The 243,793-nt window shown below is 39.9% G+C and overlaps 6 protein-coding genes, 1 long non-coding RNA gene, 1 other non-coding gene and 2 pseudogenes across 11 annotated transcripts; 5 read left to right on the top strand and 5 right to left on the bottom strand.

The window, feature by feature from the left end:
• Positions 1-22,107: 22,107 nt before the first annotated feature.
• LOC140710648 (uncharacterized) lies at positions 22,108-31,113 on the bottom strand. The gene is made up of 3 exons (XR_012091745.1): positions 30,724-31,113; positions 30,296-30,544; positions 22,108-23,052 (listed from the first exon to the last, which is right to left on the bottom strand). It is a non-coding gene; the product is annotated as an uncharacterized lncRNA (long non-coding RNA).
• Positions 31,114-54,806: 23,693 nt separating this feature from the next.
• TM2D3 (TM2 domain containing 3) lies at positions 54,807-64,531 on the bottom strand. Of its 2 annotated transcripts, XM_007990591.3 has the most exons (6): positions 64,403-64,531; positions 63,852-63,929; positions 62,154-62,311; positions 58,867-59,041; positions 57,224-57,299; positions 54,807-55,129 (listed from the first exon to the last, which is right to left on the bottom strand). In XM_007990591.3, the coding sequence occupies exons 1-6, from the start codon at positions 64,491-64,493 to the stop codon at positions 54,964-54,966; spliced, it is 744 nt and encodes a 247-aa protein (XP_007988782.1). In that variant the 5' UTR covers positions 64,494-64,531; the 3' UTR covers positions 54,807-54,963. The 2 variants fall into 2 exon arrangements, with proteins under 2 accessions (XP_007988782.1, XP_007988783.1); XM_007990592.3 differs by lacking the exon at positions 63,852-63,929 and having other exon boundaries at positions 64,403-64,530.
• Positions 64,532-66,106: 1,575 nt separating this feature from the next.
• Positions 66,107-147,013, bottom strand: TARS3 (threonyl-tRNA synthetase 3). Of its 3 annotated transcripts, none has more exons than XM_007990599.3 (19): positions 146,610-147,013; positions 145,592-145,666; positions 143,413-143,606; positions 137,454-137,577; positions 134,511-134,632; positions 131,397-131,514; positions 127,995-128,059; positions 126,144-126,222; positions 124,548-124,694; positions 123,371-123,469; positions 108,136-108,302; positions 105,981-106,143; positions 92,682-92,819; positions 88,744-88,821; positions 88,560-88,660; positions 72,866-72,970; positions 69,083-69,155; positions 68,219-68,333; positions 66,107-66,919 (listed from the first exon to the last, which is right to left on the bottom strand). In XM_007990599.3, the coding sequence occupies exons 1-19, from the start codon at positions 146,910-146,912 to the stop codon at positions 66,771-66,773; spliced, it is 2,415 nt and encodes an 804-aa protein (XP_007988790.1). In that variant the 5' UTR covers positions 146,913-147,013; the 3' UTR covers positions 66,107-66,770. The 3 variants fall into 3 exon arrangements, with proteins under 3 accessions (XP_007988790.1, XP_007988791.1, XP_072869063.1); XM_007990600.3 differs by having other exon boundaries at positions 145,595-145,666; XM_073012962.1 differs by lacking the exon at positions 145,592-145,666.
• LOC119620384 (small nucleolar RNA U13) lies at positions 105,405-105,504 on the top strand. The gene has a single exon (XR_005236916.2). It is a non-coding gene; the product is annotated as a small nucleolar RNA U13 (small nucleolar RNA).
• Positions 147,014-159,299: 12,286 nt separating the features above from the next.
• On the bottom strand, positions 159,300-170,399 carry LOC119620275 (uncharacterized). The gene is made up of 4 exons (XM_073012901.1): positions 170,361-170,399; positions 168,212-168,625; positions 167,139-167,289; positions 159,300-161,538 (listed from the first exon to the last, which is right to left on the bottom strand). Exons 1-4 carry the CDS (start codon positions 170,397-170,399, stop codon positions 161,438-161,440), a joined length of 705 nt encoding a protein of 234 aa, XP_072869002.1. The 3' UTR covers positions 159,300-161,437.
• Positions 170,400-177,491: 7,092 nt separating this feature from the next.
• Positions 177,492-178,670, top strand: LOC119620339 (olfactory receptor 4F6-like; annotated as a pseudogene).
• Positions 178,671-187,864: 9,194 nt separating this feature from the next.
• On the top strand, positions 187,865-193,320 carry LOC103231300 (olfactory receptor 4F6). The gene is made up of 2 exons (XM_037987893.2): positions 187,865-187,901; positions 192,117-193,320. Exon 2 carries the CDS (start codon positions 192,150-192,152, stop codon positions 193,086-193,088), a length of 939 nt encoding a protein of 312 aa, XP_037843821.2. The 5' UTR covers positions 187,865-187,901; positions 192,117-192,149; the 3' UTR covers positions 193,089-193,320.
• Positions 193,321-204,632: 11,312 nt separating this feature from the next.
• Positions 204,633-205,656, top strand: LOC103231299 (olfactory receptor 4F15). Its single transcript, XM_037987892.2, is given in 2 exon segments — positions 204,633-205,433; positions 205,435-205,656. Coding segments are annotated over 2 exon segments (939 nt in total). The 5' UTR covers positions 204,633-204,716.
• A 4,854-nt stretch (positions 205,657-210,510) lies between these two features.
• LOC103231298 (olfactory receptor 4F3/4F16/4F29) lies at positions 210,511-216,614 on the top strand. The gene is made up of 3 exons (XM_007990595.3): positions 210,511-210,523; positions 214,269-214,271; positions 215,639-216,614. The coding sequence occupies exon 3, from the start codon at positions 215,736-215,738 to the stop codon at positions 216,576-216,578; it is 843 nt and encodes a 280-aa protein (XP_007988786.2). The 5' UTR covers positions 210,511-210,523; positions 214,269-214,271; positions 215,639-215,735; the 3' UTR covers positions 216,579-216,614.
• Positions 216,615-231,341: 14,727 nt separating this feature from the next.
• LOC103231297 (WW domain binding protein 1-like pseudogene) lies at positions 231,342-232,458 on the bottom strand (annotated as a pseudogene).
• Positions 232,459-243,793: the final 11,335 nt, after the last annotated feature.

Raw genomic sequence — 243,793 nt, 5'->3', positions numbered from 1 at the left:
TTTTGCATTTCTTTTGCTTTTTTTAAAAATTAAACTTTTTATTTTGAGTTAATTGTAGGTTCCTCTGCAGCTGTAAGAAATAATACAGAAAGATACAATGAACCCTTTACCCAGTTTCCCCAGTGGTAGCATCTTGCAAAACTATAGTACAATATCACAACCAGGAAACTGATATTGATAAAGTAAGATACAGAACATTTCCATCTGCACAAGAGTTCCTCATGTTTTTCTTTTACAGCCACACATACTTCCTTCCAGCCCCCCAACCCCTCTCCCCCCTACACACTCAGTCCTTAACTCCTGGCAACTGCTAATTCATTATATGTTCTCCATTCATATGATTTTATCATTTCAAGGCTGTTACATAGATGGACTCATACAGTCTGTAACCTTTTGGGTTTTTTTAAGTCAGCATAACATTCATCCTGGATATTCATCCTAGTTTTTACATGTATCAGCAGTTCACTCCTTTTTATTTCTGAGTAGTATTGCATAGTATGACCATACCACAATTTGTCTAACCATTCACTCATTGAAGAACATCTGGGTAGTTTCCAGTTGAGGCTGTTATTAATAATGAAGGTATGAACGTTCATGTACAAATTATTGTGTAAACATAAGTCTTGATTTCTTCAGGATAAATACCCAGAAACACAGTTGCTGGGTTGTATGGTAATTGCACGTTTATTTTCTTAAGACACTGCCAAACTGTTTTCCAGAGTGATGGTACGAGTTTATACTTTCACCATCTATGTATAAGTAATCCAGTTTACCTGCATCCTTAGCAACATTCGGTATTGTCTCTAGTTTTTATTTTAGCCATTCTGATAGGTGTGCAATCATACCTCATTTTGGTTTCAATTTGCATTTCCCTGAATGGCTAATGATGTCGAACATCTTTTTATATGCTTATTTGCCACCTGTATATCTTCTTTGGTGAAACGTCTGTTCGTGTGTTTTGCCCATTTTCTAATTAGGGCTTTTTTTTCTTTTTTCTTTCTTTCTCTTTCTTTTCTTTTCTTTTTTTTTTTTTTTAACTGTTGAGCTTCAAAAGTTCTTTATATGTAATAAATACTAGTCCCTTGTCACTTTTGTGGTTAGCAATATTTTCTCCTGGCCTATAGCAGCTTTTCACCTCTTAACAGGGCCTTTTGTAAGGCAAAAGGTTTTTTTCTTTTTTCTTTTTTTTTTAACTTTAAGTTCTGGGATACACCTATCAACCTGTCATCTAGGTTTTAAGCCCCATGTGCACTAGGTATTTGCCCTGGTGCTCTCCCTCCCTTTGCCCCTGACCCCCAACAGGCCCCAGTGTGTGGTGTTCCCCTCCCTGTGTCCATGTGTTCTTGTTGTTCAGCTCCCACTTATGAGTGAGAAGATGTGGTGTTTGGTTTCCTGTTCCTGTGTTAGTTTGCTGAGGATGCTGGTTTCCAGCTTCATCCATGTCCCTGCAAAGGACATTAACTCATTCTTTTTTATGGCTGCATAGTATTCCATGGTGCATATGTGCCACATTTAGGTTTTATCTTTTTATTAAGTCTAATTTATCAATTTTTCCTTTATGATTTGTGTCTTTGATGTTAAGTTGAAGAACTCTTTGCCAGACTCTACATCCTGAGCCAGGCATGGTAGACAGAGCCTGTAGTCCTGACTATTTAGCAGGTTGAGGATGGAGGATTGCTTGATCAAGGCTGCAGCAAGCTCGATCACCACCACACTCCAGCCTGGGTGACAGAGTGAGACTTTGCCTCAAAAAAACAAAAAAGTTTTGCATCTCCAAGATGTTTTCCTATGATATTTTTTTCTAAAAGTTTTAGTTTTACATTTATAACTATCATCCATTCCAACTTATTTTCTTGTATAAATGAGAGGTTTAAGTCAAGATTCCATGTTTTTTTTAAATGGGTGCCCACTTTATCCAGCACCATTTATCAAAAAGGCTATCCTCTCTCTATTGAATTTTTTTTAGAGACAGGGTCTCACTCTGTCACAGCTCACTGCAGCCTCAAACTCCTGGGCTCAAGTAGTCATCCAGCCTCAGCCTCCCAAGTTGTTGAGATTATAGGTATGGGCCACTGAGCCCAGCCCTCTATTCAATTCTTTTGCATCTTTATCCAAAATCAGTTGGGTATATTTGTGTTGGTCTATTTCTGGATTTCTCTATTTGATTCCATCAAACTATGTCTGTATCTCTCCATATATACCATAGAGTTTTGTTACTGTATGTCTTGAAGTTGAGTAGGCCGATTCCTCCAGTTCATTCATCCTCCTCAAAATTGTTTCAGGTCTTCTAGTGTCTTTGCCTTTCCTTATACATTTTAGAGCATTTATATCTATGTATATATTTATTTTTTCAAAAACCTTGCTGAGATTTTGATAGAAATTACATTTAGCCAATAAATCAATTTGGAGAGAATAGGCATCTTTACCATGTTGAGTCCTCCAATCCATGAACTTAGTATGTCCCTTGATTTAATTAGAGCTTCTCTGAATTCTATCATCAATATTTTGTTGTTTTTAGCATACAAGTCCTATACACGTTTGATGACATTTATGCCTATTTCTTTTTCTTTTTTTCATGACTATAAATAACACTATATTTTAAGTTTCAGCATCCATGTGAATTAATAGTATAAAGAAATAAAATTGATTTTTGTATGTTGTTCATCTTTCTGTGTCCTTAATAAATGCACTTACTAGTTCTAGAATTTTTTCATATACTTCTTGGGATCTTCTGTTTAGACAATCATATATGCAAATAGGAACATTTTTACCTCCTTTTTGATTTGTATACTTTTTATTTCCTTTTATTACCTTATTGTAATGTCTAGGACTTCCCTACTATGTTGAATAAAAGTAAGAGTGGATATTCTCACCTTATTGCCAAACTTAGAGGGAAACTATTCAGTGTTATTATTATTATTCAACTAACCATTTAAGTATAATGTTAGCTGTAAGGGTTTTTTTTTTTTTTTTTTTTTTTTTTTTTGGTACATGGTCTTTCTCCAATAGAGAAAGTTCCTTCTAGTCTTAGTTTTCTGTAATTTTTTTTTTAAATCATGAAAAGCTGTTGATTTTTGTCAGATGCTTTTTCTGTACCAATTGGTATGATTATGTGATTTTTTTCCTTCAGCCTGTTAATATGGTGGATTACATTAAATAATTTTTGAATATTGAACCAACCTAGCATCCTTGGAATAAGTCCCACTTGCTCATGATTTAGAATTTTTTTCTATACTGATAAATTCTATTTGCTAAGGGTTTAAGAATTTTTGTATCTATATTAAAGGGGGATGTTGATCTTTAGTTTTCCCTTTTTAAAATTGTCTTTCTGGCTTTGGTATTAGGGTAATAGAAGCTTTATAAATGAGTGGAGATGTGTTCCTTCCTCTTCTGTATTTGGAAAGAGATCATATAGAATTCATTTTAAATATTATTTAAATGTTTGAAAAACAATCTTCAATGAAACCATGTGTGTCTGGAGATTTCTTTCTTGGGAATTTTTAGTTTAAAAATTCAATTTCCTGACTTTTGGTTACTAGTGCAACATGTAAAGAGCTTGAAAGTTGTTATTCCCATCTCAGTAAACAAACCAATGAAAACACCAAACAACCTGAAAATCAGCAACTCTTCTTAGATCCTTCAGGGAATTGAAGCCACAGGACAAACTGTCACTTTGAAAATTAGAGTGACAGATGAGTATTGAAATTTATAGCTGAAATCACCTTACTTCCCCTGCCAGAACCTTCTAAGAAAACTTAAAGGTAGCTGACTGATTGAGACTGACCATAGACCAGCTTGAGAGCTAAGCTTCTAGAACCCAGCTTAGCGGGCCCCCACATTCTCATGAGTTTTACTTCTAGGAGACGTACCAGATTCTCACTTGAAAGATTGGAGAAAATCCCAAAATATTTGGTGATTAAACAAATTATAAATAATACATGAGTCAAAGAAGCCTGAAGAAAAATGTTAAATTATTTCGAACTAAATGAAAATAAAAACACAACTTATCAAAATTCATAGAATGAAGCAAAAGTAGTTACTGGGGGAAATTTATAGTATTAAATTCATTATCAGAAAAAAGAAAGATCTAAAATCAATAATCTAAACTTTTACCATGGGGAATTAGTAAAAGAAGAGCAAATTAGATTTAAAGTAAAAATAATAAAAGAAATAATAATTAGAGCAGAAATTAGTGAAATTGAAAACAGGAAAAAATAGAGAAATTTGATAAAATCAAAGCTGATTTTTTTAAAAGATCAGTAAAATTGGTAAGACTCTAACCAGGCTAACCACAAAAAACATATCAGCAATGAATAATATGAATGAATAATATCAGAAATGAAAGATGGATCATCACTACAGAGCCTATGGACACTAACATGATAATAAAGGAATATTATGAACAACTCTATTTAACTTAGATAGAATGGACCAAGTACATGAAAGATATAATCTATCAAAACTCACACATCCAGGCAGTGAGCCTGTAATCCCAGCACTTTGGGAGGCAGAGGCGGGTGGATCAATTGAGGTCAGGAGTTCGAGATCAGCCTGGCCATCATGGTGAAACCCCATCTCTACTAAAAATACAAATATCAGCCAGGCGGGATGTCAGGCACCTGAAATCCCAGCTACTTGGGAGGCTGAGGCACAAGAATCTCTTGAACCTGGGAGGCAGAGGTTGCAGTGAGCTGAGATCAAGATTGCACCACTGCACTCCAGCCTGGGCAACAGAGCGAGACGCCATCTCAAAACAAACAAACAAACAAAAAAACTCACACAAGGAGAAAAGTCTAAATAGGCCTATATCTGTTTAAAAAATGGAATTAATAATTAATAACTTTTCCAAACAGAAAGTACCAGGTCCAGGTGGTTTGATAGATGAGTTTTACCAAATATTTGCGGAAGAAAAGATTTCTATAATCTCTTCCCTAAAATAGAAGCAGAAGGAATACTTCCTACTCATTCTATGTGGACAACATTATCATCATAACCAAAACAACAAAAGATATCACAAGAAAGAAAAGCTATAGATCAATATCTTACATGAACATAGATGCAAAATCCTCAACCAAATATTAGCAAATAGAATCCAACAATGTAGAAAAAGTATATATATTACAACACAATTAAAAATGCTCAGCAGGCCTGGTGCGGTAGCTCACTCCTGTAATCCCAGCCCTTTGGGAGGCCGAGGCAGGTGGATCACCTGAGGTCAGGAGTTCAAGACCAGCCTGACCAATATGATGAAACCCCATATCTACTAAAACTAGAAAAATTAGCTAGGCATGGTGGCATGTGCCTGTAGTCCCAGCTGCTCGGGAGACTGAGACAGGAGAATTGCCTGAACCTGGGAGGTGGAGGTTGCAGTGAGCTGAGATCGTGCCACTGCTCTCTAGCCTGGGTGACAGAGCGAGACTCTGTAAAACAACAAAACAAAACAAAACAAAACTCACAAATGAGGAGGAATAGAGAGAGATGAACTTCCCCAGCTTGATAAAGAACATATTCAAAAAGCCTACAGCTAATATCATACTTAATGGTGAGAAACTAGATGCTTTTCTTCTAAGATTAGAAAAAGACAAAGATGTCTGTATTTTACAACTCCTATTTACCATTGTACTGGAAGTCCTGAGTAATGCTTGCAATAAGATTTTAAAAACAGAATGAAGATAAACTGATTAGGAAAGGAAGAAATAGAACTCTGTTTGTTCACAGATTATATGATTGTTTATGTAGAAGACATCCAAGAATAACCACAACCACGATATTCCTGGAACTAATAAATGATTACAGCAAGATACAAAGTTAATATACAAAACTCAAAAAAGTATTGCCCTACATTTCAAAGAATAATTGGAATGGAGATTAAAAACTCACCATTTATATTAGCACCAAAAATGAAATTCTTAGGTATAAATTTAACATAATACTAGTAATATCTATATGAGAAAAACTGCAAAGTTTTGATGAAAGAAATCAAAGAATACTAAACAAATGGAGAGATATTCCATGTCCATGGATAGAAAGACTTGATATTGTTAAGATGCTAGTTCTTCCTAACTATACTTTATGTATAGATTTAATGGCAGCAATTTATTTTGCAGAAATAGACAAAACTGATTCTAAAGTTTATTTGGAGGCCAGGAGTGGTGGCTCACGTCTGTAATCCAGCACTTTGGGAGGCTGAGGCGGATGGATCACCTGAGGTCAGGAGTTTGAGAACAGCCTGGCCAACATAGTGAAACCCCGTCTCTACTAAAAATACAAAAAAAATTAGCCGGGCATGGTGGTGACTGCCTATAATCCCAGCTACTCAGGAGGCTGAGGCAGGAGAATTGCTTGAACCCAGGAGGTGGAGGTTGCAGTGAGCCAAGATCATGCCATTGCACTCCAGCCTGGGCAACATGAGTTACCCTCCATCTCGAAAATAAATAAATAATAAAATTTATATGGAGAGGGAAAAGATGCAGAATAGCCAATACAATATAGAAGAAAAAAACAAAGAGAATTGACACTATCCAACTTCAAAATTTACTAAAAATTACAGCAGTCAAGATGGTATGATATCAGTGAAATAACAGGCAAGCAAATGAATAAAATGAAATACAGAACTCAGAAATAAATTCAATGGAAATAGTTGGAAATATATTCAACTGATCTTTGGCAAAGGGGATCAAAGGCAATTCAATGGAGAAAGGGCAGTCTTTTCAACAAATTATGCTGGAAAAACAACCAGAGACACACACAAAATGAATCTAGACAGAGATCTTACACTCTAACACACTGTTTTAGCTTAAACAAAAGCTAACTCAAAATGGATGAACAAAACCATACAAATTTTAGAATAAACATAATAGAAAATCTAGGTGACTGGGTTTGGCAGTGACTTTTTAGATATAACACCAAAAGCAAAATCCATGAAAGAAAAGATTTATAAAATTGATTTCATTAAAATTTGAAACTTCTGCTCTGCAAATGACACTGTGAAGAATATAAAAATACAAGCCACAGACAATGACAGCTGATAAATGACATGCATCGAAAATACACACACAAACAAAAAGAACCTCTTAAAATTCAATAATAAGAGAACAAACAATCCACTCAAAAAGGGGGCAAAAATTCTGAACAGACACCTCATCAAAGATGGTATACAAACAGCAAATATGCATATGAAAACATGCTCAACACCATATGTCATTAGGGAATTGCAAATTCAAACAACAATGGGATACAAGTAATCAGTAATTTGGCCAGAATCCAAAATACTGACAACAGCAAATACTGGCAAGGATATGGAGCAATGGGAACTCTCATTCATTGCTGGTGGAAATACAACAAAGCACAAAATCGGAAGACAATATGGCAGTTTCTTACAAAGCTAAACATAGTCTTACTATACAATCCAACAATCATGTTCTCTGGTATTTACCCAAATGAATTAAACATTTTGTCTATACAAAAATCTGCCCACAGATGTTTATACCAGGTTTATTCATACTTGCCAAAATTTGGAAACAGAGAAGATGTCCTTCGGTAGGTGAAAGGATAAATAAACTGTGGTACATCTATACAATGTAATACCATGCAGTGTTAAAAAGAAATGAGCTATCAAGCCATGAAAAGACATGGAAGAGACAAAATGATACATATTACCAAGTGAAAGAAGCCAATCTGAAAGGGCTACATACTGTATGATTTCAACTACATAGCATTCTGGAAAAGGCAAAACAATGGAAAGAGTTGTTGCCAGAGGGGGGAAAAAATTGAATAGGTGGAGTACAAAATTTTTAGAGCAGTGAAACTATTTTCGATGGTAATGGAATGGTGCATATATATCATTACACATTTGTCAAGATTCATATATGTAGAATACCAAGAGAGAATTTTAATATGAAGTATGGACTTTGAGTAATAACGATGTCTCAATGTAGGTTCGTTGATTGTAACAGACGTACTATTTTGGTGGGTAAGGGGAGGAGATGATGATAGCAGAGGAGGCTGTGGATGTGTTATGGGACAGTAAATATATGAACTCTCTGTACTTGCTACTCAATTTTGCTATGAACATAAACCTGATCTAGAAACGTAAGTTGATTGATTGTTTTTAAAAAGGTCAGTTTCTTAATAGTTACAGAGCTATTCAAATTATCTGATTAATATTGGGTGAATCGCTATAGCTGGTACATTTCAAAGAATTGGTCTATTTCATCTTAGTTGTCCAGTTTATGTGTGTAGGATTGTTTGTAATATTCTTTTATTTTCATTTTGATATCTGCAGTCTGTAGTGATATCTACTCTTTGATTGGTATTGATTGATTTTCTATAGATTGGTATTGATTGATATTGGTAATTTGTCTCTTCCCTTGTTAGTCTTGTTAGAGATGTGTCAATTTTTTTGATCTTTATTTCATCTTTTTGAATCATTTTTATTGATTATTCAATTGTTTATTCGAAAAAATCTATTCATTTTTTTTTTTCAAAGAACCAGCTTTTGGTTTATTTGATTTTTCTTTATTTTTTTTCTGTCCTCACTTTTATTCATTTCTGCTCTTTATTATTTCCTTATTTTTACATGCTTTGGCTTTATTTTGTTCTTTTTTTTCTAGCTTCTGAAGTGAGAGCTTAGATTATTAGGAGACATTTCCTCATTTCTAAAGGAAGCATTTTGTGTTTATATATTTGCCTGTTAGTTATTTAGCTGCATCCCACAAATTTTAATGTATTGTATTTTCATTTCATTCAGTTCATTGTTTTTGGGTTTTGTTTAAATTTTCCCTGGTAGCTTCCTCTTTGATCCAAGGATTATCTGAGAGTATGTTGTTCAGTTTCTGAGTACTTAGACATTTTCACACTACCTTTCTGTTATTGATTTCTAGTTCGATTCCATTGTGCTTCAAAAAAAAATCCTGTATTATTTCAATGTTTTATTTACTAAGTTTCTATTTTAATAGGCCAGAATATGATCTATGTGGCTATATGTTCTGTGGGCACTAGAACAGTATGTATTATGCTATTGCTGGGCACAGTGTTAGAGATCCTGTCAGTTGATGGTGTTGTTGAGTTCTTTTATGTCTTTGCTAATTTTTTCTCTAGTTGTTCTATCAATTGTTGAGAAGAAGGTATTGAAATCTCCAAATATAATTGTGGATGTGTGTGTTTCTCCTTTTAGTTCTTATTTCACATATTTTTGCAGCTCTTTTGTTTGGTACATGCACATTTAGGATTGCCATGTTTTCTTGTTGGATTAACCCTTTTATAACTGTAATTTCCCTCTCTGTCTTTGGTTATTTTATTTTCTCTAAAGTCTACCTTCTTTGCTATCAACATAGCTACTCCTGCTCTCTTTTGTTGATATTGCATGCAATATCTTTTTCTATTTTTTTACTTTCAACCTACCTGTATCATTAATTTGAGGTGAATTTCTTTTTGACAACATATTATTGAGTCATGTTTTCTCATACACTCTGCCAATTTGTTTCTTAATCAGTCATCACATCATTTACATTTGATGTAATTATTGATATGTTGGGGCTTTTTATTTTTCATTTCCAGTTACTTCTGTTTTTAGTTTCTCTGGTTTCTTTTTTCTTTTATTTCAAAAGGCATTGGGGGAACAGATAGTGTTTGATTACATGAATAAGTTCATTAGTGGTGATTTCTGAGATTTTGGTGCACCCATTACCTGAGCAGTGTACACTACCCAATGTGTAGTTTTTTATCACCCCCTCCCACTCTTTCCCCCAAATCCCCAAATTCCATTGTATCATTCTTACGTCTTTGCATCCCCATAGCTTAGCTCCCACTTGTGAGTGAGAACATACAATATTTGGTTTTCCATTCCTGAGTTACTTCACTCAGAATAATGGCCTGCCCTTCCATCCAGGTTGCTGCAAATGCTGACCATTTCTATGGCTGAGTAGTATTCTATGGCATATATATACCACATCTTCTTTATACACTTGTTGACTGATGGACATTTGGGCTGGTTCCATATTTTTGCAATTACAAATTGTGCTGCTATAAACATACGTGTGCAAGTATCTTTTTTGTATAATGCCTTCTTTTCCTCTGGGTAGTGGGATTGCTGGATCAAATAGTAGATCTACTTTAGTTCTTTAAGGAATTGCCACATTGTTTTCCATAGTGGTTGTACTAGTTTACATTCTTACCAACAGTGTAGAAATGTTCCCTTTTCACCACATCCATGCCAACATCTATTATTTTATGATTTTTTATGATTTTTTGATTATGGCCTTTCTTGCAGGAGTAAGGATGACATTGTGGTTTTGATTTGCATTTCCCTGATAATTAGTAATGTTGAGCATTTTTTCATATGTTTGTTGGCCATTTGTATATCTTCTTTTGAAAATTGTCTATTCATGTCCTTAACCCACTTTTTGATGGGACTGTTGTTCTTTTTCTTGCTGACTTGTTTGAGTTCCTTGTAGATTCTGGATATTAGTCCTTTGTCAGATGTATGGATTGTGAAGATTTTCTCCCACTCTGTGGATTGTCTGTTTACTCTGCTGATTATTTCTTTTGCTGTGCAGAAGCTTTTTAGTTTAATTAAGTCCCATCTATTTATCTTTGTTTTTGTTGTGTTTGCTTTTAGGTTCTTGGTCATGAACTCTTTGCCTACACCAATGTCTAGAAGGGTTTCTCCAGTGTGATCTTCTAGAATTTTTATGGTTTCAGGTCTTAGATTTAAGTCTTCGATCCATTTTGAGTTGATTTTTATATAAGGTGAGAGATGAAGATCCAGTTGCATTCTTCTGCATGTGGCTTGCCAATTATCCCAGCACCCTTTGTTGAATAAGGTGTTCTTTCCCCACTTTATGTTTTTGTTTGCTTTGTCAAAGATTAGATAACTGTAAGTACTTGGCTTTATTTCTGTGTTCTCTTTTCTGCTCCATTGATCTATATGCGTGTTTTCATACCAGTACCATGCTGTTTTGGTGACTCTGGCCTTATAATATAGTTTGAAGTCAGGTAATGTAATGCCTCCAGATTTGTTCTTTTTGCTTAGTCTTGCTTTGGCTATGCAGGCTCTTTTTTTGGTTCCATATGAATTTTAGGATTTTTTGTTGCTAGATCTGTGAAGAATGCTGGTGGTATTTTGATAGGAATTGCATGGAATTTGTAGGTTGCTTTTGGCAGTATGGTCATTTTCACAATATTGATTCTACCCACCCATGAGCATAAAATGTGTTTTCATTTGTTTATGTCATCCATGATTTCTTTCAGCAGTGTTTTGTAGTTTTCCTTGTAGAGGTCTTTCACCTCCTTGGTTAAGTGTATTCCCAAGTTTTTTGTTTGTTTGTTTGTTTTGTTTTGTTTGTTTGTTTTTGTAGCTACTGTAAAGTTGGTTGAGTTCTTAATTTGATTCTCATCTTGGTCACTACTGGTGTATAGCAGGGCTACTGATTTGTACTGTGTACATTAATTTTGTACCCTAAGCTTTGTTGAATTCATTTACCACTTCTAGGAGCTTTTTGGATGAGTCGTTAGGGTTTTCTAGGTATACAATTATGTCATCAGCAAACAGCGACAGTTTGACTTCCTTTTTCCTGATTTGGATGCCCTTTATTTCTTTCTCTTGTGTGATTGCTCTGGCTAGGATTTCCAGTACTATGTTGAATAGAAGTGGTGAAAGTGGGCATCCTTGTCTTGTTCCAGTTCTCATGGGAAGTGTTTTCAATTTTTCCCACTTCATTATAATGTTGGCTGTGGGTTTCTCATAGATGGCTCTTATTACCTTAGGGTATGTCCCTTCTATGCCAATTTTTCTGAGGGTTTTAACCATAAAGGGACACTGGATTTTGTCAAATGCTTTTTCTGTGTCTCTTGGGTGGATGTTAAACCATCCCTGTGTCCCTGCTGTAAAACCCACTTGGTCATGGTGGACTATCTTTTTCATATGCTGTTGGATTCAGTTAACTAGTATTTTGTTGAGGATTTTTGCATCTGTGTTCATCAGGGATATTTGTCTGTAGTTTTTTTGTTATATGTTTTCCTGATTTTGGTATTAGGGTGATACCAGCTTCATTGAATGATTTAGGGAGGATTCCCTCTTTCTCCATGTTTGGAATACTCTCAGTAGGATTGGTACCAATTCTTCTTTGAATGTCTGATTGACAGAATTCAGCTGTGAATCTGTCTGGTCCTGGACCTTTTTTGTTGGCAACTTTTTAATTACCATTTCAATCTCACTGCTTGTTATTTGTCTGTTCAGAGTTTCTATTTCTTCCTGGTTTAATCTAGGAGGGTTGTATATTTCCAGGAATTTATTCATCTTCTCTAGGTTTTCTAGTTTATGCACATAAAGATGTTCCTAGTAGCCTTGAATGATCTTTTGCATTTCTGTGGTGTCAGTTGTAATATCTCCCCTTATATTTCTAATTGGGCTTATTTGAAATACAAGCCCTTTTCTGTCTTCTTTTCTTGGTTAATATCACTAATGGTCTATCAATTTGATTTATCTTTTCGAAGAACCAGATTTTTGTTTCATTTATTTTTTATTGTGTTGTCTGTTTCAATTTCATTTTGTTCTGCTCTGATCTTGATTATTTATTTTCTTCTACTGGGTTTGGGTTTGGTTTGTTCTTGTTTCTCTTGCTCCTTGAAGTGTGACCTTGGATTGTTTATTTGTGCTCTTTCATGCTTTTTGATGTAGGCATTTAATGCTATGAACTTTCCTCTTAGCACTGCCTTTGCTGTATCCCAAATGTTTTGATAGGTTGTGTTGCTATTATCATGCAGTACAAAGAGTTTTAAAATTTCCATCTTGATACCATTGTTGACCCAGTGATCATTCAGGAGCAGGTTATTTAATTACCATGTATTTGTATGATTTTGAGAGTATTGAGATAGAAGGTATTATTCTATTCATCATGCTATTTGTTGCCTGAATACCTTGTTCTTTTTTTTTTTTTTTTTCATTGTGTTGTTGTTTTATAGGTTCTGTGAGATTTATGCTTCAAGGAGATTCTATTTTGGTGTATTTCGAGGATTTGTTTCAAGATTTAGAGCTCCTTTTAGCAGTTCTTGTGTGCTAGCTTGGTAGTGGTGAATTCTCTCAGCATTTGTTTGTCTGAAAAAGACTATCTTTTCTTCATTTATGAATCTTAGTTACATTGGATACAAAATTCTTGGCTGGTAATTGTTTTGTTTAAGGAGGCTAAAGATAGGACCCCAATCCCTTCTAGTTTGTAGTGTTTTTGCTGAGAAATATGATAGGTTTTCCTTTATAGATTACCTGATGCTTTTGCCTCACAGCTCTTACGATTATTTTCCTTCATCTTGACTTTAGATAACCTGATGACTATGTGCCTAGGCCAGTATCACCCTAACACCAAAATCAGGACAAGACATAACAACAACAACAAAACTACAGACCAATATCCCTGATTAACATAGATGGAAAAATCCTCAACAAAATACTAGTTAACTGAATCCAACAGCATATGAAAAAGATAGTCCACCATGATAAAGTGTTGCAGGGATGATTTAATCTCATGATCTTTTTGTGACAAATTTCCCAGGCATTTTTTGAGCTTCTTCTATTTGGATGTCTAGATCTCTAGCAAGGCTGGGGAAGTTTTCCTCTATTCCCTCAAATATGTTTTCCAAACTTGTAGTTTTCCCTTCTTCCTCTGGAACACCAATCATTCTTAGGTTTAGTCATTTAACATAATCCCAAACTTCTTGGAATCCTTGATTTTTTTTAAAAAAAAATTCTTTTTTCTTTGTCTTTGTTGGATTGGATTAACTTGAAAGCCTTATCCTCTGGCTCTGAAGTTCTTTCTTCTACTTGTTCAATTCCCTTGTTGAGACTTTCTAGTGCATTTTGCAGTTCTCTAAGTTTGTCCTTCATTTCCAGAGTTGTGATTGCTTTTTATTTATGCTATTTCACTGGACATTTTCCCATTATATTCTGTATCTTTTTTTGATTTCTTTAAGTTGGACTTCATCTTTCTCTGGTGCCACCTTGATTGGCTTAATAGTCGACCTTCTAAATTCTTTTTCTGGCACTTCAGAGATTTCATCTTGGTTTGGACCCATTGCTGGTGAGCTAGTGTGATCTTTTGGGGATGTTAAAGAACCTTGTTTTGTCATATTATTAGAATTGTTTTTCTGGTTCCTTCTCATTTGGGTAGACTATATCAGAGAGAAAATCTGGGACTGAAGAGCTGCTGTTCAGATTATTTTGTCCCATGGGGTACTCCCTTAATGTGCTGCTCTCCCCTTTTCCCTAGAAGTAAGGCTTCCTGAGAGCTAAACTGCAGTGCTTGTTATTTCTCTTCTGAATCTAGTCACCTAGCAGAGCTACTGGGCTCTGGTCTGGTACTGGGGAGTGTCTGCAGAGTCCTATGATGTGATCCATCTTCAGATTTCTCAGTCATGCACCTGCTCTGAGGGAGGCAGCAGGGGAGTGAAGAGGACTCTGACAGGGTCCTTTGTATTTTTATTAAGGTGCACTGGTTTTGTGATGGTTGGCTTCCTGCCAGGAGGTGGCGCTTTCAAGATCGCATCAGCTACAGTAGTGTAGGGAGGATCAGAAGGTGGGTGGGGCCATAGAGGTCCCAAGATATATTATGTCCTTTGTCTTTGGAGTTCCTCTGCTGTCCTATGGAGCCTTCAGCTGCAATCCATCTTCTTCAAAGGGTTTGTGGATTATCTCGGCTTTCCTGGTATGTTCCTGCAGTAGTTCTTGGAGCCAACGTTGACAATGTGGGTCTCCATACACTGCTCTGTCCATCCAAGTGGGAGCTGCAGGTTAGTCCTGTCTCCTATCTGCCGTTTTCCCTCCCAGATCCCCAGTGTCTCTGCTTTCTTTTTCCTGCCTTCCTGTGAGCTAAGTGAACATTTTTTTAGACTTATACTTTTATTTACCTATAGTGTTATTAAGTGAATCTTTTTTTTTCTCTTTTGGTGAATATCGGTATAGTTTTTTAAGTGGTTGTTTTGGGTATTAAATTATGTGTACATAACTTATCAGTCTACTGATGTCAACATTTTGCCAATTTGAATGAAGTATGTTAATCTTACCTTCCCTTACATCTCTCTGTCCTATACCATTTATAGTATAAGTAACTATTTCTTCTACAGTACATATAAAACTTCATCAATGATGTTATGATTTTTATTTCAACTCTCAAACATAATTTAGAAAACTTGAAATGTGAAGAAAAATGTAGTATATTTAACCTAGTGCTCCACTCATTCTATTGTTCTTTCTTTTTTCCTGATGTTCTAAGATTTTGTCTTTTACCTTTTATCTCTCAAACACTTTCTTTGTTTGAGATTTTCCTTTAGCCACTCTCTTATGGTAGGTCTGCTGGCAACAAATTTTCTTGGTTCTCATTTATTTGACAATGACTTGATTTCCCCCTAATTCCTGAAGGATAATTTCTCTAGATAGAGAATTTTGGGTTGGGACCTAAGAGATCAAAATAGATGCCCCTTTATCAACTAAGATGGACCCCAAGGTTAAGGTGAGTTACCTTCAGGTCGTGGGTAAAAGGCTCAGCTGACATGGCAACTTTCTAAATTCATACAACCAAAAGAAAATCACACTCTTGCTAAACTCCCTAACAATAGGAGCTATGGGGCAAATTATCAGGCCTTTCTTAACTTTGATTTATAATCCAGACCACTACAACTTTGAATGGACAGAGGACTGGCCTTACAGACATTATTTCCTGATAAGCAACTGCAGACCTTAAGCCAGTTTCAGTAGCTTATAGAGACTGCATACAAATGGTGTTTGCCCCCTATATTTCACCTTTTGATGTAAAGAGCCAGATTCCACTCTATTTTAATGCTAAAAGCCTACCCCAAAGTGAACATGGGATATGTATTACATATATATTTACCCATTGCACATGTGCCTAACTTCCCTCATTAATATGAACAGATTTTCCTCTAAATCTGCTGAATATGTTTGACTCTATTGTGTGATACAGGCCCTGTAAGACATAAAACCCAACCTTCCCTCTTCCTCTTCAAAGAGAGAGCACCTTCAGTCCACACCAGACTGTCTCTTCCCAGTTTACAAATTGGTATTGCCAGTAAAGCTCTCCTTTCTACCGTGTAGCCATCCTGGGTGGTCTTTGCATGACAGCATTGACAGTTCTTTTCTTTCGGCACTCGTTAAATGTTGTGCCACTTCCTTCTAGCTAGCCTCCGTGGTTTCTAATGAGAAATGTTCTCTTTTAGATTTTTTTTTCTCTATAGATAAGATGTTTTTCTCTTGCTGCTTTCAAGCTTTTTTTCTTTGTCTTTAGTTTTCACAAGTTTGATTATGATGCATCTTGGCATGGATTTCCTTTAATTTATTCATTTTGGAGCTCCCTCAGCTTTTTGAATCTGTATTTTGCCAAGTTTCTGTCTTTTGCCAAGTTTGGGTTTTGTTTTTTTTTTTTTTTCAGCTGTTATTTCTTCAAGTAATTATTAAGTTACACTCTCTTTTTCTTTCTGGGATTCTGATGACACAAATGTTAGATCTTCTATTATCTAGTTCTCCAGGTCACTGAAATGATGCTTATATTTTTCCAGTCTACTTTGTCCCTGTAGTTTAGACTGGGTAATTTCCATTGTTCTGTCTTCAAGTTCACTGTTTTTTTTCTTCTGGCCCCTCCATTATGCTGTTGACCCCATCCACTGAGCTTTTTATTCCCAATGCCATATTTTTAAGCTTTTTTCTTCTATTTTTTTCTTCATGTCTTTTCTTTCTTGAGATTTTCCATTTGTTACTGAGACTCTTTCAGTTTTCACTTGTTTCAAATGTGTTTATAATTGCTCATTGAAGCATTTTTATCATGGCTGCTTGAAAAATCTTTGTAGGATAATTCTAACATCTCTGTCATCTTAGTGTTAGTATCTATTGTTTTCTTCATTTCAGTTGAGATTTTCCAGGTTCTTCGTATAGCAAGTGATTTTCAGTTGAATCCCAGACACTTTGAGTACTATGTTATGACAGCTTGAATCTTATTTAAACCTTCCATTTTAGCTGGCTTTCTCTGACACTACTCCTGCAAATGAAGAGAAATCACTGCCTTGTTATTGTCAAGCCCAGATTCCCTTCTGGCCTTCATTGACACCAAGAAGGGAAAGGACTCCTTGTTACTGCTGGGCAGTGGTGGGAATTCCAGCTGCTTACTAGCCCTGGCTGGGACGGGCAGGAGTGCTTCACCACTGTTCTCCACATGGCCTCTGCTGACACTGTGGGTGGGAGGAGGTGCTCATAACTGCTTAGCATAGATGAAAGCCCTAGCTTCCTGCACAGCCATCTCTGACACCTCTGCATCATGGGAGCTGGAGCACCTTGCTCCAAGCCTGATCAGGGTGGAAGTCTACACTCACCCATTCGGTATGGGTGGAAGGTGCCAAGGTTTTTCTGTAGAGTTTGATTGGAGCAGCAGTCACTAACTAAATGTTTTCCGTCCTTCTAGGCTTCCCCTTTCCTGGTCCTTTGATTAAAGAGAGAAAGCTTTTGTTGTTGTTGTTGTTGTCTGTAGCCATTGGTGTTTCCAGTTTGCCTGCTTCTTTAAGCTCCACGTCTGAGATATGTGATGCAAAAGGAGAGTCCAGGGAACTCATCATAGTCATTCCCTGGGTCCTGAGGTCCCTGGACCATTGCCTTCTTCCCTCAATCTTTTGGATTCTTCTTATGCTGCTTTTATTTATAATAACCCGTGTTTTTCATTGCACTTAGTAAGAGGAGTAGGGATAGTATGTCTATGCCATCTTCCTGGACAATTTGCATTTTCAAGTGTGAATTTTCCTGTATCTACCCAGGATTGGGCACCTAAGTTGATTTATCACACAACAAAGAGGCTGCCCTTTAAATGTATTGCAGATCTCCATGACCACATTATATTGCTTTGCTTCTGAGGAGAAATTGCAGGCCAGAAACCATCCAAATTTTACTTTAGAGTTAGGATGTAGAACCATGGTATAAAACCCATGAATACATAAGACAATTTACTGAGAATTTCAGGGTACTAATCAATTCTTTCTGATTTGATTCTTACACAAGTCTCAGAACAAATTGCTGTATTAAATATTATTATTATCATTATTATTTTGGAGATAGAGGTAGAATTAGAGTGATGCTGAGCATGTTTTGGAACCCCCACTTTCATGGGCCTTTCTGGATCCCTAGTTCACATGGTTACACATTTTATACAATCTACAAGAATAAGGGATTTTATCTGTAGTTGGTTATGACTACTTTTTGTTGCCATTCTGATATCCTTTCCATTATATGTCCCCTCTTGTTGGGTAGTTTTTTGAAGTAGCTATGAACAGTTTGGGGATTCATTAAGGGGAAGGGAGTGGAGGATACATTTAATTCAGGTTTAATGAGATGTATTTATGTGATTCATACTCACTTCCATCTATAGTTAAATTGTTGGAAGTTATCTGGTATGAAAAAGTTTCAAAAATTTCGTTACTGCCCACTGTTGTTGACTTGCTGGGCAATGTAACAAGAAAATATTGATGACTAATTGGATAACAAATGTTATCAATTCAAAGTATATTTCAGGCTGGGCACAGTGGCTCACGCCTGTAATCCCAGCACTTTGGGAGGCTGAGGTGGGCCGATTGCCTGAGCTCAGGAGTTGAAGACCACCCTGGGCAACATGGTGAAACCCTGTCTCTACTAAAGTACAAAAAATTAGCTGGGCATGGTGGCACGCGTCTGTAATCCCAGCTACGCGGGAGGCTGAGGCGGGAGAATTGCTTGAACCCAGGCGGGGGAGGTTGCAGTGAGCTGAGATCACACCACTGCACTCCAGCCCAGGTGACAGAGTGAGACTCCGTCTCAAAAAACAAACAAACAAACACATACACAAACCAAAAACATATATTTCAGATAGGCCATTGCTCAAGAAAACTTGAAATGTCATGAAATCTCACAGCTCAGATATCTCAGAAACTGGGTAAGGATTTCTCTAAACTTGAAATAATCCAAAACTTTACATGACATTTTGTTAATGACAAGGTATGAAGTTGAAAACTTTTCTAAACTATCAATAAAAAATATCAAATTTTAGGCCAGGTGCGGTGGCTCATGCCTGGAATCCCAGCACTTTGGGAGGCTGAGGCAGGCAGCTCACATGAGGTCAGGAGATGGAGACCAGCCTGGCTAACATGGTGAAACCCCATTTCTACTAAAAATATAAAAAATTAGCCAGGCGTGGTGGCATATGCCCATAATCCTAGCTACTCGGGAGGCTGAGGCAGGAGAATCGTTTGAACCTCGGAGGCAGAGGTTGTAGGGAGCCAAGATCGCGCCATTGCACTCCGGCTTGGGCAACAAGAGCAAAACTCCATCTCCAAAAAAAAAAAAAAATCAAATTTTAATGAACAGTGTTAAAGAAAAGCCTCATTTATCTTTTAATTCTCTCTATAGAAAATGCCATTGCAAAATATTGTCAAGGGCATAAGAAAGAAGTGTCCTAGAGGTATGTTGAAGTAGAAAATTAATTTGTAAAATTTTATATTTTTAAGATATTGTGATATTTGAGGTTTAAAATGTATAATTTCTTGGATTTATTTTCTCATTAAATATTCACCTTTGTAGGTAGTTTTGTTTGTAAATCTTTATATTCTTTTACTTTGTAGGATCTTTCAATGATAGAAGCGTTAGGCCAGACACAGCTGGATGTGCTCGTGTGCAGGCCTTTCTTCAGGTCCGTAGACATCCACGGCACTGGCCAGGGGCCTGGTTGGAACCAACGGAAGCCAATCAATTTGGTTTCAGCAGGAGGGGGTTTATTGATTAGTTTGAGAAATCACACAGTTCTGTCGGGGAGGACTGAAGGACTCAACTCTGGGCGGTGCCTCCGGAACCACAGAATCGTAAAGCCGGCCTTCCTGCCCTCAAAGCCACCCTGCCTCCGCCATGCTGTTCCTGCATTCTCCACATGGATGCCCACCCTGCGTGGTGCTTCCTGACCCCATTCTGAGCCACAAACTCACACAGTGTCTGATGGGCAGGTGCCAAGTCAGGCTGGGAAAAGATGCCAGTGTGAAAGGCAAGGTTGACAAAGTAGGGGGTTGTGAAAACGTCTAGAACACTTGTAAAAAGATGATGGGCCTCCCTACTGACCAATGTCCACTACACCTACTACATAACAAGAATCCTTTGGGTTTCAAGCACAGATGGGTAAATAAGGCAGAGTCCCAACTTCCAGAATGCCCAGGAGCGTGGGGCAGACACAGTGGTACCCAGACACCCCAAAGGAGAGCGTAAGGGTTCCGGCCACAGGCGCCATACTCAGACTGTGATTTATGGGAAGGGAGGACCATGGACTGGTGATTTTCCAGCTGATCGATCATGAGAGAGTAGAGTCAAGGGTTGTCCTCACGGGCACCAGGGCAGACAATCTCCAGCTTAGAGTTACTGTTGCTGCTGTGGCTACTGCCTCGGGAATTCTCAGTTTCTGGTAAATGTTACATTCCATCACATTTGCAAAAAAGAAGAGAGATTTAAAAACCTAAAAATATAGTATGTACCAAACAGGCTCTTCTTCCCTCACCCACATAGGCACAGAATATAAATTAAGGTGTTCTTTCAGAGTTTCTAAATTTGTATATATCTACAGGATGGAAAAATGAAAGGATAACTAAAATTTTATTTCAAAAATACAATCTCCCAGCAGATGAAACATAAAACATTTGTTAGGAAACATTTATTCCTTCTGTAATGCAGGATGGGGAGAGAATGCACAAAATAATAATGATTATTTCAAATATAAAGACCACGAAGACAGAAATAGGTAGAAAGATGCTGCTGATCCAACTCGATATTGAAACTGTTTTCCCTTGTGCTGGGATATCTCTGCTTTGGAAAAGGGCCAAAGAAAGTGGCATTAGGTTCCATAATATACATGACAGGTCCTGGATACCTATCATGTCTGTTGTTTGGAAATTAAAAGACTAGGTGTTTCTGAGACATTCTGATTTTTCAGTCAGTCACATCCATCAGCCCCTGAAGTCCACCTGCCAGATTCCAGGTTCAGATATTTGGTCTGGAAAATGTGATCACTATAACTTAGAGGTAATCAAGAAGACAATGGATTTGCTGAGTTATTACTCTACACTAGACCCCAAGCATTGCTTTTCATAAGGCATCTCACTCCCTCCTCTTCGCCCCACTGGGAGGTGGCTCCAATGACAACCTGGCTTCCCATTTCAGTGAAGAGACAAACACCATCAGAAAGTGCTTCTGTAAGTCCCCACCCACCCCTTTCCGTGCCTGCTCATCTTCCCACCCGTCCTTCCCACCTAAAGCCAGCCCTCTGCCTACACACCAGACATTGGCTTCTGCCTGCTCAAGGATGTGTCCAGGAGGGCTTGCTTCTCTCTCCTGCATTATTCATTTCCCCTTTGCCGGATCATTCCCATCAGAGACATGGATGAAGCTTAGACACCCCTTCCCCCAGTCCTCTCCGGCTACTGTTTCTTGTTCTCCTTTACAGCATAATTGAGGAATGCGAAGGAGCATTATTCTCCCAGTCCTCTCCTCCAGCATAAACAGAGCCCACACTACTCAGCTTCCCTCACCCTCCTCATCCCATGGAAATGGCTCTAGTCAAAGTAACTAGATGCCCCTCCACTGGCACTCCTAATGTGAACTCTCAGTCCTTATCTCACATGACTCATTGGCACCATGGGAACCAGTTGGTCTCTGATTCCTATTCCTAAAGCACTTTCCCCAGGAGGCTCCCAGGACTATGTACTTTTCCAGCTCTCTTCCAGACCCACATCCATTCTTCAGGTTCCTTAGTCTTTCTTCCTCAGCTCCCAGGCCTCTTGATGTCATTGTGCCTTGGCTCAAGTTGGCCATCTTCTCCCCTCAATCTCAGTACCCCTGAGGCCTTCCATCCACCATGGCAGTGAACTTGGAAGTGTGTTCTCTCAGGCAAGCCTTCAGATGAGACTGCAGCCCCTTCTGACACTTTGATTGTAGCCTTGACAAGTGAGATACCTTGAGTCAGAAGCAGCAAGCAAAGTCATACCCAGATTCTCACCCAGAAAAACTGAGAGTTAATAAATGTTTGTGTTTTTAAAGTTTTAGAGTAATTTATTGCACAGCAATAGATAATACATTCTTCCATGACCTAAGCTTTGCCCTATTCAAGCTTTGAAGCTTTTCCCTAATTCTAGCATTCTGGCATCTAGAGGATAAATCTCTACCTTCCTCAGTAGGTTCCCAGAATATAAGACAGGTTTGATTTTAGAAAGAAGATAATTTCTGGCTGAGTGTGGTGTTTTATGCCTGTAATCCCAGCACTTTGGGAGGCTGAGGCAGAATAATTGCTTGAGACCAGGAGTTCAAGACCAACCTGGGCAACATAGCAAGATCCTATCTCAAAAAAAAAAAACAAAACTAAAAAGTTAGGCATGGTAGTGTCCACCTGTAGTCCCAGCTAGTTAGGAGACAGAGGACTGGGGATCACATGAGCCTAACAGTTCAAAGCTGCAGTGAGCTATGATCAAGCCACTGCACTCCAGCCTGGGCAATAGAGCAATATCCAGTCTGTATAATTTTTTTTTTTTTTAAAGAAAGGTGATCACTTTGGCTAAGCAACTTTCTCCATGTGTTATGTTATTAGAGATTTAAACTGGACTCAGAATTCAGCAGAGGGGAGGAATCTGTGTCCACTAATGTCTTGTTTTCTCTGCCTGCATGATTTGCAGCAACTTTGAAAACTCACTTTTTCTTTGTGTACCAAAAAGGCTGGCTTCTCAGTCTCATTCCCAAGCAGGCTTCTCTGGGTTATGGAAGGACTCGACTTGCCTCTGGAGGAGGGCTACACACAGGTGTCCACCTCCTCACGTATCTTGTAGGACCATGGCATGAGGCACAGCTCTGGCCAAGTACTCCATGAACCAGATCCAGCTGAAGTAATTTTTGCTTTCCAAGATCCAAAATGTATTCAGTCATGGCAACAAAAGCTTCATCTTAAGTTCCAGTGGGATTGGCTGCTTGGAGTGCTCTGCGGAGAAGGATGTAAAGGCCAAGTTCACACTCTGTGGGAAAGAATGCCATGGTCAGTGATCAGCTAGTGATGTCTGTCATGATCACAGGGATGGGAAGTGGAGGCAGGCTTTCCGCTGATGATGCTCCCTCCGTTTCTTACAAAATCTTTTACCTTTGTCCTGAAGGCCTTTTGAATGAGCTCTGCATCCAGTTGAATCTAGGTGTTTTTTAAAACAGAAAGGGCACAATCGGAAATGGCAGCCCAAGGCCCACCCAACCCAGGTTAGGTTCCACTGATCTTGTCAACTGTTCATTCAAGAAAGGAAAGGCAGCAGAGTGCAGTAGCTCACACCTGTAATCCCAGCACTTTGGGAGGCTGAAGTGGGCAGATCACCTGAGGTCAGGAGTTCAAGACCAGCCTGGCTAACATAGTGAAACCCCATCTCTACTAAAAAAATAAAATTAAATTAAAAAATCAGCCGGGTGTGGTGGTATGGATCTGTATTCCCAGCTACTCAAGAAGCTGAGACATGAGAATTGCTTGAACCAGGGAGGCAGAGGTTGCAGTGAGCCAAGCCGAGATGGTGCCACTGCACTCTTGCCTGGGCAACAGAGTGAGACTCCTTCTCAAAAAAAAAAAAAAAAAAAAGGAAGGAAAGGCAGGCTAGATGGGAGGTCCGGGAAGTTAGGCAGGAACCTGCAGGCTTGTGTTGGGTGGGAACATGGGGGTGATAGTAACCTGACATAGACCAGCCATAGGCAGTGAAGACAGAGAGAGCAACAACCCCCCATCGATGGACTGTATTGGGAAGAAATGCAGAAAACTCACAGCCTCATCTTCCGCTGAGAGACAGGCATCCATGGAGGTGGTTGACCCAGATCCATTTAACCGTCTGTGGATGGACGTAGCTGACCACTGTGGCTGACAGGCTCATCATAGAGCGCGGGGCTGCAAGGTCCACCCTTGGGTGCAAAGAACACTTTACCATTTCAGGGGCCTCAGGCTCAACAGCTGGCCTTCTGAAGGAAAAGATTGTGTGTGTGTGTGTGCGTGTGTGTGTCTGTGTGTGTGTGGTGTAGGTACACATATAAATGAAGAGATAATTTATTGTAAATGTTACTGATATAAAGATGTATAACAAAACATAATAAAACATACCATATCCTTTATTATAAGCTGCATATAGTTGATTGGTCCTCACAGAATGCCTTTGTTGAGCTTTTCCAAACTTGTGTCTGCAGCCTATGTCTGATTGCATATAATGACTAAGTGTGCTTTACACATAAGGGTTGGCTATTTTCATTTCATTTCATTTTCACGAGGGTGATGTTTTCATTTATGTTAGCAAGTAAGACAAAAGGGAGACAATGAAGGCAAATATCAGAAGTTCACTTATTCATCAATATCACAAGTAACTTCCTTGCTGAATCAATCAGGTCACAGTTTTTAAGTACTGGAAGAATACATCCTCAATTTTTTTGCTTGTCACAATATAGGGGTGCATCAGTGTAGTAGGTTAATAATGACCCACAAATAATATATCCAGATCTAAATCTATGAAGCCTGTGAATGTATCTTATGTGGCAAAAGGGACTTTGCAGATGCAATTGAGTGAAGGATCTTTAGAAGGAGACATTATCCTGGATTACCTGGGTGGGTCCCAAATGCCATCACAAATGTCCTTATAAGACAAGGGTAGAGGGAGATCTGACGTAGAAGAGAAGGCCATGAGAAGACAACGTAGAGAGAGTTTTGAAGATGCTAAGCCACTGCCTTCGAAGGCAGAGGAAGAGGCCATGAGCCAAGGAATGCAGTTCTAGAAGCTGGAAAGGCAAGGAAACAGAACTCCCTGGAGCCTCTGGAGGAAGTGGCCCTCATGGCACCCTGGTTCCATCCTAGTGAAACTGATTTGGGACTTCTGATCTCCAAAACTGTAAGAGAACAAATGTGCCTTGTTGTAAACACCAAGTTTTTGGTAATTTGTTACAGCAGCCACAGGAAGCTCACACAGTTGGTTTTCAATTTATTGCATCTCAGCTCTGAATGCACCTTTCAATATGTGCTTTAGGACAAAGATTGGAACCTTTTAACCATGTCACCTTTAAAGTGAACATGATGTGAAGCTTTCTCAGTAGACGGTGGTGAAAGGACTTTCCTGCAATTTCCAGGTGGCAGGGAAGGGTCAGCCATGTGGAGACTCTATCCCATGGAGTCTGCCAGAGACTCAGGGACAGAACACAATGACTCTGTGGCCATGCCTGGTGATGACTGTCTACACAACAGCTGGTCCCAACCTCCCCACACAGCCTGCCACTTCCTCTGCAACCTGCCCACCCCCCATGCAACCTCAGCACCCAGAAGGCCTTCTGCCCTGGGGGCACTTGGATTCCCACTGCAGTCCATGCCTTTGGTTACTAATCACCTGCTCCCTGTCTGCCCTCCAGAGGGCAGCTTATTGTGTGTCCGCCAACTCCAAACCAGCTGTAACCGTGCTCTGGCTAAACTGCATTGCTATCCAGTGGCTGAACCACACCCTCTCCAACTAAGTCTGAACCCCTAACAACTTCATTTTTACTTTGGTAGCTCCCTCAGCCCTAGGATACTGCATAGAGCTTCTTTTTATCTTACTCTCCTCTTTTTTTTTTCTTTTTTTTTTTTTTTTGAAATAGAGTCTTGTTCTGTTGCCCAAGCTGGAGTGTGGGAATGTGATCTTGGCTCACTGCAACCTCTGCCTCCTGGGTTCAAGTGATTCTCCTGCCTCACCCTCCCAAGTAGCTGGGATTACAGGCACCTGCCACCACGCCCGGCTAATTTTTGTATTTTTGGTCGGGATAGGGTTTCACCATGTTGTTCAGCCTGGTCTCGAACTCCTGACCTCATGATTCTCCCACCTTGGCCTCCCAAAGTGCTGGATTACAGGCGTGAGCCACCGCACCCGGCCTATCTTACTCTTTTATAACAGTTAATAATTTTAACTTAAATTTCCCCTGTTTAACCTACTGTGTGATTTCTGTCTCCCGATTAGACCCAGACTGCTACCAATGGCCCCAGACACAACCCACTTGTAAGTTGAATCTGTATTATTAACAATTTTTTATTACTTTCTTAAGTCTAGAAAATCAACAAAACAATAACACCAGCTCTGATTTGCAGTGTTTGCCAATTTCCATGGTGTAAATACTCCTATCATGGCCAATCCCAAGCTTTGAATGTGACATAACAAATTGTGGGCTTTGGAAGAGATGCCCAGTAGCCACCATTTTATACTCTTCCCACTATATTGATATAATAGATGCAAGTAACCCTCAAAGCACAGAAAATAGCAAAAGTAGTACAACTCATTAGGAATAGATGTTTGTTAACATATTTGATTATAAGTTCATGTGATTAATTGTGAATAATGCCTTTATTTACAACTGGCTCACAAAATCGGAGAACATTTAACACTTGGTTCTATTGAATGTTACAAGCCAGCTCCAGCACAGCACTGGGATTAAGGGCCCCCAGCAACAAACCAAGGGGAGCTCCGCATTCTTTGGCCAATTGCTGGCCCCCTCTGGCATCAAGACAGGTCTTCGGTTCGGCCTGCGGCATTGGGACAAGATGGTGGAGGAGGGACAGAGGAGAGGGTGCAGACAAGAGTTTCTCTGTTGCAGGCTTCACTGAGCACCTCCCATTGCTCCTGTTTTCTGCCCTGACATTGATGCCCTTTCATTTCCTGGCCTGAGCATGGAGGCAGCAGCCTTCCCCTGGACCCTTTCCAGGATGGTCAGACCTGCCATTTGCCATGCATCTGAGAGTCCTTGTGGTCATAGCTGTTGCTCTTTTGCCCCCAGTAGAGGTCACTGAAGGAGACAGTGAGGGAGTGGCTGTAGGTATGGTGGTTAGGAGTCTAGTCCCGACATTACTCCTGGCTGGTGGAAACACTGTGGGCCAGTCGGTCACATTCCCAGACCTGAGGCCCCACCTGTGCGGTGAGGGTGGGCCTGATGGGACCCTGAGGACTGATGACCCTGAGGCTTCTTCCAGCTCCAGGATGAAGTCCTGCCTCAGGTCCACCTTGATGGAAGGCACAGCGATGCCACCTCCCAGGATCTGGCAGCTGCAGGGGCATCAGCAGGTGCCGCGGTCCTGCTGGGGAAGCCTATCCCTGGGAACTGGCCCCAAACCCTGATCTCAGGACCTGCCATCAGATAGCTCAGCCTTCGCCAAGAGAAAACAAAACGCAGGCAGGTCATCTGATCTTCCTCTTCCACTTTCCCAGGGACCAACCAGCCTCTATAATAAAACCCAGAGGAGACAGTCCCTTCCCAGCGATAAAACCCTCCCCAAGCCCTCGCCGCTACTAGGGAAACGCTGGGCGCTGGGCGGCTGGCAGCGAGCCCCAAGAGCTCTCCGCCAAGGGGGCTGGGCTGGTGGGGCCAAGGTCCCAGCGGCTGCCTGCCCAGAGCCTGTGCTAATGAGGGAAGGGAGCTACACTCTGCTTTGGCACACATCACGACAGAGGGGACACCTTGGTGTCGGGGGTCAGCATGAGGGATGTCTTCAAGGTTCAGTGTGCAGACAGGACCAACATCTCCCACAAGCAAGATGCTAAGGGAAGACCCCAGAAACAGCAAGTCCAGGACATGTGAGTATGGGGGTGATCCAGAGAGCCTCAAAGTACCCAAGGACAGGGTCGGAAAGACCTGAGGCGAGTGGACGCCCCTGGCCTGGGATGCAGCCTGTAGATTGTGGGACCAGTGACAGTCCCTTCCTCACAGGTGCAGTCCTTCCCTTCCTGTGTCACCCTCTGCACACCCCTCTCCATTCCTGCTGTCATGCTGGGGCCAGTGTCCCAGGTCTAACTAGTGAAGCCTTTGCAAGCTCCACGCTGCGTTCTTAGAGGGATCCTGCTCAAAAGCAGTGCTCAGAGTGGACTTTCTTAGAAGAGACTCTCTTTTCTCTGACGCCTTTCAACAGTGCCCTGCCCCCACCCCAGCCCCTACTTGCTCATTTTATCACCTGCCCCTCCTCCCCACTGTTCCTCCAGGCCTCAACCAAAGGCCCTCCTTCGGGTCATCCTTTCTTCCTTGAAACAGCGTCTGATGTCTGACCTAGTTCAAGAAAGCAGTTGCTCAGTGTTGGAGGAGTCCAGTCTGTGGTCTGCCCTGGCCACCCCTAGCCTTGTCTCCCTGTGCTTAAACAAAGTGTCACTAAGTCATGAATTCATGGGCCTGTTAGCGGCTTGGCTTCCATATTCCCCCTTTCATGGTCTCACTAGTGAAAGGTAGATGAAAGAGCCGGGCACGGTGGCTCATGCCTGCAATCCCAGCGCTTTGGGAGGCCGAGGTGGGTGGATCACGAGGTCAGGAGATCAAGACCATCCTGGCCAACATGGTGAAACCCCGTCTCTATTAATATACAAAAAATTAGCTGGGCGTGGTGGTGCGCACCTGTACTCGGGAGGCTGAGGAAGGAGAATCGCTTGAAGCTGGGAGGCGGAGGTTGCAGTGAGCAGAGATTGCGTCACTGCACTCTAGCCTGGCGACAGACCAAGACTCCATCTCAAAACAAAAAAATGAAAGAAGAATAAAGTATAAAGCTAAAATCTAACTCGCTAGGTTTTTCAGGAGGGAGAGAGGACAGAAATTACAAATAAATACTGATATGTATACATATACCCGTACTGTACATAGGCATGTGTGTATACACGTGCATACGACTGTATATTATGCATATACACGTGTGTGTACGTGTGTGTGCACATGTGTGCAAATGTGTGTATATGTACATATGTATTTATACACACACATATCAACTCCTGTAAATGCACAAGGCTCAACCTGACCTGTCATTAACCAAACACCAGGAAGTGCCTTCCCAAAACATTCTACCCTCAAGGCAGAGTGCCTCCGTGACATGCAAGGCAGGGGGCCAGCTGCAGGTGCCAGGCCAATAGGATGAAGTCTCAGGTTTTCACGACCCTGGTGGCAGGGCAGGCCACTGTGGGCCCTGCTTTCTTCTCACCTGGCTGTCACTTTAGTCACCATAGGTATTGAGGACTCTCACTTTGCACTTCCAGCCCAATGGCTCCTGGGCTCTAGACCCAGAGACTCAGCACTGCTTGACATCTGCTCTGGGCCCAAAAGTCCCCTCTACCGTCCTCCTCCCACTGTGCATCCAGAAGCCTGGGTGCTCCCGGACACTCCTGCTCCCCACATGCCCATCTCCCACCATCTGCTTGTTTTTCACTCCCAAACAGTCCTTGCGTCCAGCCACTTGTTGGCATCACCACTACCCTGGGTCATACCCACTCTCACTCTCCAGTTAGTGCAGCCAGGCTGCTCTTTGCAGAAGTTAACTCTCATCCCACCGGCTGTGGCTGCCCAGCTCCTAAGGTGGCACTAGGGCCCTCGATGGGCCCTGCAAAGGCTGTGAACCCCAGAGAGCTCCCCCTCTCCTATCCCCAAGCTCAGGGCTGCTCCCTCCTCTGTCCTCCAATGCCCCAGCCTCCTCTCTGGGTGACTGCTGTATTACCACCCGACCCCTGTTCCCCAGGGTGGCGACTTTCTTAGAAGAGACTCTCCAGACAGCCAAGCACAATTGGAAACATCGCCTCCTCAGATCTTCCAGACTGAGGCTTGGTGAGCACTTCATTGACAAGCGTTTGAAGTTCCAAAGATGTGACCTCCATGGGTGCTCGGGAGGGGACCTGGGGCTTGACTGAGGCCCTGGCCCTGGTGAGCGAGGCCCTCTAGTCGGTCACCTCCGGATATTGGCTGGGACGAGGGGCCGGTTGAGGCCCCAGCTTGCTTTCTGGCCTCTCCTGTGTGTCGGGATCCCGTAAAAACCATGGGTGACCCCTGTGCAGGGGCTGGGGCTGCTGGGACTGTGCATGGTCCCCCCAAGCCCGATGAGGTGCATTTCCCAGGCATGGTGGCATCTTCCTGGGGCTGTCCCTTGTGCAGGCACTCGTACTCCAGCAGTCTCCGGTTCCTCTACCATTCTCTAGTGGCCCTCGGGCTGAGAAACCATGAGAGTGTGTCCAAAGCAGGCAACAGCCTTAAAGATGTGCCAGCCCACCTCCTCCCCACCAGGTGTCCAAAAGAGCTGCATGTTGGATGCAGGAGTCTGTGCAGCCCTCCCCTCTCTCCTGGCACATCCCCGCTGGGGAGCAGATTTGCCTGGGCAGGTCTGCATGGGGGGTGTGCTCCCTGGACCAGCGGTCACTGGTGCAGACACCCAGGCCTGGCATTCCCTGTTTTTAATTCACATGAAGGTGCCTTTAGTGTAATGATGGCTCCACCTACTTGCATAAGGACTGAGGCATCGGCCAGGAAAAGACGAAAAGACGTCAGGCTTGGCCAGCTCCATCTAGCAAGACATTCCAGGTCACTGGGGAAAGGGCTTTTCACTAAAGCCTCCAGGGAGCCTTTGAAACATGAGCAGCACAGCTTGGAGACAAGCCAACAGAGCATGTGACAGTGAGGAGGCAGCCATGCACATTGTCACCCAAGCCCCAGGCCACAGTGTCTCACGGAAGAGACTTTCCTGCAGCACTGGGTGTTGGGGGTAGGGAAGAGAACAAACTTAATCCTGGACTCTCATGGGAAGCCCTGACAAGCCCCAGAAATAGCGCACTGGGGACTGCAGGAAGGGTCCCAGTGGCGCTGGGGAACCCGAATTTCCACAAATGCTTGCTTCCCACCACTGGGCCTCCTGGTCCCACATGCCTCGCCTGTTGTTCCAGTCTCTGCGCCTGCTTGCATCTCTGGGGAGTCACCCGGTGGGGCTCCCCAGTCCCCACAGCAGCATTTCCCTCTGACTCCCAGGGCCCTGCTCTCCTTTCTGTGCTCAGCAGTTGTTTCGGATTGGGAGTCAGGAGGCCATTCCCACACTTGAAACAACGCTGCAAGAGGAGCCTGAGCAGAAACAGCACATCCCAAGGGCAAGGTGACATGTTCATTGCCCTTGCGCCCTTCCTCGTTCCCCAGGAGCAGGTCTCCTGGCCACTCTGACTGCACGGGGGACTGCTGCCGTTTATCAGTCTTCAAATTGGTGCCTGAGTCACCTGCTTCCAACTCCTCAAATACAGACTGGCTTAGCTCAGCCCGACTAAGACCAAATTAGGAAGGGTCACTGTATTCCACGGGACTCCACCAGAGCCCAGGGAGCCAGGCAGAGGGCAGGAGGATCAGGCCACCAAAGGCCACCTACACACAAGCCCGTACTGGTGACGTCATCATGGATGGAGGAGATGGGCTGGCAGTTTTTAAGGCTGGCCCCCTGCTTGAGACACATTCTGCTGGTTTCTAAGCCTATGGGCCACTGGGGAGAGCTGGAAGGAGCCAGGGACAGCCACAGGGAGGTGCCACCACACCTGGGAAACACCTTGTGGGTCTGGGCTGCAAGTGATCACCCACAGTCCCAGCCCCTGCACAGGGGTTGCTCCTGTTTCCTATGCGGTCCCGACACCCAGGCACCAGGACACGCTCTTCCACGGATGCAGGTAAGATAAGAAACCACCCTCAGGACTCTCTTACATGTCTCTTCACACCTGTGCCCAAAGAAATAGGCAAAAGATCTCCTCCCAACCTGCAGTGACCTCAAAATTCCATACCCAAGACCAGGGTTACTTAAATAATTTGAGCTCTGCAATGGAAACTTACAAAGCCACTAAAAGAAGCAGAGCATGCTGGTGAGCAGCTGTGAGTAGTAGCTGAGATTGATGACAGTTCCGTAGTAGGACTCGGGAAAATGCTTATGTGTGTGTAGCAGGCTGTGATGGGGCCTGTGGTCCCAGCTGAGGCCCCCACACTGACAGCAATAAGAGCTGAGTGTCTCACATCTTAAGGATGCTGGTCCATGCATGAGAGCAGATGGTCTATGAGACCTTAACAGGGGCCATCCCATCCAGGCAGACTTGCCAAGAGGTCCCTAAGCCACTTTGAGCCCTTCTAGAAGGGTGAGTTTGATCAGGGAGCTGGTGAGGGAGGAGTCCTTGTAGAGGAAATTCGGGGACAGTTTGACAGGAGCTTTGGGGATGTCAACCTTGCTCCTACCATGGGGAGTGCAGAAAGGGGCTTCCCACCCACCTCTCCTCACATCCGCCCCACCTCAGCCCAGAACAGAGGCAGGGAGGAGAGCCTTGAGGAGTCTGGCCCTGGAGCTGGGTGCACTGACTGGATCTTGCCCTGAGTGGAAGAGGAGGGCTGGCCTAGAGGGGCTGCGGGGGAACAGCAGAGTTGCTCAGCAGGACAAAGGAGACACTGCGGAAGGGGTCTGAGTTCAGGTCATCTTGATTGGCGTCCTCAGCACGGCCCATCATGAGGCAAAACTCTAAACACTGCATCAAAGTCTGGGAAGGGAATGGGTTGTTTGGTCCTTGGCTAGAGTCCTGCCAGCTGTCCTGTGCCCTCTAAGTATTGCATACACTGTGGACGTAGTGTCCCCTCTGCCTGGTCCTCCTATGTGAAATCCCCTTCCCAGCCAGCCAGCCCCCCAATCTGCCCTCCTGGCCCCACCCTTGAGACCCTATCTGGGGTGGCTCAGCTCTTCTGCAAGACCTGTGTCTGGGCTTCCCTCCACCCCAGCTCAGATCCTCCCAGGGACCCATGCCCATGTCAGTAGAATGCATGGAGGATGCCCAAGCCCATTCGGTCCCAGGTGCCTCCTTCGAGACAGAGCCATGCAAGCAGGCAAAGCCACTCCCTGAGCCCTGGAAGGCTCCAAAAGGGATGTGGTCACAGCCTTCCGCGCCTTCAGGGGCAGGAACCAGAGGAAGAGCAGGCCACATGCAGACTCCGCAGGAATGAATGGACAGAGTTGGGAGGAGAGGGGAGTTTCTTGGAAGTAAACTCTCCCTGACATTGAGATAACTGGTTGAGTGTCCCATCCACAGAGTACGTGCCTGTTAGCAGGGCAGGAAGCCAGAGGGTGCGGACTCGGAAACCTGCCCAAGCTCACAAGGGACTCCACTGCTCACAGAGCAAGCAGCCTGACTTGTTCAGCTTGGAATCTTGGCTGGGACCACCGGGGTCAGCAAAGCAGATCTAGGAGAAGTCCCATATAATATCAGACTGTCAGGATCCAATAGAATATATGTGATATTGAGCTTATTGCATAAAAGCTACAAGTAAACATTGGGTTTAGGCCACTCAGGGAAAAACGACAGAGCCTCATTTCCATAAGGAACTGGCCTCATTTGAAGGCTTTCCACCCTGCCTCTCTCCTCACCTCCCCCGCGCTCCTTTCCTGCTTCATAAACTTTTACCATTGCTATCGACCAAAAAGCAAACAGAGACTTGGAAACCCCATGTACAACATGTACACTGCGATCTGATTGATTGCAGTTGGGTAAACTAAAATGTAGCTTACCACCGAGGGGAGGCGTGATGTGTGAGTGTGCGGATGCACGTGTGAGTGTGACTGCGGGTGAGTGTGTGTGTGTGTGATGGTGATGACAGAGGATAAGGCATAGTCCCTTATCCTGTATCTGAGAAGATTCATGGTTTGAATCTGACAAATCTGTTAATTGCAGGATGAACGGCTCTGGCTGCTGTGAGCCCATTACCCTCAGATCATACATCATAAAGGAGACCTTGTGGAAAGAGTGAGTTTACTGACTGACATCTCATTAATTGAGCTCTGGCAGGAAACAATGAAATCTAACTTTTCTAGATATCATGAGATACCCCTGTAATCACTCAAGCTTACAAATGCGAGTTTTGTTGGAAACATTTTTATCCTTAACTGAAGTATTCAAAGCACAATTTAATTTTCCTTCAGACTCTGGGTCCTCGCTGTGGAAGATGGGCCATTCCTTGGGCCTGCAATCAGGATGACTCCAGCAGGGTGCCCACTTGGCCCCTACAGAAAAATGACTCTAGGTCAACCGCATCTTGCAGCCTCGCATCTTACTCGTAATGGTCAGTTGTAACCGTGTGGATGAAGCGATTCACAGTGGCACACGGGGATCAATTACAGCAAAATGGCCAAGGTGAACATCATACTAATCAATTGAACTGCTCTGGCTCAGCTGACACATAATCGATCGTGTCGTAATCCATCTAGTTAAAAGTTTGCAGAAGCGAGGAGAGGGGGCTGGAGCCAGATCCAGGGAAGCAGGAGTTTGCACCCGTCTCTTAACCCTGGGCAGCCACAGGTCTATGTTGTGGGGCCAATGTTATTATATCTGCAAGCTCTGACCGAATTTACACACCACAGCCCTCTTGGAGTTACTGGTTGGCTCTGACCCCACCATATTCCGCGCGAGATTTGATGTGGCAGCCACTTGTTGCTGTGTGCCTGGAGTCCTTACCCGCCAGGCAGCCCTCTGAGCTCCACTGGCTGCACTGGGAAACCAGATTTTAAACAGATGGCTGCATGTCAGGGGTATTTGCAGTTGGCGGGCCATGCTTATCTGCGGAAATGCTGGCATTTGCACTGTTCTGTTTCTGCGGTTGCCTCCAGGACCTGGAGGACCAGTTCTCCCCGGCTGCTGATGCTCCTTTAGGGATCTAGACTGAACCAAGAGCCAGGAGCTGCAAAGCTGAGGCCAAACCCTGGCTCTTGGTGACTGTCACCCTGGACGGCGTGGTAAGCTGTGGAAATAAAGATAGGTCATTGCTGCTAATAACAGTAAAAGCACAAAAGGTGGCAAACGTTTTGTGTTTGTAAATTAGAGTGGATTATAAATATCATATGAAGAGATCTCAAATTATGTTTTTACATAGATTGTGTCATTTGCAATCCCATGAGGTAGCTACTGATAATCCTTCCATTTTACAGATGAAGAAACTGAGGCCTTGGTTAGCTACAGACCACACTGATGTATCTGAGAGCTCTGGGGCCTTGGCTTCCCACCAATTTGCCACCTGCCTCCTTGTGAGCCGCCTCTCCCCACCTCCTTCCACCCCCCACCCCATGTCTGTTACTTGCTCGCTTGCCTCCTGGTGCAGGAGAGAGAGGGCTGGAGTTACACTGCCCCGCCAGCCAGGACCGTAACCTGCAACTTCTCTCATCAGGGTTACCGACCAGAAAAGATTTTTAGTGTCTGATTTGATTATCTACTTACAAATGCTTTCATGACGATTACATCAAAAATTAGCTGACTTATCTTTTCTCCAAGAATTTCCTTTCCTACATGACCAACATTAGCCGTCCCCATATCCACGACACACTGTGGCTGACCCCAAAGGGCCAGGCCAGTTAGGAGTGGCGTTTGGCTGCCGGTAGCCAACTGTGGCTTAAACAAGAAAGAATTTTTCTCTCTGGTGGGAAAGAAGGCAGAGCTGGGGTAGAAGCTCCCTGTATCCTTGGGGACAGTATATCTTTCTTGTCTGCCTTTCTGTGACAAACACATCCCTACTCCAGCCCAAAGCAAGGAGAGAAGAAATGGACAGAAAGGACACACTGCTTCCAAAGGAGTAACGTGTGTCCGGTCCCGTACAAAAAAACAAAACAAAATAAAACAAAACCGGAAGCCACACAAGGCCTCTTTTGGTGATGGATGTTCTGGTGGCCTTGGGTTGGTGGGCTTCAAGAAGTGGGAGTCCAGCCCGATTCAGCCAAGATCTCCAGTCCCAGGCATATCAAGTAAAAGGAGGTGAAGATGAGTAGTTGGGAGGCTGAGAGGAAAAGGAGCAAATGTGTCTGCTGTGGTGACCCTGATACTGGTGACTGCAGGAGGCAGCTGTGACCCTTGGAGCTGAGGGAGCTCAGAGGAGGGGCTGGCGCTGCACCTCTGAACCCAGTATGCTGAGGCCGGCAGGCAGAGGCCTTGCCATGGCCATCCTCTGCTGCCAGAGCAGTGGGGCTCTCCAGGGCACCTGTTTGTGTACCCACAGCCGACAGCTCTGAGCAGTTAGTGGGAAATTACAGCAACCAGTAAAGTCAGAAGCACGGAGGCTTTAGACACACACAAGGGCCGTATCTTCCCAGCTGCTAGCCAAAGACACTGACCTTTTTTGGTGATGGATGTTCTGGTGGTCTTGGGTTGGTGGGCTTCAACAAGTGGTGGTTTTAGCATGATTCAGCCAAGATCTCCAATCCTGCAGCCTGGGACCCTGACTTGGTAAACACGAACACATCTGACACCCCTTGAGTCACCATCCATAGGAGGTAAGTGTGAGTCTGAGTTCCAAATATTTTATCAAGCCCGTCAGTGAAGCAAGTGCTATCTGTCTGCAGGAAGACGTCTGTGGGGAGAGGGCAGACCTAAATCCAGAGTCTCTCCTGGAGCCAGCCTCTAGGTCCACCCTCCCCCAGCAGATGTCCTCTTGCAAATGAAAAACACTCAAGACTTGGAAAGCAGACAGATGATGAGTCTGGTCCTTAGCCTGGACTGATGACAGCTGGCTCTGGGCCAGGTTCTGGACACAGGATTGCGGGCACACGGTTCTGACCCACCCCTGCAGTTCTTGTGGGATGGTCTTGGTCCAAACGCGAGCCCCTCTCAGGCCAAACACCTGCCTACTCCATATTTTCATGTAATAATTTTAATTCATGTAAATGATGTTATTTCATCAAGGACAACTGAAGTTACAGTTGGCCACTTTGGGTAACTTTTTATGTATTTATTTATTTATTTGAGATGGAGACTCACTCTGTCCCCCAGGCTGGAGGGCAGTGGTGTGATCTCGGCTCACTGCAACCTCCGCCTCCCAGGTTCAAGCAATTCTCCTGCCTCAGCCTCCCGAGTAGCTACTATTACAGGTACCCAACATCACGCCTGGCTAATTTTTGTATTTTTAGTAGAGATGGGGTTTCACCATGTTGACCAGACTGGTCTCAAACTCCTGACCTCAGGTGACCTGCCTGCCTCGGCCTCCCAAAGTGTTGAGACTACAGGTGTGAGCCACCACGTCCAGTCACTTTGGGTAACTTTTAACATAGACAAAATAGTTATTTTGAGAGGCATCCTAAAACAAATAGAAAAAAAAATCCTGACTATCCAGTGGCCTATAGTCTTTAGCTGACATAAGGAGACTTCTAAATTCCATTCAGATTCTAAAATTATCTATCTAAGTTATTCTACTCAGGTCAGAAAAAAATTTCAGTGATAAGCTGAGACTTGTGCAGGGCATTATATTCTAAGCTTTTCTGACTTCCTCTGACCGATCCATTTCCCAGGAGATACAAAGCCTTGATGGATAAAAGCTAAGTGGCGTGACCCTGAAAAGGACACAGGGTTAACACATCCTCGAAAACACAAACACACAAACAAAAAAATAGAAACTCTTTTGACAGGAACACTTGGCAATATTGTGAACAAAAGAATAACTGGAAAGTAATATCCCATCCTAATTATAGAAAAAAAGAACTTGTGAGTTCTGAAGGATTCTGAAGGGGGCTCCAAGGAAGACTGCAGCTAGCCCCTCTCACCTTCTTTTCCCCTTCTCTTCCTCTAGCTCTGGAAAGACTCTGGAGGTTAATTACAGCAACTGGTATTTTCTAAAAACGGCCTCTGTGTGGTTTCTAGTTTCATTGCTTTTCCGGAATCTTCCTGCCCTCCTGCCCCCCAATCAGAGCAGGAGTTCACGTCTACTCCCCTTGGCTTCGGGTGGATCTTTGTAGCTCACTCAATTAATGGACTGTGGTAGAAGTGCTGCAGCATGGCTTCTGGAGCTGGGTTAGAACAGGGAACACAGCTTCCACGTGGCCGGCCAGCATGCTGGAGGGGAGCCCAAACCAGACCTGTGCAGAGAGACCACATGGAGAAGCCCGTGTGGAGAGGATCCCCAGGCAGATGACTAATGAGCCTTTGGTTGATTCCAGCTCCCATCCTCTGAGTCTCCCAGCTGCAGCCCCAGGCATCACAGAACAGAGACAAACCATTCTGCTGTGCCTGTCCAAATGTCTGATGCACAATATCTGTGAAAATATGTGACTGTTTTACACCACTAAGCTTTGAGGTAATTTGTTACACCGCCATAAAACTCAGAACATTAAGTAATGACACAAATGTTCCATCATGATGTGCATACTGTAGAACTAACTAGCACAGATAAACAGATCTCCCACAAAAGAAAAATAATACATATTACAAGGTCTATTAAAATCCATGGGAGATGCTGTCCTAATTGGTTACAGAGAGCTTATATAAAATTAAAATAAGATAATGCAAGAGTTTCCAGAGGATAGAGAAAAATATTAACCTTCTCATTACGTGTTGATTCATTTTTTTTTTTCAAAGAAAAAAGTTTAACTATGACTTTCATTAATGACTTTGGTTACTAGGTTACAAAAGAAGTAGACTATTCACAGCTTTTAAACACGGCTGGAAATGCTTTAAAATCATTCTATAAATATAGGAGAATATACTTAAAAGTTCATATAATGTTCTTGATAGATGGCTTTGTAGACAAACTAGAGTGAGATGGTGATTTTGAAACATCTCATTTTAAAACATCTCATTTCTGCTTCCATGTGGGATGTAGAAAGCTGCAAAGAACAATAAAAAAATCTGGCTAGTGTACCAAAGTTATAATTTTTCTTGAGTCTATCAAAGATCTAAGATTGCAAGGCAACCAAATAAGCAGAATTCCAAAGAGGGAGCAGGCACTCCAGGGAGACATGGGACACATGACATTTCTCACCTTTGGCTCACACAGGAAAAACATGTGGCCCCCGTTAGGTATGAAGCTATCAGATAAAATGTTAGTAAAGCATTAAAGTCCACGTGTGGCCTAAGATGTAAGTCTGGAATAACTGGGAAACCCAGGGAGTCACACTCACTCACAAAACCACTGAGGGCCCTCAAGGGACATATTAGGAGTGGGCAGGGAACGGGGGCTGCTCCTTCAGAGGCACAGGTATGTGGGTGTGCAGGACAAGATCAGCTGCTGTTGGAGGACAGGAACAAAGCCCCACCCACTTCCCCTGGATCTTTCCTTTCTATGCAGTAAATGCCTTAAGACATTGAGGGAAGGGGACCGCATCCTCCCACACACAGGGCACAGGCAAAAATCCATTGCTCTTATAGAAAGAGTAGAAGCAAAACCTATACGCCTCTGGAAGAGGGGAGGAAAACTAACCCCAAGGACACAGTAGAAAATCCTTTGCTACTGTGGGAAGGGTAGATGCAAAAACTTCCTAGTTCTGGGATAAAATGAAGAAGCTCTTCCAGGCCCAGGATCCTATACCAATACCAACCAGAAGTCTGCTACTACTGAGGGAGGGGAGAGCAGGACACTCCTGTCCAAGACCATCACAGTTACAAGGCAGAATTTGATTGCCATAGGAAGGAAGAGCAAAATTGCTGAGACAGCCCCACCCTAAGGTTTATATCTGTCTAAGAATGAGGTTGCAGCAAGACGACAAAGAAACCCCTATCTCACCATAAGCCTAGCACAGAGTAACAAGTACTCTCACCTGAAGAGGTGAGAGTATAGATAGAGTCCCTCTGTGGCAAAGGCATGCAGGAACAGCTAAAAGGTAAAGGGAGTATCAGGAACACAGAAGAAAACCACCCAACACCCCAGTCCCCAATCTAAGTACAGGATATTATAGAAACATTTCATATTTACAGAAACTTGAAGTCTTAGCAGCACTGAAGATAGCAATAGCAACAAAGTGAACCCAAACCCAGCTCAGCTCCTAACTAGATCAACTTAACCTTGTTCACTAAAAGTCAGACATAATAGGCATAATAATTTGGAGATGTAAATATTATTTACCTCAGTCTGTATTCTTAACACACAATGTCTGGCATTCAATCAAAAATTACAATTTTCTTAAAAAGCAAGGTAAAACAATCTAGAGATAAAACAATCTAGAGATAAAGCAATCAACAGAAATAGATTTGATGACCCAGATAGTTGGAACCATTAGAGATTTTAAAATTACTATAATAAGTATGTTAATGCATCTAATGTAAAAGGGACAACAAACACAAACAGGGAATTTCACCAGCAAGAGGAACACTACAAGAAAAAGTAAAATAGAAATGCTAGAAATTAAATATATGACATCACAGATAAAGAATTCTTTTGACAGGCACATGAGTAGAATGAATACAACTTTGGAAAAATCAACAAATTTGAAAATAGGTCAATAAAAATTATCTGAAGAGAAACACAAAGAAAAAATAATGGCGAAAGCAAAGCAGAGTACTCAAGAGCTGTAGAACATCATCAGATGGGCTAACGTATATGTTATTAGAGTCACAGGAGAAGAGGGAATGAAGAGGAAGAAATATTAGAAGAGAAAGTAGTCAAGGATTTTCCAAAAGTAGTATCAGACATTAAACCACAGACCCAAGACTCCCAGAGAACCCTATGCAGAATAAATACCAAAAATAAAAGAAAGGAAAAAGAAAACACCAACACTACCACTAGCAAAAAATCCCACTTAACTGTACACATCAAAAAAGTGGAAGATGAAGAGAAAAGCTTGAATATAGCAGAGAAAAAAGGGAACATTACAAGCAGAAGAGTAAAGATCAGAATTACAGGACACTTCTGATCAGAAACTACACAAGCCAAAAGACAATGGAGTGACATTTTTAAAATGCTGAAAGAAAGGGAAAAAAATCTCTCAACCCAGAATTCTATATTAAGTAAAAATATTTTTAAAATTAAGATAAAATAAAGACATTCTCAAACAAACAAAGGCTGAGACAATTCATTCTTGACTCATTTAAAGAAATTTCTTCAGATAGAAGGAGTGTTTTACGATCACCTTGAGGAGGATGGGATGGGCCCCCCCTCAATGGAATAGTTTAAATGTCAAGAATGATAAGGCCATATGCACCAAGAAGATATGGAAATGTTTCTTGCTCATGCCACGGGACTTTCTGAAGAGAAAGGGTCAGGTGCAAGTCAGTACAAATGGTGGGAGTGAAGCAGAGTTAATGGATTTGACTTGTATTGTGAATAGGTGGTGGGACTGAGGAAAAGGTTCAAGCACAAAGGGTGGGGCTTGTGTGGTTCGAACTTCCTGCTGACACCAAGAGAAGAAATATGCAGGTCCCTGTAATTGGAGAAGGAATGAGGTTTGAAAGCTATCAAAGGTCAAACATAGAAAATGGAGTCTTACTCTTTATTGCATGCAATATGAGAGCAGACAGAAATTCGGATCTACACCAGGGGTGTCCAATCCTTTGGCTTCCCTGGGCCACACTGGAGATAGAATTGTCTTAGGCCACACATAAAATATGCTAACCCTAAGGATAGCTAATGAACTTTAAAAAAAATCACAAAAAAGTCTCGTAATGTTTTAGGAAAGTTTATGAATTTGTGTTGGGCCACATTCAAAGCCATCCTGGCCCTCATGTGGCCCATGGGACATGGTTGGACAAGCTTGTTTTACACAAAGAAATGAAGAGCATCAGAAATGGTAAAAAAAAGGAAGTAAGTATAAAAGATTCCTCTCATTTTTATTGGAGTAACCACATTCCATCTTACATGTCCCACTATTTACAACCAAACTGTGGATGAAATTTGTAAGGCAACCATCAGAAGACTGAGAGGCAGAGAACAGAAGGTGAATTGGCCAGGGATTTTGTGACATGAGGAACAGCCAGGTGGTGAGTTCCTTGTTATTATTTCCCTCCCATATATCTTCATTTGAGCACCAGAGAGGCCCACACTCAGAAATACCAACAGGCACAAAAAACAAAGGCTCCAAGGAAAGCTTACTTTCTCTAGGCAAAAGTATTGATAAAGGGCAACCCTAAGAGATAGAACAGATTCAACTCCAGATGAACAGATGGTATCAAAAAAAAGCAATACCATCCTCCATCCCCATGTAACACTGCAGCTTCAGGGACTGAGGACAGAGCCCTATCAACCGTCCCTGCCCCTCCCCTAATGATCAGGCACCCTTTTTTCTCCCCACTTGGAGTATACGGTCAGGGAGAGTGTATTAGCTCTGTTCTCATGGGAATTAGTCATTCCCATGCTGCTAATAAAGACATACCTGAGCCTGGGTAGTTTATAAAGGAAAGAGGTATAACCAACTCACAGCTTAGCATGGCTGAGGAGGCCTCAGGAAATTTACAGTCATGGAAAAAGGGGAAGCACACATGTCCTTCTTCACATGGTGGCATCCAGGAGAAGTGCCAAGCAAAAGGGGGAAAAGCCCCTTATAAAACCATCAGATCTCATGAGAACTCACTCACTATCAGGAAAACAGCAGCATGGGGTAACTGCCCTTATGATTCAATTATCTCCCACTGGGTCCCTCCCATGATATGTGGGGATTATGGGAACTACAATTCAAGGTGAGATTTGGGTAGGGACACAGCCAAACCATATCAGAGACTGTAGGTGGAGATCTGTTTGGCCATTTCTGTCTTGCTTTAAGGAGAAAGAACTCTTCCTCCTCTATACCAGGACTTTGAGCAAACTTCAGGGTGAAGCCCTTTCAACTGTTCTAATCCTACACTATCATGGGTAGAAGTAGCACCCCTCCCTCCGTGTCTATCACTGTGGAGACTGTAGAGTGAATCCTTTCTACTATCCCTCTGCTGCACTAAGCAAATGTCAGCAAAGAGGTGATGCTCCTCTCCCACTCCACTGGTGCATAGTCTGTGACCATCCCCACCATGCACGAAGCAAACAGCAGCAAAGAGGCAGCACCTCCTCCCCTCCTAATTAGAGCAGGGGTGGGTAGGATTACAGAGAGGAGATAATCTGTGTATTAATTCCTGGGCAGACCCCCAAGCAGCCTATGCATGCCTAATAAGAATCAACACATAAAAGATTGGAGAACTGAGCTGCAGTGTCAAATACTGCTATCATTTCACATTGGCCTCTGGGCAACACATAAGCTGGGAAGACCAGGGTAGCAAACTAAATTGACATTTCAATCACAGCCTACAAAAGTGTACCAGAACATGCATTCTGAACCTAAACAGGTTGACTGCCTGCTGAAAGAAGATTTAAATAGAAACCAGAACTTCATCACACAACACTCAGAATGTCCTAGTTACAATCCACAATTACTCATCATACTATGACCAAGGACATCTCAATTTGAATGCAAAAAGGCAACCAACAGACAGTAACACCAAAATAATACAGATACTATAATTGTCTGACAAGGGATTTAAGGAACCAGCAGAAAAATGCTCCAAAAAGTAAATAGTAACACTGTGGGAGACAAAAAAAAAAAAAAGAAAAAATAGAAACTTTAAACAAAGGAAAAGAAAACTTACCACAAAATTCAGAAATGAAAAATAAAATATATGAAGAAAAAGAAACTGTCACTGAATGGGTTGAATAGCAGATGGAGATGACATTAGAATCAATGAATCTGAAGTTAGATCAATACAAATTATCCAGTCTAAATAAGGAGAAAATAAGACTTTAAAATGAATAGAATCTCACAAATACATGGGACAATAACAAAAAAAAAAATCTAAAATTAATGTGATCAGAGACTCAATGGGAAAAGAGAGTGTGGTGCCCAAAAATATTTGAAGAAAAAATGATTGAAAATTTCCCAAATTGGGCAAAAGACATAAGTTGACAAATTCAAGAGATTAAGCAAACTCCAAGCAGGATAAATCCAAAGAAATCCATGCTCGAATACATAATAATCAAATATCTGAAAACTAAAGATAAATTTAAAACTTTTGGAAACAGCCAGAAAACAATGATTATTACCTACAGCATTAAAACTATTCAAATGACAGCATAGTTCTCAGCAGAAATCATGAAGGCCAGAAGGATATGTCATAACACTTTTCAAGTGCTGAAAGAAAAAGAAAAACTGTCACCCAGAATTCTATGTTCGGCAAAACTAACTTTCAAGTATGAGGATGAAATAAAGGTATTCTCAGATGAAGAAAATCTAAGAAAATGTGTTACCAGCAGAACTGCCTTAAAAATTTTTTTGCAAAAGGAAGTTCTTCAGACAGAAAAGAAATGATAACAGAAGGAAATGTGGAATGTCTGGAATGAAGATGAGCCACAGAAAGGATATATTACTTTCCTATTGCTTTATAACAAATTACCAGAAACGTGGAAGCTTGAAACAACACAGTGGATGAGTATTTTGGGCATGGCTTAGCTGGATTCTCTGTTTCAGGGTCTCACCAGGTTACAACACAGGTGTTGGTGGGACTGTGTTCCTTTCTGGATCTTGGAGTCTTCTTCCAACCTCATCTTGTTGTTAGAAGAATTCAATTCCTTGCAGTTGTAGGAGTGAGGCCCTCAGATCCCACAGGACACCCACAGATTTTGCAATGTGTTCCTAAATAAGCAGTTCCTATCAGACCATCTTTCTTCTTCAAGGACTGCTGTGGTTAGGTGACACCCATCTGCAACAACACAGTGTAATTCAGCACTCCACTTTTTTCAGGGTGATGTCAATGAAGTCCAACAGTGAGCTGAACATGAACCCCTACCTGGACCTGCAGACTATACCCAAAAAGAAGAAGAACTTAAAAGAAAAACAATTAGTTCTTACAACATAATATCCAAAATGTCCAGGATACAATAAAAATCCATATACCAAGAACCAGGACATTCACAACTTGATTGAGAAAAGATGATCAAAAGGTGCCAACACTGAGATGACTCAGATGTTGGGATTATCTGACAAGATTTTTAAAGCAGCTATCATGAAAATGTTTCACCGAGCAATTACTAACACTGTAATACAAATAGAAGGTAGAAAATAAATGGAAGATATGAAAAGGTACCAAGGGAAATTATGTAGCAAAAATACAATAATTGAAATTAAAAACTCACTGGATGGGCTGCCTCAGTAGTGGACAGGAGATGATAGAGGAAAGAAAAATGGATGAACTCAAAAACATATCCATAGAAATGTCCAGTCTACCAGGCATGGTAGCTCATGCCTGTAATCCCAGCACTTTTGGAGGCCAAGGTGGGTGGATCTCCTGAGGTCAGGAGTTCAAGACCAGCCTGGTCAACATGATGAAACCCCATCTCTACTGAAAATACAAAAATTGGCCAGGCATTGTGGCACTAGCCTTTTGTCTCAGCTACTTGGGAGGCTGAGGCATGAGAATTGCTTGAACCCGGGAAGCAGAGGTTGCAGTATGCTGAGACTGCACCACAGTACTCCAGCCTGAATGACAGAGTGAGACCCAGTTTCAAAAAAAGAAATTTCCAGTCTAAACAATAAACAGAAAATTGACAAAAACAAATGAACTAAATAAACAGTGCTTCGAGAACCTGTGGGACAATAATGACAACAACAAAAAATCTAATGTTTGTATCATTGGAGCCTCAGAAGAAGAGGAAAAGGTATAGAGTTGAAAAACATATTCAAAAATTGGCTGGAAATCATTTTTTAAAATTTCAGTTAGTCCAAAAATAGGCCAAGAAAAGAGAAAAATGAGGACAAGAAACAGATGAAACAAATAAAAAACAATTAACAAAATGGTAGATTTAAATTCAATCATATTACTAGTGACATTAAACATAAATGGTCTAAAATCTTCAATTAAAAGTCAGAGATATCAGGGTGTGGTGGCTCACACCTGTAATCTCAGTACTTTGGGAGGCCAAGGCAGGCAGATTGCTTGAGCCCAGGAGTTCGAGACCAGCCTGGGTGACATGACAAAAACCCCATTTCTACAAAAAATAGAAAAATTTGCCAGGCATGGTAGTGCATGACTGTGATCCCAGCTACTCAGGAGGCTGAGGTGGGAGAATCACTTAAGCCCAGGAAGTCGAGGCTGCAGTGAGCCATGATCATGCCACTGCCCTCCAACCTGGACTACAGAGTGAGACCCTGTCTAAAAAAAAAAAAAAAAAAAAAAAAGCCAGAGATTGTCAGATTGGTTGAAAAACCAAGACCCAATACATGTGATCTAAAATTAATTTTGTTTAAACATAAAGACATAGATAGATTACAAAAGTAAAAGAATGGAAAAAGATATATCAAGCAAAAACTAATAAAAGAAAAGCGAGAGTGGTTATGCTAATATCAGAAAAAAATAGATTTCAAAACAAAGAATAATAGTAGGGATAAAGAGGGACATTACCTGATCATAAAGGGATGAATTAATCAAGAAGACATCACAGGTTCTTCAAAAAATTAAACGTGATTACCGTATAAGCCAGCAATTCTACTTCTGGGTATATTCCCCAAATAATCGAAAACTTGAAAGCAGGGACTCAAGCAGATATTTGTGTATCAGCATTCATAGGAACATTATTCACAATAGACAAAAAGTAGAAGCAACTCAAGTATCCATCAATAGATGAAGAGAAAAGCAAAATGTGGTATATATGTACAAAAGAGTATTATTCAGCCTTAAAAAGGAATGAAATTCTGACATATGCTACAATGTAGATGAACCTTGAAGACATTATGCTAAGTGACACAAAAGGACAAATATTGTATGATTCCACTTAAACGAGGTACCCAGAGGAGTCGCATTCATAGAGAAAGAAAATAGGACGTTGGTTGCTAAGGGTAGGAGGTGAGTATTGGGAGTTTTTATTTAATGGGGACAGAGTTTCATGCTGGGAAAATGAAAAAGTTCTGGAGACGAATTATGGTGAGAGCTGAACAATGCAAATGTGCTTACTGCCACTGAAATGTACACCAAAAAATGGCTACAACAGTACACTTTATGTTATGTAAATTTTGTCACAATTAAAAAGGAAGACATCACAATCCTAATTGCATATGTCTAAAATAGTTTCAAAATACATAAGCAAAAATTAATAGAACTGAAAAGAGAGGTCAGGCACAGTGGCTCATACCTGTAATCCCAGCACTTTGGGAGGCTGAAGCAGGTGGATTACTTGAGGCCAGGAGTTCAAGACCAGTCTGGCTAACATGGCGCAATCCTGTCTCTATTAAAAATACAAAAATTAGCCAGGTGTGGTGGTGCATGCCTGTAATCCCAGCTACTTGGAAGGCTGAGGCAGGAGAATTGCTTAAGCCTGGGAGGTAGAGGTTGCAGTGAGCTGGGATCGCAGCACTGCACTCCAGCCTGGGCGACAGAGCAAGACTCCATCTCAAACAAACAAACAAACAAACAAACAACTGAAAAGAGAAATACAGAAAGCCACCATTAGAGTTGGAGACCACAACATTTCTCTGTCAGTAATTGACAGAATAAGAACACAGAATATTGGCAAGGATGTAGAAATCCTGAAAAATACTATCAAGCAAATTGACCTAATAGTCACTCATAAAACACATGACCTGGACGAGTAGAATACACATTATTTTGAAGCGTACATGTAACATTCAACATGCTAGACCGTATCTGAGGCATAAAGCAAATCAATACATTTAAAATAACTAAAATAATACAAATTTTATTCTCTTACACAGTGAAAACCAACTACAAACTAAGTACAAAAATATATATTGAAAATGTATTTGAGGACATTTTAAAAACAAATAACTCATTTAAACAATTATCTTTAAATGATTTATTTTAAAATTATCTTTTGGGTCAGGTGCAGTGGCTCATGCCTGTAATCCCAGCACTTTGGGAGGCCAGGGCAGGAGGATCAGTTGAGCCCAAGAGTTCAAGACCAGCCTGGGCAACATTGTGGGACCCTACCTCTACAAAAAAATTTAAAAATTAGCCCACTATTGCGGTGCACACCTGTGGTACCAGCTACTCGGGAGGCTGAGGTGGGAGAATCTCTTGAGCCTGGGAGATAGAGATTGTAGTGAACTGAGATCGTGCCCTGCACTCCAGCCTGGGGAACAGACCAAGACCCTGTCTCAGTAATAATAATAATAATATAAATCTTTTGACTAAAAGGAATTCAAAAGTGAAATTATAAAATACTCTAAATTGTACACAATAGAATTTGTGAAATGTACATCGAAGTTCAGAGGGAAATTTATAGCATTACTTACAATACTTATATTAGAAAGGGAGAAATGTCTCAAATTAATGACCCAAGCATCTACCTTAAGAAGCTAGTGGGATAAAAGGAATACGGTTTGCAATCAGTGAGCATTTTTTATATTTAGTGATTAAAATCACAGCCTGGCTACTATCAGGACCATTTTTCACTTTCTCAGCATGAATTCACTCTATCACATTTCTTTTGCTGTGAAGTAAATTCTTTGATCAGAAGCAATCTTGTGTGAAACATTGAATAAAGCTAGAGAAGACAAATCCATGTTCAAAGTAAGTGTCTGTTCCAGTGTGGACAAATCAACGTCCCTGCTTGATGGGAGGGATTCAGTGGAATCATGTCTTTGTGCTTATATTTTTGTGCACAAGAATATGACATGCTTCATGAAAGGAAGAACTCGCTTAGTGCTAAATCCCCAGGGCTTAGGAGGGTGCATGCCATATAGGGGCTCAGTACTTTTGCTGAATGAAGAAATACACTTAAGTGTTCTATAGCACAAAGGTTTTGCAGGGGCTTTTCTTCTGTTTCTTGGATTACATTTTCCTCAAAATGAACTCTTCATCTTTCTTTTGCAGACTGTTTCTTCCTGCCTTTCCAGTCGTCTGGGTTTTTCTCTCATTCCCCTTCTATCATAGGTATGTGCGATTGCTGAGTCGTTTCTTTTTTTAAAGACCACTTTATTGAGAAGTAATTTATATGCTGTAAAGGTTATCAACTTGAAGTGTAACTGGCTTTCTTCCCTTAGCACCATGTTTTTGAGGTTTATTCATGTGATGGTGTGTATCAGTTCTTCATTCCTTTACATGATGAAATAGTATTCCATTATATGAATGGACTACATTTTGTTTATGCATTATTCATCAGTGGGACATTTGGGTTGTTTCCGCTTTTTGACTATGAATAATGGTGCTGTAAACAAGTTTTTTACCGTATGTTCTAAAACCTAAAATCACAATAGATAGGCTCTCTAAAGAAGGAGTTTATCTGGGATTAGCAGGGGATTGCAATCCAAGATACCCATGCCACAATGAACCAAGAAACACCTGAAGACCCTGGGGTCAAGGCAAACTTTTCCAAAGACAAAAAGGAGAAAGTCATGTAAGCTGCTTTGAAACAAAAACTATTGACTGTTGAAGCTCATAGCTCCTCATTGGCCACTCTGGCTGTTGCTGGGGAGCTGTCTTCTCAGAAGCAGCTTAACATGGAATTTTTATGGTTTCCAGAGAGTCCTTGTAATAGTTCTTATCATAGGCACATGTGTATGAGTACTCCTCCTTCAGGGACTCCTGGATCCATTTTGCTAGGGTTTGACGTAAGTGACCCCATTTTGGTGCTGACAACTTTCACAACATATCTCCACTTCTGTTGGGTGTATACCTAGAAGAAGTTTTGCCAAGTCACATGGTAACTCTATGTTTAACACTTTTATGAACTGCCAGACTGTTTTCCTGGGCAGCTGCATCACTTTACATCCCCACCAGCAACATATGAAGGTTCCAGTTTCTCCACATTCTCATCAATACTGGTTATTGTGTTTTTTCTCTTTTTTTTTCTTTTATTTTTTAGAGACAGCGTCTCGCTCGGTGGCTCAGGCTGGAGTGCAGTGGTGCGGTCACAGTGTCGATGAAGAGTCCAACTCTAAAGTATTTGAAGAGATTTATTCTGAACCAAATATGAGTGAGGCACACTATCAAGAGGTCCTAAGAACATGTGCCCACGGTGGTCCGGCTACAGCTTGAATTTATACATTTTAGGGAGACATAAGACACAAATTAATACATGTAGGATGTCGACTGGTTCCATCTGGAAAGGCAGGACAGCTCGAAGCAGGGGCTTCCAGATCATGGGTAACTTCAAGGATTTTCTAACTGGCAATTGGTTGAAAGCATTATTGTCTGTAAAGACCTCTAATCAACAGAAGGGTGTGTCTGGGTTATGCTAAGGGACTGTGGAGACCAAGGTTCTTATCATGCAGATGAAGCCTCCAGGTTGTGAGCTTCAGAGAGAGTAGATTGGAAATGTTTCTTAGACTGAAAAAGGTGCCAGATTTGTGACTGATTCTCTGCTGTGTCAGGGAAAAGACCTGGAAAGGGAAGGGGACTCTGCAGAATGTAGATTTTCCCAAGAGACAGCTATGCAGGGCCATTTCAAGATATGGCAAAGAAATGTATTTGGGGTTAAAATATTTTGATTTCTTTATCTGTCATGTGACGTTATGCCAGAGTCAGGGTGGAAAGTAAGCCACCTCATATAGGGTTAAAGAAATTTGCGTTGAGATTTTATGATTTATAGGGTGCAACTCCCCAGTCCCTTAGATAGGAATTTGGACAAGAGGGAAAAGGTCAGAGTTTAGTCCTCAGTAGCTAACTGGAACTCCACCTCCTGGGCTCAAAGATCGCTCCCACCTCAGCCTCCCAAGTAGCTGGGACTACAGGCACACACCTGGATTTTTTTTTTTTTAGAGACAGGTCTCACTATGTTGTGCAGGCTGGCAGGCTGATTAAGAATTCCTTTTATTATAGTCATTCTAGTGGGTGGCGAGTCATTTCATTTTGTTCTTGTGTAAAAGGACAACTTCATAATATGTGAACAAATTCCCTTGGTTTTCTCTTTGAGCATTTTGCAAGTTGTATTTTGGGTTCTATTCTACATTCCGTGACCTGATAGCTAGGGGTGAGGCAGGGAAAAGCTCAGCTGAGACTGTATCTTTGCTAGAATATCTGGTCTCTGGTTTCTTGACTAAGATTTTCTAAATGTCCTGAATGAAAGTTTTCTTCCCAGGGAGTGATGCAATGACCCGTGGGTGTCACCCTAGGCTTCAGATCCTTTGTCTGGTTCAGCAGGGAACCCCTGAACCCATCAGAGTCCCTCCTGTTTGTTCACAAGCCCTCTCTCACTGGTCTCTTTCCAGCAGCCCTTTTCACTTCCCCCAGCAGTAACAGGAGAAAGATATAGATACCTCTCTTCTCCCAATTAACCTATTTTTCTCACCGGTGAGACCTTTTTTTTTTTTTTTTTTTTTTGGAGACAGAGTTTCACTCTTGTTGCCCAGGCTGGAGTACAATGGTATGATCTCGGCTCACAGCCGCCTCTGCCTCCCAGGTTCAAGCAATTCTCCTGCCTCGGCCTCCCGAGTAGCTGGGATTACAGGCACCTGCCACCATGCACGGCTAATTTTTTTGTATTTTTAGTAAAGATGGGGTTTTGTCATGTTGGCCAGGCTGGTCTCGAACTCCTGGCCTCAGGCGATCTGCCTGCCTCAGACACTCAAAGTGCTGGGACTGCAGGCATGAGCCACCGTGCCTGGCCAAAAGTGAGACTTTCTGAGTTTTGCTCCGCCACCAGGGCCATTTGCAGGAGTAATCTTACACACCTGAGCAATAATTTTTTTCCCCTGTATTCACCATTTTTTTTTTTGACATTTTTGGCATTTGGCTGTATCCTTTTGCTTGTTTGCTGTGGAGTTTCCTTTGTTTGGTGGTTTTGGGCAGGAAGGAGGTGCTGGCTTTTACTGTAGTGTGTTCATCATTTAAGTGTTTGAGAAGGGAGATGCTGTAATCCAGCTGCACTCTACTGCTTTAAAAATTCTCAGCAATACTTTTAGGTGTTTAGTTTACTCCCAGCAATTCCTCCTTACTCATTCATCAAACTCCTACTCACTGTGCACCTGCTGAGCTCCAGCAGCGAACCAGAGCCCCGCCTTCATGGAGCCTTAGTAAATTATGTCCACATGTCTCCATCAAAGCTTATTTTGCATAAAAATGATGTTGTGTTTATGGAAGATGAAATATTCAATACTTTACATTTAAGAATTTAGATCAAACTTGCCTAGGTTACAAAATTAACCAGTAGGTCTAATGTATAGCATGAGGACCATAGTTACTACATTATAAATTTGCTGAGTAGATTTTAAGTGCTCTTACCATGAAAAAAACTTATACAATGTATATATGATAAAAGTTAAAAAAATGTATATACCCTCTAACATTCATGTGACACTTCATACTCTACCAAAAGTGCAGAATAGAGGGGAGGCTTTAGAGCAGGAGTGGAGGAGTCTGCCTTCATTTTTCCTGGGTGTTTTTTTTTTTTTTTCCTTTTAATGCATATTCTGCTTATGTAGTGCCTTCATTTTTAGGCTTTTTTCAATGTTGTATTTGAGAAGCTGCATCAGGTACAGCTCATTTTCCACTCATTGCTTACAGGATGAATTAAAATCATTTGCATATTCCTTAGCTGATGATATGCCCAAAATAAATGCAAGTCTGGCATAAGGTATTAAAAAAAAAAAAAAAAAAAAAAAGTAGAGAGAAATGAAGTTGTGTGGCATAGAGAAGATATTTTTACATTTTAAAATTTGAAGCATAAGATCTTTGAAAAAATCTTTTTATAAGCACTATAAACCAGAGTTGTTCCTCAGCAATTTGCAGAAATCAGATCAACATGGTGTTACAGACAAATATTTACTTGAAGCCAATTTCTGTATATTATCTCCCTGCAGGCACCTCAACTGCCAATTCCTGGAATTGTACACAGTCCCTTCCAAACCTTCAAGACACCCATGGCATGAACTCAGCAAATAAACAAGAGCCTCTGTGTGCAAGGCATTGTTCTAGGGACAATGGAGGTGATAGAAACAAATAACCCAGTACCTTCCCATGAGGCATTACTGGGGTGAATGAAAGAGTGTTGACAGAGCAAGGTAGAGATTCTTAAGGGGAAATCAGGACAGATGGCAGGCTGTAGTGATAAATTCTGAATATCTAGAGAACCATCAATAGAGGATGGTTGACTGATACGGTTCCCAACCTGTGTGAACAGGATGGCTATCTAATCATATCCCTTGGTCAGAGCCCATAGCTCACACAGGATGGACTGAGTATTTGTGTCCTTTCCACCCCAAATTCACATGCGGAAATCCTCACCACCATGATGATGGCATCAGGAGGTGGGACCTTTGGGAGGTGATTAGGTCATGAGGGTGAGCTCTCAGGATTGGGATTAGTGCCCTTATAGAAGAGGCCCCAGAGAGATCTTCCCTGCCTCCACCACGTGAAGATGTGAGAAGTTATGAGGAAGAAGGCCCTCACCAGATACTAAATTTACCAGCACCTTCATCTTGGACTTTCTAGCCTCCAGAACTCTAAGAAATAAATTTCTGTTGTTAAGCCACCCCGTTTATGGTATTGTTATAGCAGTCCCGAAAATCTAAGACAACAGAGGAATAGAATCTGACGCACAGACTTCAACAAAGGCCCATGGGATTTGCTACAAGAGATTGCACCCACATTCCCTGGTGCCCTCTGAAAGTATAGTTTTATTTTGCAGTTTCTTTTTGGGGCTGTGTAGGAGTTCATCGTTCATAAATTTGTTTGCACTGTATTTGAAAATCTTTTCATATTTCCTGCTAGTTCTGTCTCAGGCCATCCGCTCTATGAAGTCCTTGATCAGAAGCCTTCCTGAGTGGCTTACATCCTTTAGGTCCCAAGGACTATGCCCTTGTGCAAACTTTTTAGGATTTGGGAACGAGTTCATTCATGTCTCCTTTCATGGATTCTGAATCTTTGAGCTTTCCCCTCTCAAACACTGCAGTTTCATTATCCAACTCAGGCCCCAGAGCCACAAAAATGGTTAATCAAGGTGTTACCTATTTCCACCAGTGTCAATGCATACTTCCTACTAATTTCCCACTGACTCCTCCCTGGCTCCACCTTGCATAGTTGCTCAACAGGGAAGTATTAGATTCTCTTCTACATAGAGCTACGTAAGGAGACTCAGGGGATATTTTTATTACAGTTAGGAAAGGGGCTGCTTCTTGAAGAAGAGACCCTCATCTAAAGAAACACCTCCTCAATCAACAGTTTCACGGATACAAAAAAGTGTGTATTTGCTCTCAGAAAGAAAGGTCCACATAAACCAGCTTACTCCCATCCTGAAGCACTGCTCATGCTCTGTGACAAGTTCCTCGTAAAACAAAAAACAAAAAACCAAACAAGCAAAAAAAACAATTTAAGAGTGGCTGTTTCTGGAAAGAGAGAGGGGAAGCAAATGTAATGGGGATGCGCCACCTAGTGATCAGAGATGGAACCTGTCACTCAACTAAGCAAAGGGCTGTGCTTCATAAGAACAGCAAGTGATCACTCAAGTGATTTAATTCACCTTTCAGATAAACTGAAATCAAAAAATCATCTGGTGAATGAAATATGCAGATATTTTATAGCTTCTAGATATGATATATGGTTAACAGTCTTCTGGCTAATACATACAAGTGTTTAAAAAGCAGTAACTCAGATATCAATATTTGAAAGAAAAAATGCTAAAAGTTTTTAAATGTTTCAAAAGCGAACTTGAGTAAAAATCTTTATGAATAACTGGGTTTTTTCCCCCAATAAAGGGTCTATCACAGATCTATACTCAAAAACATTTACCTATTTCCACTGTGTCAATAAACCAGCCAACTATGACTCTGTTAGAATGGAGTAATGCCCTGAAAAATAAAAATATTATTCTTAACAATAAAAGTAAGTTGTAATGATTATTCCAGATTATATTTAATATAGAAAATCAGGCCCACAATATTTCTTAACTTGTAATTTTATTAATTTTTCAGTACTCTTACCTTTTATATACTACTAAGAAAATTTAAACCATAACTAAACATTCTGCAGTTTAATTCAAATTTTCATATATACAGACCAGACTGCACACTCACACTGCAAATCTTACACAAGACTGAAGTCGGGCCAAACAACTTCAATTAGCAACAATAAAAACACTTTCCGCTCCCTGCAATCATAGCTTAAAGGCTTTGCAAGGCAGATTACATTTGAGCTGGAGATACAAGTGATGTAGTTTGACTTGAGCAATACAAAACAAAAGTCATAGGAATTAAATGGATTTTCAATCACTGTAGAATTCATTCTCTTGGCTTAAGTACGTTTTAATTTTTTCACAGAAAAAAATATATTTCAGGCAAATAAAAACAAATTCCAGATTAGCACAGTTCAGTGTTTCATTTCTTTATTTTACCTTTATGAAGGCAAACAAAGTACAGATGCTGTACATTAAAAACATAGAAATATATCACTCACACCACATCAATTCCTATGGACAAAAGGGCTTTTTCTAAGCACTGCTCCTTTCTGAAGCACATACCACACTTAAATGTACAAAGAGCCATCTGCTGGTCCAACGTAGCCAACTCCAATTAGCAGGACGTCTATCAGCGTCCATATTCCCAGACCACCGAAGCTGAAGAGCTTGCCGAGGCCTTCTCGCCACTGGCCCAGGTAGAAACGGTCTGCTCCAAACCCACCGAGGGTGATGCTGCGATGGCAAACAGACAGGATTCCATGAGACCCGTCCACCCCAACTGTGGCTAGTTATGGTTTAATCGCTGCATTACGTCAGATTTGAGAAAGGACTTCCAATGATCATAGCCCTTAATTGGAACACAAGTGACTATTTCACAAATTGACACCACCAAATGATTATGGGCAGGAAGACTGTTTAAATGTCAAAAGTAAACATATAATTTTTAGCTGTACTAAAAAACTAATTTTTTTCTCTCTCTCTTTTTAAAGTGATCAATCTCATTGCTTTTTAGTCAAAACAAAGCAAAGACCCAGTCTAACAGAAAGTGCACCAACACGGGGTCAGGGCTAGAGTCGGGAGGAGCCCACCACCACCTGGATGACCTGGATCAAGTCGTCCATGTTTTCAGTCTATTTTTTCATTCCTCTCTAAAATCTTAATGTTAGGAAGAGGTGATTTTTAAGGATCTTTTAAATTCTAAAATCTAATAATACTGAAACAATATTATGGAAAATTTCTAAACATATATAACAATAAAAAGTAAAGAGAACAGTACTCATGACTCAGCTCCAATAATCAACACTTGGCCAGCCATGTTTCATCAAAACTCTCCCCTTTCCCCTTCAGAGTACCCTGAAGCAAACCTTGGGCATCATCTCATTACAGTGAAGATTTTAAAAGAAACCATGTTGAGTGCTGAGAAGTTTTAATTGTTGAAAATTTGTTATAATATAGTACTGTAAAAGGTTAACAATGTAGGGAAACCAGATTAGGGATATATAAGAACTCTACTATCTTTGCAACTTTCCTGTAAATTAAAATTATTCCAAGTTTCAAACATTTATTTATTTTTTAAAAAGCCAGTTGTTAATTTGAACCATTGTCAGCAATGGTTACTAATCTTTTTTCTGAGACAGAATCTTGCTCTGAGGCTGGAGTGCAGTGGTGCAGTGCCAGCTCACCGCAGCCTCCTCTTCCTCAAGTGATCTTCCCATTTCAGCCTACCACGCAGCTGGAACCACAGACATGCACCACGATGGCCGGCTTTTGTACTTTTGGTAGAGACGGGGTTTCGCCACGTTGGCCAGGCTGGTCTCGAACTCCTGATCTCAAGCAATCTGCCCGCCTCGGCCTCCCAAAGTGCTGGGATTACAGGTGTGAGTCATTGCACCCGGCCTATCTTATTTTTGTGAATCTCATTTTCTACCCTGGTGTCCTCTTTTACTTTTCACTTATGCGTTTCCTGCCAGGCAAGATCCTTCTTTCCTCAGCCCAAATTCTAATGCAGTGGTTCTCAGCAAGGGGCAATTTTGTCCCCTAGGGGACACCTGGCAACATCTGGAGACACACTCTCACAACTGCAGGGGACGGGGGGTTTGCTACTGACAAGTAGTAGGTAGAGGCCAGTGATGCTGCTAAACATCCTACTATGCACAGGACAGCCCCAAGACAAAAAATCATTCAGCCCAAAATGTCAGCAGTGATGAGGCTGAGAAATCCTGCTCTATGGCTGCAATGCTGCAGGCCTCAGGGTCTCAGGCACGAACTCAAAACTTCAACTGTAGGCAGCATAACCTTTTCACTGATCAGTTAACCAGGGTCTCACCTGCTCTTCCCTTTAGTGGGAAGAATTGCTACAATTTCTTAAAGTACTGTTGAGAAGTTAAACAGCACATTTCTATGTAAGAAATATAAGCCTATAATTATCTCAGATGGTGGTAATTTTTAATGTTTTTGTCATTTTCATTTTTCCAGTTTTCAGTGTTCAGCATGTATTACTTTTTATAATAAGTTATTTGAAATCAAAGATACACATCATAAAACTGCCGATTTTAGATAGTCCCCAGCATTTTACTGATTCACAGTACATTCAGAACGGGAAACTCAATGTGCAGGCACCTTGGGAGAAAAGCTAACATGCCTGCCAGTCAGCTCCACGGGGCTACTGGTCTGATCACCTAAACTCTTCCAGCAGTTTCCTAGAATCTAACACACGTGGTAGGATCTGAGAGAAGAATGAAGTGGACTGAGCTCAATGTCTGGAAGATTCCACCAAACCCAAAGAAATCTAAATGGCCTTTTAAACTTACTAGTAACAAAGCTTACCTTAGAGCCAGAGCAGTAGACCACTTATAGCCTCCAGTCCAATTGCAATATAGCATTTTGGGAAAAGTACGGTTACCTTAAAAAAAAAAAAAAAAAAAAAAAAAGAGAAAGAAAAATACAGGGTATAAAAATACTCTCAGAAAGACTTAATTATAACAAATGGCCTCAAAATTTAAAATGTGAAAAGTCAACCCTCTTTACAGTAATACATGTTGAAGTGAAGAGTACAAAGCCCTTACCATCTATCTGTACAGATGTAATATTTAAATTAGCTAAGTTAGGATTACAACGTGAAGAACATGAAATGCTCAACCACGTATCAAGACTTACGGGGAAGTTACAAGGATATAAGACAGTGTGGTCCTGAGGCATAAGAATCACCCAATAGGAAAAGAAGAGAAAGTCTAGAACCAGAAACATACAGACACTTCATGTATGACAGAGGTAACACACGGATCAACAGGGAAGAGTTGAGACAAGTGGCCATCCATGTGGGGGGACAATTAAAGTTGAATCTACCTCACACCATCTACCAGGACCAATTCCAGGGGGATTCTAAACCTAAATGTGAAATGTTAAACTTATAACTTTCAAAAGAAAATGTAGCAAATTGTCTTTATAAACCTGGGGTAGAAAAAGATTTCTTAAAACCACAACGAAAAAAGACTAACTCTAATAACTTAAAGTAATTATATTTTTAAAGTTTTGTTTATGAAAATATACAATAATGTAAAAAAAAAAAAAATCAAAATCTGGGGGAGAGTTTCAGGGACAGCACAGGTAATATCCAAAATATAAAAGAAGTCTAGAAAACTTTTAAGACTAAATTTAAGAATAACAATTCTTGGAGATAATATGGATCATTAGGAATAGTTATATAGCACGGGTGGGAATGTAAGTTAATACAGCCATTTAAAGAGTAACGCACACTGGAAAGTACATGCTAAAGAAGCTCTTGCACATGTGCCATCAGGAGACAGGCAAAGAAATTTTAAGAATCACAACAGCAAAAAACAGCACATAACCAATATATTGGAGAATAAACTGTGATACAATCTTAAAATAGATTATTACACAGAAGTAAAATAAAGAAAGAAGTCATATGGATGAATCATAGAGCCATAATGTTGACAGGAAATAAGTCCCAGAAGAGCACATAGCCTGAAATCATTTTATACAGTTCTAAAACATGCATTATTGAATATTTTTGGTACTATTATTTTATTACATATATACAATAAAACTATAGAAAAAATTTAAAAGAAAGTGAAATAAGTTTAAAAGGATGGTTACCTTGGAAGAGGAGGCAGAGCAACCAGGTGAAGGCAAGCACTCAGGTGGCTGCAATGGTATTGGTGCTGTTTTCATTGTTATTTTGGGTAAAAGGCAATTACTGTGTATTACGCTTTATACTTCACATATTTTTCTTATTTTATCAAATATTACATTTAAAAAGAGAATTGCAGTTTTCTGGATGCTTTACTTTAGTATGTTGAGTTTATTGATGATGCTTGGCACATCTAAAAAGCTGTGGATACATGTTTCTAATTAAGTAATTTAACTCTCAAATTTCTGGTTAAAGTCCCTTTAATCAACTTAGAGAAAAACTCTTTGTTGACAAATGTCCTTGACCTCTGACTCACCCAAGCAGTGGACGTGGTCCCGCACCGTGCAGTTGGCAGGGTAGCGCTGCCGAGGACAGGACACCGTCATGCAGCTGGTGGAATTGGTACACTCGTAATCTGTTTCAGGAAGCTGCCAGCAAAATCTGCAAGTCATGTTAATGATGAAGTTCTTTTGGGATTTGAAGTCTTGATCCTATGTAGCAAATGACACAAAACTCATCAATCACAATGGTGTAGTGTGTTAAGATGTCAGTAAGACTACACAGTCACATGGCACAAAATTCCTAAAACGCTTGCATTTAGGACCTAGAGTAAGTACCAGAAAAAGTTGCCAAAACAATATGTATGCAAAACAAATGTATATGATGTGACCCCATAATCATAAAAATACACACCCAAATATATGTACCTAAGGAGAAAAAAAACTAGATAAATTCACATCAAAATAGCAAAGGTTATTTCAGGGTGATAAATTTCGTAACTTTTGCTTAGCTAAATTTTTCATAGTAAATGTGTACTTTTATAATGCAGACAAGAGGAGAATTTATTTTAGAAAGTCGCAATCACGGATGGCTGGAAGGAACTGATGAATGCATTTGTTGAAGGTCACTGAGCTTCAAGTGAGGAGTGGAATCCAGGTTCCTCAACTCCAGCCTGATGCTTCTGTAAAGGTTAACACACCGCCTTGCTTCCGAGTTGCCAACCTTCCCTAACATCTCCTACCTTGCACAGCCTGGCAACTCAGGGTTGTTACAGCTGCTCGTACCACCAGGGCATGTGGCATGTTTAATCCAGAGGCAGCCCAACTCAGAAGCACCACATGATGTGTGGAGGGTCAGTGAGTGTTCACTGGTGGCCAGAGATTTTTTTCATTCCAATTTCAAAAGCCATTATTTTGTATTCTGCTTACAAAAGTACCATGTTCTTTGTATGTTACATATTTGAAGATTATAGACAAAAACCTATAGGTGTTCAGAGCTAACCACTTTTAATCTTCTTTACGTTTCTTCTATGTGTATATTTATAAATTTACTAAAATGGAATTATACTGAAAGCACTTTGTAGTCTTTTTACTCTACGTGACATTACATTGTAATGCATATTTTTCAAAATCATTTTTATGTGGTCAATCATCTCTGGAAGCATCATATATATACATGTATGCATATATATATACACACACACATACACACACACATTATTTTTTTTCTTTTTTCTTTTTTTGAGATGGAGTCTCGCTCTGTCGCCCAGGCTGGAGTGCAGTGGTGCAATCCCAGCTCACTGCAACCTCTGCCTCCCAGGTTCAAGTGATTCTCCTGCCTCAGCCTCCTGAGTAGCTGGGATTAGAGATGCACATCACCACGCCCAGCTAATTTTTGTATTTTTAGTAGAGATGGGGTTTCATCATGTTGGCCAGGCTGGTCTCAACCTCCTGACCTCAGGTGATTCACCTGCCTCGGCCTGCCAAAGTAGCTGGGATTATAGGCATGAGCCACCATGCCCACCCATATTTGTTGTTTAACATTTCACAAATTTGCATGTCATTTTTGCACAAGAGCCATCCTATCTGTATGGTTCCAACTTTGGCATATGCACTGATGAAGCAAGTACTATTAATTTTCTTATCAATGCAAAAACCACTTTTTATGGAAAACATTCAAATATGGGTAAGGCATCACTTGATTTAGGCAAAGAGCTGGATCTGTAAAAATATGTTTACATCTGCCTATTTTCAGTGATGTGCCTAAAACACACGTTTTTAAAAATGGTTTTTTAAAAAGTAGGTGACACATGTACACGGTACACATTTCAAGACACAACAGGACAGTGAGAAGTGAGCCGGCCTTGTGTGGCCTGGCCTCTGGGAGCCACTGCCCTCCCCAGGCCAAGTGCCCTCTGTACGTCCAGAGAGAGCTTATTCTACACACAGGCACATTCACGGCATCAACATTTCACGTTCCCCAACACTTCCACTTGATTTTGTATATAAATCAGCACATTATCTCTAGAGCTGTCTAGTTCTTTTTAATGGCTACAATGTGTTTATTCTATTGCATGTGTACCATAAATTAAGCAGTTCTCAGACATTTCACTTCTTTTGAATCTTTTGCTTTAATGAGCAATACAGCTAAAAAGTAAGCATACTTATTTGCATCCATATATAATGATATCTATAACAAATTCCTAGATGTAGAACTGCGAGGTCAACGATTATGTGTGTGTATAAGTTTAACAGATATGGCAAATCACCTGCAAGAGGTTGATCAATTTGATTAACTATTAATAAGATATGAGTATCTGACCCTTATACTCTCATAAACTCAGAGTTAATCAAATTAAAAAAAATTTGCCAATCTGAGGGTTAAAAATGTATTATTTGTATTTAATTATAAGAAAATTTATATATGTTTTTCATGTTATAAATCTATTTGTATTTCCTTTCCTATGAACCACCTGCTCATGTCCTAACACTGTTTTTCTACAAGACTGTCATCTTTTCCATGTGGGTTTTTAGGAAGTGTTTATATATTACTGATATTAGTGTATTATTTGTCACATACGCTAGAAACACTTTTTCCTAGTTTGCCGCGTCTTTTGCCTTTATGCTTTTTTCCTTAGGTCATGCAGAAATCTCCAATTTTTAGTAGTCAAATGTATCAATTCTTTCTTTTATGGCTTCTAAACTTTATTTCATACTTAGAAAAATATTCTCCATTTGGGGATTACAACAACAACTATCTCGTGTTTTCTGTGGTACTTCAGGGTTTCATTCTTCACATTACATCTTTGGACTATCTGGAATTTATTCTGGATAAGACAGGCGTTCCACTTAATTTTGTTCAAGAGAGCTACCAGGCATTCTGGCATTTACTGAATCCATCTTCTCACCACAGACGAACAGTGACCTTCAAAAGCTCATCTATGGCAGAAAGGCATCGCCACCTCCTCTGTACACTAGCTGTCACTACTGAGAACACAGAATCCATCGGAACGAATTAGACTTGCTTCAGATATGCTAGTAGACTGAGATCTTCTCCAGTTCTACAAAGCAACATTTCTGTCAAGCGCATTTCCAGCAGACAACAACTGGCTTGACAGTTATCATTATAACTACAACAGTAGTGAGCTGATATGGAAGGGTCTATTGGGTTTTTAAATTTATTTCTACTTACATACTCAACAGGGCAATCATAAAAGAATGTAAGAATTATTCAGAATATCTTCCCAATGGTCAAGTCTGAATTGTTCTTCTAACTTGAAGTTTACAGTGAATTTATTTAGAATAAGTAAGCTGCAGTACTTACAACACAGGTAACAGATGGTTTCACTGCACAGTCAAAAGTGACAGGCTTCCCATAGATACAGGAGAAATTTGTTGTGCAGTCTATACAGTCTGCAGGAAGTCTGCTACACAAACCATTGCTTGGACACTTCATCACATAAGGTGGGATTTCAGTACTTTCTGTGAGAGGCAAGAGAGAAGCTTATTCTTCTATAACACTGATTCGAATAACAGAGAACCATCTTCTAAGGTTAAGAGACATGATCATTAGCAAGTAGACACTGCGCTGGAATGAGAGAAGCATGGCACTGGAGTCACAGACACCTGCAATTAAAGCAGAATTCTGCCAACAGACAGCTGTGTGACCTGGTGAGCACCACACTTGCAAAACATTACTTCATTCCTGCCTCTCAAGTGGCCGTGAAAACTAAAGGTGCTCATATACAAATAATGCATAGAAAATTCTGGGTATACATTAGGGGCTTAAAAAAAGACTATCATTTTGTAAGCTGAAAAACTAAAACAGTAGGGTTTGTGCAAAATCTTAGAGGAAGTCTGTGGCAAAACTGGAACTAGAACCCAAATCTCTTCATTTCCAATCCAATGTTCTTTTCATCTGAATTCACTAATTTAGAAATGAAGCCACTGACATCCTCAGGGCATCAACTTGAAAATGTCATTATTTCACAAGGGTACTTCGATAAGCCACATTTGCTAATATAATATTTACAGTTTTATGCCACCAAAGTTCAAAATAGTTCTCTATTTTAATGACATCTTCAGTGAGCTGCAACTTATTTCCAACCAACCTCATCAGTGTGCAATATATTTTTACCAACTGAGAGGATCAAAATTTCAAGTATTCCTGAAAAGAAGGGCTTTCAAAAGCCTGCAAGAGTTAAGAACTCTTGTGCTTTCTCTAAAAAGTAATTTGAGTTTAAAATTTAAGTGCACTGCTGTTTTTTACACCCAAATAAGAATCCGTAAAATACCTCTGCCAGTTTCAATTCACTGAAGTAATGTGACTCTAAAGTGATGAAATTAGACTCAAAGCCTCCACCTAGCAAAACAACTAATGCTTGTTTAAAACTGGTCCTACTTTACTCACTGTATTAAGTGAACAATTCTACAAAATACTTTTTTCTTTGATCCCATGACTATGTGGCTGGAAGGTGGACACTTAGAATCACAAAGCAGAAATGACTTTAGGCCGTTAGACCAACCCCATCGCTTTAACGGTGAGGACCAAGGTCCAAAGGGGATAAATAATTTGTTCAAGATCCCAGTAGCAAAACCAGATCTAGATTTCAAGACTCCATCAGTCCCTCTGTAATCCTTCCATTTCACACAGTCCTGGGGGAGCCTTTAATATCCAACATCAGGAACAAGGTTCTAGAAGTAGAGGAAACCTGCTGAAGGGAAAGAAGCACTGACTGAAGGTTATTTTGATGGATGAAGTGGAAAAATAACAGAAATAAGGAAACAAATGAGCGCGGGATTGGAAAAAGAGATGAGGCAGAAACGTCAAAAGGTATCCAAATACCAAGACTATCCACTGAAAATGGCTGTGTATCTGCCCTTAATTCACACCATCTACAATACAATAAAATATTCAAAAATGGAAAGTGACTTCGTATACTAAAGGAAATTTTTATCAAAAACAAAGAGAAACTACTAGATATAAATACACATATTTACCAGAATAGAAAATGTCTAGTACCTGCTGCCCTGGGAACTACTGTGAATGTGCGTGTTGGGCCCGGATCCTTTATTGACTGAGCCAGCGCCTGCGATTGCTCTAAATTTAAGGATCGTACAATTAGAGAAACATGTTATCCCGGGACAAGAAAACCTTGTTTTGTGTGGTTAACACGGCGGGTCTACACCAGGTCAATAAGCTGCTCATGAAAACCTCACGGCTTGGCAGCCAGAAAACACAAAGCTCAGGGACGAAACGTCAACGGGGTAGACAGAGACCGAAGGATGGCATCGCGCTCCAGTTCCGCCTTCCCGGCCGAGCCCCCAAGCGCTCCATCTCCGTTCCAGGGCCCCCGCAGCCGCGATGGGCGGCTCGGTGTCGCCGGAGCGGAGGGACGGCCTCGGGCCAAGAGGCCAGGGCGCCAGAGTCCAGATGCAGCGACATGCCGCCCGGAGCCTGGCACTCGGCCTCCTCCCCGCGTCAGCCTCTGCCCTTGGGCCCGGCCTCCTCGCCACTCCAGGGGCCCTGCTGCCACTCAGCCCCACCGGCGCTGAACCCAGCTTTTGACTCACCACCGCCCGACAGAATGCAGAACTGCGAGAGGAAGAGCAGCACGCGACACAGGGCGCGGAGGCCCCGCAGCGGGCGCACCCCACCTGCCATCTTGCCAGCGCGTGCGCACTTCCAGTCCTGGGGGCGGGCCCTGCGAGGCGGCGCGCGGGCTGATGCGTGGAAGCAGGCGGGCGGGGCGGGGCGGGGCGGGCGCGCCTGGGAGCTGGAGCGTGAACTGGACGCAGGCGCGATGCAGCTCCGTACGGCTGGCGTCTGCGCTTTCGCTGACCCCGCGCTGGTCGCGGGTTTTCTTCGGGTTGCGCCCTCCGGGAGGTCCCCGAGGAGTATGCGAGCCTGGGAGGTTGCTCCGTTTCCACGCGCCCCTCACGCCCTTGGAAGAGGCCTTCACCCCTCCTTCCACTGTAGGAGACCGGTTAAAGGTCATCCGTGGACCGAAATGCACAGCTAAAGCAACCAAGTGCAGAGGCGGGCAAATGTGGGAGGCAGGCCGCTCCAGTGTATGGTCGGATGTCGAGTGCTGGATCTTGTGCGAAGATTCTGAAGACAGTATCGCTTGGCGTTTCATTCTAAAGACTTATTTACAATCGGGGAAGCGGCCCTGGGACGACGGGGACCTGAGGGACCCCTCCCTTGGGGCCAGCGCTCAGGCCTGCCGCGGCTTTCACTTCTGGCCGGCCCTTTGAAGATACGCAGCACTTCCAGAAAGTTCATCTCAGACCTGGAGAAGCAGGATGGCCCGAGGCGCTGGGAATTGAGGGGAGGGTCCAGAGCACAGCCCTGCCTGGGGAAGGTTGGCCGTCTGGGTAGCCGCACTCAGGCCCCAGCTCATGGAGACCCTTGCCAGTTTCTATCACAGCACACCTGGAAGGAACGTGCTGGTGACATGTGCTCTCCTCCCACCCACGTGCTGCAGGAGCATTTATTCCGGGGTCTTCTGACTACCACCCCCTCACGTGCATGTTTGCTGAATGATTTTTAAAAAAATACATGGAAAAGTGCCTGCACATAAGCCCTGAATGTTAGTTTTAAAAATCGTATCACGGCTGGGCGCGGCGGCTCACGCCTGTAATCCCAGCACTTTGGGAGGCCCAGGCAGGCGGATCACGAGGTCAGGAGATCAAAACCATCCTGGCTAACACGGTGAAAGCCTGGTGGCACGCGCCTGTGGTCCCAGCTGTTTGGGAGACTGAGGCAGGAGACTCGCCTGAACCCGGGAGGCTGAGATCAAGCCACTGCACTCAAGCTGGGCGACAGAGCGAGACCGCGTCTCAAAAAAAAGAAAAAAAAATTGTAAAAAAATCATTTATCATACAATCTGCACGTAAAACAATCGTATCACAATCTGCACGTTATACTACACAAGTCTGATATATATTGTTTTGTTTGCCAACTGTTTCACTGTTCACATCCCTCAGGAAGTTAACTAGATGATCAGTATATTGAAAAGAGATAATTTCTTACATTTCTTTTGAATTTCACAGCATATTGCAAACTAAACAATACTTCTTGTTTGGTAGCTGAATTCTCTGTTGACATAATGCCATTTTAATTCAGTTCTGAGCAAGTAAAGCATACCTCTGTAAAATCTGAAATCCATTTCAGTATATAAATCCATGGAACGTCATCCCATCAAAAGTAATTTAACTCTAGGTGAGCAGCTTAATTGTAGTAGAAGCCCACAGCTGAAATACTGGAAACACTGATGCAATTCATTCGGGAATTTATTTTTTTCTAAAGCTGAACAAAACCTAATTATGAATTAGAAACATTTAAATGGCAACTCTTAACCTATAGTGCAAACACCAGATTCCACAAAACTGAATTCCTTTGTCAGTAATCCAATATTTAGTAGTAGCTGCTGCTTTTGTGGTTGTTGGTTAGTTAAAATTAAGTAATGATTCCAATTTGAAGATAAAGTTTCAGTGTGAATTTTAGTAAAACAGTCATAAAAATACCTGAGACATACTAGAAAATAAGATTTTCCCTCATGTTAAAAAAAAAAAAACTCTGCAGACTTTTATTTGAAGCCCACCTTTTGAAAAGCACAAATCTTAGCCCTAACATTTCATAATCATTTCCTAGTGTTTTGTTTCACTTTTTCAATGAATAATATTTCCCCATTTAAATTTCTCAAGGCATTGATTGCTGGAAAATTTCCCACACGTGCCCTCTGATTGTCCCTGATGGACATCAGTGAATTAAACTTGGTACATGTCAGCTACACATTCATTGTCTCCTTTCTCAGCTGAGCTTGTGAATGAACCCCCATCAAAGGCTCCAAAGTCTTAGAAGTACTAATATGTTAAGAAAAATACATTTTTAAGGGTCAAAACAAAGTTACACAGAAGCAAATATCAGGGAAGGACTTCAAAAGTCCTCCTCAGCAATGAGTGTCCGTGACTTCTTGAGATTCTTCAGTTTATCAATGGCAGAAGTTACTAAAATCTCTCCATGAATTTTGTTGTCTCTTGTTCGCACGTTTACAGCATTATTTATCTTTTCCTTTTCTCCAACCACTGCAGAAAAGAAAGGTAAAGAAATGTATTTTAAATCAGCAATTTGCCAAATGTTAAGTCAGCAGTCCCATGACAAGTTTTTATCAAGTTTTTATTCGTTATTAATAAATATCATCTAATGAGCATTAGGTTCATCCTCTGATAGTTAAGTTTCTTGAGGGAAGGAATGACTTCTGATCCCATCTCTCTATTGTCCACTTGAGAGAACAGCTCTTGTGGTCCTAGGGTGCAAATGAGAGCAGGGAGCTCTTACAGAGTCACTGACTCCACCTGGCATACCTGATGAGGTGGACACCAGACCCATGCGAGTCAGCCAGAATTTTCTGGAATGTGGGTAAAAAGTTTGTTCTCTCTAGTGACCCATATTGTGAGATGAAGCAGGAATCTACAGCCATGCTTCTTGCCATACAGAAGGAGGAAACCAGTCTGCAGACAAGCAGAACAAAGTAGATATTCAAGAGAAGCATAAAGAACCAGAGCGAGACACGAACCAGAAATGGGAAGAAATAGTCCTGGTGAGGGTTGGGCTCCTGATTGCTCTTCTAGTGGTTTGGCTATTTAATTCTACCTTTCATGTCATGGGATACTCCAAGACCCTTCCAATAAATGCTGTCTTTGTCTAAACCAACTTGAGATTTCTGCCACCATAAGAAGCCTGATTTAAACACCACAATACCTACTATGATGTCAAACATTATCAATGAAATGCTGTCAATAGAACAACACTATGCATATTTATTTTGCCTTCTACAGACTCTCAACTTACAGGAAATAGCAATACTATGCCTGCAGTTATATCAGTGTTAGTTTCTCTTAATTTTGGAATCATTTTTAAAGCCTAAATTTTAGATTCTGCATCGAATTAGTCATGTGCTAAAAGGACATTTTACTTTTCATCTAAATCTTTTCCTTTGGATCATTTTAAATTTGGGATCTTTTCTTTCTATTAGTTTAAACTTTCCTAATAAGCCAGAAAAGTGAGGGAAAATATTAGAGGCCTGTGAGGCTGAAATATAAAGTATATAATTCTACTGATGGGATCATTTTCACAGTTGTTTTCATTGTTGGCATGCAATACTAACTATTGCTAGTAAAACTATCCCAGAGGATTCAGGTGAAACTTTATAACTCTTCTTCCAGCAAACAATAAAGAATACCTAGGAACAGCTAAGCCAGGAACACTATGGACTCTTCTTTTTGTATAAGTATTAAGTAGTTGAACCATATTTATTTGGCCTTTTGGAATTGAAGTGAAAAAAAAAAAAAGCATTTGGAAAAATATATACAAACTTAAATTACCCAAAATAAAATTATACTGAGCCAGCTGTGCATTTCGTATTTTCTTATTTAGTGTACAATTATGATCTAAGTCAACGTCAGCCATAAATCCTTCTTCAAAAAATTCACTGGATACCTAGAAGAAAAGGAAACACCTTTATTGTTACATGATGGTCCCTAGCCTCCAAAAAGACCCCTGTTGTTCCCCACTCTTGGTATTCACACCCTTGTATAGTTCCCTGCTCACTATACCAGAGACGGTCTCTGTGACCATAAATAAGTGCAGAAGTGTTGGCACATCATTTCTGAGACTAGTTTATAAAAACCTGCAGCTCCCATCTCTCTCAGATCACTCGCTCTGGGGGAAACCAGCCACCATGCTGTGAGGACATTCAGGCCACTTGTGAAGAAGCCCAGGTGATGAGGAGTTGTATCCACCAACTGTGAGTGAGCTCTGAGGCCTGTAGCCCTGGCCAACAGCCTGACTGCAGCCACAGGAGATGCTCTGTGCCAGAATCCACCAGCTGAGCTGTTCCCAGACCCGGACTCATAGGAACTGTGAGATAATAAATGTTTATTGTTTAAAGCTGCTAAGTTTTGGGGTCACTTGCGATACAGCAACAGATAACATTCTTCCCTAAAAGACCCATGTAGACATGAATACATATGTTTTAAAATACTAATTTCTCAGAAACATTAAGAAATGAAATAGTTCTGATACAGCTGCAGAGACATGATTCATGTGTTACCACCAACTGCTGAAAACATGGTTTAAGTTAATGTGTCAGTTCTGCAATATTTTAAAGCATGAAGGACATTCCAAATTGATGACCTACACAGAATACATGCAAGATTATGATGTACTTTAAACATCTCTGATTTTACCTGAAGTGCATATTTTTCACAAGTTGGCCCCACAGGGATGACCATTACCTGACGAGGAGATAGCCAGAAAGGCCTGAAAAATATATAACATATGTATTTTCAAAGTATAATAATGGTTACTTATTACATGATTTTCAAATAACCAAAGATTCTTTTAAAGACTTCACAAGAGGGCAGTTTCAGTAGAGCAGCATGGAAGAAAACCAAATTATATTAAAGTTTGAAGGCAGCAAAGTAAACAAAAGGATAATTTTGGAATTTTGATAGCACAAGTGTAGGCAGAATGAGCTGGCAGACAGCCCAAAGGGCTGATCATGCACTTACTGTATGCCCCAGCAACTGCACTCCTGGGCACTTGTCCCAGAGAAATGAAAGCATATGTTCACACACGATACTGCACACTAATGTCCACAGCAGCTTTAATCAGCAAAAAAAAAAAAAAAAAAAAAAAAAAGGAACCAACTAATTTATCTCAAAACAACATGGATTGCTTTCAAGGGAATTCCACTGAGTGAAAAGAAGCCTACTTCAAAAGTTTGTGTACTGTATAAATTCATTTATGTAATATTCTTTATATGATAAAATGATGGAGCTAGAGAACACGTTCATGTGTTGTCAGATAAGAGGACAGGGGTGGGATGGTTTGAGTGTGGGGAAAAAAGGGGAGCAGGAGGGAGCCTTATAAGTGATGGAACTGTCCTGTGCCTTGACTGGTGGTATTACACCATCTGTCTATGTGACACAGCTAGATACACATTCAGGCAAATGAGTGCATGTGAGGCTGGTGAAATCTGAACAAGGTTGGTGGATAGTCTCAATGTCTACTTCTTGGTTGTGATACTGTATCTAGTTTTGCAAGATGTTACCATTGGGGAAAACTGGGTAAAGAGTGTGCTGAACCTCTCTGTATAACTTTTTTTTTTTTTTTTTTTGAGATGGAGTCTTGCTCACCCAGGCTAGAGTGCAGTGGCGCGATCTCGGCTCACTGCAACCTTCGCCTCCTGAGTTCAAGTGATTCTCCTGGCTTAGCCTCCTGAGTAAATGGGATTACAGCCATTGCCACCACACCCAGCTAATTTTTGTATTTTCAGTAGAGATGGGGTTTCACCATGTTGGCAAGGCTGGTCTCGAACTCCTGACCTCAGGTGATCCACCCACCTCAGCCTCCCAAAGTGTTGGGATTACAGGTGTGAGCCACCACATCCGGCCTCTGTATAACTTCTTACAATGATGTGTGAACCTACGATTATTTCAAAATACCATTTTTCTAAAAAAAAAAAAAAGATGGCAGGGTAGGTATAAGCAATGTCTGCTGTGGGGCATGTTTGCCTTTTCCCTGTCACAGTGAGTATTTAGTGTGAAAGTGAAAGGATATGCAAAGAGGACTATTTCAGATAGCACTTTATGAATGTGCATATTTATATATTTATTCTCAAATTACAAACACAAAATAATACATGATAAATGGTAAAACACAGAAATACAGGTTATATAATAGAAAGTACATGTTTTCTTTTGAGCTCTGTCCTTACCCCATCCTCAGCCCTACTTCCCTAAAGGACCCACATTTTAGCCATCTTTACTTTTGGCTCCTGGGGAGATTTCCCCACAAGCCTGACTGCTGTCTGAAGTCTGGATGTATGAAGTGCAGGGATTATACCTCAGTCACTGCGACAAAGGGAGGCATGCTCAGTGCACTGGCCCCAACCACCTCCTGTCTCCCTCTCCATCTCCTATTTCACTAGTTCTCTCTCTTTTTTTTTTTTAAAACCACTTTCACTGCAACCATTCTAATGCAAGACACCATCATCTCTCACCTATGGTAAACTGTTTAAAACCAACTGGAAAGAAATATAAACATGTTAACTCATACTCAGGTGGCACACATATTCATATCCATACTTTTGGGTTAACTGTAACTTCAACAGCTTAGAAACTCCATGATACCTAAGTGTATTTCTCTTTGATCACAAAATATCAGGAATATACACAGACTCTCCAGCTACCCAGGACTTTTGGAAGACACTTTGTTTGGGACACTTCCCACCTTATGTTTCCTGCTCAAAAATTTGCTTCCCCAGCCTCGCTGGGCATGAATGCTAGTATGCATGGGTGTGATCTAGGTTCTGCTAATGTATAAACATGGCACTCTGACTTAAGACAGAGTGGAGAAGGAGGCACCACATGGAATCCATTCTGGCAAGGAAGGGTGATGCAGAGACATGGAGCTTTTGGAGGAACTGGTTGCAGTGACCCTAGCAGTATCATCCAGTGCCCAGTGTCCACAATGGGAGCTGCAGGGACTGAGCCCAGCAATCGTAGCAGTGGGGGCAGTAGTTTCTGAAAAGAGAACTAAATTGCATGAGCAGATGCTCAGCCAATTTCTAAAAATGGAATGGGAGGTAGAAATTTCACAGGTGGTTCCTGGTTTGCAGCATTTCCACATACTAGGATGCATCATCACAAGATGTTGTCTGCCAGCTGGTGCCATAACTGCTAGTAAAGCTACTTGCTTCTGAGTGCATGGTGACAGTAGTGAATCCCATAATGTTAGTGCAATGCTTATTTGCTATAAAATCTCTTTCATAGTCAGAAGCACTGTTGTGTTGCTGGCAGCACATAAGTACATATTTGGTGCCACTGGCAGAAGCATGGCAGCAAAGAAGAGCAAAGCAAAATCCACAGAGGGTCTCTCTTCAGTGAGAACGAGACATTGGTCCTTACATGACGAAAGGGATTCAATGTAATCAACTTGCTACAAGACCACTGGCTGTTCCCCCAGGTTATGGTACCATCCTGGGGGATCACAACTGTGATCACTACTGATGGCAACCAGAATCCTCAGAAGAGATGTAGCCAGATGGAACTTACTGAGGCAAAGTCCATATTGTTGAGCCCTTGCATATCCACCAGTGGCCACTTTGCCCATGAGCCACTAAGCAACAACTAGGGAAAAAAAAATAAGCTGATTTTAACAGAATGGGTCCTCTTGTATTAGAATATTGAAAAATTCCTCAACAGTGGGGGCCTTTTGATGGCAATACCACCTCTGTTGGCCCATTCTGAGTGATCATCCACATTTCTGCTTCCCAAATCTATGTAATTCATTTTTCAGTCTAATTACTTCTAGATCTTTGACCTTGTGGCCAAAGCAGTAACTAAAGCCCATGCATCCATGTAGCTCCATACCTCCGGCCATTCTTCCTTCCAGGCAAAAAGGACAACAAGATGCACCACTCAAAATTTTGCACTTTAGGACACTTCCTTTCCCCACTGTCATCCTAATTGGGCTGTGCTGCTAAGTCATCCTCTTTGAGTTTGTGCCATTTATGAATCAGGTTTACATGTTTTTCTTCTCAGTGGCTGTAGGGAACCCCAAAGGCAAACAATATGGGTTGAAGGAAGGATGGCTGGAGGGCAAGAGGTGGTACCTAGGAGTGTGGGTCACATGTTTTCAAGACAGCAACTAGATCTCTGAAGGGCTTGAAATAGGTAAAAAGATAACTTTAATTCTACCGAGTCCCGCAAAAGGTAAATGGTACATTTTTATGCCACTCTCCCTTAGTTTTTGTTTTCTGATCTGGCAAATGGAATAAGAATTCTTTATTTGCTGTTTGGATACTTGCTAATTGTAAGGGAGGAAATGCCCTTTCTTTTGTTACCACTTTTATCTTTTACACATGATGTTTTAATAGAAATATTTTTAAAAAGGAAAAATAAGTAAATTAACAAAAATTAAAAAGAATAATAGACATATAGCTTTTTTTTTCCCATATCACTTACCATTTTCCCCCATAGTTTTCTGAAAGAATGGCTATCATTCTTTCCACTGATCCCAAAATGGCTCGATGAATGATCACAGGTCTCTTCTTATCATCCCCATCCTTACTAAAAAATGAAAATTATACATTTAAGTCTTTTCCTAAGAGTCAATAACTATCTTTTAGCCTTATATTTTGAGAATAGATTTAGATTAGTGATATCAGATATCTCTCCATTAACCTTATTTGTTCTGTGACTGTCTTGTTTTCTCATTGCTTTGTTTCCTAATCTTTTTTCTTTTATTTTAAAAACTTTAATTAGAGAACACTGAAACATATACAAAAGTAGAGAGAACAGTATAATGAACTTCCACATACCCTCTCTCAGGTTCACAAAATGTCAACTCCCAGTCAATCTCATCTGATCTAAATGCACCCCCATTCTTGCCACTATCTCCCACATTATAATCTTCATTTTTAAAATGTTCCTGATATGTGTTCTTGAAGTCCACTGGTCAAATTCCCTGAAACCCTCGTGAGGTATACCTTACATTTAATTATTCCCTCTCCCCCTTAGGAAAAAAAAAATGAAAAAAGCAATGATGAGTTAATTGTAATGAAGTCAGCCACTTCAAGATTTCTGCACAAGTTTCTCAGAAAGATAAATTTCACATTATTGCAACAAATGTAACATGTGACACTTACAAAGTTCTTGTGACAAATTTTTATCTAAAACTTATACCAGATAGCTACTACTAAAATAAATAAAACAAATTTAACAAATAAATAATAAAGTAAAACAAACAAATAAAAACAGAGAAACCCATTCATTAAACCTACTTCAAATGAGTTATAACTGGATATCATCACTGCCAGCCATTTCTGCTAAGAGCCATTGTAAAATAACTGCAGGCAAAACCCTCTGTCTAGACCCTACAGGAAGCTTTGGGGTAGGGGTGGGCGGCTTGAGTCCATTTCTATGCAGGTATATGAAGAAATTAATCCCACAAACTGAAACCAGTATGAAATATTCCTGAATATTACATCATATTGATTTTGTGTGGGGAAGAAAGAGAAGCAAGCTGATCCTTTCACAGAGCCTGGGTATCCAAAATTTCTGTCCCATCATCTCTTTTAATCATGTCTAGACTTAAGAAGAGCAAATAGTGACATAAACTATGATTACACATCTATGCTATCAGATAAACGTTGCAATGAATGCCAAATTCCCCCAAAATAACCCCAGTGGATTTGCTTACAATTATATTAGATTAATAGATAAATTTGAAGAGAATAACTTCGCAAATGTTGATTCTTCTCATTCCAAAGTGTGGTGTGAATCTTCATTTAAATAACTTTTTTATGGTATTTGAGAAAATTTTATAGTGTATGCTTATAAATAACATCTATAGTCATGTGTTGCCTAATGACATTTTGGTCAACAATGGACTGCATATATGATGGTAGTCCTATGAGATCACAAAGAAGCTGAAAAATTCTTATCATCTAGTGATTTGTGTTACAAGCACCTACAGCATTCAGTACAGTAACATTCTGTAAAGGTTTGTAGCTAGGAGCAATAGGCTATCCCATATAGCTTAAGTGTGTAGTGCCCTATTATCATCTACGTTTGTGTAAGTACACTCTGTGATGTTCACACAATGACACATTTCTCAAAACATATCCTTGTCATGACTATATTTATGGGGATGCATGACTATATTTATATTTATTGTTAAGTTTATTCATATTTTCTATTTTGTTGTTGCTGTTGCTTCTGAAATGTTTTTTTTCCATTGCATTTCCTAGCAGATTATTGCTAATATTATAAAGCCAAATTGATTTTTGCATTTCTACCTTCCTTTATTATTAGTCCCATTTTCTCCATTTGATTCTGTTGGATTTCTCTATATTTTAACATCTACAAATAATGTTATCTCTTTTTTCTCTTTTTTTATCTCTTTCATGTATTTGTAATCTCAGAATAATTTTGAGTAACAATACAAATAGTAGTCATATTCATCTTCTTCCCAACTGTGCTGAGATGTTATTGCTGTTTTCTGATAAAGGCTCTTTATCATGATAAGGAAACTTTTGTTCATTTCACAGGAATGAATGTTAACTTTTATCTGATGCCTTTCTGCATGCTGAAGATAATGAATGACAGCAGCACACTCTCATCCATCCCTGCTTTTTCAGGGAAAAACCCTTACTCAATTATGGTGATGACCTTGATGCTTCTCTCTCCTCTTATATATAAGCCTGAGCAAATCACATCAGTTCTTCCTCCAAAATACACCCCCAGTGCCCCTACTTTGTTCATCTCTATGCCACCTGGCTCCAGCTGTCATCGTTTCTTACCTGATCTGCAATCCACTGCTTTCACTTTTGCTTGCCTACTCGCCGTTTGCCACACAACACCTATGATGGCTGGCTGGGCTGATTTGTTTCTCCTCCACATCGTCCTTAAATGAGGAGTTTCACTTGCGTTCTGATGGCCCTAAAGAATTTTGTTGTAGGACTGATCCTGAAGGTTTGACTTCTTACTAATAGTTGTGACCCTTGTTCCTCCAAAAGGGAGAGATTAGGCTTTTCAGAGTCCTACTAACTCCACTGTACCAATCAGCAGAAAGTTAGGGGTCAAATCCCAGAAGCTTTTCCATTTTGGCACATGGTGTGACCTATGGGACTTGGCCACTGGGTGGCGAACACATGGAACAGATCTGAATATCACTATAAAGGCTTCGATAACTGAACTGACACCGAACCACAGCCCACAAAAGTGGGTTGGAAATTTCCACCTGAACCTAACCAGGCAGATTCACTGCCAAAACAAGACAACCTCCTTAGGATTTAAAGAAGACACAGCATCTCATAATATTCAAAATGTTCAGGATATAATCCTAAATGACTTAGCATATGAATCACTGGAAAATTCTCAATTTGTGAGAAGAAAAGACAAACAACAGTCCAGCACAAGAAAACACAAATGATGGAATTACCAAAGGCTAGAAACAGCCATTATAACTGTACCCTAAAAAGTAGGGTAAACACACCTGGAGTGACTGGAAAGACTTAAAGTCTCAGCAAGAAATATAAAATATGAGCAATAGACATTGTAGAATTGAAAACTACAATGACAGAAAGTTTTAAAGAGTCATTAGATGGATTCAGTAGCAACAGAGATGATAAAGAGTTGGTGAATTTGAAGATAAGTAAATAGAATGTATCCAATCTGAAAGATATACAATGAAAGACCGAAGGAAGCATAAACAGCCTCAGAAAACTGGAAAAATACCAAAAGGTCTAATATTCAGGTCACCTGAGTCCCAGAAGAAGAGACATAGCAGAAAAGAAATATGGAAAAACAATGGCTGAAAACTATCCAACTTTCACAAACCAATAACTTACAGATCCAAGAAGTTCAAACCTCCACAACATAAACTTGAGTAAGTCCACAGTCAGACACATCACAATCATGTGACACATAAAGGAAAAGTGACTCAAATTACTGCATATTTCTCATCAGAAACCATAAGAGCCAGAAGGATGTGTAACAATATTTTTTGTGTTTTTACTTTGCAAGAAAATATACAACTTAAAAAATAAAATCTCCAAACTAAGCAGTTCATCAAAAATATTTCGGCCTACAGCCTACAGAAACTGCTACCATTTAGAACTGTACAGCATTATCATCTCAGTGTGTAGTGGCACACATGCAAATAGAATAGACCATACGAGGACACATTACAACTTAGGAAGTCACATTTGTTCAACACTGTAAACAACATATAGTGTAGATGACAGGAAAGCTCTCATGTAATGTTTATTTCACAAACATGACCTTGGAAGAATAAGATAGCATCTCAGTTATTTACATAAAAATAGAAAAATCAGCTTGAGTTTAAGGTGGCAAATCTTTCTGTAAAACTAGCCAATCTTTCACCCAGATTGAAGTTTTAAAATTTGCTCTTTGAACAGGGATAATGACATCTTACTGCAAATAATGTAAAATATTTTTTAACTACTCAGGTCATATTTTGTATTAAATTTAATAAAAAGTAAAAGTAAGAAAGCTAAGTTTTTACTTTGGGAAATGTTAACATTTATGCACAAGATGAGAACAAGACTTAAAAAAACAACTTGATAGAACTCAGGAACCCCTCCAATAAATGTAAACATTGGAAGACTTCAGAATTTATTTAAAGATCCTCACTAAATCATTGGAGCAGTAATGTTCTAATATTTATGTCATTGTAAGCATCAAAATTGTTCTATATTTTCACTACATAAATTTTATTTCATGTCTACTCTGGAAATGAGATGCAACAAAGGTTAACACAAAAATGGATGTCTCTGTTTTTAAATTAGAAGATGAGTGTTCTGGGCCAGGAGCAGTGACTCACACCTGTAATCCCAGCACTTTGGGAGGCTGAGGTGGGTGGAGTTAAGGAGTTCGAGACCAGCCTAGCCAACATGGTGAAACCCTGACTCCACTAAAAATACAAAGTTTAGCCAGGCATGGTGGTGCATGCTTGAAGTCCCAGTTACTCAGGAGGCTGAGGCAGAAGAATTGCTTGAACCCAGGAGTCAGAGGTTTCAGTGAGCCAAGACTGTGCCACTGCACTCCAGCCTGGGCAACAGAGCAAGACTCCATCTCAAAAAAAAAAAAAAAAACACGAGTGTTCAAAGTTTGCATTAACCTCAGAAGTGTCCTCTTGCCATACTACTAATTTAATATATATATTTAAACAATATTTTTAAAATATTAAAAGTAAGTAACTATCAACCCAGAATTGTACAATCAAAGAAGAAAGTTATTTTCTTTGAAAGTACAACAAAATAAAGACATTCTCACATGAAATAAAATAAGGCAATTCATCTCCAACTGATCTGCTTTCAGTAAACTTTTTTTTTCTGTTATATCTTCAGATACATGAGAAATGATACTAGAGAAAACCCTGGAACATCAGGAATGAAACAAGATCCACAGATATGGTAAATATTTGATAAATATAATGTTCTCCTAAGCTCTTTAAAATGTACTATGATTGAAAACAAAAATTATAATATTGCTTATGAGGTTGTTAATGTGTATGACATGTAGTATGTAGTATGCCTTCCAAAATTAATTTTTTTAAATAACAAGACTTGAAAGTCAAAATTGTGCCTTGATCCGTGGGCTGCAGAATGAATGCTGTGTTAGCAGGCATGAAAAAACATTAATCTCCTTGTACATCTCCATCAGAGCTCTTGGATGACCAGGACCATTGTCAATGAACAGTAATCTTTTGAAATAAATCTTTTTTTTTTTTTTTTTTTTTTTTCCTGAGCAGTAGGTCTCAACAGTGGGTTTAAAACATTCAGTAAACCATGCTGTAAACAGATGTGCTGCCATCTAGGTTTTGTTGTTCCATTTCTAGAACACAGGCAGAGTAGATTTAGCATCACTTGTTAAGGGTTCTAAAATTTTCTGAATGGTAAATGAGCATTGGCTTCAAGTTAAAGTCATGAGCTGCATTAGCTCCTAATAAGAGGGTGAGCCTATCCTTTGAAGTTTTGAAGATAGTCATTGACTTTTCCTCTTTAGCTATGAAAGTCCTAGAGGGTATCTTCTAATAGAAGGCTGTTTCATATATATTGAAAATCTGTTGTTTAGTGTTGTCATCTTCATCATTGGTCTTAGCTAGATCTTCTGGATAACTTGCTGCAGTGTGTACATCAGCACTTGTTGCTTCACTTTGCACTTGCATAATATGGAGATGGATTTTTTTTTTTTTTTTTTGAGATGGGAGTTTCACTCTTGTTGCCCAGGTTGGAGGGCAATGGCGTGATCTTGGTTCACTGTAACTTCTGCCTCCTGGATTCACGTTGATTCTCCTGCCTCAGCCGCCCAAGTAGTTGGGATTACAGGCACCCACCACCACACCCAGCTTTTTTTTTTTTTTTTTTTTTTTTTTTGTATTTTTGTATTTTTAGTAGAGATTGGGTTTCACAAACCATACGGGGTTGGCCAGGCTGGTCTCGATCTCCTGACTTCAGGTGATCCACCTGCCTTGGCCTCCCGAAGTGCTGAGATTACAGGCATGAGCCAGTGCACCTGGCCCTGGAGATGGCTCTTTTAATTTCATGAACCAACCTCTGCTAGTTTCAAACTTTGCTTCTGCAGCTTCTTCACCTCTCTGTCTTCACAGAATTGAAAAATTAGGGCTTTGCTCTGGATTAGTCTTTGGCTTCAGGGAAACTTACTCCACATCAGCAAGAAGGCTGTTTCACTTCCTTATCATTTGTGTTCACTGGAGTAGCACTTTTAATGTCCTTCAAGAGCTTTTCCTTTGCATTCACAACTTGGGTAACTGGTGCAAGAGACTGAGCTTTTGGCCTGTCTGGGCTTTCAACAGTCCTTCCTCACTAAGCTTAATCATTTCTAGCTTTTGATTTAAGGTGAGAGCCTTATGACTCTTCTTTACACCTGAATATTTACGGGCTGTTGTACGTTATTAATTAGCCTAATTTCAATGTTATTGTGCCTCAGGGAATAGGGAAGGCTGAGGAGAGGGAGAGAGATTAGGGAGTGGCCAGTGGAGCAGTCAGAACAGACAACATTTATTGATAAAGTTCACCATTTTAAATTGGCATAGTTCATGGTGCCCCCCCATTACAATAGTAATATCAAATATCACTAATCACCATAACAGATACAATAATAATGAAAAAGTTGAAATACTGCAAGGATTACCTACTAAATGTGACACAAAGACATGAAGTAAGCCCATGCTGTTGGAAAAATGGCACTGATAGACTTGCTCGACACAGGGTTGCCACAAACCTTCAGTTTATAAAAAATGCAACATCTGTGAAGTGCTATACAGTGAAGCATGATAAAACAAGGTGTGCCTGTATATATAGACAGTCGTGCACTGCGTAACAGTGTTCTGGCCAACAACAGAGCACATATATGACAGTGGTCCAGTAAGATTATAATGGAGCTAAAAATCTTCCCATTATTCAGATGTTTGTGGTGATAAACCTACCACGCTGCCAGCTGTATAAAAGGACAGCACCTACAATTACGTACTGTACATAATACTTGATAATGATAATGAACAACTATGTTACTGGTTTATGTATTTACTACACTGTACTTTTAATTGTTATCTAAGGTAAGTATTCTTTCACTTACTTTTTTAAAAAAAAGTTAGCTGTAAAACAGCCTGAGGCTGGTCTTTCAGGAGGTATTCCAGAAGAAGGCACTATTATCACGGGTGATGACAGCCCCAAGTGTGTTACTGCCCCTGGAACCTTCCACTGGGACAAGAAATGGAGGTGGAAGACAGTGATATTGATAACCTTGGCCTTGTGTAGGCCTAGGCTACTAGGCTGATGTATGAACTAGGCTGATGTATGTGTTTGTGTCTTAGTTTTTAACAAAAAAAAAGTAAAAAAAATTTTAAACTTTTTAATAGAAAAATGTTTATAGAACAAAGATATAAAAAATATTTTTGTACAACTGTAATGTATTTGTGTAAGGTAAGTGCTACAATAAAAGATTCAAAAGTTTTAAAATGTCAAAAATATATAAAAAGTTACAGTAAGCTAAGGTTAATTTACTATTGAAGAAAAAAGTTATTTAAATTTAGTGTAGCCTAAATGTACAGTGTTTATAAAGTCTACAGTAGCATACACTAATGTCCTCGGCCTTCACATATACTTACAACTCACTGACTCACCTGGAGCAACCTCCAGTTATGCAAGCTCCATTCATGGTAAGTGTTCTAAACAAGTGTACCATTTTTTATCTTTTATACCTATTTTTACTGTACCTTTTCTATGTTGAGATGTGTTTTGATACATAATTACCTTACCACTGTGTTACAGTTGCCTACAGTATTCAGTACAGTAACATGCTTTACAGGTCTGTAGCCTAGAAACAATAGTCTAGACCATATTAGCCTAGGTATGTAGTAGGCCCTACCACCCGGGTTTGTGTAAGCATGCTGTGTGATGTTCACGCAGAGACAAAAATCACCTAATAATGCATTTCTCTGAACATATCCCTGTTGTTAAGCAACACATGAGTGTATACATAGTAATTCCAGAGCAACCACTAAAAGCTATACAGAGATATAGCCAAAAACTTTCAATAGCTAAATTAAGATGAAATACTCAAATATATTCAAATAATACAAAAGAAAGTAGGAAAAGGGAAATAGATGAATGCAAAAGCGTGAGAACAAACAGAACAAATAACAAAATGGTAGGCCTAAATCCAAATATCAATAATTACATTTAAAGGAAATGGTCCCACCTAGCACCCAGAGTTTGATTTTTTTTATTTTTTCATTTTTTTCTTTTTAAATTTTGTTTTTATTATACTTTATGTTCTAGGGTACATGTGCACAACATGCAGGTTTGTTACATATATATGTGCCATGTTGGTGTGCTGCACCCATTAACTCATCATTTACATTAGGTATATCTCCTAATGCTATCCCTCCCCACTCCCCTGTCCCCACAACAGGCCCCGGTGTGTGATGTTCCCCTTCCTGTGTGATATTGGTCTAAAATTCTCTTTTTTTGTTGTGTCTCTGTCAGGCTTTGGTATCACGATGATGTTGGACTCATAAAATGAGTTAGGGAGGATTCCCTCTTTTTCTATTGATTGGAATAATTTCAGAAGGAATGGTACCAGCTCCTCCTTGTACCTCTGGTAGAATTCAGCTGTGACTCCATCTGGTCCTGGAGTTTTTTTTGGTTGGTAGGTTATTAATTATTGCCTCAATTTCAGAGCCTGTTATTGGTCTATTTAGAGATTCAACTTCTTCCTGGTTTAGTCTTGAGAGAGTGTATGTGTCCAGGAATTTATCCATTTCTTCTAGGTTTTCCAGTTTTTTTGCGTAAATGTGTTTATAGTATTCTCTGATGGTAGCTTGTATTTCTGTGGGGTCAGTGGTGATATCCCCTTCATCATTTTTTATTCCATCTATTTGATTCTTCTCTCTTTTCTTTATTAGTCTTGCTAGCATCTATCAATTTTGCTGATCTTTTTTAAAAAAAGGATTCATTGATTTTTTGAAGGGTGTTTTGTGTCTCTATCTCCTTCAGTTCGCTCTGATCTTAGTTATTTCTTGCCTTCTGCTAGCTTTTGAATGTGTTTGCTCTTGCTTCTCTAGTTCTTTTAATTGTGATGTTAGGGTGTCAATTTTAGATCTTTCCCGTTTTCTCTTGTGGGCATTTAGTGCTATAAATTTCCCTCTACATACTGCTTTAAATGTGTCCAAGAGATTCTGGTATGTTGTATCTTTGTTCTCATTGGTTTCAAAGACTATCTTTATTTCTGCCTTCATTTCGTTATGTACCCAGTAGTCATTCAGGAGCAGGTTGTTCAGTTTCCATGTAGTTGAGTGGTTTTGAGTGAGTTTCTTATTCCCGAGTTCTAGTTTGATTGCACTGTGGTCTGAGAGACAGTGGGCGTGGGACCCTCTGAGCTAGGCACGGGATATAATCTCCTCATGTGCCATTTGCTAAGACCCTTGGTAAAGCACAGTATTAGGGTGGGAATGACCCGATTTTCCAGGTGTTGTGTGTCATGGTTTCCCTTGGCTAGGAAAGGGAATTCCCTTCCCCCTTGCGCTTCCCGGGTGTGGCAATGCCTCGCCCTGCTTCGGCTCTTGCTCGTTGGGCTGCGCCCACTGTCCAGCACCCACTGTCCGACATGCCCCAGTGAGATGAACCCGGTACCTCAGCTGGAAATGCAGGAATCACCTGTCTTCTGTGTCACTCATGCTGGGAGCTGAAGGCTGCAGCTGTTCATATTCAGCCATCTTAAGATTGTTTATCCCAGATTTTGATTTCTAAATATCATTGTATTATATTTCTTGGTTCTATAATTTCCATTCCTCGTTGGAAAAATGACTGAATCAAAAGCTGGGTCAGGGAACGTACAAGATGAGCACTGAACACCTTACAGTGCCAGTGAGTAAAGCAAGTGCTTAAAAAAAAGGAAAAAGGATGACATATGTTAAAGGGCCACAGGAGCCAATATAAATTACCTCCCAATGGCAAAGGCTGGCATAATTTGAGCAATAAAGATTTTTAATGTAGTATTTTATTATAACCCAAACTATAAAATATTTGCAAGCCTATACTTATATAAATTAATAACTGGACAAATAAACAAATGTAGAAGGGATAAATCTTCTTTATAGAAGAATTACACAAAATATGTGCAGATATTGCCCTCTCCAGAAGGTGAAGCATAAGCGTAAGCTTAAATGTGGATTGGACTCAATAAAGAGTATAGAAAGGGAAAAACAGTAACTTTACAGGGGGAAGCCTGGCAAACATTATTTTAACTAAGTGATCAAGGTTAACATCACTAGTTATAAATCATATCGTACATGCACACCTTTATGGGATATGATGAGAAGGAACTTAATCTCTGTGGTATTCTTTCCAGAAACCCATAACGCTAGTCTAATCATGAGAAATATATTAGACAAACTCCAATTGAGAGACAGTCTACAAAACACCTGACCAGTGCTCTTCAAAATTGTCAAGGTGATTAACAAGGAAGGACTGACAAACTGTCATGTATCAAAGGAGACTTTGGGATAGGTTGACTAAATGCAAAGTGGTATCCCTGAGTTGGCTCCTGGAATAGCAAAATGACATTAATGAAAAACATGAAATCCAAATAAAGTCTACAGTTCAGTTTATAATAATGTACCAATGTTAGTTTCTTAGTTTAGAAAATATAGCATGATTGTGTAACATGCTAACTTTAGTAAAAACTGAATGGAAGATATATGAGAACTCTTGTACTATCTGTGTAACTTTTCTGTCAATCTAAAATTATTCAAAAATTAAAAGCTAAGTTCAAAAAAGTAAGTTTTTCAATGCACCAATTACAAGAAAGATTGTCATAATAGATTTTTTAAAAGCCAAGACACAACAATATGCTATCTAGAAGAAAACCACTTTGCAGATTAAAAGCAAAAGGATGGGAAAAGACATAGATATACCATGTGTGCAAACACGAATCGAAATAAAGCTGGCTGTATTAGTGTCAGACAAAGTAGACTTTACAGCAGAAATATCAGGGATAAAGAGGGACACTGCATGTTATGATAATGGAGATAAAAGAGTAAATTCACCAAGAAGACCTAAAAATCCTAAATATGATGCACCTAACAACAGAGCTTCCAAGTACATGAAGAAAAAACTGAAAAGCGAAAACTACAAGTCCACAATTACCACTGGAGACTTCCACACTCCTCTCTCAGTCATCAATAGGAAAAAGATAAAATCAGTAAGGATGCAGAAGAACTGAACACCACCAACAATCAACAAATCTGACTGACTTCTGCAAAACATTACACCCACCAACAGCAGAAAACACATTCTTTACAAGTACACCTGATATATTCAAACCTGAACACATTTAAGAGCACTGAGACCATACAAAATGTTTTCTGACCTAGTGGGATTGAACTAGAAATAAATAATGAAAGATAACTGCTAAATCATCAAACACATAAATATTAAAAAACACATTTCAAAACAATCCATCAGTCAAAGAGGAAGTTTCAAGGGAATTAAGAAAGTATTCTGAACTGAATAAAAATGAAAACACAAGATACCAAAAGTTATAAGATATGTCTAAAGCAGTACTTAGAAGAAAATGTATAGTATAAAATAAGGGTCAGCAAATTATGGTTACGAGCCAATTCCAGCCCATATCCTGTTTTTATAAATAATTTTTTTTGGAATACAGCCACATTCATTAGTTTATGTATTGTCTACAGCTGCTTTCCCACTACAGATGCTTTCCCCCTACAATGACAGAGCTGAGTATTTGCAACAAAGATTTTATGGCCTACAAAGCCTAAAATGTTAACAACCTGGCCTTTTATAGACTGTAAGCCTCTGTATTAAATTATATTATAAAAAGAGATAGGCCTCAAGTCAACAATCTAAGTGTCTACCTTAAGAAATCAAAAAAATAAAAGCAAATAAACCCAAAGCAAGCAAAAGGAAGAAAGTAATAAAGAACAGAAATCAATAAAATTGAAAACAAAAATAGAGAAAAATCAGTGAAATTAGAAGTCAGTTATTTTAAAAGATAAATATAATTGATAAATCTCTAGCCAAGCTGACTATATATATATATATATATATATATATAAAACTATATTGTAATATTACTAATATTATGAATGAAAGGGAAGATATTACTATAGGCTCCACAGAAATTAAAAGTATAGTATGGTAACATTATAAACAACTCTATGCATATAATTTTGACAACTTAGATGAAATGGATTAATTTCTTGGAAAGAACAATCTAAATTTTACCAAGAATAAACAGGTAACATGATGTTCTCTAACTGTTCAAGAAAATAAACTCAGGCTGAGCATGATGGCTCACGCCTGTAATCCCAGCACTTTGGGAGACTGAGGCAGGAGGACTGGTTGAGGCCAGGAGTTTGAGATAAACCTGGGTAACATAATGAGACCCCATTTCTATAAAAAATTAAAATTAGCCGGGCATTGTGGTACATGCCTGTAGTCCCAGGTTCTAGGGGGGCTGAGTTGGGAGGATCGCTTGAGCCCAGGAGTGTGAGGCTATGGTTAGCTATCATCACACCACTGCGCTCCAGCCTGCATGCCAAAGCAAGACCCTGTCTCAAAAATATAAAATAAATATAAAAATAAAATAAATACAATAAAATTTAAAAAAATAAAATAATAAACTCCAAGTTTAAAATCTTCCCAAAAGGAAACCTTCAGTACTAGATCGTTTCAATGACAAATTCTACCAAAATTTGAAAAATAAATACCATCAATTCTGCATAATCTCTTCCAGAAAACAGAACAGTATAGAATACTTCCCAGCTCGTTTTATGGGGCCAGCATACTCAGATACTAAAACCAGTTAAAGACAGTACAAGAAAAATACAGACCAATATCCCACATTAACGTATGTGCAAATGTTCTCAACAAACTATCAGGAGATTGAATCCAGCAATATATAAAAACAATGACACAGCATGACCAAGTGGATTTTATCTCAGCAAAGTAAGGCTGGTTCAATATTTAAAGTAAATGCAATCTATCATATTAATAGGCTAAAGAAAAAAAATCACATGATTATATAAATTGATGCAGAAAAAGAATTTAACAAAATTCAACATACATTCATAATAAAAACATAGAAAACTAAGATACAGGGAAACTTTAAAATTTGATAGATAATACCTACAAAGGACCTGCAGCTAACATTACACAGTAATCAATGATGAAACATCATCTGCTTGTCTAAGAATGGGAACAAGGCAAGCATGTCTACTCTCATCCCTGTCATTTACCATAACACCGGAAGCTCTCACCAGTGCGATAAGGCAAGAGAAGGTCATAAAAGTCATATATCAGAATGAGGATCACTGAGGAAAAAAAGTCATATAAATCAGAAATGATGAGTTAAACTGTCCCTATTTGCAGATGGCATGATTGTCTACATAGAAAATCCCAAGAATTCTTAAAAAAAAAAACCAGAAAACCTTCCTAGAACTAGAAAGTAAGTTCAGCAAAGTCTCAGGATACAGGATCAGCATAAAAAATCTACTGTATTTCCTTATACTGGCAATGAACATGTGGATGTGAAGATTGAGAATATAAAACCACTTACAATCACTCAAATCACCCCGAAGTGAAATACTTGGACATTTCTACACCTACATCTACTTCTGCATCTAACAAGATAGGCATAGGGCTTCAATGCTGAAAGAAGGTCATGGATTAAAATAATTAATGTAGTTAAGATGTCAATTGGAAAACTATCCAAACTGATCTCTAGATTTAATGCAATTCTAATAAAAATTCCCACCAGAATTTTTTGTAGACTGTATTAACAGCCAAACAATTAGAATAGCCAGTGAAAGCAATTCTGAAATAGAAGAATAAAGTATTCACATTACCTAATTTTAAGACTTCCTATAAAGTTACGGTATTCAAGAGAGCACAGTATTGACAAAGGGATAATCAGTGGTTCCATAGAACAGAATTTGTAATCTAGAAACAGACCCACATATATATGTCCAACGAATTTCTGACAAAGATACAAAGGCAAGTCAATGATGAAATAATGGCCTGTTCTCACATCATCTGATGTGTGGACAACTAGACATTTAGATGCAAACAATGAATCTTGACCTAAATGTCACATCGCACCCAATGAACTCAAATCAGATCTTAGAATTACAAAACTTTTGATATAAAACATAGAAGAAAATCTTCATGACCTGTACTTAGGCAGAGCTTATAGATGTGATGCTAAAGCATGATCCATAAAAGAAAAAAATTGAGAAATTAAACTTTATTGAATTTAATAACTCAGGATGAATGGGAAAGTAAAGATATTACAAAAAATGAAAAAGCAAGCTACAGACCAGGGTAAAATATTTGCGAATCATATATTCCTCCAAGGGCTTGTATCTAGAATATATAAAGAATTCTCAAAACTCAACAGTAAGAAAACAAATCACTCAATTAAAAATTAGCAAAAAGACTTTGGCAGACATTTAACCAAAGAGGATAAATGAATAGCAAACAGGCACATGAAAACATGTTAACATCATTAGCCACTAAAAACATGTAAAATCAAAACATAATGAAATACTACTACACACCTATTGGAACTGCTTAACAAACAAAACCTGACAATACCAAGTACTGGCAAGGATGTGGAACATCTGCAACTCTTTACACATTGCAGGTGAGAATGCAAAATGGTGCAGCAACTCTGGAAAAACAGTTTGGCAGTTTCTACAAAGTTAAATATCCAATTATCATATGACCCATTCCCAGGTATTTAACCTAAAGAAATGAAAAGTTCTATTCACACAAAAACCTACACACTAATACCTACAGCAGCTCTATTCATAATCACCAAGAACTGGAAGCAACCCAAACACCCTTAAATGAGAGACTGGATCTACAATGGCTTACTAGTCAGTGATAAAAAGGAACAAGCTAGCAATACATGCAAAACCATGGATGAATCTCCACAGCACTGTGCTACGTGAAAGAAGCCAGCCTCAGAAGGCTCTATACTGCATGACTCCATTTACATGACATTCTGGAAATGGCAAAACTATCTTGATGGGGAATGCATTAATGGTAGTCCGGGGTTAGGAGTAGGAGGAATGTGTGACCACAAAGAAGCAGCACAAGAGAATAACAGAATCATAATCATTAAACTGTACACACACACACACACACACGCAGAGAGAGTTAATTCTACTCTATGTTCTTTTTTTTTTTTTTTTAAAGAAGTTGTTGGCTTACAGTGATAAAATTGCCTTTTTTTTCCTCTGCTTTTTCAAGAAAACATCTCATCCTTAAGACACAGACCCAATGCCAGCATTTTGTGAAGTCTTCCCCTCTGTAACTCAGGGAGAGTCAGCAGCCTGGATCGTGTTTTCATGGCACTTTGTTCATATCTCTACGCTCATGTTTAGTTTTCTTCCTCCCCCTACTAGACCAGAAAATTCAAGTTGATTCCCAACTGGATTATGATCAGGTAAACAAATATATATTGAGTGTATAGTACATATACTAGACATTCACTAATGTTTATTTCTGTATTGCTAATACTCAAATGGCAAACAATTAGAATATTAGTACTATAATATTTATCACATTCAATCACTCACCTAACATATGTGAGATTAAATCTAATAGGCAGTTGGAAGTCCAGCTGAATTGTAGCACATTGATGGTATCTGCCAATAGCATCCTTGATTTTTATGTCAATCTACAAATTAAATAATGTTTTCTTAGAGAGGGTATTTATTTTTCTTTTAAGTTTTACTTAAAAGAAGCATATGGTCTACTTACTTTAGGGCCATAAAATGCTCCATCACCTGGGTTCATTTTCCATGGTTCTCCAAATTCCATCAAGCTATTCTGCAGTTGCTTTTTCAAAAGAGGAAAAAAGATAAAATTATACATTGTATTTTTTTTTACATACAGCTCACAAAAGTTACTATAACTCTTCATTACAGTCTATGTTAGTTCAACATATATTTATTGAGCATCTTTTACATTCAATAAACTATTGAGCAGGGACTACACAGAGATGATTAAGGTGCCACCTGCTCTCAAGAAACATAAACATTTCAACTGGGGAGAAAAGATCATTTATAAATTGTTCCAGTGAATTCCAGGTAAGCATTAGGGAGGGGACGCTTGGTCTTCCTCTTAACACAGGTCCCCTGTGCCCTAAACAATAACCAGCTTCTGCCTCCTGGTGACGGTTCCAAGACCCATTCCCCTTGTAGGTGGGGCCTCCACACATGAAAAAGCAGGAAAGCCTTGATCTCACTCCCTCTTCCACTCTGAGTCTGGGTGGGTAAGAAGGCCAAGAGGGCAGGCCTTGCTACTTCTTTTTTGCGTTTCCTTCACCTCCGCACATGTCTGGGAGGGTCACTTATAATTTATAGGGGTGTGGGAGCATGAAGCTCTACTTTTGTCTTTAGCCTAAGCCACTTCATGCCTTCAACTTAGCTTGTAGTGAAGATGTTACACATTGAAGATGAGGGTGCAAGTGTGTATTAATGAAAAATTTCCCAGAGTCTTCCAGTATTCCCACGAATCCAGCTTCCCTGGGAAGCACGTGGGCATTCCTAAGTCCTTGGCCAAAGTACTGCCAAAACACGAGCCAAACTCCCATCATCGCCTCCATCATACTGGTGCCCATGAGGGGGCAGATTTTTGGGAGTGACATGCCTCATGGGGACATCAAAGCAGTGGCAGTCTTAAGGCCAAAGCTGCCATCATCAAGAAAGCTGACTCCTGGAGTCCTGGAAGCCTTTCCCAGGACCTCAGTCAGGATATGATCTTGAGAGAGATGGAGATTTTATTCCTGGGATCCTGAGAGTGTCCCACATAGGCCTGATCTTACAGAAGCAGCTTCTTTTCTACTTAGGACCAGAGGAAGCCACCCCCGTGGAGACATTTCCTGGGCCTGGAGGCCATGCTCCCCTGTTCTACTCTGTTTCTAAAAGGAGAAGGAACACAGGTTTCCTTCTCATGTTTCCAGGACAAATGAGGCCCTCCTACAGCAGATACCAAGTGATGGAAAGAATTCTGGGGACTGCAAGAGGCTAAAAAGTCAAGGAAAGGCCAAGTTTTGGAGCAGAGGATAAAGCAGGGGTCACTGCTGCTCCTTGGGCCTTGGAGGACACAGAACAGGAGGGCACAGTAGGAGCTGCCAGAGCCAAAAGAGCATTGGATTCATGCAAGATGTGTCTATTTCAAACTGTTTCAGACACTTCTGAAGACAAAATATTTAAATGCTCATTTCAGTGATTTCCAGGCCAGGGTTAGATATTTGAGAGAAATATCCCAAAAGCAGAAGCAGGTCCATCCAGTCACACCCCTGGGTGACCTCAGGCTTGGTTGCTAAACTATTTACTCCCATCAGTTAAGAAAAGAGCAAAAATGCTGGGGCTTCCAGCCTGTCCTCTCCATGCCAGGTCTATACCTGGTCCATCCCTTTTTCAGCTCCCCACACCCCGCCAAACTTCAAATGAATAGAGTAATGACAATGATACCAACACCTAACATCTACTGGGCACTTACATGTGCCTGGCATTATGCCTAACACTCCTGTAAATTACTTCATTTAAGTTCACCACACCCTCAGGAAGTAGGTGTTATCGCTACATCACCACCACCATCACCACCACTGTCTCATCATCACCATTTCATGCTTGATCCTGATGCTTAGAGATCTTCTATAATTTACTCATGGAGATAAAGTACTTTCAGAATTTAAAGTCTGGAGTAAAATGGCTCCAGATCTGAGCTCTGTGTCCTCATTTCCTCTTCCTGCTTCCACATGGCTGTTAGGTAAACTGAGTCTGCATCCTTCCCAGGGTAGATAGTCTATCTCATTTGGCCCTCTGAGTCCATGCAGTGGATGTGGAAGAAGAGCTTAGGGTGGGCATGGGTCAGTGTGGAGGAGAAGGCCCTATTTAGAGCTCAAGGCTAAACTGCTTTTGTGCAGCCTCTGCTTGGCTTCTGTACCTATTAATCATGTAAAAATAATTGTTACACTATTAATCCAGTGCTTCTCTGATTCGTATTTCTTGTATTTGTGTGTTAAGCTCCCACGAGTACAGTAGTCCCCCTTATCTGTGGTTTCATTTTTCTCAGTTTCAGTCACCCGCAGTCGACTGAGGTCTGAAAATATTAAATGGAAAATTCCAGAAATAAACAACTCATAAGTTTTACATTGTGCACTGCTCTGAGCAGCAGGATAAAGCACTATCTACTCTGTCCTACCTGGGATATGACTCGTCCTTTTGTCCAGAGTCTCCATGCTGGGTGCACTGCCCACCTGTTAGTCACTTACGAGCTGTCATGTTTCAAATCACCTGTGCAGTATCGCAGTGATTACGTTTACATCACCCTTATTTTCCTTAACTATGGCCTCAAAGCACAAGAGTTGTGTTACTGGCAATCTGGATATGCCAGAGTGAAGCCACAAAATGCTTCCTTTAAGTGAAAAGGTGAAAGTTATCAATTTAATAAGGAAAAAAAATCCTATGCTGAAGTTTCTAAGAGCTATGGTTAAAAAAAAAAATCTTCTATCCATTGGGTAAGTTGTGAATTAGTGAAGAAGGAAAAAAAAATTCATGCTAGTTTTGCTGTTGCACCTCACACTGCAAAAGTTGCAGCCACAGTGTATGAAAAGTGCTTAGTTAAGAAAGGGCATTAAATCCCAGCACTTTGGGAGGCCGAGGTGGGAGGATCAGGAGGTCAGGAGATCGAGACCATCCTGGCTAACATAGTGAAGCCCCGTATCTATTAAAAATACAAAAAATTAGCCGGGTGTGGTGGCGTGCGCCTGTAGTCCCAGCTACTCGGGAGGCTGAGGCAGGAGAATGGCGTGAACCTGGGAGGTGGGGCTTGCAGTGAGCTGAGATCGCGCCACTGCACTCCAGCCTGAGCAAAAGAGCAAGACCCCGTCTCAAAAAAAAAAAAAAAAAAGGGCATTAAATTTGTGGGTGAAGGAATGAACAGATAGGTGTCCTAACCTGATTGCCGTCAATTTGGTACCATCCAGGGTTTCAGGCATCCACTTGGGGTCTTATTCGCCATGGATAAGTGGGGACTATTATATTCCAAGCAGAGGAGAACTAACAGGCAGAGCAGGGTATCTGGCCATGACACCATCCTCATTTTTAATAAAAGCGAACACAGGAAACACACTATATCCTTTGTTTATTAAGGAAAAAAAAAAGCAATGTGATGAGCTCCTTATCTTGATTTTGCAAAGCTTAGATGTAACGTCTTTGAGCGTGGGTGTCTTCAGACAGACACAGGGCAGGGCATGACAGGACGTGACTATGAAGCGGACTCCAGCATCAAGTATGCACATCTACATCTAGAACATGCAGCCCTGGGACTCTACAGTTGAACTAAGATGACTCAACAGGCAATGGTTTAAAATAAACCTCACAAACCGAGAGTTATAGCAATCAGAAGATTTCTTTAAAAACCTGAGCCAATTCTTAGTGACCAGCACTGAAAGACTACAAGTAAAAGCCAGATATGAACTTTAAGTGTGAAGCAAATGTAAGGTATTATTATTATCACCGTCACAAAGAAAACGGGATAACCACATTCTACAACCTATACATTTATCCCACAATTTCCAGTTTCAAAATTTCTATTACAAATTATTGCATCCTCCTGCAAGAAGCGCAGCCTCTCAGGTGTTTTCCATATGACTAAAATGAAGAGGAAGTACAAGGTGTGTCTTTTACCTTCTCAGCCTCATTCCACATCTCAATCTCTCCTAGGAAGTTTTCCGGCCTTGTTGACAGGTTTAATTGAAAGGAGAAGCCAAATGTTGAGTAAACAGATTGCAAAAACTGCAAACACCCCTTTATTTCTTCTTCAATCTGAAATCAAAGCAAATGAAACATTCAAAAAGAACATCAAATTAAATTCATTTATGTTTTAAAAAATAAATTTCTTCATGCCAGACAGAAATAAAGTATGTTTTTAATGGAGTACAGTTGGTGACTCTGTTTTGGTTGTTCATCCAATCCTGAGTTGAATCTTCATTTGAGTGCTAGGCACATGCGGGCTGGCAGATTCTCCAGGCCAGAGCAGGGAACGGAGGAGTAGGCGAGGGAACTGTACTGTGAAAAGGCAGCGCCACGCACAGGAGAACGGCAAGGAGGGGCTACCCAGAGGAAGTGAGACTGAGCTGCAGCAGGGGACAAGCAAACGCTCTGCATGGAATGGTAGCTCAGGAGCTCTGTGAGCAGAGGACACCTTGAGTTGAAGGCTCAGTGGACACAGGAGCAGACTAAGTCAGGGGCTGCATATGATGGGATGAAGGGCAGAGGGGCAGCGTGGTAGGTGAGCAGGCTAGAGGCAGGCAGGGGCCAGAGAAAATTAAGTGCTTTCAAAGCCAGGTGAATGTATGGATTTTTTAGCCTGAGAACAATGGGGAGGCAATGAAGGGTTTTTGTTTTGTTTTGTTTAAGCAGCGGACTAACATGACCCAATGTGTTCTTTCTTTCACAGTATGTGGAATGAATTGGCAAGATTAGAAGACAGCCCCGTCAGGAAGCTGGTGGAGTCAGTTAGGAGCAAGATGATGGTGGCTTAAACCAGAGAGAAGCACCTGAAATGCAGGGAATTTTATGGATTTGAGATATCAAGTCTTTCTTTCATTAACTGCGATGGCTAGTTCCTTGTTTTGTTTTGTTTTTTGAGACAGTCTTGCTCTGTCACCCAGGCTGGAATGGAGTGGTGTGATCCCAGCTCACTGCAACCTGCCTCTCGGGTTCAAGTGATTCTTATGCCTCAGTCTCCCGAGTAGCTGGAACTACAGGTGCTCACCACCACACTTGGTTAATTTTTGTTTTTTTTTTTTTTTTTTTTTTTTTTTTTTAGTAGAGAAGGGGTTTCGCCATGTTGGCCAGGCTGGTCTTGAACTCCTGGCCTCAAGTGACTCACCTGCCTCAGCCTCCCAAAGTGCTGGGATTATAGGCGTGAGCCACTATACCTAGTCTTTTTTTTTTTTTTTTTTTTTTTAAGTTCCTGGGTACATGTGCAGGATGTGTAGTTTATTACGTAAGTATATGTGTGCCATGGTGGTTTGCTCCACCTATCAACCCATCACCTAGGTATTTAAGCCCAGAATGCATTAGCTATTTATCCTGATGCTCTTCCTCCCCCAGCTTCCCTCTGACAGGCCCCAGTGTGTGTTGTTCCCCTCCCTGTGTCCATCTGTTCTCATTGTTCAGTTCCCACTTATAAGTGAGAACATAGGGCGTTTAGTTTTCTGTTCCTGTGTTAGTTTGCTGAGGATAATGGCTTGTGATGGCTGTTTTTAAGTGTCAACTCGACTGAGCTAAGAGATGCCAGACAGCTGGCCACCTTTACAACATTTATTTCTGGGAATGCCTGTGAGGGTGTTTCTTGAAGAGATGAGCATCTGAATCAGTGGAATAGGTAAACAACTTCCACCCTCCCCAATGTGGGTGGGCCTCATCCAATCTGTTGAGGGCAAGAATAGAACTCAAAGGTAGAGGAAGGGCAAATTCTGTCTCTTTTTGAGTTGGGACATTTATTTTCTCCTGTTCTCAGACATTGGAGCTCCTGGTTCTCAGGCCCACCGACTCTGGAACTTACACCAGCTCCCTCCTCTGCTCATCCCACTGAGGCTTTTGGCCTCAGACTGGGAGTTATACCATCAGCTTTCCTAGTTCTCCAGCCTTTTTTTTTTTTTTTTTTTTTTTTGAGATGCAGTTTCGCTCTTGTTGCCCAGGCTGGAGTGCAATGGCGCGATCTCGGCTCACTGCAACCTCTGCCTCCCGGGTTCAAGCGATTCTCCTGTCTCAGCCTCCCAAGTAGCTGGGATTACAGGCATGCACCACCACGCCTGGCTAATTTTGTATATTTAGTAGAGACGGGGTTTCTCCATGTTGGTCAGTCTGGTCTTGAACTCTCAACCTCAGGTGATCCGCCCGCTTCGGCCTCCCAAAGTGCTGGGATTACAGGCGTGAGCTACCATGCCTGGCCTTTCTCCAGTTTTTAATTGGCATATCATGGGACTTCTCAGCCTCCAAAATCAAGTGAGCCAATTCCCGTAATAAATCTCCTCATATATCTATATATTCTACTGTCTCTGTTTCTTTGGCGAACACTGACTAATACAAACATAACATAAACAATATAATAACTTCCCACATGCTAAGCACTCTGCAGGATGAAGGGAATTCAGGAAAGAATGAAATTACCAGGAAGTAATAATATGTTTAGATACAGTGATCAATAGGGCTTATAGGTTTCCTGTTATCAGTCGGGTATGTTGGCTCATTCCTGTAATCCCAGAACTTTGGGAGGCCAAGGCGGGTGGATCACCCGAGGTCAGGAGTTTGAGACTAGCCTGGCCAACATGGTGAAACTCCGCCTCTACTAAAAATACACACACACACACACACACACACACACACACACGAATTAGCCAGGCATGGTGGAGCACACCTGTAATTCCAGCTTCTGAGGGGGCTGAGGCAGAAGCTGGGAGGTGGAGATTGCAGTAAGCAAGATTGCACCATTGTACTCCAGCTTGGGTGACAACAGCAAAACTCCATCTCAAAAAAAAAAAAAAAAAAAAAAGAAAAAAGATTTCCTGTTACCATCCTGCTATTGATTTCTACTTTAATTCCATGGGGTTGGAAAAAACACTTTGTATAATTTCAATTCTTTTAAACTTGTTGAGGTTTGTTTGATGGCCCAGGATATGATCCACCATAGTTTAAATGTTTTGTGGGCACTTGAACAGAACATGTGTTCTGCTGTTGTTGGGTGCTCTACACAAGTCAGTTAGGTTGATTGTATAGCAGAGCTCTTCTATATCATTGCTGATTTTCTGCCTAGTTGTTCTGTTCTTTTTTGAGAGAGGGGTGTTGAAGTTTCCAAATATAATTGTGAATTTGTCTATTTCTCCTTTCAATTTATCAGTTTTTGCTTTACATATTTTGCAGCTTTGTTGTGTGATGCCCACACATTTAGGATTGCTATGTCTCTGCAGTGGATTGACCCTTTTATCATTATATAATCTCTGTCTTGAAGTCTATTTTATCTGATATTAATATAGCCATCCTAGATTGCTTCTGATTATTTGTATAATATTTTACCATCCTTTTACTTTCAATCTGATTTTAGTGTTACTAGTTGGAGTGTATTTCTTGTAGGAAGCATATTGGTGGGTCGTTTTTTTTTTTGTTTTTGTTTTTGTTTTTTTTTTTTGAGATGGTATATCACTGTCACCCAGGCTGGAGTGCAGTGGCATGCTCTCGGCTCACTGCAACCTCTGCCTCCCAAGTTCAAGTGATTCTCTTGCCTCAGCATCCTCAATAGCTGGGATTACAGGTGTGCACCACCACACCCAGCTAATTTATGTATTTTTAGTAGAGATGGGGTTTCACCATGTTAGTTAGGCTGGTCTTGAACTCCTGACCTCGTGATCTGCCTGCCTTGGCCTCCCAAAGTGCTGGGATTACATGCGTGAGCCACCTCGCCCAGCCTGGGTCATATTTTTAAATCCACTATGTCAATCTCTTTTAATTGGTTTATTTAGATCATTTATACTTAATGTAATATGTTAAGGCTTTACACTGCCTTTTTGTTTCCTTCTTGTTCTCTCTTGTTATTCATTTCTGTTTTCTTTTTCCTGTCTTCCTATGGATTACTTTTAATAATTTTTTGGAATTCAATTCCAATTTATCTATAGGTTCTCTTAGTGTATCTCTGTCTATAGTTTTGTTTTTCAGTGGGTTTTCTAGGTATTATATAACTTATCAGTCTAGATATTGTCACTTTACCAGCTCAGGTGAAGTACAGAAACTTTTATTCCCTTTGTCCTCCCCCATTTATAGTAAATTTTCTTAAACATTTCTTCTACATACATTTAGAACATCAGAAAGAGCATGTGATTTTTACTTCAATGATCAAACATAATTTGGAAAACGCAAAAGAAGGAAAATATATTGTATTTACCCATTTTTATTTTCACAATCTTTTTCTTCCTAAAGTTCCCTGACTCCTCTTTTCATCATTTCCTTTCTGTTTAGAAAACTTCCTATAGCCATTCTTTTGGTGGGTCCAATGTCTTGATTTCTCCTCAATTCCTGAAGGGTATTTTCTATAGACATCGATTTCTGGGTTGAAAATTCCTTTTTCTTTTTTCAGCACTTGAAAAGTATTGTGCCACTTCCTCCTGTCCTCCAGGATTTTTTTTTGTTTTTGTTTTTTAATGAGAAATTCCTATCAAATTGTTTTTCTCTTTAAAGGTAATGCATCATTTCTCTCTCATTGCTTGCAAGCTTTTTCTTTGTCTTTAGTTTTCAGTTTACTATGATGTATCTTGGTGTAGGTTTCTTTGAATTTATTCTGAACAGTTTCTTGAATCTGTAGATGCTTTTGCCAAATTTGGCAAGTTGTCAGCTATTATTTCTTTGAGTACTTTTTCACTCCCACCTTCAGTCTCCTCTCCTTTCAAAATTATGATGATATGAATGTCAGATATCTTGTTATATCCCACTGTTCTCAGGCTCTGTCCTTTTCTCTTTCAGTCTGTTTTCTCTCTGTTTTTCAGATTGGGTAATTTCTGTTCTTGTCTTCAAGTCTGTCTTTACCATTCTGCTTATGAATCTATTCACTGAATATTGTATTTCTCAGTTCAAAATTACCATTTGGTTCTTCTTTATATCTTCTATTTCTTTCCTGAGATTTTCTGTTTATTTGCTGACTTTGTAATTTTTGTTTGTTTCAAGTGTGTTAGTAATTGCTCATTAGTTAGTAATTGCATTTTTATGATGGTTGCTTTAAAATATCTGTCAGACAATTGTAACATCTTTGTTATCTCCGTGTTACTGTTCATAGATTGTCTTTTTAAATTCAAGTTGAGATTTTTCTTGTTCTTAGCATGATGAGTGATTTTCAGTTTCTTAAACCTGGATATTTTGGGTTTTATAATAAGCCTCTGGATCTTAAATGTTGTTTTAGCTGACTTCCACTGACGCTCTTCCAGCAGTTACTGTCAGGTGGGAAAAGCAGTCCAAGCTTTTGGAAAGGAAGTAAGGGGAGAGGAGTTCCTCATTACTTCTGGGTTGCATGGGTGTTCTAGCTCCCCCTCCACGGCCATCACTGCACATAGCCTCATGACCAGTGGGCAGTGAAAAAGTCTTATCTTTCCACTAGATGTCTTCTGATACTACTCAAGCAGGAGTGGAAGAGGCACCTCATTACTTCCAGGGGACGGTGAAAGTCCAAGCTCCCCCACATAGTCTTTACTGACACTGCTGGGTTGGGGGAGGGGAATGGGATATCCTGTTATCGCAGGAGTAAAAGTCCCAGCTTCCTAATAAGCCTTCTCTTACCCATTCCAACAGGTGTTGGGGTACTTATTTAGAGCCTGGTGAGAGTTAAAATGTAAGCTCCTCAATCAGCCTTTGCTGGCATATAAAGGGCCACAGTTTTTTTCTGTGGTGTCTGGCTAAAAAAAAGTTTTAGATATTGTCTAAAACTTTTCTATCTTTCTAGGCTGCCCCTTTCCCAGTCCTTTGGCTACAGCAAGCAGACTTCTGTTGGCCTATTTTATCTATGCCTGTTGGCATTTGTTAGTTGCCAAGTCTGGAATATATGTGGCAAAAAAACCAAAACAAAACAAAAACACCTAAGAAACTCACTATCATGTTGTTTCTTAGGTCCTGATGTCCATAGCCAGTGTGCCTTTGTTCTCACCACATTTCAGAGTCTCGTGTTTGTTTTATATATACTATCCAAGGTTTTTACTTGTACTTAGAGGGAAGGATAGGAAAAGCACCTACTTCATCTGCCCCAAAGCAGGTCTTTGTTGCTCATTGTTTAACTGGGCTGTCTGTTTTCTTATTGAGGTTTGAATATTCATTAAGTATTCTGGATTTAAGTCCTTTATTTGATATATGCCTCACAAATATTTTCTCCCAGTCTGTGACCTGTCTTTCCTGTGTCTGATCAGCATCTTCTGAAGAGCAGAAGTTTTAAATTTTGGGGAATCCAATTTATCAACTTTTTTCTTTTATGGATTGCCCTTTGGTGTCATATCTGAGAAATCATCACCTATCACCTAATCGCAAAGATTTTCCCCAATTTTTATTTTAGAAGTTTTGCTTTGTATTTTTAGGTTTTACATTTAGGCCTGTGATTCATCTTAATTTTTTCATATGGTATGAGGTATGAATCCTCATACCTCATGTTTTGCATATGGATACACAATCATTCCAGCATCATTTGTTGAAAATATTATCTTGCCTCCATTTTATTGCCTTTGAATCTTAATTAAAAATCAGTTGTCCATATATTTGTGTCTATTTCTAGACTCTGTTTTGCTGATTTATTTGTCTATCTAGACCAGCATGATTACTGCAGTTTCTAATAATTCTTGAAATCAAGCATAGTGAGCCTTCCAAATTTGTTTTTATTTTTCAAAGTTCTTTTGGCTATTCTAGGTTCTTGTGATTTCTATACGAATTTTAGAATCAGCATGTCAACTCTTACAGAGAAAAAAAAGTCTGCTTGGGTATTGACTAGGATTGTACTGACTTTATAGATTAATTTGGGGATAATTGATATTTTAATAATATTTAGTCTTCCAACCCATGAACAAGGTATATTTCATTTATTTAGGCCTTCATTTTTTTTTATTATACTTTAATTTCTAGGGTACATGTGCACAACGTGCAGGTTTGTTACATATGTATACATGTGCCATGTTGGTGTGCTGCACCCATTAACTTGTTATTTACATTAGGTATATTTCCTAAAGCTGTCCCTCCCACCTCCTCCCACCCCACAACAGGCCCCAGTGTGTGATGTTCCCTTTCCTGTGTCCAAGTGTTCTCATTGTTTGATTCCCACCTATGAGTGAGAACATGCGGTGTTTGGTTATATGTCCTTGCGACAGTTTGCTGAGAATGATGGTTTCCAGCTGCATCCATGTCCCTGCAAAGGACATGAACTCATCCTTTTTTATGGCTGCATAGTATTCCATGGTGTATATGTGCCACATTTTCTTAATCCAGTCTGTCACTGATGGACATTTGGGTTGGTTTCAAGTCTTTGCTATCATGAATAGTGCCGCAATAAACAAACGTGTGTATGTGTCTTTATAGCAGCATGATTTATAATCCTTTGGGTACACACCCAGTAATGGGATGGCTGGGTCAAATGGTATTTCTAGTTCTAGATCCTTGAGGAATCACCACCCTGTCTTCCACAATGGTTGAACTAGTTTACAGTCTCACCCACAGTGTAAAAGTGTTCCTATTTCTCCATATCCTCTCTAGCACCTGTTGTTTCCTGACTTTTTAATGTTCACCATTCTAACTGGTGTGAGATGGTATCTCATTGTGGTTTTGATTATCAATTCTGATGGCCAGTGATGATGAGCATTTTTTCATGTGTCTGTTGGCTGAATAAATGTCTTCTTTCAAGAAGTGTCTGTTCATATCCTTCACCCACTTTTTGAGGGGGTTGTTTTTTTCTTGTAAATTTGTTTGAGTTCTTTGTAGATTCTGGATATTAGCCCTTTGTCAGATGAGAAGACTGCAAAAATTTTTTCCCATTCTGTAGGTTGCCTGTTCACTCTGATGGTAGTTTCTTTTACTGTGCAGAAGCTCTTCAGTTTAATTAGAACCCATTTGTCAATTTTGGCTTTTGTTGCCATTGCTTTTGGTGTTTTAGACATGAAGTCATTGCTCATGACTATGTCCTGAATGGTATTGCCTAGGTTTTCTTCTAGGGTTTTTATGGTTTTAGGTCTATCATTTAAGTCTTTAATCCATCTTGAATTAATTTTTGTATAAGGTGTAAGGAAGGGATCCAGTTTCAGCTTTCTACATATGGCTAGCCAGTTTTCCCAGCACCATTTATTAAATAGGGAATCCTTTCCCCATTTCTTGTTTTTGTCAGGTTTGTCAAAGATCATAAGGTTGTAGATGTGTGGTATTATTTCTGAGGGCTCTGTTCTGTTCCGTTGGTCCAGATCTCTGTTTTGGTACCAGTACCATGCTGTTTTGGTTACTGTAGCCTTGTATTATAGTTTGAAGTCAGGTAGTGTGATGCCTCCAGCTTTGTTCTTTTGGCTTACGATTACTTGGCAATGTGGGCTCTTTTTTGGTTCCATAAGAAGTTTAAAGTAGTTTTTTCCAATTCTGTGAAGAAAGTCATTGGTATCTTGATGAGGATGGCATCGAATCTATAAATTACCTTGGGCAGTATGGCCATTTTCACGATATTGATTCTTCCTACCCATGAGCATGGAATGCTCTTCCATTTGTTTGTGTCCTCTTTTATTTTGTTCGGCAGTGGTTTGTAGTCCTCCTTGAAAAGGTCCTTCACATCCCTTGTAAGTTGGATTCCTAGGCATTTTATTCTCTTTGAAGCAATTGTGAATGGGAGTTCACTCATGATTTGGCTCTGTCTGTTACTGGTGTATAAGAATGCTTGTGATTTTTGCACACTGATTTTGTATCCTGAGACTTTGCTGAAGTTCCTTATCAGCTTAAGGAGATTTTGGGCTGAGACGATGGGGTTTTCTAGATATACAATCATGCCATCTGCAAACAGGGACAATTTGACTTTCTCTTTTCTTAATTGAATACTCTTTATTTCTTTCTCTTGCCTGATTGCCCTGGCCAGAACTTCCAACACTATGTTGAATAGGAGTAGTGAGAGAGGGCATCCCTGTCTTGTGCCAGTTTTCAAAGGGAATGCTTCCAGTTTTTGCCCATTCAGTATGATAATGGCTGTGAGTTTGTCATAAATAGCTCTTATTATTTTGAGATATGTCTCATCAATACCGAATTTATTGAGAGGTTTTAGCATGAAGGGCTGTTGAATTTTGTCAAAGGTTTTTTTCTGCATCTATTGAGATAATCATGTGGTTTTTGTCTTTGGTTCTGTTTATATGCTGGATTACGTTCATTGATTTGCAGATGTTGAACCAGCCTTGCATCCTAGGGATGAAGCCCACTTGATCGTGGTGGATACGCTTTTTGATGTGCTGCTGGATTCAGTTTGCCAGTATTTTATTGAGGATTTTTGCATCGATGTTCATCAGGGATATTGGTCTAAAATTATCTTCTTTTGTTGTGTCTCTCCCAGGCTTTGAAGGGCATTACATAATGGTAAAGCGATCAATTCAACAAGAAGAGCTAACTATCCTAAATATATATGCACCCAACACGGGAGCACCCAGATTCATAAAGCAAGTCCTTAGAGACCTACAAAGAGACTTAGACTTCCACACAATAATAATGGGAGACTTTAACACCCCACTGTCAACATTAGACAGATCAATAAGACAGAAACTTAAAAAGGATATCCAGGAATTGAAATCAGCTCTGCACCAAGCGGACCTACTAGACATCTACAAAACTCTCCACCCCAAATCAACAGAATATACATTCTTCTCAGCACCACATTGCACTTATTCCAAAATTGACCACATAGTTGGAAGTAAAGCACTCCTCAGCAAATGTAAAAGAACAGAAATTACAACAAACTGTCTCTCAGACCGCAGGGCAATCAAACTAGAACTCAGGAGTAAGAAACTCACTCAAAATCGCTCAACTACATGGAAACTGAACAACCTGCTCCTGAATGACTACTGGGTACATAACAAAATGAAGGCAGAAATAAAGATAGTCTTTGAAACCAATGAGAACAAAGATACAACATACCAGAATCTCTGGGACACATTTAAAGCAGTGTGTAGAGGGAAATATATAGCACTAAATGCCCATAAGAGAAAGCGGGCAAGATCTAAAATTGACACCCTGACATCACAATTAAAAGAACTAGAGAAGCAAGAGCAAAAACATTCAAAAGCTAGCAGAAGGCAAGAAATAACTAAGATCAGAGCAGAACTGAAGGAGATAGAGACACAAAAAATCCTTCAAAAAAATCAATGAATCCAGGAGCTGGTTTTCTGAAAAGATCAGTAAAATTGATAGACCTCTAGCAAGACTAATAAAGAAGAAAAGAGAAGAATCAAATAGATGCAATAAAAAATGATAAAAGGGATATCACCACTGATCCCACAGAAATACAAACTACCATCAGAGAATACTATAAACATCTCTTCACAAATAAACTACAAAATCTAGAAGAAATAGATAAATTCATGGACACATACACCTTCCCAAGACTAAACCAGGAAAAATTTGAATCTCTGAATAGACCAATAACAGGCCCTGAAATTGAAGCAATAATTAATATCCTACCAACCAAAAAAATCCTGGACCAGATGGATTCACAGCCGAATTCTACCAGAGGCAAAAGGAGGAGCTGGTATCATTCCTTCTGAAACTATTCCAATCAATAGAAAAAGAGGGAATCCTCCCTAACTCATTTTATGAGGCCAGTATTTAGGCCTTCTTTAAATTTATCTCAGCAAGGTCTTAAAGTTTTCACTGTATAGGTTGTGTACGTATGTATTACCAGCTTGGGCTGCCAGAATGAAAAACCATAGGCTGTGTGGCTTAAATAAGAAGAATTCATTCTTCACAGTTCTGCAGGCTGGGAGATCCAAGATCAATGTGCCAGCTGATTCAATTCCTTGGTGAGAGCTTTTTTCCCAGTTTGCTGATGGCTGACTTCTCACTGTGTCCTCACATGGCAGAGACAAAAAGGAAGCCTCTGGTGTCTCCTTAAAAGGGCACTGATCCTATCATGAGGGCTCCATCCTCATGATCTCATCTATACCTAATTACTTCCCAAAAGCCCCATTTCCAAACACCATCACATTGGGGGTTAAGACTTCAACATATAAATTCTGGGAGTCACAACTCAGTCCACAGCAACATATTTGTCAGTTTTATCCCAAAGTATTATCATGTTTTGTGATGCTATTATAAATTGTTTCTTATTTGCAATTTCTAAGCGTTTATTGCTGTGAAATGCATATACAATTGATTTTTATATATTGATATTCCATACTACAATTTTTCTAAATTCACCTTACTTCTAATAGCTTTTTGTAGATTCCATCTAATCTCTACATAGATGATTATATCATTTACAAGAGTTTTAATTCTTTCCAATCTAGGTGTTTTTTATTTCTCTTTGTTAACTTACTGCATCAGAAAGTACCTGCAGTACAATGACCAGAGAAGTAATGAGAGAATCCTTACCTAATTCCTGATTTTAAGTGTAAAGCATTGAGACTTTCACTAATAAGTACGAGAACTGTAGGTTTTTCATAGAGGCCTTTTATCAGGTTAAGAAAGATCCCTTCCATTTCTAGTTTTGAGAGTTTTATCAGATATGGATGTACAATTTGGCCAAATACTTTTTCCTGCATCTACTGAGAAGATCATATGTTTTTTGTCTTTTTGTTTTCTTTTTTTCAGTTTGTGAATGTGGGGAATTACGATGATTCATTTTCTAATGTTAAACTAACTTTTCATTCCTGGGATTCAGTCCATTTGATTAACACGTCCTTCTTAAAAAATTACTAGATTTGACGACTAAAATGTTGTTTAAGTTCTTTGAGATATTCAGTAGTTTTTTTTAAATTTCTTTGTCTTATTTTTCTATCAGTGCAAGATTAGCTTCATTAGTTTCATGAGGTGGTGAAGATTTCTTCCTCTTCAATTTTCTGGAAGAATATCTCCAGATTGGTATTATTCCTTCTTTAATGTTTGGTAGAATTCACCAGTAAAACCATCTTGGCCTGGAATTTTCTGTGTAGGAAGGTTTTTAACTATTAATCAAATTTCTGTAGTAGACACAGGGCTATTCAGATGATTTACTTCTTCTTGAGTAAAGCTTAATAGTTTGTGTCCTTCAAGGATTTATCCATTTCATCTAAGCTGTCAAATGTATTAGCATAAAGTTATTCATAAAACTGCCTTATCTTTTTAATAGCTACAGAATCTGTAGTGATGACATCTATCTTATTCCTGACATTTTTATTTGTGCCTTCTCTTTTTCCCCTCATCAGTCTGACTTCTCAGAGAACCAGCTTTTGTTTTATTTATATTCTTCATTTTCTTTTTCTATTTCAATGATTTCTGCTCTGCTCCTTCTTATTTTCTTCCTTTTGCTTCCATTACATTGGGTGTAATTGTTCTTCTTTTTTCTATCTTAAGTAAAAGCTAAGTCATTGATTTTTCTTTTCTAATGCAGGTATTCACTGCTGTAAACATCCCTCTAAATACCACTTAAATGGCATCCCACAAATTTTGATGTGTTTTATTTCATTTGTTACATAAAATTATCTAATTCTCCTTTGGGATTTTGTGTTATCTATTTTTAATTCTATTGTGCTCAGTCAGCATTAGGGTTAAACATTTGGGTTAATAAAACATTTTGTTTTAATTGAATCCCTTTCAACTTATTGAGACTTGTTTTATGGTCCAGAATATGGTCTATCTTAGTAAATATTCTATGTGCAATTTCAAAAAACAAACACTCTGATCCTTTTGTAGTTCCAAAGCATGATGATTGGGTGTACACATGTGTAAGATGTGCCTCCCTCACACCTTGGCACAACATTAGCATATTACCCATCCAACATGAAGCACATTGGATACAACACTGGCACATTAACCATCCAACATGAAAACCAAAGAATGTATATTCTGCTGCTGTTATATAAACATCAATTAGGTCAAATTGTTTGATAGTGACCCTTTGCTTGGTAATTTTAACTTGAATTAAGACAAAAACTTGAAAAAGTAAATTTTAAGTTCTAGGCAATATTGAAAAACAAAACATCCAGAATTCCACCAAATCCCTTAAAATACTCCACTTAATGGAATTCAGGTTAATAAAATCACTGAAGGAAGCCAAAGAAAAAGTAACACATTTCATGTCAAGAGATGATTAACCTGTTGACCTAATTTAGAGAATCACAGCAGGTTAGAGCTGAATGAGATCTCAGAGACTAGACCAAACATCTATGTTTCAGTAACTCTGAAAGAATACAAGATGTGTTCAGGGCATCACACTGAATTTGTGACCACCATGCTTCACTCTGTGTTAGTGTTTACCTGCTCCACTGTGCAAAAGATGTGAGCATCATCCTGCTGGAAGCGCCTGACTCTGGTCAAGCCGCTGAGAGTCCCCGACAGTTCATTTCTATGCAGAACTCCAAAATCAGCAAATCTCATAGGCATTTCCCTCCAAGATCGTGGACGATGGGCAAACATTAGACTAGAAAAGATGCAGAAACACACAGCTTTTACACAGCACAGAAAGATTAAATAATTATCTAAATATAAAGAAATTACAATTAAGCCTCAAAATTCATAAACTCCTTATTCCAGTTCTTAGATCACCAAGTTAAAGAAAACATTTCTTCCAGAAATTAGTGAACCTTGCATTTACATCACTGCAGCACTCTAAGAAAGAAGCTTGTCTATTATCTCTTCCCAGAAATGCTGTTCCCTTCCCTCATCCATACAGTGAATCACCATTTACTGTTTAATTCATTTCAAAGGCTACTTCTTCTTTTTTTTTTTTTTTTTTTTTTTTTTGAGACGGAGTCTCGCTCTGTCACCCGAGCTGGAGTGCAGTGGCCGGATCTCAGCTCACTGCAAGCTCTGCCTCCCGGGTTTAAGCCATTCTCCTGCCTCAGCCTCCTGAGTAACTGGGACTACAGGCGCCCGCCACCTCTCCCAGCTAGTTTTTTTGTATTTTTTAGTAGAGACAGGGTTTCACCGTGTTAGCCAGGATGGTCTCGATCTCCTGACCTTGTGATCCGCCAGTCTCAGCCTCCCAAAGTGCTGGGATTACAGGCGTGAGCCACCACGCCCGGCTCAAAGGCTACTTCTTAAATGAAGCCCTCCTAGACATTTCCCTAGACAGGAATAGGCAGTTTCTCCTCAGGCTCCTGGAACACCTCAAACATGCCATCATTATGGCACTGGTCTTTTTATAACAGATTGTCTACATGCATGGCCCTGCCCACTCTGCTTATGAGCTCCATGAGGGAATGGTTTGTGTCTTAATCACCTCTGCACTTCTAGCTCCAAGCACAAAAACCACTCAGCTATGTTCTCTGTTGAATGAAAGACTTCTCTCCTGCAGAAAGCACTCCTGGCTTCCATATCCCACTGCCTCTAAGCCATCGTGGTCTTGCTTCCTTATTCTGAGGTGTAAAAAGACAAACTTAAATTCTCTACTTTCATTATAGCTAAAGTGTGAGGCTATAATTTTAAAGGATGCCTTTGAGAAAATGAGTTAAGAAGTTGTTAATGCAAGTGTTTTACAATGCAAAACACTAGTGTAGCTTCTACCTTCCGCTTAGAAAGAGAAGGTACAGAATGTTTACATGCCAGTATTCCTAAAATTAAAGTTATATGTATTTTCTACATGACATCATCATAAAGTTAAATTTCTACTTGTCTTCACTTAAAAGGGCAAAGAGCTTTCTTCAGTGTTCAGTTATCGGTTTTAATAATTATCTTCTATGTAAATTTACTTGAAACTATGTATGTTGATAATACAAAAACTATGATTGTTGGGATTATTTTTGTGGACAATTATGCCTATTCAATTTCAGTTGTAAAATATGTTTGTCTTACAAGGTTGAATTTGCATACCAACTTTATGATAATTAGTCTTTCATAGAATCAAAGACAGCATTGATTGTAAAATATATCTTTATTTTATGTGCTACAAAGAAAGAAAATAACCTATTAATTAAATTATGACACAAGGCTAAGATGCCACCAACTATAAGATGCATTTCAACTTCAGAAATGTTGAAATGCGGAAGAAAAATGGTATCTTGGAATCAGCAAAATCCAAAAACCCATTGATTATGACCTCATTGATCTTGTTATAATCCACCCAAACAGTATGAAAGAACTAAATATTCTGCAAATATGAACATTTGAAGTGCATTACTGTAAGACAAATATTACAAAACTTATAAAATTGACACATAACATTACCCTTTAATTGGCACAAAAAATGCAATGGTTACCAGCTAACATTCCATACCTGCCAAAGATCAAATATATTTTCAAAAGTGAATCCATTCTCTAGAATGAAACAACTTAGCAAAAATTAGTTATCACCACTCTTCAGATTAAAGGGATTCTTTAATTCCACAAAGCAAAATAATAATATTAAAAGCTAACTGTGACGAAGTGTGCTATGTGCTCTCATGAAAAGGTCTGCTTCACTTTTAATACTCACCAGTGACCTGGACAATTCATGGGTTTGAGGGCAAAAGTGTCCTTTTCAATCTCAAAGGTAAACATGTTCTCGCTGTAATGCTGCCAGTGGCCTGAGGCTTCCCAGAGTTTACTGTTGTACATGTTGGGAGAGAGCACCTCCGTGAAGTCACGTTTGTGATATTCCTCCTTCAAGATACATGCATTCAACATTAAAATCTGCTAGGACAGATCACAATTCCATGCAAAGTAACACTATGAGCAAATATTTTCAAATTGGGCTCATGTTCTATATTAATTCATGATTAATGTACCCTCAGTTTTAGGTGTGGTAGTTTCTGGATCTTGAAAGAAAGATTTACATATGCTCAGTATAATTTCTATTGAGTATATTTATTTTATAGCATATAACAGTATATAGTATATAATGTTTTAGTTCTTTGAAAAGTAGTAATTGAAACACAGTATATATAGAAACTCACTGTAACTATAAATTCCAAAGTCCTTCTAGATAAACAGGTTTTTTCCTTTTAAGAAGCAGAAAAAATTCATAATTTAATAAGCCTGAATGCCATGTTGCATGTTATAATTTTGATTTATTTAGTTTTAAACAAAAATAAGAATTTTAGTGTATAACGATTTAAGCAGCTGATATCTATTAAGTTGTGAGCTGGCCTCTCTCCCTCCCTACCTATTAACAGCTTCCCTAATTGAATCACTGGAGATAGGAGAAGAGAGTTTTTCCCCAAGCAAAGATTTAATTTTATTTAAACTTTCTTTAAAAACAAAACAATTAGGTCATCTTTGTTGGGTAAATATTTTATGTACACTTTCCAAAAATGCATATTCTGCTGTTGTTTTATAAATGTCAGTTAGGTCAAATTGTTTTGACAGTATTTGATAGGGACCCTTTGCATGACAATTTTAATTTGGATGAACACAAAAACCTGAATAAGTAAGAATTCTGAGAATACTTAGATTCTCAACATTTGTAAATCACTTAATGGACATCTGGCACAAATCTAAAGTGCCATATATACTTTGAGCACATTTTAAAAACTTTTCACAGCTAAAAAAACATAAAACATAACATTTTAAGATTACTAACAATGGTTTTATATAACTGAAAGGAATGTTATCTGTCATTCTTCAGCAGGGCATCTTGGCAGTCCATGGTAGACAGCTTGGGTCTCAGCCATTCAGTGAGCTGCTTTACCTACTCTTTGTTTTTTTTTTTTTTTTTTTTTTTTTTGGTAAACAGACTAGTTTAATTACAAGGATAAAAATACTTGAACAAGGTCTAGTAAGATTTATTTTTGGGTACAATCAGTTTAATTATTTCTTTTTTTTTTATTTATTTTTTATTTTTTTAAATTTATTTATTATTCTTAAACTTCAAGTTGTAGGGTACATGTACACAACGTGCAGGTTTGCTACATATGTATACTTGTGCCATGTTGGTGTGCTGCACCCATCAACTCATCATTTACATCAGGTGTAACTCCCAATGCAATCCCTCCCCCCTCCCCCCTCCCCATGATAGGCCCCGGTGTGTGATGTTCCCCTTCCCGAGTCCAAGTGATCTCATTGTTCAGTTCCCGCCTATGAGTGAGAACATGCGGTGTTTGGTTTTCTGTTCTTGTGATAGTTTGCTGAGAATGATGGTTTCCAGCTGCATCCATGTCCCTACAAAGGACACAAACTCATCCTTTTTTATGGCTGCATAGTATTCCATGGTGTATATGTGCCACATTTTCTTAATCCAATCTGTCACTGATGGACATTTGGGTTGATTCCAAGTCTTTGCTATTGTGAATAGTGCTGCAATAAACATACGTGTGCATGTGTCTTTATAGCAGCATAATTTATAATCCTTTGGGTATATACCCAGTAATGGGATGGCTGGGTCATACGGTACATCTAGTTCTAGATCCTTGAGGAATTGCCATACTGTTTTCCATAATGGTTGAACTAGTTTACAGTCCCACCAACAGTGTAAAAGTGTTCCTATTTCTCCACATCCTCTCCAGCACCTGTTGTTTCCTGACTTTTGAATGATCGCCATTCTAACTGGTGTGAGATGGTATCTCATTGTGGTTTTGATTTGCATTTCTCTGATGGCCAGTGATGATGAGCATTTTTTCATGTGTCTGTTGGCTGTATGAATGTCTTCTTTTGAGAAAGGTCTGTTCATATCCTTTGCCCACTTTTTGATGGGGTTGTTTGTTTTTTTCTTGTAAATTTGTTTGAGTTCTTTGTAGGTTCTGGATATTAGCCCTTTGTCAGATGAGTAGATTGCAAAAATTTTCTCCCATTCTGTAGGTTGCCTGTTCACTCTGATGGTAGTTTCTTTTGCTGTGCAGAAGCTCTTTAGTTTAATGAGATCCCATTTGTCAATTTTGGCTTTTGCTGCCGTTGCTTTTGGTGTTTTAGACATGAAGTCTTTGCCCATGCCTATGTCCTGAATGGTACTACCTAGGTTTTCCTCTAGGATTTTTATGGTATTAGGTCTAACATTTAAGTCTCTAATCCATCTTGAATTAATTTTCGTATAAGGAGTAAGGAAAGGATCCAGTTTCAGCTTTCTACTTATGGCTAGCCAATTTTCCCAGCACCATTTATTAAATAGGGAATCCTTTCCCCATTTCTTGTTTCTCTCAGGTTTGTCAAAGATCAGATGGCCGTAGATGTGTGGTATTATTTCTGAGGACTCTGTTCTGTTCCATTGGTCTATATCTCTGTTTTGGTACCAGTACCATGCTGTTTTGGTTACTGTAGCCTTGTAGTATAGTTTGAAGTCAGGTGATGGCCGAATAGGAACAGCTCCAGTCTCCAACTCCCAGCGCGAGCGACACAGAAGACCGGTGATTTCTGCATTTTCAACTGAGGTCCTGGGTTCATCTCACTGGGGAGTGCCAGACGATCGGTGCTGGTCAGCTGCTGCAGCCCGACCAGCGAGAGCTGAAGCAGGGCGAGGCATTGCCTCACCTGGAAAGCGCAAGGGGGAAGGGAATCCCTTTTCCTAGCCAGGGGAACTGAGACACACAACACCTGGAAAATCGGGTAACTCCCACCCCAATACTGCGCTTAAAGCAAACAGGCACACCAGATCATATCCCACACCTGGCCGAGAGGGTCCCACACCCACGGAGCCTCCCTCATTGCTAGCACAGCAGTCTGTGATCTACCGGCAAGGCAGCAGCGAGGCTGGGGGAGGGGCGCCCGCCATTGCTGAGGCTTAAGTAGGTAAACAAAGCTGCTGGGAAGCTCGAACTGGGTGGAGCTCACAGCAGCTCAAGGAAACCTGCCTGTCTCTGTAGACTCCACCTCTGGGGACAGGGCACAGTAAACAATAACAAACGCAGCAGCTCTGCAGACGCAAACGACTCTGTCTGACAGCTTTGAAGAGAGCAGTGGATCTCCCAACACGGAGGTTGAGATCTGAGAAGGGACAGACTCCCTGCTCAAGTGGGTCCCTGACCCCTGAGTAGCCTAACTGGGAGACATCCCCCACTAGGGGCAGTCTGACACCCCACACCTCACAGGGTGGAGTACACCCCTGAGAGGAAGCTTCCAAAGCAAGAATCAGACAGGTACACTCGCTGTTCAGAAATATTCTATCTTCTGCAGCCTCTGCTGCTGATACCCAGGCAAACAGGGTCTGGAGTGGACCTCAAGCAATCTCCTACAGCTACAACCTACAGCTGAGGATCTTTGTTTTTACTAAATTAGAAAACGTTAACAGGTAGGGTGTGGTGGCTCATGCCTGTAATCCCAACACTTTGGGACGCTGAGGTGAGCAGATCACCTGAGGTCAGGAATTTGAGACCAGTACTTCAGCATGTGTCCTTATTTGGAAGTAGGGTCTTTATAGAGGTAATTAAATTAAAATGAGATCATTAGGGTAGATTCTAATACAATATGGCTGGTCTCTTTATAAAAAGGAGAAGTCTGGACACACAGACAGATGCACACAAGGGGAAGACAATGTGAAGACACACAGGGAGAACATCACGTGAAGACAGAGGATGGGAATGATGCTTCAACAAGTCAAGGAACACTAAAGATGACTTGCAACCACCAATAGCTAGAAGGCAAGGAAGGATTCCCCCACGGGTTTTAGAGGGAATATAGCCTCGTTAACACCTTGATTTCACACTTTTGGCCTCCAAAACTGGGAGACAATAAATTTCCGTTGTTTTAAGTCACCTAGTTTATGGTATTTTGTTATAATACCCTAGGAAACTAATGCACCCACCAAATAAAACACTGCCCATCTGGGGTACCACCAGGATAAGGCAAACATGGAATAAGTGATGGAAAAAGAAGGCTCTGATGTATCAGTTTGGCCCTAGTGTCCATCTACAGAGGCTGGGGCTGAAACAGTTACATTTAGTTACGTCTTTTCCTTGCATTCTTACATGAAGGGCACTCATGGTGGCCAATGGCACAATTCAGATTTAGGTGAAATTGAAATGACATCACATGATGATGATACATTGGCTGATGGGAGTTTGTGGGAGGAAACCAATGTCCTCAATGTCCTCCAAGCAAAAGGTAAGAATGTGCTGAGAGGCACAGGGGATGAGTCGGGCTGGTTATTCTCCATTTGCCACTGCCTGTCTCGCCTCATCTTGGCCCATTTTCCTTCCTTCTCTGCCCTGCACTGTGTTCCCCAAAGCTGACTCCTATTGGCTCCACAAAAGGCTTATTTGCTGTGGTTATTATTTTATTATTTTACAAAAGATACACTTTTAAACACAATAGTATAATACGATATGCTTAAGTTATGCTTCATGTGAAAAAAAAAAATAAGGTGTACAAAGAAAACCTTAACATTTTTCTCTCATTCCACCCTTTACTGCCCTGAGATAATGCTAATGGCTTGGTGTTACCGTATTTCAACCCTCTTCTACATGACTGTGCAAACACAAAACACACATACAGGATTTTGTTGTTTTTTGCTTTTATCTACAAAAAAAAAAAAAAAAGGATACACTATACATTTACTCTGTAACTTCCAGTTTTCAACGGTAAGGTATACTGAACCCCCCTTCAAATTAGTATGCATAGATCTATTTTTGTAGTAACTGCATAGTGCTTTATTGTGTGGACATATAAAGTATTTAACCCTTCTATGATTCAGAAACAGTAGACTTTTCAGTTTTGAACACTACAAACTATTCTTCAGTAAAGTTTTCTATGTGATTTTAATTGTATATTTTAGATTCCTCTCTAAGAATATTGCTAGGAGTGTGCATTTTTTTCCACATTAATATTTATTACCAGATTGCTTTAGTAGCAATTTAAACTTTCTCCATAAGTATATGATAAGTGTTTCCTCACGTTTCCTTCAGCAATGAAAATTATTTAATGGGTACCAATCTTTTTTTTTTTTCTGAGATGGCGTCTCACTCTGTTTACCCAGGCTGGAGTGCAGTGGCACGATCTCAGCTCACTGCAAGCTCCACCTCCTGGGTTCACACCATTCTCCTGCCTCAGCCTCCTGATTAGCTGGGACAACAGGCACCCGCCACCATGCCCAGCTAATTTTTTTGTATTTTTAGTAGAGACGGGGTTTAACCGTGTTAGCCAGATGGTCTTGATCTCCTGACCTCGTGATCCGCCTGCCTCGTCTTCCCAAAGTGCTGGGATTACAGGCGTGAGCCACTGCGCCTGGCTGATGGGTACCAATCTTATAAGTAGAAATATTACCTCAGCATTTATCTTTTTTTTTTTTTTTGGAAACGAAGTGTTGCTCTGTCTCTCAGGCTGGAGTGCAGAGGTGTAATCTTGGCTCACTACAACCTCTCCCTCCTGGGTTCAAGCAATTCTCTTGCCTCAGCCTCCCGAGTAGCTGAGATCACAAATGTGCACCACCTCGCCTGGCTAATTTTAGTATTTTTAGTAGAGACAGCATTTCACCATGTTGGCCAGGCTGGTCTCGAACTTCTGGCTTCAGGCGATCCACCCCCATCAGCCTCCCACAGTGCTGGGATTATAAGCTTGACCCACTATGCCCAGCCTTTTAAATTTTCAATAAATTTTGTTACATATATTTGAGATTCACAACATGATATTATAGGACACAAATAGTAAAAGGGTTACCTTTTTTGTGTGTGTGACAAGAGCAGTTAAAATCTAACAAAACTCCCTGATAAAATATAATTTTGTTAACTTTAGTCCTCATGTTCTACATGAGATCTCAAACCGTGTTGATCCTAGATATCTGCTATTTTGTATCCTTTGATCTATGTCTCCCCATATCTTCTCCCAGCCCCTGACCATGGTAAGCACTGTTTAATCCTCTGTGTATGTACCTGAGCTCTCTCCTTTTTTTTTGATTCATCAGCTCCCCCAGTTCTTAGGCCTCTGCACTCAGGCTAGAATTACATCTCCAACTTTCTTGGACCCCTAGATCATGGGATTTCTTGGCCTCCATAATCACACAAGCCAATTCCTCATAATAAATTTCTTCTTATATCTCCTGTTGGTTCTGTTTTTCTGGAGAATCCTGACATGCTAATATACTTTCTGTATGGTTTCTGATTGGGTTTGACCAATGGTAAGTTCAAAAGGATTCAGAGGGCAGTGGAAGAGAGAGGTCTGGATATTTCTTTCCCCTCCGTGGTTCTTCCCTGCTGTGGGTTTATTCAGGCTCTGGCTGCATTCTATAGTTATAGCTTCTGTTGAGTGGCCTCTCCTCCATGGCTTCAAGCTCTCTGTGGGTTCTGGTATTACTACTCCATTTTCACACTTCTGCAGGCCTAGTGATGGAGGGGAAGGGATTCTTGCTGTTGGTAATCCCTGGGTGATCTATCATTGCTTGTTAGTTACCTTAGCCAGGCCCTTACCTCCATAAATATTTCCTTCACTAGACTCTCTTCAGTTAAACCCTTGAAGTGCATCTTTCAGGACTTTCCCTGCAGAAGAGCTGAATGTTTTCAGGCCTGCCATGTTCACAAAGACAAGCTTGGTAAAGAAATCCACTGAATCTAAGGTTGTGTGAAGCGGAAGCAAAAATTCCCCAAGTGGGTTATTAATATAATAACAAGAGAAAAAACTCCCTTTCCCACTCCACGGTTTCAAGACATGCAACAAGTCAGGCAGATTCCAGGAAATGCAAAAGGTGTGACTGAGACGAGCTTTACAAAAGCAACCCTCATATATAGCTGGTGGGAATGCAAAACAGTAGTCATTTTGGAAAATAGTTTGGCATTTTCTTATAAACTTAAATTTACTATATCCATTCTCATACTGCTAATAAAGACATACCCACGACTCGGTAATTTATGAAGGAAAGAGGTTTAATGGACTCACAGTTCAGCATGGCTGGGGAGGCCTCACAATCATGGTGGAAGGCAAAGGAGAAGCAAAGGCACATCTTAAATGGCAGCAGGCAAAAGACTTTGTGCAGGGGAACTCCCTTTTATAAAACCATCAGATCTCAAGAGACTTACTCACTACCACGAGAACAGTATGGGGGAAACCACCCCCATGATTCAATTATCTCTACCTGGCCCCACCCCTGATACTTGGGGATTATTACAATTCAAGGTGAGATTTGCGTGGGGACACAGCCAAACCCTATCACCATATGACCCTGAAATCACACTCTTAGGTATTTACTCTAGTAAAATGAAAACTTATGTTCATACAAAAAACAGTACATGAATGATAACGGAAGTTTTCATAATTGCCAAAAACTGAAAACAACCCAAATGCCCCTCAACTGCGGGATGGATGCGAAGCAGGGGTATGTTCACATGATGGAATACCGTCCAGGGATAAAAGCAGAGGCCAATGGGGACACTCAACTTGGATGCATCTCAAGGATGTTGTGCTGGGTGAAAGCAGTGTTTAAAGCTTTATAAAATTATGATTCCATTTATATGGCAATATTTTAGGGGTGGAGAAAAAAAAATCAGCAGTTCCCTGAGATCGGGGTGGGGGAGGGTTTGATTTTAAAAGGGTGGCATGAGGGAGTTTTGAGGGGTGATAGAACTGTTCTGTATCTTGATTGTTGAGGTGATAACACAGTTCTGCATGTTATCAAAAAGGCGTAAATTTTACTGCATGAGAATTTTTTTAAAAAGATTTTAATTTTAAAAAAAGGTAAGAAAGGTACAGAAAGAATCAGCTGACAGATATTTTCCAGAATGCAAGAAAAAAAAAATTCAAGGAGAGTCACAAAAAGATCTATTCATTCACTATCAGTTGTCCACACAGTCAGTAACCAATATACAAACAAAAGTTCACTTCCCTTTACTTAAACCTAAGTGGAAGTCATTTTACCTAAGTCAAAAACTCAGAAATCGTGGAATTTCCCTCAGTGGGAACGGTGTGCACATCCAGCCTATCCTGGCCTCCTACATCCCTTACACAGAAAAGCAGCAGTTCCAGTTCTGAGGAAAAGGATGCTTCCTGGTGGAATGCAGCCATATATTCCACTGTGCTCAGCACACCATGTTTCCCCAGCACTCTGGCTACTACTGACTAGACTAGGACTCGGCACCAAGCCAAAGGCTACTGATATTGGACCAGACCACAGCCCCTGAGACAGCCCAGCTGTGACTGAGAGTCTGTCCCACAAGCACACCCTCTACTGGCTGGTGACTAACAGAACCAACTGGAACCTCAGGGAGGACCTTGAGGCACATGGAGGAGGGCAGAGAGGAAAAAACACACAGGCAGATAGATTGAAAAAAATTAAGACCCAACAGTATTCTTTTCTCCAGCAACGTACTTTAAATACAGAAACAGAGGCAGAAAATAAAAGGATAGGAAAATATACATTATGCAAACACTAATGTTAAGAAAGCTGGCTTGCCTATGTCAATACCAAAGTAGACTTAAAAAAAAAGTTTTATTACAAAAGGTCAAATAGCCTATGAATCCATTTATATGTGACACCTATAAATAGTCAATTTCATAGCGACAAAAACTAGAATGGTGGTTACCAGAGGCTTGGGGAGGCAGGCATGGAAGTTAGTGTTTAGTGGGTACAGAGATTAAGTGTAGGATGATGACAAAGTCCTGGAGAGTTTCAGATTTGCAAGATGAAAAGAGTTCTGGAGATGGACCATGATGGTTGCATAATAACATGAATGCACTTAGTGAGAATGAATTGCACACTTAAAAATAGTTAAAATGGTAAATTTTTATATTATGTGTATTTTACCACAAAATGGCTTTATTGAGGTATAATTTACATGCCATAAAATTCACCAATTTTAAGTGTACAATTCAGTGGCTTTTGACAAATGTATACAGCCATGCAACTTCTGCCACAATCAAGATACGGAACATTTCTACACTCCAGGAAGTTCCCTCCTGACCCTTTGGAGTCAATCCCCTCTCCCCACCCACTGAACTCCTGATCGTCTTTCTGTCACTACAGTTTTGGCATTTCTGAAATGTCATATAATGGGATGGTGCCTTGTGTATTCTCTGACTGTCTTCTTTGGCTTAGTACAATGCTTTTGAGGTTCCTCCTTCATGTGTATATCAGTATCTCACTGCTTTTAAATGCTGAGTAGTATTTCACAGCACGGACTTAAGACATTGTGTTTATCCTTTCACAAGTTGAATTTGGGGTTGTTTCAGGTTTTGTGCTATTATAAATAACGCTTCTATGAACATCCACATACAAGTCTCTGTGTAGATGTGGGTGTATGTTTTTATTTCTCTTGGGACAATCAGAAGTGGGGGCCAGGTGTGGTGGCTCACGTCTGTAATCCCAACACTTTGGGAGGCTGAGGCGGGTGGATCACCTGAGGTTGGGAGTTTGAGACCAGCCCGACCAACACGGAGAAACCCCATCTCTACTAAAAATACAAAAATATTAGCTGGGCGTGGTGGTGCATGCCTATAATCCCAGCTACTCGGGAGGCTGAGGCAGGAGAATCGCTTGAACCTGGGAGGCGGAGGCTGCCGTGAGTTGAGAACATGCCATGGCACTCCAGCCTGGGCGACAAGGGCAAAACTCCGTCTCAGAAAAGAGAAAAAAAAAAAAAAAGGCCGGGCGCAGTTGCTCATGCCTGTAATCCTAGCACTTTGGGAGGCCGAGGCGGGCAGATCACGAGGTCAGGAGATCAAGACCATCCTGGCTAACATGGTGAAACCCTGTCTCTACTAAAAATACAAAAAATTAGTCAGGCGTGGTGGTGGGCACCTGTAGTTCCAGCTACTCAGTAGGGTGAGGCAGGAGAATGCATGAACCCAGGAGGCGGAGCTCGCAGTGAGCTGAGATCATGTCACTGCACTCCAGCCTGGGCGACAGAGCAAGACTCTGTCTCAAAAAAAAAATAAAATAAAATAAAAAATTAAGCGGGATTGATGGCTCACATGTTACATGCATGTTTATCTTTATAAGAAATGCCAAACTGCTACGAAGTAGATCTACCATTTTACATTCCTACCAGCCATAAGGGTTATACTTGCTCCACATTCTTGCCAATGCCTGATGTTTTTAGTCTTTCTATGATGGGAAGGGGACATTCTTCAATCAATAACCCTGGCATGAGACTCTACCTGAATACAGTCATGTAAGGGACCCAATCCAAGAACCACCCACCTGGCATGAGACTCTACCTGAACACAGTCATGTAAGGGACCCAATCCAAGAACCACCCAGAGGAGCCTAAAATCTGGAACTAGGAGAGACAGTAATGATGAAATGGCAGTTTTAAACTACTAAGTTCTGGGATACTTTGCTATGTTGCAACAGCCATCCAGAACAGAATTTTGCACTGGATGTAGGTACTGCTATAACTGAGAAATAAAACTAAAATCTTAAGCGCCCCAACTGACTGGACAGACACCCTCTTGGCCAAGGACCCCAGAGAAACCTTAAAAACTGAGTTACTGGCAGTGACAGGAGGTTGGACATGCCTAATTATACCCACTCTGTCACTAACAACCATTAGGCTTTCTTTCTTAAAAGTTAAGCCCTTTCAAAAGACTTGCTCCACCACTGATTTACACAACTGACCAGCATTCCTTCCTGATAAAAGACCACTAACCGTGTACTGGTTCTGGTTGGTTTATAAAGGCTGCACATGGGATGCCTCTGTGTCTTCCATTTGACCTTTTGGTTATACAGACTATTTTAATGCATTAAGTCTTCACCCCAAAGTGAACAAGGGATGCATGTAGCATGCATGTTTGCTTACTATGTATGTACATGTCCCCCACTTTGTGAATATTCATAGCTCTTCTTATAACCTGTTAAATATTTATACTTGGCCAATCTCATCAGCATAAATTCCTGTCTTACTTTTCCCTCCCTTGAAATGCCTGCTTCTGGTTTCTGGCAGAAGCTACACTTCCCAGCCTGCAGGATTTCAGGCTGCAACCCTTCAGAAGAAATGAAGCTCTCCTTTACAATTTTACGAACCTCATGATTCTTCAGTTGACATAACAATAACCTGAAACATGTAGCTTTGGGGCCAGGTGGGTAGAAGCTAGAAGGGATTCTTATTACGAGGTGCCAGAAACAGATGGTGGGTAACACTGTCACCAGAAGTAACACGGAAAACAGAAAGGGTACCCAAAGAACTCATGGATTTAGCTGGGGAGATGTCCAGGCAGAATGTAGAAAGTGACAACTGATTTCTCGTTCCCTATGGTAAAATACAAGAAAAGAGGTATAAACCAGAGGTGAAACTAATTAACTTTTAAAGCCAAGTTTAGAGGAAATATAAAGCCACCAGGACCTGCTGGGTTCAAAAATGAAACCTTCTTATCCTTAGACTGTCTCAAAAAAGACTCAGGAGGCTTCAGGACATGGATCAAATTCAGATTATAATCATCAAAGCATAACCTTAGGGTAAAGACCTTAAGGTTGGGGCTGTAAGACACTCTGTGAAAACCTCAGAATGATCTACTGTAAGTGCACCTACTAAGCCTTCTGAAAGTCTTAGGCTTTGTAGACCCTTTCAGTTAAACATGAAGGCTTTGAAGACTCTGCTGTGTACTGTTGTCTCACAGTAGCCTCCCAGGTAAAGAAGGATCTGTGTCTGAAAGATGTGGATGTGGCTTTTATCTAACCATGTTGATGATAAATTTATATAAAAGGACTCACAAAGTTTTTAAAGGAATTGTACTAGCTTAGATTGAAAGATGGCACAAAATGAAATGAGGGGTTTGGACCCCCTCAGCCTTCTACAGGAAGGTATCAGGTTGAGAACAAAGCTACCCCAGGCCGGGCGTGGTGGCTCACGCCTGTAATCCCAGCACTTTGGGAGGCCGAGGCAGGCGGATCACGAGGTCAGGAGCTTGAGACCATACTGGCTAACATGGTGAAACCCTGTCTCCACTAAAAATACAAAGAATTAACCTGGCTAGTAGCGGGCACCTGTGACCCCAGCTGCTTGGCAGGCTGAGGTAGGAGAATGGCGTGAATCTGGGAGGCAGGAGGTTACAGTGAGCCAAGATTGCGCCAATGCACTCCAACCTGGGTGACAGAGCGAGACTCTGTATCAAAAATGAACAAATAAATAAATAAATAAATAAATAAAATTAAAAAAAAAAAGAAGAAGAAGAAGAAGAAAGCTACCCCAAGGCACACATGGGTCATTTCTTATGGAAGAAAAAGGAAGACTCAGAGGGCAGAATCACAGCCAGGCAGAGCAAAACTGGATCTTCATCAAAATGTATCTTTCGACCCGGGGGCAGTGATGACTGGTAGATACTGGAATTTCTACAGACGGTGACTACTATGTGCCTCCTATTCTCCCCCACTCCTTTTTGAATACGACTATCCACTGCATTATTTTCCTCAAGCACCATTTTATAACGTGAGAGAAATGGGAGGATGAGGTGGCTGATAGATAACTTGTGCTTTTAGTTCACAGGTCTTAAAATGTAGAGGAAATGTACTTGATAATCTGTTCCCAAGAAATTGCACCCGAGGAGCCTCATCTGCATCTAGGCCTGATTCAGATGACATCTTGGATTTTTGAGCCAATGTAGTAATTAGATGAGCCTTGGAATTATTTGTTAAGAATATAACACTTTGGAAGAGTAGAATGGGCTTCCCTACAGTCCTTCGGGGCTGAAAAGACATAGACCCACCAGCCAGTCAATTGGAAACCCAAGGGGGTCATGGCCTAGAAACAGGAATGAAAAGTAGGTTGAATCTTAATAAAATGGAAGCCAGCCCTAACCCAGTGCAATCTCTGACTGAATTGAATGATCAGTCTTTAATACTGGCAGAGGGTGAATGCTCCAGTGGGAGATAACATCACCTAGAGCCTCTACACTTAAATTAAATAAAATATTTGGCATATACTATTAATAGATATGGGAAGAGACACGACTGTAATAACAAAAAACCAACAGAAAAACCAGCTGAGTTCCCTAAAAGGTTTTTTTCATGGTAAGGCCAATTCCTTCAGACAAAGGTATCTAGAAATTCAAAGTTCTCAGTGTCGTCTGTGTCTGTCAAATATTCCCATTCCAAGCCTCAGGGACCCATGCCTTCCCAACCACCGCCCTTACCTTAGAATAAGAGATCATTGGATTTGTGTATTTAAATGGCTTTACAATTTGGTGACCCACACAATCAGGCCCTGCTCCTGTTCATCAGCCACATCTGTCTTGCATCTATAAAAAATAAGAGATCCCCTTAATGCCACCGTAAAGGCTTTCTGTTCATTCTCCATCTGTTGTACTCCCAACTTGAGAGTACAAGGTGCCAGGGCCCATGTTGATTTTTCAGAAAATATAGCACATCCAAATCAGCAGCTGTGATGGTCATCACCACCTGTCTAAATCTAAATCTCTGATAATCTTCAGTGATTCTTCAAGTCTCTCCCCCTGCCCTCTGATCTCCTACCGCCTCACACTGGCCAGCCCCTACTGGAAGATAGGTACCCCAGGTGATAGAATCCATAGAGGTCAGCCTCCAGGAGCACAGCACAAGAAGAAAAGGAAGGAGAACAAGACTGGAGAAGCAAACAGAGAATAACCAGCACAGGCCACATGCCATGTTATTCTTTTCTCAGAAAGTTACTGAAGACAGTGATCCCCAAATGAGAATTAAAGATAAGCAATGAAAGGATAGACAGAGACCAGGAAAAGGGACTCAGCATAGGAAGAGACATGAGGGGAGTGGCCAAGATGACGACAAAAAGAAGTCCTAAGACATCAGTTTGCAAGAATCTTAGTAGCAAGTTAACTCTGGAGTAGGACCATATTTGAAAAAAAATTTACTGAGCAATTACCTGAATCATTGCAGAACATGTTGCAAGCAGATTTGTAGTTTTTGAGAGAAATCTGAGCATGAATTAGTGGTAGGCACATAAAAAACTAAGTAAATGAAAAATTTAGGTAATGATTATAGGAAACACAAAACAGTGCAAGAATGGAAATGTAATCCTAGTAGTCCACCTGGATCACCTCTGAACACTATCTACACAGTCCTTATCATGTAAATACTAAAGACCTTCCCATCTACGAACTTGTATTACAAGTAGGTATTTTGCTCTATTGGTTTTTTCCTCTTTCCTCTGGAGCTGCCAAATCACCTGGGAGTCATGCTATAGGCAAAGGGAAGCACCAGCGGCCCATGGAGCACATTTGGAGAAGCAATGCTTCATGGTTTAACACTCTGTGCCAGAGATGACACTTTCTCCTTTCTTTTTTCACAGGGAGTGCCACACTTAGTCTAATGCTTACCTTTATATTCTACATGCTTTAGAAACTAATATGGACAAAAAGTGAATTTTATGAAATCTAGGAATGTATTCAGGGAAAACAGAAATTATCTCCATGTTATTATTAGAAGGCACAATCTAGTATCTCACTTTTTTTCTTTTTTTTTTTTTTTTGAGACGGAGTCTTGCTCTGTCACCAGGCTGGAGTGCAGTGGCACAATCCCGGTTCACTGCAACCTCTGCCTCCCGCGTTCAAGCAATTCTCCTGCCAGCCTCCTGAGTAGCTGGGATTGCAGGCATGTACCACCACACTCGGCTAATTTTTGTATTTTTAGTAGAGACAGGGTTTCACCATGTTGGTCAAGCTGGTCTCGAACTCCTGACCTCAGGTGATCTGCCCACTCCAGCCCCACAACGTGCTGGGATTATAGGAGTGAGCCACCGCGCCTGGCCAGTATCTCACTTTTAACCTCAAAATTCTTATTAATGTTACCAAAGTAAAATTAATGGAAATGCTTGACCATTTTATTATAAGAGAAAATAGTAAAAATGTAAACTGGAATTGAATAAGAATAAAACATTTTAAAGTTAACTTACTCGTATGAAATCCATAAGTGTATTATAAATGAAGGCTCCTCTGGGAAGGAAAAAACAGCTTCCAGGACTCAAATCATGGAAAAAGAAAAGTTCTTGTTCCTAGATTGAAAAAATAATTGCATTTCAAATGTCATCTGCTATTGCTTAGTATTTACTACACACACGATATGCTGGGAATAAAATATATAATACTCAGTTATTTCTATCTTCTCTAGTAATAGACATTCCAAGGCCATTCAACACTTATACCTAAATTTATGTAAAATTTCCACTCATATTTATGGCTAATTAGCTTTGAACTTAGCTTTTATGTCACCTTCAGCCATTTTCTGCTAATTTTCTTACTTGGCACACTTGGAGTATGGCACTCATGGGGAGACAACATGGTAAAAAGACCAAAAAAGTTCACTGCAGGAGGTAGGCTTTAAGTGATGATGATCATCATCATGGCTGTCACTTACTGAGAGCCTGCCCTGTACCAGGCACCATCATCCAGTTTCTGTCTTCACAGCCACCCTGCAAGGCTACCCAGCAAGGAAGACAAGGACACAGAGCTTGCCCATCATCTAACACAGCTAGTGAGTACAAAGACCAGGCCTAAAGCTCAGGCCTAGCTGCTTTCCAATCTGATTTTTTCCTTCTACATGCTGCTCTGTCTCCCAGATAAAAACGCTATAAAGTGCACAGAATGTAAAAAACAACTTTTTTTTTTTTTTTTTTTTTTTTTTGAGACTGAGTCTCACTCTGTCGCCCAGGCTGGAGTGCTGTGGCGCAATCTTGGCTCACTGCAACCTCCGCCTCCCAGGCCCAAGTGATTCTCCTGCCTCAGCCTCCCGAGTAGCTGGGACTACAGGCACGTGCTGCCACGCCCGGCTAATTTTTTTGTATTTTTAGTAGAGGTGGGGTTTCACTAAAAACAACTTCATTTTTATATCATGACAAAAATAAGAGAAGGGTACAATTTTCAAAAATTAATAAAAGATATAGGAAGGAAAGAGGCTAGAAGACATCTGGGGTATCAAAATGGAAGAACTCAGCAGCAGACTATGAGTACCAGCAAAACAGGAGAGAAGAAGAAGAAATCTTATTATTAAAGCAACTTAGTTTTGTGAGACAGAAACATTCCTATGTGGGCTTATGATTACATCTCTCTAGTGATATAAGATGTGGGGCCTACCTTCCCAATCTTCCTGTGATCTCGGTTCTTCGCTTCCTCTTGGAACTTTTCCCAGTTCCTCATCATCTTGTTATCAGGAAAGGATATTCCATAGATCCTCTGCAATGTTTCCATTTCGGGATTGCCCTCCCAGTATGTTGAGGAATTCTAAATATCAAACAGGATTTTGGTAAATATATCAAACATTTGGTTGTAAGTAAAACTGCTCTTAAATATGAACGCAATTTTCCACTATAACACCAACAAAACAGCCCTGAGCCATGGCTCATGCCTATAATCTCAGCAGTTTTGGGAGGCCAAGGTGGTCAGATCATTTGAGCTCAGAAGTTTGAGACTAGCCTGGACAACATGGCTAAACCCCATCTGTACAGAAAATACAAAAATTTGCCAGGCATGATGGCACATGCCTGTAATCCCAGCTACTTGGGGGATTGAGGCAGGAGGACTGCTTGAGCCCAGGAGGCTGAGGCTGCAGTGAGCAGTGTTTGTGCCACTGCACTCCAGCCTGGGTGACAAAGCAAGACCTTGTCTCAAAATCAAACAAACAAACAAACAAACAAAATCAACAAAGCTTAAAGAAGACTTTTTATAGCGCTGGGAACAATCTTAAAATGGATTCTAACTAAACTTTCCCAGCCTAAATTATACCATTAACCAGCAAATTATGTAGAGTCTGCTATGGATTCTAGGAATGACAGTGACAGTGCACGGAAAGGAGGGAAGGCTAAGCAGGAATCATAATCACCAAGGACGGGGCAGAATAGACAGTAGGTATAGGGAAGTAAAGGTCAGTCTTGCTGACCTACAGTCAATGATTAAGAACAGTGCCATTAGCCAGCCCCATTTTACCTGTAAGAAAATCAAAGCCAAGAAAGGCTGGGACTGCCAAGTCAGTCCCATGCCTCCTAATTCCCAGAGCGATGTTTTCTCCATTACACCATCATATCCCCTTCTGCTGTTTTCTTTATCCTGTAGTACATTACTTTCACATGCAGACAAATATTCATCAGGGCTATTCGAGAAAACCATAGTATACAGAACAATATTTTAATATAGCTAGGAAAAAAGCCAGGTGCAGTGGCTCATGCCTATAATCCCAGTACTTTGAGAGGTCGAGACAGGTGGATCACCTGAGGTCAGGAGTTCGAGACCAGCCTGACCAATGTGGTAAAACTCCATCTTGACTAAAAATACAAAAATTAGCCAGGTGTGGTGGTGCACGCCTGTAATCCCAGCTACTCAGGAGGCTGGGGCAGGTGAATCGCTTGAACCCAGGAGGCGGAGATTGCAGTGAGCCAAGATTACACCACTGCACTCCAGCCTGGGCAACAGAGCAAGACTCTGTCTCAGAAAAATAATAATAAAAAATATCATATGGAAAAGAAATGTTATAACATTTACAATAAGGTAAAATGATAAAAAATACCTATAGTGCTCTAATTATCAAGGTTCTAAATGATTTTATTAGTTTTAGTCAAATAAGAATGAAATATTTTAAAATATCATGATGTTCAGACTACAAAGGATATGAGTGAAATCCCTTAATAGCTAGTGCACCTTAAGCTTACTATATTAAAAAAAAAAATCAATCCTTACCTTAAAAATTTTGATGGTTTTAATTTTTCCAGTGTGTCTTACATGTGGACCTTTGCAAAGGTCAATTAATGGACCGCACCTATAATGAAATATTTAGGACATGCTCAGGCACAATTATAGTTTTTTGGACTATTCATTATAAGCCATAACATCCTATGTTTTAGGTAGAGCTTCACTTATTTATATGTGGCAAGGCCACATATAATTAAAAATTAAATTTTTAATTTAGGGTGAAGGAGAGAGGCGATTCATCTAGCCTCAGAGTCCACTCTGCCCACTAGATTCCAAAACCACAGAACATCTTCTGAAAGAAACTATGCAATTCTCTGATTAAAAACTTAAATTACAATGAATACAAAAAGGGACTGGCTTACAGACTGACAAACACAAAAATGTCATCTCTTTCAATGGCCAGTCTTTGTGTATTGTTCTCTAGGGAGAGAGCTGGTAAGCAACACTCAGATGAAAGGAAGGAATGCCAAATTAGCATGAAAGGCTTCAGTAATCTAACCTTTAAATAGAAAGCCACAGGGCCAGTGTGGTGGCTCACACTTGTAATCCCAGTACTTTCGGAGGCCAAGGCGGGTGGATCACGAGGTCAGGCATTCGAGACCAGCCTTGCCAACAGAGTGAAACCCTGTCTCTACTAAAAAATATAAAAAGTTAGCTGGGTGTGGTGGTGGGTGCCTGTAATCCCAGCTACTTGGGAGCCTGAGGCAGGACAGTTGCTTGAACCTGAGAGGCGGAGGTTGTGGTGAACTGAGGTCCTACCATTGCACTCCAGCCTGGGCGACAGTACAAGATTCCATCTCAAAAAATTAAAAAAAAAAAAAAAAAAAAAAAAAAAAAAAAAAAGAAATCCACTAAAGAAAAGCTTTACTTTTTTTCCCAAAAATTAAATACAAGCCATTCAAATTGAAAAGCTACAAAAAGTGTCAACGTTGACCTAAGTAAGGTTCTAAAACCCAAGAGCTCAAGTATTAGAAGCCAGAAATTTAAAACTGAGCCTGTTTTCTACATTTTCATTTATTTTTAAATTTTAAGAAATGCACTGTGCATAGCTTTGCACAAAGGGGATATGATTTTTACTTACAGTACAATTAAACCAGAGAACCATAAGTCTTTGACTGTGAAAAATAAGTACCACAAGGGAGAATATCTGTGGTTGTAATTAAATAAATACCAGGTCTTCTAAGCTGGTACTGTGATGGTCCTAGCAGCACCCAGATGGATGGAACACACAACAGCAATTATGTATAAGGTGTATAAACATGGATAAATAAAAAGGTGCTCAGGAACCTGAGGTTAAACAAACAGAACTAAGTGATTCTGGTATTAATTTCACTTCCCTCCTCTTACATTTGATCCTGTCTTTGTTTCCCAGTATTTTCTTTTTGTCTCATCATGAGTATCCTGCTAACGCATAAAGATTGTACACTTGGACTCTGGATAACGGGGCAGACTCTTCTACACTTGCACTCTGGACAGTAAGTATGAGGCAGAGAATCACTGCCGAGGAGATGGACTGTAATGGCCCCCACTGCCACATTAATAAGAACATGGAAGGACAGAATAGAAACTCCTTTCCCAACAGTATCACTCACATGGAGAAAAATCCTGTTATAGCTGATACCCAGAAAACAAAATATGGGTCTCAGTACTGTCCTGATTATTAAAAAGGGGAAAATAATCATTTCTCTTTAGTGAAAACATTTTGAAGATTGTAACTAAAGTAGAGTATCAACTACACAACTTGAAAAATAGATCTCCAACCAGAAAACAAACTCTGCCTCTACTGCTAACACCTTCAAGTTTACCACTGAGCAGCGTTTAACATGTATGGACACAAACCTGTACACTGTGGTAGTTGCAGTGTCAACCTTCTCATTCAGAATGCGGCATTTAAATTTATTGTACTACAAAGAAAAATATATTTACACATTATTACACATAATGTTTAAATGAAGAAAACAACTCTACTTTTTCTCAAGAAACACTGAAAGAGCAGCTACTGATGTTCTAGGTGCTGAGACACGAGGGATACAAACAGCTCACAGCCTTGAGCTACACCATGCAGCATGGAGGCCACAAACCACGTGGCTACTGGGCATGTCAAATGCCCCTAATTTTTTTTTTTTTTTTTTTTTTTGAGACATAAGTCTCACTCTCTTACCAAGGCTAGAGTACAGTGGTGCCACCTTGGCTCACTGCAATGTCTGTCTCCCTGGTTCAAGTGATTCTGCCTCAGTCTCCTAAGTAGCTGGAATTACAGGGACGTACCATACCACCATGCCTGGCTAATTTTTGTATTTTTAGTAGAGACTGGGTTTCACTATGTTGGCAAGGCTGGTCTCAAACTCCTGACCTCAAGCGATCTGCCTGCTTGGCCTCCCAAAGTACTGGGATTACAGGTGTGAGCCACCACACCTGGCCTCAAATGCCACTAATTTGAAAGAAGGTATGCAGTGAGTATAAAGCACACTGGACTTAGGAAGTATAATGTTGTAAAAAGAATAAAATCATTCATTAATCATTCTTTATACTGGCTACCATTGAAATGATACTTTTTATATATTGGGTTAAAACATTTCTTAAAATTAATTGCAACTTTTACTTTTAAAATGTAGCTGCCATAAAATTTAAGTTTACACACGTAGCTCAGACTTGTAGATTGCATTATGTTTCTATTGGACAGTACTGTTCTAGAAGATCTAATTTTAACTACATTAATCAATAAAATTCTGACAAGGACACAGCTATATTATTTGTATAAAAACAAAAGCAAAGTTTATAGTAATGATGATATATTTATAAAACTAAGGTTTTTTTTTTTTTTTTTTTCCTTTTCCTTTCTTTTCTGCCTGCATCACTATTATCAGGGTATACAAGGCACTTTATATTATATAACTACTTAAAGGAGGTAGTTGTTGGGAGAAAAACCTGTATCTGTATGATTTAACTGTTTCATATCTATATATTCACATCAAATCATTTTCCTTAACAAAGACAGTGCTCAGTTCTTAAAAGTAGCTGCAAAAAAGGCAACCTACAGAATTAAATATTTGCAAATCACATACCTGTTAAGAAATGGATATTCAGAATATATCCAAGAACTCTTATAACTCAAATACAAAAAGCTAATTGAAAATGGGCAAAAGCGCTGACCAGACATTTCTCCAAAGACATTTCTTCAAGAAAAAACACAAATGGACAATAAGCACATTAAGATGCTCAACATTATTACGTCATTAGAGAAATGCAAATCAAAACCAAAACCCCCATGAGATACCACTTCACAACCACTAGGATGTCTATAAAACAAAAATGAAACAAAACAAGTGTTGGCAAGGATGTGGGAAAACTGAACCCCTTGTGCATCACTGGTGGACTGTGAAATGATGCAGCCACTGCACCAAACGGTATGGTGAGTTCTCAAAAACTTAAAACCAGTATTGCCATAGGATCCAGCAATTCCACTTCTAAGTATATTCCCAAAATAAGTAAAGCAGAGACTCAAACAGAACTTTACACACCCATGTTCACAGCAGCATTGTTCACAATAGTAGCCAAAAGGTAGAAGCAACCCAAGTGTCTATAGATGGATGAATGGGTAAACAAAATGTGGTCTATCCGTACAATGGAATATTATTCAACCTTATAAAGGAAGGAGATTCTGACACGTGCTAAAACATGGATGAGGCCGGGCGCAGTGGCTCACGCCTGTAATCCCAGCAGTTTGCGAGGCCGAGGTGGGTGGATCACCTGAGGTTGGGAGTTCAAGACCAGCCTGAGCAACATGGAGAAACCCCATCTCTACTAAAAATACAAAAATTAGCCAGGCATGGTGGTGCATGCCTGTAATCCCAGCTACTCGAGAGGCTGAGGCAGGAGAATCGCTTGAACCCGGAAGGAGGAGGTTGCGGTGAGCTGAGATCGCGCCATTGCACTCCAGCCTGGGCAAAAAGAGCAAAACTCCACCTCCAAAAGAAAAATAAATAAAAAATAAAATAAAAAAACATAAAACATGGATGAATCTTGAGGACATTTTGCTGAGTGAAACAAGTTAGTCACAAAAGGACAAATATTGTCATGATTCCACTGATATGAAGTGCCTAGAGGAACCAAATTCAGAGATGGAGAGTAGAATGGTGGTGGCCAGGGGCTGGGGCCGGGGTGGAGGGGCGGAAGGGGGAGCTAATGTTTAACGGGTACACAATTTCTGCCTGGTAAGATAAAAAGCTTTGGAGATGGATGGTGATGATGACTGACAACATTGTAAATGTACTTCATACCACAGAACTGTATACTTAAAAATGATTAAATGGTAAATTTTATATGTTATATATTTTACTGCACACAAAAGAATACTGCAACCTTTTACCAAAACCAACTCTATTTTTTATTAAAGCCCACAAAACTAATAATACTGTGTTTTCAAAATATATGTTTTTGGTTGGGTGCGGTGGCTCATGCCTGTAATCCCAGCACTTTGGGAGGCTGAGGTGGGTAGATCACTTGAGGTCAGGAATTCAAGACCAGCCTGGTCAACATGGCAAAACTTCGTCTCTACAACAAGGATACAGAAATTAGCCAGGCATGGTGGCACATGCCTGTAGTCCCAGCTGAGGGACTGAGACAGGAGAATCACTTGAACCTAGGAGGCGGAGGTTGCAGTGAGCTGAGACAGTGCCACTGTACTCCAGCCTGGGAGGCAGAGAGAGACTCCATCTCAAAAAACAAACAAACAAACAAACAAACAAACAAAAAATGTATGTTTTCTCCAGTACATATGTTTTAAAACATAAAATCAGGAATATATTTAAGTACATTGGTCAAAAAAATATAGAGAAAGTTACCGTTTTATACAGATTACTCTAGGTTAAAATCTGAAAAAAAAAGTTAATAGAAAACTCCCAAAGAAAAGAGAAAAAGGCAGCCTTTTACATGGGATTATAAATATTGTTGAATTTAGGGGACAGATATTCACAATACTCAGAATTAATCAGATTTATAAACACACATATAAAAATTATTCACCTGGCCCTTTACCTACCTATGTCTGCCCTAAAATGTTCAGGAAATAGATGAGGAGGGAAATGCCACAGCAAGTAACTGGTAACAACCTCACAGTAGCTTAACAGAATTAGAACAATTTGGTGAGCAATGGCTAACTATTTGGGGGAAGGTGGACAAGCTAGTCTACATGGATTTTTAATATTCCTAGTAAGATGTTTAGGAGTTTCCCCAAGTTACCTTAAACATTTCCAGGAGGATTTCCTTGCTGACTTCTAGTCTTTCAAAAGGTTGCTTTTCTTTTATGATGGCTTTACATATATTCTCCAGGGCTGACAATTCTGTGCTGGACACTGCTCTAAAAAGAAGAGCAGAGAACCGACATCGATCTTCCAGACATGCATTCCCTCTTTCCTTTGTCCTGAAGGCTCAGCAGTGACACATTTTCTAACTTGAATCTGGTAAGTCTTATTGTTCTAGGACTTCAGAAAGTCAAACATTCATACGGTCACTACTCTTGCGTCTCAAAGAGGGAGACTAGGGCATCAACGGGTGCCACGACCTGCCTCATTTCTCCTCTGCTGCAAGGTGAGCAGGAAGCCCTGCTAGGAGACATCCAGGTGGACTGTGAGCTCCTTTGAGACTGGTTCTTCTGTGCGGTCTTCCTTATCCTTCACATACTTTAGTTTTGCTCAAGAGCCAGATGGAGTGCTCATCATGTCCCTGCCCTCACTGGCTATGGAACTAAGGCTGGGAGAGATCTGTGTGGACTGCAGAGTCCCGGTGCTCCTAGCAGCACTGAGCCTCCACTATGCATGGACTGACTTCCTTTGAATCACCCCCTGGTCAGTGCTCACTCCCTCCTGCCACATTGGCTTCCTTGCCACTCCTCAAATAAGCCACACATATCCCCACATCAGGACAGTCTCACAGAGGCCTGGAACCTTCTCCCTGCAGATGTCATAAAGTATCCCTGTCCTCAGGGCTTGCTCCCTCCCTCTACTCTGGTCTGCTTCAATGCCATCTGCCCCTTCCTGCCCACCTGCCTGTTATGGCACACACCTCCCACACCTGGCTGATGTTCCTATATTCATCACCACCAGGCAGCAGATGGTTACTTGTGCATTTGCTGTCTTCCCCCAACCAGACTGTTAGCTCCATGAGGACAGACTGGTTCCTTCACTGCCGAATCACCAGCACCCACCACAGAGCACATAGCAGGGAGCAAAAACATCTTGTTGAACGAATACTGGAGCCATGTTAACAAGAGATGAACTGGATGTGATACTGTGATATAATAACAAACATATATTTGGTCTTCATCCAGATTTCTGGCACAGGGTTTTTAAGATCCTGAAATCTCTGGAGTGATACGAGTGTCTTTTGTGTGCTGATGAGATGACTGGTGGCTAGGTCCCCTAGGTAGCTTCAGAATGGGAACTGGTCACCAGAAAGACCAATGCATGATTAAAGGGTTGGGAATTTCAGCACCCCTACCTGCCTCCTTCGGGGAGAGGAGAGGGACTAGAGATTGGGTTATCACCAATGGTCAATGATTGAATCAATTGTGCCTCTACAATGAAACCTCCATAAAAAGCCCTAAACGAGATTCACAGAGCTTCCAGGTTGTTGAACACATCCAGGTGCTTGGGGCATGGTGCCCAGAGACACATGGAATCTCTGCACCCCCTCCCACATACCTCACCATAAGCACCTCTTCCATCAGGCTGTTCATCTCTATCCTTTGTACCATCCATTATAATAAACTGGTAAGGTAAGTAAAGTGCCTTCTTGAGTTCTGGGAGCTAGCCTAACAAATTATTGAACTCAAGGATGGGGTCATGGGAACTCCCGATTTGTAACCTGTAGGTCAAAATTATGGAAGACCCAGACTTCCAGCTGGCATCTGAATTGGGGGCAGTTTGTGGGACTGAGCCCTTGACCTGGGGGATCTGCACTAACTCAGGGTAGACAGTGTCAGAATTGAGTTCAATCATTAGACACCTAGTGGGTGTCCAGAGAGTTGGAGCACTGGCTGTTGATGTGGAAAAAAACCCCACACCTTTGAGATCAGAAGTGGTACAGGTAAACACAGTTCATGGTTGTTGAGGAATAGTGATTCAGACTGGACAAGTCTCTAAGTAGCAGCTACAGAGCGTTGGGTGCTTGGTTGGGGAGGTCATTAAGCGGTGTGCAGGAGAAGGTAAAGATAAAATGCACCACAGTCATCCAGGCCAGAGACGCCATGAGGCCAAGTTAAGGCAGAAGTGAGAGAAGGAGAAGGGCGTGGGAGAACTATTTAGGAGATAACACTGGCAGAACTGGATGGTGGGGTGGTGGTGAAGAGCAGGGAGGAAGTAGAAAGATCAGAGGTTTTGGTTGTGCCAACTGGAGGTACCCTTAAAAGCTGAGGAATTCAGGGCAGGAGTTGGACGGGGCTGGCTGTTTGCTAATGATTCAAGCATAGGTCTATGGAATGTGAAGCCTCTGTGAAGCATCCCTGTCTGGCACTCAACTATGTGAGACGTTTGGCTGAGGTTAATGATGTCCTTGATTATCATGGAGCAAATTAAACTAAGCTCTCCCTAGGAATTAAGCTTTCGATTCTGGTCTTAATTAATACCATGCTCTAGCAAGTCCAAGATTAGATAAACAGCATATCATATTCTTCTGGGGACAAAAAAACAAAAACAAAAACAAAACAAAACAAAACAAAACAAAAAACAATTTTAGAAGTACCTCTTGAATCTAAACTAGATTTGACTAAAAATAAGTTTTAGTTAAATGGCTTAGACCATCTAAACAAAAAATAATTTTCAAAATTGGTCAACCAATCTATGCCATATTATGCAATACAGTTGACCCTTGAACAACGAAGGTTAGAACTACATGGGTCCACTTATATGTGGATTTTCTTCTGCCTCTGCCACCCCGAGGCAGCAGGATCAACCCCTCCACTTTCTCATCAGTCTACTCAATGTGAAGATGAAGAGCTTTATAACGATCCACTTCCACTAAATGAATGGTAGATATATTTTCCCTTCCTTATGATTTTCTTAACATCTCTTTTCTCTAGCTTATTTTAAGAATACAGTATATAATACACATAAGATACAAAGTATGTGGTACTCAACTGTTTATGTTTTCATTAAGGTTTCTAGCTAACAACAGGCTATTAGTTAAGTTTAGGTGGAATCACAAGTTTTACTCAGATTTTCAACTGCATGGGCATCAGTGCCCCAATCCCACATTATGTAAGGGTCAACAGTATAAAGTTACTAAGCTAGTATGTAACCATTAAAACACCATAAAATTGAAACACATGCATTCACAAGCCAGTATTCAGTGTGTTACCTGTCTTCAATGAACATGTCATAATAAAATCCATTTTCAATGGGCGGACCGTAGCACAGGTGGCCTCCATAATGAAGTTCCATGGCCTCCCCAAGAATGTGAGCACTGGAGTGCCAGTACACCTGCATGGCATGGACAGAGGGGCCATTAGCTGCCAAAAGTATGTCATGAAAAATTAGTAGTAAAATGATGTAAACAAGTAGAACATTTCAAGGAGATAAATGGCAAGACCAAGGGCAGCAACATCAACTTGAAAGGAAAATCTTCAATGCCCACTTAGAAGAGAATGCTTTCTGAGCCCTCCCTGACATTCCACCAGAGCTACGTGCTCAGTGCCAGTGTGAAGCCACTCTGCTGAGAGTGGTAGCTGGAGCTCAGCTACAACCCCATTTCCTCTGTGCATATCAGCCACAAGGGATGAACACCTCTCAGAACATCCAGCAGAGCAGCTGTGTGCAAATCTGATTGAAGCCCAGAGTGGGAGGAAGGCCGAGGAGTGCTAGGTGCTAGCTCTCTTCCTTTTTCTCCAGGGGCACCCTCTCTGAGAGGGACACAGAGCACTAAGTGTTCCTGACACCACTAGAGTTAACAAGATTCTGCATCTCCACAGCAGTCTTCATGTGCTGAATAGCATGTGACTGTGGAAGTTTGAAAGATGGCTCAGGAAGAAAAAAGTGTTGCCAGGGAATGTCTGCTGGCTGCCTGGGACCCCTGAGAGGTGTATACATGAGTTCATTAACCACAGTCCAGAGCCCGGTTGTCAGTCCTCCAAGTTCAAAAAGTTGATATGGTTTCCAGTTCCCAAGGAATTCATTTTAGTTTATGGATAAAATGAAACTAACCAAAGTCACCAAATAGATATAGGTACCAAAAGAGTAAGATAACCAAGTCATCTGTCAGCACTTTCTTTCCTTTTATTAAATAGAAAGCAAGTTACAATTAAAGAGTTGTTTGATAAAATGAATCAGAGCAGAAGGAGTTAGACGATGGACCACTATGTGCAATCCCAGCCCATAGCAATAGGCTGGGATATGATTTGCAGAAAGACCCAGAGGGTCAGTCCTTAGGGCACGGCACTTCTCCTTTGGATGCTGCTAGGATGGCAGGCTGACTGCTAGCATCAGCCCAAATCTCTTGCGTGGTGCACTGTCCACACCTAGATATTTGTTGAGCCAAATACTGTGTTATGTGTTGGGTTACAATAGTGAAAGAAACAGACATACTCACAGCCCCCACACAGGTGCAGCCTATTGGGAAAGACACAGGCAATACACAAAACTGGAAGTGCATAATTATATTTAAAAGGAGATGAACAGGGCTTTGTAATAAAGAAAAACAGTGAGTGTCCTATGTTCATGGGGACTCGGGAAGGCCTGTGTGACTAACACGTAAGGGATGGGACAAAGCATAGCTTGAGAAAGGTTAGAGAGGTAAGGAACGGTCAGAGACCATGCAGGCCTTGGGGAGGAGCTTGCATTTTACTCCAAATGCAATTGGATGCATTAAAGGGTTTTAAGCACAATGATTAAATTTACATTTACACACATCATTTGATAGCTCAATGGGAATGAATTTCAGGGGACAAAACAGCAAGTAGGTAGTTTCTTGCGTGGGTCTATAACAAGGTGAGTGCAGATTCTCAGGCAGTGGCAATGGAGAGGGAGAGAAGTGGACAGATTCTAGATATGCTAGGAAGTAAAATCTACTGGAGATGGAGTTGAGGGACGGGGAGGAATCACACAAAACCTCCAAGGTTCTGGGTTGAGCAATTGGGTATGTGGTGGAATAATGCATTGACTTAGGCAAATAGGAAAGAAATAAATTTTGGGGTTAAAATAGAAAATTTCATGGTGAATGTACTGAAGATTCTTGTAAAATATCTACGTGCAGATATCACACAGGCAGTAGTGCATAAAAACTGAGGCATGGCTACCTATGGCTGGAGAGTTGTGAATTCAGTTTACAGTACTGAACTTTCTGAAAATCACTTTTAAACATGGTTTTATTAATAGCATACCGTTTAGATATTTGTTATACTTTGCATATTTTAAACAGAAATTAAAACATGGTTCTTATAGTTTAAAGAAATTTAGCATAAGCTTTGCAATTACTGTAACCTAAGCTAATCATAAGTTAGGTTTTATGAAGATAATGGACAGCTTGAAGGGCGACTGCAACGTTCAGGCGGCAATGTATATCAGAAATCACATATTACATGCATATGTGAACAATGTGGTATTTATTTTATAGAAAATTATATTAAGTATTTAAAGTATATTTGAGTCTTATAACTTCTTCAAATTCTTCGATACAAATTAAATTATAAAGTAGACCCATTTTTTAACAGTCTATTAACAATTCATTTCAAACACATTGATTTAATAACCAAAGCATTCTAACTTAAGGAAATGATTATTGTAAGAAATGATAAGGCTGGGCACAGTGGCTCACACCTGTAATCCTAGCACTATGGGAGGCTGAGACAGGCATACTGCTTGAGCTCAGGAGTTTGAGAACAGCCTGGGCAACATGGCAAAATCTGTCTCTACAAAAAATATGAAAAATTAGCTGGGTGTGTAGGTGCGTGCCTGTAGTCACAGGTAGCCGGGAGGCTGAGGTGGGAGGATCACTTGAGCCAGGGGAGGTTGAGGCTGCAGTGAGCCATGATTGCACCACTGTACTCCAGTCTGGGTGACAGAGTAAGATCCCATCTCAAAAAAAAAAAAAAAAAAAGAAAGAAAGAAATTATGGGCTACTTTAAAAATGGACATGTATTTGTATACATTCATGCCACAGATATTTATTAAACATCAATATTCAAATTTTAAATCTTAGAAACTCCCAAAAAACTCAACATTCGTGACTTCAATATGTGGCTTCTTATAGAATGTAGTTTACAACATAACTACCCAAAGTTTGGCTGTCTGGATTTTAAATACTCACAGCTTGAGCTTCCTCATTATCAAATGTAAGCAGCTCTAGAGAAGAGTCCCCTTCCAACGGGCGGTCCAGGTCCCACAATTCACCATTTACTTTGGCTATTACTGTGCTTTCAGCCAGTTCCTGACTAGGAAGAGAAAAGCCACTTGGGAGTTAACCTTATCCTTGTTACAATGATTCCTTAAAAGATTAAAAGAATTTCTAGGGTTTTTTTTTTTTTTTTGAAGTGTATAGAAAGTACAAACGTAAACTAATAAGACAGATACTTAGTGTTTTGTAATATTTATTTTATGTAGAAAAGTAATACACATGCACTGTTTTAAAAAAACTTGGAAAACTGAGAAAGCACATAGGATAAAATAAAAATCACACATAAATATCATAAATCACTACTTACAACATTTTGGTACATTTCCATCCAGTGGTTTTTCTACCTCCACCCACCCACCCACACATATGTGCCGTCTTTAAAAGCAGTTGCCAACATAATTGTATAGCTTGCGTTTTCTCTATCATGCCTCAGATAACCTTCCAAATACTTCCCAGTCTGGAAGTATTGTATTTATTAATGAAGCCTCCACTGCTGCACACTGAGGTCGCCTAAGTTTTGCTCTCATAGAGTATACCACACAGACATCTGTACACAGGCATCTTGCGACTTCTGTGACTGTTTTCTGGGAATACGTCCACAGAATTGGAATGACTAGATCAAAGGTGATGTACCTTTGAAAGATTTCTGATGTCATTCGAACAGCATCACTTCCATGTACCCCAGTTTTTAAAAATCTTTGTCTATGTGACATTGAAAATTGTTGTTTTAATTTAATTATTAATTTTGGTTCATCCTTACAAGCTATTTTTACTTTTATGAACTATCCGATTCCTTCGCGTCTTTTCTTTTTTTTTTGAGATGGAGTCTCACTTTGTCGCCAGGCTGGAGTGCAGTGGGCGATCTCAGCTCACTGCAACCCCTGCCTCCTGGGTTCAAGCAATTCTCCTGCCTCAGCCTTCCGGTAGCTGGGACTATAGGCACACGCCACCACGCTCAGCTAACTTTTGTATTTTTAGTAGAGATGGGGTTTCACCACATTGGCCAGGATGGCCTTCTAGTGAGGTGTTGATCTCTTTCTCTTTTTTTGTGTATCTTTTAAATAAATTTATTGTTTGAAAATTGTTGACAAAATTACAAGTTAAGAAAGGAAACCTGGAAAGCACAGAAAAACACACACACACAGAGTCACCTATAATTCCACCACCAAGAAATTACCATTGATGTTTTGTTTATATCTTTCCACATTATTTAATATATAGGAATAAAAAATATTTAATAGTATCATAATTATGTTATTTTATAACCTACTTCTTAAACTTAACAATAAATCACAGCATTTTCCCTAACAGGAGATAGACTTCTAAAACATGATATTTAATAGTCACAGAGGAACCAATATTTGCTAGGCATTTTAATTATTTTTATGAGTATTTTGGGGGATGAGTAGTAATGAAAAACAATGCTGCAATGAACATTCTTGAACATATATCTTACTCAATTATTTTCTCAGGAAAAATTCTGGAGGTTAAACTGCTAGTCAAGGGAAATGCATCTTCCGTGACTTCTGTCAGAATATATTGCAAAATTTTCCTACTAGCAGAGTTACAAGAGTATCTTGTCTCTGAGTTCTCATAATGTTAGGTACTATTATATTATATCAACTCTTCAATTTTTTTCTTTTTTTTTTTTTTTTTTGAGACAGGGTCTCACTCTGTTGCCCAGGCTGGAGAGCAATGGCGCAATGTCAGGTCACTGCAACCTCTGCCTTCCGGGTTCAAGTGATTCTCCTGACTCGACCTCCTGAGTAGTTGGGATTACAGGCACATGCCACCATGTCTGGCTACTTTTTGTATTTGTAGTAGAGACAGGGTTTCACCCTGTTGGCCAGGTTGATCTCAAATTCCTGACCCAAGTGATCTGCCCACTTTCACCCCTCAAAATGGTGGGGTTACAGGTGTGAGCCACCGTGCCCAGCCTACAATGTAATCTTTTAATTTACATTTCTGTGATTAACTTGAGCAGCAGTATAGCATTGTGGTTAGGAGCACACAGGTGAAAGGCCAAACTGGGTTTAAATATTGGACAATTTACTCAGCTTTTTAGGCCTCAGTGTTCTTATCTACAAAATGGGGATTACAGGACATTCCTCATTCACTTATACTCAGGATTACGTAATGTGTACATATGATAACAGTAACTTAATAAATGTTAGATATTATTAATCAAATAGAACTTTCTTTTCATTTTTACTGACTGTCACAGATGGCTACATGTTCCGCAAAGCCATTCTGCCCTTCTTCTACAGACGGAGTTTTCCAGCCTTCCTTGCAGCTAGATGTGGCCAGATTTGGAGCCAATGGACAGAAGGAGAAGTCATGTGTACCACTTTTGTGTCTCATCATTAAAACAGTGGAGGGCACTTCTCTATCCTCTCTCCACCTTCTGTAGATGGGAACCCATGTGCTGTTCTTTCTGGACCATGTAGACAAGGGCAACGTTGTACCAGACAGATCAGCAAGATGGGAGAAATTTGGGTCCCCAAATGACTGTATGGAGATATGTCACCCAACCTGGCCACCCACGTCTACACTGCTATATGAAAAACAGACTTTGACCATATTCAAGTGACTGAGTTTTTTGTGATGTCTTTGTTGTAGCAGCTTAGTATATATCTTAAGTAATACAAAAATAATGACCTGGAAGTAAAAATCCAAAACATGTGGCACTGGCTTAGCAGACTGGCAGTGAGTAACAAGGAAACAGACTCTAACATATGGAGAGCCAGTAACCTTTGTGATAGTATAACAAAATATTTGATAAAACTTGCAGGCAAACCATGTGTCACAGTGCTTGTAGCACACAAGAAAGCAGATATAAAAGGGGAGAGTAAGGCCGGGTGCAGTGGCTCACACCTGTAATCCCAGCACTCTGGGAGGCCGAGGTGGGCAGATCACCTGAGGCTGGGAGTTCGAGACCAGCCTGACCAACATGGAGAAACCCCTTCGCTACTAAAAATACAAAATTAGCTGGGTGTGGTGGCGCATGCCTGTAATCTCAGCTACTTGGGAGGCTGAGGCAGGAGAATCCCTTGAAACCAGAGAGCGGAGGTTGTGGTGAGCCAAGATGGAAAAAGGGGCGGGGCACGGGGGGGAGGGGACAGTGTTGGTATACCCTGGGTAACTCTTGTTGCTTTCAGCAAGAAGCAACAAGAATGCGTTATCTCAGATGAAAATAATCTAGTTTGCTAGCAGAGACGGAAGGGATGGGGAGGCTCCCTCTGCCTGTGTCCCATAATTCAACTGACTAAAAGTTCAGAAACATGGAGCTATGCAAGATTGGAAAGACAATCTTCCTTCCCAAACAGCAGGAGGGACAGGCATTGAGAGCCCTTCTCAAAGGCCACACATAAATCCAGACAACAGAGGCCAGTGGAACTGCAAGGATTAGAGAGCAAGACTGCCTCCCTCCCACAAGTCTTTTGCTTCATATGCTCTCAGTCCATTAAACGAGGAAACAGGAGTGAGCCAAATTAAAAAGCCATGAAACAATAGGGTGAGAAGTCTATCTAGAAGATTCTTTAAGTGAGACAACTTTCATGTGGAACGGATTAGCTACAAACAGATCAGAAGCCTACTATGGCTAACTGATGATGGAAATTATATTGTCAAACAAATTATAAGCCCAGCTCACAAACATCTGTAACTATGTGATCCTTAAAGGAACCCTCAGGCCCCAAGTGTGCACCACAGAACTGAGCTGTGCAAACTGCACAGACCCCAAGAGGACAAACTGTCGTGCACTTCAGATGTGACAAATGAGGGTAATGGACAACTCTGAACTTCCCAAAGTGAAAAATCAGGGCCCATGGGGGATCATGGACAAGACAGCTGCTTCCAGAGAACAAAGGATGAATAGTTGGGCTGACACAAGCACTAACCGCTGCCAGGCTGTGGGGCCTCACAATGGCTTCCAGCAGAATCTGATGACTTCTCTATACCACTCCCTGCTATATTTCTCCTCTTTCTTTTTTCCAAGCACACACTTTGTGATTGTCTTCTGTGTACTGCATACACATGTGGTGTGAGCAGACTTGTCTGTTAGTTCATTTGTTACTAGAATGCAAGTGGTCAGCCTGATGTGGGGGTGTTCTGTACATCACTCAGAAATCCCAGGCTTTGAGCCATGGAACAAAAGAGTTGTCTCACTTGGGGAGTGAGCGTGTCAGATGTTGAAAGAAGGGTACCTAGAGATATCTGGATATCAGAGGGGCAGACTATGGCAGACTCCCTGTTGTTTCATAAACCATTCCTCTCTTTCATGGTATGAATGCTTTAGCTGGACATGTGTCTGGGTGGCCAATGGAGCTATATTCCCATTCTCTCTTACAGCTAGGCATGGCCATGTGACTAAATGAGAGCTAACAGGATGTGAGTGAAAATTGAAGCCAGCTCCTGTGGGGTCTTGGCCTCAAAGCATCATTGTTCTACAGCTTCTCTTCCTCCTGACTGCAGGTAGGCCCATGCAAGGACCCAGCTTCCACCGCTAGACACAAACAAATTCTACCTAGGGGACAGCAGATCAACAAGATGGAAGGAAGCTGGGTCCATAAATAACTGCATGGGTCAGAAATGTTCACTAGGCTGGACTAGTCACTTCTAGACGGTTAGTTTGCATCAGAAGCCCCTGGAGGGCTCATACAAAGACAGATAGCTGATCAGTTCAGGGTGTTTGAGGTGGGACCCCCAAATTTGCTTGTCTAACAAGTTTCCAGGTAATGCCTTTGCTGCTGGTCTGGGGACTACACTTTGAGAAATACTGACCCAACACATTTAACATGTAATCTGACTCTCCATGAGAAAACAAACTTATTCTTGCTTCACAACCTGTTTTCTCCTAGCACATCATTCCTCTTGGAAAACATGAAAACAGGTTGAGAGAGCATTTAACAATATAACAGGATGAATCAGAAACATAATCTTAGCCATAGTTTTCAAAGAAAATCTGAGAATTTCAATTGTTGAAACAGTTTGTTTTGTAAATGATAAACATTTATTTACATGGCATTAAATACAATTGTATAGAAGCTATATAATTGTATTTATATAATAGCTTCTAATGCTAGGAATCAGCATTAGTCAAAACAATACAACTTCACTAATGTATCTAATTCCTAGAAAGGTCAATGCACTTTTCCAAGACTGATAATAGCTCTAACACATATATCTTCAATCTATAATTAAAAGACCTGTAAAAACTCATGGAAATTACTTGATTGATGAATAAAGTCAGTGTAAAATGGCCTGTCAAGACAGATTTTTTTCTCTCCTATATATTTTTATGAGAACAGGAAATGATTGTGTTCTGATATTCAACTACTTATTTACATGACCCTTGCAGAAGCCAGAGGAAAAAAATTAAATACATTTAATTTATGCAACTGAATAAGAAAAAAAAATTAGCTGATATGGTTTGGCTGTGTGCCCATCCAAACCTCATCTTGAACTGTAGTTTCCATAATCCCCACGTTTTGTGGAAGGGACCCAGTGGGAGGTAATTTAATCATAGGGGCTCCATGCTGTTCTTTGGTGGTGACTGCGTTCTCATGAGATGTGATGGTTTTATAAGGGGTTTTCCCCCCACTTTGCTCTGCACTTCTCCTTGCTGCCACCATGTGAAGAAGGACATGCTTGCTTCCCCTTCTGCCATGATTGTAAGTTTCCTGAAGCCTCCCCAGCCCTGTGGATCTGTGAGTCAATTAAACCTTCTTCCTTTATAAATAACCCAGTCTTGGATATGTCCTTTTAGCAGCGTGAGAATAGAGTAATATATTAGAGGTCCCTAAGAAAACATTTTCACCAGGCTCCAGCATAATTACTTAATATTGAATATCTTTTCCACACTATGGTTTACCTAATTTCAGCAGCCACTTGGTAAGGCGTTGTTTTCCAGACTTCCCCTTGCACTGTTTGCCCATCAGCCACTCTCACTGTGATGATATTGCTTGTATCCCCTTTTTTTCCATAAATGGAAAGTAAGAGCTGATGGTCTTTCTTCAGTATTTCAAAAAGCTTCAATCTTTCTTTTATGAAAATTGGTTGTTTCACCTGAAATTATAATGAGATTAATATATACAGCCTACTGTTTTCTAGCTGCTCAGCTCTGAATCAGCTTCACCCCCTCACTGTCTTCTCAGCTCTACAGATGCTCCCAATGTACCACGGTTTGAATTACAATTTTTTTTGTTGTTGTTGCTTTTTGGTTTGTTGTTGTTGTTGTTTTGAGACAGTCTTGCTTTGTCATCCAGGCTGGAGTGCAGGGGCCCGAACTTAGCTCACTGCAGCCTCTGCCTCCCAGGTTCAAGAGATTTTCCTGCCTCAGCCTCCCGAGTAGCTGGGATTATAGGCACGTGCCACCCTGCCAGACTAATTTTTGTATTTGTAGTAGACATGGGGTTTCGCCATGTTGGCCAGGCTGGTCTCAAACTCCTGGCCTAAAATGATTTTTGGCCTCCCAAAGTGCTGGGATTACAGGCGTGAGTCACCATACCCAGCCACAATTTTTGAAGTTTAATGATGTTGTGAAAGTGATATGCATTCAGTAGAAACTGTACTTTGAGTATTCCATACAACCATTCTGTTTTTCACTCACCACAGTATTCAGTAAATTACACGAGATATTCAACACTTCATAATAAAATAGGCTTTGTGTTAGAGGATTTTGCCCAACTGTAAGATAATGTAAGTGTTCTGAGCACTTTTAATGTACGTTAGGCTAAGCTATGATGATCACTAGCTTAGGTGTATTAAATACATTTTAAACTCACATTGGTTTTATTGGGATATAACCCCACTGTAAGGCTAAGAGCATGTGTACTTCCCACCTCCAAAAAGCTCCTCTCTCTGCCTATCTAATTTCTCCTTAGCTCTAAAGGTCCACCTCAAAGCCCGCCTCCTCCACCTATTTTACCCATCGGCACCTCCCTCTTTTTTTTTTTTTTTTTTTTGAGACGAAGTCTCGCTCTGTCACCAGGCTGGAGTGCAGTCGCACAATCTCAGCTCACTGCAACCTACTCCTCCCGGGTTCAAACGATTCTCCTGCCTCAGCCTCCTGAGAGTAGCTGGGACTACAGGCGCCCGACACCACGCCCAGCTAATTTTTTGTATTTGTAGTAGGGACGGGGTTTCACCATGTTGACCGGGATGGTCTTGATCTCTTGACTTTGTGATCTGCCCGCCTTGGACTCCCAAAGTGCTGGGATTACAGGCATGAGCCACTATGCCCAGCCCCACGGCACCTCCCTTTTCTACTGTTTACAGAATGGGTACACAGTCACACATTACAGCCCTTACTTGCACACCACTGTACTCTGTTCTCCAGTTGTTTGTCCTGAGTCTGCCTGAATTCCTCAACCAGACTAATTTATCTGGGCCCAGATATTCCTCCTTCACTCCTACCAAATGTTGATGCTAGATAAATACTTACTGGTTGTTTTAATGCTTTATATACAAAAGCAAAGTAGCTAATTTCCTGAATACAAAAAAATAAAAAGGCCGGGCGCGGTGGCTCACGCCTGTAATCCCAGCACTTTGGGAGGCCGAGGCAGGCAGATCACGAGGTCAGGAGATGGAGATCCTCCTGGCTAACACAGTGAAACCCCATCTCTACTAAAAAAATAAAATAAATAAACAAAATTAGCCGGGCTTGGTGGCATGCACCTGTAGTCCCAGCTACTCAGGAGGCTGAGGCAGAAGAATCGCTTGAACCCAGGAGGTGGAGGTTGCAGTGACCAAGATCATGCCGTTGCACCCTAGACTGGGCAACAAAAGCAAACTTCCGTCTAAAAAAAACCAAAAACAAACAAACAAACTGCTAGCACAACTTAAATAGATTAAATACATATGTTTATTAAACACGGGCAGCTCATTTCTCAAGATGTCTCATATTTACAGTTTGAAAAATTTTAAATGCACTAATGTGACCCAAATAATAATTTAATCAGTAATTTTAAAATTAGAAATCCTAGATGATTAACTATATACATATATTTAAAATGACAGGTAATATTTTATATTGTTTCCATAGCAACAACTACCTCACTGTCAGGCTCACTTTCCTTCATTTTCTTGTTTTTCATGTCCTCGTCTTGGCTTTGACTAGAAGTACGCTGAAAGATAAATTATAAATGACTCACATCAATGGCAAAAAAAAGCAACATATCTTAAGAGAGTCATGCCAGCAGGTTGCAAGTGCCCCGTGTTTAGAGGCTCACAGCTGGGCTCTCCTGACCACTACCTACAACTCTCAGTGGGCAAGTCAGTCTCCAGGGTTCAGTCCTTCCTGTCACACTGTTGCTAAGCACATTTAATATATTTTGCCTTTGAAAACTTTTGGTCTTGAACTTTAAACAAATAATGTGGCTGGAAAATGTGTGGTTGCTGCCTGCCACTTCAAATGCACTATTTCATGAAGATGTTGCTAGTTCACCACAGCTGTCCTTCCAAAAGGACTGCAAAACATCTCACAGCCTGAGAAGCTTCAGGACTCAGAAAGTTTATGATGTTAAAAGAAGATAATTTATCCTTTCTAAAATCATAAAACACTGTATTAAATAAAAATGCTAAATATACAGTTATCCTCTCAAGATAAACCACCAAAACAAGGGCACAAAAAGCTAAAACTTCTCGTCCAAAAAAAACCCAACAGCAACAACAAAAAAGAACCAGAGAGAATGAAAGAGTTTACATACGCAGCTCTTAGTCTTTCTGCCCAAGGAAAGAATAAAGAGTTTTAAACACTTCAGCATTTTTTCAAACAAATGAAAACACTATTTCTGTCCCTGAAAAAGATGTGTGGCAGGCTCTTTAATGGACAAATTGAGAAATCAACAGCGTTTGGTAAGTCTGGCGACGCTGGAAATCCAGTGGCTCCCCAGACCACCACACGGCAGCACGCAGCAGGACAGGGCGGGCTCCCCGCAGGGCACTGGGCTGGCTCTCCCCCCGGGCGCCCCCGCACCTGTCCCCAGAGTTGAAAACCGCTCGGCGCGCACCATCTCGGCCCGGCCCGCCCCGCCCGCGTCCTCCCCTGAGTCCCCACCGCCCAGTTACCTGTGCGCCAGCCTCCTGCGCCCCCGCCAGCTCCGCGCTCTCCAGCGTGGCCGTGGCCTGGCGGCTCAGCTCCTCCGCGAGGCACAGCCGGAGGCGGCACAGGCGGTGGCGCAGGTCGCGGTTCTCGGCCCGGAGCTGCGCCACCTCCCGCGTGAGGCACGGCCCCTCCACCTGGCAGCTGTAGGGCGCATTCAGCTGCTCGTCCCGCAGGCGCTGGACCTCCGCCCACAGCCAGCGGATGTCCTCCTCCTGCCGCTCCAGGCGCGACGCCACGGCCTCGGCCGCCAGGGTCTCGGCCGACATTGCGGCCTCCCTCAGGCACCGACGCCGAGCGGCGTGCCCAAGACTGCCGCGAGGGCGATGCGGACACTCAGCGCAGGGCAGAAGACACGGAGCCCGGGAAGGGGCGGGGCGATAGGGCGGGGCCGGAGCCGAGGCGGGGAGCGGGGCGGGGAGCTGGGCGGGGCGCTGGGCTGGGAGGGGCAGGGCCTAGGTCAGACACCCTGCTGGGGCGGGGCGGGGCCTGAGGCCAGGCCCACCGTAGGGTTAGGGGCAGCGGGGGAAACGGGGTCTGAAGGGCCTCCCCTGCCTTTCCAGGCCTGTCTAGAGGCTACTGGCAGTAGCTTTTAGTCCGTTGAAAGGAAAATCTTCCAAAACCTTGCAAAAAGGCCATCATCTGCGTTCTCCAAAAGGGCTTCACCCTTTCCTCCTCTTGAATTCTGGCAGCCACCATTCTTTCGCCTTGCAAACAGGTTCTAAAAAGTGGCAATTATAAGTGGACTTTCTGGCCTTTCATGCCAAAGTTGCCCAAGTACAGAGGCCGCTGGACCAGGGCATACAGAAAATCGCTATGAAATCTAAATCTGACCAGCACGAAATTGCTAGCTCCTTGAGTCTAGGGCAAATGCCACATATATCTTTGTATCCCTCTTAACCATGAGCGTGAAACTTCCTGGAGCAGGAACACAATTTTTTATCCCTATTCTTAGGGCTTAGGATGTGACAAACACTGTTCTAAACTCTGTAATAGTAGTAACTCCTTTAATCCTCATAACAAGAGATACTGTTATATCTGCTTATAGCTGGAGAAACTGAAGCACAGAGAGACTGTGTTACTTGACTAAAGTCACACAGCCACTACATGACAAAGGTGGAATCAAGCTCAGATAGTTTGATGCCAGTTTCTACGCACTTAACACTATGGTACTTTTCAACTTTGGCAGAATTTAATCGAGCATGTCATATAATGTGATACAGGTAATAATGCCCTTAGAGTCCTAAAATGGGAGAGCTTAGCTTGGACTGGTGTGGTTTGAGAAAGGGAGAAATCGCTCTGGAAAATAAAGGTTGGGAGATGTTAGCAAGGAGGAAAGGCAGGTAAATTCCACTCCAGGAACAGAATCAGTGCAGGAGAAGGAGCGGAGGGGACAAGCTCATTGGATTAAGCTAAGTGGAATCCCAAACAGCACCTGGGAGGAGATTCCATAAAGTATGTTGCTAACCAGTATCACTGTATCTTTCTTAGTCCTTCTGTAGCAGGATGAACCGCAGACAAAACTCCTCAGACACCGGATTAAAGAAGGAAGAGGTTTTTTATTCTGTCGGGAGCATCGGCAGACTTGCGTCAAACACTTGGCCTTTTTAAAGGCTTACAATTTTAAGGGGTCCACGTGAAAGGGTCGTGATAAATTGAGCAAGCGTGGGAAACGTGACTGGGGGCTACATGCATCAGCTAACAGAACAGAAAGTTTTACAATGCTTTTTTCATACAGTGTCTGGAATTTACAGATAACACAAGCAGTTTAGGCCAGGGGTTGATGTTATTATTACTTTAACTCCTAGGGCCGGGTGGTGGCTCCAAGGTTGTCTGGCTATTTATCTTACTTTTGTTTCTTTCTCTGTTTACTCCTGACTTGTGAACTAGGCAAGGTTGGGGGAGGAGGGCAGCAGGAGTAGTGGTGGTCTCCTTCCTTACTTCCTCAGGAAGCCTCTGGATACAGTTACACATGACCCACTGGCTCCTCATTATTCATCATTTCTCAACCCACTGCCATTGAGTTTCTGCTTCTGCCAATTCTGCCATGACCAACACATCATCGAATGTCATGGACCCACTTAAGCCACCCCAGAATTTCCTTGGGACCCTTTGGAATTTGTCTCTCTTGGGCCTCCACTCCCAATCCCTAGGCGACCACCAGTCTGCTTCCTGTCACTATAGGTTAGTTTGCATTTTCTAGATTTTCTACAAATGGAACCACACAGTATGTCCTCCTTTTGTTTAGCTACTTTCACTCGGTACAATAATTTTGATATTTACCTATGTTTGTGTGTATATATTGTAATTTTTTTCTGAGTAGTATTCCATTGTATGGATATACCATAATTTGATTATTCATTTGTTGATGGAAAAATTGGGGTTATTTCCAAGTTTTAGCTAGGATCACACAATACCCAGTGAGCCCACTGGGTTTCCAAACTCACACTGTGGTTATTTCCTCAGTTCCAGAATGCAGAGTTTGAATAGACAAACTCCAAACTGGCAGAATCCCTACAATGTTTCCCTGACAGTGGGACATAAGACTATTCTGGTAGGAAAGGCCAAGCAGAAACCACTAGAAGTTTGTCAACATACAAAAATAGTACATCAAAAGCAATACTGCATTCCTGAAGGAATTGTACAGATTAGTGCTGCCCTCAAGAACTTGAAAGATGCAGGGGAGGAGATTCTCATCACATCCCATGTACCTTACCTTACCATCCCATTTACATTTAGCCTGTGTAGAAGACAAATGGATGTTAGAGAATTATAGTAGATTAATATAAATGTAATTAGATGGTGATTACAGTTGCAGCTGCTCTTCCAGATATGATTTCATTGGTGGAGTAAATCAGCATAACCCCTAGCACCTGATATGCACCTATTGCGCTGGCTAATACTTCTTTCTTTATACCTATTAGTTAAGGGCTATCAAGCACCATTTTATTTCAGCTGACAAGGCTGGCAATACACCTTCACAGGGTATCACCTCTAGACAATATAAACTCTTTAGTTTTATGTGATAATCTAGTCTACAAGGACTTTGATGGCTGCTGTATTCCATAGGATATCATGCAGGTGTCCTATCATTGATGATAGCATGCTGATTTTCCCTGATGAGCAGGAAATAGCAAATACTATAATCACCTTGATAAGGCATGTGGAGGTCATAGAGAAGGAAACATATCCCCAAATGTAAGCATTCAGAGGGCTGTCACCTCAGTGAAATTTCTAGGCATTAAGTAGTTCAGAACATTTAGAGATGTCATTTCTCTTTTTACTAAAAGGCATAATGCCTAATTGGGCCTCTTTGGAGGCAAGATATACCTCATTTGGACATGTTTTTCTAAACCAATTACTATTTAACTCAAGACTGCCAGTGTTAAATAAGACTGAGAACCTAAGAAGATTCTGAAACAGGTAATGCTACCATGCAAGCTACTTTTCTATGTGGGCCACATGAACAACAGACCTGATGGTGCTTGAAATGTCTGTGGAAGATAAGAGTTACCCAACCTAGAGTACAGTGGTGAGATCTTGGCTCATTGCAACCTTGACCTGCTGGGCTCAAGCAACCCTCCCATCTCAGCCTCCTGAGTAGCTGGGACTACAGGTGCATACCACCATGCCCAGCTAATTAAAACAATTTTTGTAGTGATGGGGTCTTGCTATGTTGCCCAGGCTTGTCTTGAATTCCTGGCCTCAAGTGATCTTCCCACCTTGGCCTCCCAAAGTGTTGGCATTCTAGGCATGAGCCACCAAGCCTGGCCTATATAGAACTTTTACTGGGTCCTTATGGGTGAATCACAGCATAATCCTTTGGACTGGGGAGAAAAGTATGTTGTTATCTGCAGATAACTATTCTGCTTTTGAGAAGCAGCTTCTGGTTCGCTACTGGGCCATAGCAGAGATTGAATGCTTCATCAGGGACCAGGAAATTACCATGCTACCCGAGTTTCCCTCCATGAATTGAATGTTATTCGACCCATCAAGCCATAAGGTTGGGTATATACAGCAGCCTCCTACCATTAAATAAAAGAGGCATATGCCCGATCCGTCTCAAACAGATTATGTACAAGTTTTTGGCATAAACAAGTCACCCAGATGACCACAACTCCTGTGGCCTCATGAAAAGTTTTATATGCTCAGTTGACTGAGGAAGGTAAAATGTGGCCATGATTTATAGATGATTCTGCACTCTTGTGGAGCAGAAGCTTCTTTAAGTTGACTTCTGAGACATTTAATTGCTTCCTTGATTTTCAGTTTGATAAAATGTTCCAGGCTCATCTTATATTCAAGGAATCTATCATTTCTCCAAGGTGGCCCAGTAAGTTTTAATAGGAATTGTAATTTAAATCACACAATGTGGGTCCTGGCAGAAGTCCTTGTTTCTAGGACTTTTCTGTATTTAGGATTGCCAGATAAAATATACACTGCCTATTTACATTTGAACTTCAGATAAACAAAAAATAATGTTTATATAAATATGTCCCATGCAATATTTGAGACATATACTAAAAAGTTATTCAAGCAAAAAAGCATTAAATAAGACAAAGAAGGACATTTTGTAATGTTAAGTGCCACATTCCACAATGAAAATATAGTAATTATGAACATCTATGCACCTGTAATTTGAAAAAAAACACAGGCAGCTAAAGGAGAAAGAGAAACACACGAATAAAAGGGAAATAACAAGGCTGGGCACGTTGGCTCATGCCTGTGATCCCAGCACTTTGGGAGGCCGAGGTGGGCAGATCACCTGAGGTCAGGAGTTCGAGACCAGCCTGACTAATATGGAGAAATCCCGTCTCTACTAAAAATACAAAAAATTAGCTGGGCCTAATGGCACATGCCTGTAATCCCAGCTACTCAGGAGGCTGAGGCAGGAGAATTGCTTGAACCTAGGAGGTGGAGGTTGTGGTGAGCTGAGATCGTGCCATTGCACTCCAGTTTGGGCAACAAGAGCGACACTCCATCTCAAAAAAAAAAAAAAAAAAAAAAAAAAAGGAAAATAACAAACCATTCTGAGTACATTCAAGTGCACACACAAAAAAGTAAGGATGTAAAAGACCCAAACAATATAATTAAAAAGTAGATATTTTGAATATATTCACATTATCAGTATGTATATATAAATATCTAACTATCTATATAAACTATACCCTGAAAATGGAAGATGCACCTTCCTCTTAAATAGATGTATGGATTCTTCATATCAATTAATCATATAGTAGGGCTCAAGAAAGACCTCAGTAGGTTTCATAAAGTAGAAATATTAGGTAAAACACTCTCAGCCCCTAATGCAATAAAAGTAGAAATTAAAAATAAAACAACAACAAAAAGCCTTTTCACATGGAAGTTTTAAAACTCTTAAGCATCTCTTTATTGAAAGGGAAAATGAAAAAGGAAAGTACAGACTTTCTTTAAAATAATGGTAATGAAAATACTACAAATCTATGCAATACATAGATCAGTAATCAGAAAAAATTCATAACTCTAACTCCTATATTGTTAAAAACAAAAGAATGGAAATAAATTCTCAATTGAAAAATCGAGAAAAATGACAGCAAAATAAAGCAATGACAATGTTCTAATAACACTAAATATACATTTCTTTTTCAACCCAGCAATCCCACTTCTAGAAATTTATTCTGAAGTTACAAGAATGCAAAACTGCATATGCACACAAATTCAATGTAAGAGTATTTGTAATTATAAAGTACCTCATAGGGGATTGTTTCAATAAGCTATAGTACACAAACAAAATGGAACACTATGTAGTTGTTAAAAAAATAACTAAGAGGATCTCTGAACTGATATGGAATGATTTCCAGGAGATATTACGAAGCAAAAAAAGTAATGTTCAGGCCGGGCAGGGTGGCTCACGCAAGTAATCCCAGCACTTTGAGAGGCCAAGGCAGGCAGATCACAAGGTCAAGAGATCAAGACCATCCTGTCCAACATGGTGAAACCCCGTCTCTACTAAAAATACAAAAACTAACTGGGCATGGTGGTGCACGCCTATAGTCCCAGCTACACAGGAGACTGAGGCAGGAGAATTGCTTGAACCCGGGAAGCAGAGGTTGGAGTGAGCCGAGATCACACCACTGCACTCCAGCCTGGCAACAGAGTGAAACTGTCAAAAAAAAAAAAAATTTTTTTTTAAAGTGTACACACATAGTATGTTACATGGTGTATAAGAAAAAAGAGAAAATAGAAAACATGCATATATCTGCTTACCATCACAAAAAGAAACAGAAAATAAACTAGAAAACAATGAATTTGGTTATTTACAAGGAGATAACCAAGAAATAAAGGTCCCAATTTCTAATACCTTTCCCCATTAAAGGGCTCCTGGCAGAAAGGCCTATTTCAGAGCTGGGACATTGTCGTAGTCCATTTATGTTGCTACAAAGAAATACCAGAGGCTGGATAATTTATAAAGAAAAGAGGTATATTTGGCTCACACCTCTGCAGGCTGTACAAGAAGTGTGGTGCCAGCATCTGCATCTGGTGAGGGTTTCAGGAATCTTCCACTCATGGCAGAAGGCAAAGGGGAGCCCACGTGTACCAAGGTCACATGACAAGAGAGCAGAAGCAAGAGAGAGGGGACAGAGATGCCAGGCTCTTTTAAGCAGTTAGTTCTCACAGGTGCTAAGAGCGGAAACTCAATCATTACTGTGAGGACAGCACCAAGCCATTCATGAGGGATCTGTCCTCATGATCCAGACACCTCCCACTAGGCCCTGCCTGCAACACTGGGGGTGAAATTTCAACATGAGATTTGGAGGGGACAACTGTCCAAATGATATCAGACATATAGGTTCAAGATAAGCCTACAGCATCTTGTTTTGCTGGAAATTAAGGAAGCGCTCTCCACAAAAATGATGGGAACATGATACAAGGACATAGGAACCAGCTCAAATGGATCCCACCAGCCAAACCAACTGAACTTCAAAAATAATTAAGTAATAAATTGTAAACCATTAAAAAATATGGGAACTCATGAGTCCAACCAATAATAGAAAAAATGAGAGAGAAGCCAGAACTCAGTTTATAGTCTATGCTAAGGACTAAATGGCAAACACAGAGGCAAATGGGAAATTAGAAAACCATCACTTTGCCATCTTCATAGTAAAGACTGGATCAGACAAGAATAATCATGCTCAATCTAGGGAATAGTGCTGAAAAGCAGCAGGATACTGGCATGGACATAAAATGTTCCCTCACAGGCTGTTAACCAGCTGCAAGGGAGAAAACAAAAAGTAATTATACAATGGAGAAATCAGGCAATACCTTGATCAGGTGATCAAAATGAACATCACCGATGAGGAACAGGTGGACTTTATGTACCTCCAGATGTGATATTCTAAAGAAGGTATAACATCCCTGTATAGAATTTATACCAAGAATACATAATCCCAATCTAATCACAAGGGAACAGCACATAAACACAAAATGAGGAACATTTGTTTTTAATCGTGGAGGGGAGAAACTGTATTCTTCAAAAATGTTTATATAATGAAAGACAAAATCTGGAATGCTCCAGATTAAATGATACTAAAGTCATGATGATTAAATGCAATATCTCACCCCAGATTGGATCCTGGAAGGGGTAAAATTGCTATAAAGAACACTATTAGACAAACTAAAAAAACTGGAATACAGATGGTATATCAGATAAAAGTATTGTGTTCATGTAAATTTATGAAGTTGATAATTGTTCTAAAGTTATATGAGATTTCCATTCTTAGTAAAAATAAGCCAAAGTATTTAGTTATGATGTATGTAACTTACATTCAAATTGTTCAGAAAAAAAAATTAAAGAAGGAGAGAGAACAAATGTTAAAGCAAAGGATAAAATGTTTGCCTCAAACATAGGCTTCTTAAAACATCCTTAAGATTATGTTTACTCCCCTGGGTAAAACCATTACGAGCTTTCTACTGCAAATAAAGTAAAATCCAAATTCTTTATCAGGACCTACCAGGCCAGCAAGATCGAGCCTCTGACGGCCTCTCTTAGATTATACCATGACCCCCACACCCTGCAACCCCCTGTGCTGGTTCATGGAGCTCTCAGATCCTCAGAAACATCCCTCTCTCTCTTGCCTCTGGGATTTTACACATTCAGTGTCTTGGCTTGATAATATCCTCTGTCCACTCTTTATATCTGACTTCTTTTCATCCTGGCCGTTTTAGCTTAGTGCCACCTCCCCACTCTATTTAAGGTAGGTCTGCCCCCATTCTCTCAGTATCCTTTTCTACTATATCATAACTGTTACCCAACATCCAGGTGCTTAGGAAGGTTATATAACCTGCAGAGTTCACATATCAACCACTTCAATTGCTGACGAAGCTACAAAACACATTTTAGTAAATAAGCATGTCAAAGAGCCCTTAGAAGACATCAATAATGTTGACTACTGTAATCAATCCAGTAGGAAATAAAAATGTTTGTTATTGCCCAACTGCAGCTTACAGTTTTAAAAAAATACTCTTCAAAATATTTTCAGGAGCCTCTAGTTTAAGAAAGTTACTATGGCTTGGGGTACAATCACTACAACTGATACCTAGCAGAATGACAACAGTAAAGGCTGAGGAAGAAGTTCCAGACATTGTCCAATTTCTCATTGCTACCTTGTTTTCTTAGAAACTTACAACTTCAGACAAGAGAACATTAATGCATTAATGAGGCTACCGAAAAAGAAAGAAAGAAAGAAAAAAGCCACATAGGCAGTGTTGTCACACATGGATTATAAAATTATATATGCCAGTCATAGTCAGTTAAAAGTACCTAAGCAAATGTGATCTAGCAGACAGAGCCTGGGAATCCAGAGGACCTTGGCTATCATATCTAATTCCCTGAGTTTGAGTCTTGCCATCTGTAAAACAAAGAAATGAAAACTTACCCAGAATGGTTAAGATTAAATGAAACCTGTGGAAACACTGGATACTTTGTAGGCTTTTAAGTGTCTGTCTAAAAAATAATAATTCACTAGGAAACTGCAAAGAATAACTGTAAATTTCCATGTTTAAGTCCAAATTGTGTTGTAAGCATATTTACTTTAAGCAAGTAAGCAAGGTAAACTATGTGCACAAGTGTGATTTTTGTTGTTTAAAATGATTTTCAATGTATAAGGTGACTCAAATGGGATCTAATAAGGCACCTCACTTCACTTGGTCAGGAACAATTTCCTGGATGTCTCTGACCAAGAAAAGAGATGAGGAGAAAGAAGCAGGTTTACAAAGGACAAAAAAGGAAGACACAGGATTAGAATGGGTTAACAAGGCAAAGAATAAACCTTCCCAAAGTGAGCAATGAAGCAAGCGGAAACAAGGAAGGTTGAACAAGAGATTAGGATCCACCAAAAATTCTCATGCTTAAAAGGAAGCCAAGCCCAATTTGTTATGCACCCAATACGCTCTGTTTGTACTAACTACATAAAGAAGATGAGGCAGGGCGATCTGGACACAGACCTGGACACTCTGACCTCTGGCACAGAAGGGGCTACAGGATTGCTAGGGGAGAGAGGCAGCAGGGTAGTGGAGTCATACCAAGCAACAAGAAAGACAAGGTAGTACATTTTCCACAAATTTCAATTTTACTCCCTTCCCTCATGACACACACACAAAAAGCATTTGAAGTATGGGAGGAAGAAACTGAGATCACAGGGAAAATAGTAAAAGACATTCAAAAGGGCAGGTCTTAGAAATTTACTAGTTTAGGGAGGTCAGAGAACAGTAGCATACAAAAGAACGCTAAGACAGTTCCCAGGTTTAGGCATGGGAGACTAGTTTGATTATTTCATTTTGTCCCACTCACAATGACAAGGAGAATTATTGAGGGAACACATGATGGGGCTGATAGAGTGCTAGGAGGTGGATACATGAAAATGTAATTGTCATCATTTTGAACAGCCATGTCACTACAAGTGAGATTCCCTAACATATATGATATACAGACAAATGTATGAGTTTGAAACTCTGGAGATGAATGCGAATTTGGGAATCCCTGGAACACAGGTCATGACTTCAGTAATGGGAGTCAAAGATTACTCAGAGAAAGCACAGAATGAGAAGAGAAGAAAGAAGTAGGCCAAGGAAGAAGAGATCAGAGGAGACCAAGGCAGGGTGATCAGATCAAAACAGAGGAAAGGAATCTGATGGAGGTCCCATTAGATTATCATGTCCCTTCCCAGAGGACAGGGACATGCCTTTTTTTGTCTTTTATACCTAATTATCACAGGGCCTGGCACAGAAGCCACTCAATGTTTTTTTTAATTGTGTTCTACTATTCACAGTTTGCTGTATCCACCAGATGAGAAAAAAGTAAGTATAAATAAGCACAGATACGGATGTTTTAATACTGTATACTAAAGGGGCCAGATTATACACAATATTTTATGCCTTACTTTTTTACTTAATATATCTTAGAAGTTTGCACATGCTTATGGAAGGACGGGCTGCATTTCTTTTGATCTACAACAGAATATTCTATTATAAAACTGCACACTATAATTTTTATTTAACCAACTCTTTATTGGTGGACATTAAGAATGGAGGAATGTTTCAACAAGGGAACAATCAATAGTATCACAATACTGCAGAGGGGTCAATTTGGGGACTAAGAGAGGAGCCACTAGATTTGGCAACTGGGAGATAAATTTTAGTGCAATGATGAGGGCAGAATCCAGATTACAATGAATTCAGTGAAAAAAGGTGAAGACATGTAGCTTATTCTCTCAAGAAACTAGACTATGATAAACTGGCAAAGGCTGTAAGAGTGGGAGGTGAGTCGTTTTCTCCTTCGTGTAAATATATTTACTTTTTAAAACGCTAGGCCCAATTTTATGTCCTACTTCATTTAACTTTATGGACATGTTTATGTAATGTTTTAGACAGTGAAAAATAACTCATTTCTGCTATTATAAAACTGCTATCTTTAGATGTTCACAAGCAACTTCCTAAAAGGAGGTAGCAGTAATGGAGCTATGTCTATCATTCTTTCCCATCAACCCCCTTTCTGGAGATGTAAACTTGTGTCTATCTAGCTTTTAATTAATTTTTTCCTCTTATCTTCATGGCTCTCCATATAAACCTTAACTCTTTTTTTGTATATGTATATGTATATCTATACCTATATCTAGAGAGAGAGAGAGAGAGAAGAGGGGGTCTTGCCATATTGCCCAGGCTGATCTCAAACTCCTGGGCTCAAGCACTCCTTCCAACTTGGCCTCGCAAAGTGCTGGGATTATAGGCGTGAACCACTGTGCCCAGCCTCAGCCTTAACTCTTAAAATACCTTCAAACCCATGTTCTTCAGTTCTTATTTTTAAGAATATTTGTGTTTAAACCAACTATAATTTATTTTGACAAAAATTGGAGTTAAGACTCAAACTTCCTCAAATGGTCAGCTCTCCTAAGACTATTTACAGAATAATCTATCTTTTCCCTATTAAGTTAAAATACCATCTTTATCTTATACTAAATTATCATTAGCATGACTCTGGTTCTAAACTTCCATTGCCTTTATCTGTCTGGCCCAGGGCTATTCCACAATATTTTATTTAATATCTGGTTGAACAAATCTATTCTTTATTATTTTTTATTACTTACTCTTCTAAACAAACTTTAGAGTCATTTTGTCAAGTTCCAAAAATAAATCTACAGGGAATTTTTTTTTTTTGTTTTTTGAGACAGGGTCTCATTCTGTCACCTACGCTGGAGTTCAGAGGCATGATCTCGGCTCACTGCAATCTCTGCCTCCCAGGCTCAAGTGATCCTCTCACCTCAGCCTCCTGAGTAGTTGGGACTACAAGTGTGTACCACCACACCTAGCTAATTGTCATCTACCTGCCTCAGCTTCCCAAACTTTTGGGATTACTAGTGTGAGACACTGTGCCCAGCAGAAATTACATTTATAAATTAATATGAAGACATGGTGATAACTAACATATTTATAATATGAAATCTACTCATCCAGGGACATAGAATGCAAATCTTTCATTCCACTCAGCAAAATTTTGTCATGTTCTTGATAAAAGTCCTGCACATGTAAGTTTATTCCTAGGTATTTAATTTTTGCTGAAATACTTGAAAAAATACTTTACCACTATATCACCTATGTGATTATAGATAATATTGGGGAAGGCTATTGATTTTTATATAACAGAGCTTTTAACCAGCAATCTTAAAAATTGTTTTTTTTTTCAGTTGGTTCCTTTGGATATTTTTAGGTAAACAATCATGTCAACTTAAAATAATGATTGTTAGTTTTCTATAAAGATTATGACATCATAGGAAAATACAGTAAATGCTTTTTTTTAATTTTTAATTTTTAATTTTTTTGGGATGGAGTCTTATTCTGTCACCCAGGCTGGAGTGCAATGGCACGATCTCGGCTTACTGCAAGCTCTGTCTCCCAGGTTCACACCATCCTCCTGTCTCAGTTTCCTGAGTAGCTGGGACTACAGGTGCACCTGCCACCATGCCTGGCTAATTTTTGTATTTTTAGTAGAGATGGGGTTTCATCGTGTTAGCCAGGATGGTCTCGATCTCCTGGCCTCATGATCTGCTTGCCTCGGCCTCCCAAAGTGCTGGGATTACAGGTGTGAGCCACCAGGCCTGGCCTAGTAAATGCTTTTTAAAAGAATATAAAAATATAGAGAATATGACCTCAACTATTTAAACATATGTATAAGGGTTTTGTATTTTACTAGCAAAGAAAAAATACATAAGGGTAGAAAATAGCCATCATGTCAACAGTCATTATATTAGGTAGAAAAATTATGAGAGACTTTATTTTTTTTCTTTTCTTTTCTATATTTTACAATAGATTGCTTATGAGTTTTATATGCTTATGGTTGCTTATGAGTTTTATAGTAAAGGTTTTAAAAATTTTTACAACATGGAAAGTTATACTTCTTTATATACTAAAAACAAAAACAAAACTTTCTATTTGAATACCTTTGACTTTTACCTTAGACTTACCCTTGAAAGAAAAGGCAGTTCCCTCACACTAGTTCTGGTGTGACTCTACCCATCTCTCCCTTCACTTCTACCTTGGTCTTTTTTCCACCTCCCACCTTGGCTAGTCGTCTCTACCCAAAATGCTTGCTTGGCTTAATGGTTAGAATTCAGGGAAAAAGAGATCTTGAATTCCTAATCTAAACTAAGGTTATACATGAGGGAAATAATAAAGAGAAACTAGGTAGTAAATAAGATTTGAAGGACTTAAAATACCCAGACTTTAATTTCTCTAAGATTATAGTCATTAATCATGCTTTTATATCATATTATCTCTTAACATTTAATTTCTAAATATAATGTTCATGAGGAAAAGAGAAAATAGCTTGGCTTCCTTCCTTACTGAATGGTTGTTCTTGGTATCTTCTAGGTGTTCCAGAACTGATGTCAGATTTGGCTCATCAGAGTCCACAAACGATATTGGTGAAGAAGATGAATAGGATTCCTGTTTAGCACAGAGACACCTGTGTTAAACGTTTACATACAGACTAACCCAAATACGCAACTAAACCACACCACTAAATGACAAGATGACCATGGATTTAAACAAAATGTATGGGGGAAACAGCAACACATTAAAACCCATGTGAGGAGCTGGACTTTTGAGACAGCCATTCTCCTTGCATAGCACTGTCTGCTGCTACAGCTCATAGAAGTCAACAATTTTCTTCAACACTGGTAGGCAGCCTCTAAATGGCCCCGATCACCCTCACCTCCTGCCATTCATAGCCTTGTAAAATTCCTGCCCCTGGACCTAGTGACTCACTTCTAACAAAGAGAATGCAGCAAAAGTAATAACATCACTTTTGAGATTAGGCTACAAGGAGACTATGATGCCTGCCTTGGTCACCCTTCTCCTGCTCTCTCCATTGCTCCCTCTGATGGAAGCCAGTTGCCACGTCATGAGTTGCCCTATGGAGAGGCCCACACGGCAAGGTATTGTAAAAGTCCTCTGACCAACAGCCATCTAGAAACGGAGGCCCAGTCCAACAGCCTGTGAGAAAAATCCTGCCAACGTGAGCTTGGAGACAGATTCTCTCCCTATCCTGCCTTGGGATGATCATAGCCACCACCAACACCTTCACTGCCTGGTGAGAGGCCAAGCCAGTAAACCCAAGGTAAACTGCACAGAATCCTGACCCACAGAAACTGTGAGATAATGTTTGTCGTTTTAAGTGGCTAAATTTGTTACAGAGCAATAGATAACTAATTCAAACACCATAAAATTATAATATTTTATTCTATCACACAAACCAAGTAATACCAAGAAATGCCATTACTATACATATATTTTTGGAACACAATTACATGTGATTTTTTTAAAAAAGCTAATGAACTAAGCATTATGTACTTTTACCCACTAGCAGACACTTACTCTGTTACTTTGTATTGTTTTCCATTATAAATTGGGGAGAAGCCATTATTATATATTAGCTTCAGAACAACTAGGTTCAAGTCATGGAAAACAATTTCGCACCAACAACTTTAGGAAATACTGCTTTGAAAACTATAATCTGAATTATAGCTGAAGCCACAGAAGCCAAATATTTACCAAAGGTTCTATTAAGAAAAACAAGTTGGCCGGGCATGGTGGCTCACGCCTATAATCCCAGCACTTTGGGAGGCTGAGGTGGGTGGATCATGAAGTCAGGTGATCGAGACCATACTGGCCAACATGGTGAAACCCTGTCTCTACTAAAAAAAAAAAAAAAAAAAAAAAAACAAATTAGCCAGGCATGGTGGCACACACCTGTTGTCCCAGCTACTCAGAAGGCTGACACAGGGGAATCGCTTGAACCAGGGAGGCGGAGGTTGCAGTGACCTGAGATTGCACCACTGCACTCCAGCCTGGTGACAGAGAAAGACTCTGTCCCCCCGCCAAAAAAAAGAAAAAAGAAAAACAAGTTGTGTTGAAGGAGGACATCATTAACAGTAATAATGATTTAGTTCTTCAATAATTAGATCTTCAATAATGGTTTAGTTTACTATTCTCATTCTTCTCATTCCTCTCTTACTGTGTCCCAAATCTCTTTACAGGCTAAAAGAAACTCTTCAGAATTAATCCTATTCATAAAGAACACCACTTACTGAGTATTGCACTTTCTTCTTCAAATTCTTCAGCATACATTGGGAATACATCCTATGGATCATTTTTATGTGTTTAGTTTTGGGTTTCTTTTTTTTTGGCTAAAGAAACTGCAACTCAATTTAGGACCTCATTCCATTAGATTAGTATTTGTCTAATAAAGTTCAGCATAAGCAAAATAAAATACGTGTTGTTGCTCTGGACTGAACCCCTCAAAACCATATTTTAAAAATTACAAAAAAAATTAACTGAAATCATGTTTTTAAAAATCTTGCAGATGAAAAGATATGATATATAGTAGGTTTAAGTACCTATTTCAATGGTTCCCAAAGTGCGGCCCTCAGACGCCCAGGTCCAAACTATGTTAACAGGAATACTAACATGGTGACATTTGCTGTAAGGGTGCAAATACAATAGCGGGTAAAAATGCTGGTACTTTAGCACAAACCAAGGCAGTAACACCAAACTACTAGTAGTCATGGTATTCTTCACTATGCACAGGAAAGGTTTAAAAAGGAAGGGCAGGCCAGGCATGGTGTCTCACGCCAGTAATCCCAGCACTTTGGGAGGCTGAGGCAGGTGGATCACCTGAGGTCAGGAGTTTGAGACCAGCCTGGCCAACATAGTGAAACCCTATCTCTACAAAAAATACAAAATTTAGCTGGACATTGTGATTGTATGCCTGTAGTCCCAGGTACTTGGAAAGCTGAGGCAGGAGGATTGCACCCAGAAGGTTGAGGCTACAGTGAGCTGTGATCATGCTACTGCACTCCAGCCTGGGTGACAGAACAAGGCCCTGTCTCAAAAATAAAAAGAATGTCTATGATGAAGCAGTGAAAATTTTACTACATTTTAATCCTTGAATATGTCTTTTTAATATTTCAAGTGATGAAATTGGAAGTACACAGCAGCATTCCTACAGACTGTCTGAGAAAAAACCCTCGTGTGACTAAGTCGTGCAGTGAATTAACCACTTTAATGGAATACCATTTTTACTTGAAAGGATGACTGACAAACAATATTATTTCAACGTCGCTTTTTGGGAGACATTTTCTCAAAAAATGAGATTCTGTCATTTCAAGAAAAACAATAGACAGGCCATAATAAAATTCAATAATAAAATTGCTAATAATAAAATTCAAGCTTTTGAACAAAAAATTAGAATTTTAGAAAACTTATATCCACCATAGCTTTCCAAAAGTATTCTGATGAGATTGATGGTGATATTGATGAATGTATTTTGATACTGTATACTCAAATGTATCAACATGTAGAAGATCTCGGTGAACCATTATTTTCTAAATGACCAATGCATGATGTTATAATGTCATGCAAGGGTAAAAGATCCAAAGTTCAAGAAAAACCAAGTTTTGATGGAGTATCAAAAAAGAAGTGTAGGCAACATGGCAAAACCCTGTCTCTACAAAAAGATACAAAAAATTAGCCAGGTGTGGTGATACACACCTGTAGTCCCAACTACTCTGCAGGCTGAGGTGGGAGGATCATCTGAGTCCCCGGAGACTGAGGCTGCAGTGAGCTGTGATCACACCACTGCATTCCAACCTGGGAGACTGGACATTGTTCACATTTTTTAAAGCAAATATCACACAATAAATTGAATACAGATAAAAATGACATACCAAACATCAAAGAAATTTGCAAAAAATGTAAGATTGTGCTACTTTGGGTTTAGAAATTTTTTCATAAAAGCATTTATAACAAATGTGGTGAGCTTTTAAAGAATAGTTTAAGTATTTCTGATTTAATTTATAGTGATAAATAGCAATACATATAATCTACATAAACCAAAGCTCCTTGGGCCCTCAATATATTTTTAAGAGTGTAAAGGAGTCCTGATTACAAAACTTTGAGAACTGCTGCCTTCTCCTCCACTTTCCTTCCTTCCCTAGAATTTCTTCCTTGGAAGAAACATCCCTTTGCTGTTCTACATTAACTTATAGAGTTCCATTGATGTCAGTTTTGCTACATCCCTCCCATCTTTGCACGTCCCTCTCTGGACACAAAACGTGACCACAGGACTCGACCAGCCCACCCATTTCTAGTGATCAGCTGTAAAGGTGGGCTAAGCCAAGAAAATCTGGGCTTTCCCTGAGACTAAACTTCTCTTTCTGGGAGATCTGGAATCACAGGGACAAGGTTGGCCACCTTGGGGTAGTCAGAATTTATCTTGCCTCAACGGGGAGAAGTTAGGCAAGTTTCTAGAGAGCCAAACTGCCTTCTAGAAAATTAAAGATAATTATACTTTCTGCCATGACTGTGAGAATGTCCATTTTATTGCACACTTTCTAACATTTTTACCAAACTGATAAATACAAGTTGGTACCTAGAAGAAAAAATGCCAGGCATAGTGGCTCACACCTGTCATCCCAGCACTTTGGGAGGCCAAGGCAGGCAGATCACCTGAGGTCAGGAGTTAAGAGACCAGCCTGGCCAACATGGTGAAACCCCGTCTCTATTAAAAATACAAAAATTAGCTGGGTGTGGTGGCAGGCACCTGTAATCCCAGCTACTGGGGAGGTGGAGGCAGGAGAATCACTTGAACATGGGAGGTGGAGGTTGCAGTGAGCCGAGATCATGCCATTGCACTCCAGTCTGGGCGACAAGAGTGAGACTTCATCTCAGAAAAAGTTTCCATATAATTTGTTTCATCTCTAGAAACCAATTCAGCAATGAGAACTGAAAGCCACCACTTGGAAGGTTTCAAGCATTTAGCTCTACCTATTGATGTCTAAAGCATTAGTTAAGGTAGAAACACACACACACACACCCCATGTATTCAGTACCAGGAAACATGACTGACTAGATGGTACAGTCATCCAACAGAAAGCGCACAATACCTGAAGCCATTGTAGAGGAGTAAGTTATGACACGGATCTACAATATTGTTGAGTGAATAAGCAGATTACAAAAAAAAAATCTGATTTTTCAAGGGAGAGGGAACATACACAAGCATAGGAGAAAAGAGATGAGCAGATGACTGGAAAAATACAAAATTCCGATAGTGGTACTTTCTGAGTGGTAGAATTATCAGTAATATTTTCTAGTTTTACCTAAAAATTTTCTAAATTTCTTAAAATAAGAAGGTTTTGTTGTACAAATTATAAAATATCCACCACCCCAGGAAACTTAACCTTCAGCACAAACTCTGCAATATGTTAAAAGTTTGTTCGGTTTTATATTTAAGAGACAATCTATTTTGAAAGATATCTAAAATGATGACCAATATTTAAACCTATGCATTAATATTTTTTAATCATATGCTTTAAATTTTGTAATTTTGATAAGGTTAAGCTTCATATCAATCTTGAAAAGGTAAGTTTTCCATTTGTCTTTAAAATATGACCTGCAATATGCCAGTTTTTAAACAGCAAATGGGGCTCAAAAATCGCAATATAAATTCAGGCAGTGTTCCTTACTTAGAATGTTTAAGTGCTTCTAACACTGCTCTTTTTCACCGGTTATGAAAACACATTACAATTATCTAGCATCTAATTATTCAGGTCCTTTGTTTCTCCTCCATTCTATTAGTTTTATAGTAATTTTAAGGCCTGTGAGGATGAAGTTGTCTGTGATGGCTACCACAAAGGTTACTGTAAGTGGACAAATTTCAAACAAGTTTATCACCACTACCATCCCCACTATAAAACTGTCTTAATCAAGGGCAACACATTTCAAGGTTAACCAAGACAACCTCTTTACCTGTCATTGCTTAAGAAAAGGATTTTTTGGTCTTATTTAGAAATAACTTTTTGTATCTCTTTTTCTCTATAAATCCACTGAGACCAATGTGTGGCTCTATCTCAAGCACCAGCAAGCTAAACTGCTTGCCAGAATGTTCAGTTTTTGTATCTTTCCAAAGGTAGGACACAGCTCTCTTTTGATATCATAATTTTTTGAAAATTGATGCACAAACTTCTTCTTGAAAGTTCAGCCAGGCATGGTGGCTCGCACCTGTAATCCCAGCACTTTAGGAGGTTGAGGCAGGTGTATCACGAGGTCAGGAGTTTAAAACCAGTCTGGCCAAGATGGTGAAACCCTGTCTCTACTAAAATTACAAAAATGAGCCAAGTGGTGGCAGGTGCCTGTAATCCCAGCTACTCAGGAGGCTGAGGCAGGAGAATCGCTTGAACCTGGGTGGCGGAGGTTGCAGTGAGATGAGATTGTGCCACTGCACTCCAGCCTGGGTGACAGAGTGAGAATCCGTCTCAAAAATAAATAAATAAAAGTAAAAGAAAAGACAAGACAAGAAAGTTCAGACATACAGCAGCTGTAATTCTTCTGAAGGCTGGTTATGGGACACATTACTTTCATACTTTGTTGTTCAATAAATGTAGGGTAGAGAATAAAGTAAACTGACAGAATTACCATATAAACTAAAATTCTAAGTGCTCTGACAACAAAAGAAACTTAAAATACACACACACACACACACACACACAGACACACACACACGGTTTTCCCTGCTAATCATTTTACAACTAAACAACCAAGTAGCTAACCCAGAGCTCACAAAAGTAAAAATTCTAACACTTGGTGAGATAAAAATGCACATATACCCCCGTGAGCTAAAAAAAAAATGCTTAAGTCTTCAAAGACAGCAGCAATTACAGCTACTGAGGACATCATTGTAAGCAAACTGAGGCAGAGAAAACAAAGGTGCTGATGAGGAATTGAACCACCTAAGCTGCAGAAACCCACTGGATGGTTTCCTAGGTTCCGAGTTGTCATTATCTTTCAGAATGATTTCTAAAAGAGACACATAATACTGTTACAAAGGATCTGGAGAAAGGGACCCTTGCTTTATCACTCTGGCACTCCAGTCATGCTTTACATTTTCACTTCTTACATTCTCTTTCATATGAAGTCAATTTACAGACTTCTATCAAGCCCTTAGAGACCTTTTTGTACACAAGTTCTTGACGTTATCTCTGCACTTTTGACAAATTCTTAGCAGTTAACTTACAAGGCAGTTAAGATTTTTGTTCAAGTACAATATAGTTAGAATAGGTTCATATACTCAATAAAACAAATATTTACTAAGCATTTATTGAGTGGAAGATAAAAAGCACAAAGCATAATTATAAAATATTTTCCCCTGCCACCATAAAAAAAACGTAAAAAGGCTTACAGAATATAGCATAACATGACCAAAGCAAAAATAGCAAGGACTAAAGAGGGGAGGAAGGGAAAACATCAGTATGAACTGAATATGACCCAGAAGAGCCTTGATGCTCAGACATGTAAAGACAAATTGGGTAGGGTTAAGGGGTGGAGGTCAGGGACACATTCTACAGGGGAAAAACAGCTGACACAGAAGCCTGAAAGGAAAAGTGGGCAGAGCACCTATACAGGACTCTTACCTGCCGCCTCGACGGTACAATGGACCTTTCCAGAACACAGCAGCGGCCTGGCCCGGGGAGAGGGATCGCTCAAACAGCACCAGAGGCTGCATTCCAACTTTTCCTCCGTCAACGAGTCTGTCTTCATTGTTAGTTTCTCCTTAAACACAAACTTAAAAACAACTGGCTGAACACGCGGGAACAAGGAAAATCTGACTGAAGAATGAGGCCTTAAAACTTAAGGGCCTTGGGTCCTGGTGCTGTGGCTCCTGCCTGGAATCCCAGCGCTTTGAGAGGCAGAGGTGGGTCATTTAACGTCAGGAGTTCGAGACCAGCCTGGCCAACACGGTGAAACCCTGTGGGCGCCTGTAATCCCAGCTACCCGGGAGGCTGACGCAGGAGAATCGCTTTAACCGAGATCGCGCCACTGCACTCCAGCTTGGGCGACAGAGTGAGACTGTCGCAAAAAAAAAAAAAAAAAAAGAAAAAAAAAAATTCTGCCTCCCAAGTAGCTGGGATTAAGGCGCCTGACACCATGCCCGGCTAATTTTTGTATTTTTTAGTAGAGACGGGGTTTCACCATCTTGGCCAGGCTGGTCTCCAACTCCTGACCTCAAATGATCCGCCCTCCGTGGCCTCCCAAAGTGCTGGGATTACGGGCGTGAGCCACCGCGCCCGGTCAAAACACCCGAAAATCTTAAAGGCCTTTTCCCTTCTGTGCCTGGGCTCAAACGACGCCAGAACCTCCCTGCCGCGCCCTGTCACGGTCCCGGGAGCAGGCCGGCTGACTGAGAGAGACCTTGGGTCCCGAGAGGGCTCCTGCCGCGCGGGCTCCCACCTCCGGGAGCGGCGACCGGGGCCAACTCAGGCCGGCAGCCCCCAAGCAAGCCCCGCGTGAAAAGCCGGAGAGACGCGCCCTCCGCCTCCTCCCACCCAAGCCTTGCGCAGTCCCAGGGGCCGGGGCCGGGCTAGTCGCGGGAGAAAGAGGCGGAGAACCGGGGCCTCTCCGGGGCAGGCTCCCCTTTGTCCTGGGACTCCGGGCGCCCCCTCTCCGCCCTCGCCCTGCCCCGCGAGGCCGCCGCCGGGCGCCTCGCCCTGATATTGCAGTGGAGCCCTGAGCGGCGGCTGGGCTCCTGGTTCTTGTGGAACACAGAACAGCCAGCAACTTCAGTTTGGCCTTGAACCCCGACACCGACGTCTTCCTCTCCTGTCCAGCAAGAGGGGCGCGGAAGGGGCAGCCTGTCGGGGGCAGCTGTCATTGCCGCGACCACCCGGCGACCGAGCTCTGGAGGCTCCGCCTCTCCCAGCCGCCTCAACCTTTGTGGGAGAGCGGATGGAAAATGGCAAGGGGCACAGAGGCCTCCGCGGGAAGCTGTGTGGCGGCCTGGGGGGCTGCTCCCTTTGTAACCCACTCCACCAACAGGAGGGGCGGCTCCTGTCAAGCCGCAGCTTAAAAGGGCAACAGCACCACCGTCCCCGCCATCGCCTGGGAAAGGGCTGCCCCCACCCTGCCACCGTCCGCGTCACCCCTCACCCCTCACCTCTAACCCTTCAACCCGGCGAGCCCCGCGCGCACGCGTTTCACAAATCCAGAGCGTGAGCGGGCTGCCGGCTGCCCCCTTCTCACCTTGACCCAGCACCTTTCTGCCCGACCAGTCTGCTCCCACCCTTCCTCACACTGGAAGCTCAGGGCGGTACGACCACCAACTCTGTGTGTGTGTGTGTGTGTCTCCCGAGAGAGAGAGAGAGAGTGTGTGTGTGTGTGTGTGTGTGTGTGTGTGTGTGTGTGTGTCCCAAGGGAACAGAGCACTGCTGAGTTCAGGCTGATTTTTAGCTCGTGGACTGTCAATAAAATACAGTCACAAGAAGGTATATGCTGTTTTGTCTTGCAGTGACATCACCTTGCTCATGTTTTATGTTTTTCAGTGTTCATTCGTTTCTATTTGTTCTCAGTTAATATCCAGCTGAATAGATTGTGTAAGTAGAATACCCCCAAACTGAAAGCCACTTACATAAAGTATAGTGAAAAATATGTCATCCGCTTAAACTATAGTTGAAGATGTGTATACACTAGTTTTGTGTAGTCAACCCTAGATAATGGATAAGGGCACAGGGTCCCGGGGCTAGACTGCCTGGGTTCAAGTTCCAACTTAGCCACTTGCTGGCTGTGAAATACTTGACAGCTTTAAGCCTCAATTTCTTTTTTTTCTTTCTTTTTTTTTTAACATAATCCCAAATGTGATAGTTTCTTGATCTGAAAAACAGAAATTATTCAATCAGAGTCTACATGAAAACTAAACTTTTTGAAACCACTGCTTGGCTCAGGAAAGTCCTCAGCTTTAGCCGTTATTAGCTATGATTATTATTGTGTTGGCTACATGTGCATTAACGAGTCAGGAAAATGCTCAAGGATAGCAAGCAAGTATCCAAATTATCTCACCAGACTGAGAGAGAGGCATGTGTGCATGCTCATGTTTCAGCTCAGAGCCTTTTGACTAGAAGGTTCTTGAACTCAGAGGCCCAGGCATTATCAACTTGACTTTGCAGTGGAGCCATCACTTTTGTTGATTAATAAAATTGACATAATGCTCTCTTTTTTTGTTTTTTTGTTTTTTTGTTTTTTTGTTTTTGTTTTTTTTGCACCAACCATGTGCCTAGAGCTAACTGTGTCAAGAGCATGCTTCAGTTGGCTGGAGTGAGCAATTCAACTTGTGAGGAATGAGAAATGTTAGAGTTGAGACAAGAAACATAAAACCCCAGGGTAAGGTAGGAATCACTGAAAGTCAGGCAAAGGAACTGGCATCCAGTAATGAGTTAGGCTTTGCCAGCCTCTGGCCCTATAGATGGCTCTTTGGAGAGGAAAATATTAAGCCAGGCCTGAAGGCACAGATCCTAAGGGAATGCTGGCAGCTCTAGGCTGTCTATGGAAGAGAAGCAGAGGGTGGCACCTGGTTGAAAGAGGAGGCTGGGGGACATAGCTTGAGCCTGTGTTTATAGATAGAGTCCGCTGATTCCTGCGACTGGGGAAGGAGATCATGCCCGGATCAGGGGACCTCAAATCAGAACTCTTCCCACCCACACCGCTTCTTTTCAGGGCATCTTTCATTGCAGACAACAGATAAACTAGTTGGAAAGCTCAGCAGATTCTCATGGTGGTGCCTAGCAGACCAGGCCTAGCTGCCCTTTAACCTGTAACTGAGGATGATGCCACTGGCCTGTAAGCACACATTGGAAAATCTTTACATCCATGGACACGCCATGCCCACAGAGATAGCTGTGCATGGTTCTTTAGGTTTGGGGTGCTGTTCTGGCAGTCGCCTTATAAATATGATAATTAAAATGGGACGCCCTGGAACTTAGCTAACCTTTACCCCCCCCAAAATGAAGGGGCGCTAGTTTTGTTAGCTTTATGAAAGATGGATCTGTCATTGTTTTTAGAACTTTTGGAGAAAGATTTCTTGGGAGGAAGCTATCCTGAACCCCCAGAGATTTTCTCATTTACTGGCACACCAGCTTTAGAGTCCTAGGTCTTCATCCTGGCTCAGCCACCCTCCAGCTGTGTGACCTTTGAGAAGTTGCTTGACTCCACTGAGTCTCATTGTCACCTATGAGTGAAGGTTGCTACATTGCTACTGTGTGGAGCACCTACCCCCAGGCAGTCTTATAGGGTGATGGTGAAGATTAAATGCAATAGTAAGGCTGAAGGAGGAGGATCGCTTGAAGCCAGGAGTTCGAGACTAGCCTGGGCAACAAAGCGAGACATCATTTCTACGAAAATGTTTCTTAAAAAATGAGCTGGACTTGGTGGCTTATGCCTGTAGTGCCAGCTCCTCAGGAGGCTGAGGTGAGACCACTTGAGCCCAGGAGTTTGAGGCTGCAGTGAGCTGTGATCGTACAACTGTCCGGGCAACAGAGAGAGAACCTATCTCAAATAAATGAATAAGTAAATAAATAAATAAAATAATAAAATAATGCATGCAATTAGTACACTAGTACATGATCAGGCACATGATAAATGCTCGATAAATGGGAGCCCCAATAAGCTTTGTAATGTTTTGGGAGAGAGTGTCCTTTGGACTCAGCCCAGTGACAGAAGCATTTGAAGAGACTGATGTGTATGATGGCTGTTTCCTACAGGTACAAGCCTGTACCTCCAGGGACCCAAGGCATTGGCTCAATGGGGCACTTTGTTCTATTTACTCTTGTTTTGGGCAGCACCGATTGCCCTAGGGCTAAGCAGGACTGCCACCACAGATTGCCAAGAGTGTCCCCCTCCCCAAGCTAGCCATGGGAAAGCCACTTGCTTCATAAGACTACAGGAAATCAAAGGAAATAAAAAGCAAAATTTAGTCACCTACTCTCCAGTTGATGGGCAATAGGTTTTTGTTATTTTGAACAGAGCTATTAGGAACATCCCTTGTCCACATACCCTGTTTTATATAGGCAAGAATTTCTCTTGGATATAGAGTAGAATTGATGGGCTGGGAGGAGTGTGAATACTTAACCTTATGAGAGGGAGCCAAACTGTTTTCCAAGGTGGTCATACCAGTGTATACTCCCAGCAGCAGTTCTTAAGAGATCTTAGGATCTCTATCTTTTGGTGAGGTCACAAGCAGTCAAAAAGAATGAATGCCAGCTATAAACAATAATAAGAATCTTAGCAATATAATATTAAGTGAAGAAAACAAATTCCAGAAGGATGCATACAGCATACTTTATATAACTTGGAAAAGAAAATGTGTAAGCCAGGCATGGTGGCACATGCCTGTACTCCTGGCACTTTGGGAGGCCAAGGTAGGAGGATTGCTTGAGGCCAGGAGTTCAAGACCAGCCTAAGCAACATAGCAAAACCCTGTCTCTACAAAAACTAGAAAAATTAGCCAGATGTGGTGGTGCAGGCTTGTAGTCCCAGCTACTCATGAGGCTGAGGTGGGAGGATCTCTTGAGTTTAGGTGTTTAAGGTTACAGTGAATCATGATTGCACCGCTGTACTCCAGCCTGGGCAACAGAATGAGATCTTGTCTCAAATAAATAAATAAATAAGTAAAATTTAAAAACAAAATATGGGCCGGGAGCGGTGTCTTACGCCTGTAATCCCAGCACTTTGGGGGGCCGAGATGGGCAGCTCATGAGGTCAGGAGTTCAAGACCAGCCTGATCAACATGGTGAAATGACATCTCCACTAAAAATACAAAAATTAGCCGGGCGTGGTGGTGCACGCCTGTAATCCCAGCTACTCAGGAGGCTGAGGCAGGAGAATGGCATGAACCTGGGAGGTGGAGCTTGCAGTGAGCCGAGATCAAGCCACTGCACTCCAGCCTGGGCGATAGAGCGAGTCTCAAAAACAAAACAAAACAAAACAAAACAACAACAGCAAAAAACCCTCAAAGATCACTAGTGGCTATTACCAGCATCCATATGCAAAGAAATAGGAAAACCTACTAAAAATGGGTAAATTTCTGGACACATCCAGACTACCAAGATTGAACCAGGATGAAATCCAAAACCTGAACAGATCAATAACAAATAATGGGATCGAAGCGGTAATAAAAAGTCTCCCAGCAAAGAAAAACCTGGGACCTAATGATTCACTGGTGAATTCTAGCAAACATTTAAAGAAGAACTAATACCAACCTTACCCAAATGATTCCAAAAATAGAGAAGGAGGGAATACTTCCAAACTCATTCTACAAGGCTAGTATTATCCTGATACCAAAACCAAAGATACATCCAAATAAGAAAACTACAGGCCAGTATCACTGATGAATATTGATGCAAAAATCCTCAACAAAATATTAGCTAATTGAATTCAACAACACATTAAAGTTGGGGTGCAGTGTCCCAGGTTCACCCAATGTTTCCCATTTTCCTCTCTGTGTGTGTCTACTTTGCTGTGTTCCCTGGTGGCAGCGGGGGTGGCAGTGTTGGTGTGTGGGCCTCCCAGGACAAGGGGAAAGTGAGTATGCCCTTTTCTTGCCTCCTGCCAGGCGTCTGCAGCCTGGCACAAGCTCTGACCAGGTCTTCAAGCCAGGGACCTGGAGATGTTCTTTTCCAATTTATGGATTGGTAACTTGAGGCAAATTCTGGGCACTACAGTCAGAACTAAGAGGACACTTGAATTAGGGGGAGTCTGGGGTCCTGAGAGGTAGAGGCCTGAAACCATCTGCAGCTTGTGGGGAGCTGGGTGTGTGTTCAGGCCAGTTGCTTCTCTCTGTGCCTCAATGTTCCAGGTACCCTTGGAGGGGCTGAGATCCTAGGGATTCCTGGAGTCTGGCTGCATGGCCTGGCCACCCTGATGCCCTTGTGTTCTCCATGACAGGACAACAAGGCCAAGAAGAATGGCTCCAACAGCTTCATGCACTCCATGGACCCACAACTGGAGCGGCAAATAGAAACCACCCAGAACCTGGTGGACTCCTACTTGGCCATTGTCAACAAGGCCGTGTGGGACCTCATGGTTGGTGTCATGCCCAAGACCATCATGCATGTCATAATCAACAACGTGCATGCACTGCCCCCTGGGGCCTCCTGTGGCACTGGAGATGCTGATGGCCATGTTGGCCTGGGGGAGGTGCTGACCAGCCCTATGGGACCAGGTCCAGGGAGGGAGACATGGTCCAGACCAGAGCTGTCTTATAGAAATATAACATGGGACTGAGGACAGTGACCCATGCCTGTAATCCCAGCACTTTGGGAGGCCAAGGCAGGAGGATAGCTTGAGCCCTGGAGTTCAAGACCAGCCTGGGCAACATAGTGAGACCTGGTCTCTACACAAAAATTTTAAAAATAGCTGGGCTTGGTGGTGGCACGTGCCTATAGTCCTAGCTACTCGACAGGCTGACATTGGAGGGTCACTTTGAGCCCAAGAGGTTGAGGCTGCAGTGAGCGGTGATTTTGCCCACTGTACTCCAGCCTAGCAACAGAGCGGGATCCTATTTCCAAAACACACACACACACACACACACACACCCCAAAAAACAAAACTAAGTAGACAGGTGTCATAGTGGCATGATAGGTCCAGAGTCCCCTCCCAGATCTGTGACCTTGGACAAGTGACTTTTCCTCTGGACCTCAGTGTTCCTTTCTGAGTGAGAAAAGGGCAGTGGGGAGGGAGATCTTTCAGTCCAAGTGGTGTAAAAGCCGCATTGCTTTTTTAAAATGTAAATGATTAAAAAAGAATATCTGAAGGAAATGTCAAAATTTTAACAGTTGCCATTTTTCCATGGAGGGACTATGGGTGTTTTTTTCCTCTTCTTCCTACTTTATTTTATAAATTTTCTATGGTACACATGCATTTCTCTTTAAAGAAAAACATTAAAGAGCAAGTCGACTTTAGATTCCAAGCATTCTTCACTATGCTACTCTGTAAGTCACTGACAATCTAAAGTCAAAGATTATTTTCAGGGGCAGACAGTTTTCAGAAGTATCTTTTACTATCTGAGTACTCAACAGAATTTCAATGAAGGCAAAGTGGGTCTTGAGTGTCTCTTGCCTTATCTGCAACTCCTCTACCATCTCTTGCCATACCATCATCTACTCCTACTCTGGTATCTACCACTTTCATACTTCCCTTTGGCTGTCCAGTAATTTCCACTACATCTTTCTCTCACAGATCTAGTCTCTTCTAAGTTCTTAGCCTTCGGAATTATTCTTTTCAGATACTTTCAATTAGCCCATTTAATATTGAGCCAGCTCTACATGAAGTCATAGGAGGAAATCAATGCAGTTGCCTGGGTTTATGTAAATTTGATTAATCATATTTTTATTTTAGTTATATATGTCCCTAACTGTGCTATGCTTCCTGATTATTCCAGGCTGCTATAACTCTCCAGCTCTCACCCTGCCCTCCTTGTACAGCAGAATAAGGGACGTCAACAACTCAGAACTCAGCTTCTAAAATGTTGCCTATACCTGATCTCAGCTCCCTATGGCAACGTTTTTAAATGATAATTGATGTTTACCCTATTTTACTGTCTTCATCTGTATAACGTCAACAAAAAAACAACAGATGAATCTTCTCTGAGCCTTGATATGACTCATACTTGATGAAAATGCCGTTAGTCCTCTTTGCAGAGAAGCACTGTGGGACCCAAAATCGTGTCTTACCTGAGTTAAACCAACGAATCTAATCTATTCTCCTCAGATGATGGGTTAATTCCTTTTGTGAAAAGATAAAACAGTTTCAATTACATGAGAGTTACAATTTCTAAAAAGAAAAAGAAAAAGTAGTTTGAGTAATGCTGAGAACTAAAAATGACAAAAATTGGGAGTTTATAGCACAGAGACTGATGACATCACTTAGGAATTTATCTACCGTGAAAAGCTAAAAGGAAATACAGAATAAAAGAGTTGAAAGAAACAAGGAATAGAAAGAATGAAAATATTACGCTGTTTCCTCCTCCTCCTGGAATATGTTCTTCTGTTTGGAATTCCACTCTTCATTCAAGATCTAATTTAACGTCACCTTCCCCAAAAAACAGTTCCCCAAAAACATCAGCAACAGTCATAGTCTGTTCATTTTGATACTCTCCTCCACGCCTTGCCCAGAATACATATGCAGTGAACATGTTGAATGAGAATTAAATTGTAAATTAAATTAAGAGGAGAAATATTTACTGAGCAGTACTGGGAGATAGATCAACTGTCCAAGGATAGGTTAGATTAACGTCTAGTCTGCTAAACTGTAAAACATTTGTTTTACATACATTTTACAGGATAGTACATGAAGTAGGAGCATTTTTCTAGGTTCAGAAGGTGATAATTTCATGTTCTGACTGAGGTTGTAACCTTTTCCAAAACAAAGAGTCTTATGTTGTTTTTCGCAAGTAAAAAAGATTCTACTTAACAACCTTGAATATCAGTGACCAAATGATGGTACTGAGTCTTGGGAATAGCCTGTCCTCTCTTGATTGGATTTTCCTGGGAATTATACCTCAGAGTCTACACTGATTTTCACCCAGGGAATAAAAAGGACAAAAGAATAGAAGAAAAGTACCTGCTGGGTATCAAGTGTAATGGTGTCTTGGATGAATGTACAGAAATATTTCTGCTTTAAAATAAGTCAATAGGAGTAACTGACTGAGAAATCCAGCACTTTTAAATACTTGGGAAGCAGAGCTGGAAGGAGAAAGCTGTGTATTGAAATAAATTAGATCCGTCTCTTAAAGTGCAGCATAGATTCTGTTTCCTTTCTGAAGACAGCTCTGATCACCCTGGCTCAGGAGTATATTTTCTACTTCAACAATTTTATGATCATATTATATTTGAAATTTTTACACAATATATTTTTTATTGTTCACATTGTGTGTGCTCAGATGTAAAATCCTTAACAGTAGTAAATATTTTAATACTTCTATAAGTAAATAGTGCCCATTGTGCATGGGAGGCATCTAGTAAATATTTATTGATTGATTACAAATGGTTATGATAAAGGGCAAAATAAATGATACAGCGGATTTATATCTGCTATTTAGCAGATTGTAGATTTATATAACATGCTAATTGAGTCAAAAAGGGAATTAGATAAGAGGGAGATTACTGTGAAGAGACAGTCTTGTATGGGATATGTGACTTACAACCAACCACAAACAAGGGAAAGAAATAGTGAATATGGGAGCTACCCAATGCAGAAAATACTGTCATTATGGTGAACTTTATTACACACCGGGATAGCATAGGATTATAAAATAATAGTAATTGCAGACTTGGAAGGATTGTCTCCACCCCTTTATTTTATAAATAATACAACTGAGTTGAAAAAGTGTCTCAAGTGTAGAGGGAATGGGAGGAAGAACTTGGTCAAATTTCCATGAGCTTAGGGCTAGGACTTGATCATACTTTTCTGATTCCAAGTGTAATGTCTTTCCACCATTCCATGAACCATGAAAAGTTAGCATGACCAATGAATTTTAGATGTAAATTATCTGGAATTGTTTTTGCTATGTTGCATGAGCTCTATTCATGTGTAGATTCTGCAGCGTACATCTCTTTCCTGGCCTTGTCCTTCTCCACCATATGCTTTCACTGCTCAGGCTTTGTGATCACCTCCACTCCCTGGGCTGGGCTACAAAGGTGGGATAATTTTAGGGTTTCTACATTATTTTCTCTCCTTATGAGGAAAAGGTGAATATAATCTGATAAAACTACAATAGCATGAGGCTGAACGTGAGAGAGTATGCATAACAGTAATATATTGCACATGGAAGAAATAAAAAAGGTAAGAAAAATAAAGGTCATCAGAAGTTGCTTGAGGTTTGGGGAGAACTACGGCCAGGAATAACAAACTGTGAGGGAGAAATCAATGAGTTCATCTGCATTTCCTCTTTTTTTCCCTCATGTTATTCCAGTGCATTTAGCATTTGTTTTTGCCTGATCTTCTTTTATCACAACCTGTAGATTGTTAGGGAGTCTAGGAAATTAGAAGCAGTGCTTTGTGACAGTGAGTTACTGCCTATTTTCTGCAACTACAGTTTAAGGGGGTTATATAGAGATATTTCGGCTTTGTGAGTTAAAGCAATATTTTTTCCTTACAGTTTGAAACTCATGCAATCAGACACTCCCCACAAAGTATGATTTTCTCTTTACTCTCCTTTCCAGGTAATGTTAGAGTCAGCTCTGCTCACAGAGGCAATGGATGGAGCCAACCTCTCTGTGGTGTCTGAGTTTGTGTTCCTGGGACCCTCTAACTCATGGGTGATCCAGCTTCTTCTTTTCCTCTTTTCCTCTGCGTTCTACATGGCAAGGCTGCTGGGAAACCTCCTCATTGTGTTCTCTGTAACTTCTGACTCTAACTTACACTCCCCTATGTATTTCCTGCTGGTCAATCTCTCCTTTCTTGACCTGGGAGTTTGCTCTATTGCAGCCCCCAAAATGATTTATGCCCTTTTTAGAAAATGCAAAGCCATCTCTTTTGGGGGCTGTATAACTCAGATCTTCTTTATTCATGCTGTTGGGGGCACGGAGATGGTGCTGCTCATAGCCATGGCCTTTGACTGACATGTGGCCATATGTAAGCCCCTCCACTACCTGACCATCATGAACCCACGAATATGCATTTTAATTTTGGCTGCTGCCTGGATCCTTGGCCTCATTCACTCAGTGGCCCAACTGGCTTTTGTCATAGACTTGCCCTTCTGTGGCCCTAATGTATTGGACAGCTTTTGCTGTGATCTCCCTCAGCTCATTAAACTTGCTTGTACAGAGACCAATAGACTGGAGTTCATGGTCACAGCCAACAGTGGACTCATCTCTGTGGGGTCTTTCTCCATATTAATTATTTCTTACATCTTCATTCTGGTCACTGCTCAGAAACACTCTTCAGATGGTTTATCCAAGGCCGTCTCTACTTTGTCAGCTTATGTCTCTGTGGTTGTTTTAGTTTTTGGACCATTGATTTTCTTTTATATCTGGCCCTTCCTCTCATCAGATTTGGACAAATTTCTTGCTATCTTTGATGCAATTCTCACTCCTTTTCTGAATCCAGTCATCTATACATTGAGGAACAAGGAGATGAAGGCAGCAATGAAGAAACTTTGCCATCAACTTGTGAGTTAGGAAGATGTCCTAGCTATTCTAAAGATAAACAACAATGTAGCTCTGCACTTGAAGACAATGGAAAAAATAAAGTCAACGAAATTTATATCTCAATTACTTTTGTGTACTAGGTTACATATAGGCATTTACCGTGTTATTGTGTATCTCTAGTACTCTAATCAATAACGATAAAGGGAGCTAACGTTGGAGGCTTCTGTGTTTCAGACCCTATGCTGGATGTTTAATAGAGATCATTTAATATTCATGACAACTCTGTGCAGTGAGTATTTTTACCTCAATAATATTTTTTATAAGTTAAGACATGCTGTCTGCTCATTGTCTTTGTAATTACTATGTGAAATGTTTCAAACCTAAGCTATCTTTCACCGAATTTCCCACTTTCATTAATCTTCTCTCTCAAAAGGTGCCAAACAGAGGATGTGTTCAATAATTCAGTGTTGGAAGTTAGTGTATTATTCCTCTTCACTGTTATACTTTCCCTGTTTTGAATTGCTCAATGTGTTTTTCTCAAACTACCTACCAAACTGTCATAATGCCTAATTGCTTTCATTTCACTCATTCTTGCTTTAGTATCTGCTTGCTTCCTGTATCCTTTGGCTACTTAGAGAACTGTTGCTTATATAATAGAAGTTTGGAAATTTAGAACTGGAATTTGAGAGATCATTTGTTCCAACCTATTATTTTATAGATGATTATATTCAGACACAGATGTTATATGATAGATTTGAAATGAGAATTTGGTTTCCTCACTTTTAGATTAAAAAAAATTTAAGCCCACTTATTGATTTAAATTCTTTAGCTTTCCACTAACAAACTGTACCCCTGCCCTTCTATTGCCTTTTTATTTCTGACCCCAGTGAGCAGAAGAGACACCAGTGAGTTCATTATTGTTTCTTTTTTTAAAAATTTCAACTTTTCATTTTAGATTCAGTGGTACCTTTGCCGGTTGTTACATGGGTATATTGTGTGAAGCTGAGGTGTGTGGTACAATTGATCCTATCACCCAGCTAGTGAGCATGACAGTTTCCACTGTCACCGATTTCATATGGTTATTTGTTGTTTTCAAGTTCCTTCTTTATTTGCAGCCCAACAAGAAATTTCTTGAACCAGGTTCTGGTTATTTTTCAAAATGCATGATTATATCATCACTCATGTCTGGTTTCATCCATGGCTTTTATTTGTGTCACTTACTTAAAAAATCCATAATTAAACAGTATTCCTCTGTCTATATTGCTTTTCTACTCTACTGAACACTCCAAAGAGCGTTTGCCATCACCTTTCTTTCTTTCTTTTGTTTTTTGAGAAAGGGTCTTGCTCTGTCGCCCAGGCTGGAGTGCAGTGGCGATCACGGCTCCATCTCCCAGTGGCAATCACGACTCAAATGGTTCTCCCACCTCAACCTCCAAAGTAGCTGGGACCACAGGCGTGTGCCACCGCACCCAGCTAATATTTTATTTTTTGTAGAGATGAGGTATCACTATGTTGCCCAAGCTGGTCTTAAACTCCTGGGCTCAAGCTATCCTCCCACCTCCACCTCCCAAAGTGCTGGGATTATAGGCATGAGCCATTGTGCCCAGCCTACCATCACTTTTCTTACTGCTACCAAATCTAGCAGTTATCTTAAATAAGCTTCAAGAATTTCAGGCATGAATATTACTCTTTTTTGTTTGTTTGTTTTAGAGGATCATGGTTTCCTTGAATGAAATATTGGGGATCTTAGAACTTTTTGGGACCCCAAAATAATATAAGCCACAGACAAAGTCTTTCTGTTCTATAAACAAACTTTTTGATTTATAAATGAGTAACTATGACGATATTACACTAATACCTACTTACTTTAAAGATTCTTTAAGATGTCACATGTATACTCATATATCCCTGTAAGCTAGTGATTTTTGGTAGAACCTTGTAATGAATCCATCTTCTTAAAGAATTGACTATTTCAGGATTCTTTTAGGAAGTTATTTTACTCTTTTATATTCACTTTTCTTCTCTTTTAAATTTTGGACTTCTTTAAAACTGTTAATTCGCTTGTAAAACATTTGTTAGGACAAACATATGCTAAGACATTAACTTAACCAAGTGAGAGATGTTTCTTTTTAGTAAAATTAACCGTTGACCAAGGGTTGTCTAATTGAACACTTAGGATGTGCCCGGTACTATCCTAAGTTGTTTACATACCTTAACTCATTTAATTTTCACAGCAACTTGGTAGGTAATATTGTCATTCTTCTTTTACAGATGAGGTAACTAATGCACAGAAAGATTCAGTAACTATCCCAGGGGGACATAGCTGGTAAGCAGTAGAGCTGTGACATAAAGTCAAGCAGCTCCTGCTGCAACATCCTTGCTCCTAATCACCACACTCCACTACCTCCCAAGATGGTTCAAAGACCTTCTCTCCTGAACTGGGAAAATCTGAACACATTTTTCCTTTCTATACTTACTAGCATAAAATGGTAACATAAAATATGCATCAACTCAATAAAATATAATGCTATTCAAGATTTGTGTTCTGTCATTTAAATGTATCATTAAAATATCCATATATTTACTATTCAAAGGAGTTAAGATTCAGAAGCAGCTTAGGTACTAAAATAATTTTATAACTTTATCATATTCAAATAAAATTTTGCATAAGTGAAAGACAATGCACCATCTGTGCTTTGGAGATACTTAATCCATGATAGTGTAATTTTGTTGCAGGAAAAGAACGAAGCCTCAGGAACACCTCATGCGGTTCCTTCACTCTCACGGAACAAGAGAGTTTGCATTAGTCCAGGCAGAGGATAAGCCAATTTTAATGACTGTCTAAGCTGGAAACGACTGAACAAATGATACACTGCTTCTTGATTCTATACCATTAGACATGTCCAAAGTACTCCAACAAGAGCTTAAAGAAAAAACACTAAGCTTCAAGCACAGCTCTTTCTGGTGTATACAAAACGCTTCCTCCTTAGCTAGTATATTTAACCAGTAGGGCTTCTCTCCTCCTTCCAGCTACCGTTTATTAAGTGCTGTGTGCCCGGCACTATCTAATTTACACATAAAAATTATATGGAGCAGGCGTTGTTATGTCCTCATTTAGAAAAGAAAATCTGGAGAGGTAAAACGATTTCCTATCACTTTGCCCAAAGTTTCCCTGTTACATCTTTTAGGTGCTGTGTAGAGTAGGATCCGAGACATAGTCATCCCTGTGCTAAGGTCAGCCTGTTTGCAGCAGGAAAACCCAGATCTGTGGTGATGTGGCATGAATCCTGCCATTGGGTAATTTTAAAGACCTTGCGTAACTTCAAAGATCTTGCATACTACTCCTAATCTGAGGATGAAGCTATTCTGTTCCAACTCCAGTGCTAGAAGAATCATAACATTGCTTCTTATGGAAAGTAAAATTTAAGAACTGTGTCTCAGGCTAAATACACAGAATCTAGGATACCTTTATAGACTGACTATCTATGATAGGTTAGCAGGTGAGCTTTTATTTTATAACTGTCTGGGGAGGAGGCAGGGACAGAAACAGAGACAGGGATGATTGGCAGAGAACTTGGGGGAAGAGACAGTGATTTGGCAGCCTTGCATGGAAAGATTCTCCTGTATTATGCCTCAGTTTTTGTTATGCCTTATGTATTCTCAGATTTCCAAAGGAGCTTAAAGCTTCTCTACACTCTACAATCATTTTTGGTGGTGAGATTTTCTTTAGTATCCATTTCCGAGTACTTATCACAATAAACTATCAAAATAAACTATTTGGGCAAAGCTTTCTGTTTTCCTCAAGTTACCCCTAGGGAATGGGCAGGGGAATTAACAGTAACCACATATCTACTATACTTCAGGGCCTTCATATGTATTCTCATTAAAAACTCATAAAACCTATGCGGTAGGTTTTGCTATCCCTGCTTCATAAATGAGAAAGCCTCAGCCTAGAAGTCACACACCTAGAAAGTGATTGACTTGGGGTTAAAACCAAATTCTGTCAGTTTCTTAGTCACAGCTTCTTGTTGCATGTCACAGATATAGGAAAAGGAGACTTATCTTCACGGAGAAGTATTTGGTGGAATTCTAGAGCAGAACCACTAGAAACTGCAACATGAATGGTTGAAGGAGAAGGAACTAAACCCGCTATTTCTTCCGATGCTCTGAGGTTGCGGGCCTCTCATTTGTATTTCTTTCTGTGTCCCATCCCTGTAGCTACATCACTTTAGTTTAAGGGACCAGCAGAAGCTGAACAGCATTTATGAACCCCAAATTTCAAATTTCCAGGAGGGAGAATGTGATTGGTTAGGTGAAGTCAGGACCCTCAAGATGCAGGGCCCTTTCTGTGGTTGAGTTATACATCTCATCCTCTGCCACCTCCTCAGGGCCTTTGCTCTGTCAGTTACTCCCTCCTCCTCCTATATTTTTAAACCATCCTTTCTCTTGGTTTCTTTATATCAGTATTCAAACATGGACACATCTCTTCTAAGCTTAAAAACATCAAACAAATAAATATAATCTCTTTCTTGAATCCACTTTACTTCTAATGATAGATTAATCTCTGTACTAGTTTCCTAAGGCTGTCATAACAAATTAGTACGAATGTGATGGCTTAAATATATGTTGATGTCCAGTGCCATCAACAGTGGATTGGCTAAAGAAAATGTGGTACATGTACACCATGGGATACTATGAAGCCATAAAAAGGACAAAATCATGTTGTTTGCAGCAACATGGATGCAGCTGGAAGCCATTATCCTAAGCGAATGACTGCAGAAACAGAAAACCAAATATCACATGTTCTCACCTGTGAGTGGGAGCTAAACACTGGGTACACATGGTTATAAAAATGGGAACAATAAGGTTGGGTGAGGTAGCTCATGCCTGTAATCCCAGCACTTTCAGAAGCCAGGGCAGATGGAGGTCAAGTATTTGAGACCAGCCTGGCCAACACGGTGAAATCCCTCTTTACTAAAAATACAGAAATTAGCCAGGGCTAGCGGTGCACACGTGTAACCCCAGCTACTCAGGAGGCTGAGGCAGGAAAATTGCTTCAACCCGGGAGGCGGAGGTTCAGTGAGCCAAAATTGCACCATTGCACTACAGCCTGGGCAACAGAGAGATTCTCTGTCTTAAAAAAAAAAAAAAAAGCCAAGGAAGAATGCAAGAGTGGGGATGGGGAGAACAGGGTAAGGGCTGAAAAACCCTACCTAGTGGGTAGATGTTTACCACCTGGGTGATGGATTCATTTATACTCCAAACCTCAGCACCGTGCAATATACCTAGGTAACAAACTGCACATGTACCCCCTTATTTTAAAGTAAAAGTTGAAAAAAGCAGCACAAAAGATAATATAGTCGGGCAACATATGGAAAATGTATATGAAATTTTGTTACTGTTTGTAAACAGCGACAAAAAAAGGATATCAGCAAACCATAAAAAAGAAAGCAAAAGTTGATGAATTCAGCACGCATTTTGAAAGAATAGACAAACTTTCTGTGAATTTGCTTTGGTTACAATAGAATGCTCTCTTATTAGGTGAGCCAATTGGCAAGTGAACTAATTGGGAAATAGGCTTTTTCTGAAACCCTAATGATTTCTTAACAGCAGCAATTAATAAACATAGAGGCCATATGTAATAACAGACACTAACCATGCATCTGTGCTGTATAAGACACCAGTAGGTGGAACATGCAGGATCTAAAATCAACAGATATTGATATGCTTTCTTCATGGGCATTTACATTAAGGGATTTGTAAGTAAAACCTTCCTCATATTGACACATTCATTTTGTAGATGTAACCCTTGGCTAGTAAAGATAATAGTATTTGAAGTAAGTAAAATATTTGTCTTGGCATTCGATATTTTAGTAAATGACATCACATGCTGATCAACAGACGTGCCCTGGAATCAAGTCAAAAAAATAAAATTAAGACAATCAAAACACCAGACTGCAAGACCTGCTGAATACAAATGTGTCACACACAATATTCTTCCCAGTCTCATTTCTCTGTCCTGCTTGATAAGCAGAATTTTAATCTTTTCTGGGATTCTTCTTCCCAACTGTTCTCTCTAGAGTATTAGGATGGGAGGGTTTGCATATAATCAGTGCCTACCCCTTTGTTCTGCTGACTATGGTATAGCCATTCTTCTGCTTCAGAGACAGAAGCCACTCTGTGGCACACAGCTATCTGCTTGAGCCACTGTTCATCTCTCCCGAATTGCTTATCTCTGCATATCATGCACTGCCTGAAACTGTAGGAATCTGGAGACTGTGTGGGGAGGGGTAGAGAGGCTGTGTTAGAGCATGTTCATGTACATCCCTGCTCAATTGCTGCCCATGCGGTCGCCAGGCCTTGCTGCTTAGTCTAGCCTGTTCTGCTAGATATCTTTTGCTTTTGTAATGATTTTATCTGAGATGCATCAGACTGCCCTCCTTTGGACAACTCAAGTTCATCAAATCATTCTATATATGTTTGATCTCATTTGTTGATGGTGAAAAGTTTCTTTCCACAGGGCCTCTAGACTTCTTTCAAGTAATGTTACTGTGCCTCTACCTGAGTGTTCTTGAACCTTCTTTGACAAGTAGGAGGCTGGACGATTCGTGGTACTGAAGACTCTAGAAGGTCATGTGACTTAACTGAGTTTTGTATCAGGATACAAACTCATTAATAACAATAAAAATTACTTATTACAAACCTGTTGAATCTAAGACAAAAGCAGGAGTGGGAGAGAGCTGATGTTCCTTTGAGTTAGTGAAAGTTGGAGTAACAGCACCTTAGAGCCCTGGATAGGGCATATGTCACGTGCCTATATTAAAAATATTTCTATGCCTATGTCCTGAATGGTACTACCTAGGTTTTCCTCTAGGGTTTTTATGGTGTTAGGTCTAACATTTAAGTCTCTAATCCATCTTGAATTAATTTTCGTATAAGGAGTAAGGAAAGGATCCAGTTTCAGCTTTCTACTTATGGCTAGCCAATTTTCCCAGCACCATTTATTAAATAGGGAATCCTTTCCCCATTTCTTGTTTCTCTCAGGTTTGTCAAAGATCAGATGGCTGTAGATGTGTGGTATTATTTCTGAGGACTCTGTTCTGTTCCATTGGTCTATATCTCTGTAATGTGGCACATATACACCATGGAATACTATGCAGCCATAAAAAAGGATGAGTTTGTGTCCTTTGTAGGGACATGGATGCAGCTGGAAACCATCATTCTTAGCAAACTATCACAAGAACAGAAAACCAAACACCGCATGTTCTCACTCATAGGTGGGAACTGAACAATGAGATCACTTGGACTCGGGAAGGGGAACATCACACACCGGGGCCTATCATGGGGAGGGGGGAGGGGGGAGGGATGGCATTGGGAGTTATACCTGATGTAAATGACGAGTTGATGGGTGCTGACGAGTTGATGGGTGCAGCACAGCAACATGGCACAAGTATACATAAGTAACAAACCTGCACGTTATGCACATGTACCCTAGAACTCAAAGTATAATAATAATAATAAAAAATATTTCTAAATGAAGCTTAGTCAATCAATACAACTGAGAATGGTTAGTTTCAGAGTATTTAGTTGATTGAAAAGCATGGCAACAATATTTTGTAGTTCCTCCTGAGAAGAGGTGGAGTCTATTTCCCCACCTTCAATCTGGCCTGGCGTTATGCTTGCTTTGATGAAGGAAATATGACAAAATTTATGTTGCATGAGTTCCAGAACTTAGGTATAAGTTGCTTTGTAGCTTCTCTCTTTGCCCACTCATAGCATCCTCCACCACCGTGTAAGGAAGCTTAGGCAAGATTAATGAATGATAAAAGACCCTGTGAGAGAGAGTCCCAGTCTATAGCCAGGATTAGGCTTCAGACAGGTGAATAAGGCCACCATAGACCCTCCAACCCCAGTCAAGTTGCCAGATAACTAATGTCTCATGAGAAAGCCCAGGGGAGACCAGCAGACGAACTGCCCAGCTGACCTTAGCCTGAATTGCAGACACATGAGTGAGTAAAACGTTATTGATTTAAGCTACTTTGTTGTGCAGCAATAGATAAGTGATATAGTATACTCTGTATAATTATAATTTATCAGTGGCCCTTTCACTGACTCTGCATATTTTTGATGTAAAGAAATAAAACATAATCAGAGGTTTTCTGTTTTGTTGATTGTTTTTATAAATAAAAAAACTTAATCTATGAGAGGTTAAGTCAATTACTGATTTTCTTTATTTCAGCTGTACTAGTATTTTTAGTCCATCCTGGTATGCTGCTTTTATAACACCTTATTCATCTCCCCATATCATACACACGATTAAGAACTAACCAAATGTTGACTACACAACTGTACATATGATTACCTCTAATTTAGTTATCCTTTCTAGTGGGGCATGGATCACATTTTAGATGCCACATTGGAGGCCTCTCCCTCCCGTCCCCTCCCCTCCCCTCCCGTCCCCTCCCCTCCCTTCCCCTTCTCCTCTCCCCTTCCCTTCCCTTCCGTTCTTCCTTCCTTCCTCAATGGTAAACTTGATTTCACTTTTTGGAAAGTATATATTTTCATTCTTACGGCGTTTCTTCCCTTATAGATAAGGAAAACAAGCAGGTAAAAAGATAAAACAGGCAAGGTGCAGTGGCTCATACCTGTAATCTCAGCGCTTTGGGAGGCCAAAGTGGGCAGATCACGAGATCAGGAGATCGAGACCATCCTGGCTAACAGGGTGAAACCCCCGTCTCTGCTAAAAAATGCAAAAAAAAAAAACCCAAAAAAACTAGCCGGGCGTGGTGGCGGGCACCTGTAGTCCCAGCTACTGGGGAGGCTGAGGCAGGAGAATGGCGTGAACCTGGGAGGTGGAGCTTGCAGTGAGCTGAGATCGTGCCACTGTACTCCAGCCTGGGCGACTGAGGGAGACTCTGTCTCAAAAACAAAAACAAACAAACAAACAAAAATCTGTAATTTTTACACACAAAAGGTCCCTAGTTTCTCTTCTTCCTTCCCATCAAGTGACCCATTGCCAGCTTTTCCCTTTAATTGCTGTGGCCAAAGTTCTGTGGATGGCACAGAATTAATTCCCTTGGCCAAATGTACTCAGGATGGCAATCCCAGGTCTCTACAGCAACATTTAAGTAACTTTTCTGTGCTGCTAATTAGCTCCCTTTCCCCCTATGGAGGTATTACACATGACTTTTTATGCCAAGTGACGATCATAACATTAGTGAGCTCTGCATTTTGTGATCCTCTATTTCAACACTGGTCCAGGTAGGTTAAATGGTTAGAAACTGACTTTGATGGAGTTCAGATCTTTAAGTGGAAACACACAGAACAGTGAGAGGGAGAATTTAATCAATTAGGAGTAATGAATTATCTGTTATTCAACAGGAAAATTGCAGCAGACTAACAACCGAAATATAGAAGGCATCTGAATGAGTAGAGTCAAGTCATGATTTCGTGTTCAGTATTGGAAAGGTTATTCCAGTGACATTTGCACAGATGTGTCGTGTGTGGGTCTCCAGGCAAATAATAAAGCCAGAGTGGAAGATTTGAGTACAGTGCAAGTAGACAATGCTAAACAAACTAATTTTGGTATGTTATGGTTTCCTAGGCCACGTACAGTACACAAAGATTATCACAGCAAAAGAAACACGATGTAGTAGAAATAACCTGTACTAAGGAAACCAAAAGTCAAACGTATTCTGGATTTGCCACCAACTTGTTCTGTAGCTTTAGCAGAGTAATTCTTTGTACCTTGGTTTTCTTAAACCTAAAATGAAAGAATTTTACAATCGTTAGCAAAGTTTCATTCAAGTCATAACAACAGACTTCTACAAGGCTTGCTGTATTGTTGATGGCAGTAAGAACAGTAATTTTGGGAGCATGCAGCTCCCGTGCCCATTCCTGTCCATCTTTTTCGTATTTTGAGTGGTGTCCCGAGCTCTTTCTATCCATCTTTATCTGAGAGACTTCAAACACTGATCTACTTAAAAATCATTAGAATTATCATCCTTATTTGGATTGGTGATTAGCTCACATGACTTTAATTCATTTCCTAATTATGTTGGGCAGCACAGGGATGAGCAATCTGAGCAGAGGAGAGAATGAGTTGATCAGTAGATGATCTTTGAAGTATCTTTCTTTTCTTACATTCTGGGCTTAATAGTAGGAGTGTGGGAGAGGTCGGTGCTCTGTGTTAAACACAATCATGAGATTCAGAACACTACAAAGCCACACTGGGATTGAGTGGCTTATCACCACTGATAACCTGTTTTCCTTTTGTAGGAGTGAGCTAAGTGGAGAGCTTAACTCTGTCATTATGGAAGAGATCAGATTTAAACAACTATTCTGCCCTGCTTCAAAAAAAATGTTCAGTGGGGACTAATACAAAGTGTGGTACCTAAAGACCTTAAGTTTAAAATAGAGATAGAACACGACAGACTGGCTAGAAGGCAGTAGTACCAACAAGGAGCAGATAAACCTGTTTTCCAAATTTTTAGCAACACTAGGAATAATCTAATATAAATCTTTGCTAATCTTATATATAAAAATAAAAAAGTGTTATTTTAAAGATAAAACAAAAGTCTTGTGTAAAAATTAAAATGGTTTTAGGAGTGAGTGGAAATTGGAGACATTGATAGAGTGTCTTTCAGCTTCTAGGGGAGCAATTTAGAATTTAATCATTCACTTAAATAAATTGCTTCAGTGGGACAGGTGCTGATGATAATCAGTGTGAAAGGAACTTAATTTATTCCAAGTTGAGTTGCCCTTTATGAATGTAAATGCCATTTATACTGTTATCATGCAAAAGTCTGAAAAGGATAATTTGAAGACATGTTGAAGACACATTATTTACAATGATCGGAAATTCAATAGCGTTCTTTGTTAGATCACTCTTAGCACACTATTAGTAAAAAGGTTTTCGGTTTTGTTACCACAGTATAAACAAGGTTTATTTCCATTTAGTGTATATAAAGGTAAGGGTATCAAAGAGGACTTCATGGAGAAAGGAATTAGACAGAGTGGGTACTAAAGAAAATAGGAAGAATTAGAGAGATGTAATGATGACAAAGGCATGTAGGCTGAGTGAAGAATGTGGAGTGGACATGAGCTGAAGTGTGTGTGTGTGTGTGTATGTGTGAAGAGTAAATGCCTTTTGGGAACATGTCCAGCAAAAAAGAAGTAGTTTAGCTCAGAGTGTATAAGGTGTAGGGAGAAGTGAAGTAACAAAGTTAGTGAATGTTTTGGGAGTTGCTTTGATTCTTATCTTGATTTGAGGGTTAGATTACAGTAATATCTTTGGATACTCTGAAGACATTAATTGTGTAATTTTTGGAAAACATTTACCTTATTGTAAGAGTGAAATTGATGTGTGCTCACTGCAAAAATGTAAGCTAGTAAAAGCACAAAGTGAAACGTAAAAGTTATCTTTTCCTTCATTACTGTCTCAATCCCAACCCTTGGAGATAATTATTAACAGGTTTTTGTGTATCAATCTAGACATTTTCTATCTACTTATTATTTTATTTGACTAATTTTGTTTTTAAGTCCAGATGGAATGACGTAGTGTAGGCAACTGACAACCTCTCCCCTATCTCTCCTCAGTATATTTAGATCTACCTCAATATTATAAATGGCTGCATAGTATTTCACGGAAACTATCTAAGATAAGTTATTTAACTAGCTTCTTAGTCTATACATTGACGTTAGTGTCAGGATTTTGCTCTTAAAACAACGCTTTAGGCCAGGTGTGGTGGTTCACATCTGTAATACCAGCACTTTGGGAGGCTGAGGTGGGCGGATCGTGAGGCCAGGAGATCGAGACCATACTGGGCAATATGGTGAAACCCCGTCTTTACTGAAAATACAAAAATTAGCCTGGTGTGGTGGCGCATGCCTGCAATCCCAGCTATTTGGGAGGCTGAGGCAGGAGAATCACTTGAACCAGGGAGTCGGAGGTTGCAGTGAGCTGAGATTGCACCACTGCACTCCAGCCTGGTGACAGGGTGAGATTCCATCTCAAAAACTAAAACAAAACAAACAAACAAAGCAATGCTTTAGCAAAAATAACAAAGAAATGCTATTTCTTTGTCCACTTTGTTCATATGCACATGTAGGTATTTTCAAGGATTTTCCTCCCTGCCCCCAAAATGGAACTGAGTCAAAGTATATGAGAATATAAAAATTCAGAAGATGTTTCCACATTGGCAAATGTTTTCTCAGTTTACTTCCCCATCACCAGTTATGAAACAGCCTATTTTTCCATTTCCTACCAAGCTCTGACTTTTCTCAAATGTTTGCATATCTGCCAAACTGATGAAACAACTGGTATCTTACTATTTTAGTATGTGTTTATTTATGAATGAGGTTAAATATCTCATTTAAAGCTAGACAGAGACTTTAACAGGCAGTTAAAGTAGATAGAAAGTTTCTAAATTTTCTGATATTTTCACTCTTTCTTGTTCTCCTTTACTTAAGATTTACAACTCATCGCTTTCATTCTGGTTGCCTTTTTTTAATGTCTCACATTCTTTCCTCCCTTAGGAAATAATCCCTCTTAGAATCTCCTTAACAGCACCCATAATCGTGTCACTTTTTCTAGCATTCATGGTTGAGTGCCATGATCTGGCATCCTCTACTCCTATAGTTCTTGCCTTCTTATAGGTAATTCACCTTATCTACCCAATTCACAGATATGAGAAATTTACATCTCCAGGCCTTAAAAATGCATATTAATATTGAAAGAACTTACTTGTCAACATGGTCATATAAATGATATTAGTATATTGAGGGCTAGGCATGGTGGCTCATGCCTGTAATACCAGCACTTTGGGAGGCTGAGGTGGGAAGATCACTTGAGCCCAGGAGCTAGAGACCAGCCTAGGAAACAGCGAGACCCTATCTCTACAAAAAGTACAAAAATTAGCCAAGCGTGGTGGTATGTGCCTGTAGTGCCAGCTACTTGAGAGGCGGAGGCTGAGGTGGGAGGATTGCTTGAACTCAGGAATTGCAGGCAGGTTGTAGTGAGCTGTGATCATGCCCTGCACTCCAGCCTGGGTGACAGAGCAAGATCCTGTCTCAAAAATAAATAAATAAATAAATAAATAAATAAATAAATAAATAAATAAAATGTATATCAAGGATGCCCAAGTTATGAAACCCACTGTCACTTAACTATTTCACATACTTTACAAAAAGTCTTTAGCTTACAGTCATATCTGAGATATGGCTATAAAACAATACTTAAAAATGAAACAAAGGTATCCATTCAAGTAAGTAAATGAGTTCTTATTCTGTGCAAGGTACTTTCTGGTGACAAAATTTATGATAGAGGAATATGAGTTGCTTTGTGACTGAAGTTGTCTCCAAAGGCATATATTAGCCCTTGTCTAGTTTTCTGACAACATATGAATTGCTCGTGATTTTGCGAACATCAGTGCTTTTTGTCCTAAATCAAAGTTTCTCCTTACTCTACTCTTTCAGGTAGCATGAGAGTTGTCACAGCCGACAGAGGCAATGGATGAAGCCAATCATTCTGTGGTCTCTGAGTTTGTGTTCCTGGGACTCTCCAATTCGTGGAAGATCCAGCTCCTCCTCTTCCTCTTTTCTTCAGTGTTCTATGTGTCAAGTCTGATGGGAAACCTCCTGATTGTGCTAACTGTGACCTCTGACTCTCGTTTACAGTCCCCTGTGTACTTCCTGCTGGCCAACCTTTCCATCATTGATTTGGTATTTTGCTCCTCCACAGCTCCCAAGATGATTTATGACCTTTTCAGGAAGCACAAAACCATCTCTTTTGGGGGCTGTGTGGCTCAGATCTTCTTTATCCATGCAGTTGGGGGCACTGAGATGGTGCTGCTTATAGTCATGGCCTTTGACCGATATGTGGCCATATGTAAGCCTCTCCACTACCTGACCATCATGAGCCCACAAAGGTGCATTTTGGTTTTAGTCATCTCCTGGATTATAGGTATTATTCACTCAGTGATTCAGTTGGCTTTTGTTGTAGACCTGCCGTTCTGTGGCCCTAATGAATTAGATAGTTTCTTTTGTGATCTTCCTCGATTTATCAAACTGGCTTGCATAGAGACCTACACATTGGGATTCATGGTTACTGCCAATAGTGGATTTATTTCTCTGGCTTCTTTTTTAATTCTCATAATCTCTTACATCTTTATTTTGGTGACTGTTCAGAAAAAATCTTCGGGTGGTATATTCAAGGCTTTCTCTACACTGTCAGCTCATGTCACTGTGGTGGTTTTGTTCTTTGGGCCATTAATATTTTTCTATATTTTCCCATTTCCCACATCACATCTAGATAAATTCCTTGCCATCTTTGATGCAGTTATCACACCTGTTTTAAATCCAGTCATCTATACTTTTAGGAATAAAGAGATGAAGGTGGCAATGAGAAGACTATGGTCTCAGTTTGTGAATTACAGTAAAATCTTTTAAATATATCAAGAATATACAAAAAGGCAAATTATACTAGAATTTCAGACAGATATGTGCTAAGTAAGTTATGTTAAATTTAACCAGAATATCACTTTCTACTAGTATGTGTTGTGTTGTCTTTTTTTTTTTTCTTCCCAAATTGAATTGTGATATCGATTTCTTGCTTATATAAGAGATTTAAAGATTAAAGAGTGTGGTTACTTTATCTCACCAACATTCTTACCTATATATAGTGTCAAATAGAATTACTCTAAATGTTAAACAATTAGTTTTGAATGTCAGTATGTGGTTTATTGCCCATTTTCTATTTTTTTCATTTAAGGTAGACTATCTTGCTTTAAAGATAAAGGTTTTTACTAGACTTAATGATTTGTCTTACTATGTAGCTAAGCAATTTTTTTTATTTTTTTCAGTTCATTATCTGTTAGCTATTTATTTGCTAAAGTTGTTTTTTATTTTTTCAGCTCATTATCTGTTAGCTATTTATTTGCTAATCTTTTCTCAAAGTCCAGTAAAGAGAAAGTACACTGTTGCCTTTTTTTTTTTTTAAAGGGGAATTTTGGTATAAAGAATTAACTAAGTATGAATTTGTGTTAAATAAATTTTATGGGAGCTACTGTTTTGGGTTAGCCTCCTGTATTAGGCCCCAGCCAAACAGGTGATATAGTTTGGCTCTGTGACCCCACCCAAATCTCATCTTGAATTATAATACCCATGTGTCAAGGGAAGAACCTGATGGGAGGTGATTGGATTATGGGAACAACATGGTTTCCCCCATGTTGTTCTTGTGCTAGTGAGTGAGTCTCGCGAGATCTGATGGTTTTATAAACTACTGGCATTTCCCCTGTTTGCACTCACTCCCTCCCGCTGCCTTGTGAAGAAGATGCTTGCTTCCCCTTTGCCTTCCAACATATTGTAAGTTTCCTGAGGCCTCCCCAGCCATGCAGAACTGTGAGTCAATTAAATATCTTTCCTTTATAAATTACCAAGTCATGGATATTTTTTTATAGCAGTGTAGAATGAACTAATACAGCAGGCAAACCAGAAGAGAGTCACTTGTGCGAGGTGCCACGTAATCAGACTAAACTTCAAAATTAGCCATTTTCAACTCCCCCGCAAACAAACAAAAAAACAAAACAAACAACAAAAAAAAAACAAAAAAAAAAAACCCAAAAAAACCATTAACTCAGTCAGCCTGAGTCACTATAACACATAAGTCCCTTCTGTTTCAAGTATCTTTGAAAAGGCCAGTCCATTTTTTTTCTCTGAAAAAAATGCTATCTTCAGCCTTTTTCTGCTATCTTCAGCCTTTTTCTGCCTACAAAGCCAAGCTCTTCTGCTCAGCTCATTGAGAACACTCATTCTGTTTGATAGAACGAAATATTGCCCAATTCTAGAATCACTAATAAAAGCCAATTACATCTTTAAAATTGTAACTTCTTAGTTTTGACAGTTGTTAACTAGTTATTTGAAAAAATCAAACTTTGAGATAAAAATGTAGCATTTGTAGGAAGCAGCTTTCACTCCTAGAAAAGGGAAAATAAAGGAAAGAGGTTAGAACTACTAAGACTTAAATAAATAAATAAAAACCCCAAACTCTTAAAGCTTGGAGGAAGAACCTGTGGAGGTGAAACTCAAATACCTGAGCAGAGGTGGATGCTGCCTGGCTGGTGCTAGTGTCTCTGAGCTTAGAGGAGGCCCTCTGGGTCATAATGCACCCCTCAGGGAGAGGCACTACTGGCTGGTGCAGGTGTTTCTGAGTGAGGGTGTGAGGTGCAGAGCTCCTCTAGCATCAGAAAAACTAACTGGATTCAGCTGCTGCTTTGGAAAACAACCAAGGTTGCTGAGGTGATGAGTGTGGCTGGGTGATGCTGACAGGCACAGCAAGCAGAGAGGAGGCAAACAGGAAGAAGGAAGTCCCTTTTTCCATCTCCAGCCTTTCAACTTCCCTCTAGTATCCCTAATGGTGAATCCAAGCAAGGAGAAACTGAAAAGAAAAAAGAGAAAGTTGGCAGAGTGCCAGCTTCTGCATCATACAGAGTGTAGAAAGATACATTGGCACTGGAAGCACATGCGGTTACTTAGTAGGAGAATAGAGTTTTTGAATTTGAAAGTAAATTATAAATCATTTTAGTCCTTCCTCATTTTGGAAACTCTCGACTACTAGAAAAGAAAATGCTAAAAGTAGTGTATGGAAGATCCAAATCTAGACCCTAGAACCCAGACTGACAGACTCCTGGTCTTCTGCTGTTTTCTATCATTTTAGAACATATTTTCTTAGTTGATAAATCTGGTGTTCCCACTGGACTGTTAATTTTTTACTTACATAACATATTATTCACCTTGTATCTTGAATGACTGTCAAATAGCAGAGTTTCAACAAATCTTCAAGCATGGTTTTCACTTAATCTATTCAGTCCTATTTTACATTTCTTTTTCTGATCCTTTGGATTGTTTTAAAATAAGGCTTTCATTTTGGAATAATTTTAGATTTACAGAAAAGTTACAGAGATGGTCCAGAGGGTGCCCATATGCCCCTTACCAAGTTTCAATTTCCCCTAATGTTATCACCTTGTATTTCCATGGTACATTTTCCAAAACTGAGAAATCATCACTGGTATAATACATTACTGTAAACTAAATTCTAGACTTTATTCAAATTTCACCAGTTTTTTCCATTAATGTCTTTTTATGTTCCAGAATCCAATCCTGTATATCACATTACATTTAGCTATTATGTCTCTTTAATCTCCTCTGAGGTTTGTGACAATTTCTCAGTCTTACCTTGCTTTTCATGGTGTCACCTCTTTGAGGAATATTGGTCAGATATTTTGTATAATGTCCCTCAATTTGAGTTTGTCTGACATTTTTCATTACAGTTATACATGGGTTCTGGATTTTTGAAAAGAATACCCAAAAGATGAAAAGATCTTCTAATCACATGATATCAGAGAGTACATAATATCCACACAGCATCACTAGTGATGTTAAATTTGCTCAATTGGTTTAGTATTTGATCTTGATAGAAGTGACTTCTTAGATGTTACATATGGCATCTGCATTCTTTCTTCCTCATTAAGTCCCCCCAAGTTATCTATGGGATTGATGATGGTTTGTTGTAATTTGAGTATATAACATTTTTCTTGGGGGTATGGCTGGGGTAGAGATTTTCTTGGCATACAGATTTTTCTTGGGGTTAATTTCAACTCCATCCCACCATAGTTGGATTGTAAAGGCAAGCTGTGTACATGATTATTCTACGTTCTCTTGCTCCTTCTTTGATTCAGTTACGTTTTGCTTCTATACAGATGGAACTCTTGGCCTCTCTCTTTTTGAGTTTCCTAGTCTTATGACTTCAGAACTGATGTTTGTATTTCAAACCTTTGTCTATTTATGGTTAGTTTTCCCTAGGAGTTCTCACTGGAGAATCTTTGGCAGTATAACCACCTTAGCCAGTTCCTAGTGCCTGTATATTTCACCCTCTGGCCTAGTTCTGTATGAGTGGGCATTTGAATATTTTGTCACGAATCTTTGATGTGTAATTGCTAGCACAGCAACATGGATGAATTACTGACTGCTCTTTAAACCCTAAGTCTGGGGTTCAGGACTATGGAGAAGAACATGGCCTTTGTGTCCCCACTTTGATATAATTTCTAGGGTTGGAACTATTCACTAATTTAGATCAGTTATTTGCTTTATTTGTATTATTTTTTCCATGCCACAAAACAGTGATTAATAAAATAATTCTCACTAGCTCAAAATGTTTTTGCTAGTGAGAATATTTTTGCTAGGAGAAGCATTACGAATGCCTCATAATGCTTTAAAAGACGTGATCATTTCATTGCTATCTCCAGGGAGACAGTGTAGAACGTGTCCATGGCAGTGTTGGTTTTAGTGTAGGGAAGATATGATCTTCAAAACATTAAACAACTGCATCGATCAGAACAGATCCTGGTCCCAGGGTTGGAGCAAGATCCTGGAGACTCCTGCTGTTCCAGGCATTAACTTTTAATAGCTGATTCATGAGGAGCTCTGAGGAAGCAACTTGGAAGCAGATGAAACTTCAAGAGGCTTGTGACAGTGGCTATATTCTAACCAGTGTGCAAGTATTTTAAATTTTTAACAACTGGTATTATTACACTGGTGTCTTCTAGCTAAATATTAACACTATTGGTATGTGAGGGTTGAAGTTAGAAGCAAGGTCCAATACTTGATTAATCCAATCAGTGACCCTGAAAATCTTGGGGGTGATCAGGGTACTCAGAAAGTCAGAGAGTGGTGCATACCCACCATGGAATGCTCTGTGGTATTTAGAAGTGATATACTAGATATACATATAGCAACATGAGATAAGTGGAAAAAAAGAATTAGAATGAGATGTAGAATACTATTTTATATGTATATGCATACAAACAATACTATATGTTTCATGATAACACAATAGCAAGACACGCTTAAAAAACACCAGAATGGCTGTCTTTGAGAGAAAGGGATTCAGAATGGAAATTAAAGGGGATAAGCAAGTAAAACAAGCGTGCTTGTTGTAACCCAATGATCATTGCTTGTTGATCAATTGATCAATACTTATTGTAAACCAATGGTTATTAAGAACCATGGACAGAGACACATGATTACACCTAAGATTAAAAAACCACACAAACAAGTCCTGTTGCTTCCTCTTAATATTTTGAAGTCAATCCTTATTCATATTATTCCTGCTTCCTAACGACAGACATAGTAAAAGATAGTGGAATTACTTCAACAACTGGATTCTTTTATTAAATTCAATGAATCTAGTCGTCTTTGATTACAGAAAACTGCAAGTTGCTTTTGAACAAATGAATATTAATTAGATAAAGCCTATATCTTCAAAGTGCTTGGTACAATATATTAAATTTATAACTTATAAAAGTCACATTATAAGATGTTTAAAAATTTTTATAGTTTACTATTTTACTTGCCTACTTTGTTCATGTACAGATAAAATTTATATTTATAAGGATTCCATATGATTTTTATGAATCTCTTGGAAAGTGTGTATTATTGGATTATCTGGAGATACTTTCATTTATCATGATATGATTTAAATTGTCAAAGATTGTGTCCTTTGCAGGGACATGGATGGAGCTGGAGGCCATTATCATTAGCATACTAACTCAGGAACAGAAAACCAAAAGCCACAGGTTCTCACTTATAAGTGGGAGCTAAATGATGAGAACACATGGACACGTAGAGGGGAACAACACACACTAGGTCCTATTGGAGGGTGGGAGGAGGGAGAGGATCAGGAAAAATAGCTAATGTGTACTAAGCCTAATACCTCAGTGATTAAAAAATCTGCACAATAAACCCACATGACACATGTTTACCTGTGTACCCACACATGCACCCCGACCTTAAAATAAAAGTTAAAACAGAAAAATAACCCAGGAAAATAGAAAGAGGTAGAGATTGATTTTTCTTAGAGATTCTAGAGTCATTTCTTCCTCCTGTGACTCATTATCAGCATTTCTTCTATGTTGCTTTGCATATATTTCTAGGAGACAATTTCTTGGCTCATTGACTTTAGAGTTGCAGTCCCAGGTCATTATAGCTTTATTAGGTCACTATCCTCCAGTGCAGTTAATTAGCTATTTTTTCCATTTATATAAATACTTTAAATTAATCTGTGTGTGCTTGAGATGATAGTCTGTAAATAGCTACAAGGTAAGGATGGCATGAAGTTCACAACAGGAACAAGGTAAACTAGATAAACTTCAGCTGCAGGAAAGACTCAGGTAACAGTTTGCTAGCCTGGGGCAGAAAGAAACAGGTGGTGGTTGTGCAGAAATGATCACAGCAAAGGAGTAAATATGAATTACGATGGATATGGAGAACAAGAATTAATCTTAGTTTTTTAACTAAAACTTAGAAATGACTTGGAGATGAAAAGGTGCAACAGGGTACACTACAGAGTCTGGAGTCTGCACTGTGGCTTGGTTCAGGGCAGGACTAGGATGCTTGTAAAGTTGTTTGTGGTACCCAGAGACCTTTGGGGAAATCTATTAGCCCTGAAAATGAAGAAAAATATGCTTCTTGTCTTCCTAACAAGCTTGTTGTTTACTTCTAATTCTAGAGAAGACCCAATATATAAAAAGGAGAAGGTTCATTAGATACTAGTCATAAGTGAAGTTTTAAAAAATAAAATCCCAGTTTCATGGAATCAAGACGGAGAAGGAATAATTGAAAATTTATTTGGAAGAAAAACATCTAGGGTTCTAACTCACCATGAACTAAAAATAAATGTAGTGTCTGTTAAATTTAGTTGATTGAAGAATGGAGAAAAAAAGTAGGAAACTAAATGTGTAGTGTTTAACAACCTGCAATAAATCTTCTATACTTGTTTATGTTTTCAAAACATTTATGATAATTTTTTTAGGTGTATACAATGGGAAGTTTGGGTAGTGAAATGGAATGATTAGACAAAAGTGACAAAGATAGGTAGAAGATGGATCCTTTGAGGAAGGCTAAAGAAATTGAGGTGAATGAAACTAGAGGGTACAGATGAGTGATCTTTATTTGCTTTTACCAACATAAAGGATATTAAGCACTTATGTGACAGAGTAGCTGACAACTTCTTTATATCCATAGAGGATGAATTAAATGGACATCAGCTTACTTGAAAGGATGAGAGATTTCCTTTTTGTAAGAGAACATTAGGACTTTTATGTTAATGAAAAGCAGGATGCAGCTGGGCGTGGTGGCTCATCGCCTCTAATCCCAGCACTTTGGGAGGCCGAGGTAGACAGATCAGTTGAGTGCAGGAGTTTGAGACCAGCCCGGCCAACATAGTGAAACCTCATCTCTATTAAAAATACAAAAATTAGCCAGATGCAGTGGTGCATGACTGTAATTCTGGCTACTCGGGAGGCTGAGGCTGGAGAATCGCTTAAACCCGGGAGGCGGAAGTTGCAGTGAACCAAGACTGTGCCACTGCACTCCGGCCTGGGTGAGAGTGAGATTCTGTCTCCAAAAAAAAAAAAGTTTGACACCTGTTCATAATAGCTAAGAAATATATTTTTAAACCTTGAAAACTGAGGAAAAACTGACATTTCCTTGATGGGTAAATACAAGAAAGGAAGTGGTTCAGAACATATTCTCAGATCTTTTCCAGCTCACCGAGTTTACTAATTGAGAATAATGAACATATTTGTTTTCAAAATTTTAAATATAGTGATCATAAATCTATTCTAAGAAGTCGCTCAATTCTAATGCCATGCAATTCTAGTTAGGTGAATTTAAATTTAAATGATTCCATCAAATGCTAGAGTATCTGTATTTGTCACATTATCACAATTGTTTAAGTAGTATAAATAAATGATGACTATAATTCATGTCATTATAATTATTGAGAGCAATAGCCAGGCCAGACTAGGGAACTCAAAGCAGGATATCTCCTAATGGCAATGGCCTTAAGAAAGAACACATTCTTTCCATGGAGAGTCTGGGATGCATCAAAACAGTCAAACAATTATAACCCAGTGTGTCATCCTGGAAGCCATTCAGCGACCCAAAGACGAATACTTAATACTCAAGAAATGTGAAGACAAGAAGACAACAGCTGAGTAAATTTTTAGATCTGCTGCTATTTGCTCTTTGTATTATTTTCTCATCTTTGCTTTACAAGGGATTATGAAGTAGGTACATGTTGTGTTTAGCTCAATTTATTCTTTTACTCAGTTCTAGCTTTCATTCTTGTAACTCTTATTCTCCTACTCTGTTAAGCTCTTACTCTGTCTCTTGAAGCAACCAATCCTTGATAATCCTTCTTGGGTAATGATTCAGCTTAAAAATGGATCACTTATTTCTTCATTAAGACTCTTATGTCTTGCATGCATAAGATCTCCACTAAGGAAAACCAGCTGGCAATTTTTTTCGTTTGTCTGCAGTAGCTCAATGGAATATCCTTCCTGTACCAATGTAAGCAAAACTAGGGACTTCAGTATGTTAACCTAAAAAGAAAGCAACTCTAGTGCTGCAGTATGTTAACCTAAAAGAAAGCAACTCTAATGCTAAAAGGAAATATTTTTGGGCACTTGAGCTTTTAATATTGCACATCTAGACAAACTCCTACTTTGCCATCACTTGCCCTTTATCATAATGAACCATCTTAGTCTCCTGTTGAATTCAGTAATTCAATTTCCCCTTCTCTTTTTTTCTCATCTATTTCCTTTCTGATTTAAAAAATGTATTTAACTTAAAAAAAGTTCACCTTGCCTCTGTGTAGGCCCTGTCTTTGAGTAAACTTTACACAGAATCTCGTATTTTTTTGAAAGACCTAATAAACCCTCTTTTATTTTTGTTCTTTTCCTTGTAAATTCATTAAAAGTGAAATTTCCATTATTTCTTTTGCTATTCTGAGTTGTAAGTTTTTGCTATTCAAATTTCAGTTTGGAGGAAGCACCACATATATTTCCACTTCATAGCATATTTTTATTATTCCTACTTCATGGAAGCCTTAATAGCATTTTTTGCTACAAGGCTATTTTTTTCTCTTAGTGATTAGAAGGATTTATTTTTGTCTTTTTTTTTTTTTGCCCATTTCTAGACAAGTTTTGGTTAGTTTATAGTTCAGGTCATGAGAATTTAGATGTAAATCATATAATGGTTTGCACAGTTCTTACTTAAAATTGTTCTGATAACCTTAGATTCTCATTTTATTTATGTTCAATTTCTTAATTTTTTCAACATAATTAATGTATATATTTTCACCTTTATATAATCTCTAAGGTTTAGTGCACTGTTAAGCACTTGATAGATACTGCATAAATACTTGTTGAATGAATGAATAAGCCAAGAAATCTTCCCAGCATGGTTTTTGAGTTGCTTTATAGTCAATACAAAGAATCATTGTATGTGAAACTGGACCCCACGAGTTTTATATGTATATGTGGGGAGATAAAACCCATGCATTTTTGTTGGATAAAACCCACTGGAAAATACTGTAATGGAAGTTATAGTTGTAAGAATTCAGGTAAAGGAAGAAGTCAGAAAACTGAGGTATCCTGAAAGTAGAAATTGAATTAGAAATAGAGTGTTTGAGACTCCCCAGGTAGCTGATAAATTATAGACTTTCTTCAAATGTTCTTACCCTTTCTGTAGAATGAAAATCTGTATGTGATACCAAAATTGCATTTGCTCTGGTGAATATGGATTCCACAGAAGCAAGAATTCTTGTCAATGCTATAAACCCAACCTTTGGAATCATGTCTGGAATCCTGGGCACTCAAGATATTTTTTGAATTAATGAACAAAATCATTCAGAGAACCACTCAGGAGTTATATACCTAGCATAATTACTTTTCTAAGAACATGTTGGTTGACTAATGATCATTGTTTCCTTATTGACAGTCATTAGTAGCCATGCTTGGTCCTACATGTAACTGGAGTCAGAAGTTACTAATGTATAGTTACAGAGCAAAAGTCAGGATGCACTGTCTCTCCCCATTCCCTCAATATCTCTTCCACCTTCCTGACAGGCTACTTGAAATCCCTCTGTAGATTCATTAGTTTAAGATTTTCCTTTTTCCCATAAAGCACTTGTTCACAGTAAGAAAGCTGTGCTGTATGGAATAATAGCCTTCAAAAATGTTCATGTCCTAATTTCTGGATCTGGCGAAAAGGCACAGATATGAATAATTTAAGAATCTTGATTTACTTGGATTATCTGGACCTTCCCAGTGTAATTACAAGGGTCCTTATAAGAGGAAGAGTCAGAGAGGAGATGCAATGACAGAAGTTGAGATTGGAGTGATGCACTTTTCAGAGGCAGAGTCATGAGCCAAGCAAGGAATGGAGGCATCTTCTAGGAGCTGGAAAAGGCAAGGAAACGGATTCTTTTGTAGAAGCTCAAGGAGGAATGCAGCTTTGTTGACACCTTGATTTTAGCTCTGAAAACTCACTTTAGGCTTCTTTCTTTTAGAACAATAAGAATATAACTCTGTGTGTGTGTATGGTAAGCCACTAGATTTGTAGTAGCTTGTTACAACAGCAATAGTAAACTAATGTAACAAGTATTTACTGTAAATAACTTTGGAAGTAAAAAGTTCTTGGTCCCAGTATAAATTTTCCCACCAATTACCTTTGTGAGGCTGAGCAGATTGCTTCCTATATTTCTTCCTTTATGAATTATTTATAAAACATAAATGTTGGACAAAATCAGGAACATTCCATTGAACAATGAAACTCTAATGGTTTATTTCTGGCAGTTCTTCATCCTTAAAGAATTGTAATATTGTCACACCTCCCCATGCTGGGACCTGGCCACCATTCTTTAGTTTATTTTCTGGACTTAATCTCCATTACTCAATCATCTTCTTCTTCCAGAGTGCAGATACAGACACTGTCTGGCTCTTTTCACTCAGTATTTTATTTCTGTCACTTTTATTCACTCCAAATGTATTTCGATAAAAAAGAGAGACTGCCTTTATGTGACATGGTTTTTATCTTATGGTATCCTCTGGGTGTGTATATCTACATTAGAGGAGATTATTTGTTTCAGCTCATTACATCTTTTATATAAAAATTGAGATTAAAAAATCACTTATAAAATGCAGTGGTTTCTTCCTAGAAGCCTTTTATTGACTTTAAAATGAATAAGACCCCATATTTATTTTTATGACATCTTATATAAATGTTTATTTGAGTGGTTAAATAAGTACAGGATTGAAATAGAGATAGTGTGATAATTCCTGATTGGCATGTTGTTAATACACTGTTAATATAAACCTTACTGAATTATGATGTACTCTCTTGACTCCAGTGTCATTCTTCAGTCCCATTAATGTATGCCTTCATTCAACAAGCGTGATACACTTATTATATGACTGTGTTGGTCACAACTGGTTATGGTGATGATGGTGGGAGCTACCATTGTGGATCAGTCATGGCTTCTGTATCCAAGAGTCTACATTTTAATTGGAGAAATGGACATTTCTATAACTGTGAGAAGCAGAGTAAAATAAATGCTGATGGTGCGATGAGAATACAGAGTCTTGGTCACATTGGGAAGATTTCACACATAAGTGAGAATTTGGCTGGGATTTTGAGAATTAGATTTTGTGAATTGGAGAATAGAATAAGAGAAATTTTGAAATTTAGAAAAAGAAGGGAAACGTCTAAAGTCTAATCAAGCAATATAAATAGTAGAACAGCTGTATGCTGTGCATGAGTAATTGTTAGGTGGCTCATGTCACTGGTTGAAATCATATCCATTGATAAGTAATCATAGTGATAAGTTTTTAAAGATGACCTTATATCTCACCCAAATAGAACATCCTGGGAAGGATCAAATAGGAAATATTCATGTAACACAAAAGCAGAGGAGAGATAGGTCTAAGGATGGAATTAATTTAATAGTAGTAGTTTTGAAAACCCTAATGCCAAATAGAAGCCAGCTGACCCCTCTAAGTAGAAGTCCAGCATACATGTGATGAGGGTTATTTGGCTGTGTGAGATGTTAATATGACACTTATTTTCATGGGTGGAGGCTTTCTTTCTTGAACATGAATACTTGCCTAGGTAATTCTTTCTCATTTTCTTTCTTCCTTTAGGTAAGTAACATGAAAACTGATCTTGGAGTCTGAGGCAATGAATGGAATGAATCACTCTGTAGTATCAGAATTTGTATTCATGGGGCTCACCAACTCATGGGAGATTCAGCTTCTACTTTTTGTTTTCTCCTTGTTGTTCTACTTTGCAAGCATGATGGGAAACATTGTCATTGTGTTTACTGTAATCACGGATGCTCATCTGCACTCCCCCATGTATTTCCTCCTGGCTAACCTCTCAATCATTGATATGGCATTTTGCTCAATTACAGCCCCTAAGATGATTTGTGATATTTTCAAGAAGCACAAAGCCATCTCCTTTTGGGGATGTATTACTCAGATCTTTTTTAACCATGCTGTTGGGGGCACTGAGATGGCGCTGCTCATAGCCATGGCCTTTGACAGATACACGGCCATATGTAAACCTCTCCGCTACCTGACCATCATGAGCCCAAGAATGTGTCTCTACCTTTTAGCCACTTCCTCAATCATTGGCCTTATCCACTCATTGGTCCAATTAGTTTTTGTGATAGATTTACCTTTTTGTGGTCCTAATATCTTTGACAGTTTTTACTGTGACCTCCCTCGGCTCCTCAGACTTGCCTGCACAAACACCCAAGAACTGGAGTTCATGGTCACTGTCAATAGTGGACTCATTTCTGTGGGCTCCTTTGTCTTGCTGGTAATTTCCTACATGTTCATTCTGTTCACTGTTTGGAAACATTCTTCTGGTGGTTTAGCCAAGGCCCTCTCCACTCTTGTCAGCTCATGTCACTGTGGTCATCTTGTTCTTTGGGCCACTGATGTTTTTCTACACATGGCCTTCTCCCACATCACACCTGGATAAATATCTTGCTATTTTTGATGCATTTATTACTCCTTTTCTGAATCCAGTTATCTACACATTCAGGAACAATGACATGAAAGTGGCAATGAGGAGACTGTGCAGTCGTCTTGTGCATTTTACAAAGATTTTGTAAATAGGTTGGCTGTGAAGATGTGTAACTATGAATTATTCCTCATGCTGGTTGCATAAAAGAAACTATGCAATTTCAGAGAAATACCGAAGACTGAGGCCATATTATATGCCTGAAAATCTATTAAATTATGGTAACAATTTCACCGTTAAATTAGAAGTGGTGTTATTCTTTGCACCATGTGCATCAAAGTGCTAAATGTTAAATCTTAATGTCTTTTGTAACCTACCACTTTGAAAGACCTTGTTCTAGGTGAGTGCCATGTAATTGAACAAATAATAATACTATGTATCTTTTTCTCTATTGGACAGATTATCGATAGACAAACTACACATTCAATTAACCTGTTTACTACCTAACTCTCTTTTTTTTTTTTTTTTTTTTTTTTGAGATGGAGTCTTGCTCTGTCACTCAGGCTAGAGTGCAATGGCATGATTTCAGCTCACTGCAACCTCTGCCTCTCTGGTTCAAGGGTTCAAGCAATTCTCCTGCCTCAGCCTCCTGAGGGTTGGGATTACAGGCACCCATCTCAACCCCTGGCTAATTTTTGTATTTTTAGTAGAGATGGAGTTTCACCATGTTGGCCAGGCTGGTCTTGAACTCCTGACCTCAAGTGATCCATCTGCCTCTGCCTCCCAAAGTGCTGGGATTACAGGCATGAGCCACCACACCTGGCCTGTTTAGTATCTAACTCTCTTGATTTTAATTCTTTTTGTTCCTAAAGTGTTTGCTTTGTGTTGCTCCAGTCTCTACATATTTTACCTCCTTTTTAGGCTTCTCTGTCTGGCCATCTGGAAAATTGTTAGTCCTATATTTAGAATTAGAGTGGATTACCAACACCATTTGTTGTAATCCCTTCAAACTACATGTACTAAAATCCAAGAATTGAGTGGTGACTACAGTTTGCCCAAAGGCACACAGCTGGAAATCATCAAAGAGAGCCAGGCACCAGAAACCGTGACTTTCACTTTCAGATCAACTTTGTTTTTGATTTGATGCTCATATTCCACTCTTCCAGCTTTTCCTGTAGGACTAATTTTGAGTCTATTTGAAGAGAGAGCTTTATACTAATCATTTCTATTACGTCCTACCAGGAAATCATTAGCACTTAGCACTTCTTTATCATTTCTGAATCCTTCCCTAATTTCTGCCACCATAATACATGGCCTTGTTCAAGTCCTACCAAAGCTGAATTTTAAATCATTACTTTACATTTTCTTGTTCAAGTTCTACCAAAGCTGAATTTTAAATCATTAATTATATAAAAAAAAAATGCTTGAACTTTATTATTAAACAGTGTTATTTTGTCTATGGTAGTATTCACAGAGACCTTTGATTAAATTCTATTTTATAGGTTTGAAGTTCATTCCATTGCTTACAGTGGATGATGTTTCTTATTTTGGGAAACAGAAATGTGATTGGTGAATTACATAAGTTACACTAAGGTATTTATGCCTCTTTCTCAGAAGGATAAATTTCAAATATTTCAGCAAAAATGGAAAGATTTGTAAAAGATGTGTGAAAATTCTTTTTCCCCAAATTCTGTGAATTTTAATCTAACATGGTTACTAAAATATAGAAACAAACCTATTAATTGAGGTTTCCATCATGAGGTAATGAAGCTCTGATCGCCTTTCATCATTTGTGTCCTAGGGGAGATAATTCATGTTACTCATATAGTGCTTCTTATGGTCCAGGTACTCTTCTAAGTGCTTTATTTGAATCTTATGATGCAGATTCATTCTCTCATTATACCCATTTTAGAGAGGAGGTGTCTGAGGCAGAGTTGCTAAATATCCTCAAGATTATGAAGTAGTAAGTCTGGACTCAAAGTCTGCTAGTTTGAATTCAGAGTTTGTTCTTATAACCTGTGCACTATAATGCATCTCTGTTAATAAAACGTATCAGAATAGCTTCTTTACTTAAAAGCAATCTCTATTTGTGGGCTCTCTACTGAGTGACCCCATCACCAGCAAACCCAGCATTTATGGGGTCAATTTATTTACAAAAATTTATTGTGTATGTATACCCATTCAGCCGTTTTGTTGTAGGCTGTCACTATAATCAGGGCAGTTGAAATGCCAGAATTTCCCTGATATAGTATAGAGGAAAATGTCTAAAGTCTCCAGAAGATATTAAATAATTCCTAACTCTACCTTTTTGGGAGGAGCTGGGAGGACACAGCATCACTGTGACTGCTTTAATAAATGGCAGAAGGAAGGACTGTGCAACAATTCTAAGTACATATACACATAGTAATGATGTACCAGTACTTTGCTCAAACATACCTATGACCATTTATTTGCACAATTAAACACCTGGAAGAAAAAGGAATATCATAATATTTAAAGGACTGTTGGACACAGAGTTGACATTTACTCCCAGATTCCTAGAAGGGTCATCACTCCTCTTTTGAGTGGAGGCATTTGGGAGTTGGGTAATATGTGGAGTCCTAGTTCAGATGCGGTGCATGTTGGGTTCACCAAATGACAACTTCCCAGTGATCATTACATCATTTCCTGAATGTATAATTGGAAAAGATACACTTTGTAGTTGGTACAACTCTACACTTGTTCCTTGTCCTGTGGGTGACAACTATGATAGTAGGGAAGTCACGAAACTACTGTCCTATTCCCCAGTCTAAAATAGTATTTCTTTTTTCTTTTCTTTCTTTTTTTTTTTTGAGACAGAGTCTCACTCTGTTGCCCAGGCTGGAGTGCAGGGGCACAACCTGTAACTTCCATCTCCTGGGTGCAAGCAATTCTCCTGCCTCAGCCTCCCGAGTAGCTGGAATTATAGGCACATGCCACCACACCCAACTAATTTTTGTATTTTTATTAGAGACAAGGTTTCACCATGCTGGCAAGGCTGGTCTTGAACCCCTGGCCTCAAGTGATCCACATGCCTTGGCCTCCCAAAGTGCTGGAATTACAGGTGTGAGCTACCACACCCAGTCTAAATAGTATTTCAAAAATTATACTGCATTATGTAGGGGTACAAATATCCCAAAGATACAGAAATAGTTCCTATCCTATCTCCATTTAATTCACCAGTGTGTCGCCTATAAAAGCTAGTCACTTCCTGGAGAATGCCAACAGACTGTTGTAAATCTATCCCGGCAGTAGTCTAAATTGCAGATGCTATGCCAAAGGTGGTATCTTTGCTAGAGCAGATTAATGTAGACCTGGGTATATAATATGTGATCATTGGTCTGGTAAACTTTCTTTTCCACCTCTTTTGGAAAGGAGAATTAGGAACAGTTAGCATTCACTTGGAATGGCCAACACATACATTTGCTGTCTTACTCTGTCATAACATAGCCTGAAAAGACCTGAACCATTTGGATATTTTATAGATTGTCTTAACTGTCTGTTATATTAATAACACTATGCTGTCAAACCAGATGAAGAAGTGGCAAGCATTAGATACTTTAGTAGTACGCATATGCTCTCAAGAGAAGGAATAAACTCTATAGAGAACCGTGAAATTGTCACATCATTAAAATTTTGAGAGTTTGATAGTCCAGTCCATGCCAGGAGGTCCTTTTCAAAGCAAAGGAAAATGTTTTTTCCTTCTTAATTTTTTATTTCAATAGGTTTTGGGGTACAAGTGGGGTTTTTTTGGTTACATGGATGAATTATATAGCAGTGAATTCTGAGATATTTGTGCACCCATCACCTGAGTGGTGTGCATTGTACCTAATGTGTAGTTCTTTTTTTACCCCTAACCTCCCACCCACTCTCCCACTTCTGATTTTCTAAAGTCTATTATATCACCCTGTCTGACTTTGTTTACTCGTAGCTTAGTTTCCACTTAGAAGTGAGAACATAATGATTTTGGTTTTCCACTCCTGTGTTACTTCACTTAGAATAATGGCCTCTAGCTTCATCCAAGTTGCTGCAAAAGACACACTTCATTCCTTTTCGTGGCGGAGTAGTATTCCATGGTATATATATTTTTTGTCCATTCATTTGTCGATGGGAACTTAGGTTGGCTTTCTGCATCTTTGCAATTATGAATTGTGCTGCTATCAATATATGTGTGCAAGCATCTTTTTCATATAATGACTTCCTTTCCTTTGGGTAGATACCCAGTAATGGGGTTGCTGGATCAAATGTTAGATCTACTTTTAGCATTTTAAGGAATTTCCATACTGTTTTCCATAGAGGTTGTACTAAATTTACATTCTCACCAGCAGTGTATAAGTCTTCCCTTTCCCCCACATCCGTGCCAACATCTATTGTTTTTTGACTTTTTAGTAATGGCCATTCTTGCAGGAGTAAGGTGGTGTCTCGTAGTTTTGATTTTCATTTCCCTGCTGATTAGTAATGTTGAGCATTTTTTCATACATTTGTTGGCCATTTGTATATCTTTTTTTGAGAAATGTCTATTCATGTGCTTTGCCCACTTTTTGATGGGATTATTTTATTTTCTGCTGATTTGAGTTCCTTGTAGATTGTGGATACTAGTCCTTTGTTGGATGCATAGATTGCAAATATTTTCTCCCATTCTATAGGTTGTCTATTTACTCTGATTATTTCTTTTGCTGTGCAGAAGCTTTTTAGTTTAATTAGGTCCGATTTATTTTTGTTCTTGTTGCATCAGATTTTGAGGTCTGAGTCATGAATTCTTTGCCTAGGTTGATGTCTACAAGAGTTTTTCTGATGTTGTCTTCTAGAATTTTTTATAGTTTTGGGTCTTATATTTTAGTCTTTGGTTCACCTTGACTTGATTTTTGTATGAGGTGAGAGACACAGATCCAGTTTCATTAATCTACATGTGACTTGCCAGTTTTCTCAGAACCATTTATTGAATAGGGTGTCCATTCCCAATTTATGTTCTTGTACGCTTGGTCAAAGCTCAGTTGGCTGTACATATTTGACTTTATTTCTGGGTTCTTTATTCAGTTCCATTGGTTCATATGCCTACTTGTATACAAGCACCACACTGTTCTGGTAACTATTGCCTTGTAGTATAATTTGAAGTCTGGTAATGTCATGCCTCCAGGTTTGTTCTTTTAATCAAAGGAAAATTATTGCATCTTGCACCTTCTGTCACTAATAAGAAAGAACTATACCTGGTAGATTCCTTCCATTTCTGGAAGAAGCATAGGCTATAACCAGGAATACTACCACAACTCATATGCCGAAAGCCATGAAAGTCTGTCAGCTTTGAGTAGGGTGCAAATCTAGAAAAGGTTTTTCTGCAAAAAATCCAGACTTTGTGCAAATAGCCCTACTTCTTGGGTCATACTACCTGGCATACCCAGGTATTAGAAAAATTGGTGGTGAAAAGAGAAGAAATGAGTTTTATAGCAAGCACCAGTTGGATAATTACAACACAAAGCTTTAGGGGCTTAAGCAATCATTTTTCTAAAAATTACAGAGTAATTAACACATAGACATGTAATTCCACAAGATGTCATATTATACCACATTAAAGATATGGAGGTATGAGAGTTAGCACATGACCATTAGATCTACTGGCCTCTTCACATACTGCACCACCCAGAATCTGCTCATCTAATGAAGCAATGAAATGGCTGTTATCAAAATAGTCCTCATGGTGAGCTACAGGAAAGAGGATTTCAACAGCTCTGTTTTATATTAATTACCTTTTGCTTCCCCTCCTTTCCCACTAATTCACATGAAAGACACTGGCGGCTACCATTTTGGGTTTAGATTACTCTGCAAAGACATAACAACTCATTTCTTCTATTTTGCTGACTTTCTTCTGCCCTGATATTATTTGTCCTGCCCTGTTTGTCCCCTGGATAAAAAATGAGTGGATTCAGACAAGAATAGCACAGCTTCCATTTGTCTCTCCAGTGTCACTCTTAACCCTTCTCCACCCAGTTTTGTGCCTTTATTAAGCTCTTCTTCAGTTACCTAATTTGAATGTGCCATCTCTTGTCCTGGCAGGATCCTGACTGACACAAGTGTACAAAATTGAAAGTAAAAGTACCTTGTTTTCTTGCACAACAATCTCGTTGTCAGAAGTACTTATTGCAAAAACTTTATTGTCTATTTATTCAGATTTATATGCACAGCAGCATAGTATGTGCTGTATTGGTATCCACTGTTTCACTCAATGGTGTGCTGTGGTTGTCTTTAACTATATAGATATCAAACCTGCTTTACAGTGGCTTTAGAGAATTTGATTGTATGGATGTAGCATACTTTTGAAAATTTATCATCAACTGCTGGATGTTTTAGTTGTTTCATTTACTATTAAGCTCTGAACACCGGAATGAATTTCTCTACAGCTAAATCTTGGTAAGTATCCGTAACTACTCAGTATATGATTATGTGAAAATGAAGTGTTGTATACACTCTTCTACCATTTAAACTGTACTAAAAATTTGGCACAGTGGCTTTTCTGGAGATGATAAAATGATTAGAGTTAATTTTTTGAGTTAACATTTACCTATTTTCAGGGATTAATTTTAATGAGTAGTTATCACTATTGCCAACAAAACAGCATAAATACATTAAGCAAAAATATTCCACTTTTGTTTCCCTCTTTTTCTCTAGTGTCTTATTATGAACTTTTGCATCTTTTGGTTGCACTGGTCAAAGCAAATAGTTCTCTAGTGGCAAAGCCCATGATACATACGCTCCTTTAAGCTATCATGTTTTTGCAGTATCACTTGGTCACTGTCCCCTTGAGGTATATGTAATTAGCCTTATATTTCCTACGGCAGGATATGATATGGCATTTCACGTTAGAGAACACAGGAAACTCCCAGAGTACCTGAATATGTTGTTCTCTCTATACAGGTAAAGTAGAAGGTTGCAAATAAATTTAACAACGGGATATTGGCTTTAGTTTTAGACAAGGTTCTGTTGTGGGAATTGCTATGCAAGTGAGTCATCATCTAAAGCAAAGTAGATAGGGTCCAGGATAAGGAATTGAATAACACGAGAGAATAATTGTGAAAAACTTTACTGACATTTTGGAAGAAGTTAACTGGCATTGGCTTTGAGCTAGGATTACGATGTGTCTAGGGAAAGGTGAAAGACATTAGAAAAAGTCTGATTTTGCAATATTTTAAATTCAGCATAGGTTGCAATTAATCACTCTCTTCTCAGTGATTATATGAATGATTCTTATCCTTTGTCGTGATAAATAGGCAAGAAAAACTGACATATGCAGATAGAAAAACATAGGTTATTATATTTTTCTCTCAGTTTTCTTTTCAAAAGATATGGGTATAAACTGATCATTTTCCATAACAAGGGAAGCAAATTTCTTAAGAATTTGTCAAGTTGCAAGACGGAAGAGTCTCATAGATACTTCATTAGAAATGAAAGACATGGGGGAGGGGGGAGGGATGGCATTGGGAGTTATACCTGATGTAAATGATGAGTTGATAGGTGCTGAGAAGTTGATGGGTGCAGCACACCAACATGGCACAAGTACACATATGTAACAAACCTGCACATTATGCACATGTACCCTAGAACTTAAAGTATAATAATAAGAAGAAAAAAAGAAATGAAAGACATGGAGACCAAAAGACCCAGAGCTTAGTAAATAATTTCCAATGTAATGTCATTTAAAAATGTGATGTGAAAAGTTTAAAAATAAAATAATACATAAACAACCAGGAGCTTGATTTAGTTTTCCTGGTCTCTTATATGATTTAGAATTACAGTGTTTGTATTAATTGTATCTTTGAACTGTAGATAGAATGAAGAAGGATTTAGAGAATGCTTATAATTTTTTTTTTTTTTTTTTTTTTTTTTTTTTTTTTTTTTTTAGGAATCAGGGTAAGTGAGAAAACATTCTAAGAGTAAATATAAAAGGTATTGAGTTTGTTGAATCTTGGAAACAGAAAGATAAGGGCTAACTTTGTTGCATTTATGTATATAAAAGTTAATTTGACTGGATATATGATTATAAAACTTTATTGGATCCCTACAATTTCCCTTGTAAAGTTAGTATCATTAATTGCAATTTGATAGACCAACTGAGACTCATAAATTTAAATAACTTGCCCAATAGCAGCTTGTAAGTGCCTGAAAAATTATATAAATATTGGTTTCTTTCCAACGTGCTATGTTGCTTCTGTAAATAAAACTGATATTACAGTAAAATGTGATAAATCTTTGCATAGAGGTTTGAACAAAATGCTTCCCACTGTACCAAAATGCTCTTTGTAGTTTAAGCTTTTTAGATCATGTGCTAAATAGTCTAGGGCAGTGATTCTCAAATTATCTTCTCAGATTATTTTAGTTACATATTTTTCCCCCAGTGCTTCTTGAACTTACACTTTAGTAGAATACAAAATCAAGCACTTAGATTTTGCTGTAATGTCATATTATTAAAGAACTCTCTAAACACTCTCAATGTCAGTATCTAACATAAAGGAAACCAGTAACTAACAGTTTGTGGACATGTTCTTCTCTGTAGATCACTTTTTTGTTGCTTCAGAGAATCCAAATGTGAAAAAGTACTAATCCCTGCCTTTAAGATACGTCAACTTGGTGAGTTAGACTTGTACCCAGTTTACTACAATATAAGGGATAGTAAAATGAGTACTGGTAATATAAAGCAAGACCTCACAGCTATGGTAAATATTTCTTAAACCTTGAAATACTTTCCATATGTAGGGAGTGGGGAAGAATATTTTTTCCAGAATAGGGCTGTGGTCTTGGAAATGGATGCAATAGTTGAGAAAACATAAATAGTTTTGTGTGACTAGAGCCAAGCTATATTAGTCCTGAAGCAAAAATTAAAAGAATTTGGAATCAAATTCCTGTTACCTATGTTGACCAGTCTTGTATTTCAAGAGGAACATCACAGCCACTACTCTGGGACAAGCAGAGGGATATTAAAGCAGAGAAGGTTTTCTCTTTCACACTTGGTTGTCACACTGTGTTAACACAATTTCAGAGCCTATCAGGAGATTAGGTTCTTCTCTCAACTCTCTGCAAGTTTTATTAAAGTGTAGTTAACAGATAAAAATTATATATATGTATATGTATGAAATAATTAAATCAAGCTAATTAACATATTCATCTCCTACACTTATTTCTTTGTGGTAAAACATTGAAGATCTGTTCTCCTAGAAATTTTAAGTATGAAGTACATTATTATTAACTCTAGTTACCATGCTTCACAACAGGCCTCCAGAATTTATTTGTCTTGTTTAACTGAAACATGGTACTGGTGCATAACATCTCATTCTCTGCCTGTTTCATCAACCCTTGTCAGCTGCTAATTCTAATATCTAGTTCTATGAGTTTGACTTATTTAGATGCCACATATAAGTGAGATTTTACAGTATTTGTAATTCTGTGTCTGTCTTATTTCACTTAGCATAATATCCTACAGGTTCATCCATGTTGTTGCAAATGACAGAATTTCCCTTTTTTTTTTTTTTTTTTTTTTTTTGGTAAGGCTGAAGAGTATTCGATTGTATAGGTACACACACACAGACACAAACACACATTTTCTTCATCTGCTTATGTGTCAATGAACACTCTATCTTAGCTATTGTGAATAAGGCTGTGATGAACATAGCAGTACAGATATTTCCTTGAGGTATGTATTTCAATTCCTTTGAATATATACCTAGAATAAGATTTCTAGATTATATGGTAGTTCTCTCTCTCTCTCTCTCTCTCTCTTTTTTTTTTGGAAACTCCATAGTGTGTTTCGTAATGGCTATACAAATTATATTCCCAACAACAGTGTACAAGGGTTCCTTCACTTCACAGCCTTGTCAAGGCTTGTTACCTGTTGTCTTTTTGGTAATAGCTATTCTGACAGGTCTGAGATAATGTCTCATTGTCATTTTAATCATATCCTTAATGATTAGTGATAAGATGTTTTATATACCGGTTGGTCATTAGGTTGGTTTTAATGCTAAAGTGGAAATAGACTTTTATAACTTTGACTTCTTTCTTTCTAGTTTATTAATATGATTATTATTTACATTTTCTGCTGTTGTTCTCTTCAGGTACCACTGCTAACAAAGCCAGTGGTTGGGGCAAATCACTCCGTGGTGTCAGTTTGTGTTCCTGGGACTCACCAGTTCCTGGGACATCCGACTTCTCCTCCTTGTGTTCTCCTCCATGTTTTACATGGCCAGTAGGATGGCAAACTCTCTCATTTTGCTCACTGTGACTTCTGACCCTCCCTTGCACTCCCCCATGTATTTTCTGTTAGCCAACCTCTCCTTCATTGACCTGGGTGTTTCCTCTGTCACTTCTCCCAAGATGATTTATGACCTGTTCAGAAAGCGCAAAGTCATCTCCTTTGGAGGCTGCATCGCTCAAATCTTCTTCATCCACGTCATTGGTGGTGTGGAGATGGTGCTGCTCATAGCCATGGCCTTTGACAGATACGTGGCCATATGTAAGCCCCTCCACTATGTGACCATTATGAGCCCAAGAATGTGCATTTTATTTCTGGCTGTTGCCAGGACCCTTGGTGTCAGTCACTCCCTGTTCCAACTGGCATTTCTTGTTAATTTACCCTTCTGTGGCCCTAATGTATTGGACAGCTTCTACTGTGATCTTCCTCGGCTTCTCAGACTAGCCTGTACCAACACCTACAGATTGCAGTTCATGGTCACTGTCAACAGTGGGTTTATCTGTGTAGGTACTTTCTTCATACTTCTAATCTCCTACATCTTCATCCTGTTTACTGTTAGGAAACATTCCTTAGGTGGTCCATCCAAGGCCCTTTCCACTCTTTCAGCTCACATCACAGTGGTCCTTTTGTTCTTTGGCCCACCCGTGTTTGTGTACACATGGCCACACCCTAATTCACAGATGGACAAGTTTCTGGCTATTTTTGATGCACTTCTCACTCCTTTTCTGAATCCAGTCGTCTATACATTCAGGAATAAGGAGATGAAGGCAGCAATAAAGAGAGTATGCAAACAGCTGGTGATTTACAAGAAGATCTCATAAATGATTCAATAAGGCTTTCTCATTAAACGTGGTATGACTTTGTTTCTTTCTTTGATATTTTAGATTCAGGAACTATGAGATATCACATATTGATTTGAATGTTATTAGACCTGTAACAGAATTCTTATCTGATGAATGTATGTATTCCTTGTTCAAAATGAGTCATAAATTCAATACATCTCTACATCTATGTTATGCCCATTTAATTTCTTTCAGCAATGTTTTGTGTAGGGAAAAGAAAGAGAGATCAGACTGTTACTGTGTCTATATAGAAAGAAGTAGACATAAGAGACTCCATTTTGTTTTGTATTTGAGATGCTGTTAATCTGTATCCCTATCCCCAACCCTGTCCTTGTGAAAGACATGTGCTGTGGTGACTCAAGGTTTAACGGATTTTGGGCTGTGCAGGATGTGCTTTGTTAAACAAGTGCCTGAAGGCAGCATTCTTGTTAAAAGTCATCACCATTCTCTTAATGTTAAGTACCCAGGGACACATACACTGCGGAAGGTCGCAGGGAACTCTGCCTAGGAAAGCTAGGTGGTTTCTCCCCATGTGATAGTCTGAAATATGGCCTCGTGGGAAGGGAAAGACCTGATCGTCCCCCAGCCTGTCACCCGAGAAGGGTCTGTGCTGAGGAGGATTAGTATAAGAATAAAGAAGGCCTCTTAGCAGTTGAGATAGAGAAAGGCATGTCTCCTGCCCGTCCCTGGGCAATGGAACCTCTTGGTGTAAAACCCGATTGTATGTTCTATTTACTGAGATAGGAGAAAACCGCCTTAGGGCTGAAGGTGGGACTTGCTAGCGGCAATGCTGCTCTTTATGCACTAAAAAGGTTAATGGAGATGTTTGCATATGCATATCAAGGCACAGCACTTTTCCTTAAACTTATGACACAGAGATCTTTATTCATATTTCTTTCTGCTGACCTTCTCCCTACTATGATCCTATTGTCCTGCTACTTCCGTTTTTCCAAGATGGTAAAGATAATGATCAATAAATACTGAGGGAACTCAGAGACCGGTGCCGGCGCGGGTCCTCTGTATGCTGAGCGCCGGTCCCCTGGGCCCACTTTTTCTTTCTCTGTACTTTGTCTCTGTGTCTCATTTCTTTTCTCAAGTCTCTCGTTCCACCTAATGAGAAACACCCACAGGTGTGGAGGGGCAGGCCACCCCTTAAGTTTTGTAGTTTTTGGTGAACAGGTTTTGCATATATACTTTATCTCTAAGTTTCATATTTCTGATGATCTTTTAAATGACGTTGGTTTTTATTTCAATTTACAATTGTTTATTCTTAGCTTATGGGCTCATAATCTTTGTTTGACATTATATCCTGTAAACTTGCAAAACTTATTAATTCTATCAGTTTTTTATAGATTATGTAGGATTTTCTTTATAGATGATTATGTTGTCAGTGAATAAAGAAATTTACTTTTAAACTTCTAGTATGAATTTATTTTATTCATTTTGTTGAATGCTGAGTAGAATTAGTTATAGCAGACATCTTTGACTTGTTCCTGTTATAATATATTCAATATTTCATCATTAAGTATAATGATAGCTGTAATTTTTTCATAGGTACTCTTTAACAGGCTGAGAAAGTTTTCTTTATTCAGTTTGCTGAAAATTTCTTTTATCTTTAGTCAGGAATGGATCTTGGATTTTGTAAATTTTTTTTTGTTTTAGAATCAGGGTAATGCTGGCCCTTTAGAATGAGTTGGGAAGTACGTGCTCTTCTTAAATTTTCTGCCATAATTTCGTAGAATTCACATAATTTTTTTCTTTAAAAAGGGAAGTACGTTAGTATTTTTTCCCATAAGCTACCCTTGAGTAAATCCAAAGGAAAGTGGGAAACTTTGATATGCATTGGTGGCCCCCTGGTGGAGATTTCTGGGTTCTTGATTATTTTAACACTGGGGATAGAATCTGGTGGAATAACGTCAATGCTACCATGATTAAGAGGTGTGTAAGAAATGCTTTATGTAAGAGAGAAAATAGTCTTTATGGGAATCTGCCTGATGGAAAGAAGTTGGTGAGACAATAACAATATAAATTAGTGAAAAAATGTAAATTGACAAATAATAATTGTATATATTTATGGGGCACAATGTAATGTTTTGATACATGTTTAAATTGTGGAATGATTAGGTCGATCTCATTGACATACATATCTTTTTTGTGGTGAAAACATTTAAAATCTACTCTGTTCATCATTTTGAAACATACGATACCTTGTTGTTTATTATAGTCACCATTTTATGTAATAGTTCACTGAAACTTTGTCTAACTGAAACTTTGAACCCTTTTATCAACATCTACCTTTTCCATATCTACCCCCAACTCCTAGCCTCTAATAATCACCATTCCATTCTCTACTTCTATGAATTCAACTTTTTTAGATTCCACATATCAGTGAGATCATGTGATATTTGTCTTTTCACGCCTGGCTTATTAGCATGATATCTTCTGGGTTCATTCATATTGTCACAAATATCAGGTTTTCCTTCCTATTAAGACTAAGTAGTATTCCATTGTCTATATACACTACATTTTCTTCATCCATTTGTCTGTTGATAGACACCTCTGTTGATTGCATATTTGGGTATTGTGAATAATGCTGCAATGAACATGAGCCTGGAGATATCTCTTCATCATACTGACTTCAGTTCCTTTGGAAATATACAAGGAAGTGGGATTGCTGGATCATACAGTAATTCTATTTTTAGTTTTATGAGTGACTTTCATCTGTTTTTCATAATAGTATTAATTTACATTTTCACCAACAGTGTATGGGGGTACCCTTTTCTCTGTATCCTCTTCAACACTTGTTATCTTTTATCGTTTTGATAGTAGCCATTCTAACAGGTATGAAGTAGCATCTCACTGTCATTTTAATTTGCATTTCCCTGATAATTAGCATGACGAACTTTTTTATGTTAGCCATTTGTGTGTATTTTTTTGAGAAATGTCTATTTAGGACCTTGCCCATTTTTTGCCTTGGTTATTTGTTTTCTTGGTATTGAATTGAGTTCCTTATACATTTGGAGATTAGCCTTTCATCAGATGTATGCTTTGCAAATATTTTCTCACAACTTGTAGGTTGTCTCTTCCCCGTATTGTTTCCTTTGCTCTGCAGAAGCTTTTTAGTTTGATGCAATCCCATATATTTTTGCTTTTGTTGCCTGTGTTTTGGGGATTATATCCAAGAAATCTTTGACCAAACCAACATTGTGGAACTTTTCCCCTATGTTTTCTTCTAGTAGTTTTACAGTTTTATGTTTAAACCTTTAATCCATTTTGAACTGATTTTTGTGTGTGGTATGAGATGGGGTACATACCATACACATTTATGTTCTTCTGCATTTGGATACCTAGTTTTCTTAACACCATTTATTGAAACAACAGTGTATTCTTCAATACATGTTCTGGGAACCTTTGTTAAAAATCTATTGGCCATAAATGCATGAGTTTGTTTCTGGGCTCCTATTCTGTTCCCCTGGTCAATGTGTCTGTTTTTGTGCAAATATCACATTGTTTTGATTAATATGATTTTGTGATACATATTTTTTTGGAGCGGGGGGAATCAATTTTTATTTGGGTTTCTCACAGTGGTTAGAGAACAACCACAGCACAGGAAATGCATCTCTAAGATTGCCCAGAAAACTGACGAGCTGCATCCTATTGCTTAAAAATACACATATTCACAATAACTGACAAATGGTGATGCGCCTCACACAGGAATGTGTTTGCATTTGCAATGCTGTGTACATATTTCACTTTGTCCAACATAGATTTTGGTTTTGTGGAATTCAAATGCAGATGTTCATTCACTTCACAGCCTTGGATTTGTCTGTTTTGGAGAGATATCTACCTCCATGAGTTATATCTGCATGAAAACCACAGACAATGAAGATATTTCTTCATTGACTTATTTATTCTTTTGACTGTAGCACCAAACCCTTGACAACATCCTTCCTTTTAATTCATGTGGAAACCAGACTTAATCAAAGCTCGCTGGTCCCCTCACTATTCCTTCAAATTCCCTATTTCTATCTCTTCCTGAGTGGGGTAACCTGTAGCAGGGGTCAGACCGTGACTTGGGAATCAAGCCGAGGTCTGCAGTTTGCATTTTGATCTTCTTGTAAAATACGGTAGGACACTGCAGTGAATCCAACAGTTAACACTCAGAGCAGTTCCCTGCTCTAACTCGGGAAAGAGACTTCAGAGGGTCAGGATTCATCCATTTGATCAGTTAACTGAGAAGGATTCATTTTGGTAAAACTTGTTCAGCTTTGAGACACTTCAGTGAGTTGTTTGAGATTTTTTTTTAAAATTATACTTTAAGTTCTAGCGTGCACGTGCAGAACGTGCAGGATTGTTACATAGGTATACACGTGCCATGGTGTTTTACTGCACATATCAACACGTCATCTACATTAGGTATTTCACCCAATGCTAACCTTCCCCCAGCCCCTACCCCTAGACAGGCCTCAGTGTGTGGTGTTCCCCTCCCTGTCTCCATGTGTTCTCACTGTTCAATTCCCATTTACGAGTGAGAACATCGGGTGTTTGGTTTTCTGTTCTTGGATTAGTTTGCTGAGAATGATGGTTTCCAGCTTCATGCATGTCCCTGCAAAGGACATGAACTCATCCTTCTTTATGGCTGCATAGTATTCTACAGTGTATATGTGCCACGTTTTCTTTATCCAGTCTATCATTGATGAGCATTTTGGTTGGTTCCAAGTCTTTGCTATTGTGAATGGTGCTGCAATAGACATACATACATGTGCATGTGTCTTTATGGTAGAACGACTTATAATCCTTTGGGTGTATACCCAGTAATGCGATTGCTGGGTCAAATCATTGTTCTAGTTCTAGATCCTTGAGGAATTGCCACACTGTCTTCCACAATGGTTCAACTAATTTACACTCCCACCAACAGTGTAAAAGTGTTCTTAATTCTCCCCATCCTTTCCAGCATCTGTTGTTTCCTGACTTTTTAATGATCACCATTCTAACTGGTGTGAGATGGTATCTCATTGTGGTATTGATATGCATTTCTCTAATGACTGGTGATGATGAGCTTTTTTTTCATGTTTGTTGGCTACATAAATGTCTTTAGAGAAGTGTCAGTTCGTATCCTTCACCTACTGATGGGTTTGTTTGTTATTTTCTTGTAAATTTGTTTAAGTTCTTTGTAGATTCTGGATATTAGACCTTTGTCAGATGGATAGATTGTAAAAATTTTCATCCATTCTGTAGGTTGCCTGTTCACTCTGATGATAATTTCTTTTGCTGTGCAGGAGCTCTTTAGTTTAATTAGATCCCATTTGTCTATTTTGACTTTTGTTGCAATTGTCTTTGGTGTTTTAGTCATGAAGTCTTTGCCCATGCCTAAGGACTGAATGGTATTGCCGAGGTTTTCTTCTAGGGTTTTTTATAGTGTTAGGTCTTATGTTTAAGTCTTTAATCCATCTTGAGTTAATTTTTGTATAAGATGTAAGGAAGAGATCCAGTTTCAGTTTTGTGCATATGGCTAGCCAGTTTTCCGCATATGGCTAGCCAGTTTTCCCAACACCATTTATTAAATAGGGAATCCTTTCCTCATTGCTTGTTTTTGTCAGGTTTGTCAAATATTAGATGGTTGTAGATGTATGGTGCTATTTCTGAGGCCTCATTTCTGTTCCATATCTGTTTTGGTACCAGTGCCATGTTGTTTTGGTTACTGTAGCCTTGTAGTATAGTTTGAAGTCAGCTAGTGTGATGCCTCCAGCTTTGTTCTATTTGCTTAGGATTGTCCTGGCTCTGTGGGCTCATTTTTGGTTCCGTATGAATTTTAAAGTAGTTTTTTCCAATTATGTGAACAAAGTCAATGGTAGCTTGATGGGGATAGCATTGAGTCTATAAAACTTTGGGCAGTATGTCCATTTTCATGATATTGATTCTTCCTATCCATGAGCAGGGAATGTTTTTCCATTTGTTTATGTCCTCTCTTATTTCCTTGAGCAGTGGTTTGTAGTTCTCCTTGAAGAGGTCCTTCACATCCCTTGTAAGTTAGATTCCTCGGTATTTTATTCTCTTAGTAGGAGTTGTTAATGAGAGTTCACTCATGACTTGTTTCTCTGTTTGTCTGTTTTTGGCATATAGGAATGCTTGATTTTTGCACATTGATTTTGTATTCTGAGACTTTTCTGAAGTTGCTTATTAGCTTAAGGAGGTTTTGGACTGAGACAATGGGATTTTCTAAACATATAATCATGTTATCTGCAAACAGAGACAATTTCTTTCTCTTGCCTGATTGCCCTGGCCAGAACTTCCAATACTATGTTGAGTAGGAGTGGTGAAAGAGGGCATCCTTGTCTTGTGCTGGTTTTCAAAGAGAATGCTTCCAGTTTTTCCCCATTCAGTACTGGCTATGGGTTTTTCATAAATACGTCTTCTTATTTTGAGATACGTTCCATCAATACCTAGTTTATTGAGAGTTTTTAGCATGAAGGGCTGTTGAATTTTGTCAACGGCCTTTTCTGCATCTATTGAGATAATCACGTGGTTTTCATCATTGGTTCTATTTATATGATGAATTACGTTTATTGACTTGCATATGTTGAACTAGCCTTGCATCTGAGGGATGAAGCTGACTTGATCGTGGTGGACAAGCTTTTGCTGTGCTGCTGGATTTGGTTTGCTAGTATTTTGTTGAGGATTTTTGCATCGATGTTCATCAGGAATATTGGCCTGAAATTTTCTTTTTTATGTTGTGTCTTTGCCAAGTTTTGATATCAGGATGATGCTGGCCTCATAAAATGAGTTAGGGTGGATTCTCTCTTTTTCTGTTGTTTGGAATAGTTTCAAAAGGAATGCTACCAGCTCCTCTTTGTACCTCTGGTAGAATTTGGCTATGAATCCATCTGGTCCTGGACTGGTTTTTGGTTGGTAGGCTATTAATTACTGCCTCAATTTCAGACCTTGTTATTGGTCTATTCAGGGATTCAACTTCTTCCTGGTTTAGTCTTGGGAGGGTGTATGTGTCCAGGAATTCATCCATTTCTTCTAGATTTTCTAGTTTATTTGCATAGAGGCGTTTATAATATTCTCTAATGGTAGTTTGTATTTCTGTGGGATCAGTGGTGATATCATCTTTATCATTTTTTATTGCATCTCTTTGATTCTTCTCTTTTTTCTTCTTTATTAGTCTGGCTAGTGGTCTAGTTTTTGATCTTTTCAAAAAACCAGCTCCTGGATTCATTGATATTTTTTTTGAAGGTTTTTTTGTGTCTCTATCTCCTTCAGTTCTGCTCTGATCTTAGTGATTTATTGTCTTCTGCTAGCTTTTTGTATGCTCCTGCCTCTTTAGTTCTTTTAATTGAGATGTTAGGGTGTCGATTTTAGATCTTTCCTGCTTTCTCTTGTGGGCATTTACTGCTATAAATTTCCCGCTACACACTGCTATAATTGTGTCCCAGAGATTCTGGTATGTTATGTCTTTGTTCTCATTGGTTTCAAATAACTTATTTATTTCTGCCTTAATTTCTTTATTTACCCAGTAGTTGTTCAGGAGCAGGTTGTTCAGTATCCCGGTAATCGTGTGGGCTTGAGTCAGTTTCTTAATCCTGAGTTCTAATTTAGTTGCACTGTGATCTGAGAGACTGTTATGATTTCCATTTTTTTTTTGTATTTGCTGAGGAGTGTTTTACTTCCAACTATATGGTCAATTTTAGAATAAGTGCAATGTGGTGCTGTGAAGAATGTATATTCTGTTGATTTGGGGTGAGAGTTCTGTAGATGTCTATTGGCTCCACTTGGTCTGGAGCTGAGTTCAAGTCCTGGATATCCTCGTTAACTTTGTCTCGTTCATCTGTCTAATATTGACAGTGGGGTGTTAAAGCCTCCCACTATTATTGTGGGGGGTGTCTAAGTCTCTTTGTAAGTCTCTAAGAGCTTACCTTATGCATCTGGGTGCTCCTGTATTGAGCGCTTATATATTTAGGATAATTAGCTCTTCTTGTTGCATTGATCCTTTTACCATTATGTAATGCCCTTCTTTGTCTCTTTTGATCTTTGTTGGTTTAAAGTCTGTTTTATCAGAGATTAGGATTGCAACCCTTGCTTTTTTTTTGCTTTCAATTTGCTTGGTAAATATTCCTCCATCCCTTTATTTTGAGTCTATGTCTGTCTTTGCATGTGAGATGGGTCTCCTGAATACAGAACACTGATGGGTCTTGACTCTTTAGCCAATTTACCAGTCTGTGTCTTTTAATTGGGGCATTCAACCTGTTTCCATTTAAGGTTAATATTGTTATGTGTGAATTTGATCCTGTCATTACAATGCTAGCTGGTTATTTTGCTGTTGATGTAGTTTCTTCATAGTGTCAATGGTGTTTACAATTTGGTATGTTTTTGCAGTGGCTGGTACCAGTTGTTCCTTTCCATTTTTAGTGCTTCCTTCAGGAGCTCCTTTAAGGCAGGCCTGGTGGTGACAAATTCTTTCAGCATTTGCTTGTCTGTAAAGGATATTATTTCTCCTCCACTGTGAAGCTTAGTTTGGCTGGATATGAAATCCTGGGTTGAAAATTCTCTAAATGTTGAATATATATATATTTTTTAACATTGGCCCCCACTCTCTTCTGGCTTGTAGAGTTTCTGCCGAGAAATCTGCCGTTAGTCTGATGGGCTTCCCTTTGCGTGTAACTCAACCTTTCTCTCTGGCTGCCCTTAACATTTTTTCCTTCATTTCAACCTTGCTCAATCTGATGATTCTGTGTCTTGGGGTTGTTTTTCTTGAGGAGTATGTTTGTGGTGTTCTCTGTATTTCCTGAATTTGAATGTTGGTCTGCTTTGCTAGGTTGGGGAAGTTCTCCTGGATAATATCCTGAAGAATGTTTTCTAACTTGGTTCTGTTCTCCCCGTCACTTTCAGGTACAGCGATCAAATGTAGATTTGGTCTTTTCACATAGTCCCATATTTTTTGGAGGCTTTGTTCATTTCTTTTCATTCTTTTTTCTCTAATATTGTCTTTTGGATTTATTTCATTAAGTTGATCTTCAATCTCTGATATCTTTTCTTCTACTTGATCGATTCAGCACTTGATACTTGTGTATGCTGCATGAAGTTCTCGTGGTGTGTTTTTCATCTCCATCAGGTCATTTACGTTCTTCTCTAAACTGGTTATTCTGGTTAGCAATTCCTCTAACCTTTTTTCAAGGTTCTCAGCTTCCTTACATTGGGTTAGAATATGCTCCTTTAGCTTGCAGGAGTTTGTTATTACCTACCTTCTGAAGCCTACTTCTGTCGATTCGTCAAACTCATTCTTCATCCAGTTTTGTTTTGTTCCCTTGCTGGCGAGGAGTTGTGATCCTTTGAAGGAGAAGAGGTGTTCTGGTTTTTGGAATTTTCAGCCTTTTTGCTCTGGTTTCTCTCCATCTTCATGGATTTATCTACTTTTGGTTTCTGATGTTGGTGACCTTCTGATGGGGTCTCTGAGTGGGTGTCCTTTTTGTTGATGATGATGCTATTCCTTACTGTTTGTTAGTTTTCCTTCTAACAGTCAGGCCCCTCTGCTGCAGGTCTGTTGGTGTTTTCCCTTGCTATACTCCAGACCCTGTTTGCCTGGGTTTCACCAGCAGAGGCTGGAGAAGAGCAAAGATTGCTGCCTGTTCCTTCCACTGGAAGCTTTGTCCCAGAGGGGCACCCACCAGATGCCAGACAGAGCTCTCCTGTATGAGGTGCAGGTGGCACCTACTGGGAGTTGTCTCCCAGTCAGGATACACGGGGGTCAGGGACCCACTTGAAGAGGCAGTCTGACCATTATCAGAGCTCGAATACTGTCCTGGGAGATCTGCTGCTCTCTTCAGAGCCATCAGTCCTTTCAAGGATGCTTTAAGTCTGCTGAAGCTGTGCCCACAGCTGCCCATTACTGCAGGTGCTTTGTCTCAGGGAGATGGGGTTTTATCTGTAAGTCCCTGACTGGGACTGCTGCCCTTTTTTCAGAGATGCCCTGCCCAGAGAGTAGGAATCTAGAGAGGCAGTCTGGCTGCTGTGGCCTTGCTGAATTGCGGTGGGCTCCACCCAGTTCAAACTTTCTGGTGGCTTTGTTTACACTGTGAGGGTAAAACTGCCTACTCAAGCCTCAGCAAAGGTGGATGCCCCTGCCCCCACCAAGCTCGAATGTCCCAGGTCGATCTCATACTGCTGTATGAGAATTTCAAGCCCAGTGGATCTTAGCTTGCTGGGCTCTATAGGGGTGGGATCTGCCGAGCCAGACCACTTGGCTCCCTGGCTTCAGCCCCGTTTCCAGGAGAGTGAATGGTTCTGTCTTGCTGACCCCATTGCCCCCATGATCCAATCACCTCCAGTTGCCACTGCGGCATGAAAAAAAAAAAAAAAAAATCCTGCAGCTAGCTTGGTGTCTGCCCAAACAACTGCCTAGTTTTGTGCTTAAAACCTAGGGCCCTTGTGGCATAGGCACTGGAAGAAATTTCCTGGTCTGTAGATTGCGAAGACCATGAGAAAAGCACAGTTTCTGGGTGGAGTGCACCATTCCTCATAGTACAGTCCCTCAGGGCTTCCCTTGGCTAGGGAAGGGAACTCCCTCAACCCCTTGCACTTCCCAGGTGAGGCGACGCCCCATTCTGCTTTGGCTCACCCTCCATGGGTTGCACTCACTGTCCAACCAGTCCCAATGAGATGAACCAGGTACCTCAGTTGGAAATGCAGAAATCACCTGCTTTCTGCATTGATCTCACTGGGAGCTGCAGACTGGAGCTGTTCCTATGTGGCCATCTTGCCAGCAAATTCTGAGATTTTTTGTGCAAGGAAAGACATCTGAGGGGTGCTGACATTCTCTAGCCACAGGCTAGCTTGCTTGCCCCTGTTCGATTCAGCAGAGGGAGACAGGCCTTGCCATACCTGTGGTGTCTGCCAGAGCTTCCTCCTAGCAATTCTTGGCAGTGCCGAAATCTGGGCCACAGTTAGTCCAAGTTTATCACTGAAGATCCAATCAAACTTTTGTCTGAAATTCCAGTTTTGCCTTTTGTCCTAAGGGGGGTTGTGGATATCCCCAGGGGCTGATATCGAGGACCAGGAACAGCTGAGGGAGGCAGAAAGGTTCAGAGTACGTCTCTATTTACAGGGAACAGAACACAGGCCTCCAAGTGTCCATGGAGCAATGTTCAAATTGTGGTGATTACTCATCACTGTGAAACCTCGACTTTGAGCACAGTATCTCTGGCAAGCACAGGGGACCGCAGTCAACAATGCTGCTGAATATACCTGAGTACATAGTAAGACATTTGTTTGGTAAACAGTAAATGCATACAATAAGTTACTTTGAGAGCACCCTGTGTGCTCCAGATGTGTGAGTTCATGTGAATAGAATGGCCACAATTCAAAGAATCTTCACAGGAAAACAGGGCTCAGAGCTCACCCACAATGAACAGACAGACAAAGGTCACTCAAACAGTCATTGTGTATAGGCTTCACTTTATTCAACATGGATTTAGTTTTGTGGAATCCAGGTGAAGACATTCATTCACTTCACAACCTTGGATTTGTTTGGTTTTGGTGAGATATCTACCTCTGTGAGCATATCTGCATGAAAACCATAGACAATGAAGGTGTTTCTTCCAAGTTGTCACTGTTAAACAACCAAAGATCCCACCCCCATCTACACACACACACACACACACACACACACACACACACACACAAAATACTCATTCAGAATCAAAGACAAAATACTGTGCGAGCACCAGGCTATGGGGTTGCCCCTTTTCAGGACCCAGGGCTTCCTCAGTCCATTTCCTCACATGGAACAATAAGACATAAAGGCCTGCAGAGATTGTACTTGGCATGGAGGCTGACACTGGTCTCCTGTGGGCACAGACCAAATAGCAGAGATGCAGAAAGCTGCACCTGTATCTATTGCATGGCCTAGTGCCTCCTGCTCAGAGGTTCCAAAGATAGCCCCCACACCAGCCTTCACACAAAACATCTCCTTCTGGCTCAGCTGCAGCCAGGCTCTTTAAAGCCAACTTGGGAAAGAACCACAAACATCCCTTTTCAAGAAGAGAATTCTTGCCTGCCATATTAATTCATTCTCACACTGCTATGAAGATGGTACCTGAGACTGGGTAACTTATGAAGGAAACAGGTTTAAGTGACTCACAGTTCTACATGTCTGGGAAGGCCTCAGGAAACTTAAAATCATGACGGAAGGGGAAGCAGGCATGCCTTACATGGTGGCAGGCAAGACAGCATGTGTGTATTGTAACTCTCTCTTTGTGTTTCTGCATAGGAGGAACTGTCAAACACTTATAAAACCATCAGATCTCATGAGAACTCACTATTATGAGAACAGTATGGGGAACATCGCCCCCATGATCAAATCACCTCCCACCAGGTCCTGCCTTAGATACACGGGGATTACAGCGATTACAATTCAAGATGAGATTTGGGTGGGGACACAGTCAAACCATATCAGTCAGCACTTAGCCCCTCTCAAATCTCACGTCCTCACATTTCAAAACCAATCATACCTTCCCAACAGTCCCCCAAAGTCTGAACTAATTCCAATATTAAGCCAAGAGTCCAAGTCCAAAGTCTCTTGGGAGACAAGGCAAGTCCCTTCTGCCTAGGAGCCTGTAAAATCAAAAGCAAATTACTTCCTTCCAAGACACAATTGGGATACAGCATTGGATAAATGCTCCCATTCAAAATGGGAGAAATTGACCAAAACAAAGAGGGTATAGGCCCCATGCAAGTCTGAAATCCAGCAGTGCAGTCATTAAATATTAAAGCTCCAAATTAAACTTCTTTGACTCCAGGTCTCACATCCAGGGAACACTAATGCAAAGGGTGGGCTCCCATGTCCTTGGGAAGCCTTACTTCATTGGCTTTGCAGGGTACAGCCCCCCACCCCAGCTGCTTTCACAGCTGGCATTGAGTATCTGCAGCTTTCCCAGGCACACGGTGCAGGCTTTCAGTGGATCTACCTTTCTGGGGTCTGGAGGATGGTGGGCCACTTCCCACAGCTCCACTAGGGAGTGCCCCAGTGGGGACTCTCTATGGTGGCTCCAACCCCACATTTCCCCTTTGCACTGCCCTAGCAGAGGTTCTCCATGAGGGCTTCACATCTGCAGTAGACTTCTGCCTAAACATCCAGGAATTCTTATACATCCTCTGAAATCTAGGTGGAGGTTTCCAAACCTCAATTCTTGAATTCTGTGCACCTGCAGGTCCAACACCATGTGGAAACCTCTAAGGCTTCGGGCTTGCACCCTCTGAAGCAATGGCCCAAGCTGTACCTTGACTGCTTTTAGATACTACAGGGGTTGGAGTAATTGGGATCAAGTCCCAAGGAGGCTGCACAGAGCAGGGGGGCCCTGGGCCCAGCCCATGAAACCATTTCTCCTATGTCTGAGGGCCTATGATGAAAGGGGTTGCTGTCAAGATCTCTGACATGTCCTGGAGACATTTTCCCCATTGTCTTGGCTATTTATATTTGGATTCTTGTTGCTGCTCTGCTTTCCTTTCACACATAAGTTCCAATTTCAGATAATCTCTTTCAAGGTCAAAGTTCCACAGATCTCTAGAGTGACAGAAAAGTACTGCCAGTCTCTTTGCTAAAGTATAGCTAGAGTGGCCTTTGCTCCAGTTCCCAAGAAGTTTGTCATCTCCAAGTGGGACCAACTTAACCTGGACTTCATTGTCCACATCATTTTGGTCAAAAGTATTCAACAAGTCACTAGGAAGTTCCAAACTTTCCCACATATTCCTGTCGTCTTTTGAGCCCCCCAAACTGTTCCAACCTCTGCCTGTTACCCAGTTCCAAAGCCGCTTCCACATTTTCAAGTATCTTTATAGCAGTACCCTACTCTTTGTGGTACCCATTTACTGTATTAGTCCATTCTCACATTGCTATAAGGATACCGCTGCCTGTAACTGGGTAATTTACAAAGGAAATAGGTTTAAATGACTCACAGCTCCACATGGCTGTGATGGGAGCCCTCAGGTAACTTACAATCATGGTTGAAGGGGAAGCAGGTATGTCTTACATGGTGGCAGGTGAAAAAGCATGTACGTGTGTGTGTGTAGGAGGAACTGTCAAACACTTATAAAACCATAAGATCTCGTGAGTACTCACTATCATGAGAACAGCATGGGGAAAACTGCCCCCACGATCCAATCACCTCCACTGGGTCCCACCCTTGACACGTGGGCATTATGGGAATTACAATTTGAGATAAGATTTGGGTGGGGACACAGCCAAACCTGCCAACTGGTAAAGTTCTTGTTTCCAGCTGTCTTTTGTTATTTGTTTTTAAAAGAACAACCAAAGAGAAGGCAGTATAATCCACACCTGAACCAGTCTGCAGCCAGCCAGAGCCTTCTGGGAAGGGACCTTTCAAGGATGCTTTAGTTTGTCCTGATGTACAGGGTGCATAGATCTTTTCACCCGGAATTCGAGAGATCAGCATGCTCCCTACGAACCTACCACACAACTGCCCATCAGCTCTCATCCTCCCACAGGATTAGCCTAATTCTGGCTCTACGGACACTGGCAGCCACAGATGACAAACTCTGAGCCTTAGTGGGCTTCTCTCTTTGAACTGTACCTGGAGATGTAGGAAAATGCAGGAGAGGACTTAAGGGGGAAAAAAACCACAAAGTGTCTGTATTATTTTCTGTGAAAGTCATTTAATTATTTTCTTGTGGTTTTCCCCTATCCTGGTTGCTTTGCCAAGTTCTTGAGAGCTAACAGGACCTGCTCTACCAGGAGGAACTGCTGCTCTGGGAGTTTGGAGAGTCCTGCTCATTGATTTGTGTTCACCAGCAGGCACACAGGTGGCCATGTCAGATGGGGATGCCCAGGCTCTCAAGCCTGCTCCTCAGATGGGGTAGAGGACTTATGCCTCATCTCTAGGGGACTGCAAATGGCAGCTGTCACAGAAGTCCAGAGGCCCATCCAGAGCATCATCTATGAATGTGCTGAACTCTGAGGTCATTGTGAGTTTGCCCCTGGCTGCACCCACACGTTTCGATGCCTGAGTCCTCTGTGAAGTAGTGATGTCTCCCGGGTGTCTTGTCTTTGCTGTCAGAAGGTGTGCTGCCATGCTCAGAGCTTTCATCTCTCAGCAGCTCCTCCTCACATTCTGAATCCTTATCCAGGAACGCCCCTGGGTTCAGCTTCCCAGGCTGGCCACAGAGCCACTGGGTTCTACTCCTGGGGCTTTGGTGATTGGCTGTTTCTCAGTCAGCTGGTAGGTCAGAGGGGTCAGGGTCAGTGATGCTTGGGGTCTTGTGCTGCTTCTGCTGGCCCCAGACTAGTGGTTGCTCTTCCAAGTGTCACCCACAGTGTCACCTGCAGTGCCACATTGTGAAGGCAGCTGCTGCTGCTGCTCCTGTAGCTGGAAGGCACTGTATGGGAGGGGAGGAGGTGGAGGTTAGTTCACCACTTTCTCATAAGAAGGTAGTAAATAGTTTGGTGAAATAAAATGGTAGCACTGAGTAATTATGGACTTCTGGATAGGCAGTCAGGTTGATTTCATGTTGCTACTGCTGGACTTGAGGGCTGTGCTTGGCTGTGGTGGCAGATGCAGCAGCAGCTCAGGATGATGGTGATGGTCCACACCAGCCAGAACCACCAATGTTCATAGCAGTAGTTATGACACTGAGACTGCTCACAGCAATGTCCTGTTGTGTCACAAATGTAGCTTTGACTGTTGGTACACACACAGGCTTCCTTATCCTGTGGGAGTTCAGGGGGCTGGGCAGTGCCTAGAGGAGCAAGAGCTCCATGCCACCCGGGAGGTTTCTCCTCTCCATATTCCTCCTGTTCCTCTGACACAACATGGGCACCTCCCTCCACCCTTGCTGCACTTCTTCTCTACCCTCTTCTTCCTTCTTTTGTTCTTTTCCTGAAATACATTTTGAAGTCAGATTGTGAGGCCTTCAGCTTTGTTCTTATTGCTCAAGAGTCCGTTAGCTATTCAGGGTCTTTTGTGGTTCCATATAAATTTTCAAATTGTTTTTTCTATTTCTGTGAAGAATGACATTGGAATTTTGATAAATATTGCATTAAACCTATAAATCACTTTGGGCAGTAAGGACATTTTAAGAATATTAATTCTTCCTACCCATGAACATAAACTATCTCTCTATGTATTTGTGTCATCTACCATTTTTTCATCAATGTTTTATAGTGTTCAGTATACAGATCTGTCACCTCCTTGGTTAAATGTACTCTTAAATACAATCTTAAATGTGCTCCTAAACAAACAATACTGTTTTATTTTATGCTATCATGAATGAGATTGATTTCTTTATTTTTGTCATATAGTTTGTTGTCAGTATAAACTACTGAGTTTTGTATATTGATTTTGAATTCCGCAATTTTATTGTATTAATTTATCCTTTCTAATAGCTTTTTGGTGGAGTTTTTAGGGTTTCCTATATATAATATGTTATCAAACAGAGACGATTTTACTTCTTCCTTTTCAATTTGAATATCTTTTATTTCTTTATTTGGCTTAATTGCTCGGCTAGGACTTCCGGAAATAAGTTGAATAGAAGTGGCGAGAATAAATATCCTTGTCTTGTTCTTGATCTTAGAGGAAAAGCTTCACTTTTTCGTTGTGGGGTATGATGTGAGCTGTGAGCTTGTTATATATGTCCTGTTTTGTGTTAAGGTACATGCCTTTTATGCCCAATTTGTTGAGAGGGTTTGTCATGAGAGGATTTTGAATTTTGTCAAATGCTTTTTCTGCATATATAGAGATAACTATGTTTTTTATCCTTTATTCTGGTAATGTGGTTTATCACATTTGATTTGTGTATGTTGAAACATCTGGAGGATAAATACACTTTATCATGGTAAATGTTCTCCTAATGCATTGTTAAATTCTGTTTACTAGCACTTTTTTTGAGGACTTTTGCATCTGTGTTCATCAGGGATGTTGGTTCGCCCATACTTTTCTTATAGTGTCCTAGTCTGCCTTTAAAAAAAATAACGCTGATCTTGTAAAACGAGTTTGGAAATATTCCTTCTCCTTCAAGTTTTTTGAAGAATTTCAGAAGGATTGGTATTATTATTTTTTTAAATGTTAGAATTCAGCAATGAAATTTTCTGGTCCTGGGATGTTCTTTGATAGGAGATGTTTTATTATTGATGTACTCTCCATACTCAGTATTGTTCTGTTCAGATTTTATCTTTCTTCTTGATTTTCTCTAGGTAAGTAGTATTTTTCTAGAAATCTATCTACTTTTTCTAGGTTATCCAATTTGTTGGCTTGTAATTGTTTATAGTGGCCTCTTGTGGTCCTTTGTATTTCTGTGGTATTAGTTGCAATATTTCTTCTTCCATTTCTGATTTTATTGCTTTGAATATTCTCTCGTTTTTCTAGTCTAGCTAATGGTTTGTCAGTTTTGTTTATCTTTTCAACGAACAAATTCTTAGTTTCATTGATCTGTTCTATTTTCTTTTTTTTGTTGTTTTTTGAGACGGAGTCTTGCTCTGTTGCCCAGGCTGGAGTACAGTGGCACAATCTCTGCTCACTGCAAGTTCTGCCTCCCAGGTTCACGCCATTCTCCTGCCTTAGCCTCCTGAGTAGCTAGGACTACAGGCACCCACCGCCATGCCCGGCTAATTTTTTTGTATTTTTTTTAGTAGAGACGGGGTTTCACTGTGTTAGCCAGGATGATCTCGATCTCCTGACCTCGTGATCCGCCAGCCTCGGCCTCCCAAAGTGCTGGGATTATAGGCGTGAGCCACCGCGCCTGGCCTGTTCTATTTTCTTTCTCAGTCTTTTCCTACAAATCCTTATCCCTGACGAACACAGATGTAAAAATACTCAACAAAATTCTAGCAAACTGAAGCCAACAGCACATCAAAAAGATAATTCATCATGATCAAGTGGGCTTTATTCCTGGGATGCTTGAATGGTTTAAAATACACAAATCAATAAGCATGATTCACCACATAAACAGAACTGAGAACAAAAACCCTATGATCAACTCATTAGATGCAGAATAAGCATTTGATAAAATCCACCATCTGTTTATGATAAAAACCCTCAACAATATAGGTATAGATGGAATATACCTCAAAAAATGAGTCCTCTATTACAAAGCCACAGACAATATCATCCTGGATGGGCAAAAGTTGGAAACGTTGCTTCTAGAAACTGGAGAAAAGCAAGGATGTTCACTTTCATCATTCCTATTCAACACAGTGCTGGAAGTACTAGCCAGAACTATCAGGTAGGAGAAAGAAATAAAAGGTATACGAATTAGAAAAAAAGAAGTCAAATTATCTCTGTTCACTGATGACATGATTGTATGCCTAGAAAACCCTAAAGTCTTGCAGAAGACTCCCAGACTTGATAAGTGACTTCAGTAAAGTCTCGGGATAAAAAATCAAGCCACCAAAATCAGTTGTATTTCTATACACCAAAGACATTCAAGCTGTTTGAATGTTTGTTGAGATTAATTTGTTGAGAACAAAATTAAGAACTCAACTGAATTTACAATAGCCATGAAAAATACCTAGGAATACGTAACTATATAAATGAAAGATCTCTACAAGAACTATAAAACACTAATGAAAGAAATTACAGATGACATAAATAAATGGAAAAAAAACATCCCGTGCTCATGGATTAAAAAAATCAATAGCTAAAATGACCATATCACCCAAAGCAATCTATAGAGTTAATGCAATACCCATCAAATTACCAACATTATTTTTCACAAAATTAAAAAAAATCCTGAAGTTCATATGGAGCCAAAAAAATATCCCAAATAGCCAAAGAACTTCTAAGCAAAAAACAAAGCAAAACAAAACAAAGGCCCCAGAACAAAAGACAAATATCATGCCTAAGGATGAAGAGCAATGGTAATGCTTATCTGTTCATGATAGAAGTGTAAATTTGTAGGATTATTTTAAAAAATACTATAGCATTTCGTGGTAATGTTGAATAACTCAATAATTTTACTTTTAAATATATACTCCAGAGGATATCTTGCACATATGAACCAGGTGATATACAAAAGAATGTTCATAGCAGAATTGTTTGTAATGGTTAAAAACTGGAAAATTTCAAGTGTTCATCAACAATAGATTTGATGAACGAAGTCCGACATATTCATGTAGTAGAATATCATTTAGCAATATGAATGGATGAACTACAGCAACATTCATCAACAAGGTTGTAATATGCAAACTTAATTTTGAATCAAGGTGAAAGTACCTTCTGATAAAGGTGAAAGAACTACAAAATAATTTCATTTATACAAGTTTCAAAGAAAAAAATTAATACATCATTTGAGATCCATTAAAGTCTATTAAAAAACGAATACAATGGAATGGAAGGATAGTGGTCATATCCAGTAGGAAATAAAGGGAACACAATTGGCAGGGAGCGCCCAATGGGCATGTAAGGCACTAGTAAGGTCCTATTTTTTTTTCCAATCCTCCAAGACATCTAGTTATTTTATTTTATTTTTTCTGAAACACGGTCTCACTCTGTGGCGCAGGCTGGAGTACAATGGTGTGATCTTAGCTCGCTGCAACCTGTGTCCCAGGCTTAAGTGATCCTCTTACCGCGGCCTCCCAAAGTGCTGCGATTATAGGTGTGAGCCACCATGGCCGACCATTGTTCTATTTCATATCCTGTGTGGTGGATATATAGGTGTTCACTTTGTCACTATTCCTTGAACACTAAATATATGTTTTTTATATTACCTGTGGAATACCTCCTTATTTCTCAGTCAATTCAGGATACTTCCTTACCCCCATCCCCTTTTTACTTTTTCTCATGTCATACAGTTTCTGAAATATAGGAAAGCTTACATATTATCCTGTCATCAGAGCGGCATGAAGGCATTTGGTAGAATAAATATTATTCATTGATTATTCATCCTTTCCCTTCACTTTACACAGTCAATCAAACACCAGGTCATGTTAATTTTACTTTCACACACATTTCTTGAATTTGCCTCCTTATCTCTATTTCCACTATTCAGTTCAGACCTTGATCATCACTCATCTGCATTGTAGTTGCATTTTTCTAATTATTCTCTTTGTTTCTAGTCTTGTTCTCAAATTTCTCCCCCCACAATGCAGCTAGAGTGGTCAATTTAGAGCATCATCTTTATTAAACCATTTCATGGTCTTCCTATTCCTTATGTTATAAATTTCTTATAATTTAATAAATATTTTTCCATAATTATGACTCTTTTCTCTAGCTCTTGTTGCTCCCAATATTCTTCTAATTATCAGGAAGTAGTACAAAGCTGCTTATACCTCTTTACACGTCTCTTTATTTTAGGCCTCCTTGCATTTGCTCCTGCTGTTTCTTTTTGTTTGAAAAACTTTCACATGTCTTCATCTGGTTAATCCTTGAGTACTTTCCTGTAAACTATATTTCATTTAAATATAATGAAATTATATTTTCATTTAAATATAATGAATCAAAGATTCATTTGAGGCCCAATTGACTTTGGAAACCTTCCCTGTAATCTTGTATTATTAATTTATCTTAGTTTTCACTTATTAGCTCTTATTAGATTACTGTTTTTACATATATAACTCTCCCACTAGATAGTAAGCTTTTGGACCGCAGAGATGATGTCTCATTCATCTTCGCATCTTTAGCACCCATTGTCCCTCAATTAGCATTTGTTGAGCTAAACCATATTTTTGGGGCAAAGACTTGAGAATGCAGTATCATGATGGAACTATCACAGATGGACAGAATGAGTCTCTTGATCCCTACATTTATTTCTCTATTTGATATAGCTGATTTAAAAAGAAACCTCTGTTAATTATATAATCATGTAATTACCCTGACATAACATCAAACTCCAGAAATTATTTTTACATACTTTCTATCTCTGCCTCTCTCTCTTTCTGTAAATATAACATGTATATGTTACAAAAATGCACAGGGAATAAATATGAGCAAAATGGTAAGTGCAGGTTCTAGGTCAGATTTCTTGCATTCACTTGTAGGCTACACCAACTTTATAGTTTAGAGGAACAATTTAGTGAAAAATAAAAATGAATCACTAATACGCTGCTTGGCACAGATAAATTATTCAGTAAAGATGAACACATTTGCATTTATTTTTAACCATGGGCTTAAGTGATTATCCAGAAATCTCCCTCTCTTTGCCTATGTTTGAATATTAGATACTTCTTAATTTATGTTTGCTCTGAATTTGGTTTTTTTCACTCATTGTATTCTCATGGACCATTTTATGTATTTCAGGAACCGATATTTTATTTAAAAACTGTTACTATAGAAAATTAATTTTTGGATAGTCCTGTTCAAACTGAAACTATCATTTGTAAGATCTGTATTACTGCAATCATTGGTGTTAATACTTTGCATTAATTAAAATTTTTTATGGACATGTCATAAATATTTCTCCCAGCTAGATTTTTGTAGCTTTCATTTTATTCATTCCATTGCCTTTCCCCCCCCAGTTTGCTGTGAAGAAGTTGATAAGTAGATAGGCAAAACAGGAGATTGTTTTGGCAGCTTCAGTGTATTTAAGTGCCTGTGATGAGGCTATGGTTTATATTTCTAATGTAGAATTCATAATGTAGAATGAATTTTAAAAGCATAAATTTCTTTGCACAGCTTTTTCTTTTTGCTATTTTTATTCAATGATTATTTGCTTCCCTTGTTATTTAAGAGCTGACTTTGGGCTTCATGGCCAAAAATAAAATTCTTAGTAGGAGAAAGTAAGTGTAATTTACTGATGAAGATGCCACCCCCAAGTGACCCATTAACCACTTTTCCCCTAAGTTACCCTGGGAAAACCAAAGGGATTCCAGGAGACAATTCCCGTGATAAGTGATTTCTGGCTGGCAATGCCAGGTCTCTGAAGTTCCACTTGGTCACTGCCCAAGCACAATTAATGTCGTTAGTTAACTACCTTTACTATGGCAGCATTTTGTGTAACTCTTTGCACAGGGGAGTTTTATGCAACTGACAGAAACTTTCTAAGTTGTTCTGACTGCCTGAAGATGCCCTGTTTTAGAGGAGCAAAATTTTCTCTGTTTATTGTGTTTCAGTGTTAAAAATATGAATGCGTTGTCAGTATTGACTCTGGCAATGGTAGTTAAATGTAGGTTTCCAGACAAACGTGTTTATAGATTGGAGACGTTGTGCTACTTGATAATGAAGACTTGAATTTGATTTTATTTATTTTTAAGTTGAAAACAAAACACACAATACAAAACATGGCAAAAAACATACTTATAGTTTGATTTTTGTAAATATCCCTGTAATCATCACATAAGTTAAGATACAGAACTTTGCCAGCCCTGAAGTCCTGTATGTGACTCTCCTCAATTGCAGTCGCCTTTCTCCTGAAAAGTAACTATAATCATGACTGTTACAACAGAGACTTCCTTGCATTTTCACGGCTTTATCTTTCATGTACGTATTACGAGACACTATGATTTAGTCTTGCCCATTTTTTTCATTTGTCATGTTTTTAAAATCTCTTCTAACATACAGGTTTCTTTCCAAAGTTTTCTTTTCCATACATTTGTTGAAAAATTTGGGATTTTTGTCACTTGATTTCCACGCTCTGAATTTTGCTGATTAGACTCTCAGTGAAGATCAACATTTCCACTACCCTTTGCATTTTATCCAAATGACAGTTGAATCCAGAGGTTTGACTAGGACATGGGCTTGATTCTATTTTTAGTAAGATTATACGTGATGGTGTGTTCATTCACCAGGTTGGTTTAATTATGACTTTTATCCTAGTACCTACTACTACTTTCTACTAACACCTGGTAATACAAAGAAAGCTAGTATGTTCTACTAGCATCTGTTAATCCTCAATATGTATATATATAATATATGTATATGTATAGACACACATGTGTCTATGCATATAATGTATTATATAATATGCACACGTTATATATATATTTTTTAAGAGAGGGAAAGAGCATGTGAGAGAGCACATTGCATGTTTATATTGATAATACTGATACTAATGTAACTCAGTGGACTTCTTCTTTCCCTTTTTTTTTTTTTTTTTTTTTTGAGATGGAGTCTTGCTCTGTCGCCCAGGCTAGAGTAGGCTGGAGTGCAGTAGTGCGAACTCTGCTCACTGCAAGCTCCACCTCCCAGGTTCACGTCATTCTTCTGTCTCAGCCTCCCGAGTAGCTGGGACTACAGGTGCCTGCCACCATGCCCGGCTAATTTTTGTATTTTTAGTAGAGATGGGGTTTCACTGTGTTAGCCAGGTTGGTCTCGATCTCCTGACCTCATGATCCGCCCACCTCAGCCTCCCAAAGTGCTGGGATTACAGGTGTGAGCCACCGTGCCTGGCTCTTTCCTTGTCTTATTCCATATCTGTATCCCTATCCTTTCACAGTGAGAATCTGAGGTTCTAGCAATATAAATATATTAATATTTACTTATTAGCTTAATCTTACAATGCACATACATTTGTTTCAGAACTCTTATATTTATACTAATATAAAAAAGAAAAAAGCCTATTGAGAAGATTTAATAATTTTTGGCAGATATTTTATTTTTTCAAGCGATGGTGTGTAGTCAAAGTGTGTTCAAAAGTCAATTTGAAATGAAAGAAAGAACAGTCAAAAACCATCAGATTATTATTTTCTCCTTAAGTTTGATTATGTCATTCATTCATTTGAAATATATTTGGATTCACTTGTTTCTCATTGCATTCAGTTTTAGAGTCTTGTAATAACTTATCTTTGTTTACTTAATATCACATTTTGAAAGTGTAAAACATTAACTTAATTAAAAATGTACAATTATGCACAAAAGCATTCATAGAGGAATGTTTCATTCTCCCATATTTTTTTCACCAGATTCCCCTCTAATTCTTTGTTTTCAGATTGTGGTACATTTTGGCTACATCTGTTTGTTTCATGCTTCTATTTTTGGTGTATTATCTAAGAACTCATTGCCAATCCACAGCAATGTTTTATTTCCATGTTTTTCTTCTAAGTATGTATGGTTTTCACTCTTATATTTACATTATTGATCCAATCTAGATTTTGTATATAATGTGAGGTAGGGGTTCAACTTCATTTTTTTTGCATATGAATATTCAGTATTCCCAGCACTTTTTGTTGAAAAAGCTATTATTCCCCATTGGATAATGTTGGCTCCCTTGTAAAATATCAGCTGAATAGAGATGTTTTGCTTAGTCTATGTGAAAGTGTATTAATTTTGTTGATATTTTGGAAGAACCAACTTTTAGATTTGTTGATCTCTGTATAATTTTTTAATTCTCAATTTCATTTATCTCTGCTCTAATCTTTATTTCCTTCCTTCTGCTAGCTCTGGATTTTGTTTGTTCTTCCTTTTATGGTTTATTGAGTAAAATTTGGTTATTGATTTCACATGTTTCTTTTTTAAAATGTAGGTGTTACAACTCTGAGCACTGCTTTTGATATATCACATCCATCTTGTTATATTTTTTGTTTTCATTCATCTCTAAACATTTTCTAATTTCCCTCATGATTTGTTCTTTGATTCATTGGTTGGTAAATACTGTGTTGTTTAATTTCCAAATATTTGTAAAATTTCTAGTTATTTTTGTTACTGATATCTTATTTCATTCCATTGTGGTCAATGAAGACACTTTGCATGATTTCAATCCTTTTAAGTTTATTGAGCTATCTTACGGCCTAACATATCATCTATGCTGGAGAATGTTCCATGTTTACTTGAGAAGAATGTGTATTCTGCGGCTTTTGAGAGAAGAGTTCTCTCTAGTTTTTGCTTATACTTTTGCTCAAATCCTCTATTTCCTCCCTTGATATTTGCTCTAGATGTTTTATCCTTTATTTAAAGTTGGGTTTTAAAATGCCCAACAATTTTTGTGGAATTGTCTCCCTTTAATTCTCTCAGTGGTTTCGTTATGTATTTTGGAGCTCTGTTGGTTGGTGTACATATATTTATAATTGTTATATCTTCTTGTTTAATTTTTAAATCAATATATACTGTTCTATTTTGTAACAGTTTTTGACTTAAAGTCTGTTTTGTCTGATGTAAGTATATTTACCTCAGATCTCCTTTGGTTATTACTTACATGGAATGTTTTCTCCCATCCTTTCAGTTTCAACTCATTGTGTATTTTGATCTAAAGTGAGTATCTTGTGATCTAAAGTGATCCAATAATATAGTTGGATCATTTAAAAACAGTCCATTCTGCCAATTTCTTTCTTTGGATTGGAGAGTTTAATTCATTTGTATTTAATGTAATTACTGATACAGAGGGGCTTACTCCTACCATTTTGCTTTTGTTTTCTGTATGTCTTATATCTCCTTTGTTTCTAGTTTCCTCAATTATCACCTTCTTTTCCGTTTAATTGCTATTTTGTAGCATATCACTGTGTTTACCCTCTGTTTTCCTTTTTTTGTATTTTAAAAAGATACTAATTAGTGGTTACCATGGGAATTTACAATTAACATTCTTAATTTAGAACAACTTAGTGTAAATTGAAACAACTTCAATAGTATACAAAATTTCAATTATTTTTTAGTTTCCTATGAATTTCTTTATGTTGTTAATTTCACAAATCACATCTTTATACATCATGTCCCATTAACAGATTTATAGTCATTATTTTATGATTTGTTTTAAAAATTATGTAGAATATTAAAAAAGACTTCAAAAAATGTGATACTTCCTTTATATTTACCTATGTAGTTACCTTTACTGGAGTTATTTCTTTTTTTTTTTTTTTTTTTTTAATTATTCTTTAAGTTCTAGGGTACATGTGCATAACGTGCAGGTTTGTTACATATGTATACTTGTGCCATGTTAGTGTGCTGCACCCATCAACTCGTCATTTACGTCAGGTGTAAGTCCCAATGCAATCCCTCCCCCCTACACCCACGCCCCTCCCCATGATAGGCCCCGGTGTGTGATGTTCCCCTTCCAGAGTCCAAGTGATCTCATTGTTCAGTTCCCACCTATGAGTGAGAACATGCGGTGTTTGGTTTTCTGTTCTTGTGATAGTTTGCTAAGAATGATGGTTTCCAGCTGCATCCATGTCCCTACAAAGGACACAAACTCATCCTTTTTTATGGCTGCATAGTATTCCATAGTGTACATGTGCCACATTTTCTTAATCCAGTCTGTCACTGATGGACATTTGGGTTGATTCCAAGTCTTTGCTATTGTGAATAGTGCCGCAATAAACATACGTGTGCATGTGTCTTTATAGCAGCATGATTTAGAATCCTTTGGGTATATACCCAGTAATGGGATGGCTGGGTCACATGGTACATCTAGTTCTAGATCCTTGAGGAATCGCCATACTGTTTTCCATAATGGTTGAACTAGTTTACAATCCCACCAACAGTGTAAAAGTGTTCCTATTTCTCCACATCCTCTCCAGCACCTGTTGTTTCCTGACTTTTTAATGATCGCCATTCTAACTGGTGTGAGATGGTACCTCATTGTGGTTTTGATTTGCATTTCACTAATGGCCAGTGATGATGAGCATTTTTTCATGTGTCTGTTGGCTGTATGAATGTCTTCTTTTGAGAACTGTCTGTTCATATTCTTTGCCCACTTTTTGATGGGGTTGTTTGTTTTTTTCTTGTAAATTTGTTTGAGTTCTTTGTAGGTTCTGGATATTAGCCCTTTGTCAGATGAGTAGATTGCAAAAATTTTCTCCCATTCTGTGGGTTGCCTGTTCACTCTGATGGTAGTTTCTTTTGCTGTGCAGAAGCTCTTTAGTTTAATGAGATCCCATTTGTCAATTTTGGCTTTTGCTGCCGTTGCTTTTGGTGTTTTAGACATGAAGTCCTTCCCCATGCCTATGTCCTGAATGGTCCTACCTAGGTTTTCCTCTAGGGTTTTTATGGTATTAGGTCTAACATTTAAGTCTCTAATCCATCCTGAATTAATTTTCGTATAAGGAGTAAGGAAAGGATCCAGTTTCAGCTTTCTACTTATGGCTAGCCAATTTTCCCAGCACCATTTATTAAATAGGGAATCCTTTCCCCATTTCTTGTTTTTCTCAGGTTTGTTGAAGATCAGATGGCTGTAGATGTGTGGTATTATTTCTGAGGACTCTGTTCTGTTCCATTGGTCTATATCTCTGTTTTGGTACCCGTACCATGCTGTTTTGGTTACTGTAGCCTTGTAGTAGAGTTTGAAGTCAGGTAGCGGGATGCCTCCAGCTTTGTTCTTTTGACTTA

Source organism: Chlorocebus sabaeus, chromosome 29, assembly GCF_047675955.1.
Source record: "Chlorocebus sabaeus isolate Y175 chromosome 29, mChlSab1.0.hap1, whole genome shotgun sequence".
NCBI lineage: Eukaryota > Metazoa > Chordata > Mammalia > Primates > Cercopithecidae > Chlorocebus > Chlorocebus sabaeus.
Note: the sequence above shows the minus strand (reverse complement) of the source record. Positions and strands in the feature narration are given on the sequence as shown.

Excerpts from the sequence above, each read along its gene's own strand:
- TM2D3 (XM_007990591.3), bottom strand. The coding sequence starts at position 64,493 with ATGGCAGGTGGGGTGCGCCCGCTGCGGGGCCTCCGCGCCCTGTGTCGC. Across the intron at positions 59,042-62,153 it reads AACCATCTGTTACCTGTGTT|GATCAAGACTTCAAATCCCA; the intron begins GTAAGTACTGCA and ends TTTGCTACATAG. Across the intron at positions 57,300-58,866 it reads GGACCACGTCCACTGCTTGG|GTAACCGTACTTTTCCCAAA; the intron begins GTGAGTCAGAGG and ends TTTTTTTTTAAG.
- TARS3 (XM_007990599.3), bottom strand. The coding sequence starts at position 146,912 with ATGTCGGCCGAGACCCTGGCGGCCGAGGCCGTGGCGTCGCGCCTGGAG. Across the intron at positions 131,515-134,510 it reads GACATGTTCATTGAAGACAG|AGCAGTGTCCAGCACAGAAT; the intron begins GTAACACACTGA and ends TCTTCTTTTTAG. Across the intron at positions 106,144-108,135 it reads ATGAATTGTCCAGGTCACTG|TCTAATGTTTGCCCATCGTC; the intron begins GTGAGTATTAAA and ends CATCTTTTCTAG.
- LOC119620275 (XM_073012901.1), bottom strand. The coding sequence starts at position 170,399 with ATGCACAGCTATCTCTGTGGGCATGGCGTGTCCATGGAT. Across the intron at positions 167,290-168,211 it reads GGCTCCACTGCAATATCAGG|TTTGTGTTTAAGGAGAAACT; the intron begins GCGAGGCGCCCG and ends GTTGTTTTTAAG. Across the intron at positions 161,539-167,138 it reads TTGTACCGTCGAGGCGGCAG|AGTCTTTCTCTGTCACCAGG; the intron begins GTAAGAGTCCTG and ends GCGGGGGGACAG.
- LOC103231300 (XM_037987893.2), top strand. The coding sequence starts at position 192,150 with ATGGATGAAGCCAATCATTCTGTGGTCTCTGAGTTTGTGTTCCTGGGA.
- LOC103231298 (XM_007990595.3), top strand. The coding sequence starts at position 215,736 with ATGTTTTACATGGCCAGTAGGATGGCAAACTCTCTCATTTTGCTCACT.